A 269,179-nucleotide genomic window follows, 5' to 3' on the forward strand; every position below is an offset into this window, starting at 1 on the left:
CTTCAGCTTTAATTCCTAAGCTGGAACTTTCCCTGCTGCACTCTTAGGTGGAGTGGTCAGCCCTACTTAGTTTAATCATAGGCAGTTTTTTTATACTGATCTCTCCCTACAAGAGTTCAGCCCCTTCTGGATCTTTAGGGTCCTCTGTGTCTCAGGATAACATTCTAGTGATCTTGGAGCATTGGCTCCATGATGATTGAACCCTCTGACCACTGTGAACCTTTCTGATACTATCCAATACTTCCTTCCCCACTTAGAGTAGAAGATGTGTCTATTCTCCTGCATCTAGACAGAGAATTCTGTGCTATAGGTATCTCACTTGGTAGGTTGAGTGACTCACTCCTTTTTGCCTTTCCTGGCTCTGGCTTTGCTGGAAGCCTCCCTTCCCTTGACACTGGAACAACTAACTGGCTGACTTTTTGGGCAGGTCTAGGATGGAAGTCAGATTTCTTTGTCATTCAGTGTGATGCAACTTTCATGTTTTTTGCTATAATGGATCTTCTTGAATGTCATTTTCATTGATCAAGTCATATATGCCTGTTGTTGGTCCATTTTTCAAAGCCACAAAGGTCACTTTGGTGACCAGAAACTCTTCCCCCAGGTTTTCAGTAGCCATAGTATCTGCTATATTCAGAATGTGCTGCTAGATCCTCACTCCTTAGAAGTTTACGTTTTTCTGGACTGCATATAGCATGCACATAAGTGTAAGACAAGGCGGATCAAAGTCAGGGAGAACACATGTGAGTACATTGGAAGAAGGAAGGGATTCTGAGAGGATGGCACGAGAAAGGAGGTAATGTCAGGTGTGCAAGAAGAACCCCACAGGTATGAAGAGGTGCGAGATGGGGCGTTGAGTTAGGCAACATTTTCTCTGCTTTGTTATATCCACATGATTTACAGACAGAAGCTAAAAAGTTGTTAATTATGAAACATTAAAGTGCGTGGCATCGTTTGTGTTGTAATTGCAACACTGGTTTCACTTAATACATTCTCCTACTTTGGTTCAAAGTTTCTCACATAGAACTTGGCCCTCTCTTACTTATTGTGCTCAGGTAAAGATTCATTGCTGACTTTCACTGCCTCGAAGAGCCATGTGAGAATGGGGAGGACTCTGGAGTTGGGATGAGGCCTGCTTCTCATGGGACGGTGCAGTCATGAGAAAATCAGCTCTCCACCCTCAGGCCCTCATCCATTTTTCTTTTCTTTTTCTTTTTCCTGAGGCTGGGGTTAAGTGACATGCCCAGGGTCACACAGCTAGGAAGTGTTAAGTGTCTGAGATCAGATTTGAACTCGGGTCCTCCTGAATTCAAGGCTGGTGCTCTATCCACTGCGCCACCTGCTGTCCCCCATCCATTTTTCTAGTGGGTACCTGACTGACTTTATGGGGGTACCATGATGGGATCATGGGAGATAAAATCTGTGTCAGGTGTTAACTATCTTTATTTTTAAATTTTCAATTTAATTTTGTTTTTTCTCAGTTACATATAAAACAGTTTTTACATTTGTTTTTTAAAACTTTGAGCTGCAAATTCTCTCCCTTCTTTCCTCTCATTGAGAAGTCACATGTGAAGTGATGCAAAACAAGTCGTGTTGTAAAAGAAAACAGATTCTCCCCCCAAAAAAGAAACCTCTGTTATCTTTAAATGAAACAGGGAGAAGGACACTTTTATGCAAACAGTGCAAAGATAGCAAACAGCCCACAACTGTTTAACATGCATTCATGTGTGTGTATACATATGGATTATATGACCTGTGTAAAATACTGTCGTATCTGTACACATGAGTGATGGGTTCCATGTGTTATGTAGCTTTTTAACATTAATATTTGAAAATGACGTGGGAAGACCTGCGAGCGAGGTTTGCATGCTGTAAAGAGTTATGTGCAAAGAAAGCAGGAAGAGTCACCTCATCTTGGTTAAGACCCTTCGTCCTTGAACAGGAGCAGAGTTCACAAGTAAGACAAAACTTCCTGCTCCTTTCCCATAGCTTTACTTTGAAAGTTCTTTTAAGGAAACAAACACGAAGTCGCAGATTCCTTAGGCCCCGTAGGAGAGCAGCCTGATCACCTTCCTTATAGTTGATACTTCTTACTCTGCAGCACTGTTCGTGCCGTTGGCCTCAGGGGCTGCCCACTTAGCCTGCAGGGTCGCCTTCTCTCTTGCCTTCTGGAGTCCTCGAGGCTCCTCCTGGGCCTTTATTAAAAGGGAGACTGACTGGATCTGGCTTTAGCGAGCCCTCCCTCCCGGATTGCCTGGAAACTGGAGCTGGATGACTCGATGTCTGATGGACTTTGCTAAGTAAAGTTTGTTCCTTCCTCGTGGTGGCTCTTGGTGGCCCTGGGCTGGAGAAAGCTCAGCCCTGGGGAGACTGGCTGGGGCAGGTCCTTCCAGGACTAAATGGCTCAGAGCAGAAGTGGCAGAGGGGCCTCCCCAGCCAGATTAAAATGTACTTGGGAAACATTTAACACAATAAATAAAAATGCAGCAGGATATGGATAGTTTTCTAAATCAGCATCCTGCCCTGCAGCTTTGGGGTTCTCTTGTAGGTGAGTTCCCGACCTGGAGGACTGGCCTGTTGTCTGAGGCCCAGCCAGCTTAATAAGGAGGAGACTGCCAGGGGGGCTGACCCTCTCTGACCATCTCCTGGGGCCAGAAGGGGCTGCATGAGCTCTTCTGTCAATGAAGCCACAGAGTCCTGGGGCGGGGGCGGAGGAAGACTGGGGACCCCATTTCTTCTGGCCAGGATTACCTTACATAAAATGGGGAAGTCAGGAAGGGTGTGTTACCAGAAGGTTCCTTCTCATTCCAAACCTCTGTGAATTGATGCATTTCCCAAGGGAGGGCAAGAATGTTTCTTTTATTATTGATCACCATATTTAATTTGGTCACATTGAAGTTTAATCTCTTCATTTTTAATCATGATGCCATCCTGCTGTTTTTCCTTGGGTTTCATTTTTGTTTTAAATCTTGTCTATGGCACAAACCCTGGGTTCTCAAGGGCTGTGCCGGTGTTCTGGTCAGGCCTCCCCTTGCTTCAGTTTTAGGGCTGTTGATGGCCTAGTCAAGCTGAAGAGAGGCCATTCACTAGAAGGGACTGGCTGTCTGCTCAGGTGCAGAGGGAGTTGATCTCCTTTATCCCTTTTTCTGTAGAGCCGCCGAGTCATGGGATACACTTCCGATCCCGTCACTCCCCTGCTTTAGAAACTTCTCTTGCTCCTTATTTTCTCTAAGATAAACTACAAGCTCTTTCATTTGACATCTTATAAAGCTTCCGGGTTGGCTTCGGCTTACCTTGCTGGGCTGATGACCTGTTCTCCTCCCCCCAGCCAAGTTAGCCCGCTTGCTGTTCCCCCATGTGGACTTCCACCCGTTGCCTCCATGCCTTTGCACGGACTTGTCCTCGGAAGCTTTCCCTCACCTTTGCCCCTTGAAGCTCCTAGCAGCCTTAAGGCTTAGCTGAGCTGCTATCCCTTTGTGGAAGACCTTCCAAGTTCCTCTAGGGCTTCCCTTCCTCCAACTCTCTGCCTTTGGTTTGTATTATGTCCTGCGTTTCCTTCTTTGTGGGCATGTCGTCTTCCCTCGGTAGAATGTAAGCTCCTTGTGGGAAGAATTGTGGGAAGAAGCTCTTTTATCCGAATCCAGGACTAGCACTGTGTCCCAGGACATGCCTTGGACACACGTTCTGGAGACATCCTTTGTGGACTTCCCGGACTTGAGATCAATTCACATTTTACCTTGAGGATTTCATTGTCTTCTTCTGAGTTTTTGTTTTGATCTTCCTAGTCATCATGATAGTAATTTTCCTCAGATAATTTCTTCTTTTTGTTGTTGTTTGCTCTTTTTATTTTAGCCTTTTTCTTGACTTTTTAAGCTTTTTTGTTAAAGTCGGGCCATGTACCTGGTGTGGCGAGGGCACTGTCCCAGACATCAGGATTTTCATGCTGCTGTTTTCAGAGCTAGTTCTGAAGGTCTGTGAAGGTTTCCTTCCCTCAGAATGGATGATCTAAGGAGCAGAGTGGTCACTGCCCTTCTGCTTTGTATTCTGATCTATGAATGACCACAAATACTCTTCTCCTTCCCTTCCTCCCCGATGCTCTCTTCTGCCCTGATACTGTGACCATGGTCCCCGCTCCTGCTAATGCCCCTGCTTTGCCCCAGAACCACGCATTTGCACACGACAGAATCCTGCACCCAGTGCCAGCAGAGGATCCCCTGCTGTTCCTCTGACCCCCTTCCTGTCTGCGAGAGAGAGCTCTGGCACCTGTAGCAATGGCCTGTGGTGGATTATGCTCCACTCTCACCCCAACGAGACAGATCCTTCCTGCTGACTTTCTAAGTTGTCTGGGGCTGGGCAATTATTTCCCAGCATCCTCTTGTTGGTTCTACCACTCTAGAATTCATTCTGAAGCATTTTTTTTTTTAAACGTTGTTGTGAGGGGGATTTGACAGAACTCAGGTGAGTCCATTTTTACTCTGCCATCTCAGTAATGGCAGAGAAAGAAGTTTTCTACAGATGGAGCAAATGTAGTCAGGATGTGTAATAGTTTTGGGAGATACGGTACCAGACAGTGCGGTCCAAGGCCTGGGGATAAGACACTTTCTAGTTCTGGGCAAGTCACTTTTCTCCTGCCTCAACTTCTTCATTTCTAAAATGGGGATAATAGCATCTTCTGTGCAAGATTATTGTGGAGATACAATGAGATGATCTTCATAAATCTTAAACCAATAGGGGGACAGCTATTGGCGTGTCCCATTTAGTTAGAACATATGCAGAGGAGAATAGAATGAGTTAAATAAAAGAAAAAAATGGATTGGAACTAGATTATGAAAGACTTTAGATGATAAGAGAAGTCTGTAGAATTCCAATGGGCAGAAGAGAAACCTAAACATTTTTGATCAGGGAAACAAAATGTGGTCACACATATGGATCAGCAGGATTATTTTGGCAGCTGTGTGAAAGTGAATTGGAGAGCGAAGACTGACTTACTGTGAGACCTGACATAGTGAGCAGTGATGAAGCTTTGGATGGTGGAGGAAGAGGAGGAGCCATTGGCAGAATTGGGATGATGACAGGGAAAAGGGAGTTGGAGATGATGAAAGTTTGGAATTGAAGTAGAAAAGTTGTATAGCTTGAAGTTGCTATAGAAATGTGAATTATTTAAAAAAAAGAAATTTTATTGATACTTTTTTATAAAAAGTATTTCAGAAGTTTTAGTTTATTTTTAAGTTTCTAATGCTATTAGTGCTTATGCTGCAGGATGACTTTTGGGACAGTGTAATAATTATTTCTGGAATTTCTTTTTCCAGTGACCTTGTATGTGATGGTGTGCCCTGGTGGTTTCCTACCTCCCTAGAAAGGGGATAGAAATCTGTTCTGTTACTCTTACCCAGGGGACTCTAATTGTTTTCAGTCACATAGGATTCAATTTCCTTTAGTGGTTTTTCCTTTCACATCTTTATAGTCATCAACATTGGGGGGGGGGTACTAGTTATTTCTCCATCACTTCATACAGATCTTCACATTTTTTTTCTAACTTTGTGAATTTTTATTATTCACACAAAGCCCAAACCGGTGCATCCTTCCAGGTCCAGCCATCCCCCTCTACTGAAGCTCCTGTCATCTGATGAGCAGCTGCTTAATAACTGCTTGCAGATTTGTTGGTTGTACCCTTTCTCTTTTAGCAACAGTGTGTATCCTTGCACATAGAGCTTGCTTTGTCGGTCGGTTTGCATGTTGTTGTCCACGTAAGATTCTGAACTCCATGAGGTCAGGAACAAGCTTTTGCCTTTATTTATACCCCCACCCTTTGCTCAATGATTGCTGTCACACTTGAGTTTATGGTGTTTTTGAATTGTTCTCTTGTTTTGGCATTTTAAAATTACGTTATTGTAATTATTGCAATTGTCCACAGTGCTGGCATCACGTTATGTTTTGTGTGTGTGTTCTCCCTCCACTAGAGTCCTGAGCACACAATAATTAAACTCAAGAAATACTTGTTGGATTAAATTTTTACATGCTTTAGTGGTTTTTTTGTGGGTTTTTTGTTTTGTTTTTTTTTTCCAGTAAATGAATGAAAGTTGATATATTGAGTCATTGACACTCAGGTACTAGACAGGAAGGAAATTTAGAGATCTTACTTTACTGATGAGGAAACTGAGGCATTGACATGATTTGTCCATGGCCACACATAGTTACTAAGTGGCCCAGGTAGGGATTTGAAACCAGGCCTTCTGGTTCCAGGTTCAACACCTCCCTCCCTTATACAAGCCTATAGGTGAAAGAAGCAAAAGCATGTTTTTCAAAGACATTTTCTGTTTTTGTGCTTTTATTTACAGCTTCTTTCTCTCCTCTTTGAAGACTTGTTTAAAAAATTTAATTCTGAAATGAAGAAGATTGCCGATCAGGTGATCCCCAAGCAGAGGGCTGCCCAGTTTGATGTGGTGAAGCACATGCGCCAAGACCAGATCACCAACGGCATGGTCAACGCCATCTCCACAGTAAGTGGCCACTTTCTTGCCTTCTGTATTTTGGGTGAACTTAGCAGCAGATTTATTTCTGTGATTGCTTGTTTTAGAGAAGAATGAAATGGGCAGTCAATGTTTTCACTGGAATTCTTTTGATTGTCTCACTTTTTTTTTATTTTTAGAGTAAATCAGCAGTCTGGAAGTTATTAAGAATTTGCCTCCTCTTCAAAAGGAAACAATGTTCTTATTTTGTCTCTCGCTTTTGCCATAAATAATGCCCTTCTTTCCTTCTCTTAATGAAACTTTTCTTTTTTGTTAACATAAATTTGAGATAGCATCAACTCATTTAGGTCTATGATTGTTCAGCTGTTGTCAAACAATATAACTTCCATTTTACTGCAGGTGTGAGATCTTCAGCTGTTGCACCCATTTGTGAGTTCAGCCTGAGGCAGCTGTTGTGTTTAGGGCCCCAGACCCATTCAGGAGGCCTTATCACATATGTTTTCTGTCTTTAAAAAAAATGTAGAAGTTTATCAGATAAAAGCTAGTTAACTTTTAGTACACCAAACATAAAATTAGCTTTTTAAATAGGATTTTGCTACTACTGTCAGCCAAGGCACACTGTAGCATTGATTCCTTTAATAATGAAAGAACGGGGGCAGACTTGTTGGTCCAACACAGGAAATCCCCTATGGATGAGTGCAGTCTTTTGTAGTTAGTACCCTGTCAGTCTTTCTGTGACCTGGGCCAAGGTGAGCCTTGGTCTGTGACTCACCAGCCTAGTCCATTTCTCAGGTCTGAGGGGCAAAAGAAGAGTGAGAATGATGTTTTTTACCTTTTTTTTTTCCCCCCACACCACTTTTGCAGTCACCATAGCTCCTTTCAGCAAACCTTAGATTAACCAAGGAAAGAAAGAAAAATGAAATTTTTTGGAGCAGATTCTTTTTGGAATCTCATCTGGTGGTGAATTAAGCTGGTAGTGGATTTTTGGTTTTGTTATTTAAACAAATAGTTTAATTTAATTTAATACCTATTCCCTAAATGAGCCAAATTTCCTGCCTTGCTTTTCCCTCCAGAGCCATCTGGGTCCAGTGGCCAGGTATAGATCGAGATGATTGGAGATGACCCTGGATGCAGTGGGTCCTAAGAATTCAGAGACAAAAAGGGAAACAGTTCTTGTCCTTTGGGAGCCCTATCTAGGCAATCAGAACAGAGACCAGGTTGTAAATCTTTATGGGCTTGCCGTTTTCCTGCTCAAATATACTCAGAGAAGAGACTCCCTTTCATTTTCTCCTCCCTCACTTTTGTGTTGTCTCTTGCAGACTCCTAGAACAGTCGTCCACAGGTCCTTCTGTAGCCTTCCTAGTTCTCACAGTCCAACTCCTGACTGCTCCATATCAGCTATTTCTCCTATTTTTAATTCCCATTTGTGAGATGATCTGCCGGCGGCCAGGAATGTGGAAAGCACCGAGACGAGCACGGTGTACCAGGCATATATGGCAGGTGGTCATGAGGATATTTCACATTCTTTCAGTGTTGTTTTTCTGTTTCCCCTGCCTGGTGTCCAATGGGACTTTCTTGAACTTAAAGTTGGAAAAAAACAAAAACTTGGAGAAAGTGCTGGGCCTGAAGTGAGGAAACAGTGGGCTCAAATCCTCCCTAGGTACTCCCTTGGCTGTGTGATCCAGGCAAGTCACTTTACTTGTCTGGTTCTCAGTTTCCTCAAAAACAAAACAAAACAAATAAACAGCAACAACCCTCCCCCCCCCAAAAAAAAATCTGAGGAAATAATCACACCTCCCTTATAGGATTGTTGTGTGGTTCAATTGAGATAATCACTTAGAAAGTACTTTCCAAACTTTATGGTACTTTGAAGATAGAAGATTTTTGGAAAGACCTGCCAGGGCTTGTGTTCCACTGGCCCAGTCTGTAAGTATCCAGGGCCCCTTCCATGGACAGGGAAACTTTGGAGAAGGACCTTTGTGGAAGCCTCTCATTTTAAATACATCTAATTATCGGATGGGAATCAGTTAAGCACCAATAATACTTAGGCAGTACAGAAGTTGTATAAAAGGAAGTGATATAATGAGACAAGATTCATTTGGGAGAAGTCAAAGGAGTCTCTTTTAATAGTTCTTTTGTGCTTCCCCTTTTTCTCATGGCTACCAGTGACTTTTTGTTATTCAAATTCTCCTAATCCCCTTTCTCTTTTTACTTTTATCCTCCCCAAACTCTTCATTTACTGACTTGGGTCCTAGTTAAAGTTACTCTTCTCTGTTTTCAAAAATATTCTGATCCACATTTTTATCAGTGACTTGGATGGAGGCATAAAGAGCATGTGTTGATTCAGTTAGCATGTGACAGGAAGCTGGAAGTAATAGCTGCTGTAATAGTGACACAACATAACTGATGGGAAAAGATCTTGACAGGCTTCTAGAGTAGATTTGGTAGGTATGACCTTGCCTTCAGAAAGTCACAGACGGCGCAGGCTGGGACATTTGCTGGTTACCATTTGTGAAGAGTCTAGAATCGGCCTGGGAATACAGCAGCCCGTGAGCCCAATCTAAACTTCAGCTTTGTTGATATGGAGGGCCTAATGCTAGGAAGGTTTGAGAGCTGCTGATTGTTTCTGTTTCTGGGGACCACATCAAAGTGGGCTTAACGAACAGATGCACCTCAAGAAGGGCTGCTCAGGGAAGGAGCTCCAAGGTATTTTACTCTGCAAGAGGAAAAGACAGGGGGAAACCTGCTAGTGGGCATCATCTAAGATTTGGACTTGCCTTGACAAAGTAGAGTAAAATTTGTTCCACTTGGCCCCAGCCTGGAGAACTGGCACCAGAGGGTGGTAATTGGGCTGTGGGGCCACACACAAGCTGTCCAGAAAAATGGACTGCCCTGACAGGGCCTGAGGTGGGAGGGCTATCAGACTATTGTCTTCAACAAACATAAACTACCTGCTTTGTACTCGGCTCTGGGATCATAGAGATCTGTGGCTTTGGGGAAGGGTTAGATCGGAGCACCCACAAACCTTTCCATATTCTGTAATTCCTTGTGGTCCCATAGCAGGCTGAGAATAATGTTATAAATCCTCCTCAGGAACCTCATTCAACTGGATATTTTATTAGTGCATTTGATTGGAGTGGAATTTGAGTTGTTTTTAGGAGTTTGATTCTAGCTAAAGAGAGCCCTTGGAAGCAAAAATCAATGATGAAGATTTCCAGTGGAGAAAGCAAGGAGTTACTGGCCGTGGTTGGTTCTAATACCTTGGCTGCTTTTCCTCTTTTAGGGAAATTGGTCCCTGAAGAGATTTAAGATGGACCGCCAGGGAGTGACCCAGGTGCTGTCTCGCCTTTCTTACATATCTGCTCTGGGCATGATGACGAGAATCTCATCCCAGTTTGAGAAGACCCGGAAAGTGAGTGGTCCTCGCTCCCTGCAGCCTTCTCAGTGGGGAATGCTCTGTCCGTCTGATACTCCTGAAGGAGAGGTAAGGAGCCGATGGAACCTCCAAACTTTTCACTCTATTCTGCTGTTCTTGTTCTTTTAAAAAAGCAGCATTTTTGGAATGGTCAGCACTCCACTGGGGCTAGAGCTGATGGAGCTCATGCTCGGGGAGGGGGGCACAAGATAGTCCTGCATTTCTATATGTTTTAAGAATACTTTGACTTCTTTTTTTTTTTTTTTGCTAAGGCAATTGGGGTTAAGTGACCTGCCCAGGGTCACACAGATAGGAAGCGTTGAGTGTCTGAGGTCAGATTTGAACTTGGGTCCTCCTGAATTCAGGGCTGGTGCTCTCTCCACTGCCCCACCTGGCTGCCCCACCTTGACTTCTTGAAAAGAATTTGAGGCAGCATGTGATTGGAACAGCAGAATGGGTAGGAACTACCAAAAGGAAAAAAGTGGTGAAGTAGAAAGTTTGGAGGGAGGATTCATTTTGAGGAGACTTCCATGTATTTAAATCTCCCATATTTTTGTTAGCTTTCTCTTTTCTCTGTGTTGTAATTTTGCTTTAAATTTAGCATTATCTTTTGTAATTGTGGTATATAACTTAGGCTGAAATGAACTTTGTAACATTCATGTATATTCTCAAGAATGATTTATGTCTCTCATTGTTTTTTAGGCTTGTGGTTTGGTTAAAAACCTGGCTCTGATGACACACATTACTACTGACATGGAAGATGGCCCCATTGTTAAACTAGCCAGTAACCTGGGTGTAGAGGACGTTAACCTCCTCTGTGGAGAAGAGCTCTCTTACCCAAATGTGTTCCTTGTCTTCCTCAATGGTTAGTCACTCCAACATAGACTTTTACTGTTGAATCATAAGTTATAAGGGACAGATTATTATTTGACAAGCAGATAGATCATAATTTTTAAAGTATAAATTGACTTTGTAATTAAATTAAAAATAAAAAGTCATTCTATATACTTGGTCCTCCTTTCTCTGGTTCTTAGTGGCTATCAGTGCTAGGACCAGTGAGGTGCTTTGGAGATCTGACCTCTGTTCATTAGCAGCTTTTGGGGGTGGGGAATGGAGGAGGGAGGCCAAAGTGATCGGTCAGTCTGTATGGGTCAAAAATCCCGTGTTAAAATCAGTCTGTATAGTTAGCTGACATAGCTATGCCAGTTGGGGTAATAAATGAAATATGTATTTTAATGTTATTCTTTTAGTAGTAATAAATATTTTAATTCGCATTTGGAAGCTAGAGTATTGATTTCTAAATTGTAAGTTTTATTGACTTGATTTGTTTCTCATTTTGTTTGTTCTTTATATTTTTATTTCATTATTCGTATTCATTTTCAACTATATGGTTTCCCCCCTACTTGGCAAGCTTTCCCTTTTAAAGGGGGAGAAAAACGGATCGGTAAAACTAATCAGTGCATGTATCTGATATTATTATATGTAATATTTAAGGGCTTATTAGTTATTAATCTTTAAATTAGGTAGTTACTTTTTCTTTAGTTAAACCAAAGTAGATTATGGAGGTGCTAAGGGCAGGATTTTGCTAAAGTTTTGTGATTTTGTTTAAAATTTGTATTAGGCAAGAAGCTTTCCAGATTAAGGAGACATTTCTATTTTTAAGTACTATAATCCATTGTGTTTAGGCAACATCCTGGGTGTCATTCGAGATCATAAGAAACTTGTGAATACGTTTCGGCTCATGCGAAGGGCTGGTTATATCAACGAATTTGTCTCGATTTCCACAAACCTCACTGATAGATGCGTCTATATTTCCTCAGATGGAGGAAGGCTGTGCAGGTACGTGTGGTCATAAGCAATTTTCTTGGGGGCAGGCAAGCAAGGGCAGTGATTTTCACTTGAGCCCTGGGCTCAATATGCTTTCCTTGGGTGTTTCCTCCCCCATCTTGGGATGTTGCTGTGTCTCCTCATCTTTCCCTTGCTGTCCTTGTGGCCCTGTGAGAGGGCTGTACCCAGGTGACACAGAGGGTGCAGGGCTGGGGCTGACAGCAGAGGTCAGGGAGACTGGAGGTCAGGGAGAGTGGAGGTCAGGGAGAGTGGGGTTCTGGGAGAGCTTACCTAGCTCCTTTCCAGCCCCTCATCTGTCCCTTTGTGAGTGTGCCAATCCCATCTTGACCATTATGAGCACCCAGCTGTCTCCTGGGCCCCAGGGCAGAATGCCCGGAGATCCCATCCCCTTGGCCACACCCTCTGGGAGAGCCATTTGGCCACATAGTAGCAGCCCTAGAGAAGTTGCCCTCACAAGCCTGCCTTTGTGTGGCAGTGCCCACAGTTGTAGGGCAATCATGTGGGACCGCAGCCCCAGTATCTGGGGCCTGAACATAACTGGAAAAGTGAAGCCAGAGGCTCCCCTGCCCCCACCCCGGCCCCCAAACACACTGAGCCGAATGCGCCTGGCATCTTCCTCATTCAGTTGGGTTTGCTGCGCCCATGTGCCACAGGGATCCTCCGGGTCTTCTCCACTGGCCAGACGGCTCCATGGACTGCATGGGCTTTCACCCTAGCTAGCTGTCACCTGTGGAGTAGGAGAAGGGGCCAGTCAGTGTGGGGAAAATTAGATAGGGAAGAAAAATCCGGATTTGTTCTTAACTAGCGGTGTTGGGAGAGGCCACAAATAAGCTGAGCTTCATGACTCACTTAGGGATGGATATTTCCCTAAAGATTACACGTGCACATTAACATGTCTCTGTGTTTGTGGGAGGAAGGGGGGATGTGTGTGGAGGGGGCAGCAGTCCATGACCCTGCTTGTCAGCTCTTACGGCCTGCCCTCTGGGTCTCTCTTTTCCCACATTAGGCCGTACATAATTGTGAAGAAGCAGAAGCCCACCGTTACGAACAAGCACATGGAAGAGCTGGCCCAGGGATACAGGTAATGACGATGCTTAAAGACATGCAAATTCACTTCTTCCTTCTTTAAAGAACACCGTTTTAGGCCCTTCCCTCTGGAGCATCTCTGCAGCTGGAGGCCCGCCAGCTGCTTTCCCTTGGGCCTTCACCGTTCAATCTGATTCCTTTTTATAGGAATTTGACCGTGGGCTGTTTTCAGTAAGTCATCTTTCAGTTTCGTTTTATTAATTGAAAAATGGAAATGTGCTTAATACTTTAAAAGCCTCTGATTCCCAATACTTGAAGCTCTGTTAGATGAGGTAGGTATTAAGACAGCATAAAAGGTGGGTGGGAGGCAGGACAATGGAGGGGAGAGAGCACTGGGGTCACAGCCTGTCTTGTGCCTTGTTTTATGTAGGAGCCCCAGAAGGGGGAATGTCACCTGCCCAGGCTTTGAAATTGTTTCATTCAGTAAGCAGTTATTAAGTCCCTACTGTATGCAAGGCCCTGTGATGTCAGTCCGGAATTTGGAGAACTGGATATGGGACAAGTTCTGGCCTCCAGGAGTGCATAGGAGCAGACTTCTAACCCTCCCCCGTGTAGCTTAGGCTGTTTTTTCCTTGGAATGTATTGAGTCTTGTTGGCTAAACAGACCCAAGGTTTTACCATTGACATCACTTTTTTGTTGCCTGCATGTGAAATCACCCCAAAGGTCCAAGAACCCGTCTTGTGCCCGGCTCTGGGTCTCAGGGGCAGCTTCTCTCAGCTCAGCCACCTTATCGCACCTTCATGGGCTCTTCTTCCTGGGACAGCAAATGAACCCTCCTTTGGTTGGCTCCAGAGTGGCCCATGAGCTAGGACAAGGGGCATCTATTTAAGTGCCCGTTGTGTGCCAGGCCCCATTCCTGTGATGCAGAAATGAAGGGAGGAAGAGCCCCCGCTCCCAAAGACCTCGGAGTGCCTGGTTATGAATGTGGCCTCAAACTGTAGGGGCTGAGGGACTCTGTGCAAGTCACTTAGTTAATAGTAAATTGGGGCGAGGGTTGGACTCAGGGGTCTCCAAGTTCCATGTCTAGAACCCTGCGATTTCCCCAGCTGGGCCCCGACTCTGGGGATGGGAGACTCAGAGTGGGCTAGTTATTTATTGTGACTGAGATGGCCAGGTCTTGTCTGAGTCTGACCACAGACTGCTAGAGGCATCCCAGTGGACAGCACTGGGTCTGGAGTCAGGAAGACCTGAATTCAAGTCCAGATTAGCTGTGCAACCTTGTGGGCAAGTCACTTCACCTCAGTCTGCCTCAGTTTCCTTGGCTGTAAAGTGGGGATCATAATACCTCCCTCCTAGGGTGGTGATGAGGACCCAGTGAGATGATACTTGCAAAGCACTTAATGCAGCTCTGACAAATAGTAGGTGCTACATAAATGCTTATTTCCTTCCTTCCTTATTTGCCCAGTTTGGGGGTGTTTCTGTATAGCTTTGGGGCAAGCTGCCCTGTGTACCTCAGTGGTCACACCAGGGAAGAGCTGGGCTCGTAAGGTGGGTGCACAGCTCACTGTACTCGCCTCCCCCCACTGCAGGTCGGCCACCTTGACCCCAGAAATGTCAGCCTCCTTTCTCTCATCTGCCTTCCAGAGAGCTGCCACCCGCTTCTGCCGTCTGTGGCAACCCCTGGGCAGAGGCAGTATCCGAGGGGGATTCCCCCTTACAGGGAGCAAGGCACTTAACCCCCAGTGGGGCCAGACCTGGGGAGCCAGGCTTCCAGGGCCCCTCATCTCTCTGAATGCCTGATCAGACGAGGGGGAGTCCTGGGGCCAGAGCGTGAAGGAGGCCACAGCCTCACAGGGAGGAATCTGCTGGAGCCTGGTGGCCACGGAGGCAAAGCACTGAGATTGACTCATGAGCAGAACAGCTAGGGCTTGGGGCACCGTGGAAATAGGAACTAGGGAGAAGAGTGCGAGCTGACCCACGTGACTCACTGGGATCCTTTTTTTTGGGGGGGGTCCTGATGCCCTGAATAGAAAGAAAGGGGAGAGCAGGGAGATTGGGGAGAAGTTGAACATCCCGCTGCGGATTCCTGATGTGGTGTTGGGAATATTTTGTTTGATTTCTTCCTGTGATGATTAAAGTGGATAAAACAGAAACTACATTGTTATTCTTATAAAATACAACTTGACCACTTTTCCTCTTTAAATTTTTAATTACAGTGAGAATGGTAGAAGCTTTACAAATCAAGTTTCTTGATAAAATTTTCTATTTACACAGTTTTCAACGTTTCCCTTTTAAGAACAGTATCTTATTTTATTTTCAGTTCTCTGATACTTAAAAATTAATTCTTTTGATGCAAAAGCATTTTTAACACATCCCTGATATATTTTCAGAAATTTTGAAGATTTTCTACACGAGAGTCTGGTTGAATATTTGGATGTGAATGAAGAAAACGACTGTAACATTGCACTGTATGAACACACAATTAACAAGTAAGTCACATCCCTGACACCACTTGGAGAAGCTGTATTCGGAATCTCCTCTCCTCTGGTTCATACCATCTTTCATTTTTTTATTCCTTTGGAAACAAAACTGCGTAAGCTGCTATTTTGTGTGAAATCCTTAAGCGAGTCTGTACTTTGGCTCCGTGACCCTGGGTGGTGCCCCTCAGGGGCTTCCATCTTGGGGCACTCCTTATCCTTCCATCAGTTCCCCTGCACCCCCAAAGGCTCCTTTTTTACCTTTGGAGGTTCCTTGGTAGGCTTTGGTTTGTGCGCTCATGGAAATTTCCCCACTGTTTTCATCTTCGGTTGAGACAACACCATATTGTAGCATTTTTCTAATTAGAAAACAACCCAGTGCAATCCTGTATTCTGTACAACTCCCAGTCTTTAACGTGACACTGAAAATATGATCCACTGTGGACAGTGGTTGGCCAAAGCCTCGTTCTTGCTCTCTTCATGGATGTCTTCATCATGCACTTACGTGAATCAATTGTAGACACACAGGAAAATAAACATAAGGAATTATTAGTTACTTTGTCATTTCAGTCACTTTTTCTTTCTCTTTTGAAATGTCACCTATGACTATTTCCATTCTCTTGGAATTGTTCCTTTCTGTCACTCCAACCAAAGATATTTTGTAAGAGAATTCTTCATTGCTTTCAAAATTAAGTTACAGCCGACCTAGATTTCTTCTGATATTGAGAACTGGGATATTAGAAAATAGTTTTAGAAACACTCGCCTATCAGCTCTGGGAGTATCTAGTATCTTTCTACTTTTCTTCCTAAACGCTGTGATCCTTGGCTGCCATCTCTTTCTGCTTGGCAAGAAGACCAGGAGTTTTCTGTGGGTGGCATGTTCTGGGTTCTTGTGCTTTCCTTCTGCTGGCTTCACTGATTAAGCTTCGTTTATAAATAAATAAATATTATTTTTATATATAGATTATAATAAATATAAATAAATTACCTTCTTTATATTGCATTTTTTTAGGCATCAATAAGTTTGTTTGACTGGGGCGTCTTGAAGCTATTAATAGTGTGTGGTCCTTTCTTTTCATCTGTAACCTTCTAATTTGATATTGATTTGAATCTTTGTTATGAGAATAATCTTTGTGTGCAGATACAAACAAGCAAGGTAATCTCTGCCTCCCTTTCCATATTGTGCCACCTCTCTATCTGGTCCTTTGTGACTCCCCCTGATGTGCAGTCTTCCCTCTAAGAGAATGTAAGCTCTTAGGCGCAGATGATGCTGTCGATGAAATATTGGCCCTAAAAGCAGGAGGAGTGGCGTTCAGACATTTGGCACGTACTGGCTGTGTGACCCTAGGCAAGTCACCTAACCCTATTTGTCATGTGTGTGTACATATCCACGCACACACACACATACCTACGTAAATCAAATTAGAATGTAAGCTCTTGGCACAGTGCCTGAAGCAATTAATAAATGCATTCATTCCACATTCATGATCCTCTCTGTTTTTGTGATACTTAGATTTATTTTGAAACAAGAATAGCTTTTCTTCTCATCTCTGATCACTGCCAGAATTTCATCTGATGTCCAGCCCTAGAAAGAAGAATCTGAGAAAGAGGTTCCTACAGTGGCTCCTTTCAATCCCCCAGCTTGTAAACTCAGAGAGGGCGTCACTGATTTCTTGTTCCTATTTAAAACTCAGGAAAATGGAGCTTGCCTGCAGGGCTTCTTTGGGGGCTGAGTGGAACGTGATGCAGGGATTGCAGTGTCCTAGGTTGTCACGGGACCGAGGCAGGTGGCAACAGCTGACCTGAATTCTGGCCGCCGAGGCCACAGGACCAGGGGCAGCAGGTTCTGGGGCTCTCCTGAGGTGCTTCGTCCAGGGTGGTTGCTATTGCCGTGGTCTGCAGACAGAGCAGGAGCTAATTATAATAATTATTTGGCCCATTTTACAAATGAGGAAATGAAGATCTGGAGAAACTAAGCAACTATGTCATAATCATACAGTTGAAAGTCTCAGAATTTGGGTTTGAAAGCAGCTCTTCCTGACTTTGATAGAGTGATCTCATTTCACTGATGAGCTGAGATTTTTTTTTACCGTAGTGTTTTATTTTTCCCCTTATTTATCGTTACTTCTCATTGACTTTCCTTACCCCTAACAGAACCTTCTCGTCACAAGAAATCCAGAGAAGCAGATTAACTCATTGGTCAGTGCCTCGTTCCACACCTGTGGTCAGGCCTCGAGAGGTTGCTCTGCTCATCAAAGTTTTCATGTCTTCCCTGTTGTTTTCCTCTATTATTTTTGTGGCTTTCTTGATCTTGGTCAGCATCCATTTGAGCAAGTTACCCTGAAATCTTCATATTTGGTGTGGTTTCTTATGGCAGGGTAACATTTCAGGATATCCATCTGTCCCCCAGGCAGGGGGCATTCAGTGATCTGGGGCCCTGGGACCTTTCCCTCTTTCTTTGGCCTCCTCCAAGGAGTGGGATTGCTGGGTGTGGGTAGTTTGTTGTCTTTCCTAATCATACAATCCCATTTTCTAGAATGGTTGGACCATTTCACAGTTTCATCAGTCATATGTTAGTAACTCCTGTTCAGGAAAGCTTCTCATGTTGAAAGGCTAAAGAAGAGGTTGGTTGTTTTTCTTCCTTCAGGAGGAGTTTTTCCTTTGGGTTATTAATTAGTTCTGTAACAAATGGAATTGTTTCTCCTTTGTCAGTGAGTAAGTATCTCAGCAGTCTGTGTCCTGCTAGGGTTTTCCCTTAGATGGCTGCAGGCAGAAAGGGGGACAGGAGCAGAAAGGCCAGACCTTTTCTCAGGTGGCAGGTTGTATAGCCCAGGACCACACTGAGAAGCACAAGGAGCTTTTGTAGCTCCGCTAGGCCGGAGCAGGGAGGGGCTGGTGATGGAAAAGCAGCTGAGGTGGGTTCTCTGATCCCAAGCCCACCTTGCCTCCCCTACATCACTCTCTTAAAGGAGACATGAGTGGACCGAAGAGGGAAGTGCCCTAAATGAGACTAAGGAGACAGCCGGTTAGAGCTCTGGGAGAAAATGTCTTTCATTTTAATTTTGCCCAGTATTATCAGAGCACCTTGGAAAAGTGGTAGGTGTACCACCTTTGGTAAGCTTCTGTTCCCACTCCTGCTCAAGTAGAAAATTAGTCCACAACTTTTTTGTTTGTTTAAGGAGAATTCTGCCTTCTTTCTTTTTGAAAGCAAAATCTAGTATATTAGTCCTGAGAAAAATGGGCTCGTCCTGTAGGTCTCCCATTCTCATTTTTTTTCAACCTGTCCTGTTTTCTACAGCTGAAAAGGGTCCTTTGCCCTTTTCTTCCCATGAGGAATGTTAACTGCTGAATTTCATTTGTTGGTATTGAAAAAGAGCTGGGGGTGGGAGTGCATTTCAAACAAATACCATTTTAACTCAGGCTATAAATGTGACTTTAAGAGGGCTTCATTTAAAAACAGGCCACCCAACATCAATAAAACCATCATTCCCCATGGAAAAAGAAGGCTGCAGTGTGACTGCCTGCTAGACCTTCAGATATGGGTCTTGCCAAAAATTGTGCCAGATTGGATTAAGATGAGAGCTAGAGCTACATGCAAAACATCCTCTTTCACTGAGAACCTACTTAAGGAATTGCTACAAGGATGTAGGATTCTGATTTCTGGCTGTGTACCACATATTAAGTATCCACACCTTCAGGAGCCCTAAGACAAAAATGGGAAGCTCGACAGTGGAGGATGTGGCCCCAGTGTGCAGGCAGCTCATTTTTCTGTTCCAACTGAAGCTTGTTATTGGGCTTAGTCCCAGGCTAACTTCTCTTTGGCAGAATACCATACAGGAGAGTGCCATACAACAGACATTTATGAAGTATCTCTGGTGTGCCAGGAGGCACAGGTACTGGGGACACAGAGGAAAAAGGAAAGACAGCCCCTTTCTTGAAGGAATTTACAGTCTAGGAGGAGGAAGATCACATGCAACAGAAAATCCAAACAGGGAAGAAGGAAGGAGGGAGAGACCCAGCACAGGCCATGATGTTGGTGGGGTAGAACCCAAAGAGTGCAGCTGATGGAGAATGAAGAATATCCAGACCTTCTGAATGATAAAAGCATTCCAAAGTCAAGCCGTGTTTTTTATTTCCACGTATTTCTGAAAGGAGGACACTTATTTTTCTAATATAATGGCAGAAAAAGTATAGGGAAAGCTGTGTTCTCACACTACAGTGAATGTATGAAAAGGGGGGTAAACATTCCCATGCTTCTTTGCTTGCTTGCTTTTTTTTTTTTTTTTTTTTTTTTTTTTTTGCATGGCAGTTGGAGTTAACTGACTTGCCCAGGGTCATACAGTTAAGTTTCTGATAGCAGATTTGAACTCAGATCCTCCTGACTCCAGGGCCAGGACTCCATCCACGTCACCATCCAGCTACCCCAATTCTTTGGCTTTCTTTTTCTTTTTGCTCTGACTCTTTACTTTAATAAGACCATTTTGGAATTATTGTCATCCTCATCATAGTCCCTGGCGTGGCACAAGGCATCCAGAATGCTTTTGGATTCAAAGACTGTCCAGCCGGTACCATAAAGGAACTTCTGGGTAGGAGGTAGAAGTTGGACCACATGGCCATTGAGATTCCCCTCCAACTGTCACGTTCTGACAACTGTGGAAGAGCAGCTTGACATGTTTAATTTATCATTTTAGATCAAAATCAAACCTCATAAAATTCCAATTAGGTTTCCTCACTAGATTTTACCTTGTATCGTTCATGTTATATTTATTTGCAAAAATAACTATACGTGTGTTATTTTCTACAACATTTGCCAGTCATTTAACCAAATCAAAGAAAACTATACTATTTTGTTTTCTAAGTAATGTTATTTATTTATTTGTCTATGTGTTCATTTTTTTTCTTAGGGATACCACCCACTTGGAGATTGAACCCTTCACACTTCTTGGTGTTTGTGCTGGACTTATTCCATACCCTCACCATAACCAGTCCCCCAGGAATACATACCAGTGTGCTATGGGGAAACAAGCCATGGGTAAGCGGTTGCTTCTTGAACTTGGGAATGTGACTAAAATAATTTCAAACATTTTTAAAAATCCTCATCATTTCTTTTCATTTCACTAGTGTTATCAGTCTCCTTTCAACTTGGAGAGCTACTAATAGAGCTGAGTATTGAGAGTTTCGCTGATATATTAAAGCATAAGCAAGAATAAGGAAAGAGAAAAAAAAAGAGGGCAGAAAGGGAATAAATGAGCATCTACAAAGCACCTCCTGGGTGCCTGCTCTTTACAAAAATTATCTCAATAACCCTGGAACGGGGGTGCTCTTAGCATTCTGAGGCAAACAGGCTAAAGTGGCTGGCCCAGGGTCACACAGCTAGTAAGTATTTGAGACGACATTTGAATTCAGGCTCCGTGCTCTATCTGCCATGTCGCCTCGCTGTCCAAAGGGGGAGGATGAGAAAGAAAGAAGGAAAGGGCAAGGCGGAGGGGAGCCTGGTCCACATGGGCACCGCGTCAGTGCTTGTGGGTGCAGGGAGGGCTGTGGGCTCCCTCCCACTGGCTGTCGTTAGTGACGGATAGCGAGGTGATCATAAACGCTTTGCCTGAGGAAGAGGCGATGGCTTCTGAGCTTGGTCGGTTCTCCAAAGCAATTGGTGGAGGGGACTGTGTCCGACTTAGTGTCAGGAGATGTGGGGCAGATCCTGCTTCTGCCATTGGGCATCCTCCCAATCCTCTGTTCCCTCATCTGAGGCCCCAGGCTCTGGTCTAGGGAGGACCCCACCCTGGGCCTTGGACCCCAATGAGGCCGTCCCCATGGTGCCTCCATTGTGTGGGGCCGTGCTCCTAGTCCTCGGCAGAGGGAACCCCTCCCCTTCTGCCCTGGGGTCTCCTCAAGGGGCAGGGACGAATCCCGGCTTTTCCCTTCTGACTCCAGGGGTTGAGGGCTCTGCCAGCAGAGCATATACATTTTCATTCTGTTTGGCAGCAAAAGCTTTGAGTTTGGGCCCACCATGAGCCTTGTGTCCCTCATCCAAGAACCAGCTGAGGTCAGTTTAAAAGAAAGTTCCTTTCCAGAAAGCTGGCCATTGTCAGGTGGTAGAATTTTTGCCCACGGTCCCTAAAGAAGCTCGGGTGCGGGGAGGCGGCCTGTGAGGGTCTGAGATCCCAGATCGGAAGCCAGTCCACAGAGTGAGCTGGGGTCTGTCCTTGTACTCTAAAATGTAATTGGGGGTGATCCTTTGGAAAAAAAAGTGAAAATGGTTATGGGAGAGGCGTGACGCCACCATTGGGGAACAAGTCAGAGAATAATTTCTCCCATTTTTTGCCACTGTAACTGACTGGCTTGCAGCAGAGCCATCCCAGATTCCATCCGGGATTTTTTCCTCTTCAAGGTCCCCAGCCTGTTGCCTTGCTGTCACTTACCTGAATGATGTGATACCCTGTCGATTCACAGTAATTCCCAAAGGGAAAAAGCTCAATAGCAGCTCATCCATTTGCCTTTCCCATTCATCCTTCAGCAGCCATGAGGCTGGTTTCCCATTTTGTGTTTCTGACTTGCTAACAAGTTGAAATATACAGTAGTGAGCCCTCCGTGTCAAGAAAGAACTGTCCCTTTTATTGGGTTTACCAAACCATTTTGTTCTGGGATGTGAATCCTGCCCCAAACAACACACCTTTTGTGAGGGACCTCCTGCAGAATTAAGTAGGGAAGGCATCACCCCATCACTGATTCTGCTCTTTGGGGGAATGTCTGAGAAAATGTCACCCAAGGGGCGGGGTGGGGAGGGAGAGACATCTACCTAGAGCTTCCTTAAAAAAATTTTTTTAAGAAGAGACTTGAAATGAAGAAACAGCGTTTGTCTCCTCACAGCCCGAGCCTTTGTTTTGTGGCTCTGAGGAGTATGTGGACTCTGGGCTAGTTACCGCACACAGCTAAGCAGGATCACTGTGTACAGAAAGCCAATTCAGTGTCTGTGGAGTTCTTTTGTAGTTTGCTGTGTGAAGGGGTTTTTCTGGTTTTGTTTTGAGTGTCATTTGCAATTCATTGTCTGTGTTTTCTGAGGTTGGTGTATTCAGCTGCATTGACCCTGGGTCCGGCACATTTAGCTCCTTGGATACACTCTTCTGACGTTACTGCTGACGCTGGGAAGACAAAAGCCGCTGAATATCTTTAGCAATAAAAAAAAAAAAGCTTTTGTTTCTATTTGTTGTTACCAAACACCTGACTCTAAAGAAAATCCCTGAGATAAAACTACATTTTCTAAGTTGGCACATGACATGGCCATATTTCACTTTGGATTCTGAAATAGCTATAAAAAGATAGAATCCTGTCTGTATTAAAAATTCAAAAGATAAGGGAGAGCTGGGGAACTGAAGGAAGCCATCCAGGAGGCAGCCAAAGGGCTGGGCTTGAGAGTCCCTTCTTCCCTTTGAAGCTTGAACGAAGGTGGCTGTTCTGTGAAAACTCACATTCTGCCCCATTTAACCATTCAGTGAATAGGAAAGAATAATAAGTGAAAACCAGATTCAATATCATAGCTGTATCTTTTAGTTTTGTTTTTTTTGAATGGAAGATCTCATTTACTAACATTCTAATTATGTTTTCTGCAATGTGGCAAATGCATCTCTTTGACCCAGTTCACTGAATGTTGAATGCAATATTTCTGAGGAGAAATTACCTTCCACTGCTTAGTACCAGCTCTTTCTGACAGCTTATAGAAATTGCACTCCAGATCTTGGAGTCCAACCGGCAATCACTGGTGAGAAGCAGAGTAAATAAATGAGACCTTGATGATGGAGAGGTGAAGAAAGAGGAAACTTTCTCTCTCTCTCTCTCTCTCTCTCTCTCTCTCTCTCTCTTTCTCTCTCTTCTCTTCTCTCTCTCTCTCTCTCTCTCTCTCTCTCTCTCTCTCTCTCTCTCTCTCTCTCTCTCTCTCTCTCTCTCTCTCTCTCTCTCTCTCTCTCTTTCTCTCTCTCTCTCTCTCTCCTCTCTCTCTCTCTCTCTCTCTCTCTCTTCTCTCTCTCTCTCTCTCTCTCTTCTCTCTCTCTCTTTCTTTCTCTCTCTTCTCTCTCTCTCTCTCTTTCTCTCTCTTCTCTCTCTCTCTCTCTCTTTCTCTCTTTCTCTCTCTCTTTCTCTCTCTCTCTTCTCTCTCTCTCTCTCTCTCTCTCTCTCTCTCTCTCTCTCTCTCTCTCTCTCTCTCTCTCTCTCAAACATCACATTCATATGCTTTTCACCTTCTTTCCTTCTCTCCCAGCCAATCATCTCGTTTATCATCAAAGTTTTAAAAATGGAGTGGGGGAAGAGAAGAAGCAGTTCAGCAAATTACTGAATACATCTTACTGGATGTTAATAGGACAAGGGATCCCATAAGTCTTAATGCAGTCTGTTAAAAATTAAGTTTTAAGTCTTAAATTATGATAGTTTAAGATTGCACTAAGACCTTTGAGACGTCCTGTATATGTTATATTCCTCACCTTATAGAACTCTTTCTGCAATGAAGAGAAAAGATAACCATCTTTTCTTAACATTTTCTTTCAAGGAGCAAGATTATTCACTAGGATTCAATGTTCAGTGATGTGATTCTTTTTTTCCTGTGTCCATTGTTTCCTTTGTCATCTCTTTGCTTTAGTTGGAATCAGTTCATATAAAATTTCCCATACTTCTCTGAATTCTTCATGTCCATTGTTTCTTATGACATGAAAACATTTCATTATATTAATGGACTCCACTTGGTTTTGCTATTGGTGAACATCTACTTTTGTTTCTAATTTGTTACTAACAAACGTGGGAGGAAAGCTGCTTTGAATTTTTTTTGGTGCCAAAGCACCTTGTTTTTCACAGTGAAAGGAATGAATGAAAGCTGGATTTTTTTTTTTTTTTAACAACAGTAATAAGGTAGTATTTTTTTTTAATTTTTTATTTTCCTTAGTTACATGTAAAAACATCTTTTTGTTATACATGTACATTTTTTTATATAAATTTCCTTATGAATCATGTTAGAAGAAAAAAATCAGAACAAAAGGAAAAAAAAAACAGACAAAAAAGGGGAAAAAAGTGAACATAATATATGTTGATTTCCATTCATTCTACATAGTTCTCTCTCTGGATGCAGATGGCATTTTCCATCCAAAGTTTATGGAGATTGCCTTGAATCACTGAGAAGAACTGAGTCTTTCATAGTACATCATTGCACAGTCTTGCTGTTATTATATACAATGTATTCCTGGTTCTTCTTGTTTCAGCATCAGTTCATCTAAATTTTTCTAGGCCTTTCTAGAATCAGCTTGTTCATCATTTTTTATAAAACAATAATATTCCATTACTTTCATATACTACAACTTATTCAGTCAGTCTCTAGCTGATGAGCATCCTCTCAGTTGCCAGTTTCTGGCCACTAGAAAGAGGGCTGCCACAAACATTTTTGTACATGTGGGTCCTTTTCCCTCTTTTATGATTTCTTTGGAATTCAGACCCAGTAATGGCATGAGAGCTAGCAGGTACTTGGCTAAATGCTTTACAAATGTTAACTGTCCCATTGGATCTCATTAATCCCATGAAATGGGCAGCATTATTACCCCCTCCCCCTTTTTTGGAGGCAAACACACTTTGCCCTTTTCCCATCTAATTTCCTGCCCTGGCAGTGAATTGTCATTTTGGCGATAACTACCTTGCTTAGCTTTCCTGTATTCTGTTATTGTGTGCTAAGGATAGCTTCTTCCCTGGAGAAGGAGAAGACAAGTAGATATTGGTGAAACAGTATGATCTGCAGGTGTGGTCACAGATAGAGGGCCGTATCGAGAGGCCGGCTCCTATCTTCTCCCCTGCCCACTTTGTGGGTTACTTAAAGGGCTCCCCCAGCTCCCTCAGCCTCAGTGATGAATGTTCATCACTGTTCCCCTGCTAGAGCTGAAATGTATAGCCAAAGCAAGTTCTAAAGGAAGGGGAGAGAGAGGGAAAATGCAAAAGAGAGAATGGGGGGAAGAATCTTGAAGAACTCCTGTTTTATTGTCACTTCAGTCCCCTCTGCTTCCTCCTGCTTCTGAAAGGAGTTGCTCTTAACCTTCTCATGGATCCCATGTGCAGGGAGAGTGACAAGCTTCCCCTCGGACTCACATAACATGTTAAAGCCCTTGTCTGGTCTTCAGTCTGTCTGTGCTGTCTGGGCCATGATTGGATGCCCCTGCTCCCCCAGAATAGAGCTCCCTAAGCATGGGCCTGGTCTGGGGCTTGGTGGCCTTCTGCCCAGGAGGTCTTGCCAGACCTTACATCAGCCGAATCCCACATGGTGGATTGACTTAGTGCTAGACTGATACTGATTATTTGTGTGATCTTGTTCTTTTGATTTATTTATTTAGTCCTAAACTGGTTGTGATCCACATTAAAATGGCCTTGTCACGGAGGCACCATTTTTATTCCTATTCTATAGATGAAGAAACTGAGGCTAAATGGTAAATGAGAAGTGCGATTTGTTCTTCCTGATTCCTTGGTCCACTTGACCAAGTTCCCTACACTGGTGTCCTTGGTATCCCAGACCTAAAATGAATACACTGAAACTTTAGTAAATTATCCGGGAGGATAGAGGAGAAAGTGGGCTTGCCTATCAGCATGCCAAGAGCTCCAGGGATAATGTGCTCAGTTATAGATATTCTCCATATCATTGATATTGCATCATCCTTGTATGAACTCTGCCTTCTGATGCTGAATCCTTAGATGAGAGCTGTTGTAGAATAACTCCCCCATTGACGTGGCAGCTTGCTTTTCGTAATTGTTAACATTTGCAAAATTGTAGAAAAGCATTTGTTACACGTTTAAATAATGAGTAAGAAGGTCATGGGAGGGACAGATGTAGAAGTACATTTCTTTACAGCCCAGTTCTATTGAAATGGAATTGAAGGGAGGCAGAAATTACATTGATAAACTACTTTTTAACTTTCAATAAATGCTTAATCTTTTTTTTTTTTAAAGCTTCCCAAGTTAAAAGACTTGAATAGTACGATGAGATCATAAACACAAAATCTCTTTTTAGTATTTGATTTGGTCAATGATCCCTTGTAATGACTGAAAAACCATGATCACACCAGACGAGGTAGCACAATTTATAGCGGAATCCAGTCGCTGTGGCCTCGAGTTAGCTGCTCAGCCATTTATGTTTCCCGTCACTTAGTGATGCCCTTCTGGGGATTCAGAAGACATTTTTGGCAGCCTGGTGGGACATTGCCTGCATCCTCGTCTCAAGCTGGGGAAGGGCTCACAATTGGAGGTGAAATCTGCACATAAATTTTCCGTGATCCTACGTAAAAGGACACACTTATTGTGAGTGAACTTTTACCACAGGCCTCACAGCAGTAATTCTGTTCCTGCACAATGAAGGTTTCATTGCCACATTGGATCACACCCTTTGTGAGGCCATATCAACATGCATTAATGGGTGATTGATAGAGCAAACTCCATAAGCCTCAGGTGGCTCTGGGTTTTCAGACCAGCCTTGGCGATTTAGCCAGAGGTAGTGGAATAAATCCATGCGGTTAGGCAGACTACCATGGAATTCCTAACGGCTTTCAAAGATCTCATAGTTTCTTAACAAAGATATTGTTATTCTCCTCAGTATGATTTTCTTCTTCCAGATTCAGAACTAGCATTAACAACTATGCTAATTCCTCTGTGTTTAGAACTTAGAGATTCTGCATGTTGAGTCGGGAGGACCTGTGGTATATAACTTCATTATCTATCACCAATCAACAAATTTTAGTTTGTGGAAATAAAATTATTAATGTAGGCTCCCTGCGTCTCTGCTGGAAGAACATGAATGAGATTCCAGTGCACACAGGCACGAGTCATTATTTCTTTTCTGATCTTTAGTATACTTGCCTTTTCTTGTTGGCCATTTGGAACAAAAAATTTCATGGGGGGAGGTCAGATGAGTGACATGGGAAGACTAAACCGCACCTCAGATCCTAATCTACAGCCATTTGATGAGTCTTGAGATTTTGAATTCTTCTGCATTACCTGGAATATTTATTGTGTCTCTAGGCTAGAATTCAGGCTCCTTTCTTTAAACTCCTTGAGTTTAGAATAGAGTGTTTTTATTTAGGCAACACTCTGTCAGAGGGGAGAAGAAAAGAGGTGACCGCAGAGATGGGGTTTCTTGGCCAGTAACCTTTGCTCTCACTCTGCCCGGGACAACCACCAACTAGCACCAGCAGGAAGGCCTGAGAGTTGAGATGGGAAAGAACCTTAAGCTTTTCATGCTTAGGGAGAATTCCAAAAAGTCCTATGACTTGGAGAAGCTATGGAGGGGACCCAGAGGACTGTGCTCCATGCCGGTTTGCTTCTTGTTATTCAGCACCAGACTAGAAGACGTTTAGACTTCTTTCCTTCTGGATTTCCTTCTATTTCTTCATTATGGTCCTTATACCATTTCCATGTTTGTTTATTCTTTTTAAAAAATCATTGTATATTTATTTTTGCCAATCCTCAAGATACTAGTAGACAGTACCAATGAATTGAAGATTTATTTTGGCTTCTTGACTTTTAATTATCATTGAACAGAATGTATTGTTAGCTTTATAGACTAGATTTTAACATTTATATTTAGGAATGTTTTCTGATCTTTGCAATGACCTTTTTCAGCTGCCTCTCAGGCTTAAAGTGATCCTTTCCTTCCTTAAATTTACCCTTACACCACGTTTTTTGTTTTTTTTGTTTTTTTGTTTTTTTGTTTTTAACCTGTTTTGAGGACAAGGATGAAATCTCTTTAGAGACCATAGCATCTAGCACAGATATGTCATGCATTTTTAATCTCTACTTATTACTGTCCACTTATTTCAAATGCTAAAATAAGTGATTTTTCTTTTTTTCTTTTTTTTTTTTTTTCTTCCTCTATTACCAATAAAGGTACTATTGGATATAATCAGCGGAATAGAATTGATACTCTCATGTACCTATTGGCCTATCCACAGAAGCCTATGGTAAAAACAAAAACCATAGAGCTGATAGAATTTGAGAAACTCCCAGCTGGGCAGAACGCCATAGTTGCCGTGATGAGCTATAGCGGCTACGATATTGAAGATGCCTTGGTCCTCAACAAGGCCTCCTTGGACAGAGGTAAGGAGTGGGCTTGGCAGGGGAGGGCCGGAGAACATGGCTGCAGGCACACACACACAGCCTGGGGATGTCTTGATTTTTGAGTGATCCGAGACAGCCCGGCAGACTGGAAAGGATGCTGGACTGGGTGAGAAGCCAAAAGGCCAGGTCTAGCTCAGGGCCTTCCATTCCAGGCCTCAGCATACCCGTCTCTGAATCTGAAATGGCCCCACCTGCTTGCTTTAGAGCATCCTTGGATAGACAGCCTAGGAAAAAGGGCTTCAGTCAGTGCAGGGAATATTTAGTGCAGTAGTTGTTTGAGATTCAAGCACGTTTCAGCCCTTGTGGGTGACTTTCTGTTACCCAAACATAAGTCCTGTTTAGGATTACGGTTTTCTATTTACTTTAGATATAATGGATTTCTAGAGCAGTGAGCAGAAACGTGTACTCCAGAGTTAACTCTCAGAGTTACCATCTCACCCGAAGAGACGTCTCAGGTCAGTCTCTCTCTCTGGGAGATGAAAGGCCATCACTGGCCTTAAAATCAGTCTTGTTTGTTGTGACTATAAACCTGCTGACTGAGGGCCTGGTGATGTGTGGGCTTGAAAGGTCATAGATTGGAAAGAGGAACTCGTGTATTGTTCGGCACATCATCCCGATAATACGCAGTCACTTTCTTTAACAAGATGATAAACAACGCAAACAACTGTAACAATGAGGGAATTCTTTTCTCTAAATTGGTGGAATGCTGAATTTTTATAAGTAGAACAACGAGCGGCAGTGAGCCACCTGAAATGAGAACGGATTTCTTTATTCCTGGTCCCTCGTTGCCGCCCCCCTTCCTTGGCATTGCCCACTAGGCTTTCCCCACCCTCCTGCTAGTTGCTAGGCAGCAATCACAGTACTCCTAGACATGTGTCTTTGGCATTAATGTCGGCTGCACTTAATTTATGCTGCTTTTTCTCCCCAAACGACAACAGCCATGCTTTAAAACTAGATGTTTTTCTTTCTGATTAACTGGTAACGTTTATATGGAAACCTGAAGACTTTGCGATGTCTGTCAGAAACTCTGCAATGCCTTTTAATGATCTGAGTTTGCTGCCTCTGACTTTACAGCAACCACCTGTGATTAAAAGGGCAAGTTACACTTGAGAGAAGAGAATCCTACATTGACACAAATTATATTACGCTGGTATCTCCTTCTCTTAATTACAATTGCGAGCCATTGGAAGCTCCTGTGACCCTCTCCCAAGGAGCCAGAGGTCCTATCTGAGCCAGGACAATAGTGTCCTGGGGCTACCGTGGAGGAAAGCGAAGAGTAAGGTGATCTGAAGACCTTAAATGTTCTATAGCCCAACCTCGATCATTTGTTTCTTTCTATTGCTAGTTACTTCAGACTTGTTTAATCTACTGATTTGAGGATTACTTAGATTCTTGCTTTCATTTTAGCCTTTCTTAAACCAAATCCCCAGGTTTTCCAGAGAAGTTGAACTTTAGAGAAGTATATTGAAGACTGACATTTATTACACCAGTTATAAAGCTCATTTCTAATGAGCTTTTCCTATTTAATTTTTTCTGAGATGTCAGTATATCTTGGAAAAGTTTTTCTTCAGTAGATAGATTATAGAGATCAAAGCACTGTCCATCTCCATTTTAGTCTTCAGCATACAGTATACTTCATACAAAGTGGGCACTTAATAAATGTTTGTTGAAACAAGTTGAGTTACAGAATATATCAGGTTAAAAGTAGATTTGGCAAATGAATAAACAGCCTGGGCTTGCAGCTCTGGACCCTTGTGTCTTGAGCGGCTGCTTTTTGGATGAAGATGTTCTTGATGAATCCAGGTGGAGCCAATAGTCATGTCTTTTCCTCCCCGGATATTCCAAGTTCACCTTGTCGTTTATCCAGGTTAGTCTTCAGACAGTCAGTTGATCTCATTTTCTGGTCTTCTATTAACTAAAACTTAGAATCTTTTAAGCAGAAGAATTTCACTTTAAATAACGTGATTCCTGGCATCCTCTGTTCCTTTCTCCTCACTGAAAGGGAAAAGTGGGTCTGCATAAGGCCTCTTGCAGATGGCTATATCGCCCCATTGGCACCTGGCAGCCAGCCTGCAGGGAGGAGCTTTTCCCACGGGCCCGCCTGGCCTGGCCAACCCTTGCTGAGCTGGGGCCTCCTCAGGCCTTCTCAGGGTGCAGCCTCCCAGGACTTGTGCCCATGGGCAGAGATGGGGAAGGAGTCCCTTTTGAGAAATCATTGGGGTGGTGGATGCCTAGAAAAGGAGGAATGCTGCTGCCGTGGCATCCTGGGAATTCCAGGAGATGCAAAGCAAGATGCCTGGTGTGGGGCTTGATTGATGGTGGGGAGACATGGCGGCTCGGCCAACCAGTGACATACTGGCATCTCTGGCCCAGCCTCCCTGGGGTGAGGGCCTTGTTGTGGCAGGCCAGGTTCTAGAATGCAGGGCCGCATGATTGAGTACTTGCTAGGCGTAAAGTATTGTGCAAAGCACTGCATACACACAGGGTACAGTCCTGCCCTCAGAGAGCCCACGTTTGGGGTGGCAAGCAATTTCATCTCCCAAAGGACTGACTTTGATTTTGTAGGAGTGGGAGGGTAGAGTTTTCTCCACCTCCCTGGGATGGAAAAAGCCCTGGACTCCAGGCACAGGACCCGAGCCCCATCCTCCAGCTTGGGAGCCCCATGTTTACAGAACAAAGCATGTGGACCGGGTGCCAGGTGGGAAATGCTGTGACTGGATCTGATAAAACCAGAGAGCCAGTTGGTATCCTCTCTCGTCCATGGCTTCCTGCGGCCAGAGTACTTATCGTCTAAGGCTGCGTTACAAGCCAAGGTTTCCTGTGAGGGCGGCGTAAAAGGTGGTTCTCGCGTCTAACCGTGTTTCATTTCAGGCTTTGGACGCTGCCTCGTGTATAAAAATGCCAAATGCACATTGAAGCGATACACCAATCAAACTTTTGATAAAGTGATGGGGCCGATGCTGGACGCAGCAACAAGGAAACCCATCTGGCGGCATGAAATTTTAGATGCCGACGGCATTTGTTCTCCAGGTAAGAGTCATTTTGCAGTGCTTTTTCTCATGAATATTGGCAGGGGAATTAGGCGATGCTCATAGTATACGTAGGCTCCCACAGTCTGTGTCGGAGGCAAAACCATGCTAGCCGCCCTTCTGCTTCCTCTTTGATTGAAGGCAAATCACTTCACCTTTCAGTGCCCCAATGGAGAAAATGTTTCCATCCCAGAAGGCCTCGGGTCCAGGCCTCACCCCCACTCACACTCCCCCAGTGAAAAAGAACAAATTCCTGTCCCGCCTGCTTGCTCAGTTTTAATTAAGGATTCACTCCTTGGCGTGGGGGGCAGGACACGGAGGATAGATGCTTGGAAATGAACTTCTCTGTGAGGAGGTACATTTGAGTAGATGGAGAGTATATTTTGAGACCTCTTTAAAACATTAACTATTAGGATTTATAATGTGACATATGTTAACCACATCAGATTCCAAGGGCCTGTGACTGTTTCATGATTTGAAGGTTGGACTGGAAGGTTCCTTACAGCTCTTCAGTCTGTGGCTGTGGCAAACCCATCATGATGTAATGACCGGCCTTGTAATAGCGAAAAGCAGCCCAGACCTGGGACTGAGACACTGCAGGGAGGAATAGGAAACACCTCCTGGGTTCTTTGCAGGCTCTGCACCTGCTGAGGGGGGATTGCAGAGGGAGTTCGTCTTCCCGGAGGACCCATTTCAACATAAAGCACACACGTGTGATTCATAAATGCGCCCTCCACAAAGAAAGTACAAGTGATCTTCTTGGTTCAAAAGTAAAAGTGGGATTTGCTGGTAAAAGAAAATAATTGTATTTTACTAATATGCTCTAAATTGATTATTCTTATTCACCCTCAGGTTTTAAATGTTGTGCCGTTTTCCTTCACAGAAGTCTGATTGATATTCCATTGTTTCACTCATATCTGACTCTTCATGACCCCATTTGATTGTTGTTGGGAGTTTTGTTTTTTTGTTTCTTGGCAAAGACACAGGAGTTTGCCATTTCCTTTTTCAGCTCATTTTACAAATGGGGAAACTGAGGCAAACAGGGTGAAGTGACTTGCCCAGACAGCTAGGAAGTGTCTGAGGCAGGCTTTGAACTCAGGAAGAGAAGTCCTCCCAACTCCAGCACTGGCACTCTTTCCACCTGAGTGGCAGTGCTGTTAAATGTGACCTTAAATCCCTGGGCCGAAAACTGCTACCCTGGGTGTGAGATCCTGTGCTCTTCACGCATTGCTTTCAGAAGCCGGCAGGTGATAACAAGTACGGCCCCTTGGAGGAGGATCCACTCGGGCAGAGTCCGACCACAATGTCCTGTTTTAGGGACCTCAGCACTTTCAGGAAGGTGATGTGGAAATCTAATGTTGTTCGGGGTTTTTTTTAGGGGAGAAAGTGGAAAACAAGCAGGTGCTTGTGAACAAATCGATGCCAACCGTCACCCAGATTCCCCTGGAGGGGAGCAGTGTGCCTCAGCAGCCGCAGTACAAAGATGTCCCCATAACGTAGGTATCTGCGCGCCACTGGCTTGGCCCCAGGGGCTCACTGTGCCGGGCGGGAAGGGGAAGGGCTGGTGCATGTGTGGTCGCTGCCCACAAGCACTGGTCAGGGAGGCCCCACACACCTCCATGCTGAGTCCGTAGCAGAGCCTCGAGCCCAGGGCCACCTAGGACCCAAGGGGGGAGGAGGAGGGGGCCATCCAAGCTGGGCTGTAGAGGATGAGCAGTCTTTCAGTGGTCTGGGCGGGGTGAAATGTCAAGGAGGAAAATGCAACTACTCCCGGGGTTCTGGAAAAATGAAAGTAGAATTACATGCTGGCTCTGTCATACTAGTTTGCTGTATTCTTTGGGAAATCATTTTTTATGCAGGAGTTAGTTGGTAGTTGAGGCTATCATTCTTAGGCTGTCAAGATAAAATTTACCAATGAGATTTCTTAGAAAACAAAATGAATTTGCAGCATTTAAGTATATGTTACGTATTTGTGGGGGAGGGGACGCACACACACACACACACACTGGTACACACATATGCACAATACTTAGCACCTAGTACGCATTTAGTAAATATTTATCGATGGAGGATTGATTGCTGTCCTTGAGACATAGTGTCTATAACTAGAAATAATCACATGCTAATAATGTTCAGCCCCTACATTCTCTTTTTTATGGCATAGATTTTGAGTTGTTTGTATGTCAGGGGAGACATTTTGAGATGACATCTTTTTACTGAAGTTGAAACAAGGACAGGACTTGGGACTGACACAGAGTAGAACCTGTTGGGCTATCTAAAAGTCACAAGGCCATGTTACCTTTGACTCTAGAAATAGGTAACTGGAAAGCTGCTGCTCTTAGGGTGATGGGAGCTCCCCCACAAAGGGATCAAGGAAGGTCCCCAAACAGTCATTGAGGGAGAATGAAGTCTGGCCATGGAGCCTCAGAGACAAAGGGCCAGGGCCGCTGCACTTGTACGCGACGGTGTGATGGCTGCTTGATGATAGGGAAGGAAGCAGCCATTTGGGCTCTACCTGGTGCTCAGGAAGGGCAGCCCAAGAAAACATTTCATTTCTCTTTTCCTTAGCTACAAAGGTGCTACAGATTCCTACATCGAAAAAGTAATGATATCCTCCAATGCAGAGGATGCTTTTCTCATCAAAATGCTGTTAAGACAGACGAGACGGCCAGAAATTGGAGACAAATTCAGTAGTCGCCATGGTCAAAAAGGTAAATTGCATTTTTTTTTTTTAAAGCTTTCAAATTGAACTGAATTGAAAATAGGGGTATGTCTACCTTCGTAAGTACTGTTACATGTCTTCTTTAAACATTTTTAGTCTTTTATTTTATTATTGAAAAAATGTGTTATTAGTTCTCACATTCATCTTTTTCTAAGACTGAACAGTGTGACTGCTGCATACTCTGGAATTGCTTTTACACCCAGGATCGCTATAACCGCTGGGCAGTACATGATGTGCTGTGGGTCTTCCAGGCCTTGTGGTTCGTTGCCTATTAATGGACTGTTTCTGTTTATTCTTGTAACCCAGAATGCTGCTCATCTTTTTAGAGAATGGCCTCTTTCCCCTCCTCAGGCCTTCTTTTAACAAATGACTACATTTCTCATACCGGACTTCAGTTTTCTGACTCGGGTTTCTCCTCCCTGTCCCCAGCGCAGCTTGTACTGTCATAGAGCGTCGCCATGACTCCTACATCGGTGTCTCCTCAGTGTCCCCTTCGTCCTTGACCTTTGTCGCTTGGAGGGTGACACGCTGAGCCGAAGGGCCATAACCTAAGCCCCCCAACCTCCCTTTTAGGCACTGACTATTCACTCTCAGAGGAGCAAGCAGTAAGAGTGGCTTCCTAGACAGGAAGCCAACTGGTCCCCGTGTGTGAAGCCACTTCCGTGTGGCTCTTTGTAGGCGATGCGATGGGCGCGTGTCTTGGGCATGTGTGCCAGGCAGCCTGTGCCGGGGATGGGATGCCACAGCATCCCCACCCAGGGCTCCTTCAGGGCAGTGCTGTCGGGAGCACTGGACGCTTCTTGCAGGGAAGGATTTGCCAGCGCTGGTCAATCCATCAGTACCTGTGTGTTCTGTTCTGGTCCTGGTGTGGAGGGGGCAAAGAAAGCCCCAGCACTACCCCAGAGAGCTCCTGTTCTCATGGGGAAAGTGGGAGCTGGTCAGTCAGGGACAGTCAGGAGATGGAAGGCTGCGCCCCTGGCTCCTCCCCACCACACCCTGGTCTGTCACAGCAGATGCCCGGAAGGACGGCCTCGCCATGGTTCCACTGAGCCAAGGGGGAGCATTGTCAGAGGCTTTCCCCGCTTTCCTCTCTTGCAGAGAATCTCTTTTGGAACAGAGACTCGCAGACAGATTTTGTTTTAGGGGGAGGGCGACTGGCACATCTCTGTGGAACTGAATGAAAGGCGTTCTCTTGAGTTTTGGTGACCTTTCACTTGTGCTAAGGAGTTTGTCTTTGGAGTTTTCCTTTTCCAGATGGCTTTTAATCCAAGGGTAAAAATCCTCTGATTAATCTGGATTCCCTTGTTTGGCCTCCATGACAACTTCATCAAATTTATTGGAAGGGGGTAACAAGGCAGGTAACAGAGCTTTTATGAAATAGGAAAGGAAGCACACCCGGCCTCCACTTTAGATGTGTTCCTCTTTTAGTTACATAGAAAGCTTGACTGCTTTATAAAAACCCAGGCCTCTCCAGCCTTCTCTCTCCATCTAGTTTTGACTATAGGAATCCTACAGTAGTAGCATTCTGAGAATGTTTTTCATGTTCTATTTTCCACTACAGCTTTTAGAGCTGTAACTAAAATTATTTAAAAGTAAACCTAAGGAGCGGTAATAATATTTTGTCTGTCTAAAAAAAAAATTATGATCTTGTTATGGAGTTAAAACTCATTTGAATCTTTGTTTTTCTTTAAAAAAAATTTTTTTCTTTGTTATTATGAACTCAGTAAACATCAACATATTAATATTTGTCTGATTGAAATATGCATTTCAATATGCAAAGAAAAAGGGAAATAAATATACATATAAATATATACAAGCCTATAAGTATGTGTGTGCATATACATACACATGCTCATATATGAGATTATGAACTTTCTATTCCATACTACAACTTGTTTTCTTTCTTTTGCCCTGTTCTGTGTATGTTTTTTAAATGATTCTTTGTTGTTCTTTTCTTGCCATTTTAAAGTAATCCTTTTCATTATTCTACTTGTCCTTCACTCAACTCTCTCCTGCTCCTTCAACCCCAGTTCCTTCCTGGCAATGAATCATTCTGGTTATGGAAAATAATGGAAAATAAATTCACACATTAGGTATGTCTGACAATTCTGTACCTCTTGTCTATCGTCTCTCTGCCAGGAGATGATAGCTGTTTTGTGTATCTGAAGCATCCTCACATGGGAGAGGGATTTGATTTCTTTATTAATAGCAGTGGGATCTTGAGGTAGGTCAATTTGGCTCAATCAGAGGGAAAGCTTTTTAGTGGTTAGAGCTATCCTAAAAATGGAAGGAGGCTCTTTTGAAGATAAATGAGTGATTGACCTCTCAGGGTCTTCAGGTAAAGAGTGATAATTCTGGAATGTGGTAGAGGGATTTTTGTTCATGTCCCTATTGAATTAGATGGTATCCAAGACTCTGAGTTTCTTCAGTTCTTGATTGCCCTTTATAGGTTATCCACTTCTTAAATCATCTCTTCTGTCAAACATTTTCTTTCCCCATGTTGCCTAGCAAGCTCTCTTAGTTGTTTCCCCTAAGAAATATTTTATATATAAATTAAAAAAGTTAAAAATTTAAAAATACATTTGAAAAAATAATTTTGCATATTGGTTGTTGCAGTAAAATATTCAGAAAGCCTAAGCTTATTGTTTTACTTAATTATACTTAAGTTATAATCCTGTTTAGGGTGGGAGCCCTGTTAATATTTCTTTATATCTACTCCACAGTGACTTTTCAGTCAACAAGCATTTATTAAGTACATACTATGTGCCAGGCTTGTGTAGAATTGTACATAGTGCTATACAAATAGTCATTCAGTGAAAGTGAAATTAAAGTGCTCATTTTGACTTTCCAGTTAAATGAATATAATACTACATTAATATATATTAATGGTTTTTTCTCCATGATATTAAGAAAACTAGATAAGTGTATTTCTTTTTTTTTTTAATCCACATCTTCTAATATTTAGAATTCACCAGATCAAGTCCACAAGCATTTCTTGAGTGCTTACTGTTTTCCAGGTACTGTGTTAAAGCCTGGGGGGATACAGAGGAGGGAAGACTCCAGTATCTGCTCTAAGAAAGCTTGATATTGCAGATAAAACAGTATAAGGTTTTTTTGGGGAAAGGCTCTAGTTTTTCTGGTACAATAGACTAGAGTAATGCAGTAGTCCTACTGATGAATGTGAGACTGTTAGGAAAAGGAAAAAAATGATAAGTTCAGTTAGTGGATATGTTGTTTAAGATAATTGTGGAACATTTATAATCATTTGAGAAGAATTCTTTTATAACAAGAATGTATATTTTATAATGAGCAGCAAGAATATAATTTTGGTAGAAAACATTGATTAAAATCAAGTGTTCCTGGTGTGATATTTGAATTAAATTCTCCAACTAGTGATTTAAGTAGTAATTTAAACTAGTGGTCTCCAACTTTTTAGATTACAATTCCCATCTGTAAAAATTTTTGAGTTTGATGTATTGCCAATTTGCATATACTTACTCATTCTTAAATTATTCATGGTACTAATAATTATATGTATTATAAAGCCTATACAAAATAGGAATTCTAAGGATGAAATAAAAAAAGAAGTAAATTTGATCTTAAAGTCATGAAAAATACTAGAGTTGAATAAGTAGGAGAATAACATGGTCAAAAAATTACCACATCAGTTGTGGCAAGGATGGATAGGAGAGGGGAGTCAGAGAAACCAAATGGGTGTCTCTTTCATTTCCCAGGCATGAGATGACGAGGGCCTGAACAGTGGTGGCTATTTGAGTAGAAAGAAAGGGACAGAGGTAAAAGACTTCCTTTCCATCTATGTAAGAACTAGTAAGCAATGCAATCTGTAGAGTGGAAGGTAAGGTAAGAGTTAAGATAGTCTCAGGGTGTAAGCCTCGAGGCCTGGAGGGAAGGTGATGTTCTCGCAGAAGCGGAGAGACATAAGAGAAGCGGGTTTGGGAGGGAGGCTCATGGTGACTGTAGTGGATACCCTGAATTGGAGATTCCTATGGGGATTAGTTCATGGTGATCCAGGAGAAAGGTTAGGGTGGGTAGATAGCTACGTAGTTCCAGGAGTTGCTATGTCAAGATGGTGATTACGCTCATGGAAATGGATGAGGTTACCTAGTGAAGACAGGCAGAGGGAAGAGAATAGGGCCTGCAACCGAGCTTTGGGCGACAACCCACACCTAGGAGAGCTGATGTAGATAATGATTCAGCCAAGAGGGCTGAGAAGGAGGGGTCATATGGGATGGAGATATCACAGGAATAACAAGATGAGGGTCTCCCCAGGACCTTTCAGACCTCTCCACAACAGAAACCATTTATCAAACGTTTATAAAGCAACTTTGGCTGTTTCCATAGTCTAGGACACCAAGATCTAAAAGAAGATAAAGAACAAGCCCCCAAACCCAGAAATTGGTGTTTATTGACCTTGAGCTAATGCAGCAAATTCTTTACCCCGAGGCTGCACTAGCAAGGATCCAAGGCAGTCTTACATCCAGACTCACCCCAACACCCTGATTCTTCCCCCTCACCCCTTCTTGGAGCTCCAGACTGTGGACGGGACAATACCTGGTTGGGGGATCAAGATGAGGAATTTTGTGGGTGTCTGGGTTAAGCCCAGGACTGAGGAGGCTGCAGTAAGAGGGGACTCCCTGAGGGAGAGAATGTTGTCAGGTGGAATTGGAGAGAAGCCCAAAATTAGCCTCTTAGGAGTGAGGGCAGAAAAGGTCCCCTCTCTGATTCACGGTCTCCACACTGATTAAAATTCACCTTGTGAAGAAAACCTGTCTGTGTTGGTCAAGGAGGGCAGTGCTAAGCAATGATTTTTTTTTTGGACTTGGGATTTTATCAACAAGGGGAATTCCTATTTTAAAAATTCTCCACCCAAGAAACTTCTAGTCTTAGGGAGCTTCCCAGGGCACTGACAGCATAAGTGGAATTAATTGCCCATGGTCACTACATCAGGGACAGCACTTGAACTCTTGTTCTGACTCATCTTCCCCGTTGTCTCCTAAGCTATTATTGTTTGTCATATTGCACTTGGAGTACTGGTGTCCAAGGGGCCAAGAGGCAACTGGCAGTAGAGGGCTGGGGAGGTCCTGGGCTGAAGAGAGGGATTTTGAGGTCATTTTCACAGGACAGACAAGTCCCAAAGCAGAAAGCTTTTTGTGTCTTGACTGGTGGTTACTTTGCAGCATTCAGCCTGGAGTTTATTTCACATAACCACGCCAGTATGGACCCGAACCCTGCCAAGAGACTGAGGCATTGTGTACTGGTGGACCGCTCTGTCCTTTTAGCCATTTGTTCATATATATGTACCGGGCACAAGACAAAACGGGGGGCGGGGGAATCAAATTAATGTTGCCTCCTTAATTATAGATAGTTTAATGAGGGGTGTTCACTCTGCTGTGAGAATACTTTCAGATTGCCACCTTCCCCTCACTGGTTTAAAAGGATCTACATTTTGATCTCACATTCACATTTTTCTTAAAGCTTATTTCATGTTGTTATTATTAGTCCTTGTCCCTCTGCTCTGCCTGGTCCCCTGGACTTCCTGATTAAGTCTTCTACTTAAAAGTATAATATAAAACTGTTATGAGAGATGCCTTCCGAATGCCAAGGCAGTGACAGTTGTACTGTTTTCCAGACCCCTCACTCTTCCCTCCAAGTGTTACAAAAATGAAAAAAGACTTGTGATTACAAAAACCGTATTTTATTATTAACTCCCAGCCATTGGCAGGGTGGCAAGCAGTCTCTAGATACATGAAGCGATAGGAAGGGGCAGATAATTCCATATATATATAGGAAAGCATATTGATGCCTGTAAAAGTCATTAAAAAAAACTTTAGGAAAAAGACTGAAGATGGCAGATTGAGTTGGGTTAACTAAAGCAAGAGAATAAATAGCAATTAGTTGGGAATCAACACGAGTGCAGTTTAATCATTGGGCTGGGAAAGAGAGCGAAAGTGTTTTATCTGGAGCTGTTTGAAAGTGAGGGAAGAGACAATAGAGCACTACCACCTTCTGTGACCCCAGCAATGGAGGAGGATTGATCCAGGAGCTGAGGGATGAGGGAAAGCATTTCTATAAAGAACCCAGCAGAAGACATCGGACGGTTGGACAGAGCAGCAGGTCAGGGTCCAACCCCAGGCTGAACACAGCCCACTTTTCAGATGCGGGAACTTCAGGAAGCCACTTGCCATTCTTGCAGTCTTCTAAGGAGAGACTCAGGGTTCTTGGAACCTCGATTCTTCTTGCCTTCTTGTGAGTTCACTTCTGTAACTCGGGAGTAAATGTGTGATCAGCTGTTAATAGGGGAACTTTGATCCAGATTCTCAAGCAAATCATCTTTTAGAAGCTGCGAAACACAGGTGAAGGCCAGTTACTTGGTCCTCAGGCCAGGGATACACACAGAATGCAGCTCTTGCTGCTTTAGGTTGGACAAGGTGTTTCTCTCTCCCTCTCTCTTTTTGTTTGGTTCAGTTTGGAAAGAGTACCGTGTATCCGACATGTGGATCCCTCCGGTTTTCCACCCAGCTTTCGATGGAGTTAGAATGGAGATGTGACTTAGCCGACTGCTGTCTGAGGCTAGGCTGGGGGAGAGCCTGAGGCTGCTGGGTCCTTGGGGCTCTCGCTGCATTCCCTTTCCCTTCTGCATTTTGAGTTCCAAAGTTCTAAAGTCTATACCAAGTGAATAGGGGTGATCCTTGTCATATCATAGGAGATAAAGTTACATAGAACTGGATTGTTCTGTTAAGGTGGAAGTCATTTGATCCTCTCCCACTTTGACGTATATTCTAGAGGTAGAGAAGGTATCAAAGAGAAAAGGATATTTTGTTTCACAAGTAGCCGGTGTTACTTATTTAGAAAGTAAACAGACTTTTTATGTTACTCTTTTTCTTAAATTCTTTGGCTGAAATTGTCTGATGATCCAAAGAATGAAGAGGAAGAACCCAAAGAAAGTTTCATCTGCCTGCCAGGCAAGCCAAATTATTATATTTCCACATTTTCTCTGCTGATGGGGCAATGAGAAAGGGAAAAAACTGGATTCCTTTGATGTGAGGAGGGAGAAAAAGCAATATATCACTTCTGAAAGAGCATTTCTCAGTCTCTCATGTGAAAAAGGATTAACACCTCCAACAAAGGTCCTGCAGGTCACGGAACTAAGAAGCGGGCTGAGCAGTGTCCCTAAGGAGAAGAAAAACTGTATTTAAGTTTGATTGTTGGGACCCAGAAGCTTTTTAATTGCTGCAGATCTGAAATAATGGTTGAAACCTTCTTGCCGTATCCACACTTAGACTCTTTAAGAAAAGGAAACTTGTTCAAATTGAACAAAGTCAGCGTTTGTTTTTGTAGATGAATTCTTAATTCTCATCATAATAACGGTTTCTTCCTGGGATGATTCAGTCCATAAAACTTCGACTAACATATTGTTTTGCTCTTTTGGGAATCTTCTTGATCAAGAAATATTCTATTTCCTAGTTTATTCTTCTGGTTCACACTGGGGGAAAGTACTTAAGAAACTTCTTCACTACTTCCCCCCCCCCCAATTATTTCTGGATGAATTGATCAGGTAGAAGAAAAAACCCTGCTTTCCTTACCTGGGGGGGGGGGGGAACTTCATAAAATTATTAAGTTGTTGTCATTGAGAAAGCATATTGTGAATCTTAGAGAAGTTCTTATTATGGAAAGGAAGAAATAAGACCTAATGTGTGGGGAGTGCTAATATCTCCAAGCCTCCATTTTTATGTTTTCCTTTTTTATATCTGGAAGTCTCTAAAAATTGATTCCATTAAAAAAAAGTTAATGAGCAGATAATTAATAATAGCAAAATGAAGAGATTCTATAGTGCTTTATGCTTTTCAAAGTACTTCCTGCCGATCCGATGCTGGAAACAGCCCCTTTTTCTGTCGGTCTGACTTGGGGTGTCTCTTCTGTTTGATCCTGCTCTAATGAAAGCTCCCAGGGTGAGGGGAAGAAAAGCAGCTAGTGCAAAGCAATCAGTCGATGATCTTCCCAGGCTTTTATCAGAAAAGAAATTTGGGCACAGATCTGGCACAAATATTAAAATTCAGCTTTTTTTGATGCAAACAGACAGTTCCTCAGCTGGACTGAAGCATTATTTAATTTGCTGTTTGCAGGACAAAATTTGGTGTAAACAGTTAACAAGCAACCTCTTGACCTATCAGTAAATACCCAAATAAACCTTTGAAATCAGATGGTTAGTTGTTTTATGGCATAGAATAAAAATCTCCAATTGGGTTACCTAATAGTAGACCTTGAACACATTTGATTAAGCTCTTGACACTTTGGGTAGGGTGTATTTGGTAAAGTTCCTCTGGCTATTGTTTTTACAATTGTGGCTTCCAGGACTATTGTAGGAGTTTCAATTAATTAGCCCTTTGTGTGCTTCAGACTATGCAAATTTATCACATCAAACCATTCCACAGCTCATGGGAAAGCCATGTAAAAAACGGCATTGTCTTCTAGCGCCTCCTCTCATTTAGAGTGATGTTTTAATAAGAAAGCTAATCAAGTTTTCCTATGCATTATTTATCTGTTAACATGTAAGGAAGAGCTGAATTAAAATTATGTCAACCAGGATGTGCCCAGTGATGTGATAGATCTGGAAAAGATTCAGCCGTAGGACAAAGCTAATACGATTCAACAATTTTTGTCCTCCTTTTTGGGATTGTTTGGGGGTAGTGGTGTGTAGGGGGAAATGGTTAACTTGACAAGAAGCATTGGTGGAGGGACAGGGGCGAGAGGGAGGGTAACTTCATTGAGGAATCACATTTTCATGTAGAGATCCTGATTTCTGATTATTTAAAAGTTCATAAGAGAGAAGTTATTCTGGACAGAATGTTTGTTTTGATTTGGAAGCTTTCCTGCAATTTTTCTGATCTGGTCTTTTCTTAATGTGTTTGTTCCTCATCAGTGAAGCTGCTATCCAGTTTTACAGAATTTTCAGCCCTGGGATTAATTGGGATTAAAGATTATTATTATAACTCTCTTAATAATGGCAAATGATCTAAAAAAATCCATCTAGAACTGGTCTTCTTTTTTCCCTTCAGCAAAAATCAGAAACACTGCTACTACCTCTGTTCATTAACTTATTCCCTTTCCTTTACCAGTATTCCTCCTGCTGAGAGTGATTAGGTTAGTTAATGATGATGATGATGATGATGATGATGATGATGATGATGATGATGATGATGATGATGATGGTGGTGGTGGTGATGATCATCGTATTTAGATCTTACTTTCTATCATGGACCTCAGAATACTACATAGGTCTTTTCTCACAATATTTAAAATAGATAGATAGTTACTCCCACTTCAGAACCAAGAAACTAACCCTATTAAAGTGAAATTGATTTTTACCCATTATCATACAGAAAATCATTTAAAGAGGAGCTTCAGTCTCACTTGTCTGTTAAGAAATAACGTCCATTCCACAAAATCATTAATACTCCATTTTACTCTTCTTGGAGTTAGATGACCATGAAAATAAAATGTAATTATTTTTTGTTTTTGATTTTTATTAATCGGTTCCTAAAGAAAAGGATTTTTCCTAATTAGAAGAAACTTTTATCCCTAAAAGATGTGCTAAATATAGTTGATCTATTTTATTATAGAAAAACAACACAAGAACCTAAATTTAGAATTTATTACAGCACACAGTTGGGAGGAAAGAATATCTTGAACTAAGATATAGGGATAAATTCTTTAAAAAGCTATCTTTTCTCAAATTTATCAATCAAATTTCTTAGTAGAAACTGGTAGGAGGATAATGTTCTGGAATTCCTTTCATTTGCTAACTATCCAACTTCTTCCTCTGTAGTAAGTGATGTGAAAAAGCCCACAAAATTACTTTAGCCCAGCACTCAATACCCAAGGGGTGCGGCTCTGCAAGACAAGACCCTTGCCACAAGAGGTAGCAGAGAATGTGGCCAGATTAATGGTGTGTTTTACCATGCAGTGCCTCATCATGAGCCTTAGAGTGTGTCTGAACTTCTTTCTGATTGTTGTTTTCCACTTTGGAAATACTCTGATGGAATAGTAGGCCCAGTAGACAAAGTAGCAATAGGGAACCCTATAGCCTGATGGAGGGGGACAGTCCTCAGCCTGTGGTGACAGGGGTAGTTTCAGTTTTGTTGGTGATTTCTCTCTTACTTGGGACCAACCACTTATTTCTGGTTCCTCACCTGGAAAGGGGTTGGGAGGAGCCAATAACATGAAAACAGCCTTCTTAGCATAAGTACTGTGCAGATGTAAATACTTTTATTAAAGTATTTGTCGTACTTTTTTGCAAAGTTCAAAAAAACTTTGCAAAGTTTGCTAAGTGCTCAACTAATCTTTTATTCTCACAATAACTCTGGAAGGTTCTAATATATCTCCCCCATTTTACAGATGAAGGAACTAGGACAGAGGATAAGTGACTTGCCCAGTGTCCCCAAATTAACAAGTATCTGAAGCTGAATTTTAATTCAGGCCTTCCTGACTCCAGATCCTTAACACTTTAAATAATAATAGTAAATAATAAAATAATGGGGCTAGTATTTAAATAAGGGTTGGTTGTCAGCAAAATATTAAATATTAAATTATTTTATTTTTCTCTTAATCTTGATTATTATAATTAGATTAAAATAGGACCCAAAACTAATCCTTTATACAAAAGTTGGAGAGTTTAAAATATCAAAAGTGACAGAAGAAGTTGTAGCTGAATATGCTTCCTGGGGAAAATCTGAAAAATAATCAAACTTCCTGGGTCTGGATTGGGGCAGACTCAGTGAACTCAAAAACTTATGATTTGCCATCAAAATAAGACTCTAAATTAGCACAAGCATCTGATTGAAGAGTAGCAACCCTAAGAAGAGCCCCGTAAAAGGATGCAAACTAGTGCTTGGACAGAGGTACTTTTTTAGTTTCTAATTTGCTTTCACCTTTATCTCAGTATTAAGAGTGGTGACATCAGAATGCTGCTGTTTTAATGATGGAAAAGTTTTCTTTGTTGCCAATTTTCTAGTTTCTTTGGAAGTTCCTTTAGCTGGAGTTTGTGCTGCCCAGTGAGCTGGTGCACTGAATTTTTTTAGGCATATTACCCCAGTGTATTTGCATTTCACTGCCAGGAGGTTGTGCTCTAAACAGTGGTGTGGAGAAAGCAGCGTGAGCCAGGGACTGAGATTTTATTTTCAAATATGAAATGCTGTGTAAGCATCTGAGGTATGAATTGGTAATTGTCTCACAACATTTTCCATTCGATATGCTTTATTTGTCTCCCATCCTCTTTTCGTGCTTTCAGGGAAGTATTAACACATTGAAACGAACTGCATATCATTTACATTTTTAAACCAATGTTAGAGGAAAATGACCATAACATTTAAGAGTTTAAATATCAAGAGGAATTTTACGCCCCAGTCCCTTGAGAAAATACAGATTTACTGTTTTGTATGAAGGATGAAGAGAAACTTTGCTATTATGATGAGAGCCGTGCACAATTTCTGAAACTGAAAAACAAGTTTTTTGGTTTTTTTGGTTTGTTTATTTGGGTTTTTTGGGTTTTGGTTTAGGGTTTTTTTTTAGAAGATATCTGGAGCTATGATGGAGAAGTTTTTGTTGAAAGCTGAACTTTTCCAATGGCCACGCTCATTTGAGATCATCAGATTCTGTCTAAATATTTTGTTTTAACTTCTAAGCTCATTATGCCCTCTTTGTGTTAACTTGTATTAAAATCTGTCAGCTATGACTGGTCTCATAAGCACAGTCAGCGGACCAGAATAAGTTAATTATTTACTTGTGCCACTAGTGCTCTTCATTTAATGAAATGCACAGCTGTGTTAGATCTGCGGTGGGATGTGTAGCCGCCATTGTTCTACAAGTCAGCAGAGGGTAGAAGCCGCTATGATGGAGAGCCCTCGGCTCTTTCTGCTGTTCTGCCTTTCTGTGTCGATTTCATGGATCTTTTATCATTCACTTTCACACAAAACAAACAACACAGGGCTGTCTGCTATGGGAACCATCTTGGCATAGAAAAGGGTCTTCAGAGCCTAAAGTAATTTTAAGTTAGGGAAGATTTAATTTTTGGCTTACAGGTGCCCCGGGTACAGAGACAGCCCAGAGATTTCCTAGAAGTGAGTGGAAGGAAAGGAAAAAAAAAAACTCAAAAGTTCATTTTTATTTTTAACAAAAAATCCTCTGGGAAAAAGAGTCTTCAGAAGGGGAGTCTAGATTTCAATTAGATTTCAGTCAAAAGTCTTAAGACATTGAGATTTAAGAGTTTATCTCATCTTGATGATCAGATTGCATTTGCAAATAAAACATCAGCTAAAACTTAAAATGATAGAGTATGTTCTCTTTCTACCCTTCCCTCCTAGGAATATTTCATGCTCACTCTTTTCTTAGTTCATGCACCTATTTGCCCACACCCCCACTTTCTCTTCTTGGAGGGTGGACAAGCGGCCCCCCTCCTGAGTAGACGCCAGCACCCCCCTGTGAACTGACTGGTAAGGGAGGGGGTCCCTGGTTTTTGTTTTGGGGTTTGGGATTTTTTTTTTGTTGGTTCAGATTTTTTTTTTTTTTTTTTTTTTTTTAAGGAATACAACTACATTAACTATCTCTCAGCACTCTCATTATTCTAAAATTTTATTCCTTCTAGAGAAAAGTCATGGGGCCAACCTTCTCACTGATTTTTTTTTTTAAACATTTTTGTGTCAGACAATGTTTGTGTCTGTGAACCTAGATTTACAATTTGATCCCTTTCAGACTCGCCTTCCTGGTAGTCCCAGGGTTTTGTCAGCAAAATTCAATGTGGACATGATGGATTTTTAGAGAGAATGAGCAAGGATTAAACCTCATTCCAGCACAGATAAAAATGTACTTAACTAGCTAACCTCCTCCTAATGCCTGCTAACTTTACCATCCATTGATTCAGTGGGGATGCTTGCTTGTTAGAATGTCAGAATCCCTAACCCTAACATGGAGCTTCTCAAACTTGATGACTTGTGTATTCAGCCTACCAGAAATCTGAGTACTTTTATGCAGTTAAGTTTTTCTCTTCCCACCCTGTATATCAGCACTTTGGAAAACATATGTAATTTTAGATTCTAAGCCATGGTTTAAAAAATGGTTTTCGGCTCTAATTTGATGATCATAAGCCCAAAAGAATGAGGGATTGTGAGGCACCAAACATTTCTTATAGAATCACATTGTATTTTTCAGTGTTTTGATGATTTGATCCATATCTAAATCTAATACAACAAACATCTGACGGTTTTATGAGGCTTTCAGGTTGACAAAGCCATTTAGCTTGCATTGTCCCCTTCAAGCCTCACAGTGACCCTGGGAGGTAGAACAGATGAAAGGTTGGCATCCCTCTACTGACATAAGAGCATTTTCATCATTTTACTTGTCCTCGTCCAGTTTTATTGTGAACTAATTTTCCGATACTAAATGATATTCCTTATTTATGTCCTAATAACTAAGAAATCAAAGTAATAAACCAGAGGCAGCCTCTTATTTAATATCATTTTCATTTCTCAAAAATATGGCTACTAGGATAATATTGAAGTTTATTTCACTGATCTTAGAAAACCTGTGCCTTTTTGTGAGTTTTTTGTCCTGGGAATCTTGGCACCTTAATTTATGGTTACTGTCATTCATACTGGAAATGATTCAAGAATTGATTTTTCTTCTTGAATTTTATATTTTGAGCCAATAACAAACCATCTACTATATGTTACCCTGTGGATAGACATTGTAATTCCATGAGGCAGTTTAGCCTCAGCCAGAGGAACCTTGGACAAACAAAGGAGCTGAGTATTTGCAACTGTGTACACAGACCTGTGAGCATATCAGAGACAAATTAGCCCTTGTTATTTGAAAATTGAATCCCAAACTTCTCCCTGGTTTAATTGCACATCAACTATATACAATAAAGGTAATGATTGTGGGGAAACGGGATGGACTGGTGGGTATCTAATTAGGAAACTGTCCCTGTGACTTTGGCGGGGGAGGGATCGTAGACTGACATCCCTCTTAAAAAGGATGAGATTTCTACCAGGAGGGGGTCAGAGATGAAACCTCCAGTATTCATTCACTCATAGTTGATGCTTCAGGTTGGATGAGCAAACTTGTCAATGCGTTGCTTTTAGCTGCCACCTGGAGGAAATTGTTGATTCACCGGGCTACCTATGAGGTCTGTTGGAAATTGCTTTGGTGAATGAAATTAGGAAAGGTGGGGAGGGACAATAGGGCGCAGGGCGGGAAGATTCACTGCAAGCGCTCTGTTCTCCCATTGAGCTCATTTTCTTTCTTTTCACTCCAAATCTTTCTTCTTCCCAGGTGTTTGTGGGTTGATCGTTCCTCAGGAAGACATGCCATTTTGTGATTCCGGAATCTGCCCTGACATTATAATGAACCCTCATGGCTTCCCATCACGTATGACGGTCAGTTGCCTTGATTTCATAGGAATTGCTCCTTTTTAGAGTAAGGTTATTCAAATGATTATATCTCACTCACTAGAGGAATTAAAGACTTGGAACTTTGAAGTAAAATTTTTAGACACTGCTATCTTGTCCTAGTTACCTGGGAAATAATTAGATCTCTCTAATTCTACCATGGCTTCCTTCTCATCCCTATGTACAGAAGCTCCTTGGATATGGTATTGAAGCCTAAGTAGAGAGAAGGGAGATTTTTTTTTTTAACTTCCCTTTGTAAATCACAGTCACTTATGTAACTTACTTTTAACAAACTAAGCAATTGATCTTTAGTAGATGAGCTCTTTCTACAAATTTAGAAAGTTTAGAAGAAGTCCTTATGTATTATATTATATGTGTAGAATGTTTTATGCAGTTTTAATTCCGGGCTAGTACCCTACTGGTGTCTCTTGGTGGTTTAACAGCAGGATCAGTATCCTAATGCCCCAAATGGCCTCTGAGTTCCCAAGGTAGGACTGGGGAATTTTAGAAAGTAAGTCTAATATTAATCAAAATATCAGCTATCCTGTCCTCCCTGATATGACTTGTAGTACAGCTTATGATTGATGTTATTCTTCAGACTATTTGTGTGTGTGTGTGTGTGTGTGTGTGCGCACGCACGTGAGTGTCTGTATTTTTTTTTCAAAATGGTCTCATTTGAAGAATACCATCTCTATTTGGGGACAGACCATATTTAGATCAATATGGCTACTTCTGATCAGAATAATGATAATCTTTTGAGGCATAATTTGGTAACCAGCCAAATCTTGCTGTTGAGTCTTTTTTTCCTGTTAGCTCACCAGGATGTACAGTATAAGTAGACTCAGATAAATTTATGACACTTAATGGCACTTCTATTGAGAAGACATCCAGGTGTGTTTATCTCTCTACCTGCTTGCCTACCTACATAAATATATACAAAGTATACATGGTGCCATCCCCACAATCTTACTTAGAGTTCATTGTGCCCCATTGCCAAACAAAACAAAATTTAAAAGCACCTGGTCTAATGTAAACAAAAAAATTTAGGACAGGGAGACTTTCATCATAGAATCATGAGGCTAGAGGAGACTTCCTTTAGCAATAATCTGGTCCTCCCCTTTCTGGACCTTCAGGAAGGTGGAAAGCCCAAGCCGTCCTGGAGAACTGGCTGTCTCTTCTATTCTTGAAGCTCTGCATGAACAGTCTGACCTTTTTGAGACAATTTGAGTGTTTGAAAGCCAAGAATATCTTTTTTTCCCTCTTTAATAAATAGTATTTTACTTTTCAATTACATGTAAAGATAGTTTTCAACATACATTTTTGCAAGATTTTGAGTCCTGGTTTTTTTTTTTCTCCTTCTCTCTCCTTTTCCTAGGACAGCAAGCACTCTGGTATAGTCTATATGTGTACAATCATTTTAAACATATTTCCATATTAGTCATGATGTGAAAGAAAAATTAGAACAAAAGGGAAAAATGAGAAATAAAAAGCAAACAGACAAACAAAAAAGGTGAAAATGCTGTGCTTTGATCTGCATTCAGTCTTCATAGTTCTCTCTCTGGATGTGGATGGCATTTTCCATCCCAAGTCTTTTGGAATTGTCTTGGATCTCTGTGTTATTGATAAGAGCCAAGTCCACCACAGTTGATCATCACATAATCTTGCTGTCACTGGGTACAATGTTCTCTTGGTTTTACACGCTTCACTTAGCATCAGTTCATATAAGTCTTCCAGGCTTTTCTGAAATCAGCCTGTTCATTGTTTCTTTTTCTTTTTTTAATAGTACTTTATTTTTCCAAATAGGTGCAAAGATAATTTTCAATATTCACTTTTGCAAAACCTCATGTTCCAAATTTTTCTCCCTCCCTCTTTCTCACAAAACAGCAATCAATCTAATATAGATTAAACATGTGCATTTTTCTAAACATATTTCTATATTCGACATGCTGAGCCAAAAAAATCAAATCAAAAGGGGAAAAAAATCCAAACAAAAGAAACACAAGATGAGAAATGGCTGACCAGATCAAAACACAGCTTTCTTTTCCTCCCTCCCCACCCCTGCTTAGAAAAGCAAAGTTGATCACAAAGTAAAATATGAGGGAGTAGTATACTGCTATTGTTACTATTAAAAAACTGAAATTATAAAATGTTGTATTAAAATGAATTTGATATACATGGTCCAGGAAATAATCTTTCATTATGCTCTACTTTAGATAAACCTTTGGCATTAAGTATTAGGACTAATTTTGGTTTCCAAAAGGATGTGAGGAAATAGGAGATAATGTAGAGGATACCAAAAATGATTCCTCTGAAAGAATGTCCTACATAAGGAAAAGTTAAAGGGACTGAGGCAATTTCACCAGAGAAGAGCTAGCTGAAAGATGAATTAGAATCATAGAACCTTTAAAAAAAAATTTTTTTTTTCCAGTTTGTCAAGCATTTTTTTTTTTCCTCTCTCCCTTCACATACACTAAAAATAAAGAAGAAAAGAGCAAAAAGAAGGTAGGGAGAGACAAAAAAAAAAAAAAAAAAAGGAAGGGAAGAAGGGCAGGAAGAGCCATAAAGGACAAATTCCCATATATCCAAAAATATTTTTCTCACTCTTCTTATTAGTCCATCATCTCTGCCATGTATATACTGTTTTTCTTCATCATTTTTTTCTGGAACAATGGTTGATTATTTCATTGATCACAGTTCTCAAATTTTCCAAAATTGTTTGCTTTTTTAATATTAATCTTATATGAATAGTTCTCATGGATCTGCTCACTTTACTCTCCATCAGTTTGTACAAATCTTCCCAGATGTCTCTGGAACCATCTTTTGCTTCATTTCTTGCAGCACAGTAATATTCCATTACACTCACATGCCATAATGTATTCCTCATGCCTTAGTTGATAGGTATACCCCTATTAGTTTCTTGGGGTTTTTTTGTGGGCACAGAAAGAATTGCTAACATTTTTTCTTACAGACTTTTCTTTTTTCCTCTTTTCTTTTATTTCTTTAGATTATAGGTCTAGTAGTGATATTGCTGGGTCATCGGACATACATATTTCAGTAGCTTTGGGGATATAATTCCAGCATGTCCTTTCTGAACAGTTGTACCAATTCCCAGCTTTATAAAAAGTACATCAGTATGCCTGTTTTCTTGTAGTTCCCCAATTTTTGTCATCTTCTCTTTTTTTGTCAGCTTTGCTAATCTAATAAGTGTGAGGTTTTTTGATTTGCATTTCTCTAAATACAAGTGATGTAGAACATTTTTTAATATGGCTATTGAAAGTTTAACTTTTTTTCTTTTGGGAAACTTTCTCTTCTTTTTATCTTTTGATCATTTATCAGTGGGGAATGGCTCTTATCCTTATAAAGTTGAGCTCTTGGAAATGAGACCATTATAAGAGAAATTTGCTGCAAAGATATTTTTCCCAATAATGTTGATTTGCAATCTTAGCTACTTTCAACTTCTATCCTCTTTTTCTCAATCTCTTCCTTTCTTTTGCTAGTTGCATTAATTTTGTTCACATCAAAACTTTTGATTTATATGTAATCAAGCAACGCAAGGTTTTCTACTTACTTTATTTTCCAAGCTTGGATAGCCAGGCTTATCTTTTTTAAACTTCAAAGAATTAATGTATTATGAATTGAACTGATTCTTGTAGGCTAATTTGGAAGCCAAACTACATTTTCTTTTATGAGAAAATGTGTTCTGAGTTCCAAACTAGTGACTTATGAACATACTTTTAAGATTTAATCTTTTTGTCAGTTGGAGGCTATTGACATATCCCTTTAATCCCAGCTAAACAGAGAAAATCTGTCAGTTCACTGAGTGTTTGAACTCAGTATTCTGTCTTCTCCAACCCAGTGCTGGCATTTTCCCCCCATAAAAGTAATTAATTTGTTCCTATTGTCAAACGAAACTGCAAGGACACTTTTCCCACATAGTCCTTAATTTTCAACATAAAAATTAGCCAAGATTGTTGTATTTCAATTAAGCCAAGAAATGACTTTTTTTCTAGTATTTTAATAGTATTTTATTTTTCCAAATATAGTTTTCCGCATTTACTTTTATAAGACTTATAAGACTTTGTGTTCTAAATTTTTCTCCCTCCCTTCCTCATTTCCTTTCTCCCCAAGATAGCAAGCAATTTGATAAAGGTTAACTATGTACAATCTTTTTAAACATATTTCTGTATTTGTCATGTTGAGCAAGAAAAATCAGACCAAAAGGGGAAAAACAACATTTGAAAGAAAAAACAAATAACAACAACCAAAAAAAGTGAAAGTAATGTGCTTTGATCTACATTCAATCTCCATAGTTTTCTTTCTGGATGCAGAAGGTATTTTCCATCTCAAGAGTATAGAATTCGCCTTGAGTCACCCCATTGTTGAGAAGAGCCAAGTTCATCACAGTTGTTCGTTACATAATCTTGCTGTGGTATGTACAAAGTTCTCTGGGTTCTGCTCCCTTCACTCACCATCAGTTCATGTAAGTCTTTTCAGGCTTTTAGAAATCAGCCTGCTCATCTTCTTATGGAACAATAATATTCCCTAACATTCATATACCATAATTTATTCAGTACTCTGCAACTGATGGGCATGCACTCAAGAGAAATGAGTATTTTTTAAAAAGTAAAAACACAGTTGGAGCTTTCCATACCATCTAATAGGACCATACTTTGTCAAATGTGTTTATTCACTCTCTCTTCTTCCCATCACTTTTACAAAGTTTAATTCTGAAAATGAATCTCATGTATTTTCCCATAACTTTGAAAATGATAGAGAAAGCTTTTTTTTTTTAGTTAATATCAATGTCCATTTTAAAAGACAGTGCCCTTTTTGTGGTCAAAGGACTAGAAACAAAAACTGTTTCCAAAAGTTGGAAATTTGGCTTTTGTTTGGGGAATGACAAAACCAGGGGTGTTGTGTGAATGGGATGGAAAGTCCCTGAGCTTTAAAAAATGAAAACTTGCTAGACACAAAGTAGCATGGAAGGCTATAAACTGATGCAAAAATACAGCAGACATAGAAAGACAAAATACATATTGACAATAAGGGGGAAGAAAGCTGAGTGCCCCAAAATGATCATGGCATGCTTTGCCCTCAAAAAAAGAGAGAAGACTTTTAGAAAAATCAGGGTCTGAGATGCCAAAGATGCCAGCCATTTTTGATGCTTTGGTTAGTTTGGTTCAATTGCTTTTTCTTTCTTTTTTTTTTTTACTCTTTATGAAAAATAGTTCTCTCAAAGAGAATAGGAGGGACTACATTGAGAAATGTAGGTTCCATAGGAATAAAAAAAAAATCAATAAAAATATATTTTTAAAAATGAAAAATAGTGCTCTCAACAATATGATCAGTCACTTATAATAAATCAAGAAACCAGGGCAGCTAGGTGGCGGAGTAGATAGAGCACCAGCCTTGAATTCAGGAGGACCCAAGTTCAAATCTGGTCTCAGACACTTAACACTTCCTAACTGTGTGACCCTGGGCAAGTCACTTAACCCCCGCCCCAATAAATAAATAAACAAATAAACAAACAAACAAATAAATAAATAAATAAAATCAAGACCAAGGCTACTCTCTAGCCTGTAGAGATCTCTGGCTTGAATATAGATCATGCATTAATGAATAATATTCTTACATCTTTATTGGCCAAAGCAAAAATCAAAGCCTAGAAGAGGCAGGAGCCAAGTGCCTTGAAGTTGATTTCTAGCTTTGTGAAAAGTAACAAATAAAACCCATAGATTTTTATGCAGAAGTAAGAATATAGACACTGTTGATACCTGAAAATCAAGTCATAGACTCTTGGCTTTGCTAGGGAGCTCAGTGACTCCTGGTTTCTCCCAAAAGAAATCTTCTGGAAAGTGACCCACATGTGCAAAAATGTTTGTGGCAGCCCTTTTTGCAGTGGCCAGAAACTGGAAACTGAGTAGATGCTCATCAGTTGGAGAATGGCTGAATAAATTGTGGTATATGAATGTTATGCAGTGTTATTGTTCTCTAAGAAACGACCAGCAGGAGGATTTCAGAGAGGTCTGGAGAGACTTACATGAACTGATATTAAGTGAAGTGAGGAGAACCAGGAGATCATTGTACACAGCAACAGCAGGAATATACAATGATCAATTCTGAGGGACATGGCTGGCTCCTTTCAACAGTGAGATGATTCAGACCAGTTTCAATGATCATGTGATGAAGAGAGCCATCCACACCCAGAGAAAGGAGTGTAGGGACTTAGTGTGAATCACAGCATAACATTCTCACTCTTTTTGATGTTGTTTGCTTACATTTTGTTTTCTTACTCATTTTCTTTCTTTTTTGACCTGATTTTTCTTGTGCAGCAAGAGAATTGTATAAATGTTTACACATATTAGATTTAACATATATTTTAACATATGTAACATATATTGGATTACTTGCCATCTAGGGGAAGAGGTGGGGGGAAGGAGGAGAAAATCTGAATCACAAGGCTATGCAAGGACAACGTTGAAAAATTATCTGTGCTTTTTGTTTGTTTGGTTTGGGTTTTTTTGCAAAGGCAATTGGGGTTAGCTGACTTGCTCAGGAGAAGTCATAAAGCCAGGAAGTGTTAAGTATCTGAGGCCAGATTTGAACTTGGGTCCTCTTGATTTCAGGGCTGGTGCTCTATTCATTGTGTGCATATGTTTTGAAAAGAAAAAGCTTTTAAAAATTTTTTTTAATTAAAAAAAAAATAAAAATGGGGACAGAAAAAAAAAACCCTCCTATCAGATGCTCTACAAGTTGCTGTTTGTCCTTTGTTTGAAGAAACTCTAGAAAGGGGCAAGGCAGTGACTACCTATGCCAGCTTATTCTACTCTCAGATAACTGTATTTAAGAGAACGTTTTCTCCTAGAGGCAGCTAGGGAGTGCAGTAGACAGATCACTGGCCCTGGAGTCAGGAAATCTGAGTTCAAATTTGGCCTCAGACTCTTAAGTAGTTTTGTGATCCTGGGCAAGTCACTTAACTGTCATTACCTCCACAAAAGGGCCAAGTTTTACCTAGTATTCAGCCTAAATATACCTCTGCAACTTTCATCCACTGTGGCCTTATAGAGTGCATAGATCGACCCAAAGAAATCTCATGATTCTGCAGAAGTCTCCAGGTACTTAGTCCCCTGAGCTTGTTCTGACAGTCACAGTCAGTTTTCTGTGCTTCCTTCCACTGTCTTTGGTCGTTTAAAAGTCCAAGGTTGGTCATTGAGTTCTCTTATATCCTACATCGGTTTTTAGGTGACTCCCCTTTCTCCTCATTGGAATTATTTTCCTTCATGCCTTCAGAATATCATCTTGAAAGTCTCTTGGATTGACTTAGCACTTGGAATTTATTCCACAGGATCCTACCTTTTTTTTTTTTCTCTGAACTCTTTGAAATCAGCTCTCAGATATCTAATGTCCACATCAGACTTTGCCTGGTTTCCCTCCCTCTATCATAGATTCCAAGTTGGATTGATGACTTCCTGATCCATTAAATTTCCTTTCATTTTCTCTTCAGCAACCAGTTCATTTTGTAAAAATTAAGAGAGTGTAAATATCAGTTCCTCCCCTATGCACATAGTGATTCTTTGACCTTTTTAAAAAATTAAGTATCATTAAGACAAGCTGGAGAATTAGTAACTATTTAACTTTTAGCAGAGAAAGAACCTAGTACAGATATGAATATTTGAGTTTATGTTATACTGTGTCTTTGGGATATTTCTGATAATTTTCCTGAACTCATCTATTTCTTTCTGTCAGGTTTCTTGTGATATAACCCATTGACAGTTTTGCTTTTATTTCAATTTTGGTTGATCTTTACCATACTGGTAGAGAATTTGATCCTAGATTTTCTCCTATGAATATATCTATTTAATATACAGTGTTCCTCCATCTGATGTTTCATATATTCTATTTATTTTAAATGCATGGCCTCTTCAGATGCCATATTCTAGTCATGAGCCCATTTTTACCAAGTCCCAGTTATCCTTAGGAAGTCAAATTTAGTCTTCTTGGTTTGAGATTTCTAAATTATTTTGATAGGATAAATCCATATTTTGTATATTTGTGTGTAGACATCTGTCACCATGACCCTTAATATTTAGAAGCCCCCGCTCTAAGCTGGACAAGCCCTTGAAAGGTCATTTAATCTAACCCTTTTATTTCACAAATTGAGGAGACTGGAACTCTGTGATTTGTCTGAGGGTGCCTAGATAGTTATTTAGATTTGAATCCAGGTACATTGTCTCCCAATTTAAGGCTTCTTATTCTCCCCTGCTTTCTTAAATTTTGTCTTGTGAATTTCTGGACATTTTTTACTAATATTTGAAGCACTTGAATTGTATAGTGCCCAACACAAAGAGCTCTTTAAGGGACCATATCATATGTATTCAATACATATTAGTTGGTTTTAATTTAAAATAAAGTTGTTCAAGAAGTAAATATAAATTATGTGTCTAAATTACTATTATATGAAGTACCTCGTGAAGTCCAAATTCATTGACATTCTCGTTACTTGTGTTTGTGTTCAATAATATATGACCATATATCCTTGAAGCTCTCATATATTGAAACTTCAGAAGTAAGTCCACTTAACTGATTTGCAGATTCAAAATATGTATATACATATGTAAATAATTGCATGTATAAATAATATACATATTATTTTTATAATATATATTAGGTCAAGTTGGGTTTGACATTTGTTTTTTTTAAATGTCCTGTGAACCTTTATATATGTAAATATGACAAGGGATTTGGATAATCACACAGTAATTCATGACTTTTTTATGCAATGCAGGTGGGAAAACTGATTGAATTGTTGGCTGGGAAGGCTGGAGTGCTTGATGGCAAATTTCACTATGGGACAGCTTTTGGAGGCAGTAAAGTTAAGGATGTGTGTGAAGATCTTGTTCGTCACGGTTATAACTACTTGGGAAAGGACTATGTAACATCTGGCATCACTGGGTAAGCATTTTTTGCTTCAAACACTTTGAAGGAAGGGAAGAGATCTTGTTAAGGTGGGTAAGGGAGCTTCTGTAGATTTCATTTCCTTAATTTAATTTATATGTATCACCCTTTCAGTAAACAGAAATCTAAATTTTGAAAACATGTGCTCGGAGGATGCTTGTTCCCATTCCAAAATATTCTTCATTTCACTAAAGGTTCCTTTAATTATTGGACTTTCCTTATATATCTGAATGCATTTTCAGATTATAACAAGAGACTAAGGAACAAAAAATTGTAAAGTAAAAGAGTATAATGTCAGTAAATTAGAAAACATTATAATTTATGACAAGTTTATATACACATCAGTTGCATTAAATCAGTTGCCAAAAAACAATATGAGAGTTTTAATTTGCAGTGTTTTTAAATCCCTTGAATGTTAATGAAAATCTCTGGAGAGTAGAAACATAAAAACACTGCTTTGTTTTTACTGTTTTTGACAAACTTGAAAATGCTAAATGAATAAGGAATCCAGCTAAATGTTGTTCAACATTGTAAGTATTTATAAGACCATAAATGAAATGCCATTAAAGTGGCCCTCTTAATTTGTTTTTTCCCCATAATACCTGAAATGTTAGAGCAAATATTTTATAATAGAGAAATGTGTGTCTACTTCAAAAGCACCTTTGTCCATGTGAGAGTAGTTTGATCCTCTTAACTTATCAGTTGGAAAATCTTTCTCTCTTCCTTCACTCAGACAACCTGAAACATTCTGATCCTAGCTTGTTGATAACTTATTGCATCTTAGAGCAGCAGTTCTTTAATTTTTTCAGATCAGGAGCCAGTTCCCCTTCTCCCCAATAGGTTTTATGTGGGTTAATCTATTGAGATTTCCTGCATTAGAAATTAAAACATCTTAGTATTATAATGAAAATAGTTATGACCTCATAGATGTCCTAAAAGAGCCTCATGGTTTCTTAGGTATCCCCACACCATACTACAGAGGAACTGAAGAGAGTCCTGAACTGGGTTGTTAGGTAACCAGATTCAAATCTCAGGTGTTCTACTGATTGGTAGTGTGACCATGGACAAGGAAGGCATTTAAGTCACCTCTGCCTCAGTTCCCCCATCTGTAAAAGTGGGGATAGTAATGCTGACACAGCCTCCTACCTCTTAATGATCGAAGCAGGGGATCTTTCTGTGAATCTCAGAAGACTGTGTGTGAACTGCTTATAGTCGTGTTGCTCACTTCCCAACATCCTCCAGCTCATGTACGGAAAATGAGGCTTCCTGGAGGCATCCTGCTTTCTAAGCATTGGAGGCAGAAATACCCTACTCACAGATAGTCTGAAAAGAAGAGAAAACCTAACTTGGTTACTCTGGTTGCAGATGGAGGATATAAAAATCTCAGAATCGAAAGGGGCCTCCCCTGTTATCTGATCCAATCCCTACCAAAACCTCGAATTCTGTCAGATCACTGACAAGGCTCATCTCCTCCCTGGCAGAAACCATTAAGGCCTCTCTCAGCCCTTTCCATGTAGGGCCTGCTTTATTAGACAGCGTTTCCTTGTATCGAGCTGAATTGGGCTTCCCTGAAACTCGTGAGTCCGACTTCTGCTCTCTGGGGCCAAGCAATTTCTGCTTCTGTCCAACAATCTGAAGCCCCTGTAGCTTGTGCTAGCTTTCAAAGGGACATGTGTATCATTTTTAGCTTCTTGGTTAGCCTGACACTAGTTTAACTTTCATTAATTGCTCAAGGCGGGAAATCATATCATTCATTCAATTTGTCATAGACTTCTGTATGACCAAGTTAAGGCTAGCTTTTGCCCCTGTTCTCACATAGAATAGGACATCTTTTATTTGGACCAAATTCTCTGTTTCCTTCCAGGGAATCTTTGGAAGCCTATATCTATTTTGGCCCTGTGTACTATCAGAAGCTGAAGCATATGGTGCTGGACAAGATGCACGCCAGAGCACGAGGACCACGCGCTGTCCTAACCAGGTAATCCAGACCAAGGATGCTGGGCGGATGCTCCCACACCAGGGCATAAGGATTCAGGTATGGCAGGGAAACGCTCCTGCTTTTGAAAAAGGAGCCTGTAAGTGACTGACCCAGGAGAGGCTGGCGTAAGTGCCTGAGAGAGATCCAAGGGAAGGCTTTGTGAGGGCTCCGAATTGACTTTTCTGTTCAGTCAAGTTGAAATTCACAGGCTTGTCTTATTGGACTGCTCTAGATGTTGGGTTTGCTTTATTTTGGGCTGCATGGGCTGATACCATCACAGAAGGGAGAATAAGTGAGAGAGGTGAGAGAGGAAGATCTCAAAGCATGGGAAGGTCGTTCCGTAGCCACATAATGAGAGTCACTCTAGTTACTGTCGGGGATCTGTAGTTCCCATGCCCTGTAGTCTGGGAGTGCCTCGCCAGACTGCTTTCTATCCCATGGCCAGAATAGCTAATAAAGAGGCACATGTCCCCTAGGCTGGCCATGAGATGATGATGGATCTGAGAAAGCATGAAAGAAATCTGAGGGGTTTGGTGAGCACGGTATGAAGGGACTCTTATCCTAAGCTGCCTCATGGAGTGCTTTCTGTCCACTTCTGAACAACTATTTCAGAAAAGATGTGGGCCGACTGCAGCCTCCCCAGAAGAAGGCAGGTGGGAAGGCTAGGAGATATCTGGAGGAGTGTCACTGGCAAGAAATAGGCTGCTAGGCCAAGAGGGGCCATGATGTCTGTCTCCAAGTATTTGAAAAATTATTCTGTAGAAAAGCGAATAGCCTGGGGGACAGAAGGAGGGAGAAAAGGTGGAGGCTGCTCAGTGGCCTCCTTAGAGGAGGCTTTCTGTCCCAGGAGGCAGAGACCCCCCCCCCCCCACCCAAGGGGCAGAAGGGACCTTGGCCCGAGGGGACATTGTTTGCAAAGAGCCCCAGGTTAGAGACTAGATGTCCTCACATCTCCATCCCAGCCCTTGCATTCTGGGGCGAATTCTCTGGCCATGGTGACTATTCAGTGATGTAATTACTCAGGGAATATGTATTACACATTAATCAGAAGTTCAGTTGCACAGCATATTTTTTAAATGCTAATAGCCTAGTTCAATTAAATTCAGTTCCTTATTGAGAACTGTTTGCATGATATGCTCAGGCTTTTTACAGCAATAGAAGGGAGGAAAATGAAGCAGCTGTTTTTTACAATAGAAGAGGTGTGGATGACTCAATCCTTTGACCCTTTAATATAAAGCAAATGCATACGTCTATTGAAATGATAGACACATGTGCTCTGGAGATGCAAGAGCGGGGCGGAAAGCAGAGATTCTGAGGCTCATAACCCTCCCCGTGAGGAGACCATGGTGTGGGTAGCTCTGTCTCTTCTGTGATATTCTTCCTTTCCCTTAAGTTACAACAGTCAAAAACTACATAAGAGCAACATAAAGGCCAAGGCAGTCACAGCCCGTGTATAGTTTTGTTGTGTGAAAAGGGCAATTATTTATTACCTTTAGTATTCCTGCTTTTTAAAAGTTTCCTCACAAATAAACTCAGTGGGCAATCATCTCTAGCCTTTTAAGTTTACAAAAACACTTCTTTAACCTCCAGTTTGGGGGGTCCCTACATGATGAGGATTATGTGTTCTTGTTATTTATTATTCAGTAAAACAATACATAAGCGACAGAAGCTACAGTGAGTTCAGAAGCACTTCTAAATGTATTCTTCACAGTGGTACTTATATCTGAAACAGATGTGCATATTTGTTGTTGTTGTTTGTTTTTTCCTGAGGCATTTGGGTTTTAAGTGACTTGCCCAGGGTCACACAGCTAGGAAGTGTTAAGTGTCTGAAGGCAGATTTGAACTTAGGTACTCCTGACTTCAGGGCTGGTGCTCTATCCACTGCACTACCTAGCTGCCCTCAGATGTACATATTTGAATGAAACATTATCTTCAAATAGGACAGTTGCTTATTATGAGATGGATCCCATATAGTAACTGTGACTTTCCAGGAGCCACAGACTCAGAGATTAGGAAGTACTGAGATAGACCATGTCTGTGTATGGGCACACCTAGTCAGTGCTGTTAGGCAGCTAGTCATCACTCAAAGCACATGACTGGGCATAAGGGGGACTGATGAGCAAGAGTCTCCACTAATTGGCTGGGGGAGGGGGAAAAGGTGGGGAGACATACCTTGTGCCTTATCAACAGCAAGTCCCTAACGTCTCCTTAAAATGTGAAGCACGGCCTGCTGTATGCCTTCAAATGCAACATGCAGAAATGTTCAACCCCTGTTAGTTGTTTTTCAGAGATTATCAGGAGTTGTGAAAGCATCTTACAGATTTTTTATTTGCAACTAAGACTTATTTCTGAGAAGAATTAATCCATGATAGATGTCCTCTGAGTCAATTTATAGTAACATTTTGAAATTATTTAGTGAGTTGAATGAGAAAAGCAATATGCCAGCCCCAGGTGTCTGTGTATATGATAGAATGACAGATTGGGTTGCTCATAGAGGACCCAATGTGGAATAATGGGACAGCATTGGATCTGGAGGTGGAAACTTAGGTTTGAAATACAGCTCTGCCCATTTCTGTGGGACATTGGGCAAGTTCCTTGGGCTCTCTGGACTTCTTTTTTCATTTTCAATACGGATAATAATAATTATGTATGGATCTGTATTGTCTTATGAAGATTGATTTGTTCCTCACATTTTTCTGGTTTTTGACTTTTTTAAATGACAGATTCTTTCATCTGGGCCTATAATTCTGTAAGCACTGACAACAACATTGGGGAAGCTGGGGTTATCTTTCTTGTTCCTTTTCTCTTAGCTTTAAAATAGGGGGAAAGTATGTGTACTCCACAAGATGCTTCTGCTCTTAATGTTTTTCACTATTTTGAGATCTTTTCAATCCAAATACCACATTTGTCTGATGATTTGTTTCAAAGGCAACCCACAGAAGGTCGATCCCGAGATGGTGGTTTGCGTCTTGGAGAAATGGAACGTGACTGCCTGATCGGTTACGGAGCCAGCATGCTTTTGCTAGAGAGATTAATGATTTCAAGTGATGCCTTTGAGGTGGATGTCTGTGGGGAGTGTGGACTTCTGGGATATTCTGGCTGGTAAGTTGATACCATATGTATTTTGTGCCTCCTCCTCCTTTAAATCAGTTCCCTGCTTCTCCTTTTTAACATCTCTCACCCAATACACCTTTACCCATTTTTTTCCCCCTGTGATTCTTCTCATATATATATGTGTGTGTGTGTGTGTGTGTGTGTGTGTGTATACACACATATATATATGCTAACCCCAAGTCATTTGACAACCTCTCATGATAACGTTGTGGGATAGGTCTTAAAAAGAATGAATGAATAAGGCACCAGCTGGAGGTAGAGACAAAAAGCAAGAGCAGTTGCTGCCATCAAGGAGCTTATAGTCTCACAAAGGACATGCACAAAAGATAAAAAAGCAATTATTTGATGCTCATTAAGTAACTCCCCTGATTAGTTTTTGTTTGAAAGGCATTCTCTAGAGGTTTGCACCTACCTTGATCTGGGGACCATCCTGGTGTTTTGGTTTATTTGCGCCTTTGGTTTTTATACTACAGTCATTCCTACAAAGCATATGTAGCCCATCCCATTGACTTTTTTCCTGGTAACAAGTAGGTCAGACCCATAATAACAGCTAGCCAAAGTGAGAGGTATAGAGTGATACCTCAGAATTGTCTTAATTTGCATTTCTCTATCAATAGTGATTTAGACCATAAAATAAAATTTTCAATTCAATTTTTTAAATGGTATGAATATAGTTTAATTCAACTCATGGTATGATAAATCATAAACATAACATAAATAAAACATAAATTACATAGTAAAGAACTCCCTGTTTGGCCAGAATTTCTGGAAAACTCAAAAGCCATTTAGAAGAAACTGGATTTAGATCACCACTTTATGCCACACGCCATAATAAACTCAAAAATAATCTATAACTTAAAAACTAAAGATTATGCTATTAAAGAAAAAGAAGAAAACCAGATTAGATACTTTTTTACTATTATAACTTAAGAGTTCTTAACCAAGCAAGGGATAGAGATAGTTATAAAGATATGTGATTTCGAGTTACCTAAAATTAATTCAGTTAGGATAAGAGATTGACTAGGGGAAAAAAAAAGTCTTTGCATCAAATATTTATGACAGTTAAGGTAGCACAGTGGATAGAGTGCTGAGTCTAGAGGCAGGAAGATCTAAATTCAAATGTGGCCTTACTAGTCAAGTATCTTTATTCTGTTTGCCTCAGGTTCCTTCCTAATCTGTAAAATGAGCTGGGGAATAAATAGCAAATCACTCCTTTATCTCTGCCAAGGAAACCCTAGCGGGGTCATGAAGAATCAGACATGACTGAAAAACAACTAACCAATATAAAATATTTCTAATAAGGGTTTGATTTCCAACATAGGCAGTCATAGAAATATATAAGACCAAAATCCATTTCCCAGTAGATAAATGATAAAAGGATATCAATAAATAATTTTCAATAAATATATTGTAAACTATTATCAATAATATAAATATTTTAATTCATTGCTAGTAAAATAAATTTAAATCAAAACCGCTTTCAGATTTCACACTTACCCACCAAATTGAGAAACATGATCAAGGAATAGAATGGTCAGTGTCAGAAGGATTATGTTAAAATGGGCACACTGATACATTGTAGTGTACAAACTGAGTTAATTCAACTATTTTGGTTTTTTGGCATATAATTTTATATTTTAGTTTTGATAATAATGTGGAAAATAAATTTTTCTGAAGTTATTGATCCTGTGGGTTGTTGGAATGCTAAAATTAACATAAACTGGAATGTTGAACAGCTGAGACAAATATTTTGTGGACTAATTTACAATTTTTAATTCCAACCACTATTCAATAGAGTACCAAAGATTAACCTAAAATATGTCCAAAGGAGAGGTCGAATTCTAGTGTATAATAAAAGTTTAAAAAACTTAAGTTCATTATGTTGTTTTATTTACTTATACTTGACTCTTTACTTGAATTTTAGCTTTAATGAAAGAACATTTTAAAAAATGAAAAATAAATAAAAGAACATTTAGCAAGTAAGTGTAAATAAATTATGTTGAAAAACCATCATATAAACCAGCAAGTAAAAGTAAAAATATTTTTAACTTCTCATTTGTTAGTTTATTTGGTGCTGTTCCTTTTATATTATTTCATATTAGCAAATAATTTCTTTTGCTGTTTATTCTATTTTCTCAACATTTTCAAATTGGAGATTTTAGTCTACAGTCTTACAAAGATGGTTGCCCTAGCTTAGGAAGGATTTCCCAGAAGATTGACTTCAACTCTGCCATATCTTAATTGCTTCATACTGCACCTTTATTTTCTTTTGGGTCCCAACTCTACTCAGGTCTGCATGTCCTGAAGGGCAACAGTTGGGGCCAGCTTTAGACTCTGTTTGGTTCCAACTGGAAAGGCTCTTAGGTGATTAAGGATCAGGAGGGGACTCCCAATAGCCCAGCCATTCTGGAAAGCAGTGGAATTTTGTGAAGAAAGTGACTTGTGTGCCCACTCTGATGCAGAGTCTGCTGATAGGCCTACATTTCCCCCATGAGATCAGTAATACAAAAAAAAAGGTCCATGTATATCCAAATATCTAGAGAAGCACTTTTGTAATAACAAAGAAGAACTAGAAACAAATTAGGTGGCCATTGATTAGGGAAATGCTAAGTTAAGTGTTGATGCTTGAAAATAAAGGAATGTTACTGATGAATCCAAAGAAACATGGGAAGGTTATATGAACAGATGCAGAAGGAAGGAAGCAGCACCTGGAGAATGCCGTATTTATTACACAATAGTGACCATGGTGCACATGGAGAGTGACCGTCACCAACTAGTGAAAATAGAATGCTCAAGAGAAAAGAGAAGGTGCCTCCCTCACTGCAAATTAGGGCAGGCTTTTTCAGGGGCTGGCTAGTTTTGTTGAACTAGGTTTGGTTTGGTTTGGTTTTTTTCTTCTTTGGTTTTCTGGCTAGAAAAGAAAGAAGGAATATGTTGGGAAATGCAGGTGATCCAAAAAGTAAAAATCAGTAGAATGTATTTTTAAAATTTTAAAAATTAATAACACTGTTATTTGCTTGCTTGTTTGTTTTTTTTAATCCTGTTTTTTCCCATTTTGTTCTGACTTTTTTTATTTTGGCACAGCATGACAAATGTGGAAAAATGTTTAGGATAATTGCATGTTTAACTTATATCAGATTGCTTGCTGGGGATAGGGGTGGTAAAAAAGAGGGAGAACAATTTGGAACCAAGATTCTGTGAAGGTGAATGTTGAAAACTATCTTTGCATGTCTTTGGAAAAATAATCCACCACTAAAAATAAATAAATAAATAACATTTAAATATATTTTATGAAGTCCTTCTCTTTCTGTTCCTATATTCTAAACTGGGCAGTAAAGAGTTTCTGGAATAAGGAGGGTACTAGTAGAATTGGGCAGAAAAAATTCTTCTCATTTAAGCTATGACATGTCCTTGCTTCACTGTTGATGCAAACCCTGATCTCCTTTGTTCTGATTTGTGCTCCAGGTGCCATTACTGCAAATCTTCATGTCACGTGTCTTCCTTGAGAATCCCTTATGCCTGCAAACTGCTATTCCAAGAGCTGCAGTCAATGAACATTATCCCCAGACTAAAACTATCCAAGTACAATGAGTGAAGATGCAAGTAACACGTGTGGAGTTTCAAAAATAAGAGGCCCCATCATTGGACCAGAAGGCTCTTGGGTAAAAGCAGTGATAACAAGGAAGAATCGGGACTCCCAGAGACTTCCCAGACTGTTCAACCTTTGAGTTTTTAAAAAATGATGGAGTTTTTTTGGTACTGTAAAGATAGAGAAATATTCTCAAATTTGCTCAAATAATTTACTATTTGATTAAAAAACAAAAAAACAAAACAAAGACACAAACTGAAGCAATATAATAGATCAATAAAGATTGCTTTATATTCCCAGGATTTGAAGTTTGCTTCTTGAAGGCACCACTACTGGGGAGAATAGTGGGAGAATGGGCTGGGCTAAAATTGGTGCATCAGAAGCCTGGGATGTTTCCTCTAAAGTGGAAGCTGTGAATCTCCCTGTTGTGAGGAGTTCAGATTGTCTTTCATGTATTAAAGGAATAGAAAAAGAGTGTGTGACTCCTTCACAGTCACTTTCATAGACTACTTGACGTAGTTAATACTTAATCCAGCATCATCAGGCCAGCATGTTTTTGCACATAACTGGATTTTCTCTCTGTGAAAATGAATATTTAGAGTACCAAACTCTTTTTTGTAAAAGATGTTTTTTACCTTTCAAAATGTATTCCTCCTAGGAGTATCTAGGAACGATAAGAACTATTATCCACACTGTCAGACACAGCTGATATGTTGGTTGTTTGTTTTTACATCTTGGCTGTGAAGGCTAACTGACTGGTTGGATGTGGGAAGGAGGAGCAATGTTTCAGGAAATGGTGATGTAACAGCAAAAAAGATCTCAATAAAAAGATTTTTTTTTGTTTTTAAAATTGTGTGTTAAGACTCAGTGAGATATTGACTGGGAACGTCAATAAAATGAATCATTTTAAGTGCCCAAGAACCATTTATGATTATTGTGAGCCTTCAGAGGCCTTCTGTTAGTTGAGCCTCTCTTCCAGAGAATTAAGAAAAGTTAGGGTTTTCAGAAGGCTGGCCTTTAAATAAGTGGGACACTGCTGAACTTGGGATCTTTGAGGTGGGGAAGACCTTAACCCAAGCTCTTCTGCCTATAGTCTATAAAAGCCACTCTGTACATTCCTGAGGTCAACCAGCCTCTCCATTTATGAAAAGTTCACTCCTTATGAAGATGGAAAAATCAGCTCCTGCTTCTTCATGACTATCATTTAATATTTGGAAGCAGCAATCATCTCTCCTGTTAGTTTTCTTTTTTTTTTTTTTTCTTGAGGCTGGGCTTAAGTGACTTGCCCAGGGTCACACAGCTAGGAAGTGTTAATGTCTGAGATCACATTTTAACTCGGATCCTCCTGACTCTAGGGCTGGTGCTCTATCCACTGCACCAATTAGCTGCCCCACTCTGTTAGTTTTCTAACCTAAATTCTTATGGGCTAGATTGTATGCATGACTGGCCCAGTATCCGTTTGGAACTCACCAAAGATGTGTACCTTCTCTCTTTTACCATAGGTGACAGATTTTCATTTTCCTTCACCTTAATGGGCATTTCTGCTATGTGCTAATCACTGGCCTTGGGATATAAAGGAGTATAGGAATCAGGAAGACATGAATTCAAATCCTGCCTCACACACTGTGACCCTAGGCAAATCAGCTCACCACTTTAAGCCTCAGTTTTCTGATCTACAAAATAGGAATAATAACAGTACCTTTCAGGTTTATATCAAAACCCTTCGCAAATTTTAATTTGCTGTACAGATGCTAACTACCAAAAGACAAAAAACAAATAGCCCCATGACCTGAAGAAGCTTACATTGTGTTGGAGCCTATATTTGATTCTTTTTGGGATCATAGTATATGCTTAATTTGTGTAAGTGGAACTTTTTTTAAAAAGAATTTTGTCTTTTTCCAGTTAAATTTAAAACAAATTTTTTTAACATTTGTTTTTAAAACTTTGAGTTCCAGATTCTCTTCCTCCCCACCTCTACCCTTCATTAAGGCACATGTGAAGTGATAGAAAACATTTCTATAAAAATCATGTTGTGAAAGAAATAGATCTCAACCCCCCCCCCCAAAAAAAAAAAAAAACCTTAAGAAAGATAGTTAGGGGGAAAAAAAAAACCATAAAGGGTATGCGTCAATCTGTATTCAGACACAATCAGTTCTTTCTCTGGGTATGGATAGCATTTTTTAAATCCTTAATCCTAAATTCTTCAGAGTAGTTGTAGATCTGAGAATAGCAAAGTCATTCATAGCTGATCATCCTACATTACTATATTACTTTGTACACAGTACATTTCACTTCGATTAAGTTTGTGGAGGAACTTACAGGTTTTTCTGAGAGCATCCTGCTCATCATTTCCCATGGAACAATAATATTCCATCATAATCACATATCATGGTTTATTCAGTCATTCCCCAATTGATGGGCATCCCCCAATTTCCAATTTTTGCCAAGAAGAGAGCTGTTTATAAATATAAATCCTTTTCCTTTTAAAAAAAATCTCTTTTGGGATTCATGCCTAATAGTAGTATTGTTAGGTCAAAGGAGATGCATGATTTTATAGCCCTTTGGTCATATTTCATATTTTATTCTTGTGCGTTTTGTGACATTTTTTTATCATTTGGCCCAGTTATATATCACCTTAGTAGATAATACTTTTAAAAATCACCTTCAGCAGATCTCATCATTGGAAAAAAGCCTTCTTTTATATTCTTTTCCAAGAAAAGCTGTTAAACTTCCAAAACATAAATTAGTTGAAGACCAAAAAGGATTTATCAGAAGTAGAATGGAAATTTTAAAAAACAAGCAGATTTTTCATATAGCAGTTTATTCAAGCAGAAGAGGGAAGCAGCAGCAGAGGCACCAAGATTTACTCTATTATAAACAAACCCAATTAAAAGTTTTATTTTTTTTTAAATATTTTATTTTATTTTTATTAAAAGAGCACCAATCCTCCCGGTGAGTAGGAAGAGGTACTGATAACTATCCTCTGTGAACTTTTATCCAAGAGGACGTGGTACTGCTTTCAGATATCTAAAGGACTATTGCATAGAAGACAGAAGAGACTCATCTCAAGTTTAAATCTAGAGCTGGAGTCCTTTTTGTAAATGAGGAAAGTGAGAAATAATTCACCCAGCTTCACGGAAGTGGATAGAAAATCCATCTCCAAATCCAGCACGCTTAACCTGTTACTGGTGCTGTTCTGCCTCGTTGGGCCTTTGTTTCAGGACAAAAGCAGAAATGCCAAGGTTTGGAGAAAGCTGCTTTGCAAAAATGATGAGGAAAGTGGTAGAGGGTGGAGGAAAATGTTTGCCTGAAGCAGCCGGTCATTGCCTTCTGACATCAAAGTGAAACCTGTTCTCAGCCACTGGAGCCGATGGAACAGTTTCTCGGAGCCAACAGAACCAGCCTTCAAAATGCTTCCATGTGGCTGAAGTCAAGGAAAGAATAAAAAGGGCCTGATTGGGTGCTACATCATGGAATCGTTTTCAGCTGTTCCAGAATTTTTGGGGGCCCAACACCTTTATCTTCAGTAATGAGTCACACTAGGTGATAAGTATTATAGGCTCTGGATGGGCCCTTCCATTTCTTGGCAGTCTGAGTAACAGAGAAGCCCGTTTTTGAGAGCCCTATAAATAATTCAGTTGTGAAACTAACTGATGGTCAGAAAAGTGACTGTAAAAGTAGCACCTCTTTTACCGTCCATATTTACTCCATATGTGGCTTGTGAACAGTTGGTTTCGTTTGCTGACCAAAAGTAGGTTTTTATTGCCTTGGGCCCCACTGGTGGTGGGGAAAATGAGCCGAATCCTAAAGAGGCAGTTGGAAGAAAGCAAGCGGTGATTGGAGGCCGTATGTTGTTTGTGACGGAAGCCAACCTTCTAATTTGGGTTTCAGGTACAGACCTCATATGGCAATTAGAAGAATAGCACTTTTGCAAGTTAACCCTAATATGATCAGGATGTCACAGAAGAATTGAATCCAGACCAATCTGAAATTCTCATTTTTTACCCCTAGTTTTAAAGACCCCACTGGAAAGGGCAGAAGCTACGAAATGTTTTTAAAAACAGTGCAAAAGCCCTTTTCTCTGCATGCTTTGATACCTTAATGGAAACATGGTCTTATTTATAAATACACTAACCATTGGGACAAATCACAGCCCATCGACATCTTATACTAGACAGTTCATTCGCGTTGATGTCCTTCCATAAATCTTCCTTATTCTTGAATGTATTGGAGGCCATCCTCTGAGTCATTTAACTTTTTGTAAATTGGAGAGGTATTCAATCTCCTACAGGAAATCTTCCCCATCCTAATCCCTTTGTTTACCTCTGTTGATTATTTCCAATTTATCCTATCCTTTTGTACATAGTTGTTTGAATGCTAGCTGTCCCATTAGAGTGTGAGCTTCTAAAGGACAAGAAATGCCTTTTGCCTCTCAGCTTTTACTGCTCAGTTCTTAGCACGATGCCCGGCACATTACTGCTTAATAAATACTTATTGTATTGTATAGGTGTATTTGCCCAGAAACTGCAAAACCACGTCAAAGGGTAAGAACATTTAAGTCACTTATCTCATATAATTTCCAAATTGTTTTCTCAAATGGTTGAACCAATTCACAGCTCCATGAAAAGTGTATTACTAGTATATCTGTCTTTCCACAGTTCTTTCAATGTTGATTGTTACAATTTTTTCTTACATATGACAATTTTCAGGGAAGAGGGGGTAAAGCAGGAAAATTGTTTTAATTTGCAATTCTTTTAGTTATATAGAATGTGTTTTAATGTTTTTTTGAGAATTTGTGAGTATTCCTTGGAAAATAATTTGTTTATATCATTTGGCCCCTTATTGTAATTTTATATATCTTATATTCTCATTTGTCAACTGTTTCATATCTTAGATGTCAAAGCTTAACAGTGATACCTTAAATTTTGCTTTATTTCATCATATCTATCATTTGTACTAATGCTTTTATTATTTTATCATCAAAAACAGTTGTCATTTGTTTTTTTATGACTATCTGTTAATTAATGATTATTGTCCCTAGTTTTGTTTTTCTGGCCTTTTTGGTGGGCTTGGGAAGAGAAGAAAGTGGGGGCGGGGAAATTCAGAACTGAAAATTAAGAAAAGAGTTGGTTGTTGTTGTTCACTCATTTCCAACTCTGTGACCCCATTTAGTGGTTTCTGGGCAGAGGTAATGGAATGGTTTGTCATTTCCTTCTCTATCTCATTTGACAAATGAGGAAACTGAGACGAACAGGGTGAAGTGACTTGCCCAGGGACACACAACTAGTAAGTGTCTGAGGCCAGATTTGAACTTAGGGAATGAATCTGATTACAGGCCTGGCACTCTATCCTCATCACCCAAGAAAAGAGGATTAAGCCATTTATGATGATTGTACTGTCTTTTCTTCCTGCTGTCCTTTGATTTATTTTTTTAAGTGATCTGGCCTTTTATATTCCCATATCCATTGGGTGCTTGTGGTACTACATAAGGGGCTAGCCTAAAATTTCTTCTAAACTGCTTTCCAATTTTCTCAATAATTCACCTATTGAGCCAAAATCTAGCTCAGTGTGAATTTCCTAAATTGGTCCTAGCTTTTCCATTCAATACCAAGAAAAATGAGTCCAATCTCCATCCCATGTAATAATCCTTAAAGTAATTGGAGAGTTATCATGTCCAATGTCTTCTGTTTTCTTGGCTAAACATTCACAGTTCTTTCACAAAGTCTAAAAGATCTAATCAACAAACAATTATTTCAGCTCTACAATGTGCAAAGACAATCTCAAAGAGCTCACAATCCAATAAAGGAAGACAACATATAAAAAGAAGCTTGAAAAGGTGTTTGGAGGAGGGCGTGTTTGATTCAGAAGCCGTATGAATCCTGAAGCTAATGTTGGGGGTTAAGGGATGGTCTGACAAGATGTGCATTAAGAGTTGACTGTATCTTTCAGGAGGGTATCTGGAGATAATAAAGTCAAAGAGAGTAGACAAATAGGAAAAGATGATATAAATTCCCTTAGTTCCCTCCTTAATTGGTGGAGGATCTGGAAGAAGCCCTCCAATGTTCATCCCTTACCTTTTCTAATCAGAGTAAAAAAAAGAAACCCTAAGGGTGGAAGTGCTGAGGAGATGTGTTTCAAAAGTGATTTCATTTTGGAAAATGGTAAGTATTTGGAGATCATAAATTCAGAAGAGAAATGATGATGTGAATTCCCTAGATATTTACCAGTCAGAGCTTTAATTATCCCTGTGGTTCTTCTCTGAAAGAAAATGGACTCAAAGTATCATTAAATCAATGAGAATTTGGTTAGCACCTATTATGTACAAGGGATTGTATTATGGCATAATGAAAAACTTCCATTTTACTGAGATGATCAATGTCCTTTCTAAAATGGGGCACTAGGAACTGAACCCAATAGTCTAGATAACATTTAACATTTGTAAAGAGTTTTACATATATTATCTCATTTGATCCTAATAACAACCCTCTAAGGTAGATGCCATTATTATCTACATTTCACAGGTGGAGAAACTGAGGCAGAGAGGTTAAATGACTTGCCCACATCGTATAGCTAGATCTGGAGACAGGATTTGAATTCATCTTCCTGACTCCAAGATCCACACTTCAGTCACTGCACCACCTGCCAGCCTCCCAGATGTAAGCTGACATGACCAAAGTGTATTGGAATTAATATTTCTTGTTCGGGATACTAATTCATTAATGCATCTTAAGATAGTATTAGCTTCTTGTTCAGTCACATCATACTTCTGAGTTGGATAGAAAGATTAGGAGATTAGAGAAGGACTTGAATCAATAATGAAGTAACTTAGATAGATCTATACTAGTAAAGTAAGTCAGAAGTTGAATTTAAAGAAAAAATACTGAGATTTTGTTTTTTTATTTTTTTTAATAGGGTTTTTACTTTTCCAAATACATGCAAAAATAGTTTCTGCATTCATTCATCTTTGTAAAAGCTTGCGTTCACATTTTTCTCCCTTTCCCCTCCACAAAATATGAGTTAAACATGTGCAATTATTCTAAACAAACTTCCATAGAAAAGTCAGCTCAAAAGGGGGAAAAATGAGAAAGAAAAAGCAAACGACAACAAAAGGTGAAAATACTCTTTTTTGATCCACATTCAGTTTCCATAGTTCTCTCTCTGGATGCAGATGGCCCTTTTCATCATGTCTATTGGAATTGCCCTGAATCATCTCATTGTTAACAATTAAAAGAGTCAAGTCCATCCCAGTTGATCATCACATAATCTTCTTGTTGCCGTGTACAATGTTCTCTTGGTTCTGTTCATTTCACTCAGCTTCAGTTCGTATAAGTCTTTCAGGCTTTTCTGAAATCAGCCTGCTCATCATTTCTTATGGAATAATAATATTGTTACATTCGTATACCATAACTTAATCCACCCTTCCCCAACTGATGGGCACCCACTCGATACTGAGATTTTGAAGGAGAACAATCTTCCTAACAAGATAATGGAAATTCTGTTTCAGGGCTGAAAGAGAAAGAATCAGAGATAAGGTGATATCAACAGAGTAAAAAAGATGAAATAAGAAGTAAGCTCTGAAGAGATAGATTCAAGAGAAGATACTTAGAAAGGTAAGGAGGTAAAGATTAGTGGAATCATAGAAGGGGTAAGTAAATTGATGGAGACATTAGTAGGTGGGCATCTTGGGGAAAGTAATTGGATTATGGTGAAATGCTGAAGAAGAGGTCATTAGGGCTGTGATTGTTGAGCCAAAGGAAAGGAGTTTGAAAAGTTGGTGAATTATCAAGAGGTGATAACTTTTGACAATTAAGTCAAATAATTTAATTAATTTAGATTAAATTTAATTAAATTAAGATAATTTTGACTATTAAGGTTAAGGTGTAAACACCTACAAGTATTTTTTTAAACTTAGACCTAAAATCTCAACCATTTTGGAGAATAGAGAAAACTGTTTTGAACTGCATTAAATGTGTTCCAAGCATTCTCTGAAATCCCTCTTGGAAAAAGAGAAGAGAGTTGAAGAATTTTTTTTCCACTTTTAAAGATGTAAGAGAGAATGAAGTATTCCTAAAGAAGACAGAAGACTTCAGTAGGCAAGTGGTGGGAAGATAACATTTGAAGGGAAAGAGGGAAATGACCCTTATTAGAATGATGGAGAATAGAAGAATGGAATGGGGGAGGGAGGGAAAAGGACAACTGTAAAATTAGAGCTTAAAAGAATTAAGCTTCTTCCTAAAGAGGAGAGAACTCCATGCTTAAAGCAAGGTGAAAAAAGCCAGTAACCAAGAATAGTAGGTTAGAACCCTAGAAGATGTCCGATGAGAGGTCATCTAGGAAATCGGTCAGAGGAAGGAGAGAACAGGCTGAGTAGTTAGAGATTCCTTGTTTGAGGTACTAAAGTAGCTATTTGTTGTCCTGATCATAAAAATTGAGAGGTCTGAGATCTTCTCAGGAAATGTCTCCAAGATATGAGAACGTTCTAAAATTTATCAAAATAGAGAATAGCTGCTGACTTGTGGAAGTTCAGATGGAAACAAAGGATACTTCCAGGAGGAACCTAACAATACTGCCAACAACAATGACATCTTGGGTAAGAAACTAAAAACCAATATAGTACAGATTGTTTTGTTCACTGTCGCCCATTTAAAAAAAAATTTAAAAAAGGATGCACAAGAGAAAATTTAATTTGGGAAGTGAAGAGCTGACTGGTGATTTCTAAGAATGGGATTTGGATTTCCAGATTTCAACTTACAATGGGAAGATAATAGATTCCTTACCAGAGATGTAGTAGACCTAACAAAGACTGGTGATGATGTGTTTGCCAGGTGTCTTGCATCTAAAGGACTTTAAACTAAAAGGAATGGGAGAGCATTGTCTATTTATAGCATGACACCTTCCCCTCCCCAACTTAGATACCGTAGAGAGCAACCGACAAGAAGAAAGACAAATAAAGTTATGGAGACAACCTGAAATTATGAGACAGAATCTAACTAAAGAGCCCAAATTTTAGATGACAAACAAGGGGACCACAGAAGACAAATTGGATGACACAGTTGCCCCTGCAACTTACTGGGATAAATCTCAAGGCTGGATCATCCCTGTGAATGTTTCTATTCTATTCCAAGGCAATGAGGTTGATAAAAATCGAGGAAAGAGGTGTGGGGGAGAACTATTGCAGGTCAAGATCGGATCCTCATGAAGAAATCTAGGAACCAGAATTTGGGTGAAGGTCAAAGGAAGGAGAAAAAAGTTATTTTTGTTTTGGGCATGAATGACAGGCTACCTGAACCAAAAAAATAAAAAATAGATGAGTTTAGATTAAAGATTACAAGTTTGACACAAAGGCAAGATATAGGATCGGAGGGTCTTAAACTCCTGTCAACAGCAGAACAATTACTGATATCTTGGCTTGCCTCAGTGATAATTTTATTCTTCCCCCAACAAGGAGGAATTCTGTTCTGGATTTTAGTCTCAATAACATGGAAGAACTGGTTGCTAAGGTGGGGGTGATAGGAGTTTTGAGGGATAGTGATACTCCAGCCTGGGATTTCTGATAGGGGAAAGGAAATTCAAGCATCCACTGATGTGTCCTAGGTTTTAAGAAAGAAGATTTCAAACTTCAAAGCTTCCCCGTGAAAATATAGGTAAAGGAAAGCAATCTGGAAGGAATGGGAGGTGCTCCCATTTTGGAGGAAATTTTGGATACAAAGGGAAACCATTTGAATGAAGTAGAAAAACAGTTTTTGGCTGAAGAAATTGGCTGATGACATTCAATTTAGATTTAAATGAAGAATGTAGAGAATATGGAACATGGCCAGGTAAGAAAAAATGAATATGATTGTGGTATGCTCCTATAAAAATATTATCAGGAATGCTGAAATTAAGGACAAAAGGATTTTAAAATTAAATCGGTAGAGAACAGAAAATCAATGAAGAGGACATTACTTGGGGTGGGTAGGAGGATAATAACTGACAACCTAGAGAAAGCAGAATTGTTCAGTCCTTATTTTATTTGTTTTCTTGGCAAAGGTGAACTCTCCTTACCCTGAGAATGATAGAACAAAAGTGACTACCAGGGAGTTGAAGCCCAGGATAAGTAGAAACAGTTAATAGACTGCTTAGCTGCTCTTGATGAATTCAAGACATTTGGCCCAGGTGAATTTCATCCTGAGATCCCAAGGCCTGATAAATGAGATTTGCTGATCCATGGTCCATGATGTTTGAAAGATCATGGAAAAGGGGTGAGTGACCACAAGATTACAGGAGGGCAAAGGAAACACTGATATTAAAAATCATACTAATAAATAAATAAACAAACAAATACATAAATAGAAGATAATAATAATAATAATAGGAATGAAGCAATCTTGATTTTAGTTTTCATGAAAATTGTAGAATAGATCACAAAATGAGGCAGCCAGATGGCACAGTGGATAGAGCACCAGGTCTAGAGTCAAGAGGACCTGAATTCAGATCTGACCTTAGAAGTTTAACACTTATCTAGCTGTGTGACTCTGGGCAATTCACTTATGCCCAATTGCCTTGCCCCAAAAAAGTATTAATAAAATAAAATAAAACTACCAAAGAGATGATTAATGAGCTTCCAAAAATGAAAGTAATGATTACAAAGAGCTAACATAATTTCATCAAAGATCAAGATAGAAAGCCCTCTTGACAAGATTACTAAAGTCATCAAGTTATCTTGGAAATTTGATCAAGTTACCCCATAGTACACAGAGAAGTATGGATTAGATAATAATAAAACTAGAGGGATTTAAAAATAAAAAAAAGAGAGAGACAGATACAGAGACATGGATTCCAGGAATAGGGAAACAACAGTCTTCCTGAATTCTGTACTCATCCGTACCTGGAGATTTGTGTTCAGTTCTGGGTTCCATGCTTTAGGACTGGGAGAATGACCTTAATGACAACAGGATAACGAAGGGAGTTAAATGAATGGTACCAACACTAGAATGATCAGATGACGTGTAAGAGGAATTTGTGTAAGGAGGAATCTTCTGGCTTATGTGCAAAGAAAAAAGTCTTCTCTGGAAAATTCCAGGACTTACACGTTTAGCAGACACTCACATCCATAGAAACAGTCATTGGTAATTAGGGAGCCGCCCAGAGATCTGAGGCAGACGCCAGCACATGAAACAGAAAGGGCCTGTGAAGATTATCTCTTTCTATCTCTGAGTTATGGGAAGTAGAGGCTGCACTCTTCCTGTGTCCAATCTGGTCTGAACTTTTCAGGCTGAGAGCTAGCTCCCAGGGCCTTTTACACATTAGAGTTTGGAAGCTTACTTATCCCCTTCTCATAAAAAAAAAAAGTCACCCTTGATTCTAGATAGATGTCTGTTTTCTGCAATACTCATGTAGAGCAGCCTAAGAGCTGTGCCCCTTACCACAAAAGAACTCCAGCTCTGGACTCCCATGAACCAAGTTCAGTCTGAGGGAAGCCTCAGTGCAAAGAGAGTTGACTTTACCTGTTTCATCTCTTACTCTCTTGTCTCATGTTGGAGTCCAGGGAAAATTTTGTTTAAAAAAAAAACCACCTTAAATATAATTCATATCTAAAGTCTTCTCAAAACTTCTAGAAAAATACTCATTATACAAAAAGACTGGTATCAGTCTTAAGACAGCTCTACTGTGGAATAATTGTTTAAAACACGAGTCAAATTATACATTCACACATACTTAAAACACGGAACTCATATCCATTACTTCTATTATACTTTCCCAGTAGATTGTAGTTTTCATGCTACAAGATGATTTCATCAATGTTCATCTCTTGTGAGAAATATAGCTGCAGGAAGCAACCCTCTCCTCCCCACAATCAAATCAAAGGAACTTAGAGCCTCTCGTGTTCATGAGGTAGCCACCCAACATACATTTCATTGTTTGGTCGACCAAGTGTGTGGTCGTTGCTTGGGGGGGGGTGGAAGAGAGAAAGAAGAAAAATCTCTTCTTGCTAGAAGTCTAAGAGAGAACTTGTGTTGGCCATGTTCCACCAGAAAAGTCATCTCAGGAGTGGAAGCCATTTCTGTCCACAGAGTGGGTTCTCTTGGGGTCTATCAGAGGGTTTAAGGGACCAATCAGCTCTCCCTGGTCTTCTTTGCCCCATAGAAAAGAGCCAGTAAGAAATAGATCAGTAAGATCAGTAAGATAGTTGATCAGTAGAATAGGTTAGGTTTATGGAACAAAAGATAGTTTGACAAACCCAAAGACCCCACCTTTAGGGACAAGAATTCACTATTTGCCAAAAACAGCTTGGAAAATTGGAAACTAGAATGACAGAAACTAGGCCTTGACCCACACTTAACACCATATACCAAGATAATATCAAAATGGGTCCATGATCTAGGCATAAAGAATGAGATTATAATTAAATTAGAAGAACATAAGATAGTTTATCCCTCAGACCTCAGAGAAGGAAGGAATTTGTGACCAAACAAGACCTAGAGATCATTATTGATCACAAAATAGAAAATTTTGCTTATATCAAATTGGAAAGCTTTTGTACAAACAAAATTAATGCAGACAAGATTAGAAAGGAAGCAATAAACTGGGAAAACATTTTTACAGTCAAAGTTTCTCATAAAGGCCTCATTTCCAAAATAGAGAATTGACTCAAATTTATAAGAAATCAAACCATTCTCCAATTGATAAATGGTCAAAGGATATGAACAGACAACTTTCAGATGAAGAAATTGAAGCCATTTCTTGGTTATATGAAAAGGTGCTCCAAATCATTGTTGATCAAAGAAATGAAAATTAAGACAACTCTGAGATACCACTACCCACCTGTCAGATTGACTAAGATGACAGGAAAAGATAATGATGAATGTTGGAGGGGCTGTGGGAAAACTGGGACACTTATACATTGTTGGTGGAGTTGTGAAAGAATCCAACCATTCTGGAAAGCAATCTGAAACTATGCTCAAACAGTTTTCAAACTGTGCATATCCTTTGATCCAGCAGTGTCTCTACTGGTTCTGTATCCCAAAGAGATCTTAAAGAAGGGAAAGGGACCCACCCACATGTGCAAAAATGTTTGTGGCAGCCCTTTGTGCCTATCAGTTGGGGAATGCCTTAACAAGTTGTGGTATATGAATGTTACGGAATATTATTGTTCTGTAAGAAACAACCAGCAGGATGATTTCAGAGACACCTGGAGAGACATGAACTGATGCTGAGTGAAATGAGCAGGACCAGGAGATCATTATACACGGCAACAACAAGATTATATAATGATCAACTCTGATGGCTGTGTCTCTCTTCAACAATGAGATGAACCAAATCAGTTCCAATTGTTCAGAAATGAATTGTTCAGCTACACCCAGAGAACTATGGGAAATGAGTGTAGACCACAACAGAGCATTTCCACTTTTTCTATTATTGTTTGCTTGCATTTTTGTTTTCCATTTTTTTTTTACCATCTTTCTAGATCTGATCTTTCTTGAACAGCAAGGTAACTATATAAATATGTATACATATATTGTATTTAACATATACTTTAACATGTTTAACATGTATGGGACTACCTGCCATCTAGGGGAGGAAGTGGGGGAAAGAGGGGAAAAGTTGAAGTTTTGCAAGGGTCAATGTTGAAAAACTACCCATGCATATGTTTTGTAAATAAAAAGCTACAATTTTTAAAAAAGAAGAAAGAAAGAAAGAAAAAGAAAAGAGCCAGAGCATTTGTAGCCTTCCCTAGGAATCAAAGTGCACACACCTAGCTCCATGTCAAGAGCTCCAATCTCCTTCCTTTAAATGTAATAAAGTCTAGAATGGTTCTATGTGTCTTTAAAGGGGCAGTCTCCCTCTGAATTATGGAATTGGGTCTTTCCATGAAAAATAACTTCAATCTTTTCAAGGAGAGCTTTCTGTCCCCATACCCCATACCTCATTCTTGAGTCAGATATGAAAACATTGTGGAAAAGAGCCCAGAATCATTCAATAACGATCCTATTACAAAAGGATACTAGTTCACAGATTGTTCCTCCAGTGTCTCATGGTATGAAGCTAACCCCTGTGCCCAGGACATCTTAGGGAGGACCTGTGATTTCACAGATATGAAACTTCTAGGGTGTAAATAGCCCTTCATGATAACATAATTGCACTTCATTTACAACGTATTATCTTAGAGAGTTGCTTGGGGGTTCTGAGAGATTCAGTGACCTACTATTGCTACTACTACTACTACTACTACTACCACCACCACTACTACTACTACTACTACCACAATACCACCACTACTATTACTAGCTTTTACATAGCTCCTTAAGATTTTCAAAGTAGTTTATCCATATTTTATTTGAACTTCCTTATAATTTTTTTCATTATTATATCCATTTTACTGGTCAGAAAATTGAGGGTGAGACGTTAAAGGTACCTAATGTCACCCAGCTAATAAGTGAGGGAGACAGACCTCTGATCTCCTTGACTCTACACTTTTATACCAGTCTCTATCAGATGAAAAATGTAATAGTGTCTACAGGAAACAATAGGTAGATCAGTTTAGCTAGAATGCAAAATCACCTTTAAAAAGCACCTTTAACGTTAATATTTCTGAATGACCCAGAACCTTCTCCTGAAAAGTTAGAAGCATCACATTTTCAATAACTACGATGTGGTTTTATGAATAGTATGAGATTTTGGTTATTCCTGCTTTTGCCTTCCAGTGTGGAAAAAGTGATTATTTTTATTTTATGTCTTCTAATAAGTAAGTGTCATGATCATTCTTGCTTTTGCCTTTTTAATTATTTTATGCCTAAGATTAAAAAAAAATTAACTATGATGGTGAAATAGAATTTCTCCATTACTTTTCTTGTCTTTTAAGGACATTTTGATTCAGAACATAAAGAGTTTAAATGAGGGCATCATGCTATCATCATGGGCTTAAACTATACCCCAACTGCTTCCTAAAGTCGGAGTTTCCAGTGTCCCCAAAGTCGGAGTTTCCCATCACATGAGTTCAGTTAAATCAAGAACAAAGTACCCAACCTTGGAATGTCTCCATTTCTTGCCTTTGTTCTATTTTTCCTTTCTCCTTGCCTAGACGCCCAATCCAACAAACATTTATTAAGAATCCACAAGCACTGTGCTAGGTGCTAGGAATACAATTAGTAAAAAGAAAAGCAGTTCTTGCCTTCAACAAGCTTGTGGTTTAAAAACAGAGACAAAGGTAAAAAGAGGCAGGAAAGCAAGGGAGAGGAAGAGGGACACATGAGGAATTGAAACAGGGCAGCACAGGCAAAATGTAAGGAGCTGAGTATTCAAGTTCTGCCCTCTATAAAGGAAGGCATTGGGAGGAGTTTGGTACTTCACCCTCCATCCCTCCAATCAGGAAAGGAAAGTGTTGTCAATGGTGCTTGAGTGAGGAGCATGATGGTGAGTTTAAAAGTCATTAATTTATCTAGGGAGGAGCATCCTATCTATAGGACTGAAACCAGAAAATCCAAGGTAATCCCAATAAACTTTGAATAGAAAAAGTCATCTGCATCTAGGAAAAAAAAATATGGAGATTGAATGTAAATCAACACATGCTATGTTCACTTCTTTTTTCTGGGTTTGTTTTTCCCTCTCCCATGCTTTTTCTCCTTTTGTTCTGATTTTTCTCTCCCAACATGTCTCATAAAGAAATTTGTACCTTAAAAAATTCATATACATGCATAGGCAGAAAAAAATAAAATAATAAAGAAATAAAGAAATCATGCAGGGCAGCAGATACAAAGTGAAGGTCCACCTGCCTCACTTTACCTGCATTTCCCCCCTACTAAAGTAGCTCTGATCTAGTGTCACAGAATTATAGATTTAGAAGTATACATCACCTCATAGATCTTTGTTCCAATCTCCTTCATTTTACAGAAGAGGAAACGGGTTGAGAAAAGGCACTCAATTTTTCCAAGGCATTAATAGCAGGCCCTGATTTCCAAATCCAGTGACCTTTTTGCTATCCCATATTTGCTTAAGGTCCCAGGCTCTTCCTTTTCTCAGCTTTAATAAATGGACTCAGATTTTCAGATCTGAACTAGGTGGCAGGAAAGCTGCTTTTGAGGAGCTCAAAAAGGGGAGATACTTGCTACAGAACTGATCAAGATCTCAAATTTTTTTCCTTATTAATGGGAAGATTGAAAGTGTGTGTTAATACTGAGATCCATTTTCAGAAACGTGTGATCTTACACTATTGTAGAAAATATAATACGAAGTCACACAATAAGCCAGGAAGACAAGGCTGTGGATTTGATCCAGTATGAGTCACCAGAGAAACCTTGGTTACCTCAGGCATTCTGGATGCTATCCCTTTCTGCTTAGATCACTTTTATTGAAGTAAAATAACAATGACAACAAGGATTTATTAAGTGCCTATGGTGGGCAAGGCACTCTCCTAGGCTGTGGGACTACAAAAACTAAAACCAAGGGAAAAAAATCTCAGACTTTCTCTTCCAGAACATTTTACTTCATAGGAGACATGTACACAACGAAATAAATGCAGAACAATTTGAAGAAAGGCCTTAGATTGTCTATATGTAATCACACGACTGACTTGAGTACAAATCAAAATTACTACAGAGCTAGAAGGAAAAAGAAAAAGAAGGAAAGTATATATCTCTGAAATAGCATAATTCTGACTTTCAAAATGGTGAATGATTAAGGGTAGGATTTTGAATAGAAAAAAGGACATAGGTGTTTTATAATAATTTCATGGATTGTTTTAGGTGATTTAAATCAATTGCCCTGAAGATTAGGCCAAAAGGGCCGAAAAAGCTCTTTCAAAACCATCGGTTTAAAAAAAATAAAAAACAAAACCAAAAAACAAAAAAATAAATAAACCATTGGTTTAAATGTAAAATGAAGACTAGTAGCTGCTCCAGACAATGCTGTTTGACAACTCCCTTGTAAAATCTTATTAAAAATCTTATGGAAGATTTATGAATTGCTTCATAAAGCAGAGAGAAATGGGGAATAAAGCTACTTTAAAGAAAGTTTGGCTGGAGATCCAATTAAGCCAAAATCTTTCTGAGGGCATTTTAACATGTACATAGAAGAAATAGGACCAAGGCCTAACATTGTAGTTTGTTAATATACAAATGGAATGAAAGAGAATGAATATAGAAGATGAATTAGACAAACAGACACATAGAGATGATCCATGCTGGGAGTAAGGTATTTGTGAAGATGATGGGAAGGGACCAAGTCACAAAGTATCTAAAGTAGAGAATAACATTAAACAAAAGGCATGAAAAAAATCAGTCTTAATATGAAAAAATGACTGACCTTCCGTCTTTAGGAAATGTTTCTGAGAATCACAAATACACACACAGAATGCATTTTTGATGAGACAATAGGGAACAGACAGGTTTTTCACAATAGATATTACATCGTAGACCCCATATATACCATCACACAAATGAGTGAAAGACATGAAAAATACATATTCCCACTGTGCTTATTATTAGTTGTTTATAAAGGACAAATGGATTCAGGAAAGCAAAATACCACCTGAGGATCTCCTTCAAAAAATTATCTTCCATTCTTTTTTGTTATTGTTCAATCATTTTTCAGCTGAGTCCAACTCTTTGTGATTCTTTTGTGTGTGTGTGTGTGGGGGGGAGAATAGCTTTTATTCTCCAGTTCAGTTTGCAGATGAGGAAACTGAGGCAAACAGAGTTAGGTGACTTGTTTAGAGTCACAGCTAGTGAGACAAGCTTTGAACTCATGAAGCGGAGTGTTTCTGCTTCCAGTCCCAGTGCTGCCCCTTCCACCTTTCATTTCTACATCAATAGTATTCAAGATCCTTTGAAAGTTATAACAAAAGAGATATGACCTTGTTCAACCCTTTGATCATAAAAATCAGAAGTCATAAAACAGAACCACATGCTGACCAGAGGTGTTTACCATTGTCATGAAGGAGATCCAGTACAGGGAGTCCAACATGAAAGGGCATTCCCTATCAATGGCAAGGTCCTTCAGGTTGCATCATGCTACAACAATGTGGAGAGAAAGAGAGACAGAGAAAGAGATCCATGAGTACTCAGAAGAGCTTGGTCTGACTATCTACAGAAGAAAAAAAGTAGATTAAAATGTTAGTTATCCAAATTATGGCATGCAGTGAGATATGCAATGTAGAACAACTTATTCATTGATGGATATTTCTTGACTAGGGATGATGAACTGGGTGCAAAATTAAACAATATTCACTCTGAGGCTGGAAACCTCTTCTCTATGGGGACTTCAGGGGCTATTAAGCCCAACCTCACTTTACAGAAGAGGAACCAGAGGCTCAAAGACGTAAAAACAAGCCCAAAGTCACACAGGTGAGCATGAGAGGAAGAGTTCAAGCCCAGGTCCCATGATTACAAAGTCAATGTGATTTTTCCTATATCACTCTAGATCCTTCTGTGCTCTTTGCAGGGTTCTCAGGCACATCCTTCAGATTCCTCTATCCCTCATCCTTCCTACAAACAAAAGGCCAAACTCTATAGTCTCATCAAATCAGCCGAGGAACTCTTTTGTAATGGTTTTGGGGGAGACAGTTTAAGGATCAAGCACTGGCAGCCCCACCCCTTAAAGTCTCTGTCTCCCTCCTCCTCCCTGCCCTTTTATCCCATTCTTCCCTCCTTTTTTTGCTTCTCTCTCTTTGCTTCTCTGTGTCTCTCTCTGTCTCTGTCTCTGTTTCTCTGTGTCTCTGTCTTTTTGTCTCTGTCTGTCTCTTTCTGTCTCTCTGTCTCTCTCTCCTCCTCCTCCTCCTCCTTTTCTTCCTCCTCTCTCTGTCTCCTCCATGTACCTGTCTGTATCTGTCTCTGTCTCTCTCTGTTTTTCTCTGTGTCTGTGTATTTCCCTTCCCTCTTCTCTGTTTCTCTTTCTCTTTCTTTCTGTGTGAATGTCTGTCTTTCTATGTGTGTAACTCTCTTTCTCTGTGCCTGTCTCCTCTTTTCTTCCTCTCTCTGTTTCTTTTTTATTCTCTCTCCCTCCTTCCTCTCTCTCTCTCTCTCTCTCTCTCTCTCTCTCTCTCTCTCTCTCTCTCTCTCTCTCTCTCTCTCTCTCTCTCTTCCATGACTCTGTCATGTCATGTCAGGTCATTGTCTCTCTCTGTGCATCTGTATTTCTCTTTTCTCTCTTCTTTCTGTTTCTCTCTCTCCTTTTTTTCTGTCTGTCTCTGTCTCTTATGTATGTCTATCTGTCTCTGTCTCTCTCTGGGTATTTGTGTCTATCTCTCTGTTTCTGTCTCTCTGCCTGTCTCCTCGCTTCCTCCCCTCTCTGTTTCTCCTTTCTTCCCTCTTTCTCTTTCTTTCTTCTCCGCCTCTGTCTCTTGTATCTTTCTCTCTCTGTATACATTTCTCTCCTCTATTCTGTTTCCTTTCTTCCTTCTTTCTTTCTTTCTGTTTCTCTGTATGTGTATCTCTGCTTGTCTCTGTGTCTCTCTCCTCTCTTCTTTCTCTCTCTGTTTCTCCTTTCTTTTTTCTGTTTGTCTCTCTGTATTTCTCTCTCTCTCTCTCTCTCTCTCTCTCTCTCTCTCTCTCTCTCTCTCTCTCTCTCTCTCTCTCTCTCTCTCTCTCTCTCTCTCCCCCTCTCTCTCCTCTCTCTGTCTCTGTCTCTCTCTGTCTCTGTCTCTCTCTCTCTCTCTCTCTCTCTCTCTCTCTCTCTCTCTCTCTCACACACACACACACACACACACACACACACGCACACACACACACACACACACACACATATTATAAGTTGACTGTGAGAATCATAATATTAGCCTCCTTTCACATACAGACCCCCTAACTGCCACCCTGCCCCGCTCCCACAGTCTCCTTCCCTTCTTTCATAATTGACTTTGGAAAATGCCACAGGAATTGGCCGTTTCAGCTGTGGCCGATAGATAGTGACCGAAGTCTTGAAGAGGGGGTGGTGACTCTAAAGAAAAGAAGTTCTTATTTCCCAGCAATGGCTACTTGGCAATTTCCCTCAGATTTTCCACACTCTCATTTCTTGACTGAATGGGGTCAATCTTACCCCCGTCTTTTAAAAAAACACTCCCCTACTGCCCAAAGACACACCCAGCAAAAACCAATTACTGAGGGGAAAGCATTGAGTGACAATGGTTTTGTCTCTCTGCACATGGGGCATTTTCCCCTTCTTTTCTTCTTAAACAGTCTTTACCAGTTTGGCACCAAGACCAAACTTTAGCCCCCAGTCCCGTCCTCCCCTGCTGCCTCTGACACAAAGCCCTGATCACCTTTTCCACAGTTATCTTTTGGACTGACTCAGTTCATTAATGAGTGAATACATGAACCCGGATCCCTTCACCCTCACTAAGCCACGATCCGTCCAGAGCTCAAGTCCTATGTTGTGTCTGTTCTACTCATGGTCTGGGCAGGAGCCACAAATTAAATAGCAAAAATCATATTTAGCATTTATATTGCAATGTGAAGTTTGCAAAACATTTATACACAACTAAATACTATTCCTCCTATACTCAAGCACCAATGAGGAAGGGATCTGATCCCCAGAAATAAACCTGAGCTGAATAAGAAGCTTCAGTTCCATACCTGGGAAAACCTCTCCCACCTGAGTCTCCTGGAAGCTGACGAGATCTTGTATCTGCTAGAATGTGCCCATCTTTTAGACCTAGCTAAATTACAAAAAAATATTTCCTTCCCTCTTTTCCCACCCCAGGCTAGAAGCAGAAAATACCCACGTGGCACACCTGCCACCAATTATTTTTGAGGATGGGGATAGATACAGCCCTTTAGATTTGCCCCATTCCCCCACCAGTCCCATCACCCAACATGCAAATTGCCCTAAATTTCTGTACTACCAGATGACACTAGAAATGCTGGAAGGTTAGGGCACAAGCTGGAAGAGTTAGCCTTGTGACCCTTAAAAGAAATAACATATATTAATATAGTGCTTTAAACTATACAACTACACATCTATAAGCTATACAGCTACACATCAGGTAAGCAATATCATATTATTTGGGATAAAGAATTTGTTCAAAGTCATGTGACTCACTAAGTTTGAGGTTCTCCCTCCCCACACACACTTTATGGCCCTAATTCGAGGGCTTTCTCCTGGCACATCTATCATACCCATGACATCAAAGAGTTTAAAACTAAGATTCTTGAGCCAAACAAAAATTAAGCAAACACCTGCCAAAGTATCAATGATGGCTCACAAACTACCAAGGAAGTAGCTTAATGGGAGAAGATTGACTGTGGAGATCACATGTGGCTATTTCTACAGAAACTTGCTCCGGTTGTATGTTAGGGAGTAATGGGAGGCATTTTCTTGTAGATTTTCTGTCATGGTTGTTTCTTTTTCTTTTTTTCTTTCCTTTTTTTTCCTGAGGCAATTGGGGTTAAGTGACTTGCCCAGGGTCACACAGTTAGGAAGTATTAAGTGTCTGAAACCAAATTTGAACTCAGGTCCTCTTGACTTCAGGTCTGGTGCTCATGTCGTGGATGTTTCTACAGAAACTTGCTCTGGTTGTATGTTAGGGGGTAATGGGGGGCATTTTCTTGTAGATTTTCTATCACGGGACTAAAGTGGATCTCAGGCTATGTCAGTAATCCTGGGCTTTGGGGTTAGGGGATTGGGCCACTGGGGCTAGAGTTGTAGACAACAGGGCTGATGGAGGAAGAGAAAGGCCGTGCTGTGAAGTACAATGCATGCCATCATTGTCAGCACCTTGGTCAGGGCCAGCGTGAAAGCCAGAGGAGTGAGCTATCAGCACCAAAGCCAGGGACAGCTTTAAATCTCTCCCAGCTCAGTAATGGTTCACCATCACTAATTAGGTGTAGTGAGATGGGGGGAAAGAGCAATGAATGATGGACCATATTTTTTTTAAAAAGAAGAATGGACTTTACTACTGGTATTCATGGATCCATAACCAGCATAGAACCTCATAAGCAGCTTCAGACTCAAACTTAGACGAGCCTCTTGCGTAATGTAGCCACATCTTCATCATTCCCAAGAACCTCTTGTGACTGATCTTGTCTGTGTCTCTCCTGGATGCCAAACCTCGGGGAGGCAGCCAGGAGAACTGCATGCAGAACTCTGCCCCTGCTCCCCCTTCATCCTGAGGAAAACTGTTCCTGTGCAATGTGGCTACCATCTGCTATCAGCTATTCCTAGGATTTAAGCTAGACTCCATGCGCCATATTCCTCCAGGGATGATCTTCTTTCAAACACAGTAGTAGAGAATATCTTGTGGGGTGTGGGGTAGCTTACCCACAGAGGTGAGTCTATGGTGATCATGATGTCTGAGCCATCCCTGGCTACACCTCTGAGGGGCTCAACCTTGGCTAATGGCTTGAGGACCCCAGATATACCTGTCCATCTCTACCTTTCCTTTATCATCATCAAGACAATTTAGGATGCTCCTGCAGACTTTCAATCCAAATGCATAATCTCCCAAAGGCTTCTGCCTCTACCAGTGCTTTAGAGGCAAACTGGCAGCCACACGCTGTCATTTGGGAACAGCTGGAACCTTTCCAACCTCCATCACTTATGAGAGAGTAAGTGGAACCTTAAGTAATCATGGAGGGGGTCATGAAATCTTCAGGGTGGCCCTGATATTTTCAGAGCAGCTAGCTCTTTTCATTCTCAGGTCATTCACTGAGATCTTCTGTGGAGAGATCAGTATAGATCAAAATGAGGAGGAAGGCTCTACAACGTAATGAATTCATTCTATGTCTCCTGCCATTGGCTCGTTGAACTGCCAATACGCATCAGGCCAGACAGTGATTGAATAACAGCCAATTAAAACTTTCATTGACTGGCCTCAGACTGATAGACAGCTCGGCCAGCCAGTGATAATGTGGTTAGGGTTCCCTTTCCTCTCTGGAAGGTCTTGCTAGGAACAAGGAGTAGGGACCCAGAGCCACACTCTCAGGCTTGACTAGATTAGTTTGGGGGCAGTGTTCCATCCTTGTAAACTAAACAGGTTGAGCTACCACATTTTATTCATACCACCACCCACACATGCACATTAAGAGCATCCCTCCAGAGAATCTCATTTTTTTCCAGTCACAGAGAATGAGACATGTCTTCTCTGAAATAAAGTCAAAGGGGCTGACCCCATGGGGAAAACGCCTACTTTTAAACAAGGGAAGGGCATAGATTCAAAGGGGGAGCTCTTTGGGGGTATCCAATCCTGCTGCTTTTTTTCTCATCCCATTCACAGGGACACTGCTGTGATCATTTTTCAGCCTCCTTGAACCTCACATTATACACACACACACACACACACACACTCACATACACACACACATACACACTCACATACACATTCATACACACACACACACACTCACATACACACACATACACACACACTCACATACACTCATACACACACACACACACTCACATACACACACACACACACTCACATACACACACACACACACACACACACACTCACCATGTACTTTTCAATCTAGGAAGCCTAACCTCCTTGCTGTTCCCTACACTAGACACTTCCCACCTATAGGCATTTTCATTGGTTACTCTCCATGCCTAAAACCTCATAGCTCCTAGTTTCTCCAGCTTCCTTTAAATCTCAGCTAAAGTCCTATCTTCTACAGGAAGCCTTTCCCAATCTCTTTTCATACTAGTGCCTTCCCACAGTTCTTTTTCTCTAATTTATTCTGTTCATTGCTTAAAGGTATCAAACATGCAGATGAAGAATATCAAAAGCTTTGAGATCTTGAGCATTCCACAGAGATCAGTTAGTGGAGACACTGGATAGATGGAAGAAATCCATCTATCTAGGTGGTTGTGAAATTTTATCTTATCAGCTTCGTACACTCTTCTAGCTTCCTGAGATCTATTTGTATCCCAGTAGGGTCATCCTATATATCAGCTCCCATTTGCGTGCCATCTCACAGATTTGACAAACATACACCTACCTCTTTATCCAATATATATATATATATATATATATGTTTTGCTGACGCATTTAGGGTTAAGTGACTTGCCCAGGGTCACACAGCTAGGAAGAGTTAAGTGTATGAGGCTGGATTTGAACTCAGGTTCTCTTGAGTCCAGGGCCAGCTCACTATCCACTGTGCCATTTAACTGCCTTTTCAAAACATTTTCAAAACAAAACCTGTTTATTTTTTTAATAACACCAAAATTTTCTTCTTTATACTTCCCCTCCCCCTTCCCAAGGAACTATCCCATATAGCAAACAATATTTTAAAAAGAAAGAAAGAAAAAATCAGCAAAATCTATCAATCCCTTAGAAAAAGTCTAAAAATATATACAATTTACAATACTCATGGACTTCCCACCTTTACAAAAAAGTGGAGTAGATGTGTATATGTGTGGAGATGTTTCTTCTCGTAATTCTTCTTTTTGGATCTATGTTTATTCTTTGTAATTTTATAAGTAAATGGCCCCCATCTTCAGATCTAGTTTTCTTGCCCCTACTCTAATTGACCTATCAAATACATCGAAATACCCAGCACTTAAAACTTTTCGGTCCTCTTTATGTTCACAATCTCACTTGAGCCTCCCAACAAGCTGAATTCTGGATACTTTGGGCACTAATATCCCCATTTTACAGATGAAGAAACTGAGTCTAAGAAAGATTTGATGACTGGCCCATCATCACGTGGCTAGCACAGGGGTCAAATCTCCACGACCATGCCTTGAAATGTCTAGATGAGAACCAAGACTGTGTCTTTCTGGGATGTCATGCCTGCCCAAGGGCTTTAGGAAACAGCACTGCCAGCAGATCTCCTGCAGCTTCTCTCTCCTTAGTGCCAGGTGTTGCCCACCTGAGAGCACCCACCTGGAAACCCATAGCACCAGAGCTAGAAGGGATGTTGTCAAGGTCGCCCCTCTCATTTCATGGAGGAGGAAGTAGGCCTAGTGATGTGTCAGCTTGGGTGTATTCTTCCCAAGCTGCAGAGCTTTCTCCGGGTTCTGATGACGGACTCCTTATGTCTGTTTCCCAAGGACTGGACTCTTCAGAGAGACTCATCACCAGCCTGATCGGTAGGGGTAGAGTTATTCAACTGAAACATCTTTCCAAAACCTTCTCATATGCCCTGGGAGAGCTGCTCCAGGAGAGGGACATAACCCAAGCACAGCACTGAAGGAGCCAATCTTGCATTTGCTTTCCTCTGGACTTCTGCTGTGGAGCTCCCCTAAAGTAAAAGCTCCTTGAAGGCAGCACCTGTCTTATGGAAAGTCTCCTCTCCCTGATCAGCCAGGGCAGTAATCAGTGGGGACCCAGAAAATTGTGTTTAATTGTGTCTTAATTAATTTAATTAACGTGTTTAATTGGTAACCACCTGTGGTTGTCTTTTGCCTTTCCTTGTATTCCAACTGCTTGGATGGATTATGGGGCTATAGGGGGTGAGATCTGAGCACACTTCCCATAGCTCCTGCTCTGATGGGAGATCATGAGGATGCTGGAGGTAGGGGAGAAGACAAATAGGACCGGGTCAGTGTGTGTGTGTGTGTATGTATTTGTGACTCAGAATTATCTAAATCTTTAGTAATATAAATGTATGTTATATAATTTACATAAATATATATTCTATAATTTATGTAATACATATCATATAAATGTTTGTTATATAATTTATATAATATATATACTATATAAATGTATGTTATATAATTTATATAATATACAAATGTGTATTATATAATATATAAATGTATATTATATAAGTTGTATTATAATACATAAATGTATATTATATAATCTCTGGCGGGTGTGACATTGCAAAATGAATATGAAGATTTCATGCAGACTCCTACTAATGAATACATTGGTCCCAGAGGGTGGGAATGTGGAAAGTGGAAGGAAAAAAAAATTGGCAGCTGCTTCCCTAGCCAACTCCTATGTTGAGACCTGCCAGTACCCACTGCCCTTTCTGAGGGATCCTGGGAGATGAATCATACCCCCTGGCGCACCTCTCTGTGCCATCAGCAGAGGCAATCAGGCTGAGCAGACCATTGATGTGTGGGCAGTTAACCCCCAACTCAAGAAAGCTCCCAATTCAAAGTTTGCTCAGAAAACACTTGTCTTATGGGATCATACCTTAAAGCAGGATTTCTTAAATTCTTTCTACTCGTGACCCTTTTGTTTTTTTGTTTTGTTTGCTGAGGCAATTGGGGTTAAGGGACTTGCCCAGGGTCACACAACTAGGAAAACCAAATTTGAACTCAGGTCTTCCTGACTTCAGGGCTGGTGCTCTATCCACTGCTCCACCTAGTTGCCCCTCATGGCTCCTTTTTGCCTGAGAAGTTTTCACTCAACCCCGGGTATTTAGATGTATAAATTAGGCATGCAAATCAAATGTTTACTGATAATCATAAATAAATTTATTTTAAACAATTCTATAGTATACATATAATTTTGCCATTTATTAAAGATGAAGGCAAATCTTCATACTAATGAATGGCAATGCTTATTTGTTTTTATGTAAAGAGTTAATCTTGGCAGAATGTTTGGTACTGCAGGATACAGAGCATTCAGAAATCTTTTACGGTTGCCAAATTTTTCATAACCCTCACATTCAGTTAGGGATATGTCCCTATATGGGGCTGAAACTCACAGTTTAAGAAGCTTTTCATTATCAGATCATAACTTTCCAACTGGAAAATCAGAATTCTAGGAGTCTAATAAGCTCATGTTACAGATGAGGAAACTGAGGCAGAGAGAGATGAATGGGTCTTTGCAGAAAATCCCTGCTCAGACATAATTTCCTCAGTGAGACATTCCCTAATCCTTTCTTTGTTAGCCCTTTTCCCTTTTGAAGCTACTTTGTATAAACTTTTTATTGACTTAGTGAGCACATAAAATTCCCTCTAGAATGGAAGCTTCTTGAGGGTAGGGGCTACTTTCACTTTGCCTTAGTATCTTTAACACTTAATGTACCCCCTGGCACATATTAAGCACTATATTAATACTTATTGATCAATTTTATTGACTTAATTGTGTGTAGACTGACCCTTCTCCCAAAGTATAAGCTTTTTGAGGATAAGATTTTCTTCTTCTCCTCCTTTTCCTCCTCCTCCTCCTCCTCCTCCTCCTTTTCCTCCTTCTCCTCCTTCTCCTTTTCCTCTTTCTCCTCCTCCTCCTTTTCCTCCTTCTCTTCTTCATTCTTCTTCTTCCTCTTCTGCCTCTTCTTGTCTTCTTCTTCTTCTTCTCTGAATGGAGCAGAGTGACTAACTGTTGTACGTACTATGTCTTTGTGGAACTGAAAGGAATAATTCAGACATAAAATTAAGTTCTATCTGCAGATTATTTCATGATTATATGAGAGGGCTAGTGGGAGTGTTGTGTCCATTCATAGATGAGGAAACTGAGACTCAGCATAACTGACATTTAACATAAAACTGTAAAAAGAACAATGGACACAAACCAGTAGAAAATGAAAGTCCCAAAATGATAATAATCAACTTTGGCCTTAGGGGTAGATATGAGAAGATTCTTTCCCTCTGTCATTTGTGGGGAAGGCTGGGAGAGAAAGGACATTGCATATAATGTCAGATTATTTTCAAAGTATTGATCAATTTTGTCAAGGTTTTTTTTTTATTATTATTATATAAAATGACTCCCTGTGAGAAATTGGTGGTAGTGGGAGGGGGGAATAAAAGGGAAGATCTAGATAGTGTAAAAACAAGAGACAGCACTAAAAATATATTTAAAATAAAATAAATTTCCTGAGTTCCCACCCATAGGGCTTTCCCTATACCTTGTGTGGTACATTATGCATATATGTATTATATATACATATATAAAGCACATATATGAATATATTAACTCATATACAAAATACTATTAATTATATACATGTATGCACATATATAGTGTATATATGTATACATTATATACATGTATGTAGTATATATTATATAGTACTTATTACTAAATATACTTAGTAACTGATATATTTTATTATATAATAGAAATCATGTCATATTTGTGTATATTATATATATTTGTGTATGTATTATACACATGTTTTTTAGATATTAGTGTATATATCATATATTAATTTATTTTAAAGAGGAAGATCAGCTCAGAGATATGAAGTAATTTATTTGAAGTCACACAGCTTTAAAATATCAAAGCCAAGGTTCAAATGAGGTTTCCTGAGTTTGAGCCCAGCAGCATTCATTCTCACAGTGCCCCTCTTCAGATCACAGAGCCCTGCAGAATACTGCATCCAGATCTTCTGATTCCTAATCAACATACAAGGTTTCTCCATTTACCACACAACTTCTGCCAAATTTCCAATGGCTTCCTTATACCTGTAGGTTAGAGTTCAAATTCCTTATCTTAGCATTTAAAATGTTCCAGGTTGAGTCTAATCTAAGGACCTGCTAGCAGATATTTAACAAGCTACTCTGGTGGGAGGGAAGGGGGGAAGGAAGGATATACTCAACACATTTTAAAATTTAATCTGCATTAAATATTCTCTCCATCACCTTCTTGAGACAATTAGAAAACACTAAATCAAGCCCTATCAAATTCTGATGTGTAATATTTGCCTATTTCTGAAATGTAAATACTTATATTGAAAATTTAACAATCAGCTTGCCAGAGTCAGTTTGCTGGTTACTGCATGGTCCTGGACCCTTCCATAACTCCCCTACACCCACTCCTCTTTCCCTCCAACCAAAATGACTTCTTTTTTTCTCTGTGAATGTTTTGTTCTTCTCTGATTCTAATACCACTTCCTTGTAGTCACAGCCTTCTTTTTTTCTTTCCTTCCTTTCTTTCTTTCTTTCTTTCTTTCTTTCTTTCTTTCTTTCTTTCTTCCTTCCTTCCTTCCTTCCTTCTCTTCTTCTTCTTCTTCTTCTTCTTCTTCTTCTTCTTCTTCTTCTTCTTCTTCTTCTTCTTCTTCTTCTTCTTCTTCTTCTTCTCCTTCTCCTTCTTCTTCTTCTTCTTTTCTTTTCTTCTGCTGTTTCTTCTTCTTTTGCTACTGCTGTTGCTGCTTCTTTGCATTATTATCATTTATCATTCACATTTCATTCATCTAATGTCATTACACAGACTGTAAATTCTTGGAGGGAGAGACAGTGTCTCTATGGTGGTGTAGCCTGTGGAAACAATGCTGGCTTAGGAGGCCCTCAGGACCTGGGGAGTCTCAGGAGGCACTGCAGGACCTCAGCCAGTTCTGCTTCTTTTCTGTGGATCTCAATTTCCACATCTGGACAAATAAAAGGAATTTTTTTTTGAAAGAAAGAAAAAAAACGAGGATATTGACTTGGAAACTCTAAGATCCCTCTCTGCTCCCAATATTTGAGCCTATATATGTACATGTGTATATACGAATATATGTGTATGTATAGGTGTGTGTGTGATTATCTAGATATTCTCCACAGGATTGTGCATATCATAGATGCAGAGAAATAATTACTGCTGCTTTCTTCATCCTAACAACTTTCTCTCGACACTTGGATATTTACAATGCACTTAAACTCGATCCTGTAGTCTGTGGATTTGTGTAGATGTCTTGTCTCTTCTGCTGCACTGGAAACTTCATATTTGTGTCTCTGTCCACAGCCCCTGGGAGAGAGAATTCCTGGTGTGGAAACCCTCATCCACTAATGCAAGTAGCCCCTTCTTCTGTAGTAGGAGAATGTCCAGGGGCTCAAGGTCACATAAAGGCAGGACTTGAACCCAGATCCTCCCAATTCCAGGGGTAACTCTATGTTTGCAAGTTGCCTCTCATAGGTGTGTTCAATTCAACAGTCAACAATCCAGGTTTTAAACGCTTAAGATTATATGATAAGCCATACACGGCACTACACTGCATGCCAAGGAAAACCCTCTTCCCCTCCCCAAAAAAGCAAAAGCAGTAGGAAGATCATGGGTCATCTGTGTCACAGATGTAGAGCTAAAAGGAGGTCATTTTCCCCTAACCATTTCATTTTATAGAGGAGAAGATTGAGGCCCAGAGAGGTAAAAATATTTCCCAGAGTCACACAGCTAGCAAGTGACAGAGCTAGCATTCAAGTGCAAATTTTCTGTCATTTCCTCCTCGATAGAATAGAAGGGTGGGATTAGACGGCCACTGAGGTCTTTGGCTGCTCTGATCTTCTCATCCTAAACATACTGGGTCATTCTAGATGACCACCACAGTACCTGGTATTCTCTGAGGCTCTATCTAGCTCGCAGTATTCGATCTCATGATCTGGGTTCAAATCTCAGCTCAATTCTAACTAACCTTAAATCCATTTGACATGAGACAAGCTGAGAGAGATAGGAGGGAGGGGAAAGAGAGGGGGAGGGAGGGATAGACAGACAGACAAACAAAAACAGAGACAGAGAGTGAAAGACAGACAGAGGAACTGAGAGAAAGAATGAGAGAGATACAGAGAGAAGAAGGAAGAACGAAGGAGTATGGGAGACAGTGACAACAGATATAAAGAGAGAGACAGAATCAGAGAGATGGAGGAGGAAGAGAAGAAAAAAGAGGGGGAGTTGTGGAGGGGCAGGAAGCATTTATTGTTTATAATGTGCCTAATACTATGCTAAAAGGTGGAGATATTATTGAATGAATTAATACATAAGTGGGTGAATGAATATGGATTTGAAATCAATATTAGGAGGACAGTTTTTATTGTTTTAGGTCTCTGGACAAATCTTCACTGCTTGAAGGGCTGAGATGGATAGGGCACCTGTGTGACCCTATGGTGGCAGTTCTTAAGTGTTGAGACTTTAGACTTAAAGCAGGCTTAAAGCTGAAAGGAAGTGCTTTTACTCTAAACCCCACCTCCTTTTTCTTTTTTTTAAATAAATTGTTAAACTGAGACCAGGGAAGGGACTTGCCTCAGATTATAGAACTCCCATCTACTGAAAAGGTGACAACAAAGTACAGTGGATGACAACAGCAACAACAATGATTGGAAGTAGAGGAATGCTTCACAGCTCCCATCTTTGAGCCTCAGACCACCCCAGGGAAGAAGGGGCTGCAATGATTGCAAATCCCCATTTTACAGCTGAGCAAAGCAGTAACTTGCTGGAGGCAACATAGAGGGGAGATTCAAATTGTCCTCTTGTCTTCAAGTACTGATCTTTTAATCATCTAGGGATAATGGCTAGAGTAGGAAAAAAAAAATCTGAGCCTTCAGATACCTTTGACTTTTACGAGCTCCATGACCACAGGCAAATTACTTACCCCTTCAGCCTCAGTTTTTTCATCTGCAAAGTGGTCATCATCTGTAGCTCCTGAGATCTCTAGTAAAATACTGAATTCCAATGAAGTAATAGAAACCTGAGTTTGAATCTAGTTTCGGCAGGGTGACCCAGGGCAATACCTATCCCTGTTTGCCCCAGTTTTCCTCATCTGTAAAATGAGCTGAAGAAGGAAATGGCAAAGTAGTCCAGTATCTTTGCCAAGAAATGCTCAAATGGTGTCACAAAAAGTTAAACACGATTGAAAAATTGGTTAAACATTTTATATCTCTCTATATAAGCCATTTTATATATACATATATGAAATATATATAGGATCATTATATATATAATGGTTAAACATTTTATATATACATACACACATACATAAAACACACATATATAACCATTATGTATATAATGGTTAAATATTTTATATCTACATATATGAACCATTTTATATATACATATATGAAACATATATATGTGACCATTATGTATATAATGATTAAACATTTTATATCTACATATAAGCCATTTTATATATACATAGATGAAACATATATATGATTATTTTATATATATAATGGTTAAACATTTTATATATACATACACACATACATAAAACACACATACATAACCATTATGTATATAATGGTTAAACATTTTATATCTACATATATATATAAGCCATTTTATATACATAGATGAAACATATATATGACCATTTATATAATGGTTAAACATTTTATATATACATACATACATGCATAAAACACACATATATAACCATTATGTGTATAATGGTTAAACATTTTATATCTACATATATAAACCATTTTATATACATACATGAAACATATATGAGCATTATATATAATGGTTAAACATTTTATGTATACATTTATAAACCATTTTATATACATATATAAAACATGAATAGCCATTATATATAATAGTTAAACATTTTATATGTACATATATATGATGTTTAACCATTTTCAATCGTGTATATGTATGTATCTATGCATATGTATGTATACATGTCTGTATGTGTGTGTATTTATGCATGTATCTATGTGTGTGTGTATCTGTCTGGAGGGAAGGGGACTGACATCTGGGGCCATTAGTGGAGACTTCCTGTAGGAGTAGTACTTGAGCTGAGTTTTTGAGGGAAACAAGAGATTCTTTGAAGCAGAAATGGTCGAGGGAACGCATGCTAGGCATGAGAACAGCAAGAACAAAGGCTTGGAGATGGGAAATGAGGTGTTCCCTTCAGGAAACAACAAAAAGGTAGTTTGACCGAAACAATACAGATACAGACCTTGTGCTGGAAAGGACCCGGGACGCCACGCACTCCAGCAGCTTCGTTTTACAGATGAGGAACCCGAAACCCAGAGGGAGGGAGGGCTTGTGCAAGGCAGTGAGCGTCAAAGGTGGGATTTGGACTGAGGTCCTCTGACTTCGTAGCCATCCATTTTGCTCCCGTTGTGCCAAGGTGCCTCCGAAACCCTTGAAACGAACCGGGAACAGTGGGGAGATGTCATGTGGGTAGGTAGAGAGAGGGGGAGCTTGATGCGGCCCCTGGATTCAAGTTCCGCCACGGACACCCGCTGCCGCCGTCGCTCTGGACGGGTCACAACGTCCATCGAGCTAGGCAACTCCTAGAGAACGTGCTGACCTGCGCTGGTAGAGAGACTTCCCTCACCTGGGAGTTCCATATCCCGCTAAAGAAATCAGAGGCGCAGCCCAGATTGCTCTCTAGGTTGTAGGGAGCACAGATAGGACGCGAACCCTCGCCCCCCAGTTCTTAAATCTACGAGCTCCCCCACCCCTCCGTTGGCCACGTTTTGCCTTCGACAGATGACTTTTACGCGCTGCTTTCGGCTTGGACAGCCCGCAGCCCCCCACCCACGCCCCTTCCTCGCGTCAGTACCTTCACGTGCTCAGGAAAATCGAAGACTCCGGGCCCCCGTGCAGTCACTGGGTATCACCAGGCTGCCCCCCCGCCCCCGGCCCACGCAGTTTCTCAGTGACACACACACACGCACACGCACGCAAGCCATCCTCCCCACTTTCCCTCTCTGTGTTGGGGCTGGGGGTCAGAGACCGGGGACCAGTGACTGGGGGAGGTTGCGGCTGATGTTGCTGGGGAGTCAAGCGGGGCAGAGAAATTAAAGCCTGGCCCCGGGGCTCTCGGAGAGCCGGAAGGGGGTTTAGGGCTAAAGCCCCTGGTTTTGTCATTAGGGAACTGAGGCCCAGACCGGAAACGCGCCGTGATTGGAACACAGGGCCCCAGTCTTCATACAGGTTCAGCGCACGGGACTTGAAACTAGGCTGCATTTCGGAGAGAAAGCACCGAAAACAACTGGTGACTTGCTAAAACCCCAACTCCCTTTTCTCTTCCTCCAGTTCCCCCCCCCCCCAAAAAAAATCCCTCCACCACGTAAACTCTCTCCCTCTCCATTTCCTCCCCTTCCTCTCTCCCCTCTCCCTTTCTCTCTCTTCCTCTCTCCACCCCTCTCCTCTCCCTCCCTTTGTCTCTGAGCTCTGTCTCTCCTTCCTTCCTTTCTCTCTCCTCTCTCTTGTCTCTTCTATCCTCTCCGTCTCTGTTTCACTTTCTCTGTCTCTTTCCTACTTCTCTACCTATCTCTGTCTCCTTTCTTCTTCCTCTCTCCTTTATCTCTCTCTCTTCTCCCTCTCTATTCTCTCTTTTCTCTCTCTTCTCTCTCCTCTTTCTTTTCTCCCTCTCTCTTCTCTCTCCTCTTTCTCTCTCTTCTCTCTCCTCTTTCTCTCTCTTCTCTCTCCTCTTTCTCTTCTCCCTCTCTCTCTACTCTTTCTTTTCCTCCCTATCTCTTCTTTCTTTTCTCCCTCTCTACTCCTTCTTTTCTCCCTCTCTCTTCTCTCCTCTCTCCTCTTTCTCTCTCTTCTCTCTTCTTTCTTTTTTCCCTCTCTTTACTCTTTCTTTTCTCCCTCTCTCTCTCCTCTTTCTCTCCTCTCCTTTCTTTTCTCCCTCTCTCTCTACTCTTTTTCTCCCTCTCTCTTCTCTCTACTCATTCTTTTCTGTCTGTCTCTGTCTCTGTCTCTCTCTCTCTACTCTACTCTTTCTTTTTTCCCTCTCTCTTCTCTCTCCTCTTTCTCTCTCTTCTCTCTCTTCTTTCTCTTCTCCCTCTCTCTCTACTCTTTTTCTCCCTCTCTCTTCTTTCTTTTCTCCCTCTCTCTCTCCTTTCTTTTCTCCCTCTCTCTTCTTTCCTCTCTCCTCTTTCCTCTCTCTTCTTTCTTTTCTCCCTCTCCCTACTCTTTTTCTCCCTCTCTCTCTTCTCTCTACTCTTTCTTCTCTCTCTCTCTCTCTCTCTCTCTCTCTCTCTCTCTCTCTCTCTCTCTCTCTCTCTCTCTCTCTCTCTCTCTCTCTCTCTCTCTCTCTCTCTCTCTCTCTACTCCTCTTAGTCTTCTGTCTCTTTCCTTTCTATCTCTCGTCTGTCCCTGTGTCTTCCTGTTTAGCGGCAGCAGTGGGCTCTGTTTTGCTGGGTTGGGGTTTGGGTGCTTCCCTCTTCCCCCCAACCCTCCCTCCTTCTCTTCCTTTTTATTCGAGGGCGGAGGCGGGCGGGGTGGGGGGAGAGTCTGGGGCCCTAGTAAACGTTGCCTCTGTCCATGGTCAAAGTAATTCAGCTGTAATCCCCTTTCTCTTCCTCTCCTGGGGCTCTATTCATATTCTAATCACAGCTTTCCCTTCCCTAAAACAGCCACTTTATCCTAGGCTGCAGAGATCCCGGCTTTGCACTTTGCTTCCACTTCCAGCATCTACTCCCCCCCCACTCCACCCCCTCCCATTCCCCTACCCGGCCCGGCCCAAGCCCTCCCCCAGCCCCTTTTCTGCACATTCAACTCCTGGAACCCGGCTCGCTGAGCTGGGCAGGGGAGGGGGAAGGGGAGGAGGGGAGGAGAGAAGGGGGGGGGGAGGGAAGCAGCCAGTGCCAGTGCCTGGGAAACCCTCCTCCCCACTTAAGGTAACGGTCCGGGCTCCTTACAAACTTCTAGACGGCGCGGGGGCGGGAGGGGGGCGCAGAGCAAAAAAGGAAAATAGATTGGGAGATCCCCGGCTCCCGCAGAAGGCGGAGGAAAGTCTCTTTTTCCTCTGCAAGGTGGGAAGGAATGTCCCTCCACTGCTGGGGCCGCTCTCCCTCCTCCCGGGCTCTGGGTTCGGGCCTGCCCTCGGCCCTCCCGCCTCCGCACCTCGCCTCCACGCGGGGGCTGGCAGCCTCGGCCCAGAGGTGGGCGCCACTGCTTCGAGTCCGTGGGGAGCCGCTCCCGCTCGCCCCCCTTTGTCCCCCCCCAAACTCGTCCAAACGAAGGGAGGGGGTAGCGTGGGGCCATCTAGCTGCGGGCCGGGCCCGGGGTTCTCCAGACACCCAACTTCTAAAGTTGGGGAGGCGGGGGCGGGGGGGGGCTGCAGGGAGGAGGGCCCCTGCTCGCTCAGCTTCCCAGTGGCAGGAGGGGGGCGGCCCCTGGGATCCGTTCCCCTCCATTTGATTAAAGGCCTGCGTGCAGGAGACTTGGGGGGACCCGGGAGCGAGGGGGCCCGATGGAAGCCAATTTTGATTGGGACTATAATGAGTCTCGGGCCTAAGGCTGGGGGGCAGGCCTCTGGAACTTTAAATAAGAAAACGTTTTTAATGCTGTAATAGAAGGGGGAAGTCGAAGGGTTGGGATTGCGTAGATCTAAGCCCCCCTTTTCGGAGGCAGCTTTTCTTATTCAAAACAGCGCCACAATGGGCTTCACATCGAGCCGGGCCACATCCCCATCTGACTAGCAGCCATTCATCAGGCTGGCCGGCCTATCAATGACATTTCTCCCATCAGGACTCCTATAAAATGATGCTTTTTCCCATGAACATCCGCAAACATTTTGACGGGTTTGGCTTTGCCCTGCTGGATTACTAAGTGTCCCCTCTCTCTCTCTCTCTCTCTCTTGCTTTCTCTCTCCCCACTCTTTCCCTCCCTCCCTTCCTCTCTTTCTCTCCACTTTCTTTCTCTCCTTCCCTCTTTTCTTTTCTATTTCTTTCCGACCTTTTTTTTTCCTTTTTTTTCTCCTTTCTCCTTTTTCTGTCCCTCCCCCTCCCCCTTTTACAACTCTCAGACAGGGGATCTCCAAACCTCAGGACTTTTTTGGGGGGCTTCGGTACTGTCCATGGGAAGAGCATGCATTGTGGGTTACTGGAGGAACCTGACATGGATTCTACAGGTTAGTTCAACTTGGGGGGATCTGGAGGGGGGTAATGGGAGGGAGGGAGGGAGAGAGAGAGAGAGAGAGAGAGAGAGAGAGAGAGAGAGAGAGAGAGAGAGAGAGAGAGAGAGAGAGATTTTCGAGTTGTGAACTGTTCAAAGGTTCAACTTGACAGTGAGACCCAGAGAGAGACCAATCCAAAAGTTGTTCTTATGACGCTCAGTGCACCCCGTTATCTGGTATGAGGAGAGGGAACGCGCTCGGAGCTGGGCAGCGGACACTAAAAGTTTCTTAGGGCTGTGCTGACTTCCTTAGGTGTGCCTTGCAGACCCTAGGAGAGAACTCTCGCCGCCCCTTCCCCTCGGGCGGAACGTTCCCCACCCCGCCCCGGAGCTGCCTCAGGGCTCCAAGTGAATAGCGGACGGCCCGAGCCCCTCGCTCTCAGGGGCTTGTCCTCGGCCGGGACGCGGAGGACGGAGGGGTGCTGGAGCGGGCTGGGCGGGGGAGGCCGCGGGGAATGCTCGCCGGGTCCGAGAAGTCGGGACGGAAGCGGCGGCGGCAGCTGGAGATGCTTCGGGGAGTTTGTGTTGACTGGGGTTGCTCGGCGAGGCAGGGGGGTTTCGGGGCTGCAGGAAGCCGGGGGAAATCTCGCTTACTTTTCTTAAGCGTCCCCCCGAGCTCCCCAGGGTCAGGGAAGTGGGGCGCGGAACCCGAGAAGGGCGCTTAAGGCAACATGGCCGGGGGTGGGGGGCGGCCGGCCGTGGTGGTCGCCAGATCATGGACCCGCCAGCTCTCGGGGACGGGGACAATCGGGGCTGGCGGTCTCTATCTCAAATCCGACGGCTGCTGGGCGGCACCTTTAAGGTGGGGCGGGCAGTTCTCCGAGGTACACGGTGGGGGGTGCCTTTCCCTATTCGTGAGGGCAGATGAGGTCCCTTCCACTCGCCTTTTCCCCAGGGGCACCCCCGGCTCAACGCCTTTCCCAGCTTCTTTTCGTCGTGTTTCTCCACTTTTCTTCCCTAAGGGAAAAGGCTTGTCTAGCCGCCCCCTCGATGTCCCTCCTAGGGACTCCCGTGCGGAGTCCCCAGGACGCAGATCGCCCCGAGTGGGGTCGCTGGGCGCGGTAGCGGGAGCCGAGGGGAAGAACGGGGACAAGGAAGCCACAAGTACGCCGCCCAGGCCCCTCAAGCAACTGGGGGCCCTTATAACACACGGCCCTGCCGAAGAAGTGTGCGCCCTCCCCAAACTTCCCCGGCTCCCCAAAGTATTCAGAAGTGGGGGGAAACAGAAAATATACAAATGGAGAACCAGATCAAGGGGCCTCTGGACAGCCCACCTCCCTCTATACGGGATGGGGGAGAGAGAGAGAGAGAGAGAGAGAGAGAGAGAGAGAGAGAGAGAGAGAGAGAATTTCTCTTGGTTGGAGATGGGGTTGGGTACCAGGGGATCCTGGTCCGTTTATACCCCGTGGGAACATCGGGCAGCAGGTGGATTTTGTGTGTGTGTGTGTGTGTGTGTGTGTGTGTGTGTGTGTGTGTGTGTGTGTGTGACTTTTCATCAGTATTAGTCTCCAACACCGCCTGGTCCAGCTCACGTCCTACCCCCGCTGAGAGGGTCCCATCCTTGAGCCTTTAGGTGCTAGTTTAATGGGAACTCAGCATAAGAGCCCCTTCCCGGGAGCCCAGGAGTCTGGGGCTGGAAGACACTTCAGCAAACGTGTGTGTGTGAGTGTGTGTGTGTGTGAGTGTGTGTGTGTGAGTGTGTGTGTGAGTGTGTGTATGAGAGAGAGTGTGTGTGTGTGTGTGTGAGTGTGTGTGTGTGTGTGTGAGTGTGTGTGTGTGTGAGTGTGTGTGTGTGTGTGTGTGTGTGTGTGTGTGTGAGTGTGTGTGAGTGTGTGTATGAGAGAGTGTGTGTGTGTGTGTGTGAGTGTGTGAGTGTGTGTGTGTGTGTGAGTGTGTGTGTGTGTGTGTGTGTGTGTGTGTGTGTGTGTGTGTGTGTGTGTGTGTGAGTGTGTGTAGCAGGGGTACGCGCGTGCTGGCGCACCGGGGCCGCGGAGAGTCGAAGTGAGCCCGCTACCTAAGAGTATCGGCTCCTTACGAAACTTGCGAACTCATTAAGGGGAGGAACAGTTACTGCCAGCCCAGGCCTGTGGGCAAGAAGCAAGCGCAGCGAGCGGGGCTTGTTAGCGATACGGGCCCAGCCCAGGGAAATGGTGGGCGACCAGTGGTCCCAAAGGGTACAGTTTGCGGCGGGACTCGCCTTGTCCTTGTAGCAAATCGGACCCTGAAACGTTCCTTGTATCAGTTGCCTCTGAGCTCGTTCTCTACACAGAGATGGCAGAAAGGGAGTGAGCGTTCGTTTTCTACTTCAGTCTCCCGCATGTCTTTTCCTTCCTTCCTTATCTCCTCCCTTTTTTCCTTCCTTTCTTCCTTCCCCTTTTTTTCTTGTTTCTGTCTCTGTCCCTCTGTCTATGTCTCTGTGTCTGTCTCTCTCCCTTTCCACCTTCTCCTTGTCTTCCTCCTCCTCCTCTTTCAGTCTCTCTATGTGTCTGCATGTGTATCTCTCTCCCTTTCCCTCCCCACCAACCTATAATTTCCTTTTAATAATATTGGAGGGGGGGGGGTAATTTTAGCTAAAGAGAACTTGGGAATTCTTTGTAAAGACCATGACACTTAAATGTGAGCGTGGCTGTGGGGTGTGTGTGTGTGTGTGTGTGTGTGTGTGTGTGTGTGTGATGTATCCTCAAATTCACTAACTTTCAGGCAATGCGGAGGCAGATGGTAAAAGCCCCGAGGCCAGAGAGTTTCCTGTGCTCCGCAGGGGTTGCTTAGCTTAAACAGTCCGTGTGAGCTCACCAAGGCCCAGTTTGGAACTGCCGCCCTTGCTCCCTTGCAGATCCCTCTCCAGCCCCCTTGCAGATCCTCATCCAGCCCCCTTGAAGATCCCTCTCCAGCCCCCTTGCAGATCCTCTTCTAGCCCCCTTGCAGATCCTCTTCTAGCCCCCTTGCAGATTCTCTTCTAGCCCCCTTGCAGATCCTCTTCCAGCCCCCTTGCAGATTCTCTTCTAGCCCCCTTGCAGATCCTCTTCCAGCCCCCTTGCAGATCCTCTTCTAGCCCCCTTGCAGATCCTCTTCTAGCCCCCTTGCAGATCCTCTTCCAGCCCCCTCAGATCCTCTTCCAGCCCCCTCAGATCCTCTTCCAGCCCCCTCAGATCCTCTTCCAGCCCCCTCAGATCCTCTTCCAGCCCCCTTGCAGATCCTCTTCCAGCCCCCTTGCAGATCCTCTTCCAGCCCTCTAATGTTATCTGGCCCCTTTGAGGCTCACCGCGCCTGAGGTTTCCTTCTGGACAAGAAGTTTCAGAAAACTGCTCCGTGGTCCCTGTCCTGCACCCCCGCCCCCAGCAGCTCCCTCTCGCCCAGCCCCGCATCTGCCTAGCTCCCCTCCGGGAGTCCGGTCCCCGACTCCCTCGCCGCCGGCCCCTGACTCCTCGGGTCCCACTTGTGAATGGGGGGGGAAGGGTGAGGATGAAAACTGGCGGCTGGCCGCACCCGGAGCCTCCAGCCAGGTAGCCGTTGAGCGTCGCAAAGCAGATGGCAGGAAAGTGGAGATTTGCTGTGGCTGGTTCAAGAACCTTCACCTCCCTTTCAGGGGCCTTAATCCAATTAGTTGTCCTTCTGAGTTTCAGTTGTTATGTAAAGCTTCTTTTTGCTATTTGGGGAAGAAATATCGCTTCCCAGAACGCCAGCGGCCTCCTTTTAAAGCCTCGGGCCGAGCAGCTTGCGCGCCCGCCGGCCGCCTGCCCGCCGGTCCCCAGCCTCCCTTTTTTTTATTTCAGAGGAAACTTAAAAGTGCTATCCAGAATCAGAAAAACGGCAGTGCTGGAAAGGACATCGGGGGGCCATGGAGGCCACCCTATTCAGCGCCAGGGGCTCTGGCTGGGAACCGTTTAGCGCCTCTGAAAAAGGTGGAAGGGCACGTATTTCAGTCGGGACTGGCTAATCGGGCCCGGCTCGTCTCCTCCCCCACCCCCACCCCCACCCTCGGGCTTTGTTCCCTAATCTTTAAAACAAAACCGGAGCGGCCCGCGTTCAAACTTCAGAAAGTTCATCTCTTTGTGGCAAACTGGAGCCAAGCCGCATCTCTCTTCTTTCTGTTTGCTTTTACTCCCTTCGCGGGGACCCGACAGGGCGGCAAGTTTGCGTCCCAGCGAGGACGCCGCTTAATAGATTCGAAACTTTTTTTTTTTTTTTTATTGGGGGGAAAAATCCCCAACAAGTGTTTAGCTAAGACAAAGAATGGGCCTGGGAGAGAAACGGAGCTCGGAGACGCAGACAAGCTGTGTTTCCTTCTGAAACCTGGCCCGCCCTCCTCCCCACCCCCCCCCCTCGCCCCCCAACTCTAGTCCAAGGTTTACAAAGAAACACCCTTTAGAAGATCACTTCTTATTGCCAGCGGGGATCCGGGAGCTTCGGTCTGGAATCTAATTGAAACAGACAGACGGGCAAACAGCTAGACGGGTGGGTTTGGCCAAGCCGCCCTGAATTGTGCTCGCTCGCCCCTCTCCAACTGGCAGCGCCAAGCTGCCCCCTCCAGGTAACTGAGTCCCGGAGAAGCAAAGTGGCCACGGCAGCATCAGCTGTCCAGTTTGAAAAAAAAAAAAAAATCCCCAAGCGTAGATAAGGTGGGCGGATCCGTCCCGCGAGCCCCGAGCCAGGGATGGATGAGGACCGAGTTTCCTCCCAGTCCCCCTCGCTATTCACTTGGAAAGTGGAAAATATAGACCAGAGGCTGGTCAGCCTTCTCCGACGGGACGATCCTTTTTCCCGGACCGGTTGTAGTGGGGTTAGCTTAGGGCGAAGGGGTAGAGTCGGTGTGGGGCGGGTGGCTTTAAGAGGCAACAGTCAATTAATAAACAGATCCAAGGATTTCTTGGGAAACGGGCGCTTCCGAGTTAAGAAGGCCAGCCAAACTTTTCCGACGCACACGTCCAATGAGCCGCGTTCTCAGCCTCCAGAACCCGGGCCCGGAGCCCCGGAAGCCCCTTCCCTTCTCTATCGGCTTGCTGCCGATGCAAAGCAGGCAGGACTGACTCGAGGGAAGGCCCGAAGGGCCTTTTGTTTTCCCCCCGAGAAGTAGGAGCCCCAGGCCGAAGAGGGAGGGTTTTCGTCTGTCCCAAACTGGGCTAGGGTTAGGGGCTTTTGTACGGGCGCAGCGGCCGACATTTAGGGAGCGTCCACTGTGTGAGGAGCCTGGGGGCCGCCGGCCTCCCCATCCCGTTCCCCGAGGCGCTTGACCTCTTCCCCGAGCCTGGGCTCCCATCCCCCGCCTCCCTCTAACCTCCTGGCCCCGGGGCGTGTCCCCTGGGAAGACGCTTTCTCTTCATTCCGATCCCCTTTCTCCTGCTGGGGGGAAGGGATCTATTCGCCGCGGGGCGGGATGGAGGAGGGAGGGGGAGGGAAGAGAGGCGGAGAAGAGAGGGGCTGGGATTTGGGGGCCCGCGTCCTAGAGACGAGGAGAAGGGGTGCCTCTCGCTCTCCTCCCGAGCTCGTATGTGGCAGTGGGACGAGGATTGGGGGTGGGGCGGAGGGCTTTCTCTTCCCAAGCCACCTGCCAAGCCGAGGCAACAGGTTGCTGGGAAAAGCTGCCTCCGGCCTCCGAACGGCTCTGCTCGAGTTCGTTCGATTGGACCAGCCGTTATTAAGCGCCTACTGGACTCGTTTGAGACCAGGCCCCTCTGTTCCTCAGCGTCCCGATCTGCGGGCGGCTTCAGACCTTGCGGCCCGGGCCAGCTCCGCTCCTGCTCTCCCGGATCCGGCCTGGGCCCCGGGGTTTCATAAAGTTCGGATCCCCGGGCCGGCCTTGAATTCCAGGTCCCTCTCTTGGCCAAGCCCACCCCCAGACCCTCGAATCCCGAGTGGGGCCCTCCGGAGCTCAGGCGCGCCCTCTCCCCGAGAGCTGAGAGGCGGATTGATTAGTGGATCGAGGTGGATGGGCGGGGGAGGGGGGGTCGGAGAGAAGTCGGGGGGGGTGGAAAGTTTGTTCTGGATGGAGGTAACGAACCACAGCTTGGGGTTTCCATTGCACCCTTCCTCCTAGGCGACATCGCCATGGTTACTTCGGGGAGAAGGGGAGGGAGAAGGAAGCGAAAAGCCAAATATTATGTGTTTGCAGTTTGGGGAACTTAGAGGGGGGAGGGGAAAACAGAGGGTATCGGGCGGGAGCCTGAAATGAAAAGCCGGGACAACAAAGAGATTTAGGAGGAGAGAGGAAGCAATCTCGAAGTTTGCATTAGGGCCTCCCGGCCACTGAGTGAAAGGGGGCCGGTTCCCCGGGCTAGCGGCCTTTCTCCAGGAGAGGGGTCCCAAGTCGCTCCTGTTTCCCGCAGCTAAATCTCTCTCCCGCCGGCTCGGGACTCCTGGGCTACCCGGGCTTTCTCTTTCAGCCGCAGGCTGATTCGCTGTAGTGGATGTGTGCCGCCCCATCCCTCAAAGGCCCGAGCTGAAAGGCGCATTCCCCTCGCCCCGGCTCAGGGTCTCTCCCAGAAGCGCCCGCTTTCATCGAATGTTAGAGTCGCAGGGAGCCTTCGGGCTGGTCCCGCGCCAGAGGAAACTGAGCCCCAGAGAGGGAAGCCTAAGGCAGAGCCGCACAGGGGCCAGACTCCCGGCCGGTTTCTTTTCCCTCCAGCCCGCCAGTCCCTTTTCTCATTCTCTTCTTCAGAAGAAGTTAGAAGTGAGATGAGGCGATGTGGAAAGTAAGGGTGTGTGTGTGTGTGTGTGTGTGTGTGTGTGTGTTTAGGATTCTTTGGGGAGAAAAAATCCAAAAACATTCTTGTCATAGCCAAACAACAATTATTGAGAACCTTCCATTATGTACTAGGAAGATAAGAGTTATTGTTTGTGTAACACCGAGTAGGACACTCGTTAGAAAGAAGAGAGAGAGAGAGAGAGAGAGAGAGAGAGAGAGAGAGAGAGAGAGAGAGAGAGAGAGAGAGAGAGAGAGAAGGAGGGAAGAAAAGAAGAAGGGAAGGGAAGGAAGGAAGGAAGGAAGGAAGGAAGGAAGGAAGGAAGGAAGGAAGGAAGGAAGGAAGGAAGGAAGGAAGGAAGGAAGGAAGGAAGGAAGGAAGGAAGGAAGGAAGGAAGGAAGGAAGGAAGGAAAGGAAAGGAAAGGAAAGGAAAGGGAAGGAAGGAAGGAAGGAAGGAAGGAAGGAAGGAAGAAAGGAAGGAAGGAAGGAAGGAAGGAAGGAAGGAAGGAAGGAAGGAAGGAAGGAAGGAAGGAAGGAAGGTAAGAGGGAGGGAGGAAAGGAGGAAGGAAGGGAAGGAGGAAGGAAGGGAAGGAGGGAGGGAGGAAAGAAAGAAAGAAGGAAGGAAGGAAGGATGTGGAGAGAAAGAGAAAGAAAGAAAGAGAAAAGAAGGAAGGGAAAGAAAAAGAAAAAAAGAGGAGAGGGGGAGAGAGGAAGGAAAAAGAACAAAAGAAAGAAGAAAAGAGAGAACAAGGAGAGAGAGAGAGAGGAGAGAGAATGAAAAGAAAAGAAAGAAAAAGAGGGAGTTGAACTTGATTGCCCCAGATTCCTTTCAGCTCTGACATTGTTTTGTGACCTTGTGAAGGTCATTCACTCTCTCTGAGCCTCAGTTTCCTTTGCTGTAAAATGTGGGGATTGGACTAGTTGGCCTTTCAGGTTCCTTTCAGCCCTAGATCTTTGATCCTCTGATCATTTTCAATCACTCCTGTTTTGGGATGAGAGATCTGAAAAAGCTTCCTGGAGGAAGTAGTCCTAGAGCATGATCCTTGATTCATTTTAACCTTAAAGACTTTCAGCAGTTTGGGATTTACTGCTTAGTTGTTTCCTCAGATTGGTGGCTCTGTGGAGAGAACTCTAGTTCTGGAGTAAGAAAGATCTGAGTTCAGAGAGGAACTCACGTTCAAGCTGTGTGATTCTGGTCCTTTTGTTTCCTCAGTTTCCTCAACTGTAAAATGGAGGTAATGATAATAGAACTTACCTTGAAGGGTTTTTATGAAATTCAAAAGGGATAATAATTATAAAGCACTTAGCATGGTGCTGGCCTATTGGAGGCACTTAATAAATGTTCATTCCCATCTCTTTTCCTTTCCTCTTTCTCAAAGTAAAGTGAACAAGTATTTATTGAGTGCCTCCTGGGGGCCAGGCACCATGCTAAATTCTGAAAATACAAAGAAAGGCAAAAAGTCCCTGCCCTCAAGGAGCTCACAATCTCTATTATCTTTAATGGGAGGAAACAACATAAAACTATGAACAAATGAGCTCTCTACCAAAGTAGATGATTGCAGAGGGAAGGCACTAATAGTGAGAGATCTACAGGAAAGAATTCCTTCAGAAGGTAGACTTTTAGTTCAGCCTTCAGGGCATCCAGGAAGCACAGGTGAGAAAGGGGAGCATTTCCAGGGATGGGGAACAACCAGCAAAAATATCCAGTCAGAAGAAGGCCTTGGTTGTCTGAAGATGTCAGTAGTAAGGGATGCTGGAGTAATTTGAAGGAAGTAAAGTTTAAGGAGTTTAGAAAGATGGGAAGGAACTAAATTATGAATGGCTTTAAAAGACAAATGGAAGATTTGTTAATGCTGAAGGTGATTTTGGAGTACTGAAGTCTATTGACTGAGAATGAAGTGATACAGTCAGACCCGGACTTTAGGGAAGATCACTTTGATGTTAGGTGGAGGATGCTCCAGAGTGGGAAGAGACTTTAGGCAGAGAGAATGACCTGAAGGCTCCGAAGTGAGATAACAGATGACATCCTCAGAAGTCAGTAGGACAAGAGAATGAAATAGAAAGCCAAAAAATCCAGGTTCAAATCTCAGCTCTGTCTCTTGATAGTTGTATGATCTTGAGAGTGTGTTTTCTCTGGGCTTATTTTCTCATTCATAAAATAAGATACTTAATAATGCCCTTAGTACCTACCTTTTTTAGTGACTATAAGGAATCAAACAAGAAGACACATTTTGTAAACTACAAAACTGCCAGTAGAAGCTATTATTATTAGGAAGCTAAAATGTTTTCTAAAAAAATTCCCAAACCCATGTTTTAAAAAGTTTTTTGAGTTTTTAAAAAAAGAATTTGTAGAATATTATCCAGAATCCACCAAGTAGTAAGTGTAGGTGCTCAGTATTTTGATTCTTGGAAACTTGGATTCTCCTGATTCCAAGTGCAGTGCCCAGAATCCAGCTCAAACACTTAATGATTCCCTAATTTGATGGTACTGAGCAGTCTTCATATGTTTTACTCCCCTCTCCCTCTTGTGTTGACTTTAGTCCCTTTGTGGAGAAAGTTACCCATAGGTGTAAGAGAGGCTCGCAAAGCATTCTGCCTGTTTCCAGTTCTGGAAGTCCTCCTCCAACATCTTCAAGCCCAGGGCTTTGATGGGGACCCAAGGCCATCCTTCCACTCTCACCCTAACCCTGTAAGGATTTGTGATATTCCAACCAACATGATCTCATCCAGTACTTTTTATTGTTTTGCAGCCATGACTTCAGAAACTTCATGGTTCCAGGGGTCAGAAGGTAGAGCAGATTCGGTCATGGGTCTCCTTTTCTTTTTCATGTATCTCATAGGCTTATAAATCACTAAATCTGGGAGCTTTGAAGAGGGAATATCAGACCTATGAGGGCCCTTAGAATATGAAATGTCAGAGCTGAGGAGAATCTTGGAATAGAGACCATCAGGGTAGAAGGGGCTTTAGAACAGAGAATGAGAGAACTGGGAGGGACCTTAGAACACAGAATGTTAGAACTGGGAAGAATCTTAGGGACAGAGAATATAATAACTGGAAAGAATTTTAGAACAGAGAATGTGAGAAGTGGAAAGGGCCTTAGAATACAGAACATGAGAACTAGGAGGGACCTTGGAACACAGAATGTCAGATTTGGGAAGAATCTTAGAACAGAGAATGTCAGAGTTGGCAGGTGCCTTAGAAAAGGGGAAAGGAGAGGCCTTAAAACAGGGAATGTCAGAGATGGGAAGAATTTTTAGGACAGAGAAGGGGAGAACTAGGAGAAGCCTTAGAACACAGAATGTCAGAGCTGGGAGGGGCTTTAGAATACAGAATGTCAGAACTGAGAAGAATCTTAGAACAGAGACTGTCAGAGTTGGCAGGTGCCTTAGAAAAGGGAATGACAGAGCTAGAAAATCTTTGAGGGAATGTCAAAGGTAGGGGGGGACTTAGAACATAGAATATCAGAGCTGGGAAGAACCTTAAAAAAGAGATTTTTAAAATTAAAAATTAAAAAAGACTTGTTTGAACATGTTATATTAGAGATTCTTGTAGTTTATATGGATTGAACTAGAAGATCAATGAGATCCTTTGTACTCAGTCCATTCTTCTCTTCCTAGAAATGAGCTGATAACCCGAGAAGGGCAGGAACTTGCCTTCAGTCACTTTTCAAGTTCATGGCAAGCTGGGGACTAGGAGCTAGGTTCCAGCTTTGTGAGCTGATCTCTATGCTCTATGCCCTCCAGTCCCCACTGCTCTATATTTTGATAGAGATTGGGCAACAGTTTAAAGCAATCATTAAGATATCAAAGGATCAAAAAGAAATCTTCAAGTTCTTTGGTACCTGAGAGTGCTTTCAGCAGGAACAGGTGGCTTTCTGGGATGACTTGTCAGGTGGTTGGCTTCTAAGTCACGTCCCCTGAGCTGTTCCACTTCATGGCTTCTGGATATTGTGATTCTGAGACACTTTGGAAACTGAAATTACCAAAGTCTTCTTGCGACCTCTGAGAGCCCCAATTTTGAAATCAGATTTGGTCTGAGTCCCTGCTCCTCCCCTTAGTAGCAGTTCGATCTTACACCAATGACTTCCCCTTCCTGAAGTTTAGTTTCCTCACCTGTTAATTTCTCCTTTATCTCTATCCTAGGGTTGATGTAAAGCTCAGATTGGATAATGGACATAATGTATGAGAGGCTGAAATAACAACCAGCCTCAAAGCCATAAAGATCTAGGTTCAAGGGCTGTCTTTGCCACACACAGTGTTGAGTGACTCTGGACAAGTCACCTAATTTCTTTAGTGCCCCAGTAAACTCTTTAAGATCCCAGGAGCAATCGGGTTATTAATATAATCTCAATTCAATTGTTAGCTAGTAATGCCTTTGTCTCATTTTATTTGTTTAAAATATATTTTATTCCAATCTTTTTATGTTTCCTACATTTCCCATATCTTTTCCTTCTAATGAACCATTCCTTACAAGAAATAAGAGAAAAAAATTTCATAAAATTCAAGACATTTTTAAAAAGTCATATTTCATACCTGTAGAATACATCTTCCTGCCACTCTGCTTTATTTCTGATTCTTTGCACACACACACACACACACACACACACACACACACACACACACACACATGAAAAGTGTATGAATATTGGGCTTTTCCTTTTGGCCAATACCCTCCTTGGGGTATATACCTGGCAGTGTAATCTCTGGGGCAAAAGGTCTGGTCATTGAATTATGTAATCAGCATAATTACAAATCTTCAAATCCCTGAATAAATGCTAATTTATAATTAATCAGACATTCTGTTAGCATTGATTAAACATTACCTATATGTCAGGCACTGTCCTAAGTAGTAGGATGCAAAAAGAGACAAAAGGCATTTCTTGCCCACAAAAAACTCCCGGTCCAACGGGAAAAACAATGTCAAGAACTGCATAGGAACAAGATACATACAAGAGATAAAAAATGAAGTTAATGACCCAGGGAAAGCACAAAGGGTTTTTATAGAAGGGAGGACTTGAAGGAAGCCAGGATATAGAGGTGAGGATTCCAGATAAGGGGGACAGCCAGTGGAAAATGATGGGAGTTGGCAAATGGGGTGTCTTGTCCCAAAGAACAACAACCAGATGGGTATTTCAGTATTCAGTTTTTCGATTACTTTGTTGTTTTTTCTAGTTGCATAGTTTCTAGTTACAGCCTGGCTTCCGGTTTGCAACCTCTTTGCTTCATGGGTAATGAAATGTAGCAGACAGAAGATATTGGGGAACTCTTGAGAAAAGTATACTTGAAGCAAAGATACTTACAGCAGGGTGTTAACTCAGTGTGATTGATGAAATGATGGTTCTCTAGCTCATATATACTTAGTACTTAGTATGGAATGGTTCTACAGTTGGCACATGCTCAGTATACTGTAGTGATGTAATTATACTAAGGGCTGAGAGGACTTGAAAGAAGTAGACTCGAGTGAGCATGTGCTGGATCTTGATTTCAGACTCCAGACTCCAGAGAGATCCACGAGAAAGCGAGAAAGCGCAATGAGATTATGTGGATGGTGAATTAGAATTAGATAGAACTGGATACTTATCCTGCCCTTGGCATTTACTTGCTACCTGTGTGACCCTGGGTTTCTTTCATCTTAATTATAAAAAAGAAATAATAGTCACCTCACCTTATCCAAGTAGTCAATGAAGAGCAAAGGAGATGATAAAAAGCCATTGTACGGGGTCATCCAAATGACTGCCCCCAAAACTTTGGGGGATACCCAGTGCATATGAGCTATTCTTGATCCACAAGAAGGGCTTCCTTTGCACCTCCCATCATTTTCAGAGAGCTCAAGCTACCTGCCTTAGGTCATAAAGCTAGTTGATGGCAAGACTCTGATCTGACCCCTAGTTCAGGCCTCTTGATTTTTCAGGTCTTCCTCTCAGTTCTAATCCCAGGAACTTTACTCAGGTTGCCTGGGTCTGTTGTTTCCCAAGGATGTTGAAATTAAGCATTTATAAGGAACTTGTTTGAGGAAGATGTCTAATAATAAAAACATAGAAATAGTCCATTGTTTAAAGGGAAAATACTCATCTAATCTCATATACTTAAGCAGGACCAAGGCAGGGAAGAGAAGAGCTAAATAGAGTATGATTGTAGCTAGGAGCCTTTGTATTACTTTTTCCTCCATAACGAGAGCTTTGGAATGGTCTGACCAAGTGAAACAGCAACTCTGAATCATTTAAAATTAGATTTATCCTCCATAATGAGCACATAAGACTAGGAAACAATTCTTAGATAAAAGAGCATATTCCTGGAGAATTAGGAGTGTCCCGATTTTATTTTCATCTACATTCTTTTTTTTTTTTTTTTTTTGCTGAGGCAATTAGGGTCAAGTGACTTGCCCAGGGTCACACAGCTAGGAAGTATTAAGCGTCTGAGATCAGTTTTAGGAGATGGAATTTGGATTTAGCATTTAATTTAGTTTTTTTTTAAATTAAGAATATGCAACATAGTTGATATATTTCTTTGGTTGCTGTAAGACATATCTGTCTGTTTAGATTTTTATCGAATAATTGAATTTTAAGAGTAGGGAGAATACAGATTTGTGATTTCATCAATATGGGGAGCTCTAGTGAGAACTCCCTCCTTGCTGGACTTTCTCCCTTCACTGCTGTGGCCTGGCAAAATCATCTGTGACTTACTAGAGTTACCTTGGGCCTCTGAGACCTTAAGTGTCAAGGTCCATGATCACATAGCTAGGAACTCACTAGGAAAAGGATTTGATTCCAGGTCTTCCTGACTCTGAAGTGAGCTTCTATACATTAGTGTGTCCCTCCTCCCTACCCCTCCAGTTATTTTCCTTCTCCTTCCCTTACAATCCCCAATTTCCTTCAAGGATGAGTTCCCCTCTCCCCTATTGCCTTGGTTCTTCGTGCAAATATTTTGCATATATTTATTTTGTATTTCCATGTCTATGTATGTGGCATCTCCTCCTGTGCATACAGAGTAAGCTCTTTGTAAATGTTTGTTGATTGATTGGTGGCTATAATCACATAAAACTTTTAGATCTCAATACTTCACAACACAATTGACTGAAATTCAAAGCTGTGCAGATGGGCACAGATGTGCACAGCTAGGACTTAAAGGAAGTCAGGAAATAAAGATGAGGAAAGAGAATTCCAGGCATGGGGACAGCCAGTGGAGATGTGGGGAGTCGGCAGATGGGGTGTCTTGTTTGAGGAACAGTAACCAGATCAGTCTCTATTAATCAGCATATGTCTACCCAACCCCAGCTGTTGGGAAACAATGGGACCATTCCATCATCTTCAATTTGGGGAGAAATCTCTCAATCTTGGCAGGTTTCTGCATTATAACGATATAGCCTTCGTTTTTTGGGATCGGGAAATATAAACAACACATCCCCAAATGACTTAGATCGGGGGACTGACTTCATTCCCATTCCCAAATCTTTCTGTTATCAAAAATCCATGGGATTTAGAACTTAAAGGGAATTTAGAAGATTATCTAGTCCAGGGATTCTTAACCACATTTGTATCATAGGCGGATCCTTTGAAATGTGATGAAGCCTCTGGAATCCATCTCATAATACTGTCTTTAAATGTCTAAAATGAAATACTTAGGATTACAGAAGAAACCAATTATATGAAAATATTAACAAAATATTTCTAAAAAACCAAAGTTCATGAAACTTGGATTTAAGAACTCTTGATTTCTAGTCCAATTTTTCATTTTACAGATGAAACTTAGGCCCCCAGCTTGATAGTACTTTGTTAAGGATGAGTGTCGAGCTTTTTGGGGACCCACCAACGACTCCTGCTTTACCGTGTGTTGCCTTCAAAATGGCATCCTTCTGGTCTTGTCATTTCCCATCCCTGAGTTTCCTTGTCTTGATAAGAGCATCAACATTTTCTTGCAGAAGAAACTCCACTTGGCTTGAGCCAAGGATGGTGGCTCCCCAGAGGGCCTTGCCCCGGGAAGGAGGGCCCAGTTCACCCATTCCACCTTAGAGATGTAAATTTGAAGTGACATTTCTAAACACCCAAGAGGTCATTCTCCGACTCCCCCTTTCTCCTCTTCCCCTCCTTACTGTGCTGTAGAGAGGACAGCCTCATTCTAAAGCACAAACTCCTTCATGTTTGTTTTTTCAGGAAAACAGCCATCTGCATTTGAAACAAGCTGTTCCCTGCAAAGAGCTTTGCGGGCCTTAAATTACTCTATAAATATCAGCTGTTATTATGGGCTCCTAGCTGTGTGGCCTTGCGCTTGCTTCTAATTGGAGTCTCAGCTTCCTCATGTGAAAAATGGGGATGATAGTGGCTCCCAGAGAGTGGTTGTGGGGCGAGTGCCTCCTAAATGGTGGGGAGGAGGGGGCTGCATCAGGCAAAACTGTGTAAGGAAACGTGTTTTTAGCCAAATGTTTATTCTCTGGGATTTTCAAGTTTATGATTTTGCAGAATTTTTGAAAATTGAGGGTGGGGTAGAGATCAAATGAGATCATATTTGGAAAGTGCTTTGCAAACCTTAAAATGCCATAAAATGCTTATTTTTTAAAAAATATATATTTTCTCTTCTATAAAATATTAGTATTGGACTTAATGATCTAAGGCCTCTTCTTACCCTAAATGTACGATCCTGTGAAATATCTAAATGGGATTTGAAATCAGGGCTGCCAAAGTCAAGAGTTCTTTCTCTCTTCCCTCCTTCTCTTCTTTTTCCTTCCTTTCCTCCTTCTTTCCTCCCTTCCTTCTCCCTTCTTTCTTTTTTCCTTTCTTCCTTTCTTCCTTCTTTCTCTTCCTTTCTCCTTTCCTCTCCTTCTCCCTTCTCTTCCCTCTCTCCCCTGCTTCCTTCTTTCCCTCTACCTTTTCTCCTTCATCATTTCTTCCACCTTCCTTCTTTCCCTCCTTCCCTCCTCTTTCTTTTCTTCATTCATTTGTTCCTTCTTTCCTCCTTCACTCTCTCCCCCTCTCCTTCCTTTCTTCTTTCTTCCTTTTTTCTTTCTTTCTTTCCCCCTCCCTCTTTAGTTTTTTCCTTCCTCCCTCCCTTCCTCCATTGCTCGCTTCCTCCTTCCCTTCCTTCTTTCCTTTTATCCTTCCTTCCTTCTTTCTCCCTTCCTTTTTTCTTCCTTTCATCTTCCCTTCCTGCCTGCCTCCCTCCCTCCCTCTCTTTTTCCCTTCCTGCCTTTCTTCCTTCCTTCCTATTTTTGTCTTTATCTTTTTCTCATTTTACTTGTAGATGAGTTTAAGCTGATATTATATGAGCTAACAAACTTTTGGAGCCTGCTTAAGGTGACTTGGCCCAAACACTTTGCTCAATTTCTCCTTTCCAATTTTCATAGTGGGGATGATTTAAAAAATACATAAAAATCCAACACAAGCCACCTATCAATTCAGTTTTCCATGGAGACACATGCTGCTGCTCTGTGCCCGGTATGAATAATGATAGACATTATTAATAGATGGACAAAACCTGTTAGATTGGAGATTGAGTACATGAAAGTGCACCAGTGTTACAAGCGACACAGATGCCTTATCAGAGGTTCCGGGGAGTGGCCAGTTCCTTGGATCCTGTAGGATGAGTTGCCCCCAGAGCTGCTCAGAGCACTTGTGCTTCACAGTCTGACTCATTCCCATCCTCACCAGCATTTCTGTGTCAGAGCAGAAAGCTTCAGTAGGGGGGCCCATTTGCTTCCATTGAAAACAGAGTGAGCTCAAGTTAGCTCGACTCCTGAGCCGGCCTTTCAGCTGATGTCACTGAAATAACCTGAAAAGTTATAAATGATTATCAATTTAAAGCAGCTTTATGCATCGCTGGTGTGGGAATGTGTATCCATATTTATGAAAGGAGTCCTGGGACTGTCTGGGTATTGTTACCCCTGGTCCTTAATTAGTTTGGATCTCCAATGTACTTCTTTGCATTTAAAAAAATTTTTTAAAGTCGATACTCCTGGGTTTTGTCTTTCTTTTTATTTTATAAAATTAATTATTTCATTATGGTTTCATTGGTACAAGGAATTTCTAGGAAGGAAACTCTTAACAGCAATGTAGCCTCACTCCTTCCCTGCAATGAATCATCTCATTGCCTGGAGTGTGAGAGGAAAACAATTTTTCCAGGATCACCTGGGATTCCAGGATGTTCCTGAAGTGAGACTGGAAACTAAGTCTCTTGTCTCTGAGGTCACTGTACCATCCACTAAGGGCTGGCTATGTTTCTCTCTGCTCTCTCTGGCCTTGTTTTTTTGTTTGTTTGTTTTGTTTTTTTTGTTTTGCTGAGGCAATTGGGATTAAGTGATTTGCCTAGGATCACACAGCTAGGAAGTGTTAAGTGTCTGAGACCAGATTTGAACTCAGGTCCTCCTGAATTCAGGGCTGGTTCTGTATCCACTGCGCCACCTAGCTGCCCCCAATACTCTGGGCTTTTAATTAAAATAACTTCAGCCCCTCCCTTTTTCCCCCCTCTTCACTGAGCTTTCCTTTTTCCTTAGCTGGTGTGATGATGGTGGTTGATAGATGGCCCCAGGAGGTACGCTACTGTATTTGAGAATTACAGACCTGGGTTCAAATCTCATTTCAGACACTTAGTATATAACCATAGACTATTCTGGGTCTCAGTTACCGCAACCATTAAATGACAGGGTTGGACTACAGGACCTCTAGGGCCTTTCCAATTACAGGTAGATGGATCTTGGGACTCTTCCATCTATAAGGGGTTGGATGTTGGGACTCTTCCATTTATAAGGGAATGGACCTTGGGACTCTTCCATCTATCAGGGGATGGATCTTGGGACCCTTCCATCTATCAGGGGATGGATCTTGGGACCCTTCCATCTATCAGGGGATGGATCTTGGGACTCTTCCATCTATCAGGGGATGGATCTTGGGACTCTTCCATCTATCAGGGGATGGATCTTGGGACTCTTCCATCTATCAGGGGATGGATCTTGGGACTCTTCCATCTATACGGTGATGGATCTTAGGACTCTTCTATCTATCAGGGGATGGATCTTGGGACTCTTCCATCTATCAGGGAATGGGTCTTGGGACCCTTCCATTTATAAGGGGATGGATCTTGGGACTCTTCCATCTATCAGGGGATGGATCTTGGGACTCTTCCATCTATCAGGGGATGGATCTTGGGACTCTTCCATCTATCAGGGGATGGATCTTGGGACTCTTCCATCTATACGGTGATGGATCTTAGGACTCTTCTATCTATCAGGGGATGGATCTTGGGACTCTTCCATCTATCAGGGAATGGGTCTTGGGACCCTTCCATTTATAAGGGGATGGATCTTGGGACTCTTCCATCTATCAGGGGATGGATCTTGGGACCCTTCCATCTATCAGGGGATGGATCTTGGGACTCTTCCATCTATCAGGGGATGGATCTTGGGACTCTTCCATCTATCAGGGGATGGATCTTAGGACTCTTCTATCTATAAGGGGATGGGGTCTTGGGACTCTTCCATTTATAAGGAGATGAATTTGGGACTCTTCTAATTACTTGTATAAAAATTTACTTCACACCCTGACAGGACAAGCAAAAAGCAAGTCTCTACTTGTTTAAAAATGAGACTTAGAGAATTTATAGATTTACTCAAAACACATAGGGCCTTGTATATATTAAGCACTCACTAAATGCTTGCCCAACTCCTTCCTTTGAAGGGGAAATCTGTAGCCCTCAGGGTGACACAGACAATAAATTTGGACCCGGCCAAGATTTAAATACAGGAATTTTAAACTTTTTTTTGCAACCTTTCTAGTGCATCAGACTTTGAACAATTTTGTGATCAGGTTTCCTTTGAGCACTTTCATTCAGTGTGTTGTGATAGTAAAAATAGGATAAAAAGGCCTATGGGAGCTTTGGGAATTGTGTGGCTCCCAGGGCTTTCTCCATGCCAAAGAGACCAAACAGAGTTTTCTCAGAACTGTCTCATCTCCTCTGCTGGTGTGGTGTGTGGTATTTGGGAGGAAGGGAGTAGGTTAAGCAGAAATCCTTTCTCTATGAAACTTTCTTTGGCCCTCCAGAGGCAATGAGAGCTGGCCGTGGCGATGGCCTAGAAATGGACAAGGAGCCCAGATTCCAGCAGCCTCCGAAACAGGCCCCCTTTCTCTGAGAAGGCGCCCAGTGCAGACTTTCAAAGTTTTTAGGCATGGGCCACACGAATTCTAAAGCGTGGAGGGAGACACTGGGCCGGAGAGTGCATTTGGTTTCCATGAACTTTTCTCTTCGACTCAGTGGGCAGACTATTTGAAGCCACTGGGCCTGGAGTCTCGGCCCCTTTCAGAAATGCCAGTGTTTCAGAGAAAACAGGGCTTTCTTCTACCCGAGCACTCGTTGGAAAGTTTGGAAACTGGGCTGTTGATGAGAAGAAAGCATTATTTATCGGCTGTCGTTGGGGGTTCTTCCCGGTGCCTGGGCTATGAGTTGCCATCTCTATTGGGGCCCCCGCCAGAGGGCCGTGGATGGATGGGGGTGGCTGGCATCCTGCAGGCTGCTGTACACTGACCTTCCTCCAGGCCTGGGCTGGGTTCCCACCAGGACACATACGGGCCACTTTGGGGTGGGAAAGCAAAAACGGGGCTAGGAGTTTGTGTGGCACAATGGGGGGGAGCAGCGTTGCATTTGGGATCACACACGCTATATTATCCTGGACAAGTCACATAACCTCTCTGTGCCTCAGTTTCCCCCTCTCTAAAGCAAGAGTGTGGAACTGATGAAGTTCCCACCTCTCTCTAAATCTGCCGTCCTTGTGATCTGATCCAGCCTTTCCCAGTCCCTTAGTTATTAGTGCCCTTTTCCTCCCAATTCTCACACAGGTCATTCTCCCTAATCATAACTCTATTGGGGGGTCCTCCTTTTCTCTCTCTATACTACTTCATGAAGTATCCCATCAGCTCCTGTGTGTTTAATTATCATCTCTGTGCTGATGATTCTCAAATTTACTCATCCTGCCCCAATTTCTCTGCTGATCTCAAATCTCCAATCTCCATCTGCGTTTCAATCATCTCGATTTGGATGTCTAGTGGAGAGCTTAAGCTCAATATATCCCAAATTGGGCTCATTACCTTTTCTTTCCACTCTCCTCCTAATTTCCCCATTACTTCTGAGGGCACCACTATCTCCCCAGTTACCAGGCTGAATTTCTTCCTTCGAATTCTCATTCATTTTTCAGCATCTCTAGCATCCAGCCTCTTCTCTCCTGCATTACTGACATCCTTAGGGGTCGGCCTTCATTGCTCCTCATTTTGTCAAAGGCAGAATCCTCCTCCACTCACTCCCTTCCAGACACTGACCTTCTCAAATGAGACATTCCATCCCCTATCTTCCGCCATTTTTTACCGCCTCTGCCCTATGCCTGGAATGCTCTTGCTTCTCCCCTTTGCCTCCCGGTTTCCTGGCATCCCTTCAAGTCTCAGTTACAATCTCACCTTCCACAGGCAGCCTTTCCTGATCTCCTTCTCTTCAGTTTATCCCAACCAGATCTTATTTGTTCAAAGTAATTTGCATTTTCTTTCCCCCATTAGAATGTAAGCTCCTTGAAGGTGGGGAAAAATTTTGCCATTCTTTGTATCTCCCAAGCTAACACAGTGATCAGTACATTATTATTAATAGTGTTTTATTAATATTTATTTATTATTACATTTATATTTATGTATCTGTTTTCTCCTATGAGTAGAAGATAACTGTGATATTCCTGATAAAATGTAAACTTCTCAAAGGCAAGGATTGCTTGATTTTTGTCTTTTTAGTATCCCCAGAGCCTGGAACACATGCCTGATATACAGCAGGTGCTTAATAAATGTTCAGTTGCTGCCCAGCCTTAATCACTGAATAGGTGCAGCCTCAGTTAAACTGAAAGCTGTGGAAGACCTTATCTTAAAAAGTTCAAGGTCTCCCACTGCATCCAGGACCATCTCCAGTCATCCTGATCTATATCTGGCCATTGGACCCAGATGGCTCTGGAGGGGAAAGTGAGGCAGGTGACCTTGAACAAGCTCTCTGTCACTTAAATCCTATTCATTTGTGTGTCATGACATCACATCTGTGATGTCATAATCCTTTTCGACCTTGGATTGTTGAGCTAGTAATGTAAGGATGTGACTCTTTACACTTGCTATTGGGGATCTTCAATTAGAGACTGAAAGATTCCTTGTTGAGGACATTCTGGGGGGCTTGCGGAATCAGTTGGTTAAAATTGCATAGCCCTCCCAACTGTACATTATACTTTCCCTTGTATCCCAGAAGGAACATGTTTTACATTTTTGGTGATACCATTTCTGTAAGGAATTCCCAGGATGGAAGCTCTATCCACTAGTACAAATTGACAATGGTTCTGCAACCTTAGAAAAATTCCTGGAGGAACAGTGGAGGGTCGTCTCTAATCATTCTTATCTGGATCTTGCCATTGGTCCCAGATGGCTCTGGAGGGGAAAGTGAGGCAGTCCTCCCTCACTTCAGTCCAATTCTCTTGCATGTCACGGCAACATCCCCCTGATGTCATGGTTCTCATCAAGAACAAAGGACAAACAGCAACAATCTATGCTTGCTATAGGAAAAACTTCCTAATAAGTCAAAGTGTCCCACCCCATGCAGCAGGCTGCCTCGAGGGATGGTGAGTTTCCCTCTTACAAGTCTTCAAGTCAAGACTGATGATCCTTGTTGGGATTCCTTTTGTGTCTGGGTTGGACTTGATTGTATTTCTGTGTCACAGCTTGGTTTTCTTGCTGAAGTCATTGAAATCACCTATACAGTCTTGAGTAATTAAAGATTCCGTCAGATCAACAGACATTCCTTGCATGGGTTTCTTCCATATCCTGAATTTTGTGACACTATTCATCGGTTGATTGGCCAATCAATACTACAGAACATGGGCTCTTAGTGCTTTATAGAATATAGACTCTGACAGAGATGATCATTCCATTCTTGTTTTCCCCATGCTTTGCACAGTGCCTGGAACAATTGATGTATTGATTAATTGGTTGTTTAAGAGAAATGAGCAATGGAAGACACCCCCCCATCCCTCAGCATAAAGGTTGTTTGTATGAGTAATGACACCTCTTAAAATAAGGGAACAAATTTGGTGTCAGGAGAGACCTGAATCCAAGTGCCAGCAGAGATGATTAGGACCATAGGCAGGTCATTCCCAGCTTTAAAGTTCAGATTCCTTATTTGTCAAATACCTAATTTCATCTAGTCAAGTGCTTACTAAGTATACACAAATGGTAAAGTGACAGAATCGAAATTTTGAACCCCAGTCTTCTCACTTCCTGTCCAATGGTCTTTCCACCATCTTTGGCTGTATTTACTTTGAAAGGTTCTGAGGATCGTTTCGTGTGTGTGTGTAAAGAGCTTTCTAAACCTTCAGGTGTGTGCTGTGTAGCTATTATTACTACCTAGGGAACCAGAAAGAAGTGACTCCAGTCTTTTAAGACTCAGTTTCCTGGGGCAGCTAGGGGGCGCAGTGGATAGAGCACCAGCCCTGAATTCAGGAGGGACCCGAGTTCAAATGTGATCTCAGGACACTTAACACTTCCTAGCTGTGTGACCCTGGGCAAGTCACTTAACCCCAGCCTCAAAAAAAAAAAAAAAAAGACTCAGTTTCCTCAACTAGAAAAAGAAGGGTTTTTTCCTCAACTAGAAAAAGAAGGGTTTGGGCTTAAAAGACCTCTAAGTTATCTTCTATTTAAATACTGTGAAGCTTGGGCCAGATGCTTCCCCACTTGGGTTTCAGTTCTCTCTTCTGTAAAATGGAGATGGTATTTCTACTGTGTATATGTACATATTATATATGAATATATGTACACACATGTATGTATATATGTATATGTATGTATTAGATAAACATATTTTTCCTAGTTTTTCTCATTTTTTCTAGTTTTATTTTTATTCCTTTGAACTTAAATACAAAAGACAGACCATTTCTAGCAAAACAAAAGATTCACTATAAAAGCACGAATTTATATTTCATATTGTTCACTTAAAAAAACCCTACCTGAGGGTTACATATCATTTTTAAAGCTCCTCTGCTCTCTATGGTCCCTTCCACATTTTCTTTTATTATCTGCTGTATACTTTTTATATTTTCCCTCCCTCCCTGCTCTTCCCTAGAGATGGCTACCATAGACACAAATGTGTATGCATGTGTTATTTATTGTCTGAGTGTTTATTGATATCATTTGTTTTTCACTCTACTTTCATTTTTGAGTATATCCTTTTTCCTCCCCTTCCCTGAGAGCCATCTCAAGTAACAAAAAATAAAAGAGAGAGAAAAAAGAAATTCAATAAAACTAGCCAACAGGTCAACAGTGTTCTGTGTTCTGTACTCATAGACCCCCCTTTCCCCCTCTGAAAAAGAGGGAGGGAGGTAATTGCTTATCTTTATAAATCATGATACTTCTCATTTCAGCCTCACAACTAAGATATTGTTATCCCCATTTCACAGAAGAGGAAACCGAGGTTCAGAAACACTGTGACTTAGGTTGACACAGTCAGTGTGGGAGGTGACATTTGAGGTCTTCCTAATTCCATGTCTAGTCTTGATCTGATGTTGGCTTGTGAGAGAATGTTGGAATAGTGCTTCCCAGTCCTTAAAGCTCGCAGCAATGTCACCTGGCCCTCCGATGGCCATAATATGGTCTTCTCTGCCCACTGGGCTTCCCACTGCCCCTGCTTTGCTGTAACAGTGCCTCTATGTATCTTAAAGTCATAGCCTGGGAAGAGGTAGGAATGATCTTTCCCTGGAGAACGATGACTGCACTTGGGAGGAGAGCACCCTTTATCCTTGCCATTCCTGGAGAGTGGTCTTCTGGGCCTTAGCCAAGTCACCCTTCAGAAGGGACTCAGCTAATCGCCCAGCACTGACACACCTCCCACGTGCTCAGCTCTGAGGGAGGCCTGGGGAGCAGCACAAGGAGGCAACAGGTGGGGAGAACTGAGTCACACCCAAATATCGCCAGTCCTCCTCAGCTTTGTTAGGCTGTTTTCTAGCAGGTGATGGTGGGAGGAAAAGCCTTTGACCCTAGAGGGTAGACATATTCATATGCATAAATGAATGTATCTCTCTCTCTGTATACATATATATATACATATATATTTGTATTTATGTGTGTATGTATACATGTAAATGTGTATATGTTTGTGTGTATAAATATATATATGTATTTATACACAGAAAAAATATATCTTTTATATATAATATTTCTATAATATATACATTAAATATAATAATATATAATATTATACATAGTAATATATCATATGTAATTAATATATAATGTATATTATATATAATTATATCTAATATATTATTAGATATAAAAATATTATGTACTATATATAATAATATATTACATATAATATACAATTATATTATATGTAATATATAATAAACATTATATATAATAAATAGATATGTAATATATAAATATTCTATAAATATATTTATATAATACTTATATATAAATATTATATAAACATATTTATATAATATTTCTATATAAATATTATGTGTATAAGTGTCTATATGGATAGCATGTATGTATATGTGCATTAAAAGTATATTGCATCTATGTGTGTATATGCACATGTGCATATATGTATATGTATGTATATTAAAATATGTGTATATATGTAAATGCATGTACTCATCTCTGTGTATGTATATTATAAATATATGTTTATTTTATATTGTATATATATGTATATTTTGCTGCCATTTCTCACTTGCAGCTGCTTCCTCCCAGTAGAATTGTGGCTTGTAACTAACTGGCAGTGTACTTATGTAAATAAAGCATTGTGGTGGCCATACTTAAAATCAATCATCTCTCTGACAACAATAGTTACTGTTAACATAGCGCTTTGAAGTTTTGTAAAGTGCTTTATACATAGTGTCTCATTTGGTTTTCATGCTATCCTCCAGGGTAGGTACTTTATTATTGTTTTTACAGATAAAAAAAACTGAGGTTGAAAGGAGTTAAGTGATTCAGCTAGAGTCATACAGCTAGGATCTGAGGCAGAATTTGAACTCAGGTTTGTCACTGTATGTGGAGGAGCAGCTCATAGGATCGTAGGATCATCTACAACTACCCTATTTTACAGATGAGAATACTGAGACTTGGGGGGATTAAATGGCTTGCTCAGGGTTAGGGAGCATCAGAGGCAGAATGTGAACCCAGGTCTTCTGGCTCTAGAACTTACATATCTATTTTCCTGCCAATCTTCCAAATTAATCACCAAATGAAGCAGAGGTCTGCTGTCTTCAATGTGATCTTTTTTATCATCATGTTATTCAGTTGTGTTTGACTCTTCATGATCCTATTTGGGGTTTTCTTAGCTGAGATCCTGGACTGGTTTGCCCTTTTTTTCCCCCCTCGACTTCATTTTACAAAGGAGAAAACTGAGGCAAACAGGGTGAAGACTTGCCTAGGGTCACAAAGCTAGTAAGTGTCTGGGGCTGGAGTTGAAATTAGGAAGAGGAGTCTTTGTGACTTCAGTCCTGGCACTCTATCCAGTGCACTACCCAACTGACCATCATCATAGTCATTATATAAATATATTATATTGCATTTTATTTGAAAAGGAAGAAGAAGGCACCATTGATCTTGGGCAGTGGGGTGATCTAGCCAGACCTGGGCTCTATCAGTTATACATCTCTCCCTATCTATCCATCCAAGCATGCATCCATCCATGCATCCATTCATGTATCTCTCTATCTATAATCTATCTATCTATCTATCTATCTATCTATCTATCTATCTATCTATCTATCTGTCTATCTATCTATCTGTCTATCTATCTGTCTCCTTTATCTAGCCATCCATCTAACCATCTATCTATTCATTCATCTATCTATCTATCTATCTATCTATCTATCTATCTATCTATCTATCTATCTATCCATCCGTGTATCCATCCATCTTTCTATCTTTCCATCTATCTTTCTATCCAACTATCTATTTATCCATCTATCTATACATCTATCTATATGTCAATTGCACAGCTGTGACAAAAGTGACCAAGACGGGGAGAGACTTTAGTCAGAGGACCCCTTGAAGGCTAATGCAGTGGGTAAGAGGCGATGGGACTTCAGCTAGGTTTATAACCCTATCAGCACAGAGAAGGGGAAGAATGAGGAAGATGTACTAGGGATACAACTGACAAGACTTGGCAACTGATTGGATATGAGGGGTGAGAGAGGGAGAAGAGTTGGGGATGAATAGAAATAATGCCTTCCTCCTCCCCCTGCCCTAAACTGAACCCTGTCTTAGAACAAAGACGATGCATTTCTATAGGACCTCCCAAGAAGGCCAGCTCTTCAGAATTCTGTCCCTCTCCCGGGTTGTTGTAACCCAAAAGGGTCAAAGGCCAGCAAGGTTGGGATGGAGGGGGATGGTATGATCTCAGGATCATAGATTTTAAGCTGGAAGGGGACCGAAGAGGCCAGTGAGTGTGACTCCCTTTCCCCGTCTCTCCACCACATGCACATTTTTCATTCCATTTTTCAAATGAGAAAAAGGAAGTCTAGAGACAGGAGATGATTTCTCCTAGGTCATGCAGCCAGCATCAGAGGTGGGAGGTGAACCAGGTCCCTTTGGGCCAAAGTCCAGAGCCCTCCCCATGAGTGGAGGCTGGAATTCTAGGGCTTCCCTAGAAGTGGCGGGACAAGCCAAGATTGCTTTGACTAATCAGAGTGAGAGAAGGGAATCCACGCCTCCTTTTCCCCCAGGCCCATCCCATGGTCTCCCCTCTGACTCTCCTTCCTCTAAGTCACAAACAGCGAGAGAAAGAAGGCACCCAGAGGAGAGGCTTCTGAGTGGCCTCCCGCCTTTGATTCCCAACTGGCAGACTGGCACTTATGTGTTATTTTGCTGTGACTTTGGGGTCCGATAGGGAGGCTTTGTCTAGGACTGAATAGCTGTGACAGCTCACCATTCCACTTTGTGATGTTCATTCTGTAAACAGATACATCAGAATCTTCTCAGGCATTTTACCTTGATTTTCCTTTGTCTTCCTAAAAGAATGGGCCATTTCTGCACTAGACATTATTTCCCTGAGAGGCTGAGTGTAGATGAGCAGATAAAAAATGTAATTATGATGCCCCTCAAAAGGTCTGAAGAACTTCACTTTGAGAACCCTGCTTTCAAGATGGAAGTTGTAGGGACTCTGGGGGATTGAAGAAATCTCCCCCCCCCAGGAAATCCTAGGTCCAATCTTAGTCTTTGCTCCTCATTAAATCCCAAAGATCCTCTGACCTAGTTTTCAACTCAATGCATCGACCTTCTATTAGCTCATTCCTAAGATTTAAACCTTTCCTCTATCCCCCCTCCTTCATCCTCGGTCAAGATATTAATGAATTGTAAAAAAAACTTTTAAGCTCAAAGGGAAATTTATATTTGAAAGGCTCCTCCAACAGATCATTCTATAAGATGGAGACAAATTTAGGCCCACTTGCTGAAAAGTTTTGTTTTTTTTAAGACAGAAGGAATCAGCAGTAAAAGACAAGGTAAATAGCTACTTGCCTTGCTTTTAAATGGGCTTTTAAAAAGTTGAGTGTCAATGATTATTTGTGTGTATATGTCTTTTAAAATTTTTATTTTTAATTCCAAATTCTCTCCCTCTCACTAGCTCCTTTATCACCCATTAAGTAGGCAAGAAATTTGAAATTATGTGTAACAACATACAAAGTCATTATCTGTTACATAATTTTTCGCCTGTGGCAATTGGGGTTAAGTGACTTGCCCAGGGTCACACAGCTAGGAAGTGTTAAGTGTCTGAGACCAGGTTTGAACTCAGGCTGACACGTCTGGGCTGGGTGACTCCTTTGGGTGTTCTGAGCACCTCACAGAGATTATCCCTTTCTTAGTAGGTCCATCCTCCGTCCACTCGGACTTAGACACAAGAAATCTGAAGTCTTGCCCCTGTCCCCTTCTGGTTAACAGGGGCAGCCAATTCTGATTTTTCTCCAGTCTATACATTTCCTCTCAAGCCAGTAAACAATCTATAAACAAATCATTTTCTTGATATACTCTGAAAGCATAGTCTAATTTTGCCATAATGAGCCACGGTGTGTGTTTACCATTTTGTGGTAGGGCCCAACGCGGGGGGATCCAGGAGGATAGATAGTCCTTAGGATTGCCTTGATAAAGTGGAAGTTATAGGCCAATATTTGAGGACAGGAGTTGTTTTTTGTGCTTCAGTCTGGAAGAGGAACCATGATAGATGAGACGCAATGCCAAGATATGTAAGTCAATTGGATTTAAGAGAAAGAGGTTACCTGCCTCAAGTAGGGTGGGGATGACAGGAAAGAGAATATAAAAGAATAGAGTATTAGTGCTAGGAAGAGACCTAGAACTCCTAGAATCTAGCTTTCTTTCTTTCTTTCTTTTTTCTTAAACCATATTTGTGCTTTCATTGGTCAAGGGAAGTCCAGGCATGGAAACTCCCTTTATCAAAACAGGTCAACTATTAGTAGTAGTTGAGTCCAGGTCTTCATCATAAGGCTGATCATCACACCAGACCTTACCTCTTCCTTGATTTATAAGTGAAAAAAAACTTAAGACCAGAGGAAGGAAAGGGACTTTGGAGGATGACTAGATCATGGTAGTTGTTTAGTAGAAAGATCATTGGGACTAGGAGATCTGTGATCCAGTCTACCTCTGGAATCAAGGACATTGAGCAAGATGATGAGACCCATCATCAGAGAAACCACAGGCCCCTCCTAGACCAAGGAGGACCTCCACAATATACCTGAGAATTGATCATTCAGCCTTTGCTCTAAAGATCTCCAAATAGGGATACATCACTCTGAACTTCAGACTCCTCATCTGTAATCTGGGAGGACTGGATACTGCACTCTCTAAAAACTGATCCATTCTATTTTGGAATGTTTTAAGAACTTGTATCCAATAAATAATTATTAAGTGCCTACTGTATACTGGGATATGAAGACAAAAAAAGAGAGAAATTGTGATACAGTGAAAATAGCACTAGCTCTAAAGTCAGAAGAGATGAGTTCAAATCTTGCTTCTAATATTTACTCTTTCATCTCCCAGGCCCTCAATTTTCTTATCTGGAAAATGAAGGGATTGATCTGGATAGAACTGAAGTCCTTTTGGGGTTGTGTCATTTGTGTCTAATATACGAGCTGCCTGGTATGCAGGAGGTGCTTAATGAATGCTCGCTGATTGATTGATTGATCGTCTTGGAGATCCCTTGTAACCCCAGATCTGTGATCCCATGAAAGGTGTGACTGACCACAATTTTCCTAAGTTCTCTGAGCCCAAATGTTCTCATCTATTAAAAGAGATTTGGTGCAGATGGCCCCTCTGGCGTCTTCCAGGTTTAAGCGGGGATCTCAAGATCCATTTCCTGCCTGCGTGTTTCTGACCAAAACTCTTGTCTCCTACTTCAGAGAAGGGTTGGGGGGGGGTCCCTGCTTTGCAATCAGAATGGATGTTGTGATTCACTGAGGGCTTGTCCTGTAATAAATAATTTCTCATTTTTTTTTTAGTTTGTTTAATGCTTGACAGAAGCCCTTGTGAGCAGGCAATATCTTTCTCTGACATATGTGGAAACTGAGGAGTGTCCAATGAAGGGGAGATAATTGTATACATATATATATATATATATATATATATATATATATATATATCACGGTTGGTAGGGATCGGGGGCAGCTAGGTGGTGCAGTGGATAGAGCACCAGTGCTGAAGTCAGGAGGACCCGAGTTCAAATCTGGTCTCAGACACTTATCACTTCCTAGCTGTGTGACCCTGGGCAAGTCACTTAACCCCAATAGCCTCAGCAAAAAAATAAAATAAAATAATAAAGAGAGGGACCAGATCTGTAACTCTGTCGTTTAGTATCTTAGAGTCATTCTGAGCTCTCAGAAATGAAATGACCATCCAAGGTCACACAGTCAGAGGCAAGACTTCCCCACCAGAAGGCCATCCTTTATCTGCCTTGCCATCTCCTTTGTGTGTATTTGTGTTGATTAGAAGGAAAATATTTTAGGACGCTCTAGAGGAACCATTGAGTATTTGAAGGAAGAGAAGAGTCATGAGCTATAGACCTTGAAGGCAGCCTGGACCAACCCTTTGATTTTACACATGAGGAAAGTGTGAGCCAGACAGGGAACGAGGTTCCCTAAGGTCACACAGGTAGAGGTAGGTGTCAGAGTCATCCCTAAATCTAAGCCATTCTTATCCCAAACCCGGAATCCTCTCCACTACACTATTTTTTTTAGTCATTTTTCCAACTCTTCACGATCCCATTTTCTTGGCAGAGATACTGGAGTGGTTTGCCATTTCCTTCTCCAGCTCATTTTACAGTTGAGGAAACTGAGGCAGACAGGGGGAAGGGACTTGCCCAGGGTCAGAATGGGTAAGTTTTTAGAGATTGTAGTGTCCACTCCTCCCAGATTACAGATGAGGAGACTGAAGCTCATAGTGGTGTATCACTAGCTGTGAGCTAGTGTCTGAGGCTAGATTTGAATTCAGGTCTTTCTTACTCTTGCCTGGCACTCACTACTTAGGCCCCCTCACCACTACACTATACTGATTTTCAAAACAGATTGGGTCTAATTGAGAAACCAAAAAAAGATAAAGAGAAAAGCAGAGATTCAGGTATATGGATTATGAGGTAGAAGTGGGTCAGTTCCTTTTATCTAAAGCTCCCTATGGTGGTCATTTCCTAGAGGGACACTTAGCCAAGGGTCTGGTATATGGGAGGCACTGATGGATCAAGGGCCACTTGTTAGCATACTCTGTGTAGTGAGCGAAATTGGCGCCGGTTGGTGGTAGGGTTTTGTTTTGTTTTGTTTTGTTTTGTTTGTTTTTGTTTTTTTTGTTTTTTTTGCCAAAGATGAATTAATGTAGGCTAAAATAGCTTCATGGCATGGAGGGCAGAATTTTCTAGTATTAAAAATATGCCCATTTATAAAAAGCAAAATTAAAGCGTTTCCTTGCAGTATTCTCGGGATCTGGCACATTTGGTAGCTGCCCCCCCCCCCAATTAGCTGCCCCTCAATATATATAAAACTTAGTAAATTATCTTCAAGGATAGCTGTGGCTGAAAATCCGTCTCCCTGTGACTGACCCACCTGGTGATGAGGCTGAAATGAGCCAGGCCAGTTCTCAGGGGCCAGACAGGGAAGAGAACATGGCCAAAGATCTGCTTGAAAAGAGGCCGCTTCTCTCTTCTTCCTGGGACGATCCCTGTCTTCCATCAGAGCCCTGGCCCAAAGGCTGCCTTCCCATGAGCCTTTGGAGACCTGTCCCTTTCCCCCACCCAGGTATGTGCACTCTCTGCCCGTTGAGACTTCACAAGATAACTTTGTGTGACACTCAGAGCCGCTTACTGTGAGCACATTGTACGGGGAACAGGGAGGGACCACGGTTGGAGAGCAGGAATATTGCACAGGGTCTGTCAAAAGGGAGGCTTCTGGGATAGAACTGAGGATGGGGAGAGAGGGAGACTCAGAGAAAATGTTCTTATTCCCATTTTACAGATAACAAAACTGAAGGTCACATGAGTAGTGTCATAAAATTATGAATGTGAGGCTGGCAGGGACCTTCAGGATATAGAGAGATGGAGATACACAGAACGAGACAGAGTGAAATGGAGACACATAGAGAGACACAGACCACACAGAGACATAGAGAGAGATGAAGATACACAGACAGAGATAGAGAGACAGAGACAGAGACAGAGATGGACAGTCAGATACAGAGATAGAAATGAAGAGAGACGGACAGAGACAGAATGTCTATACACTAATTCACATTTGTTGAGCACTCTCCAATTTTCAGAGGAGTCTTTTTAGAACAACTCTGTGAGGAAAATGTTCTTACTCCCATTTTACAGATAAGGAAACTGAAGAGAAGTGCCTGGGTCACACATAGAATCATGGATGTGAAGCTGGCAGGGACCTTCGAGGCTGGCTGGCTGGGACAGGCCACTCCTCTCATTCTACAAATAAGGAATGCAAGGACTTGACCAAGTTGACTTAAGACCAAGGGTCATCAGAACATTGAGGAGGGTCTGCAGGGGCTTTAGAGGTGGTCTGGTCCAACTCCCTCATTTTGCACTCCAGCCCAGATAGGTTAATTAAGTTTTCCAAAGTTACACAGCAGTAAATGGCTGAACTTAGACTAGTTGATGGCAGGATCATTCAGCTCAGGGCCAGGCTGGTCTCAAACGCAGCCTCCTAGTTCTTGATTCAGGCCACATAGAGCTTTGTAACCTGAGATACCATTGGCAGAGAGACCTAGGTTTGGGGCAGGGCCCCTTTAACAGCTACAAAGTAGACCTGCTGGACCTGAGAGCGTGAGTGAGAACAGAAGGAGGGGCACATAGTAGGGTCATCATAAATAAATGTGTTGGAGGGGGCAGCTGTAAGAAACCCAAAGAAACGGCCAGTGGATGAGCCCCTGGGAGGGGCCCTCCTCCTGCCAACAGGGGCAGGCAGATACAAAGGCCCGGGGGCCTGGGACTGTGTTGCTCTGGGATCTGGGTCATAGGGTTACCGTTCAAGAGAAGCTGTTTCTTTAGCCCGCTCTGTTAGTCCCCAAAGGGGAACAATCGGGCCGTTCACAGCCTCCTTGGCCAGGGAGGAGCTTGGCTGGAGATCCCTGGATGAGGGGAGCCCCTGATCCTCATTCTGACACTGGCTACCTGTGGGATCTTGGACACGTCCCTTGCTGCTCCCGGCCTGGGCTGCCTCATCTGTCTAATAACAGTGGATCGGGACTTCCAAGGTCCCACCCAACTCTATGATATGGTCCGCCAGGTGTCAAATGAGGCAGACGAGTTAGGTCACAGACATTGTGACAGTGCTTACCTAGGTCATTTCCCCCTTACTATCAGTTCTTATAAAAAAGTTGCATAAGAAGACCTGAGTTAAAATCCTACCTTAGACACTTAGTAGCCGTGCCATGGTGAGCAAACCAGTTAACCATTGTTTGCCTCAGTTTCCACATCTCCCCTACTCCCAGGATTATTGTAAAATAGCAAAAGTGTTTAGCATAGCTCTTGGTATATAAAGGCTCTTTATTTTTTTTAAACTAACAAATATTTATTTAAAATGAAATCCAAAATGAGAGGATGAAAAAAAAAAAGACAGAAAAGGGAAAAAAAGCTAAACTGTTGTTGGGAAAGCTAGATGGTGTTGTAAGCTAGAGTAACAGCATTAGAGTTGAGAGGACATGAGTTCAAATCTAACCTCAGACACCCTGAACAAGTCACTTAACCCCAATTGTGTCATAAAAAATACAAAACAAAATAACAACAAAAAACTATTGAATGTGCCCAAAAAAGATCCAAAATAAAACCATCACAACAAAAAATTGTCATGTGCCCAATAGAAAGAACATCATGGAGGATTTGAAATGTTTAATAAATTTCCATTTGAAGAAAGCATATATGATAAAGAAATGATTATATTCGTGACATTATATCCATCTTTGCTTCCTTGTAAGTTATTCTTTTGTTCTCTGCTGGGCATTTTTTACTTTATTTTTTTCCCCTTTCATTTCCCCTACTTTTCCTAAACAGGCTACAGTTAAGCATGAATATATTTATGTGTATATATTATATACACACACATATATATATATATATATATATATATTACAGTGTATATACACTGTATATGTATACATGTATATGTGTAGGTGTAATCTTTCCATTACATGTGCATACATAATACATATTTCTATATGTACATATACATGTATATACACACACATATATACATATGCACTTACACATACATAGACATACATTTAAAATAATATTAATATGGCTGACGCACTTTATAAATATTAGCTATGATGATAAAGTTTTCCAATACTTCTCTGTCATTACTTATTTCTTATTGAAATATTATTGCATTAAACACACTTGATGCTTTACAAAGCACCATCTCCACAACTGTATCATGAGGTAGGTAATAGTGACCAGCTGGAGTCCCATTTTACAGATGTGAAAACAGATGCTGGGCTGGTCCAAATGATTTGAACAAAGGTCATCGAGCCAGCTGGTAACAGAGCTGGGATTTGAACATAGGTTCTGATCCAAGACTTCTTCCCCTTATCCACACACCTAAAATCTAGGAAATGGCAGGACTTACTGAATGGGAATTTAGAGGAGTTTCCTGGCTCTGCTCCCCTCCCCCTGAGACAATCACTTCACTTGGTTTCTGTTTTCTCACATGTAACAGAAGAAACTGCAGATCGGTGTCCTGGTAATGCCGTGTCTGTTAAAATCTTTCTAAAGTATTTCAGAAACTCTGTGCAGTTCTGTTCTCATCCTCAAGTCTTTTCAGGTCACCAGGCAGTGCCATGAGAGGATGCTTTTCAACTCAGGAGGCTCCAGAAACTAGACTTGTTAATATATCAACCTCCCAGGGGCAGCTAGGTGGGGCAGTGGATAGAGCACCAGCCTTGAATTCAAGAGGACTCAAATTCAAATGTGGTCTCAGACACTTAACACTTCCCAGCTGTGTGACCCTGGGCAAGTCACTTAACCCCAGCCTGGGGGGGTGGAATATATATATATATATATATATATATATATCAACCTCCCTCTTCCCCCCCCCTCCCCAATACACTGCCAGATACCAGCTATAAACTCTGGAGGAATAAGGAGTGAACAATTTCTTGTTTCATTAATTTGAAAAGTAATCTTTCTGTGTTCCTTTTTCTATCCTGTTTTTCTTAGAATTCATTCGTTAATTCTGTTTTCTAGGCAATTCAGTTAAACTTCTCTAAGCATTTACCAAGGGTTAAGTAGAGGCACTCTGCTTGGGCTTGAGGACATGCATTTTAAAATGTAACAGTCCTGCCCTCAAAGAGCTTACATATCCTTAGAGGGTTCATAGAAGAAGGGACCTGAAAACTCATCTAATCCAACATTCCTATTTTGTTGATGAGGAAGCTAAAGCCCAGGGAAGTGACTTGTCTAAAGTCACAAGGGCAGGTAGTGGAAAAGCTTGGATTGAAACTTCTAAATTTAAGTCCATGCTCTTTCTACTGTATCAAGCTTTCTGAAACAGTACACAAAGGAAGCAACACAAAAATACAGAGTAATTTTAGTGGGTAGCACTAAGATGCCCACTCAAGGGAGCCAGGAAGGTGATGAGGGGAGGGATTCTAGGTCTGGGTGAGGATCGAGCCATGATAAAACAAAGTTCCTCCTGACTGAATGAATGAGTTGGTATAAGAGGATGGATACAATTAATAGTTGTACTAAGGTACAAAGGTAGTTGGGAGGCAAACTAGGAAGAACTTTAAATCAGACACAGGAATTTGGGTTTATTGGTGCCAGAAGTGGGGCGTGAGACCATGGGCTGGATGCTGATGGGAGTTCTGAGGTGATAAAAGGTCATTGTTGCTTGCAAGGAGCTCTCTGTCTAATAGAGGAGATAGGAGTTGATGAGAAGGGTTCTGGTGATGGATAGTCTTGTCTGAAGTAGGGTGATGGCAGCATCAGGGCAAAGGAGGCATTGATGAGATGTTGCTGATGCAGAGAGGCTGATGAAGGGGCTTCTGCAGTGCGAGGCTCTGGGATCAGAGGCCTGGGACTCAAATCCCATCTCTGATACTTGGTACTTGGGACAAGTCACTGAATCTCCAATTGCAAATTTAGAGGCTTGAGCTAGATGACCTAAAATCTCTTTTATGATGTGATGTTATGAGTATGAATGAGTGGGGGAACAGCACTATGACATAAAAGGCTGGGAATGAAAATAATTACAACATGTTAATAGTCGGACAGAGACATTTATATATTGAAACATGACAGAGTACCACAAGTTATCAGTAACATTTCATAGCATCACAGGAAAATTTGTTATGGTTAATTTATGGTTAATTTAATGGTTAATTTAGACTCATCTCCCCAAATAGAAAACTGACTATCTGGTCCCATGTTCTCATGTCCTGCACGAGAAAGTTCAGATGGAGGCTTGTCCAAAGGCACCCAAGTAGTTCCTGGCTAAGCCTCCTGAGACTCAGGTCCAAGCTTTACTGCTGTATCGTGTGTCTGGTGGTACATGTAGTTGCTGACTGCTTAGTTTTAAAAAATTGTAAAATTGAGAGATACCATCTTGGTGGACCAGCTTTTGATCCCCAAATGACTAAAGTTCATGACTAAGGAAAAGCAGATAGCAGAAACCCACATGTGCAAAGCTGTTTGTAGCAGCTCTTTTTGTGGCGGCAAAGAATTGGAAAATGGGTAGCCATCTATTAAGTAATGGCTGGACAAGTTGTGGTATATGAAGGTAATGGAATATTATTGTTCTGTAAAAAATGATGAAGAAGCTGATTTTAGAAAAGCCTAGAAAGATTTACATGAACTGATGCTGAGGGAAGCAAGTAGAACAAGGAATACATTGTACACAATAATAGCAAAAAATATATGATGATCAGCTATGAAAGACTTGGTTCTTCTCAGTGGTTCAGTGATCCAAAACAATCCCAATAGACTTTGGAAAGAAAACACCCTCTGCATCCAGAAAAAGAACTATGGGGATTGAAGGTAAATCAACATATGATATGCTCATTTCTTTTTTATGTTTTTTTGGTTCCCTTCCGTTCTGATTTTTCTTGCTCAACATGATTCATAAAGAAATGTGGACTCGAAATACATTTTTTAAAAAAGTAGATAGCAGAAAAGATGGAGGAGGTGACCCATTCACCAGCCTGGTTCTCTACGAGATGACTGGAATTAGGACAGATGGGTCAACAACAGCTCATGCAGAGGGCAACTGGGGCTGAGAATTCCTGATGGTTTTCAGATACTGTAGAGGATAAAATCTTGTGGTAGAAATGGTACTGCTACAATCGTAAGCTATTTGGTGCTATCATTTCTATCATTGTCTTTGGCCTGATGCTGCAATTCATTGAATGAGGAACTTACTTCCAGTGTGGAAACTCCCTCCTTAGCTAGTCCTCTAGACCTGGGCTTCTCAAACGTTTCCCATTCTAGATTTTTATTTCACTTGAGAAATTTTTATGCAACTCTGGGCATACAAATGTATAAAATAGGTATACAAACCAAACATTTACTGATAATAAATCATAAAGAGATTTATTTTAAAACAATTCTTTTGTATATGCATAATTTTACCATTTATTAAAGATGAAAGAAAATTTGTATACTCATGATATGGATCTGCTTGTTTACTTTATTTATTTATTTTGTAGAGGCAATTGGGGTGAAGTGACTTGCCCAGGGTCACACAGCTAGGAAGTGTTAAGTGTATGAGACCAGATTTGAACTCAGGTCCTCCTGACTTTGGGGCTGGTGCTCAATCCACTGCACCAACTAGCTGCCCACACTTTTATGTAAAGAACTTTATTTAAAGAATTAATCGGCAGAATATTTGATACTGCAGGATGTAGAGCATTCAGAAATCTTTTACTCTTGCCAAATTTTTCTGCAATCCCCACATTCAATTACTTATAGTTTAAGAAGCTTTACTCTATAATTTCTATTCTGAAAGAACAGCCTGGGGCTTGGAGAGATTAAAAAGCCCAGCATCAGCTGGTGTGGCTGCAACCAGACTTGAACATAGTTTTGGTTCTGAAGTCAGCTACCGTTGCTTTGTCAACATCATCATTATCTTCATCATAATTTTTACCATTATAATTATAATATAATTAATTATTATAGTCAGTCTAGTCGGATTTAAGCTCTTGATTGGTTGGTTTTCTGGTCTTTGTTTTCCTCGAATGTCACAGTGCCTGGCACATAGTAGGGGCTTACTAAGTGATGAATTGAACTGAGTTAACACTTCCAGACCAGAGCCTGGCCTTAAGAACATGAGTTTTGTTTTCCATGTTGTTTATGGAGTGCATTTGGATTATGGTTTTGATAATTTAATAATTTAAGAGAAAATGTGGTATTATGGAAAAGACAGTTGGATTCGGAATCAGACAAGCAGGCTTAGACTTCTGTTCTGTCTTTAATTATGGTGGAACCAATGCTGGCTCCATAGTCAGAGGTCTTGAGTTTGAATCTTCCTGGTATGATGGCAGGTACTTTACAAAGTGAGAGAATTAAACTAGAGGGTTTCTGAGAGGCCTCCCAGCTTTGCAAAATAAGGTGGTTGGATGAACTCACCTTTAGCAGGTCCCACTAGCTAGTCCTAAGGCCTCCTAAATTCAAGATTCTGTGAACCTGAGGTTGTGACTTCCTCTCTATGGTCTAAAGTTTTCTCCTCTTTTGAAACCTCAGAAAACCTCTCTTTGACTTCTGGCTACAACCATTGCTACCTAATTGTATGACCTTAGACATTGGGTCTCAGTTTCCTTATCTGTAATTCACACTTGTAACACATATTTTGTAGAGTTATTACGAGGCTCAAATGAGATTCTGGAAAACATTTTGGAGACCTGGAGACCACCAATTGTTAAAAGACCTTGGAGTATCTGGAGCCACTTTGAAGATAACTTAAAGAAATTGGTACATGAGAAACATCTACAACTGATCACACTAATAGGACCTGGGTGCCTTGTTCCAAGATAATTGGGCACTTTGGTAGATAGGATTTACATTTTTAAAAAAAGTTTTAAAAAAGTAATAGGATCAGAAAGAAAGTCAACTATATAAGAATACAATTGAGATTTTATTGTTAAAAGTTCATCTACCCTAGATTAAGAACCCCTGCTTTAAAAGTAATAGGTCCCTCTCAACTCTTAACATCTAATCCTTCTTTTTCTCTTAGGTATCATCTATCCTTCCATTAAGTGAAAAGGAAAGACCTAAAAAAAATGAACTACTTAGTAGGACCAAAAATAGGCAGAAATATACACTTGGCATCTGTCCATGGTGCAATTTGCCTTTGTCTTCCCTCATCTACAGAGTAACATCATCCCTATTTTCCTTTCACTTTCTTTAATGTAAGATGCTCTGTTAGGATTCTCCATCCCTAAATTTTTTTTCACATTTATCAGTAGGGGGCAGACTAGAGAAAAGTCTCCAACAGGTAGAATTAATACTCCAGCTTTCTTGGTCAGATGCCATTCCCTTGTGTGATTTTCAGGTAATAACTAAGCCCAAGCTCACGTGTGTGTATTTTTGTCCATTTTGGTGTTGTTACCAAGAAGAGGAAGGTGTCTCTGCTCATCCCTTCTTTTGGACTTGTTAAAGATGCGTCCAACAGTATGAAAGTAGATAAAATTGATTATGCTGCATCTGGTCATGTGACACTATTTACTTTGAAGAGTTAATGGGTCCATGATTTCTTAGGGGTGTGTTTGCTTAGGCACTAGGTTAATTGTCCATGGAGGCAGCACCACTGTACTTTGAATCAGGAAGTTCAGTGTTCAAATTGTGCTTTAATCATTTATCCTCTCTGTGCCTCTATTTCCTTATCTGTAGAATCAGTAGGTTTGACTCTAAGGTATCTTCTAGTTCTGAACCTATGATCCTATATTTATATTTTTTTAAACAATATTTTATTTTTTGTGTATGAGAGGCAGTTGGAGTGAAGTGGCTTCCCTGGGGTCACATAGCTAGTAAGTGTTAAGTGTCTCAGGCTGGATTTGAATTCAGGTCCTCCTGATTCCAGGGTGGTTGCTCCATCTGTGCCATCTAACTGCCCCTTAAAGTATATCCATTGTAGAGCAGGAGAGGATTTGTACATGAAACTGAATCTCTATAATGCACACTCTGTGTTTTTTTTTTTTTAAAGAACATCATAAATTCAACCTAGATTTCAAAGTCATTCTGTTTGCGATTCTTTCTGACCTTCCTTCTATTTTCTTCTCTCTTTTTTTGGAGGGGAGAACCTATCTTAATTCGCTTTCCCAATTTGATAAACATTTATTAAGCACTTACTGTGTCCAAGATACTATGCTAAGTGTTAGTGATATATATATATATATATATATATATATATATATAGTTACTACTCTCAAGAGCTTAACAATTTAATGAATTCGTGAAGTATTGGCCATGATTGAACAGCAACATGTTATGCTATAATTTATTCATTTGTTCCCCAAAAGATGGGTTCCTCTTCAGTTTCTAGTTCTTTACCACAATAATAAGCGCTGCTCTAAATATTTTAGCATGTTAATAGTTTGATTTTTTCACCAGATACATGTCAAGAAAATTTTTAGCATTTATATTTACAAGATTTTGTGTTCTAAATATTTTTTCTCCCTCTCTTTTTCTGAAGATGGTAGGAAGTTTGATATAGTTTATGCATGTGTTCTCATGTAAAATATATTTCCAGATTCCATAGTAGTGAAAGAAATAGATGAAAAGGGGAAAAAAACACAAGAATGAATAAAGTAAGTGAAAAAAAAAGCCCATGCTTCCATCTGTGTAGTGTCCTTTGAACAGCAACTGCCTCTCAGTCTCTTTGTATCCTCATCATCCTCTCACATGAAGAGATCCGTTTCTACAGGTCTGAGTTAGACCTCCAGCAGCCACTGGCAAGTGGCTCCCATATCATAATATATCTGCATTCACAGTCCCTCAGTTCTTTCTCTGGCTATGGATAAGATTTTCACTCGTGAGTACTTTGTACTTTCTCTTGGATCATTGTGTTGCTAAGAAGAGCCAAGTCATTCATAGCTGGTCATCCCTCAGTGGTGCTGATACTGTGTATGATGTTTTCCTGGTTCTGCTTATTTCACTTTGCATCAGTTTGTACAAGTCTTTCCGAAATCTGTCTATTCATCATTTCTTATTGCACAATAATATTCCCTCACATTCACTGCTTGTTTAACTCCCAATTGAAGGGCATCTCCTTATTTTGCCACCACCAAAAGGGCTGCTATAAGTGTTTTTGCCCATATGAACCTTCTTCCTGTCTTTGATTTCTCTGGGACATAAGCTTCATAGAGTCCATATTTGTATACATATTTCATAGATGATCTGAGCCCCGTACCAAAGGCCTTCCTCTAGGTCTCTTAACATTTTGTGTCTATATAACGCTGGAACCATTCATACGCGGCTGTTGTCATTATCTCATTCTGAATCTAAGATATTGAAAAGAAGTCAATTACATAAAGTCTTTGATCTGGAAGAGGCATTGGATAGCAATCAATCTACCATTAACTATTTATCAAACAGCTTCTATGGGTCTGAAGAAGATAGGGACTGGGCATGTGATAGCAGCAGTTCTCAAACTTTTTTGATCTCTGAACCCTTTTGTGCTCTTCAAAATTATTGAAGACCCCAAAGGCTTTTGTTTATGTGGATTATAACAATCAAATTTACCAGCCACTCTGCAACCTATCATTTCAGAGAATTACTGGGGGCTTTGAGAGATGAAGAGATATCTAACCTCTAAAGCCAGGATTTAGAGATACTTGATCCTTTGCAACAACAACAACAAAATTCGGTTCTGCACATATATATTGTATATAAGATATACTATAAGATATTTAATATGTATGGGAATGCCTGCCATCTGGGGGGGGGTGGAGGGAAGGAGGGGAAAAAACTCGGAACAGAAGGGAGTACAAGGGCTAATGTTGTAAAAAAAAAAAAAAAAAAAAAAAGAAAAGAAAAACTACCTATACATATGTACTGTCAAAGAAAATGTTATAATTATAAAAATTAATAAAAAAAAGAAAAAAAAAGAGATACTTGAGATTTGAACCCACATTTTTCTGGCTCTAAGGCTGGCCCTGTCTCCTATGTCACTTTGCTTTTCATAGCCACCAGCAAATCAAAGACAGAAGCCGAACAATAGCCATTTTCCTCATGGAGCTTACACTCTATCCAGACAAACAATGCATACATACATGAGTTAATAGAAAGTACATGCATAGTAAATACGGAGTAATTTGGGAGCTCAGGCTGGGTACATACATACCTACTTCTACTCCCTTATACTTTTTCTAACTTTTCTCTTGTATTACTCCCCTCCCCAATAGGGCAACACAGCATTTTTTGGTGGAGAAAATGGAACTATCAGATCTGGTTTCCACCAGATGGAAAGATGGTTCTCCAGCTCCAGTTCCTTAAAAGTGTTGGCTAAGAAAGGGACCCAAAGTTCTAGAGAACTGACATTGAATTTTCCCGCTTCCTCTCTAAAATTCATTCTACAACGAATCATCCTCACAGACGTACTAATACTTAGTACAGGGCCTTGTATCTATTGGTTGTTTAGTTTAATTGACCATTTTGGAATTAATATAAGAACTGAGTTTGATGTTTGAAAGACCATCAACAAGTCTCTTAAGTTCTCTGAACTATATTTCTTAATTTCTTAATAACTTAATTTCTCTGAAGCTATAAGCTCCTGGAGAGTAGGGATTGGATTTTTGGTGTGGTGCTTTATGGTTTTTGTTTATGGTCTCTCTTTGTATCCTCAACATTTAACACAATACTTGGTGTATAGTAGGTGCTTAATAAATACTTGTTGACCTGACTCAACATTTTCATCTATAAGATAAGGGAAGTTGAGCAAAATGGTGTGTAAGGTCCCTAATAGTTCTAAATCCATTTAAACACCATAATCCCCTTGCATTTTATAGTATGTCATCATCATCATGTCACTTTCTGCTTTTCTTCCACCACCTCTACTCCAGAACCTTCATAATCTGGATGAATACTTGTTGGGAGAGGTTGCTGAAGGGACTCTTGGTTTGGTCTATTCCTCTAGAATACAAAATTCTGGCATTGCCCTTTGTCCTTGAGAAAATTCTATCACTTTCCCAACCTCAGTTTCCTCCTCTGAGGAAATAAATTAGAGATAATAATTCCTTTTTTTAAAGAAAATTAAGTTACATGAAGGTGTTTATATATATACTTGTTTTTTAATTCTTGTAAACAAATGAATATAGGTATAGTTTTTATGGTAAATGAACTGGGGAAAAAAATTAGAGCCCAGATCCAAAATATAAAAACAAATATAAAATCAGTTCTTGAATTGATTGCCCTAGACCTACAATGTCAATTATTAATCAATAAGCATCTATTAAATACCTATTTGGGCAGCTAGATGGTGCAGTGGAAAGAGAATTTATCTGGGATAGGAAAACCTAAATTCAAATCCAGACACAGACACCCACTGACTGTGTGACCCCGAGCAAGTGACTTCATCCTGTTTATCTCAATTTCCTCATCTGTAAAAATGAGCTGGAAAAAGAAATGGCAAACCACTCCAGCGATTTCCCACCCCCCCAAAAAAATCCACACATAGGATCCCAGAGAGTCATACATGACTAAAAATAACAAATATCTATGATGTGTTAATCACTGTATTGGAGATACAAATATGAAGAATGAAATAATCCCTATTTTCAAAATCCTTGAAAGCATGGATTATTTCATTTTAACTATCTGACTTAAAATTAACTGATAAATAATGGTAAAGCTGCCTATAATTGAGAAATATTTCTTATGGAGCTGAAGTACTTGGGGTATCAGAATGATGTTTTTTAAATTTATATAGGAACATGGTCCTGCATCAGGAGGGGGATATTAGAGACCATTGAGATCATTTTACAGCTGAGGAAACTGAGGCACAGAGAGGCTGAGTAAATTGTTTAGGCAGATGCAGCTAGTAAGTAGCTGACATGAGATTTGAACCCAGAACTCCCTGGCTCCAAAGCTAATGCTCAATCCATAATATAATATAATTCCCAATTAATGATAGCCAGGTGGTTAGAGTTAACCAGGCTTGGAGTCAGGAAGACCTGAGTTCAAATCTTATCTCTAATACTAACTAGCTATGTTGTGATCCTGGGCCAGTCACTTAGCCTCAGTTTCCTCATCCATAAAATGGGGATAATAATAGCCCCTATTTCATGTGGTGGTTGGGAGAATCAAATGAGATAATAATGGTAAAGATGCCTGGCACATAGTAAGTGCTATATAAATGTTAGCTATTGCTATCATTATTAATGAGATCCAAGCACTTCTTCAAAAACAACAACAAAAGAAAAACAAGAATTTCCCTAGCTGAGTATTAAATTTGGAACAAATGGATTTTTTTTTTGGGGGGGGTTAAGGGATTAAGTGACTTGCCCAGGGTCATACAGCTAAGAAGTGTTAAGTGTCTGAGATTAGATTTGAATTCATGTCCTGATTTCGAGCCTGGTGTTCTATCCACTTCACCACCTAGCTGCTCCTATGAATGGATTGTCTTGTTGGATTTGTAGTGGAAAGCTCTGGAGGTCAAAAATCTGATTCTGTCTCTGGCCACTTTTGTAATGTTGGTCCAGTCATTGATTTCTCTGGGTCTCATTTGTCTCTGAAACTGAGGGGTTTGACAGAGTGACCTCTTCCCCCCAGAATCTGTAATGGGAGAAGCCCAATTTCAACATGGTTAAGTTTCAGAAGGAGGCAATAGTAAAGTTTATGGGTTGTTGTTTTTTTAAGCACAATGAAACAATTAATCGATGTTACAAGATTCCCACTTCCCCATAAATGCTAACAAAACATTTTTCTATTTTTCAGAGAGCTGGATTGAAAGATGTCTCAATGAAAGTGAAAACAAACGCTATTCCAGCCACACCTCTCTGGGGAATGTTTCTAATGATGAAAGTAAGTAACCAGAATTCCTGGGCCCAATTTGGTTTCACATGGCTGAGCCTAACAGTCTGATCAAAGGATGACGTCCCTTCCAAAGGATGCTGGGATGGCCTTCCGACCCCAGGAGAAACTTCATCCCAACCCTCCTCTGATGCCCTGAGGTCTAAATTCTTGGGAATTTAGAAAATATATAAGGCAAGCTCCCCTGAATGGAAGGACCTGCAAGCTAGGAAAGCTCCAGTGATAAGACTGTAGATCTCTTTCCTGAAGTCCAGTCTAACTCCTCACTAGGTTGATCAAAGAGAGACTCAATTTTTCTACAACCGTAATTCATGAAGATACTTTACTAAATCACAGGGTGGGCTGTGATCTATATGTGATCATTTGCTCAGATGGACAAAACCACAAATCTTTGAAGTGGTATAGAAGGGCCATGGCCCCCGGCAAAAGAAAATAGAATCTCTGCTATCTTTTTATTCCATAGTATCAGATGTAGCTGCTTTGGACCAAAGGTGACTTAGGTGCTTGAGTATTTAAAGGTTTTAGCCAAAGGTACTCTTACTTCCAGGATGGTCCCAGTGTCATGGTTTACAAGGCTGACATTTCAGAGCTTTATTCAAGATAAAGAAGAAATAATTAGTAAAAGGAAGTCACTAGACTTCCATCATGCATTAGAATGGAAAATTGGGAAAGGTGGAATTATACCCGGGACTTGAAAGAAGCCAGGAAAGCCAGGAAGCAGAGATAAGGAGGAGGGCATCCCCAGGCATGGGGCACAAACAGGGAAAATGCCCAAGGTGGGAGAATCAAGTGTCTTGTTTGAGAAATAGTCAGGGGCCTGATATCATTGGAAGGAAGAATTCACTGGGGGACGGGGGGAGTGTATAAGGTGGAAGAAAGCTGGAAAGGGGGGAAGGGGCCAGTTTGGTAAGGGTTTTGAAAGCCAGGGGATTAGCACCAGCCCTGAAGTCAGGAGGACCTGACAGGAAAGAAGAAAAGAAGGAAGGAAGGAAGGAAGGAAGGAAGGAAGGAAGGAAGGAAGGAAGGAAGGAAGGAAGGAAGGAAGGAAGGAAGGAAAGAAAATGATATGATCAAATCTGCATTTTAGAAAGAATAATTTGATAGCTAAGTTGAAAATGACATGGAGAAGGGAACAGAGGCTTGAAGCAGAAGGACCAGTCAGCAGGCTACTGCATAGTCCCGTTGTGAGGTTATGGGGGCCTGCATCAGGTTGGACATGTCTAGAAAAAAAATGGAGGCAAATGAGAAGGATGTAGAAGATGTTGAGAAAGGAACCAACAGGACCTATTGGATGTGGGAGGGCCCAGAAGGATGGTAGCTCTTGTAATGGAAATTGGAAAGTTAGGAAGGGGGGAGGGTTTGGGGGAAGAGATGATGAGCTCAATTTCAGACATGATGGCTTCAAGATGTCTCCAAGACACCTAGTTTGAAATGCCCAACATGCAATTGGAGATGGGAAGCCTGGAAATCACCAGAGAACATGCGGCTGGTTAAGTACCTCTGAGCTATCATCATCACATCAGCAGCAGCAGAACAGCACAGAGATGGTACCTGAATTCCTAGTCTGTTTAGCTCCAAGACTGGCTTTCTCTTTACTAGGCTACCTTGCCTCTCTGATATGTCTAATGATGGCTGATTACAAACCAGCAACAAATGATTTCAAATGGATACTTTTGTTTGTTTTTAAAATGATGGAGAAATCATTTAGTCTGGAACCCTGGGGAAAGGAAACACAAATAGCAAATAACAAAAGGTATTTATAATGGTACACAGTAAGCATTTAATAAATGCTTGTTGTCTTGACATAAAGACAGAGAGATGAAGAGCAATAGCAGTCTGGTGAGATTTGTCGAATTTTTCTTTTATCCTTTGATTTCCTTTATAAGGTAGGCAGCTGATTGCAGCTGCACTAAACTTGGACTCACAGGATCCGAATTTGAATGCTTTCTTTATTGCCTGTGACTGTGTGGCTTTGGGTCAATCATTTTTCCTTCTCTGACACTCAAGTTTCTTCATCCATGAAATGAAGGGACTGTATTAAATATTATCTGAGCTCTCTATCAGGTCTAGATCTATGATGCTATGAACCCCCTGTCTGCTAGGTGGTGCTGCAGTGGATAGAGCATGGCACCTATAGTCAGGACCTGAGTTCAAATCCACTCTCAGATATGGACTAGTTGTGAGACTGTTAGCAAGTCACTTAACCCCTGTTTGCTTTAGTTTCTTCACAGGAATAATAACAGAACTTATCTCCCAGGGTTATTGTGAGGATCAAAGGAGATAATTATTAATCATTTAGCACAGTGCCTACTATGGAAATGTTGGCTCTTAAAATTATTATTTTAAAATGAAAGGGTTGTACTAGGCCCCTCTCTGAGATCCTTTCCAGCTCCAACTCCATGATCCTATAAATACCATGAAAAGTAATGGAGTAGTCCTATGGAATGGCCAAAAAGTGATATTTGGTAAAATGGAAAGAATAGTGAATTGGGACTTAGGAGCCTAAGTTCTGTGCTAGCTGTGTAACCCATGTAATTTCTCTATTTGTAAAATAGGGCTACCTTATAGTGTTGTTGTAAGGACCAAATGAGATAATGATTGAAAAAGCACTTTGGGGCCAGCTAGATAGTGCAGTGGATAGAGCACCAGCCCTGAAGTCAGGAGGACCTGAGTTCAAATCTGGTCTCAGACACTTAACACTTCCTGGCTGTGGGACCCTGGGCAAGTCACTCAACCCCAAGTGCCACAGCAAAAAAAGAAAAAAAAAAGCACTTAGGACAGTACCTGGCACATAGTGTTATATAATTACTAATTCAAATTTATACAATCAATGTGCAAACACTCATCAAATGTTTCCTGGATGCCAGTCACTGAGCTAAATGTTGAGAATACAATGATTGCAATATTCTCAGATAGCTTGAATTCTATTTCTAATAAATTATCTTTTTTAAAAATTCTGAATTTATCCAAGGCAATTCCAATAAACTTTGGATAGAAAATGCTATCTGCATCAGAAAAAGAATTGTAGAGATTGAATATAGATCAATACATGCTATGTTCACTCCTTTTTTCTATTTTTCCTCCTCCTGTCATTTTCCCCTTTCATTCTGATTTTTCTCTCCCAACATGATTCATAAAAATGTGTATTAAAAAGTTAATATAACTGTAACACATTTAATGTATAGGATTGCCTATCATCTAGGGGAGGGAGTGGAGGGAGGGAAGGGAAAATTTGGGAAAATGAATACAAGGGATAATGTTGTTAAACAATTATTCATGCATATGTATTGTCAAAAAATTATAATTATAAAATTAATTCTAAATAAATAAAGAAAAGAAAAAAGTTAACATATGTATAATCAGAAAAATAAAACAATTAATGAAGGATAAAAAATTCTGATTTTAATAAATACCAAAACAAAGTGAGAATTTCCATATGTAAAGTAGAATAGAAACAGAATCATGGGTGAAATTAGGAATCTCTATGTGTTTGGCTTACTTTTCCTTTTAAGTTTATAATGACTTCAAGGTGTAACTTTTAATGGTGTTCTCAGGAGTTCACATCCTAACAGGAGAGTCTTGGCACAAACAGAAAGAGACAAAGAGAGAGAGACAGACAAGAGAGTATCTGTTTTGTTCCTATTTTACAGAAGTGGAAACTCAGGTCCAAAGAGATTGAGACCATACAGCTAGTAAGAAACATTACCAGAGTTAGAAGCCACATCTCTCCTGGCTCTACATTTAACATTCTTTTCACTTCCCCATGATTGACCCTTTAAATCCAGTTCTGCCACTAACCCAGTTTTATAATCTTGGGAAATACTTTATTGGTGTCAGTTTGCCTACCTGTTAAATGGGAATCACTTCTTAGACCTGAAAAAGACCTTAGAAATCATCTTGTTCAATTTCTTCATATGGAAAACAAAGAGGCTGAGGCTCAGGAGAAAGGAAAATGAGTTTCTTAAGGCCACAGAGCTAATAGTGGAAGAGTCAATGTTTCTAAAACACCAGCCTATCTCTTGAGCTAGAGATTTGGACAAGGTTGTTTTTTTTCCCATCTCTAGATGTAGGTCATAATGGTAAACTATGCTTACATTCTCTTTTCCATAAACATTACTTGTGTGACATGGGAGACACCAGCTAGAACCACCCAGCATGGCATGTTCTCATCAGAGAAGGTGCTGAGCAAAGCAAAATTGAATTGGTTCAAAAAACCCAAATTTAGGTGCAAATTTAAAGGATTCCTCCCCATTGTTAATCTGGACTATTTGTGTCCAACCTGAGCTCATATTAGTCTGATCAACTCACTACCTCCCAAAATAGCTTACTCCATCGATGCTGATGGCAATGCCTTCACACTTAGGAATTGTTTGAATCAAAAAAATTATTTCCATTTTCTGGTAATGAGTCACTTATTAATAAATGTAGGAAACAAGAATGAATCACTGTCAAGAGACTGTAAAATAACTATTTTGATCCTGGAACAGGGGCAGGATCAGGGAAGATCTAGTAGCCTACTTTGGTTAGAATATGAAATATATGAAGGGAAGTCATGTGATACATGGTTAGACAGGAAACCAGTCATTTGTGACTGGCCTTAAATTCCAAGTGCATTTTATTCTGAGGACAATAGGGAACCATTGAGGGTTTAGAACAGGATAAAGATATGGACAGATCAATAGCTCGTAAAGGTGTTTTGTTGTTATTGTTGCTGCTGTTATTGTTATTTGACAGCTGTGTAGAAGATGGATAGCAGAGTGGAGAAGCTAAAATCTGTGGGATCAGTCAGTAGTAGAGATGAAAAATGGCTGTAAGACATGATGAGCTAGAGTAGTGGCAATGAGTTTGAGTAAAGAAAATGGTGAGGGTGTGATGGAGGTGGAATCAATGAGTTTTGTCACCTAATTGGATTTCTCCAGTCTGCTCGAGAAAAATCATGAATTTGGATAAGAGGGACTCTGGTTTCGCTGTCATCCATGTCCCAGCATGGATGAGATTTCCCACTGGACTAGAATGTAGGGAATCATTACAAAGAACAAGCTAAAAGGAGGTTGAAATCATAATAGATAAAGGAGGCATGGAATGTGGCGAGAGGCTGCTAAAGGAAGAAAAGTGAGCTTCTCAAATAAAAGATGGGTAAGGATAAGTTTTTTACAAGAGTACTTTTTTGTTGTTTTTTTCCCTCCATTTTAATAGCTTTATGTTTTTAATAGCTTCTATGTTTTTATAGAAAATGCAATTTAAAATTGCATTTAATAGAAAATGCAAAAATAGTTTTCAACATTCACCTTTGCAAAACCTTGTGTTCCAACTTTTTCTCCTTTTATTTCTCCACCCCCTGCTATAGACAGCAAGAATCAATATAGATCTAGTCTAATTCCCCTCTCATTAGGTAACAGAAGAGACAGGCACAGAGATAATAAATAACTTGTCCAATGTGATCAGTGATCCAGGTGATCAGTGAATTTGGACCCAGGTTGTCTGATTACAAAGCTCAAGTTCTTCCCATGACACAACCGATCTTTCCCTTTTCCTCACCCATTCGAAGACCCTTTTATTGTCTAGCACCTAGTGTGAGCCTCACCTAATTCTGGTTTTTTAGCTTTTCTGAAACTATTCTTATAGGACCTTGCCATCTCATTCATCTGTCTTCAGTTATCTTCTAGTATCTCAATTTCATCTGTGTCTTTTTAGTTGGAGGGTAGATGGTGGATGGTAGTTGATAGAAGGTAAAAGGTAGAAGATGTGGATGGTGGAAGGTGCAATATAGAAGGTAGAAGGTGGAAAATGTTGGTTGGTGGAAGATCCAAGGTGGAAGATGGTGGAAGAAAGGTGGAAGATGGAAGATAGCAGATGCTGAAAGATAGAAGATAGAAGGTGGATGGTGGAAGATGGAAGATGGAAGGTGGAAGATGGTGGATGGTGGAAGATGGATGGTGAGAGTAACCCAAAGTCACTTTGGAACAGTATAAACAGAGATGTGAAAAAATGTGATCACAGAAAAAGAGAATGTAAAGTTGAATTGGTTCATAGTCTCCAAAATGGTGGCTCAGGCTCCTAGCCTCCAAACCCAGTCTTTGCCCAAACTTTTCTAATACTCTTGAGGATACTACTGTCCTTTCAGGTATTCAAGATCATAACTTCAGTATTATCCTCATCTCCCACCGATCAGTTGACAAAGTTTTTTTGTTTCTCCAAAATGTTTCTTGTATCTGTCCCCTTCTCTCTACTCACACTTAGCTTCTAGTTCAGTACCTCATCACCCGTGGTCTAGACTATTCCTTATTAATTGCTCTCCCTGCGCACCAGTCTCTCCCTTTTTCAATTCTTCACACAGTTGCCAAAGTGATTTTTCTAATTCATGGGTCTGACCATGTCATTCCCCTGCTCTTACTGAGTAGTTTACTACTCCTGTGGCTCCCTACTGACTCTAGGATGAAGTATTATTTCATCTTTAGCTCATCTTTCTTTAATTTTTTTTGCATACAAGCTTTATAATATACAAAGTTATATGTAGATAATTTAAAAATAAATCTTCACATACAAATATTTTGTATTAAGAAGGTTGTACATTCAAAAAAGTTTGGCACTCTGCATAGTAGAAGGTCAAGATAGAGAAAAATGAGGCAGGCCTGGGAAAACAGAAGGGGGAAGAGGGACTTAGAAAATAAGTTTAGTAGAAGAGAGGCAGAGGGCCAGATGGAAGGACAGGTGAGAAATTGCAAGACTCTTGGGTTATGGAAAAGTAAAAGAGTTATATATGGTGAAATCAGGAGCATGGCTATCTCAGTGGGTGGTGGACATGGTGTTCAGTTGTAAGCCATTAAATATATTGAGGTGCCCCAAAGGCCAAGTTTTCTGAGGTGCTATCAGTGTGTACATTGAAGTTCCCAGCAGTAATGCAAATGACTGTGAACTGAGTACTGAATTCCTGAGAGAGGGGAGGGGATGAGCTAGGGATGGGTGCATTATGACAGCCAAGATTTGGTTTGGGTCATAGATTTGATAAGAGACCCTCAAAGATGAGCTTGTTCATACAAATAGCAGGGAAGACCAAGGAGCAGATCAGCTCCAACAGCATCCAGGAGCATGATTGGGACTGGGGAGAGCAGAGAGAGATGCAGGCTCTTAGAGGAAAGGCGTGAGAGCCAGACATCCATAAGTATGAGAAGGCAGAGGGAGGATGAAGAAGAGAGGTCTGATAGGAAGGGCTATTAGTTAATGATAGAATGGGGCTTCCAGAGGGCATGATGGAATAGGAGGGGATGCCTGATGGGGTTAGGATAGCGATGGGAATGGGCAGATGGGAGATGAGAAGGTAGGGGATGGTTTTGCCCAGGGAGCCAAGATCCCATTGTTACCAGGACTATGAAAAGGGGAGATAGGAGTCTGCTAGCCATAGACACGTTGTCACTGATTTGTCTTACCTTCCTGAGGACCCTGAAAAAGATGGCGAAATGAGTCTTGTCATAAAATCAAGAGTTTGGAGAGATAGAAGTGAGGGGGTAAAGGTGTTCCAGGCATTGGGAACAGCCAGGGCAAAAGTTTGGGGGTGGGAGATGGAGTGGCAGTTGGAAAAATCAGCAAGAAGGCCAGTGTGGAGTAAGAATAGAGAGTTAAAAAGTGGCCAGCTTGTAGGTGGAAGGATTGCTATTGTTCAGTCATTTCACTTGTGTCCCATTTGGGGTTTTTTTTTTTTTTTTTTGGTCAAAGATACTGGAATATCATTTACTTCTCCAGCTCATTTTACAAATGAGGAAACTGAAGCAAATGGGGTTAAGTGACTTGTCCAGGGTCACAGAACTAGGAAGGGAGTCTGGTTTGAACTCAGATCTTGATGACTCTAGGCCCAGGACTCTATCCACTGTGCCCCCAAACTATCATATTCCACTCATTAGCAATAAAATCCCCAGCAAATCATTTAATCTTTCCAAACTTGAGCTACCTCATCATAAAACAAAAGTGTTGAATTAGAGGATCTGTGAGATCCACTCTAACTCTAAATCTTTGATACTTTTACTTCTTTGTGCCTCAGTTTCTTCATCTCTAAAATGGACAGGACAGTCCGTAGAAAACAGCTAAGAAAAGATTTAGACAGTTTTCCCCCGTAGTGATCTTTTATCAATAAAAAATTTTTGTTGTTGTTTCAAGGCAATCAGGATCAAATGACTGAGGTTGGATTTGAACTCAGATCTTGCTGATGCTAGGCCCTGTGTTCTATCCGCTGCACCACCTAATTGCCCATGGAATTGGGAAGTCTTGAGTTCAAATTCCACTCACTAGCTAACTAAACCTCAGCAAATCACATAGTAGGTGTCTAATGTCCGAGACCAGACTCGAACTAAAGTCTTCCTGATTCCAATAAATACTTATTAAGCACCTACTGTGTCCCAGGCACTGTGCTAAGTACAAGGGATACAAAAAGAGGGAAGAAACAAAATTAAAAAATAAAAAGGAGGCAAGAGATAATCCCTGCCTTCAAGAAGCTTACAATTTACTGTGCCACTTGGGTAAAAGAATTCTCTTGAAGCCCATGGTTATGTTTGTGAGTTACAATCTGTCATTGTTTCATTTCCTTAAGCTTGATTAGCTTTCCTGATGATCACAGGGTCATGGATCTAAAGGTAAAGAGACCATTGGAGCTTTTTAGTACAACCCTCTCCCTTGGCCGAGAGGCTGGGATTTCCTAATTTTCAGCTACAAAGAGGCAGAGCCAGGATTCAAACTCAGATCTCTTAATTTACTCTTCATTTCTGCCCACTGAATCAGTGCTGGGAAGCATCCATGACAGGATTCTAATTTTAAAATTTTCCTACGGCGTCTTAATTTTTCTCTCTTTCCTTTCACAGATGAGGAAAAAGAAAATAATCGAGCTTCCAAACCCCATTCAACACCTGCCACCCTTCAGTGGTAAGTTTCCTCTTTGAAAGCCATAATAAAGCCCTAATGTGTTTCTGTCTTGGCCATGCAGTCAACTGCACCAACTTTGCTGCTGCCGAAATGAAAAAATAATGGGTTTTTTAATCAAAAATTTTAAATTTTAAAAAATCACGTAACAATACTTTGTAATTAATCTTCAGGTACTGTATAAATGTGTTATGATTGTTATTAATAATAATCAGGTAATTTTTCATGAGCTTGTCTGTAGAAAATGCAAAACTCTTAGGGGAGTTGGAGTATTGCGATGGTTTGTGAAGTCCAACACTGGTACATTTCTCAATACCAAAATATGAGAGTAGGCTTAGTTTAGCGGTTTCTCCCTGACCAATCCCCCATCTCTAGCTTTTGAAATCTCTCTCTTCTTTCACAGACTGGGTATAAGTAACTTACTCTCTGAGCCTCCCTCATCTATAAAAAGAGGCTGAACTCTATGACTTCTACAGTCAGTTTCTGCCTGTTAAACCTATGATGTGATAGATAGATAATAAATAAATAGATGGATGGATGATAGATTAACTCGATGGATGGATGGATGAATGTATAGATAGGTGGATGGATGGATGAATGGATGGTTAGATAAATATATAGATAGATGGATGATAGATGAGTGATAAATAGATGGATGAATGATAGATTAATAGATGGATGACTAGATGGATAGATGGATAGTCATATGGGTGATGGAGAGATAGATGAATGGATGATAAATAAATGGATGGACAAATGAATGTATAGACCAATGAATGGATGAATGGATGGATCTATAGATGGATGGATGGATGATAAATGGATGAATGATAGATAGGTGATAGATGGATGGGTAATAAATAAGTGGACGGATGGAAGGATGGATGGATGGATGGATAGATAGATGAATGATAGATAGATGGATAGATATACCCCAACTTTGCAGCTCACTATATTAGGATTAGGTAGTACTGGATTAGGTTTACAAGTGGTTGCTCCAAGATTAGCCTGTCCTCATTGTTTCAAGTTATTTTTTCTTTAGTAGACTTAGTTCTGCCCTATCCTCTACATTTAGCTAAAACACTTCCTATAGGGGCAAACCACTAGAAGATGCTTCTCTAGAGAAGATCTGGCAGGAGCTAGGATTCCTAATGATGCAAAGAATGGTCATGTTCATTTTTTGTTAGCACATACCTGTGCCAGAACAGAGGCTTTAGAGCTTACAGCCTCTTAGAGATCTTAGAGGCTATCTACTCCAGCCTCTTCATTGACCAGAGGAAGAAACAGAGCCTCCAAAGAGGAGTAAATTACCTGCACAGTGTTTTGTAGAGATGGGATTCAAACTTAGGTCTCCTGACTTTCAATTTAGCACTCTCTCCCTTTTACCAATGCTAAAGAAAGGGCTCTAGGGAAATCATCTGTTTCAGCTCTGTAATTTGATGGAAACACTAATGATAGAGAAGAATGAGGAGGCTCCTAGGTGACCCTGGTCAAATTCCCCCTTTGTGCCCAAGGGAAGCTCTTTACCACCATGAATTTCTTTTTTTGTTTTTATTGAAAACAAGTCACTTTATTAGAAAATTTTTTGACAATATATATGTATGAGTAATTTTTAATAACATTATCCCTTGTATTCATTTTTCCAAATTTTCCCCTCCCTCCCTCTACTCCCTCCCCTAGATGACAGGTAATCCCATACATTTTACATGTGTTACAGTATCACCTAGATACAATATATGTGTAAATCCAATTTTCTTGTTGCACGTTAAGTATTAGATTCTGAAGGTGTAAGTAACCTGGGTAGATAGACAGTAGTGCTACCAATTTACGTTCACTTCCCAGTGTTCCTTCTCTGGGTGTAGTTGTTTCTGTCCATCATTGATCAGCTGGAAGTGAGTTGGATCTTCTTTATGTTGAAGATATCCACTTCCATCAGAATACATCTCACCATGAATTTCTTAATAAATACTGATCTGTTTCTGTGGAGGGATTTTCCTCACTAAGAATTCCCTATCTAATCCCTCTCCCTTCACCACCCCCCACATGATATCTGTGTGCCAACTGTTCAGGCCATTCTTTGCTTATGGCTTATTCATTGGTTTTGGGGGGCAGGGTCTGAATCTATAGCTCTCTGGGTTACATAGTGTGTTCTGGAAGGTCATTAATCATTTACCAAGAGTTCCTTGTGAGAGAACTAAAGAAACGCAAAATATAAGACAAGGAATATGACATAATAATGAGAACGCACCTTTCTCTAGCCCTAAGGAGTCTGCAAAGCACTTTGCTCTTGTCCTGGAAGATAATGGAGTATTCATGGGAGAACTGACCCAACATGCTCAGGGATGTCCAGCTACTAAGTATTAGGGCTGAAATTTGAACTCGGATCCCCCTAGTTCCAAGCCTAGTACCTCAAGGGAGGGGTGGCTGAATATTATCAAATACTGTTGTGTGACATGTTTATTTGACTGTCTAGATGATTCCTATGTCTTATTTTCCCTGTTGGAATGGGAGCTCCTTGAGGGCAGAGACTGTTTTGTTTGTATCTTTATATACCCGATACCTGATATACAGTAGGACCTTAAGAAATGTTTGCTGATTGAACGATTGGTCACCTTTTGGAACAATATAGGACAAGTACCACCGACTCCATGTTGGTCCATCCCTTATCTGTCTCTTGGGGTGCCAACTCTGTTTCTTCTGTCTACCTGTCCTTTCTTTTCCCCCCATTTCCATCATTCTTTCCCCAAGACTCCTCCTACTTAAAGAACAAATAATATGTCAGCCAGAAAGCCTGTAATAATTGGATCGTGTGATTTTCCCTGAAGAAAACAGGCAAATAATGTAAAAATGCCTTCTGCCCAATATTTTCCAGCTTCCTCCGGCACAAGGGTTAGTAAATCCCAACACTCTTGGGGACTCTCAGTGCTGCTGGAATCCTACTCACACAATGGCCTCTATTCAAGGAGAAAATTTAGAAATGGAAACGTCAGATCATTCAGGCCTCTTCTGTGCCAGCCCATGAAGGAAGGCCTTCCTCCCCCCGCTCTCGCCATCCCCCGCACACATCTCCTGGCATTTCCGTGTTGTGTTAGATTCATTGTGCCCTGTCAAATCGAAGGCATTTTCCTTTTCAGCTGTTTACAAAGTGTAGGATGGCCTTCTCAAAAAGGAGGGAAGGGAAGATTAAATGGTCTAAATAGCCATACATTGTTCTCTGTTAGAGTTTATTTTTTTTAAATTAATCCTTAGGGTAATTTGTCCGAGTTTTTTAAGTTCCAAAATCAGTAATTCATGAGCCCAATTTAGGTTCCTTTTTGTACTATTGATGGAGCCATAACTAGGCAGGAAGAAAACTCAACTTGGCATCTTTTCTATGAAACACAGATTTTATCAAAAAACAATGTTCCCGCACCCTCTCTACTTAATAAAATCAGCAAGTGTCAATTTATTCCCATTTATAATTCAACACTTTATTCAAAAGTGACAAAATATAACCTTCCAAAGACTCTTGGAACTGAAAGGACCTCATAGAGTAGAAATCCCTTCTATTTTTGTTGGGTGATCATTCAACCTTTGCTTAAAGACTTTTAATGATGGAGAACCTTCTAAAACATCCCCTTCCACGTTGCTACATCTCTGTTAGGGAAATTTTTATGTTTAGCCAAAATCTTTCTCTGCCATTTTCACTCTTTTTCTCCTAATTCTGACTTCCAGGACCAAACACAACATGCCTCCTTCCTCTTTCTCATGGCAGCTTTTCATATGTCTAAGTAAAGTTATCGTGTTCTTTCTATGTATACTCTTCTCTAACTTTCCTTCAATTTAGCCTCATTTGGCTGTGGTACCCCACCTTTTTACCAGCGTGGCTGCCCTCCTAAGGACTCCCTCTAGTTTTTCCAGTATCCTTCCTCAAATATGGTGGGACAACTGAAACCAATAGTTCAGATCATGTATAAATAATACATTCGACACATGACATCTTTGTCTTAGCCCAATCGTTGATTAAAAAAAAAAAGTTGAATAAAACAAAACTAGACAGGTTTTGGGGGCACTTCATTGGAGACCTTTCTCCAATTTTTATAGATATGTTATTGATTTCTCTTTGATTTTGGCATTTAACCAGTTAAATAATCTGCTTAATCTTGCTATCATTTTGCACAACCCATAATGTGAAGGTATAAAGCCATGGCGGTCCAAACTTACAGACTTTTGTGTCAGCAGGTGGCCAAACCAATGCCCAGAAATCATTAGTGGTATAAAATAAAAGAACAAGAGAAAATAGAAGAGGAGAATCAGATGATAATAATAAATTAGATAAAAAATAGAAAAAGAAGAGAAGAGGGGAAAAAGAAAAAAGAAAAGAGAGAAAGATGGGAAAGAGGGACAAAACTAGAAAGAAGAGGGACAGAAAGAGGAGAGAAACAAAAAGAATAGTCTATTGGACTACATATATCATATAGTTAGTCAATGAACATGTATTAAGTACCTAGTATGGGCCTGGCTATGTGCTAAGAAATGGGATACAAAGAAAAGCAAAGATAGCCCCTGCCCTCAAGGAACTTAGAATCTACTTTGAAGACAATAAACAAAACTGGGCTCAAGAGCACAGAAGATACCAGGATTGGAAGGGAAAGGCAGGATGGGAAAATACAAGGAGTACAGCTGGATGGGAAAATGAAGAGATGGCACACTCCTCCAGTGGAGATCCTATGAGGAGAGATCTCTGCCCTCCAATCAGAAGGAAAGGGGGACCATAGAGGCAAAAAGCATTGAGGAGGTGAGAGTTCCTGGGCCAAAGTGATCGTGCAGGATGGGAAGATCCCTGGGCATAATGGAGAGGCCCAGAGGATGGCACCAGAACTGTGCCTTGGCTTACCCCCTTTTCTTAGTTCCTGTACTAAAGCATTGCCCACAGCCCAGACCTCATTAACCTTCAGATGCGACAAGTCTAGTGTAGTTCCCATTAACGAAAGGGAAAGGTCAGATCTGCACAAAACGCCAATTAAACTGATGACGGACTGAGTGTTAAGAAGGGAGCATATTAAGCTACTTATTGTTTAAGTCATACTCAAGTCATTAAGGATGATGAAAACAACTGATGTATTCTTCCAAAATTCATCCTGGGGACCACTGACGGATTAATCTTCCTAGAACGCAGTCCTAACCTTGTCATTCCCCTGCCCCCCAAATATCTACCCAAACTAAGGCTTTTGCCTGGCCTTGAAGACTTCTATTATTTGGTCTCAACTATCCTTGCATTTATATTACATTCTACAACCCCTCAGCCATTAGATATACTGGACTACCTTAATATTTCCATTTGAGAGCTCCCATTTTTCTCTTCATTTTTGGAAAGTCCTCTTTGCTTCTCTCCATTCCTCCTGGAAGGATCCCTCAATGCCTTTAAGATCCGGCACTAAAGGCAGCTCCTCTGCAGAGCCTTCTCTAATGTCCGTAGCTGAAAATAATTCCTATTTCCCTTTTTTTTTTCCCTAGCACTCTGTCCTTTTCTGTGACCCTTACTAAGTTCTGAGATTATAACACATAAACACAACTATACTTTGAATTCTTTGAAGGAACTGATCATAGCTTATTTACATTCCCATCTCATTCCAGGGATTAGCACCTTGTTTTTGCAGACAGTAGGTACTTCATATAGGTTTGTGAAATTAGGGAATATTGACTGAATAAATTATGGTTACAAACCAGTGCTCCTCTTGGATTATTCACAGATATAGCACTGAAAGGATACTAGAGCTCTGGGTCCCATTCCTTCATTTTTTTCAGATAAAGGATATTAAGATGATGTGATGGGGGCAGCTAGGTGGTGCAGTGGATAGAGCACCAGCCCTGAATTCAGGAGGACCCGAGTTCAAATCTGGTCTCAGACACTTAACACTTCCTAGCTGTGTGACCCTGGGCAAGTCACTTAACCCCAGCCTCAGGGAAAAAAAAAAAAGATGGTGTGATGAAGGTTCATAGATTGGTATCAAACAAGAATAGAAGCAGTGCCCACTAGCCCGCGTAAAAATGTCCCTTCCAGTTGCATAATGACTTCATTTGAAAATGTAATATTTGTCATGTTTGATTGTATTTTATTTATATTATTAAATATTTCCCAATTTCATTTTATATTAGTTCAGATTTTCCCAATTTCATTTTATATTAGTTCAGATTTTCCCAATTTCATTTTATATTAGTTCAGATTTTCCCAATTTCATTTTATATTAGTTCAGATTTCAGTGTTAATTCATATAATGTCTGTCATAGTTGGCAGGGAACTTTAAAGCATCAAATCCAACCCACTCATCAATCATTGATTATAAATATTTATTAATCAACTATGGTATGCCAGTCACAGAGAGGTTGAATCACTTGCCCTGGATCACACATCTAGTAAGTTTCCAAAGGGAGACTTGATCACCCTTCTTCCTGACTCAAAGTCCAGCCTAATGTCCATTATACCAAATTTTATACCATTTTAATAATTGAGTCAGTATATTATGTATGCATATATATTATACTATATTACATTGCATTATATTATATTACATTTCATTGTATTGTTATAACACATTATATTACACTGTATTATGTTATGGTACATGATATCATATTAAATTACATTGCATTGCATCATGGCTCCCCAGTACTGATATCATTGTAGATTCAGAACATAGACCAACTTGTCTCTTAATCAGTACTTTTGTACTTAATCAGTAGAAATTCTAGGGCCCTCATTGGGATTGTGAACTTCAAATCTACCATACACTGATCCTCATACACTTAGGGGATTCTAAATTCCTAATAACCTACAGAGACAGAGACAGAGAGGGAGGGAAGAAAGGAAGGAAGGAAGGAAGGAAGGAAGGAAGGAAGGAAGGAAGGAAGGAAGGAAGGAAGGAAGGAAGGAAGGAAGGAAGGAAGGAAGGAAGGAAGGAAGGAAGGAAGGAAGGAAGGAAGGAAGGAAGGAAGGAAGGAAGGAAGGAAGGAAGGAAAGGAGAGAGAGAGAGGGAGGGAGGGAGGAGAGAAAGAGAGAGAGAGAAAGAGAGAGAAAGGGAGGAAGGGAGGGAGGAAAGAAGGAAGGAAGGAAGGAAGGAAGGAAGGAAGGAAGGAAAGAAGGAAGGAAGGGAGGGAGGAAGGAAAGAGAGAAAGAGAGAGATTCTCACAGAGATAATAGCTAACATTTCTGAAATACTTAAGATTTGCAGAGTGCTTTATACATATTATTTGGTCAGAAAGCTGATGAGTGATTTGCCATAGGTCTGGCAAAGGGATTTGAACTCAGGATCTTCCTGCTATCTACCATGACATGATTTTGCCTCTTCAATCCAAGTCTCTTGAATCCACTCTGATTTTCTGCACTGAATCCCAGGGCTAATAGCTTATATTCTAAGCTTCCTGTCATACACTCCAAGCCTAAGTTATTCCACAGAGTCAACACTGATATTGGACATCCATAGTACAAGGGAAGATGCATAACAGGTTCTTAATTAGTTCTTGTAGATTAACTGACTGAGGGATAACTGGACACTGTGGGGGTGCCCCTATCTCCAGTACATAATTATCCTATCTTCAGTATCAAATGAGATAGTATTTTTAAGTGTTTAGCTCAGTATCTGGCACATAGTAGATACTTAATAAATGCTTGCTTCTTTTCTTCAGTAGCATCCTCTACACCTGGTAATGTACCAAATAGATTCAGTCACTTCTCCCTTACAGCAAGTGTTCAATTATCTTAGAGAACCAGAAAGCAGAATTAGAAAAAACAGCCCAAAAGAAAGGCTCGTTTTTGGCCCTGGGGAGATGACAAGTTCAAAATTTGGAAACATTTTCTTTAGTGCAGGATCATGATTTTGTGATCATGATAATTTTTTTATTATTATGAAAGACCAAAGCTTCATTGGGATTTTGATTGGTGTGTATTTCAGAAACAATCCTCAGATTATCTAGTCCTTCTTCATTTTACAGAGGAGAAAACTGAGGCTGACAGGGAAGATGATTTCTCCAAAGTCCCACCTATAAAAAGTGGAAAATTCAGAATTTGAACCCATATCTTCTGGCTCCAACTCTGGCACTCTTTTCTCTAAGCCACAGAAGTAGTGGGGGGGAGTACCAGAGCTCAGATTTCAGTTCAGTGTAAAGGGGAAAACAACTTTCTAACAATGAGAGAATCAACTGCCTTGGGAGGTTAATGGGCTCTCCATCAGTTGAAGTGAGTCTGTAAGTGGTAACTCAAGGACCCCTTGTCAGGGATGCTATGGAGGGTACTTTTGCATAGGGCCTTTCTGAAATTCTGTATTCTGGCTTTCACTCTTCTCTAATTATTTATACGTGTGTTCTTGCCTGTCCTGGTCTTCACATTCAATTGTAAGATACTTGAGGGCCAGGACCATGTCTTATATTTCTGTATTCTTTAGCTTACCTTGCATAATCCTGTATTATTTCACTAGAGAGTACAGAAAATACACTTTTCTGCATATAATTGTCTATAACAAAATATTAATTTTGATAATATACACTTTTCCTAGCCATAACCATAAAATTATTAACCACAAAATAATCCATAAAATACAGCAAGCAAAATAAAATTGGTTAACATGCAAAACACTTTTCTTGTTAATAATTTTTTTAGCATTCTGTGATCTTTTGTCAGTGAAAAAAATTTTTTCAGACAATATTCACTTTTCAGATCACACAAAATCTATCATACCATAAATACTATTCAGCAAATAAAATTCTTCAGCTAAAACATTTTTTAACCTTAATCTTACTTTCCTCTGTGTCAAATGGCAGTGTAAGGACATTATTTGCGATGAATGCACTGGGAAGTTCTATACTCTTCAATGATAGGTTGAACAAAACTAGTAAAGCAATTGGTAGGATACCAGTTTCTCCACAAACTTGCCCATATCCTCCTCTCATTTTTCTTCCATTATGTATAATGTCAATATGCATGACTGTCGACATGAAAGCAAAAATAAGCTTACTAATAAAATCCCATGGGTGCTTGAAGTCATAAAAGTTAATGCATGACAAGATGACTGTAACATATATACATATATTGTATTTAACATATACTTTAACATGTTTATCATGTATTGGACTACTTGCCATCTAGGGGAGATGGTGGAGGGAAGGAGGGGAAAAATTAGAACAGAAGTTTTTGCAAGGGTCAATGTTGAAAAACTATCCATGCATATGTTTTTTAAATAAAAAGCTATAATAAAAAATTAAATGCATGAATGTTGAAGATTGTACTCAATGTAGTGAATTCTTTTTTTAAAAAAAATAATAGCTTTTTATTTTTCAAAAGACGTGCAATGCAGATATTTTTTCCAATATTCATTCTTGCAAAACCTTGTGTTCCAAATTTTTCTCTTTTCCTTCCCCTCTCTCCTAAACAGTGAGTGATCCATTATAGGTTAAACATGTGCAATTCTTCAAACCTATTTCTACATTTACCCTGCTATGCAAGAAAAATCAGATCAAAAGGGGAAAAAAAATGAAAGGGGAAAAAAGCAAGCAAAAAAGCAAGCAAACCACCAACAACAAAAGGTGAAAATACTATGTTGTGATTCACATTCAGTTCCCATAGTTCTCTCACTGAATTTGGATGACTCCATCAAAAGTCTATTGGAATTGCCTTGAATCATCTCATCGTTGAAGAGAGCCAAGAAGGCACTGAATTCTTAACTGTGCAGTACTATCCAGCACTAAGGAGATGTATTTGATATAATACTTGCCCTCATAGAAGTTATTTTCTAATTGTAGAGATATGTGAAGAGCTCTGTTAAGATTCAAGGAAATATATTCATTCATTTCTTACCCTAGCACAGAGCCTGGAATATACCAGGTACTTAATAAGTGCTTGTTGGTTGATTGATTGATCTAGCTGAACTGATTCAGCTATCTCCAAAACCAGTTTTTCGGAAATTTTCCATTAGTTTTAGATTTTTCTAAATAGTTATTCAGATTCAGACATATTTTGTGAAATCCTGTTCACTTTTCTTTTGATAAAAATGTCTGACCCAGACAAATCTGTAAAGATATGAAAAAGAGAAATTTTAAAAAACTGGTATAAGATCTCACAGTGTAGCCATTTTTTGGGAGGGAGGTGGTTTCACTGGCATGAGGGAAATTCTGGGGAAAAAGCTCTTTCCAAGTATAGGAATCCTCTCCTTGTCTTAGAATTTTTTTTAAATTTATTTTTTTGGCTGAGGAAATTGGGGTTAATGATTTGCCCAAGGTCACACAGCTAGGAGGAAAATGTTAAGTGTCTGAGACCAGATTTGAACTCAAGTTCTCCCGACTTCAGGGTTGGTGCTACATCCACTGCACCACCTTGCTGCCCCCTTGTCTTAGAATTTTGAAGAGTTGCCTCAAACACTGAAAGGTATGTGACTTGCTCAGGATCACACAGACAGAAATGTGTTAGAAATGAGACTTGAATTCAGGTCTTTGGGGCTTTGAGAACAGTTTTCTATCTATAATACCAGGTTTACTTCATACTACAAGATTATTATTTCTATTTTGCAGATCAGGAAACTGAGGATTTAAGGGCTTAAGTTCCTTGCCCAGAACAAACAGGCAACATATGTCAAAATCAAAACTTCAACTCCAATCTTCTTAACTTTAAGGCTAGGGTTCCATCATATTCTTCCATCCTCTCTTAAGTTTAAAAGAAGCTCATCTTGCAGCCGATCCTTGAAGTAACTAGTGTACATATATCTCTTCTACTGGTGGGGCAGCTAGGTGGTGCAGCCCTGAAGTCAGGAGGACCTGAGTTCAAATCCAAGATGTTGGTTTGAACCAGAATTTGGACCCAGATCTTCTCCCAGAATGAACATTTTCTTGTCATTGTCTTTTTGGTTTGGCTTTGCGATTGCAATTGGAGTAAAGTGACTTGCCCAGGGTCACACAGCTAGGAAATATTAAGCGTCTGAGGCTGGATTTGAACTCAGATCTCCCAGGGCCGGTACTCTATCCACTGCCCATCTAACTGCACCCCCAAATATTTTATCCATACTTAAGTATATTCAAGAAAGCACAGGTTTAAGATAAAAATGGGGAAAACATAGTCTCAATATTGTGACTTTTTATTGCAAATATCGGTACAGAAAACTTGAGGCTGTTATTGTCGGTACCTTCACTGAGGTTTTCAAAATGCATCCTATGGAGAATGGGCTCCGTCAGCCAGCAAACCAGCAGCCTCATTATCTCTCCATAATAGGATGAGGCTAAATTCAAATATGATAAAGTTGTTAAATAGAAGATAAGAAAATGGACCGAGTGGGGGGATTTTTCTTTTTTGATCATTAAGAAGTTGAGGTCCTAATGTGGCTTTGTTCGCTATGTCAGGCTAATGATGCCCTCTGAAAGAGAGTAGAAAAGGGGGAAATTTCGTCAGATATGAAGAGAAATAATTAACAGCTTTTCATTCTGCCAAGGGAACTGACGTCCCAATTAGTGACAAGGGGACACAAGCGGACTCTGGTCTTTGAAAAGAGGTTTTGTTGAAGGTCTATGAATTTGGGGGAAAGATGCGTGATAATATTCCTGTGGAAACTCACAAAAGAGAGATGTTTCCCTTACAAAGCGACTGCATTCATCTGTCCATAGAGCTTATTAAAATGGCCATACACCACCCAAATGACTCCAATGGAAGCCGAGTCTGTCGGAGGGACAAAACACACATAGAAATATACTTATTGGGGAGGAATCGGGCTTTTACAGGTAACTGATTAATTAGCTCGGAGTCTGTAAACCAATTGCCCACATCTGATAACAATGGTTTGCCACTCTTGGCCGGGATATTGAAAATCATTTCATTTAACCTTTCCTTGTGAGTCCTGGTGGCTTATTTCACAACCAGATGTCAGGATCAGGGTCAACAAATAGATGGAGTCATTTCAATTTCTTTGAGAAGGGCTTCACAGAATAATATTTCATGGGATCAGCGGTTTCTTTCTGTGTTTTAAATAGATCACAGGGAGATGTTAGACTTTATTTTTTGCTTCATGTTCTTAACATTAATATAGCACGGTACCTTTGGGACACATGGTATGTGCTTAAACTTTATATAGTAATTGATCTCTTCTTTTCTAGTTTCTAGTTTCTAGTGTTTTTCTCGCTCATCCTGACCTTGGCAGGGAAAATGTTCATGTATTTTACTTGTATTGGAAAAATCTACTTCATTTTCTTTTATCTATTTAGTATCTATGCCTAGATACTAAATATAAGATTGTAAACTTCTTAGGGCCAGGACTATTTCATTTGCACATCCCCAGCAGACAGACCACTTATTCTTTTCTGAGTAACTCATTGAATGGATTGAATTTGAGGGATTCAGCTTTCTCTTCTATAAGTGAGGAAGTTCTAAATGACCTCTGACATCTCTAAAATCTATGTACCCCTTGCTAGGTACTTAACTACTTGTTGAATTGAATTTTAGCTCATTTTTAAGATTAGAGAAACTATATCATGGAAAGAACAGGTTCACAGAGCCTGGCTCCAAAAACCTACTAGTTATATGATTCTGGATAAGTCCTTTTACCTCTCATAGCTTTATTACCTCTTATTGGAAGTAAATATAAAAATAATGGTATTGCATTCTTTGTAGGTTCATTTTGGGGAAAGGGCTTAGTAATCCCCAAAGAGCTATAGTTATAGGATTGTAAACTCCTTGTGAAAATACAAAGACTGTGTTTCTTCCATAGTGCCCAGCACCATGCTTTGACATAGCAGATGCTCAATAAATGTTAGCTAACTTTCACTAGTTATATATATATATATATATATATATATATATATATATATATATATATATATATATATATATACACACATATACATATACGTATATATATGTATATATATATATATGTATTTATATGAATATTTTAAATAATGTATGCATATGGATTTTCTGTCCCAAATACACTGTAGGAAATGATCGGAATGAATAAGTAAAGGAAGGATAAAATCATACTAGTACATCTGATCCCTAAGAAAGTTCAATCCCCAAATTGTAATAATATAATAGACAAGTATAATAGACAGGCGAGCATGAAACCAAGTATTACAGTTGGATTGAAAAGTCAATTGAAATTTAATTCCAATTCAGGCATCAATTAAGTTCCTATCCTGATACCAAGATAAAATTATTAGAATGCTATTGTAAAGGTTCTGCAAGTGCTCGCTCAATCAAATAATCCTCAGTTCATTTTTTAATTCACCAAACATTTATAGACACTTACTATGTCTTGAGTATTGTACTGTGTGCTGAGGATACAAAGACAAGACTCAAATAGTCCTTGCCTCCAAGGAGCTTACACTTTAATCAGATTGTAAATTCATTCATTTATACATTCAATAAGCATCAATTATTTGCCAGGCATTGTTCTAAATACTGAGAATATAAAGACAAAACTAAAACAAGGCAGTTCTTCACCCATTTTATATTCTGTTAAGGAAAATATAAGATGTAAAGAGACAAGCACACACATGTTTGTTTGAGGAAAGGAAGTGAGAACCAACAACCCTGGGGAAGAAAAAGTCTCCTCAAGTGACAAAACACAAGGATTGAGTCTTGAATGAAAATGGAATATTTTGTGAGATGAAGAGGAAATGCATTCTAGGTTAAGTAGGCAGTTTGTGCAAAGAGATGAGGCATGTGTAGCCTGTTAGGTGAAAAGGTTCAGCAAGTAGGCTAGTGTTATCTAGTCTATATCCAACAAGTTTAGAAAGGCAGGCTGGAGCCCGATGGTGCAAAAAGTTTGAGAAGTTGAACTTTTATCTCCTAAGTCACATAAGGTCCTTGAATAATCAAGAGAGGTGGCAGAGTGACTTTGTCAGAATGATACTTTTAAAAAACCTTTACCCAATTGTCCAAAATGAATATTTGAAACATCAGAACCAGCTTTAATTTTACTTCATCTTTACCTCTTTTTTATTTATCCCTTATCATTGCCTCATAATACCTTTCAGATTCCCAGCTCTTCTTTTTCCATTCCTACCATGCTAATGCAGGGGCTCATCATTGCCTGCTAGAGCACAGTAGCTAATTTACTCACCACACCAATGTACACTACATACCTCTTCCAGGGTTATCACACTTTCCCATCTGTTACTACCAGCTCAACAGCCTGCAGGATTCAAGAGGAAAAAGAGTAGGTAGGAAAAGGAGACCTTTGAGATCCCTGTTGTTCATTTCTGTGATATTTCAATGGATTATTTCCCTCCATGCTTCCTTATCCTGTCCAATCCTTGTTTCTTTTTCCATAGATCATTTAGAGCTGGAAGGGATCTTTGAAGAGATCTAGTTTAACCCTCTCACTTTGCCAAGTAGGGAAAATGACCTGCCCAAAGCCACAAAGGTAGCAAGGATCCAAGGTCGAATTTAAACCTAGTTTGCTTGACTTCAGAGCCAGAGCTTCCCTCTGTTTTAGACTGATGGATTGACAATAAATAGTAATCAATCTGTTGATACTTACTGGGCTGATTTGACATTGTCTCTCCAGGTTGGAAGAGAATTATGAGATTGCAGAAGGCGTCTGCATTCCAAGGAGTGCACTCTACATGCATTATTTGGATTTCTGTGAGAAAAATGACACACAACCTGTTAATGCTGCCAGCTTCGGAAAGGTGAGTCCCAAAACCCAACATCTGGGGTGTGTGTGTGTGTGTGTCGTGTGTGTGTGTGTGTGTGTGTGAGTGTGATTTTAAGGTAAGCTCTCACTTTATGGGAAACTAACAGTGGCTATTAAAGGTTGATGTTGGGTCAAATATATATCTGTGGAAATATATATATTTATATACATAAATGTATATGTATTTTACATAGATATTTTATGTATATATATATATATATATATATATATATATATATATATATATATATATATTTAATATATATGAACTGGTTGATTTCATAATTCAGAGTCTTTAGAGATCAGAACCCCAACTTCCCAATGTATCTCATTACTTTGGGAATTGCTTCCTTAACAACACAAATCACCACTTCATACCCTTTCATCCTAAGCAGCTTGCCCAGGAGCATATCCTCCAAAAAATTCACCACCATTGGGGTCTATCCTGTGCCCTGGGTACCTTTCTTGTATTCTTTTAACAGTGCCATCTCCTCCTCATCCCACCCTAAGATTTAGGTGTCAGAACTGATGCTTCTGGGTATATTTATAATACAGTTAGAAGCCTGATTGCTAGCCAGCCAATCCTTTAGATCAATATTAATGTAAGAATTGTCATTTCTGAGAGAGAGAGAGGATGTTATTGAGCATTCCAATAAATAGTATAAAGAAAATTATCAGGATGTTCCTTTAAAGTAGGAATTCTTCACTTTTCATTGTGTCCTAGATCCCTTTGCCAGGAAGCCTATGAATCTCTGCTTTGAATTATGTTTTTAAGTGTATAAAACAGGATATATGGGATTTTCAAAGGAAACCAATTTTATTGCTGTAAAGCTTCATTTGCTAATTGGATGGATGAATATCTCAGTATTTTGACACTTCAGAAATATCTAATTCCTTCCACGTGGGTAGGAATCTATCTAGCAATATAGGTCACTGCCACTCTATGGCTTGGGAGATAATTCTGGTGTGGAAAAATCCAACACCTCAGCCCTTCTAGCAATGGGTCTCTTTGAACTTAGCTAGGCTGGTCCTAGGACACAGGGTCCAGCATTGGGTCCTTACCTGAAGCCCTTCCAGGAAGAAAGCTTTTGGAGTTTAGGATCTTCAACCTAACTTTTGATAATTTAGGGTTCCCAAGAGAACATTGTACATAGTAGCAACAAAATTATATGATGATCAACTGTGATGGATTTGGCTCTTTTCTTTTTTCTCTCTCCTTCTTGTTTATTTATTTATTTTTATTAAAGCTTTTTATTTACAAAACATATGCATGAGTAATTTTTCAACATTGACCCTTGCAAAAACTTTCCCCTCCTTCCCCCCACCCTCTCCCCTAGGTGACAGGTCGTCCAATACATGTTAAATATGTTAAAGTATATGTTAGGGATTGGACTCTTTTCAACAATGAGACGATTCAAGGTAATTTCAATAGACTTGTGATGGAAAGAGCCATCTACATCCAGAGAGAACGATGGAGACTGAATGTGGACCAAAGCAGAGTCGTTTCACTTTTTTTGTTGTTATTTGCTTGGGTTTTTTTTTCCTTATGTTTTTCCCCTTTTGATATGATTTTTCTTTCACAACATGAGGAATATGGAAATATGTTTAGAAGAATTGCCTATGTCTAATCTATATGGGATTACTTGCTTTCTTGGGGAGGAAGGAAGGGAAGGAGAAAAATTTGGAACAAAGGGTTCTGCAAAGGTGAATGTTGAAAACTATCTTTGTATGTATTTGGACGAATAAAATACTATTAAAGTTGAGGAAAAAAATATAATTTAGAGTTTTCCAACCTACTCCATTCATGGTGAGGCACCAGAGAACTTGAGTGGAAAAAATATCTAGATAATTTAATGAAAGTCAGATTTAGCTGGAAAGAGTTGTCTAGTCATTCCAGTCATGTCTGACTTCATGCTGCCATTTAGGGTTTTCTTGGCAAAGATACTGGAAGGGTTTGCCATTTCCTTCTCTACCCTTGTAAATTAGCTCTAGTTAATTGACAGTTCTTAATATTTTCAAATAATTGAAAGAAGTCTCCATTCATTAGTAATTAGAGAGAAAGCTACAAATGACAGGCTCTTCGGATTTTGAGTTGGAAAGGCCTTTAAAAATTATCTAATCCTACTCTGGGAGATGACTGTGAACCACGACATAGAATTCCCAATCTTTCTATTTTTGTCTGCCTGCATTTTTTATTTCCTTCACAGGTTAATGGCACACTATTTTTTTTTCCTGAGGCTGGGGTTAAGTGACTTGCCCAGGGTCACACAGCTAGGAAGTGTTAAATGTCTAATTTCAAATTTGAACTCGGGTCCTCCTGATTTCAAGGCTGATGCTCTATCCACTGCGCCACCTAGCTGCCCTAGCTGGTGCACTATTTCAAAGTCTGATTCTTCTTGTTCAGCAAAGTTTGGACATGTATACATATATTGTATTTAACTTATATTTTAACATATTTAACATATATTGGTCTACCTGCCATCTGGGGGAAAGAGTAGGGGTAAGGAGGGGAAAAGTTGGAACAGAAGGTTTTGCAATTGTCAATGCTGAAAAATTACCCATGCATATGTCTTGTAAATAAAAAGCTATAATAAAAAAAGAAAATTATTTAATCCTACTCATTTATTGTATGGATGAGGAAAAACTGAGGTTCAGTGATCAAAGTCAGAGAGACCAAGAAATGGGGTTGGGATTAAAAGCCAGGTCTCCTACCTTCTCAGAAGTCCGAGTGTTTTCTTCTCATTCTCCAAACATTTTAACCTTGATGCAGATGTGTGGCAAATGTATTGAACACAGAGAGAAAAGGCAGGGGAGACCATTGAGGAGTCTATTGCAGTGGTCTGGACTAGAAGTGGCAGATTTGGGGTCTCTCAGTGTCCCCAAACATTAAAATATAACTGGGAAATATTTAACAAAATAAACAAAATACAAAAAGACATAGATAATGTTAATAGGGAGTTTTCTAAGTTAATTTGCAGCCCACAGGGATCCTCATGGATGGTTTGGTGTCCCTATCTCTATATAAGTTTGACTCCATTGGTGTAGGGTATCTTTGTGGGGGTGGGGAAGGTCCAGATACATGATTTCATGAGTGTTGGGAATTATCCTGATGAGGAAATTCCTCTATACCTATGCAGATAGTATTATTTGGGACCCTGAATGCGTGGGTGAATTAATTAAGGAAAAAGCATGTATTCAGCATTTAATATGTGTCCAGTATTGTGCTAATTATAGGGATAAAAATATAAGCATTCAATCAATCAGCAAACATTTATTAAACACCTACTGTATGCTAGGCAATGTGGTAGTTACCGGTTAAAGAAATAGTCCGACCTTCATGGAGCTGACATTTTCCTCCTCCAAGCATTTAGTAAGTGTTTAATAATTTTTTTTTTCATGGACTAATAGTCTAATGGAGGCATGGTAGCCAAAGAAATATGTTTTTGGTTGAAAAGTGAGAAGAATGAAAGTGGAGATTTGGGGAAGTAGATCGATATGCCCCATCCAGGAACAATGGCAGAAGAGATTTCTGGATAAAATAAAAGATTTGATCCTTGAGGGGTTAAGGACTTATCAGGGACTCAAAATCTGTCAGAGACAAGATTTGAACCCATAGGCTCCCAACTTCAAGGTCAATTCTCCATCCATTATCCCCTTCTTCCTTATTTGCAAAAGTTCATTCAATACTAAACCAGAGCTTAGATGTAGTGTGTTTTTCCCCCAAAATCCCCCAGCTGCCTTCAAGAAATGCAGAGTTCTAGGCAGAAGTTTTGCCAATACTCAAAGATGCCCCGGAAATCCGGATGGCTTTCCAAGAGCAGGAACAGAAGGTGCTGACAGAAAGTTTCCAAACTGAGCTTGTTGAATCAAACTCCCAGCCCATTTGCCTTCTTGGGGGTGTCTCTGTCTATGCAGCTGTCATCTCTTTCAGAGAAAGGGTTTAGTTGTTCTGGGAAATCTTCTGGAATAATGATGGATAGATCCCCTTTGAGCAGACCTCTGGCTTTATGATTCATCTGTGAACTTTTAACTCTGGTGTGCCATTTTTTTCTTAAGTTTTAGAGAAAAAAAATAGACTGGTGGGTTTTTTTAATGGCAGACTTGAGAAGTCATTGATAGGAAGAAATGAGTAGACATGAAACTCTGGCTTTCTGGGACTTTCTGGAGTTCATAACAATTGCTGACATTATTAGAGCACAAAAAAATAGTATATCCACTATGCAACTTCACTATTTCTTTTGAAGGTATCTCCAACCTAGGAGTCAACGTTGAGTTTAAATAATAATTAGCCTTTATACAGTTAATCTTTTATATCTATATAATCTCATTTGATCCTCATAACAATTCTAAATGGTAGGAACTACTATTATCCCCATTTTGTATATGAGGTAAACAGAAATTAAGTGACTTGCCCAGAGTCATATAGCTAACAAATGTTTATGGCTGGATTTTTTTTTTTGGCCGGGGCGAGAAAGGGAGGCAATCAGGAGAAAGTGACTTGCCCAGGATCACACAGTTAGTGTGGCTGAATTTGAACTCAAGTCTCTCTGGATCCAGATCTAACATTGTGTTCTCAGCACCATCTAGCTGCCATTTTCTCCTTATAAAGAACCAGTGTTAGTAAGAATCTGCAGCTGAACTCCGGGCTTGGCTACAGCCATTGCAGGCAACTGCAGAGAAACTGAAACTTAGGACCCAGATTTGGAGTTTGCTAAAAGACATCTTCGTGGCTTACTTTAACTGTTCACAAAGGAGCTTCAGTAACTCAGTGACTATTTATAGGGTCAGGAATATAGGTGCCAGAATTTGCAGTAGAGAATGCTGGGTTTGGGGGCAGCGGTCTGGTTTCGAATCCTGCTCTGTTCCCTGTCATTTATTATTCTCTGGGTCTGTAAGATGATGAGTTGCCTCAGAGGTCTCTTACAGCTCTCAGGGGATGCTGAAAGCTCAAGTCATGGACCACAGAGAAATGTTCTGGTCTCCTGGGTCTGACCAGCTGTCCTTCCTCAGATGCACTTGTTTTGTTTTGTTTTGTATTTACTTAATCACTCTCAACCTCAGTTTCTTTGCCTCTGAAATGGGAATGAACTTAGTGCCTCCATCACAAGGTTATTGTATCAAAGGAAATAATATGAATGCTAGCCACTGTTGCTTTCTTTTATTTTTTTCCTTGTGGCTATTTGCATCTGGCTTGATAGGCAAGAGAGTAGAGAGATCTTACTCTAAACTCCTTACTTTGGCTGGAAAGGTCATTCTAAAGCCCATACTGGGTCTCCAGCAGCGGACTGGTGACATCCAGGGATCCTTGGAAAAGATTCCAGGAAAGATCTGGATTGAGTCCAGAGAAGTTTAATAATTTTCACATAGCCAGCACAGGATTTGAACTCTTATCTTCCCAATCCCAAGTCCATCTAAGAGATGTTTGTATTGGATTCTTGAGGCTAGAGGGAGCCTTTGGCCTTTCTTGAGTTGGCAGGTAAGATCGATGCCTTAGCAATTTGGATTTGCACAGGTAAAAATCTGCAGGTCTTGGGTTTTTTGGGGTTTTTTTTGCATCTTCTGAAATTTCTTTCTTCCTACTTGAAAGAAAAGTGTTTAATTTTTAGATCTTGAAAGGGAATTCATCCTAAAAGACATTTTCCCCCTTCTGAATAAGCAGACAACTCAGATGAATCCTGACACTCTAGTAAAGGGAAGAAAAAACCAATTCTAATAATCTTGCATTTCCAGCTCAAGACTCACTCTTATTTGGGGGACACACCAGAAATTGCATTCATGGCAAATTCAAGTAGAAGCGCTTTGTTATTGAGACGATGCCCGATGAAATTTCTAGAATACACGGAAGAGCTCCTTGGAGAATTGTGGCCATCTCAAAGGAAGGGCAGCATGGCAGCATGGGAGGGGGAGTATACATGGAGAGAGAAGAGACATGGCTTTAAATCCCATTTCTGATATTATGAATGAGAAAAAAACCATGGAAAAATCAGCCATTAAGCACTTACTCTAAGCTAAATGCTGGGATATAAGTATAAAATCAGAGACAAGCCCCCCGAGAGCTTTTAAAGATATGGAGGCAGGGTGGCCAGGGCAGATAGTAAAAGTATTAGGTGATTGTAGCCAGTTTCTTCATTTTTAAATAGGAATAACATCCCTATTTCTTCCTCAAGGTTTGAGGAATCATCTAGTCTAGTTCCTCCATTTTACAAATGGAGAAACTGAGGCCCAGGGAAAGAAGGAGGAATATTCACACAGCTGCTGAGTGGCAGGGTCAGTACAACAAGGCAGCTTCTTTCCTAAAAGATGGTTTTAAGATTGAGACGAGGCTGTCCTCCATATCTAGGGATCCCAGAAGGGCTGCCAAAGGGAAAGGAAAGTTCTGATCATGGCTCCTCCCATCCCTTTGCCTGCCATTTAGCCTCCACTGGATCTCTCCCTAAATTTTTTTTTTTTTTTTTGCAAGTCAATTGGGGATAAATGGCTTGCCCCGTGTCACACAGCTAGTAAGTCTTACGTTTCTGAGACTGAATTTGAACTCAGGTTCTTCTGACTTCAGGACTGGTGCTCCATCTTGTTGTCCCTCCTACTGGATCTCTATTGCCTCCAGGATCAGCTGTAACATTTGTTGAAGCCTTTTATAACCTAGTCTTTTTCCATCACTTGTCTCCTTTCACAATATTGCCCTCCACACTGCCTATCATCCAGCCATTCTTGGCAGCTTGTCTTTTCTCTAATATAATCCTTCTAGCTTCCTTTCTAACTCTGAGGCCCTCCCATTCTGGGAGTTCTCATGCGGTAGGTTTTATTTCCCCAGCCTCTGCTGAGTAAATATTTGTTGGCTTGGTTTGCCGGGAGTCTGTCCCAGTATTCTTAATCCGTCTCAAAGGATCCTGTGAAGAATTCACAAAAAAAGACATTTTGAATAAAGGAATAAAAAAAACCATTTCTCACTGTTTGCTGGGCACTGTGCTAAGGAAGGGTCCCTGCCCTTGAGCAGCTTAGGTTCTTTTAGGGGGAAACAGCATGGATGCAGAGCAGAAAAAACAAACTCTATGCTGTTGCCTCCAGACACCCCCCCCCAGCCCTGGGTGCCTCCAGTGCCTGGACATCCATGGATGGGGGAGATTCTGAAGCATCTGTCCAGGACTTCCACTTTGGGACAGTTCTCCCGTGACTGTTACTAATTCTTTACACAATTTCTACTCTCTGTTCTTGGTTCTGCCCTCGGGGGCCATCCTGGCAAATTCAGTCCCCCTCTTCTACACTGTGTCATTGTCACTCAATCGTGTGCGGCTTTCAATTTCCCCATTTGGCAAATTCACCAGAGTGATTTGCCATTTCCTTCTCAGCTCATTTTGCAGTTGGGGAAACTGAGGCAAACAGGATAAAGTGACTTGACACACTTGTAAGTGTTGCCATTTCCTTCTCCAGCTCATTTTACAGATGGGAAACACGCATCCTCTTCAAAAATTGATGACAGCTCTTGGGTTCTCTGAAGTCTTCAGCTCCAGTACTTTCTGGTCCTGGCCAGTCTCAAGGCCCTTTGCCATTCAAGCTGCCCCCTTCCAGAGGCTGTTGAGTCCTTCTCCAGATGCTCCTGGTGGAGCTTGACCAGGGTAGGCCACAGGGGGACTAGGACTTCCCTTTTCTTGGACATTCTGCCTCTCCTCGCCCTATCATGGAGGCAGCTCTCTTGGCTTCCATGCCCTGCTACGGACTTGCCTTGAATTTGTCGTCCATTCTAGGTGAATGGCTTGTCTGGATCTCTTGCTCAAGCCCTTCAGCTTGTCCCCGTTCATTTCCCGTTGCTTGTTTGGGTCCAGTGCTCCAGCCTGCCAAGACCTTTTCTGGAGTCCTGACTCCGTCATCCAAGGGGGCTCGCTATCTCTCCCTGCTTCCTGTCATCTGCAGATTTGATAAGCTCTCCATGTAGGGCCCAAGATAGACTTGGTTCAGGGCCAGCTGGCACTAGATTTAATTGCTTTTTTTTTTTCTGAAAGACAAGGCTGGGGATGTTGCCAGAAGGAACATGATAAGTCTAGTATATGAGATTTGTTAAATGTTTGGACTCCAAAGTGTAAATGTTTCGTCACCATCATTTGTCTCGCTATTGTTCTTTCATCATTTGTTTAAAAAAAGGGGGGGGGCAGGGCAGGGCTATGTTTTGTGATTTGTATTTTTTTTTTAATTCTCCAACCCCGCCCCCATAGCACATGGTTTGTAAAGAGCCTAGTTCTGGGCTATTAGTATTCTTCTTGTCTCATTTCTACTTAGAGTCACAAAACAGAGTCCCTAGGAAGGGACTTTGGAGGTCCTTTAGCCCACCCCCAAATGGGGTACCTGAGCCCCAGAGAGATCACAAGATCATAGGTTCAGAGCTGGAAGACATCTCAGAGTGAATGATTGCAATCCAATAAAACTGACTTTACTCCGAATAATTGGAGAGCTCAGCCCGGCATAATGGGGAGAACACTGGGTTTGGAACTTGGAGACCTTGAGTGGCTGCACTGGGGCTTTGAGGAGATCCCTTCTCTCTCTGAGCCTCAGTTTCCTAGTCTATAAAATGGACAGATTAGGCTAGAAATCTTCTGAAATCTCTTCCAGCCACGGGTCCAAGATCCTTTTTAGGAACTATCTTCAAAGTCAGAGATACTTTCCTTTGAATCTCCTCAATGGTAGCAAAAATTTGCCCTAAGTCAATTTTTTTTTTAAATGGCCAAGAAGCAAGTAGAGTGACTATTTTTGGTGATTAAGCTAGGGATCCCATTTGGGGCGGGGGGAGGTGACCTTACAAACATCAGAGAAGGAATGAAAAATGAGATTTGATTCCTGCTTGGCTCAGTTCTTGGAAGGACCATATCTTCATTTCCTACCCCACCCTCTTTCATACTTCAACCTTACCTTTGGGCAATCTCATCATCCTCCAAGAGCTTTGGGACTTAACCCCCCCCCCCCAAAAAAAAAAATCTCTTCCTTACATCCAGTCTATAGGGAAACCTATAGCTACGATAAATATGGGCAAAGGAGGTTGGACTCTCGATGAACATTTATTAAATCCCCACTATGTTCCAGATATGAGTTTGGATCCTGCAGATACAAAATGGCTCCCGCCCTCACAGAGCTTCAGTCCAAGCAGACTTTGTGGAAATTCTCAGTGAGCTCCGGAGGCCATTCTGGAGCCGTTTTGAGGAAGGAGCAATGGTAGCCTGACAGAATCAGGGTCCAGCCTCTTGAGGTGACTACTCTGAGGCTGAATGCATAAACTTTAATGGGTTTGTTGGATCATAGGATCACTCTGTGAGCGGTCTCCTCCTGGACTGACCCAGGGAAGTTTCCCAAGGCCGGTTTCTGTGGACTGAGAGAAGACGGAGTCTAGGATGGCAGAGCAGGAATAACAGGCCCTCTCTCCCTCCCTCCACCCCCCTCCACCAGCTCAGAAAAGCTCCCTTCCAATACCCTTAGCTCCCAGATCTCCATCGGGGCCCTATTTTTCCCACAGCCCTGTGGAGCCCCTAGCCCTGTCACTAGAGGCTGAAAGGGAGAGGGGTGGGATTAACGCGTAATTAAAGGGAATTTGGAAGGCTGAGATGTTGGGGAATGTTAGATCAGTTGCTGGGACAGCATGTGGTGTTCTTTAGGCAGGCTTCATTGAGCCCACACAAAACAAGAAAGGGGAGCTGCCTAGCTGTCTGCTCATTTATCACAGCCCCACAAAGGCGCTGAACTGTTTTCTGAATTTGGCCCTCGCTTCTGGAATGATACCACTGTGTTTGGGGGCCTGAAACCCAACTGCAGCAGACTTTCGGAACCAGAGGAGAGTTTGGGAGCCCGGAGAGGAGGATGGGAAATCGTCTGTGGCTTGCAGGCCCAGGAGAAGCGCTTATTTATAGTTAAATAGAAAATAAAGCCCCTTTTCCATCCCCCATCCCCCCTGTTTTTGTTCATCACTCGGAGGAGGAGGAGGTGCTAACTGGGACACAACTCTCTCTTTTGCTCTGGGTGGAAAGTCTTGACCTCCACTGGGGCAGAATTTCATGCAGATGGCCTTTTTCCTCTCTTCCTCCAACTGTAAAGGACAAACTTCCTGACTTTGGAATTATTATTTAAAATCAAATGCCTTCTATAGTTTCTTTTTCTTTTCTTGATGGGCACAAAACCCACAAGATCATAAGTCAAGAGCTGAAAAGGACCTCAGATTTATTCCAGCCCCTCATTTTACAGATTAAGGAACTTGTGGCCCCATTTGGAGAAGTGACTTAGGACAGATCACAAAGCTAGTAAATTTTAGGGGCAGAATTTGAACCCCAAACTTCTGACTACAATTCCAGGATTCTGGATTTCTCATAAAGCCAAAATACGAGTGTTCTGGAAAGGGGGGTGCCATAAACTGACTCAAAGAGCACTATTCCGCGGATTTATTCGATCGATAGTGTCTGAGGTCTCTTCCAGCTCCTTGTGCAAAATCTAGCAGCTTATGAGGTATCCCCAATCTTCAAGAAAGATATTCACATCTTTTTGTTGTTGTTGTTGTTTTGGTTTCTGTTTTTGTTGTTGTTGGGTTTTTTTGTTGTTTTTTTTTTTGGCTGAGGCAATTGGGGTTAAGTGACTTGCCCAGGGTCACACAGCCATGGGTACTCCCTCCCTTCCAAATTGCACATCACAACCCATCCCCAACATCATCCTGTGTTACTCTTGTCTGAGGCTCCCCATAAATCCTCTGCAGAGGAAAGGCCCAATGCCCTGGAGACCTTCCTTCAAGAAGTTTGTTGTTGTTCCCCAATCATTCCTGCCTCTTCATGACTCCATTTTGGGTTTTCTTGGCAAAGATACCGGAAGGATTAGCCATTTCCTTCTTCAGTTTATTTGTCATATGAGGAAACTGAGGCACACAAGGTGAAGTGACTTGCCCATCTAGTCATACATCTAGTAAGTGTCTGAGGCTGGATTTCAACTCAGGGCACAGCACTCTATCCACTTCACCACCTCAGTGCCTTCAATAGGCAAACATCTCTCATCCCTTATTTTTGGCTGAGCTACTTTTCCAGTCCCATATTTCCTGGTCAATCACTCACTGACACTTCCTGCCAATAAGTAATTTTTGGTGATATGCTGCAGTCCACTCTTGCCCACTCTGGCACTTTTCATTGGCCTTTGGGAGGGAGTATCCCACTCATGAGCTCATAGATTCAAGAAAGTATGGAAACTCATGGGTGTGACCTTGGGAAAACCGCTTCATTTCCATGAAGGCACATATTCCATCCATGTGCACCTTGACACTCCTAGTATCTGGCACATAGTAGCCACTATATCAATGCTTCTTCCTTTCTCTTTCCCCTCCCTTTGAATGAATAGGTATATTCTTGAAACATAAGTAGAAAGAGCGCTTATTAAACACTGACTAGGTAAAAGCATGGAGTTAAACTCTTATGATACAAAGACAGACAAGAAAGATGGGAAGTGACATTCTTATGGAAGAAAGGGACACATTAAGGAAAGCCAGAAAGGGGTGAGATGAGTTCGGTGAAACTTCATCCATCTGAGCCCGAGGTAGTTCCAGGGACAGAGTCCATCTGATCAGGAGATGGAGATTCTTTGCCACACCAGAGAGAGAAGAAGTAATCGTAACCTATTAAATAAAACTGGTAATACATAACTTAAGAGAATAGGAATTCCTCCCCTGATAGACTTCTCTTCCCTCTCATCAAAGATTTGGCTCTTCGATGTTCTTGATTTTATTGGAGGGAGGGGATATTGAAGCTCTCCAACCTCTAGATATTTCTTTTTAAAATTATTATTATTATCTTTGATTGTTATCTTTTCCATTGATCCAAATCAGAAAACCAACACTTATAATAGAATAAAAAGAAAGAGAAAAAAAATTCGGTAAAATTGACCAACATATCAACTGAGTATGACTTTGTAGTGTATGCAGTATTCCACGTCCATGATTCCCCACCTCTACAGTGAAGCTTTATTGATAAATAAGGTGCTTCCTCATTCTAAATAATTTTCCAAGGAAGATGCTACTCTAGTTCAATTGGTCCAATACTGGAGGAAGGGGATGATGAAACTCTCCCAACTCTAGCAATTGGTCCTAGCTAAAGGCTGTGGATAATTCACCTTAAGAGTATCATCAACTTGACTTTGCTTCCCAAAATGCTATTGCCCTAAATGATTTTCTTTTTCAAAATTATTATTATCACCTTTGATTTTTACCTCATCTTCATTTCCAAATATGTCTGTCTCTTCCACTGACCCAAGCCAGAAAACCACCCCTTATCCTAAAATAAAAAGAAAGGGAAAACAAACAATTCTGCAAATTGACCAACATATCATCTGAGTATGAGAGTGTAATGTATGTAGTATTCCATACCCATGATTCCCCACCTCTATAATGAAGGTTTATAAATAAATAAGGTGCTTTCTCATTCTAATTAATTTTCCAAGGAAGATGCTACTCTAGTTTAATTGGTCCAATTTGGGGGAACATTTGGGTATTCAAACCTGAGTTGATTTCCCCCAGGTTGCTGTTAATGTGATGATCTTATGGCTCATACTGATATTTAAATATATTGGAAGCTGTAAAGGACTCTACCAATGCAGGGGTATAAAAATAAATTGCTAGGACCAGGTTGTACTGGCTCCTGAGAGCCGGTTGTTAAATTTTCAGTTCAAGTTTCAGAAATTGGCAAATGCCACAAATCTAGGTTTGATTTATGTTTTTTTGATTGTCCAAACTTAAAAAAGTGATAAGGAAAATGTTAATCATAAAGATTAAGCTTAAGAGGGTGTTGTGTACACTTTTGGCTACAAGTGATCAGGTTTTAAAATGTTTATCTCATCCCTGAAAGTTGAATATTGTTATTATTGATTTTTTTTTCTTGTCCTGATGAAGGCTGGGTACTGCAAATACTGCAAAGTCCAAAGAGACAATTTCTGATTGAGTCATCCCAATTTTTGAAAAGTCCTCTTATGAGTCAAAGGCACCCTAGGGTTCTCAGTTTAATTCTCTGTTAAATATGGGTTCCCTGCCCTTCTAAGCCCCTCTTTGCCACTCCCTGGGCCATCTCTGCACCTTAACAGGGCCTGGCACCTGACACAGGAGAATTAAATGCTCTTGGGTCATCTGATTGATTGCCAGCTTTAAAGGAAGTGAGTTCCAATATGATGTTCTGTCTGAGAGAAAGGATAATAGTAACAGCTCATACTTTCTTTAGTGTCTTTCCTTCTGGCTACTCTGTCAAAGTGATCATGCAACTATTAATATCTACATTTTTTGGATGAGAAAATTGAGATTTAGGAAGGCCAGATACAGCACAAGAAAGTGAAAAGAAAGTTGGCAGGGGCAGCTCAGTGGCGCAGTGGATAGAGCACCAGTCCTGAATTCAGGAACCAGAGTTCAAATCTGATCTCAGACACTTAATACTTCCTAGCTGTGTGACCCTGGGCAAGTCACTTAACCCCAGCCTCAGGGGAAAAAAAAAAGAAAATAAAAGAATATTGGCAGTGAAAGCCAAAGATCTGAGATCAAATATCTGCTCTTAATATTACTCAGTGTTACTAATAAATATTACTAATGACCAATTAATATCACTAATCACTAGCCTGTACTACCACTAATTACTGATAAATGGTAGTTCACATTAATTAATAGTGCCTAATATTGCTAATTACTGCTTTTGTGGATTTTAAGCAAGTCATTTAAAAGCACCACTCCTTAGTTGACCTCATCCATTAAACATGAGCTCTCCAAGGTCCCAGAGTCCTCTCAAACCCATGACCCTCTGCCCTGCCCAAGGTCCCACAGCCAGTGAGCATCCGAGCCAGGATGGGCACTTGAGGAGCAGCCCAAGGATAGGATTATACCAGAAATTCAGCTGGAGAAAGAGGAGAGAAGCAGGAGTTGTCCCAGAGAACAGAAAGGGGAGACATGGGCAGGAGACTGACCTCCAGGGAAGTTGGCTGGAAATCCATGGATTCCTGAGAGCTTTTTGGCTTCTAATTTTAGCTCCCGAGATGCAAGACCACAAGTAGGCATACAGAAAAAGAAGTGATGATAATTTCTTCTCTGTTCTTGGTTGTTTTCTCCTCCTTCTTTCCTTAAATAATGACCTTTTATACTTTTATTGCAACAAGTGACCGGATCAGCTCAGTGGCACCAGTCATGACTTTGATTGGCTAACTCCCTTTGGCAGGGGTGCCCACAAAGAAAAACCCCTTGCAAATGCGCTACTTGGGTACCAATACTCCTTCACTTCACTATCTACATCCCTCCATCTTTCCTGTTCTCTTTCTGCAGCCGCCCTTTGCCAAAATAGATACCGGAGCCTCGGGGAGGCCGCAAGTCCCCAGGCATAGTCCGCCAGGGTGCCGTGTTCCATCCCATGTTCTCCTCTTCTCTTCTCTTAGAGCCTCCTTAGAGTGAAAGCCTTCATTACGACCTGCCTTGTGACATAAAGTGACATAAAAGCACATTGTGCATGTATACACACAATATACACAAAGCAATATAGGTATCAGGGCATGCATATATACAAATTCATATACTCACCCACGTGTGTGTATTTGTATAGACCTATATACAAAGCAATAGAGATATCTATATACACATGCATGGGTACATCCATAAGCACACAATCTGTGTGTATATTGCACACACATACACATATCCATGCATGAGCACACTTTCTCCATTCTGCATGGCTGACCAATCCATGTCTTGTTTTCCAGATTATAAGACAGCAGTTCCCACAGCTAACCACCAGGAGACTTGGAACTCGGGGCCAATCAAAGTGAGTAACCCAGGGCCAGCCTAGATCAATATAACTGTAATATATATTATTACAATCTAATATAATGTAACAGTCTTCTCCCACTCACTTGCTGTGGGTATGACGTTGTCCCGGGTCCTGGAGGGAAGGACTAGACCTGGGTTTTGTTGGGATGGAGAATACCCTGATAACCAGCCAATCAGCAGGCATTTAGCAAGCAGCTGTGATGGATCAGGCACTGACCCAAAAGATGCCATTAAAAGGAGATCTCTTCTCTGGCCAGCAGATGGGAGGAGGCTCTCAAATTATAGATGGAAATTCTCAGCTGATTTCCATGGGCCTGGGGAATATGGCTCTCCCTCTAAAAAGGAGAGGCCTGTGGAGTTCCTTTACATTATAGAAGCAGTTCGAGTCTTAATTCTGACTCACAGCATACAGATTATGAGTTGTACCGGCTCTGTTCTTACTCTAATCAATACAGGAGCCATTGACAAGGTATCAGCTATCGTCGGAAATCTCTTGCTCGCTGGGGTTGCCCATCCCCAGCCTCTGAAAGCAAAGCTAGCACAGCCTTCTGAGCTGCTCTTTCTAAACTGGCCTTCATGCGTTGGAGCTGTCTCCTCTGTCAGGAGGAAAACCTTTGTGTAGCAGAGCTTGGGGGAGCATGGCAAGAGAGGAGGTGTCTATTTCTGTGGGCCTACCTAGTCATTTCAATTCTATTCTATTCAGCGAGCATTTTAAGTGCCTTCTCTGTATCAGGGCCTGTTCCAGGTGCCGGGGACCCTGACAAGATGAAACCCTCTTGTCTGCACTGTTGGGAAGAGTTTCACGTAGTGGTATGGTCTGCAGGCTGATGGAGGCCCTTGCTATAGAGCCGGACGGGGGTGATTTTTATGGCCTTGAAAACACTCTCTGTGCCTTTTTCTGTTCTGCCCCAGCCTGAAAGATGCTTTGCAATCTGAAGTCATGAGACTCGGACATCTGGCTTGAAAAGCACTCCCTCCAATCCATCAGTCAATCAGTCACTAGGATTATATTGAGGTTCCATTGCTTGGAAGGCATTGTGTCAGGTTTATAGACAACCAAGTAAGAGTCAGATTCATGTGCCAGAGATAGAGAATAATGGAACAGTTCCTGCCTTCAAGTCCCCTCCAATCTAACCTGAAATTTATTAGTGTCTTTTCCTGAAAGCAGAATAATCCCATAGGCATTATTTTGTACCGTTTCCTCCCACATAGATGAGAACAACTAATATTATTCCTATTATCCTTTAGAGGGAAGAGAATTAAATACAAAAAGGCAAAGTGACATAAATGCCAGTCTCAAAACCACTCATTGGCAGGGAAGCCAATGTCCAGCTTACCAGGCCCCAGAGAAACATTAGGAGATTTGCCTTAATCACCTTGGCCTTGGCCCAGCTGCAATTTAGAAGGGAAAGCTCTTTAGTCTTTAATCTGCTTCCCCACTGGCTCTCTCCTAACCTTGTACTGGGAGGAGAGTTAGTCTGAAGCCCTTAACGTGTTCCACACTATGCTCCCTCATGAATGTCCAGCTCCCAGTGAACTTTCGGTGAGATCGGTACTACTTGGTCCTTCTAAAAAAGAGAAAAATAGAATGTTAGATCTCAAAAGGCTTTTGGAGACCAACTAGCCCTATACCCTGCAGCCTGGAGAGTCTGCCTGTCCAGCAGCCCCGCCAGGTACCAAGAGGAAATGTCCATTCCTCCATGCTCCACCCCAAATATTCAATTCTCACTTTTTTTTCATATATGCAGATGTTTTAGGGTTTTTTTTCTGACTATGATTTGGAGATGGGAACTGAGCTGAGGGCCTTCAGCAAGGTTACCATGGCAGACCTCAAAAGTCCCGAACCCTACACCAGCTTCCCAGAACTCCATAGGACTCTAGATCTAGAGCTGGGAAGGGGTTTGGAGATCATTTAGCCCAGTTCCCTTATATTACACATAAGGAAACTGAGGCTCAGAGAAGTAAGTGACTTGTTGAAGAGCACATAGACAGACCTGAATTTGAACTTAATTTCTTTAATTCTGCTCCATTTTCAATTCATTTAAGTTGAGCTAGCATTTATTAAGTGCCTACTGTGTGCTCACTTAAACCCCTCAAGTAGTCCCAGCTCAAAAGGAGATTAAGTTCTGGGAAGTTGGTTTGATGATGGAATACTCAGGTCATTGCCTCTCCATCCCAGATACCATTACTATGGCATCGCTGTGAAAGAAAGCTCTCAGTATTACGACGTGATGTATTCAAAAAAAGGCGCTGCTTGGGTCAGTGAGTCTGGGAAGAAAGAAGTGAGCAAGCAGACAGTGGCGTATTCCCCCCGGTCCAAGCTGGGCACCTTGCTGCCCGAGTTCCCCAATGTTAAAGACCTGAACCTGCCGGCCAGTCTGCCAGAGGAGAAGGTGGGTAGCCACTCTTGAAATAAGTATTTCTCTTTCTTTCTATCTCTGTTTCTCCTCCCTTTCTTCTTCCTTTCTGTATCTGTGTTTTTTCTTTCTCTGTCTGTCTCCTTCCTTTTCTCCTCTTTCTCTCTGACTCTATTTCTGTGTTCATCCGTATCTTTGTTTCTCTGTCTCTCCTTCCTTTCCTCCTCCCTCTCTCTATCTCTCTGTTTCTCTGTCTCACTTTCCTTTCCTCTCTTTCTCTGTCTCTCTCTGTGTCTCTGGATTTCTCCTTCCCTCTCCTTCCTCTCTTTTCTCTCTTTGCATAAAGATCCATAACTGCCATATAATGACTACAAATGACAAACAATACCCAGTGCATTTGAGATACTTTTCAGCAGGTTTACATGTGCTGAACATCTGTCCTGTAGAAGATCCTGTAATGGGAATCGATGACATGGTGGTTAACTAAGCCATGGCCTCTGCATTTGAGGAGCGTCTGATTTTAGAAGGAGCCTTATTCATGTAACCTACCAGTGACCGGGGACTCCCTCTGCCCTCTCCCTAAATCACTCTTCTCAGACTCCAGCTTCCCATGAGGCTTTTGAGCCTTGGAGCTTTGTCCTGAACGTTTCTGCTCCAGCGAAAGAATCCCCGGATGCTCATTTCCCAAAGCTTATGGGAGATGAGAAGCAAACAAGAGTTTGGAGATAGGGAGGTGACATACTGAACTGTATGGGATAGTAATAGGTAAAAGCGTAAAAAACAAAAATTTTATTTTTAAATTTAATTAAAATTAAATTTAAAATTGTTCATTAAAATAAATAAGTAAAGGTGACTTCCCATACTTTTGTATGATGTAGGGTCCAAGACAAAGTCATTGTTGGGCAGTGTGATCGCTAGTGTAGATTATGAAATAGAGATCCTCATGAATGAGTTATCTTTTTTTGTGCTCAAGCCCATTTTCCCAGGGGAATAATAATACATTCTGTTTTTTTTTAATTATTGCAATTCGGCTTCTAGAGTGCTTTAAGGTTCATAATGAAGTTACTTCACAAAAATAATATAAGGTCAGGAACACAAGTCCTCTCATTGGCTCTAAACAGGCCCTGCCCCTGATGCTTCCTTCTTATACAGTCTTAGAGAAATCACTTAACTTCTCTGGACCTCAGTTTCCTCATGTGTAAAATGAGAGGATTGACCTGCATGATCACTAGGTCCCTTCTACCTCTCAATTTCGATCCCTATTTTACAAATGAGGAAACTGAATGTGCCAGAAGGTTCATTTACCTGATTAATAAGCATCAGAGCTGAAATTCAAACACAGCCTCCAAATCCATGGATCCTTCTGCAATATCCTTATAAGCTGGAAGGAAAATGCTAAGCCTTTTGGCACCTTTTAGAGGAAACCAGAGGCTATGCAACTCTGGCTTTCTAAGTTTCCATCCCTAGTCCCAAAATGTGGAAGAAGCTAGGAGCGTGATGGAAATGGTGGAAATGTTGTCTGATGGTTAGAGAGCCAGCCTTGGAGGCAGGCAGATGTGGTCCAAGCTCAGGCTCTGGCTGTGGGACTCTTAATCAATCACTGAATTATTTAATGACCCAGGTAAGTCTCCAAGACTGTCAATTGTAGAGCAAGTACCAGTCTGGTAACTGGTAAAAGGAATTCAGAGGCCCTCTAGCAATGAAATCACAATTTGGTTAAAAAAATTCCCACAAGTCACAGATTGTGATTGACTTGATTTCTTCTGGTTACATTCATTTTTTGTAAAATCAACTCTGTGTGATTATTGTATTAATTACTCATTTTGCAGAATTTTAATCTTTTTAAGCCACCAGGGAGGTAGTCTTCTATTGTAGAAGACAGAATTCCACCCCTGGCAATTCATCAAACTGAGAAAGTTGAGCAAGGATGGTCCCTTTCGAGCTTTTAACATTCTGTAACTCCGAGTTGGAATGATCTGGGAAGGAAATTGGGGGGGGGCACCCAATTAGTTCAGGATGTTTATTTTCCCAGGGTAGGGAAGAAACCTGTCCAAGATCACATAGAGAATCAGTGGCAATGGTGGTACCCAGAACCCAAGTCTGGATTAGCCGCCATTTTGTATGGTCTGGGTCATATCTTCACCCAGATAATGACCTGGACTCTGACAGGACACTTTAATAAATAAACTTTTTTTTTTTTTTAGCTCAGATCTATGATTTTTCATCAGGGTAGAGAATTTGCCATGGGGAAACTCCTCCAATCGTACAGACCAGAATCTCACCTGTGATTTATAATTCTAAAGAGTTCTTGGAGGCCCTGAAAAATGACTTGCAAGTAGCCACCTGGCTGGTACCTATCAGAGGGACCGGAACCCTTCCTGAATGCAAGCCATTCCTTTATCCATTATGTCACACTCCTTTTCATGACCTAAATTTAAAATTTTTTTCCCCAGAAAATAACCCCATTCCTTCCAAATACCATTGTGGATTTTTTTTTTTTAAATCCATTGCTTGAAAATTTCGATAAATTAGACATTTTGGCTCTAGAGTCTTGGAGTTCCAGATGTCCCGATCTATGAAGAGACTTTAATTGCTGATCTCTGTGCTCTGGGGAAAAGTAGTTCCCTTCAATTTAGAGAAGAGGAAAATAAATCTGGCCAAAGGTCCCACGGATGGCATCTGTCTCCAACCCCCACATTTTGTCTTAACTTGTCGGTGGCTGTCCATCAACCCAGGAGGAAGGAGGCTGTGCTTCCCAAAAGGGAAAGGTCTGGGAGCTTAAATGCCCCAAAGCATTTTAAACAGTCTAACTGATGGCCTTGTCTTTATGCCCCAGGTTTCGACCTTTATTATGATGTACAGAACCCACTGTCAGAGGATATTGGACACAGTAATAAGAGCCAACTTTGATGAGGTAGGTCCAGAAATGATCAAATCTTCTATTCCCAGGCAATTTTATGAACAAAAAAAAAATGCACAGCACAGGGCATTTAAGGGTATTTTCATTGGTAAACTGAGTTTTGATCATTTATCAGGCAATAAAGAAAAAGAGGGGAACGGTTATAATTAATCAATGTAATTAAAATGCTTATTCATAAAGACAAGGAAAATAGAGGATATATTTGTCATACCTCCATTTGATTCTTCCCCCTTTGGTTATGTAGAGTCATTCCTTTCAATTTCAGAACTTTTAACCAAATTAGAGTCTGTCTTCAAAGTCAATGAGGTCAACTGAGGCTCTGGGAAAAGAAAATGGCCAGGGTTAAACAAGATGTAGAACTAGGAAGGACTTTAGAAGTCAGCTGGTCTGCTCCTTTTCTTTTACAGAGGGGTAAACTGAGGACCAAGGGAGCAATCTCTTACGTGGTGTAGAATTTCATGAAGTCAGTATTTCCTAAGCAGGTTCTCGGTGTTCCCTGACACTCCCACCCATAATAGTAGGGAGGATGGATCGCTATGGATGGATGTGCAAAGGGCGTATGACCCTAAGATTGAGGGCTCAAATTGACCTGAGAGATTATCTAGTCCCACTGCCTCATTTTGTAGTTAGGGAAACAGAGGCCAGAAAGAACTTGTTCAGGGCAGTAAAATGAGAGTCAGAATTTGAATCCCAGATCTTCTGAGTCCAGCATCCTTAATGGGGGATGCCCATCTGGCATTCAGGAGTGCCTGATTCCTCCTCCTAGAACACTAGTGGAGTGGAGCTGGCGTTCTTTGGGGTAGACCTGGAGAAGGAAGTCCATCCTGGCAGTGGAGAAAGTGGGGCTCTTTCATCCACAGCAGCCTGGAAAGATCCTCAGAGGCTGTGGGGTCCAGTCCCTCAGAGGGCCTGGTTCTAAGATCCAGGGTCCCACAGGTGAAAAGTCAGAGGTCTAAGATTTAGACCTTTTTCCTGTATTCCCAAATACTCTTCCCTTTTTATATTAAGTCTTTAATTTCTCCATGGCCCCTTGGGGATCCAGAGTCCTGACACAAATAATAATCCCCGAGTCCCCCATTTAAGAGCAAAGGGAGCATTTGGGGGGCAGGTAAAGCGTAGATTCTCTCAGACCACTTTCTCCGTGGTCTTGGATGGGGAGGGATGCTGAGCAATAAGGGGAAGCAGCTCTCTTTGGGCTTCTGGGGAAGCTCTGTGGTGGGAAAGGGGACACTCCTCTGGAAAGAAACCTGCATTCTTCCGAGGTCGGCGGGACATTGTGTGGAAGTCCTTGGCATCCCGTCCATCAAGGCCCACTGTTTTCCCACCACCGTCTCTTTATTACCCACATTATCTTCCCTGAAATGGAATTCCCCTCTTCAGGGGGCTTCTAGCCTGGGGCCCGCTTTCTTTAGACAGGAATGCCTTCACTTTTATGAGGGCCGGTGTGTGGGGTTTCTTTGAGTTCCTCTGGAAGGACGCTCGCATGGTTTTCAGACAAGCATATTAAAATTTCTTTTGGGATCTAAAAGGGTCTTTTCAACTCGGAGTTAGTTTTCCTGCCCTTTATTCTCTCCCCCAATATTAAAATATTGTCACAATAGAACATAATGAGTTACTTTGTCTATTCAAAGATGGCGCTCCTGGGTCCATGCCCACCATGGGGGTACCCCCTTCTCTGGGGAGTGAGCTCATCTGGCACAGCTCAGACAGGCAACCCTAACGTGGATCTGATCATGGATAATGACCCATGGAGGGGATGGGGGAGCCTGAAGTGTGGACCCCAGCCCAAGACGGACACCCTGAACATCCCTCCTTCCCCCTCACCCCACACCGCAAAGATGGTCCAAATCCCCACACTCCCAGCTTTAACCGGGCCTTTTGTCCACCCTTGGTCACCACGGGCTCTGCTGGATGCCGCGGAAAAGCTGGTCAGGTCCAGGATTATAGCCCCTTCCCATGACCTGGCTCCTGCCATTCCCTCCCAGAGGGCTCATGTTACAAGGCTGCACTGAATCAGCCCCTGCTCAAGGGGAGCTGTCCCCCTCAGCAAGTCACCAAATACTTATCAATACGAGCCATGCTGATGAGGATTATCATCATGATCCCTGTAAGCCAGAGTATCGCCACAGCAATATTTCAGTTTCCATTTTTCCTTCTCCCCTGCTCAGAAGCCGGGAGCAAGCTGACCGTTTCCCACCATTCCCAAGCCCGCTTGTAGGGGCTACGGGAATTCTGCCTTCCTGGTCCCTTGGCTGTTCTGTCCGGCCGAGGAATGGACTCGCAGCCCCCCCGGCCCAGACGGGTCAACCAGGGGCATCGGGAGCCGTCCTGGCAGCCACGTTTTGGGAAGAGCACTGCCCCATTGGATTTGGTCTCAGGGAAATGAGGGAAAAACCCGGCCTCTCCATGTGGAGCGACTAGGAAAAAATACAGAGTCTTGAGTTCAAATCTCCCATCTGCCTCCTGCTCCTTGGGGAACCTCACACAAATGGCTGGACCCTTCTGGGTCTCAGGCCCTACAAAACAAGGGGGTTGCACACTCCCTCCAGACCTTGATGACATTTTGTTGTGAAAAGGACTATTTGAAAAATTCCTTTCACATGTATTGTCCCACTTGGTTCTCATGGCAATCTTTTGAGATCTACAGAACGCCTACTATTTTTATTATTGCTATTTGGTAGGAAAAAAAAACCGAGGTCCAGAGGGACTAAGTGACCTGTCCAAAATCCCAGAAGTAGTAACTGCCCTAGCAGGACCTGAGTTCAAATTCTTCCAGTTTCTTTCTTAGGAGCAGCCAGGTGGCGCTATAGTGTGCTAGACCCGGAGTAGAGAAGGTCAAATTTCTCCTTCGAAGCTCATTGGCTGTGTCACTTTGGGCAAATCACCCTGTTTGCCTCAGTTTGCTCATCTGTAAAATGGGGATGAGAATAGCCCTTATTCCCTCACAACCAGGGATCTGTGAGGATAAACGGAGGTAATTCTTTGTAAAGCACTTAGCACAATGCCTGACACATAATAAAGGCTTAAAAAATGTTAACTCTTATTATTGCTATTACCTATGTGACTAAGCAGGTCACTCCCTGGATCTCAGTTTCCCCATCTGTAAAATGAGGAGATGGGACTAGATGGTGTCTTCCGTCTCTTTCAGCACAGAAGACCAGCTTAAGATCCTATCCCACCCAATAACCCCCCTCCCCCCAGCTTCTGACCTCTCTCCCCTCCCCCTCCCTTAACCCCTAATCAATGATCTTTTTTAATGTCCTAATTAGTTCATCTGTTAAACCAATCCATGACAATGGATGCTAATGAGGTTGATGTGTTATCCCTGGCAGGTAACATTTACATTTTAAGAGAGTCCCCCTGCGGAGACAAAGTCTTCTTCCTCCCAGAGGAACCCCAAGATGGGGGTTGTGTGGGCCCCGGGAAGGGGGGCACTGTTTGGGGACAGGTGTCACTTTCAGGCCTCTCCAGTCTCATTGGATGGGAGCCAAGGAACATCTGGATCTTGAATGATGTAGAAGTTTCCGTTGCAATGAGCTCTTTTTTTGTTTGTTTGTTTGCTCGTTTCTGGCTTGGACAAATACAGGTTCAAAGTTTTCTTCTGCACTTTTGGCAAGGAATGCCGCCCCACATGCTGCCCGTGCTCGGCTCCTCCACGGTGGTCAACATCGTGGGAGTTTGCGACTCCATACTGTATAAAGCGATTTCTGGAGTGCTGATGCCCACCGTTTTGCAGGCGCTACCGGACAGGTCAGTGCCCGTTTCTCTGGCCATGGGTGGAGGGGCGGCGAGGGTGGTAAACAGAAACCCATAACAAGGGTGAAAGGAAGCGCCTTTCGCTCCTGCCCCAGGAACTTTAGCTTGAACCATCTGCTTCTTCCCCAATCTCTGTTACCAGTAAAGAAAGCACCCTAGAGCCGCAATGTCTGTCAGTGTCTGCCAATGATACTAGCAGATGAGGAAGAGGAGAGGAGTTAATTCTTTTTTTTTTTTTTTCCTTTTTTTTTTTTTCCCTGAGGCTGGGGTTAAGTGACTTGCCCAGGGTCACACAGCTAGGAAGTGTTAAGTGTCTGAGGTCAGATTTGAACTCAGGTCCTCCTGAGGTGCTCTATATCAACTAGTTGCCCTGAGGGGTTCACTCTTCTTGCCCCAGCTGCAGGTGTAAGCTGGGCTAGCCATGAGATCACCTGAGGGGCAACTGAGCCACATCAGCTCTTTGTTCAGGGAGTTAGATCATATAAAATTGCTTTCCTTGTCCTCGGGGTATGTGTTAAGAGGATGAGATGGACGAGGCAGGAATGTACATTTCAGGGGCAGTTAGGTGGCGCAATGGCTAGAGCACCAGCCCTAAATTCAGGAGGACCCGAGTTCAAATCTGGCCTCAGACACTTAACACTTCCTGGCTGTGTGACCCTGGGCAAGTCACTCAACCCCAGCCTCAGGGAAAAAAAAAAAAAGGAAAAAAAAAAAGGAATGTACATTTCTTAATGGTTGAATTTCCTCCATGAAACTCTCTCCTTTTCATTTCTTTGGCAAAAACATTGGAGTGGTTCGCCATGTTCCTTTCCAGCTTGTTTTACAGATGAGGAAACTGAGACAAGCAGGGTTAAGTGACCTTCAGGGTCCCACAGCTAGGAAGTGTCTGAGGCTGGATATGAACTCAGAAGAGAAGTCTTTCTGCCTCTGGGCTGGCCCTCTCTCTCCCACATTACCACATTTTAGGTATCACAATTACTTGAAGGGTCGGTCGATGGAGAGAGTTATTCATCTTGCATCCTTCAGAGAGCAGAATTAGGAGCAATTGGGGAGTTACAGAGAGAAAAATCTAGAGTTGGTATAAGGAAAAACTTGAGAACAATTAGAGTTCTCCAGAACGGAAGGAGCCTCCATGATTGTGCTCCTTCTCCCATCAGGGTCAGAGCTTTGCTTGTTCTCTGCCACATATAAGTCTTTGGAGTTCTGCCAAACTCTGAGCTTCCCCAGCTCAGCTACAGCTACATCCCTGATGCTGCCTACCAGCTGCTGTCTCTTCCTTGAAATGGGTGTGTATGGATGAGAGACAGAGACAGAGAGATACAGAGAGAAGTCCAGAGAAGAAATATTTATGTTTTATATATATATATATACATGTATATAACTAAAGAAGATCACACAGAGCAAGCTTTGGACAATACCTGTGTATAGGGGGCTGAGGGAGAGCCAGTAAAAGAGAAAGGGACCGTATGGTCAGAGAAATAGAAGACATGTTGACATGGGTATCAAAGTTGAAGAGAAATTCAAGGAGGGAGTAGTCTATGAATCAGTCAATGAATAAACGTTTATTAGGTGCCTGCTGTATACCAGGCTCTGTGTTCAGGGCTGGATATTATTGTAGGTCAGAGAGAGGAAGGAGGATGAGGTCGCTAGGTTTTACAACTAGGTCACTGATGATCTCTGAAACGCTTGGCTTGGCTTGCAAGCTTCTTGAGGGCAGAGCATCTTCCAAAACCTGGGTTGGTGCTTAATAATTGCGCATGGAGCTGTTGTGCTAAATCGACCCAGCTCTTGCTTGGCGGTCAGCTCAGTGACTCTGGTCGGGATTTGAAGTGGAAGTCGCCCCGGCCTGGCTACGGTCCCTTAATTGGGGCACACTCAGGCTCCTCCTGAAAGCCTGGCACCGTGAGTAGGAATACACAGAACAAAAGCCCTCCCAGGCTAGCTCTGGTGGTAAGCGAACTACTCCTTTTCACAAAAAGTCAGCTGGGCTATGGGAAACCCAATGCAAACCCCACCCACAGTCCTCTCTGCTGGCGATCCCGTGCTCCTGGCCAAAGCCTGGCCTTCCAAACTGGGGCCAGGATTGATGCCTCAGAGGCAGAAAATGTTCTTCAAAGGGACTGAAAAGGAAACCTTCCCATGGCTTCTCTAGCAGCCACGGGGGGTCTTGCTTGCTGTAATTTCCATGGCTTTTGACCCACAGAGGTGAACAGCGGCCAATGGCTTAGAACAGTCCCCTCTCCCAGGAGCTGAGCTAGGGCAGCTGCTCCAGCCCCTGACAGGACGCTGCTTTGGGGTCTGAGACTGCTGTCTGTGAGCCAGGGATATCACAATGGGTACAAAAATCATCCAGGTTGTCCTAGTTCATGGTATGACCCACTAGGAAGTGACTCCCCTTTTATTATCCAGGAGCAGCAGAAAGATGTGGAGGGGGGTGTGGACATTGTCTGAGGATCATCCTGCCATGATCACAGATGATCCCAGAGGAGAGCCACAAGACAAGCACATTGTCTAGTCTACACTGACCCAGTGCAGGTCACTCAATAGTTAACATAGGGTCAGAGAGCTCTAGAATGAAAAAATGCGTGAAATCTTTATCTGAGGGAGGTGCCATATTGGCAAAGGGAAGAAGGTTGGCTCTCTATGCTTTGGGAGGGGTGGCTCTGGGGGTGACTGCTAGCGGGACAGCCTCAGTTTCCTCATCTGCAATGTGGCTATGATAATGCTTGCATTACTTATCTCAGAGGGTTGTTAGGGAGTAATGGCCTTATAGAAATAGGATCTTGACGGCCCCAGGCTTCTCCCATGGGAAGTTAGGTAGGAAGTTCAGTTCAAGAAAAACTTTTTTTTTTTTTTTTGCTTATTCCAGGCACTGTGGGTACAAAAAGAGGCAATTGGCAGTCCTTGCCCTCAAGGAGCTGACAATCTAATAGAGTTGGAGGGATGGACAACAGACAAACAAATGTGTATGAGCCAGGTTATTCATAAAATAAAGAGGAAAACTAACAGGAAGAGGAGTTAGTGGGCGGCAGGATTTTTGTTGGGACTTCAAAGCCAAGGATGCCCTTGTTGGACATGAATGGCGGCATCTGAGCTAGGTCCCCTTCAAGACAAGTCAACTGGGTTGTCAATCTGGTTAATCCTTCACTCCTACCTGTAAAAGGCCAACCTGCCTCAGCTTTCCCTGGGAGTGACCCAACATTCTCTCTAAATGGGCCCTTTCTCTTTCAGCTTGACTCAGGTCATCCGAAAGTTTGCCAAACAACTGGATGAGTGGCTTAAGGTTGCCCTTCATGACCTTCCGGAGAATCTGCGAAATATCAAGTTTGAATGTAAGTTATCGAAGGGCATTTGGTTAGTGGGGAAGGCAGAGCACTGAGGCTCCCAAGGCCGGGGCCATCCCTCATTATGTGGGCACACTGTTTGCCAGCCTAGTTCTTGAATTCAGAAAGGGCCCGGGCTCTGGAAGTAGGGACCCATTTCCAGACCTCTGAAAGCCACACATACGATCTTGAAATGTGATTTAATCTCCTTGGGCCTCAGTTTTCTTATCTGTCTAATGAGACAATTGGATTAACTAACCCTTAAGTTCTCTTCTGGCCTACATCTAAGAGCCCTGTAGCTTCACCATTCTATGCTGTTTCTTGGTCTGACTAATGAGAAACTCCAATCATGGCATTCATTCACAAGTCCAGGCCATAAATCTTGCTTTTTTCCTGCAATCTCCATTCACCCACCAGAACTCTGCAATACATTGGATCACGTTTTCCCCCGTCCACATGAGTTTTTTCTTGCACTTTTTGAGAAGACTCATGCACCGTTAATTTGTTGATATTAAACAAATATTCACATGATTTTAAGCAAAACAAAGTTTTCCCTTAAAAAATAAAAAAGTCCTGCACAATTTGAATACAGCTCACCATTCTTGCTCCAAAGAAATGCCAGAATGGAAAATGAAGGCGATCAAATTACCCTCTCTCCACAGGCAAAGGGGAGCCTTTCAAACACGCTTTAGAGAGGGCTGCCTGTGGAGCACACCTATTGATGAAGCCGGCTTCTTTTCAGGGTCTCAGCTCCTTTCTTTTCAGGAGCACTAGATTCCACATCACAAAGTTAAAGGAAAAAAAAGTAATTAAGGAGAAGGATTAACAATTGATCAGCCTGGAAAATTAGAAGTGGGTGGGGGTGGGGAGAGGGCAGTATTGTTTTCTGTCTCTCTCTCTCTGTCTCTTTTTGTTTGGGGAGCTGGCTTTGGACACCAATTAGAATAATCCCAGGAACATTTTTGATTATTTATTTACTGATTCAAAGATTAATCAGAATAGTGGTCCCCTTCACATTCTAATTATGTGGACAATACCAAAATGTGGAAAGTCTACGATATGGTTGGTGGCTCCAATTTTGGTACCTGTTGGATCGTGAAGAAAGCAATTATCCCCGGAGAGTCTGAAAATGCACTTTAGAAAATGTGTGTCATAAATGGAAAGAACCAGGTTACCACCCCTTCCAGAGGCCCAGGGAGAATGAGGAACTTGTTGTGGGGGGTGGGAGGCAAAGATAGGTTGATCAAAGAGCCCTTGATATTCCTCTTACAAATACCATCCTCTTTTGACTGTGGCTGGCTTTCTTTCTTTCTTTCTTTCTTTCTTTCTTTTTTTCTTTTTTTTTTTTTTTTTTGGATTGTAGTGAAGCTTTAAAAAAAAAAACTTTAGTTCAGTTCATATAATAGATTATATTGTGGTTTTATGTGTCTATTTTATCAACTGAGAACATGTATATGGCTAAAAATGTAAGTATTAATGAGGTTGTCCATCAGAAATATAGCACTAATGGCTATTTCCTTCACTTCTTGCTCCCCCCACATATTTCCTTTATTGGGGTACCTTCTTGGTCATGATCCAGTCAAAACCATAGCTAACGATGGAGTCCTTTCCTCACCAAACAGAGAACACATTTGTTCAAAGCAAAGACATTTAATTAAACATGGGAACACTTTCCTTCAGATGAACCTATATGTACAAACTTCGGTGCCAAAACCATTTCCACTTTATATCAATGCCAAATCCAAGTCCGAGAGGCTTTCAATTCAACAAATATTTATTAAGTGCCTACTGTATGCAGGACTTCTCACCACCGGACATAATAGTATTGCTCAATGAGTTTTGATGTTTTACAAAAATTAATTTTTAAGAGAATTTCTGTGAGACCTCCATCGGCTATCTTTAATTATTTAAAGGTAGAAACAATGGAACTTATGTTTCAGGAAAGGAAAATCAATACGGATGAATCATTACATTGTTTTTCCAGTATTTCCCAGGCCAAACAAGATTGTCAGAGTGAAGTCTAACCTTTAACAACAATGGCAAAAAAAGAACCCTAAGATTTCTTTTTATTGAAGTGTTAGTTTTGACATTGATGAGGGGTGGATCAAAGAAATAGACATGATAACCATCGGTTTTAGAAAATGTCAATATATCATAGTGTGATTGGTGTTTGATTATTTGGGGCTAATTGTGAATTTACCCTTGAGAAAACCCAAATTCGACCTGAGAATGTGACCTTTTCAAACTGTAATTTTTTTTTTTTATCTGCAGTGTCAAGAAGGTTTTCCCAAATTCTGAGGCGACAAACATCGCTAAACCATCTTTGCCAGGTAATTAGAATGATGTCTTTTGTATTTTGCTTGCCATCCAATCAATGGGGTTTGTTTTGAACCCAATTGGCCAATTGAGAAAAAGGACCTCTTCTTATAGAATTCCTGCCTGTGTCTCCTGGACAGTTCATTGCTGGGTGATTATGATTTCTTGGAGATAAGGAATAAAATACCTGATCAGCTAAATACTTTCTGGAAAAAATGTGTGTTGGGTATCTGAAGTTACCTGCCTCCAAATGTGTGTGATTAGCTCCTCTGGAGAGGCAGCAAGGTGTGATTAAAAAAAAAAAAATGCTAGTTTTGGAGTGAGGAGGAGAAGGGCATTCAAATCCAAGCTCTGACACCTCGCTGGGTGATTTGGGCAATCACTTAAGTTCTCTCAACCTCAGATTCCTTAATGGAAGAGAAATGGACATCATCAGACTTACATAAAGTTCGTGCATGGAAGTACGAATACTTCACATACAGGATAGAGTGTGTTTATTAGCAACTAATCTACAGGGCAGAGGGTATTTATTGGTATTTGACTTACAACTCGAACAGGTCCTGTTGTCTGATTCCCAAAGCCACAATAGATTAAGAAAGGGACTGGGTAAGAGCATTCACTGCAGCAGGTAAGAGGAATTAATAATGATTATAAGGAAGGAGAGAAAAGAGCTAAAAAACAATATCCAAAAAGAGTCCAGCAGCCTGAACCCATGTGAGGTGGTGGTGGTCAAGAAAGATGCATCATGGTGCACTTGAGAGAACCCTGACCTTGCAGTCTTGGAACTTGACCTTGAATCTTGCTTTCCACCTCCCTGGGGTTCATTCTCCTCATCTTTAAAATGAGGCAGTTTGACTATATGATTTTAAAGGTCCTTCCCAGTTCCAGATATAAAATCTCTAAAGACCTCACCACAGTAATTATTCCTGATCCTAGAAGGCTAAATAATTGGATAGAAAAAGTCACTAGATTGGAAAGACGGGCAACCAAGACTCAGCCAGAATCCCTCCTCTGAGAACAAATCACTTCTCTGAGTCTCATTTTTCTCAACTATAAAATAGGAATAATAATACTTTGTAGTAACTGCCACACAGGGTCATTCTGAAGTGAAACAGGAGAGTGCTTGTAAAGGACTTTATAAACTGAAAAGTGCCATCAGCTATTGTTCTAATCCCAAATCAGCTAGGTGGTGCCATAATAGAGTGTTGGATCTGGAGTCAGAAAGAGTCATCTTCATGAGTTCAAATCCAGCATCAGACACTTACTAGATCCTGGGCAAGTTACTTCACCCTATTTTTGCCTCAGTTTCCTCATCTGTAAAAATGATTTGGAAAAGGAAATGGCAAACCAATCTAGTATCTTTATCAAGAAAATCCTAAATGGGATTATGGAGAATTGAACATTACTGAAATGATTGAACAACAATAACAACAACAAAAAACCCAAATCATTGAGAAAAGGCTAAATTCAGAAAATTTCATATAAAAAGACAGAGGTCTAAACATCAAAAATGTTTAAACACATGTTTGTATGCATATGCTTAAATGGGGTAAGCTCTACTTATCTAGAAAACACCCTTCTATGGGATGCTTAGAATTCAGTTCTCCATGATGCCCAATGAATGCGGACTCATTGAATATAGTTTCATGTTGCCTTTGTCTTTGGGAGTTTTAAAAAGTAATTGGTCCCTTGTAGGTAGGTAGGTAAGATGGCCAAAATTTTCTGGGCTTCAAGAAACTCTATTTAATGTGAACATAGAGCTTGTCCCTTCACCTTCTCCTTGTCCCTTCACCTATATTTACGTAATACTTTAAGGTTTGTGAAACATTATAAAATACACACACACACACACACACACACACACACACACGCACACATATATCTATCAATGTGTATATGTGTATACATATATAAAATATGATACTCAAAACAACCAGATTCCATTATTATTCCCATTTTATAGAAAAGAAAAATTGAGTCTCAGAGAGATTAAAGGGATTTGCTCAGGGTCCTGAAGCTAGTGAATGTCAAAGGGAGTACTAAACTTGGGTTTTATTGATCCCCATAATTCTGTAGGCTTCCTACCTTGTTATCTGTCTCTGAATCAATCTTCTATGGAAAGCTTTATTAAGCACTTACTATATACATGCCAAGCAAGTGTGTTAGGAGTTGGAGACACAGAAACAAAAGAAAAGCAGATTGCGCCCTCCAGAAGCTCCCAGTTTTACTTCTCTTTGAGCACAGAGTCAGCTCTGGTCAAGAGGTATTCAGGCATGAAAGGACAAGAGGCTGGTGTTGGGGCTGAGGGATGGAGGGTGAGACATGGAAAATGGAAATAATAATAGCATCCAGCTCACTAGGCTGTTGTGAAGATCAAGTGAAATGGCATATACAAAGTTTTTAAAAGCTGAAGGAAGGAAGGAAGGAAGGAAGGAAGGAAGGAAGGAAGGAAGGAAGGAAGGAAGGAAGGAAGGAAGGAAGGAAGGAAGGAAGGAAGGAAGGAAGGAAGGAAGGAAGGAAAGAAAGAAAGAAAAGAAAGAGGGAGGGAAGGAAAAGATGGAGGGAGTGAGGAAGGAAAGAAAGAAAGAAAGAAAAGAAAGAGGGAGGGAAGGAAAAGATGGAGGGAGTGAGGAAGGAAAGGAAGGGAAGTAGAGAAAGAAGGAAGGAAGAAAAGGAGGAAGAGAAGAAGGAAAGGAAGGAAGAAAAAGAAAGAAAGCTTGCAAAACTAACCAACTCTTTAAGTGAATGTGAGAGTACATGCAGTCCCCTCCATCTGTAGTTCCTCCTCACTCTGATGAATAGATCAGTCAGTCCAAAAACATTTCTTCAGCACTTGCTGTGAGCCAGGTACTCTTTGAAGTACTGGGTTTCTTGATACTTTTTTTAAATATAGCTTTTTATTTTCAAAAATCATGAAAATGTAGTTTTCAACATTCCCCTTTGCAAAACCTTTGTTCCAAATTTGTCTCCCTCCCTTCTCCTGACTCCCCTCCCCTAGACAGTAATTAATCCAATATAGGTTAAACAGGTGCATTTCTTCTAAACATATTTCCACATGCTGACCAAGAAATTGGATGCTTTTTAAAATGTCATTTCCTCATGAGAGAGAGTTGAGGCCTGAATCCAACTCCTGTCTCCCCTTCCCTGAGCCCTCCATCTCTTCTCATACAAGGAACCATCCCATGTAACAAAGAAGCTCCATAGTCTACCTGAGATGTCCTTCATTCTTCCAGAGGCTGGAAGTCCAACTTGGCAGTGCCCTGGGTGTCTGGTGATGCTATATGAAACCTCTGGTTATTCTGTGGCATTGGGAGATGAGCCTTCAAGGTCTTTTTTCATTGCCTGGAGCATCTTGGGCACTGCCATCTGATACACACTTGTTCGATTCCTTCCCTGTGCCAGGCCGTGGATTAGATGTACAGGAGAAAGAAAGGACATCTTTGAAAATCAGTATATGGACATAGGAACAGTGGGCTCATGTCAACATTTGAATATGATTTGCCACCCAGGTGGAGACACACATAGATGACTGGAGGCAGTGCAGTACAGTGGGAAGCCTGCCCAATTTGGCAGAGGGCCAGGGTTCAAGTATCAATTCTGTGCCATATTTGCTATGTGACCTTGGACAAGTGATTGCCCTTTTTGCAGGTACTAATGGCTTCCTCTTTCAGACTGCCACCTGTATATTTCACATATATCTTGTTCATTCATTTGTGTCTTCCTCATTAGACTGAAATTCCATGAGACCAATGACTATAGTTGTTTTTTTCTTAGAAGATTTTTTTGGAGGAGGAAGGGTGACTTTCTCTGTCTCCCCAGTGCTTAACACAATTTCTGACACAAAGTGAGTGCTTAATGTATGCTTTTTGACTATCTGACTTGTCTGAGTATAGATGTCCTCCCAAATAAAATGGGAGCAAACTATACTACTATAAACAAATATTGCCATGAGGTACAAGAGCAGTCTTCATTGGATAAGTCATTTAACCTGAATGGGTCTCAATTTGTTCATCTGTAAGATAAGGGGTTGGGCTAGATGGCTCTGAGGTTCCTTCCAACTGTAGATCTATGGTTCTGGCTGTGTGATCTTGGACATGTCACTGTCAGAGCCTCAGTTTCTCCATCTGTAAAATGATGGGGTCAGCTCTTTTTAAGGTCCATTTGAGTGCTAAATCTCGGATCGGATGATCCATTGGCTATTTCTCTGCTCCAGAGTTAGCAGGTCTAGATTCCATGCCCACCAGCATAAAGGACTGGTCCTTGGATTTGTGGCGTCTCAGCTGCTACTTGCTTTGAGAATGGGGGATCATGGGAACAAACAAACCACAGCAAAAAATCAAATTCAGATTTTCTTAGGTGTGGGACGACCCCCCCCCCCGAATGGCTAACCCAAATCATACTGGGGGAAGTGGGGTGGAGAGATTGAAATTTTCTCTGCACTTCCACTGCCCTTGATTTAGAATTTCCAAGTGGTTTAAGAAATTCCCTAAACAGATATACCTAGGAAGCAGAAAGGGAGATCAAATGTACGGGCTTTTATCCTAATAAGCCATGAACTAATGAGTTGATTGGATTGACTTATAGGCATCAAGAACTGTGATCCACAGTGCAGACATTACTTTCCAAATGCTAGAGGATTGGAGAAATGTGGACCTGAGCAGCATCACCAAGCAGACCCTGTATACGATGGAGGATTCTCGGGAGGCACATAGGAAACTCATCATACAGTGTAAGATGGATAGCCCCACAACTCAGGGCCATTCTTCTCACCTTTGGTGAGAGGAAAATGAATTTTGGACTTTTGAAGCAAAAGCAAATCCTTCCTCTGTCAGGATAACAGTATAAAGCACTTCATCTTCACTAGAACCATGAGTCTTTGCAAAGATCCCACTTGCCACTTAGGGTGAAACAGATGGGAACACTTTGGCACTCCAAGCCTGGTTTTTTAAATGTTTTATTGCTATATCCTCTATTGACATCACCTTAATTTCTAAATATCACCTCTGCACAGTTAGCCTTCTCTTGTAACAAAAACTTTAAAAAAAAAAAAGTGGGAAAAGGCAGTTCAGAAAAATCCAATGGACCCATCAATCAAGTCTGATGGTATATCAGACCATATTCATGAAAGGGAGGAAAGTATTTTATATTTTTTTTTCTTCATCAGGGCCAAGGTAAGTCATTATGGTTACATAGAATTCAGTTTGAAAGATTTTGTTTTGGGGGGATAGTTTTTTGTTATTGTTGCAATCATTGTGTGTATTTTTTTCCTGGTTCTGTTTACTTCACTCTGTATCAGTTCATAAAACTTTTCTCATGTATCTCTAAATTCTTCAAATGATAACTTCCATTCCAAGAGGGGAGAAGTAGTATTCCAGGCTAAAGGAGAAGGGGCTAAAGGAGAAAGGGAGAAAGTTTCCAGTCTCCAGGGACAAATTTGGGTTCCATCACCAGTAAGGGAGGATACTCTGTTGTTCTCTGAGCTATTCCCCAGTTTATTAATGTAAGTCCTATTTGGGAATTCTCTCCTTGTTTGTCTTTTAAATGGAAGAGAGTGGTATTTACCAAGGTGAATACTAAAGAATAATTTTTAATATAACAGTAATTGAACAAGCTGTTCAATAATTTAGTAGCAGGCCAATGAGCTACTTTTCTCTGAGCCACAATTTCCTCATTTGTTAAAAGGGTTAGATTAGATGACCTATAAAATTTTAAATTCCATGAGTGCATTGGGCCCTCACAATTACTGACTTATTGTTGGTGCTTTGTCATTTCCAGTCCTTTTCAACTCTTAATGACCATTTTTGGGAATTTTCTTGGCAATGGTTCTGGAGTAGTTTGTATATTCCCCTCTAGCTTATTTTACAAATGAGGAAACTGAGGCAAACTTGCCCAGGTCCCATGGCTAGTAACCTCTGAGGTCAAATAAGCATTCAAGGCTTCCTGACTCCATGCCCAGGACGCTATCCTTTGTGTCATCTAATTTCTCCAGACACTGTAATTATTTAAGAAATCCTCTTGGAGGACTTAGATTCAAATTCTGCTTCCATCCCTGACAATCTATGCACTTTGAGCAAATCACTTAACCTATAAGATGGGGATAGTAATGGTCCCTATTTCCCAGTTATTGTGAACATCAAATAAGAAAATATTTGTAAAGTGCTTAGTGTAGAACCTGGCACATAGTAGCAGCTGTATAAATGCTAGCCATTCCAAACCAAGAAAAGCTCCATGTGAATATATATGCATATACATATATTCATTCACACATATATGTGTACATATATCTATATTCTAATATATTATAGATGTAAAATATATTTAAATTATATATGTTTATGCATATATATGTGTGTGTGCATGTATGTATAAAGCACCTACTACATACAAATAATGGCAAAAGACAGTTTCAATCCCAAATAATTGGGGCAATTTCAGAGAATCCTGGGGAAATTTGCATGAATTGATTTAGAGTGAATAGAACCATTTTTACTATAACGATAACATTATAAAAACAAATCATTTTGAATAACTTAAGAATTGCCATCAATGTGATGACTAATCATGACTCTAAAGGTGCAATGAAGAAGCTCCACTTCTCCCAAAAGAGAGGTGCCAAATCTGGGGAGGTTTTTCGGGGGTTGCTAATGAGAATTTGTTTTGCTTTCCTATGCATATTTATGACAAGGAATTTTTTTCCTTTTTGTAGTTGTGTGAGGAAGCTGGGAGGAAGGAGAAAAAAATAATTGATAATTGGGAAGATTTTTTTTTTATATATGGAAGACTTAGATGCCCTTTCTAGATCTTCTAGCTTTAATTCTATGGTCCTTTAATGAATTCCTTAATAACCATTCAAAATATAATAAATTGTATGTTCTTTAAAATGAAATAATTTTTAAAAAACAACTCAAACAAATTATTATAAAAATATTTTTATTGTCTCTATTATCAAGTTTCTTCTTGAGTTGCGATCCATTGTGTTTTGAAAAGACTTAATATTAGACAAGACCAACCTAGAGGCAGTACAATGGCCTCATGGGAGAGGACCATATTTGAAGTCAGCTTTGAATCTGGGCTTGGCCATTGGTTTTGTAGCATTGTACAAAGCGCTAGCTTTGGAGACTGAATCTATGTCATTGAGATTACTTTGAGTATCTAGTCTGGTCATTATCAGGCCCCCTCCAGAGCTTATGTTTTACTTGGATCTAGAGTTTACTTTCTGGTCTTTTGTTTGTCCTTAATTTCTGCCTTTGTAAAATGAGGTACTCAGAGCAAATAATCTCTAGAATACCTTCCATTTTTAAAATTCCATGATCCTCCATGGGGGAAAGGGATTCAGAAGCATTTCTATCACCTGATTCTTGTTTGAGTTTGGGATTAGAAGAAGGGATAAGGATAGCAAGAAATTCATTTCTGACTTTGGAACTGTGATGGGTTTTAAATATTAAACTCAAGGCTCCCACATGGCCCATCAGTCATGACTCTGGGTTCTTATATGACAGTGTATCAAGAATTTGACCATCTTCTAGAGGAGCAGTCGCCCATTGAATCGTACATTGAGTGGTTGGACACCATGGTGGACCGGTGCGTTGTAAAGGTTGGTAATCCAAAAGCTAGACTTGGGCTATCAGGAAATTGACCCCAAACTTACACCACACATGAACAAAATAATTTTGCTCTGCAATCGGAGAACACAGCCTGTGGATTTGTGTTTATGTATTTATTTTATATTTCTATTTTGATATGTTATATATCTATACATATTTAAAAAACCTGTAGGGAAATTAAAGCATGTCTTTGTTCATTGCCGTAACTAGAGCAGGGCAGCTGGGACTTTATCCAAGAGTGTCAAAATTGAGAAAGTACTTTCAGCAGCACCTAGTTAGTAGGAATAATTAAAGTATGAAGCTATCAGATGGGTAGGCCCCCCCCCCAATGCAGTCAGACCCAAAAAGTGCTTTCCCATGTGGGAATGACCTTGATGTGTCCCAGGTTCCCTGCTTCCTCCCTTCCTCTGCTATAGCCAAGATGAATTCAATTTAAATAGTTGATTTGAAGGTTTTTTATTTCAAAGCTTGCCCCAGACATGAAAAAATGCCATCTGTAGTTCTGCTTATATTAAAAATCACTTGTTTTCCTGTAGGTAGCTGCCAAGAGACCAGGTTCCTTGAAAAAAGTCGCCCAGCAGTTCCTTCTGATGTGGTCCTGCTTCGGCACCCGAGTGATCCGAGACATGACTTTGCATAGTGCCCCCAGCTTCGGTGTGTATCTTATCTATCCATGCATTTTGCATTGCAGATACATGCTACAGAAAGCCCACCTGGTCCAGACTTGGACAGCCTCTTCCCTTTTGTTCTCTGGGCACAAAGAGCATTAAATGGACAACAGATTGATTCTAGGAGAACTCCACATGCATAAGCCTTTTGTGGGACTAAGACAATTCAGGTTGGGAGGAAATAATGACATGGGGCCATGGAATGGGATTAAATCAAATAAGGAATGGAGCATCTCACCAAACAAGTGACCCCTCCCCCCCAACTAAGTTCCTTGACATATCAGTTCCACAACCAGTCTGTCGATAAGTATTTACTAAACACCTACAACATGCTAGAAGTTGTTCGGGGCTCAGAGGGTAGAGTCCTGAGACTAAAACCAGTGTCTACTCTGAAGGGAGTATATACATGACAGAGTTATACATGGCCGAATCATCTCCAGCTTGATCACAAGATGGAGAATTTTCCAGTCTCTTAAGCTGATCTTCCAAATTAAGGAAGAGTTGTTATTGCTCCAGCAAGGACGTATTACTGATGATATCAAAGGCCAAAGGTGAGAATGAGCATCAGGATCAGAGAATTTGTATGTGAGCTAAAGCTACATGAATCTTGAGTCCAACAAAACTGGTGAACCATTATCATTGAAGTCAGTTTGAAGACCTATATGTTTATGACTATCAATCTCATCCAAGCCTCCAAAAGGTTGTCATATATGTTGTCCTGGAGATGCATTGGGGTACATCCCAATTCTGCTACTCAGTTCTTGGGTGACCTTGGACAGACTACCCCTTCAAGTCTCAGTTTCTTCATCTGGAAAATGACAAATTGACTTAATGACCCCCGATGTTCTTCTGCTTCTAAATCTTTGGATCTTATGAACTTTCCCCAAAAAATGCATTTAGGAATTCAATTCAATTCAACAAATACTTATGGGCATCTATTCCTTATATGGCATTGTTCTGGGTATTAGGGGAGACAGAAGGATGAATAAGACTTAAGCCTTGCTCCTTTGGAGCCTATAGTCTAGAAGAGTGGATATAAACATAATTAGATTACAGAAGTGTAAGGATCATGACGGGAAGCTCTGGGCTCTGGAGTTTGGAAAGGAATTCTCTATTGCTAAATGGTCTGAATCTACAGCAGTATGGAAGGAGCTGCTATATGCATTTCAGTAATTCTTTTATTAAGTATAAATATTATTATTAAGTATAAAGTATAATTAGTTTTAGGTCTTTTTCATTTTTGTCCAACTCTCCATGACCCTATTTGGAGTTTTCTTGGCAAAAATACTGAAGTGGTTTGCCATTTACTTCTCTAGTTAATTTTATAGATGAGGAAACTGAGACAAACAGGGTGAAGTGACTTGCCCAGGGTCACACAATCAATAAATGTCTGAGGCTGGATTTAAATTTAGGAATAAGTTTTTCTGATTCCAGTCCTGACATTCTCTCCACTATACTACCTGGGTCGTATTCTTTTGGGAGTCATGGTGTCCTTATCACCTAGGGAAGTATCTGGAACAGAATAGACGCTTAATAAATACTTGTTGAATGATTGATTTGTGAAACGTTTTACAGATTGTTGTACATCTTGCCTCTGTTGTACATGTTGTACATGATTGCCTCTTGTAAACGAATCATTGCCATAACTAGAGCAGGGCAGCTGGGACTTTATCCAAGAGTGTCAAAATTGAGAAAGTACTTTTGGCAACATCTATTTAATAAGAATAATTAAAGTTTGAGGCTATCAGATGGGTAGACCTTCAATGCAATTATAAGTGAATCAACATATTTAGAATATATCTCTAGACTCACCAATTTTTTCTTATTATTCTTATTTATCATCATCACCATTATTGTTATTATTAGGAAGTAAATTCATCTTCTCTAAATGTAATAGTTTCTTCCTCTTCATCATCATCATCATGATTCATTTAAGGTCACTTAGACAGGAAGTTCTAGAGTTTTACTCCAAATTCAATGCTTTTTTATTTTGAGAACTTTAAGGTTATGTGTTGTTTCAGAATGAATTCAAAGCCAAAGTGGAAGTCAAAGTGATGTGTGACATCACTTAAAAAAAGGAAGAGTGAGATAGTTGTCCAGCTTCCGTGTGAGCGTACATTCCAGCCTTGGGTGGCCTGAAATAATACCTGTCTCTCTGGGCCTATTTTGCAAAAAAACTTAGCCACTCTCCTCATGGGCCACACTGCTGAGTTGTTAAGCATGGGGAGATAGACAAGTTGAAAGAATTCCCAGCAGACAAAAGCCCAGCTCCCCGTCTCTGCCTGGATCTGTCAAAGGCACAGTTGGTGGCTGTGTTTTGGTAACACGTCCCCTGTATGAAAACAGCTAATTAGGAAAAAAGAGAGGCCTCTGTTCAGTTCCCCTTCCCCCCAACCAGCCAGCTCTCACCATCTTATGCCTTCCATGCCATCCTTGCCCCGGGGCACCAGTGCCAGGTTTGGTCAGTTGGCTTAGCTGAGATCGTGGGGATATCACAAGCATCCTATCTCACCTCTTCCCCGAAAACATTTCCTTTCAAGAAGTCTTCTCCCAAAAGTCTCTTTCCGCTACGATTCATGACAATCAACTCTGTTCTCTTTCATAATTCTTTCTCGATAAAGGAGCCTGTGCGGCAGACAAAAGTCTCTGGGCATTCGTGTCTGCCACAGTCGGGGGAAAGCAGAGCAATAGTGATATGAGTTGCCCAAAGCAGGCTGGCACATGTGAGCTTTGGTTCTTAAGAGAGTTAGCTAAACTCAAGTTCCTTTACAATGCAAAAAAAAAAAAAAAAAATCAGTAAAGCATTCATTCCCAACTAGAATAACGCTACCATTTTTTCTAGCAAAGTTCAAGTTGATGCTTGGAATCAATACTTATGTGCTATGTTTTTATTTACGATCCAATGTCCATCCACTTCTCTGTTATTAAAGAGAATGTTATTCTGTTATTAAATAGAATAACTGTTATTAAAAATCCTGCATCCAAATATGCTTTTCCAGGCTGCAATAAAAGAGCTCTGGTTTCTAGAATGAAGAGGGAATAATCTTGTTATGTTCTATCATGGCCAACTGGGAATCTTAAGGAAATTGGCTAAAGACTTGGGATTACACTGGTGTGGGGAATAGACTCATCTGATGAAAATTGGCAATTCTTTGTCTTACAGAGTTGTCTGGATTTAATTGAGAAGTAAGAAGACTTGCCCACAGTCACGCAGAATAAGTGACATAGTAGTTAGAGTTTGGGAGTCAGAAAGAAAAGATCCAGTTTCTCTCCTGTAAAATGAGTGTGTGGGTGATATAGCCTCTAAGGAACCTTCCAAACATCAATTTAGGATCCCTTGTGTCAGGGGCAAGGCTTAAAGATCAGTAACTTATAGCTTCATAGGAATTAGTCCAAAACCTCTTCATTTTACCTCATTACAGATGAGGATATTAGAATTTCCCAGTAGAATTTGGCCTGGGCAGGTAGAATGAGACAGAAGCTCAGAAGTAGAGGTGATGGAAAAGGCAAAGACATGAAGATGAAGTATATTGGGCCTTGTGAGGAGATGATCTTGACATGGTGGGTGTTGTGGGGATGGGGCATCATAGGATTAAAGAGTTAAAAGGGGGGCAGCTAGGTGGCACAGTGGATAGAGTACCAGCCTTGAATTCAGGAGGACCTGAGTTCAAATTTGATCTCAGACACTTAATACTTCCTAGCTGTGTGACCCTGGGCAAGTCACTTAACCCCAGCCTCAGGGAAAAAAAAAAGTGTTAAAAGGCCACCTAATCTACCTCCTCACTTTACAGATCAGAAACCAAGGCTGCTTGAGTTGCCCAATATCACCCACATAGTAAATAATTGGGGGAGTTGGGGCTAGAAGAGAAAAAAAAGATAGAAAATGAAGATTTTGTTCTTAAGCTTGGCTGTTAAAAAACAAGGAGTTATTAACATGAGACTGGGATACAAAACTGCATGTGACTCAGCTCCGAAATTTGGGGCATAGGTGGTGACTATTCTCTGATGTAGAAGAGGGAAAAGCCCATTAGGAGAAATGAGATCTCGGGAGCCATTTGGCCATGTGTACCATTGTGGGTTCTAGACCTGGGCAGTGGGTCACTTCTTTTCTTTCTGTTACCAGGGTCTTTTCACCTCATTCACCTGATGTTTGATGATTATGTGCTGTACTTGCTGGAGTCACTCCATTGTCAGGAGAGAGCCAATGAGCTCATGAGAGCCATGAAGGGGGAAGGAAGCACTGGTAAGACTGAATAAATGGGAAGATAAGTGGGATTGGCAAGGGATAGCTCTTCTGATTGGAATATTCCTCATTTTGGACTCTAGATATTTCTCTGCTCAGGGGCCTGAGTATCCCATAGGAGTCTGATGAATGTGCCTCAAATTGTGAAATTAATGCTTTTCTTCATTTTTAGGGTGTATGTATGTATCTATGCATGTATATGTTGGTTCTGCCTTGTCTTTAAGAAACAATTTTAAAAGAGAAGTCATTTGTGGGCAAGGATTTGCTGTATAAAGAATGATCCCAGAGAGTAAGTGGATTATAGTGGAAGTAGATTTGGAGACAGGAGACTCATGGGTCTCCCATTAATTAGCTGCACGATTATGGCCATCTATTTTCTCAATGCCTCCATATCTATCAGCTCTAAAATGGATGTTCTACTATTACTACCACTAAAGCTAATCATAATAGCATGGTGTCTGAGTGGTTAGAGAGAGCTGGTATTGGAGCTAGAAATCTGGTTTTCAGGCCATCTCTGGAATAGCTGGGTGACCCTGAACAAATCATGAGACAGCTCTCTAAGACAGACCATAAGTAGCAGCATCAGAGATGAGCCTCATTGTAGAAGAACTTAGGAGTTCCCTGCAGAATCCCCTGTCACTTGTTCTCTAACTCAGGGCTCAGCAGGATGTCTCGGGCTCTTGGCCTATGATTTGCTGACTCCTAAACCCTGCTCTAATTCATGGAGTTGTGAAAATCACAGAAGATCATAGATATTGAAGAATAGCCCTCTTAGGACTAGGGAGCCACCAAGATCTCCAGTCTCCTCATCAGAAAGATGAAGGGAATGGGTGATGAACCTCAGACTGGAACACAAGGATGGACTCCACTAGACCACACCCGTTCCTAAGGTTTTAGGATGCAATATAAGAAAATGTTCAAGTGTGGCCACTCTTTAATCCTCAGAGCTGTAAAGTCTGGATAAAATTGTAGCTACGTGGTGAGATATGAAAAAAAATCACAGATTGGGGGTAGGGAAGGAGAGAGGAGGAAAGCAGCATTTATTAAGTATCTTTTACATTGCCAGGCACTGTAATAGGGCTTTACAAATATCACCTCATTTGATTCTGAAGAGTTTTCCTCAGAATCAGGGTAAGCTGGGTTTACTTGCTCGGATCCAATTTGTGTGGGCAGGTGTGACCCTGGGAAAGCTTTTTAACCAAGCTCAGGGGCCTCTGTGGAAGAGTGGTCTGCAACGTCCTCACCTGAGAAGTCCCGATACTGAAATCCCCCCCAAAATAACCCCAGTGTGCCCCTTGACATCCAGCCCTCAGGCGGCCTCCTAGCAAACCTGTCTCTTTGCCCACAGCAGAGGTCAGAGAAGAGATCCTGTTGGCAGAGCCCACCCCGCCGACTCCATCACCCGTGCCCTCCTTCTCACCAGCCAAGTCCACCACGTCAGTAGAGGTGCCTCCTCCCTCCTCGCCTGTCAGCAACCCATCCCCGGAGTACACTGGACTCACCACAACAGGTACCCACCCTTTCCTCGGCCTCCCAAGGCCCCTGGGCTAGCTGGTGCTCAAAGGAACAGATACCCAGGCTGGCCTAAATCCTCCCACCCACTTTCCTTAAGAAGAAACAGGCTCACTATTAAAATTACAAGGTCACATGTATCTGCCAGGTAGCACAATGGGCAGGGCCCTGGGGTTAGCCCAGGAAGTACTGAGTCCAAACCCTACCTCGGATGCTAGTTACTAGCTTTGGGACTCCGGTAAGTCACTACGTCTCAGTTTTCCTATCTATAAAAGGGGTAAAAATGCTATTGAGCCCACTTTGCAGGATTGTTGTGGGCGCAGAAAAGCTCATCTAATTCTAATATCTAACATTTGTGTAGCACCTACTATGTGCCAGGCACTTTACAACTATTATTTCATTGGATCCTGCAGATGTAAAATCCTCTGCCATCCTAAAAGCCCTTTAGAAATGCCAGCCACTATGCCCCTCATCTTCCTGGGCTTTTTTGCAGGAGCATTCTCCAGCCCCCTTGCAAGAGTCCATTCCTCTTCCATTCAATTCAACCAACAGGGACATTGTCCCAAAAGTCTTAGTTCCATTTTAAACTGGAATGACTTAAGAAGGCACTAAGACTTTTGGGACATCCTGTACTAAGTATCCTCAGACTGTGGCACTTTGTGGGCCATTATTGAGGGTAAGAGAAGCAAGAAGGATCATGACTAAAAGTCCAGGTTTCAAATCAGAAATATCTAAGTTCAGCCTTGACATGTACTGGCTATGTGACCCTCCAGGCTAGGTGTTTAATCTCCCAGTTTCTCCTTCAAGTCTGTAAGACTCAATTTGAAACAAGTTTCTGGAAGCAGCTAGGTGGTGCAGTGGATAGAGCACCAGCCTTGAAATCAGGAGGGCCTGCATTCAAATCTGGTCTCAGGCACTTAACACTTCCTATCTGTGTGACCCTGGGCAAGTCACTGAACCCCAATTGTCTCAGAAAAAAGAAAGAAAAAAAGAAAGGAAGGAAGGAAGGAAGGAAGGAAGGAAGGAAGGAAGGAAGGAAGGAAGGAAGGAAGGAAGGAAGGAAGGAAGGAAGGAAGGAAGGAAGGAAGGAAGGAAGGAAGGAAGAAAGGAAGAAAGAAAGAAGGAAAAGAAAGGGACCTGCCCACATGGATGAAATCACACTTTCAGACTTTTTTCTGCTCTTCCAGATCTACGAGACCTGGACAAACTGTAAGAATTGAGCTGAGAGGAAGCAGGAAAGTAGGCAGAGGGCAAGAGATAAACTCTGCAGCCTGAGTGTGTTTACCCTCAACACAGCCAGAGTCCATAAATGGACTCCCCAGAACTCATGTCCACACAAGCAGACCTGGGAGGTAGTCTCCTCCTATGAAGCTGCAGTTCTTATTCAGAAAGGGAATTTCCAGTGTGGGAACTTCCTACCTCCTTCCTTTCAAGGCAGAATCCAGACTGCCAGAGACTTAGGAATTATGGCCTAGGGAGGCACACAGAAATCAAGTGACTTGCCCAAGTGGCAAACCCAGTTTTCCCTGACTCCAAGCCCAATGCTCTATCTGCTCAGCCACATCACCTCAAGCTCAAATATCATTCATTCAGTTTTATTTTATTTTCAGTTCCAAATTCTTTCCTTCCCTCTTCTCCCAGGTCCATTGAGAAGCAAGAAAAATAAAACTCATTTAGTACAAGAACAATTGACCCCATTTTACAGATGAGGGAGTCGAGACCCAGAGGGTTCAAATGATTTGGTTATGGAGTTAGTATCAGAGCCCCAAAGTGAACCCCAGCTATTCTGATCACAAGACTGTCTAGTATCTTGAAAAAAAAGTGAGATTTGGAGTCAGAGGGCCTAATTAGCCTTTCTGGGTCTGGTTTTTCCCTTTATAAAACAAGAGGTAATCTCACCTCCTAGTTCTCAATTTGTGGTCTCATGTGAGGCCTGCTGACACTACAATAAAGGATGGGGGGCCTGCCCACAAAGAAATATGCCAGACACGAGAGAGAAGGAGAGCAAGGGTTCCATAGCATAGGGGTAGAGAACTCCTCACTCCTAGGTGCTTTCCACTAGAATCCATAGCAACAGCCCAATGTACTACCAAGTACATCAGAGGACATGAAAACAGCCCTTGAGATTAAGGATTTTCTGATGGATAATGATTAATAATATTGCTCTTGTTTGCTATATTTCCTTTCTACAAAAGTTGTCAGGATTGCACAAATTTCACCGATATCAGATTGCTCGCTATCTTGGGAAGTGAGGAAAAAAGGGAGGAAAGGAGAAAAGTTTGGGACACAAAATTTTACAAAAATGTATATTGAAAACTACCTTTACAGGTATTTGGAAAAATAAAATATTATTTAAAAAATTTTTTTAAGTTTTCAGAAAGGTGCTCTAAATCATTATTGATCAGAGAAATGCAAATTAAGACAATTCTGAGATACCACTATACACCTGTCAGATGGGCTAAGATGACAGAAAAAGATAATGACAAATGATGGGGGGATATGGGAAAACTGGGACACTGACACATTGTTGATGGAATTGTGAACAGATGCAAGCATCCTGCAGAGCAATTTGGAACTATATTCAAAAAGTTATCAAATTGTGCATCCCCTTTGATCCAGCAATGTCTCTACTAGGCTTATATCTCAAAGAGATTATAAAAAAGGGAAAAGGACCCACATGCAAAAATATTTGTGGCAGCCATTTTTGTAGTGGCAAGAAACTAAAAATTGAATGGATGCCCATCAGTTGGAGAATGGCTGAATAAATTATGGCATATGAACGCTATGGAATAATATGGTTCTATAAGAAATGACCGACGGGATGATTTCAAAGAGGTCTGGAGAGACTTACATCAACTGATGCTGAGTGAAGTGAGCAGAATCAGAAGATCACTATACATGGCAACAGCAAGATTATACAATGATCAGTTCCGATGGATGTGGCTCTTTCCAACAGTGAGGTGATTCAGACCAGTTCCAATGATCTTGTGATGAAGAGAGCCATGTGCACCCAAAAAGAGGAAAGTGGGAACTGAGTGTGGACCACATCATATTTTCACTCTTTTGTTGTTGTTGTTTGCTTGCATTTTGTTTTCTTTCTCATTTGTTTTTTCCTTTTTGATCTGATTTGTCTGATGCAGCATGATATTTGTGGAAATATGTATAGAGGAATTGCACATATTCAACATATATTGGATCATCTGCCGACTGGGGGAGGAGTGGAGGAAGGAAGGGAAAAATTAGAGGGGTGAATGTTGAAAATTATCCATGTATATATTTTGAAAATAAAAAGCTTTAATTAAAAAAAAAGTTTTCAGAAGGAAACTTGGCTATGTCCTCTACACTTGGTGTTTCCTTCCTCCCTTGTCTTCCTCCATCTTCTCTTCTGGGCATATCTCCCCTCCTTCTTCCCATACTTCCCTCTTGTACCTATCTCTCTCACTCCATTTCCAGCCCAATTCTTGTCTTGTCTAGAATCTGGGGCCATTAGTATTCTAAAGTAGAAGGGAAATCCTTTGAGGGAATGTCTTCATCTTTGCATCTCCAGTATCCAGTAAAGGGCCATGTGTCATGTGAAAGACCAGGGATGAATCCACTTGTTCCCAGGAATGCAGCTGAGCTCAGTGGAACCTAGTAAAAGGCAAATTTCTATGGAGAAAACAAAACAAGATCCTGTTGGGTGCCATCCCAAAGTGTGATGATCTGCTTCAAGAAGTAATGAGTTCCCCATCACTTGAAGTCTTCAAAAAAAAAGCTAAATAACCACAGATGTTGTAGAAAGAGACCTTTGGGATCCCAAAGATTTATGAGATTTTTTGTGAAAATCAAGTCTTAAGGGTCTGAAATCATGATCTCTTGACCTAGGATAATTTTAGATCATTTGGAGTGAGCAGCTAGAACGTTCTTTTGCTTATGAGTTTGTATCCTCTTGCTGTATATTTATTGGTCTCTTAGTTTGGAGAAGGAAACATCTCCTATCTTCTTCAAAACTGTTAGATTGTATCTGTCTTTGAAACAGTTGATGATGAGCGCCTTTGACCAGGATTCCCTGACTGAGCATGTGTGGTTCCCATGTGAAGCAAAGAGATAAAGGGAAATCGCATTGGAAGAGCGGGAAAGGAAGGTTTTTCTACCTGCTTGTAGATCTCATCTGATTTATGAATTTGCTGTATTTCCCTCTGGCCTATGTCATAAATCGAATGCCTGGGGAAGGCAGGTGCGCTTAGGGGGATGGAAGCCGCCTGGAATGCACCAGGAAACTTGAATGCAACACGTTAAAAAGTCATAAAAGCATCTCTTCTGAAATATAAATATGGAACAGATTCTCTTCAGATGTTGGTAACCTTTGAAGATTTGGGGCACCCTAACTTTGTTCTTGGATGTCTCCGGGACACATTAAAAAATTTCATCGTGCGTGAACTGATGCCAAATGTTTTCCTCGAGCACCATTTATAAAAGACTTAAAGCAGTTAATATTCAAAATGAGAACATGTTCTTGGAAGAAAACAAGGAATTCATTCCTTGGGATTATCGATGCTCTACAAGCCTGTTAAAAAATGATTATTAAACATGGGTCATCTAGAGCCCCATTTTGGGCACTAATAAGGAAATAAATTAGGAAGCTAATAGAAATAGAAATGACATATATCATAAGTTCTTTGATTAAATGCCCTCTTTCAATATCAAAGAACTTATAATATATTTTATTTATAAGGTAATAATATAATTGTTTTGTTAAGAAGAAAGCCACTAATTCTTTGGAGTAATCTTTGGAAAGCTATTATATCAGATTTCTCTTGTCTTGGATGTTTTCTTAATGTGGAAGTTGGATAAAGTCCGGTCGACCTAAGTTTGGAAAACATGGATTTGAATTTGATTTCTTGGGCAAATCTTTTTTAGCAGCATCTCCAACTTAGATCTCACTTCCTTGATAATCTGGCCTCCTCAGTTATGTGTCTTTTTAACTGTCAAAGCTGTTTTTGTGTTTTCCAGACTCAATCAACTAGATTTTACCCAGAGCAAAAATGGTAGATGAGTCAGAGACAGAGGACTGATGTTAGTTAGAGTTTTGGCTCCGCCATTTTCCTATCTGTATGGCCTTGCCTTTGTCAATTAATCTCTTTAGGGGATGAGTTTCCTCTTCTTTAGATTGGGCTAGTGGGTCGCCAAAGCTCCTTTCCAGCTCTGGACCTCTGATCCCAGAGTTGATGAGTTGTAATGTTGGCTGGGAGCCAGCTACAAAATAGCTTTCAAATGCTCTGAGCCTTTATGAGGATGGGTATGTCCATCAGTAACTATGGGTCTTCTCTTAATTAGCTCACCATTTGCCATTTCTATTCTGCATGGGTGAAATTCTCAGACTTATCTGAGTATGTTCTGAATGTTCACAAATCGTAGTATCTTTTCTAAAATCCTCTGACACAAGGTATTGTTTCAAGGAAGCTCCAGTTTTACCAACAAATGACTGCTGGGTTTATCCACACAAATATTTCTTTTTAAGGTTGTATGTTTTAATTATTTGAAAATGGGCTGGGGGGTGAGGTGGTGGAAACATAGGTGAGTGAAACAGAAATTACATCATCAGTAGTGAGTATGTGAAATAAATTTCATTATTATATATGATGAAAATACTTGGGAGGGTCATAGATTTAGCATTGAAAAAGATGTTAAAAGCCATCTAGTTGAAACCCCTCATTTTACAGATGAGAAAACTGAGTCCAAGAAAAGAGAAGGGAATTGTCACATACCCAGTAAATGACAGAGATGGGATTCAAACACAGGTCCTGTGTTTGAATTCAAACAAGGATAATAACAGCACCTACTTTGCAGGGTAGTTGCCGGGATCAAACGAGATAATATTGGTTAAGTATCTAGCATACAGTAGGTACATAACAAATGCCTTTTCCCTTCATTTCTCCTCCTCTCTCCAATCACCAGGACTTTTTCAATAGAACTGCACAACATTTAGTTCAATTGTTTCCCATCTTTTTTTTTTTACCCTAAATTTCCAAGCCTAAGAAAATGGAAGGAAAATAATACCATACTTCTCAACTTTCCCCTTTAGCCTTCAAACCTACACCACATTTTAAATTCCTACCTCTCTTTGAAGAAAATGGAACGTGACATTTGGTATCAAATGAGCCAGCCTGTTTAACATGACACAGGGATGTAATTCCTTATCCTCTGTTAAAGTCCCAGGACTGACCTGTTTGGTCTGGGTCATCACTGAGTTGGAGGACCTTCCATTTGTATCTTTTATAAGCTCCTTAAGTCCTTCCTTATTTCTAGCATTGGTCATAAAAGTTAACCATTCATCTGGCGTTTCAAACTGCCCTCATTCACTGGGCCCAACACAAAGACAACAAATTAAATTGGGGGCGATTATATGATCCCTGCTTAAGGAAAAGTAGATCCATATAAATGGTCCCTGGCAGAAGCTCAAGCTGATGGGGACAACTTTATCTGGGGGTCCCCTCCCCCAATTGAAGAAGATTCCAAAGGGATGATAGACCCTCATTCTTTCGAAATGACAAAAGCCCCATTAATGATTATTCTAATGGCTGCACTACTAATAAGTATATGGTTTGCTCCCTGGGTCAGCCAATTACTCATTTGCTAATGGAATTTCAAACCTTAGACATGAAATCATTCCCAAGACCAGGTGCCCCAGTTTACTACTCTATAACCGATGACTTATCCCTCATCTTAGCTAATTTTTTTCCCTGAAAAAAAAAAAAAGAACATTTATCCCAGGATTAAAAAATAGTTGTTACCTTCTTAGAAATTTAAACATCAATTTTATGATCTCTTGACCGGGCATAGGACTGAGTCTGAATGCTTCCCTAAAACATTTCCCTGGGATGGGGAGTGGATTTGTTATTTCAATGGTGTAGGGCAGAGCTGACATACTATAGCCCAGGAGATTAAATTCTGTCTACCTCCTGTTTCTGTACAGAGGGGGATCTAAAAGTTGTCTTATACATTTAAAAAATATAATACATTTAAAAATATAGATACATTTAAAAAATAAAATAAAAAAATAATAATACATTTTAAAAATATATAAAAATATAACAAAACTTTTCTTTTAAATGTAACAAAAACTGTTCTTAACTCTCAGACTGAATCCTAGCACAAGGAACTTCCAGATGAGGCAACCTGTTCTCCCATTGCCCCTAGCCATCTTCTGTGAATGGCTTGAGATTCTGATGGGTTTTTAAAATTATTTTTAAATGTAAATAGTATTTTTCCACCTACATGTAAAGACAATTTTCAACATTCACTTTAATAAGATTTTGAATTCCCCATTTTCTTCCTTCTTGACTTCCCTGCTGTCTCCCCAAGAAGGCAAGCAATCTGATCTGACTCTGTGGGTTTTTAAAAGAGAAACCGGTCTATTGTTCTCCATACCTGACACCCAAAGGATGCATTCTAATCCTTTTACATGTTTCCCTGTCCAGCCACATTTCCCACCCCATCCTAGCAAATCCAAATCTGTAAGGTAATTTACATTTATACTTTATACTTAGGGTGAATTTTACTTGGAAATGTTCTGCCTTTAGGGGAAAAAAAACATGTTCATTGTTAGGAAGTCAACATTGGAGTTTGACTCAAAATAGAAATGTTATCAAATCATCTTAGAAGTGGGAGAAACCTCAGATCTTAACCAGACTTGCCCCATACCTGACATAGGAACACTCCATAAGGCATCCATGATGGATGCTTATCTAGTTTTTGTCTATATACTTCCATGGACGGGAACCTACCCTATATCCAAATCCATCGTGCTATTGGACAGCTCTGATTATGAGGAAGGCTCTACTAAAACTCTCAAACTTTCCTCTAAGAGGTTTTCTCCTACTGTTCCTCTCGCTCAAAATATCTGCTCCTATTAGATCAAGGCAAGGTATTTTTTTTTCACATCCATTATTGTGCTACATGAAAGGGCTCAATCTAAATGAGTTTGTTAAGTTCTTGGCTTAAGTTCCCTTCAAAGTTCTCGTCATGCTTCTTTTCATGGTATTGCATTTTGGTTGACTTCTCGACTCTCTTGAGACTCCTAGAAAAATAATGGAGTGATGACGGTGATATCCTATGATTGGGTTCCATGACAGACAGAGTGCCATTTTGTCTTAGCAGGAGCAATGCAGTCCTACACCTGGTCCCTTACCTACACAGTGACAACAGCTGCTGGATCACCTGCTGAAAGCTCCCAACAGCTGCCCTGTATGAGAAACACTCACGTGCCTTCTTCCTCCGTCACCCATCGGATACCAGTGTATCCCCACAGAGAGGAACATGGGTAGGTCACCTTCCCAGGCCCTTGCCCTGCCTTATCATTTCATTCCTGGTGCTGGTCTGTCCACATGCATCACTACCTTAAGGCAATAGTTCTCTAGCTTTTTGACCTCAGAACCCCTTTGTATTTTTTAAAATGATAGAATAACCCCAGAAGCTTTGGTTTAACTGGTTATGGATATTGATATTTACTGTATTAGAAATGAAAACATCTTGGTATTGTTACAAAAATAGTTTTGACCGCACAGATCCCCTGATCTCAGGGACTATCTGAGAGGCCCACAATCTAAGGAATTGAACAATTCAAAGCCCTGAATTGAGTTCCTATTAGTCTTTAGAATTAATATTTATGCCCCTTGAAATTTGGGATCTCTATGGAAGACAGACCTGTAAAGAATAACTTGCAATTGGGACCTTTATGAATCTATTTTAAAGACAAGTGAGCTAAGGTTACCCACCACAGCTGGTCTTCTGACCCATGGACACTATGATGTGGTCCTGCCAAGGAGCAGTCATTTCACTGAGCAACAGGTAGAGAAACAAAATTTGAGATGGGCCAAGTGATGGTGATGAGAAGTCAGATCAGACAGCCCACAAACAGAGAACCTAGAGTCGATGGTCTTAGATGAAATATCAAACCGACTGGCTATTATAACATTATTCATGAAACAATATTCATTGCTTTTTAGCTACACAGGGAGTTACAACTATGGAACCTATAGCAACCAGCATCCCCACCCAATGCAGAGTCAGTACCCATCCCTACCACATGACACGGCCATCTCCGGGCCTCTCCATTATTCTCCATACCACAGGGGCTCCTCACAGGTAAGCTTACTTTTCCTACTTTACAAACCTCTGGTGTCAAGTCCAATTATGATAACGTGTATTCATTAAGCCCCTGCTAGCATGTGCCCAGCTCTGTGTTGAGTGTCATTGGATGTACAGAAGTGGATGATATATTTAGCATCTGCTCTTCTCTTCAGATCCTCCACTCTCTGGACAAGTCTTGGAGTTGTCCTTGACGCCAATGTGTCCTCCATATTTATTTAACCAGTGCATTTCATCAGAGTGGACAATCAGGGAATTCAGTTCTCTTTAAGGAATAACCTGCTAAGTATTTACAGATCAAAGCTTAAGAACTGGGCCATTACAGGAGGCCATTTAATCTAACTCCTTTATTTCACTAATGAAACACTAAGGTTGACAGTGGCTAGTGACCTAAAGTCCCTAGTAAATGATATAGCTGGGACTTAAATCCAGGTCTTCTGGCTCCAAATCCAGAATTTGTTCCCCTGTTTAACTGAAGGATGCTATTTCTTTCCCCAAATTAAATCTAAAACCAAATCTAAAGATTAAAAACTAAAACTTCATTCAACTTAATTTTGGAAATTAAAATGTACTTTAAAAACAAGACACAGAGCACTAAGATAAAGTATTCCTGATTGCTCCATGTATTCCTGTGCCTTCAATGCTTCATGCTTAAACCTAATTTTCTTGGTTTTGGTCTTAGTCCTTTCCAAACCAACCTAGAACCTAGAACACTGGGCCTGGAGCCAAAAAGAACTGAGTTCAAATCCAGCCTCAGATATTTACTAGCTTTGTGACCCTGATGGAGGCACTTAACCTTTTTTGCTTTTCTTTCCTCAACTGTAAAGTGGGGAAAATAAAAAGCACTTACCTCTTAGGGTTGTTGGGAGGATCAAAGTACCTAAATACTACAATAAATACTAATGTAAATACTAAATAAAGTGCCTAAATACTAAATAAAATACCTAAATACTAATATAAATATTAAATAAAGAAATACTGCTTTTCCTTCTCCTTCCCCCAACTTGCCCACTCCCTGCCACTTTTTGAAATACCACATTTTAATTGAACCATTACATTCAGTATACCTAACCGCCTGGTATATATCAAGTCCAGTTATATAAAAGTTGAGTGAAGTTTTAGTTTTTAATCTTTAGATTTAGTTTTAGATTTAATTTAGATTTAGATTACAAAGTAAATTATAGGAAATTTAGTTACCATATTGGTGCTTTAAACCTGGATGGATTTCTAGTAGGGAAAACAACATCTATCTCCATCAGTTGACAAAGCAGTTGACAAGGCTCCTTTCATGCTCAGATTTCTTGTAAGACTGTGCTAGAGCTCCCTTGGCTCTTAATATGTTCTATCTTGTGTCATAAAATGTTATTACCATCAGCCCCAAACTCCCTGAGGGCAGAGACCATAAAATGTTTCCTCTCTGTGTCTGTAGCACTTAGAAATAGTTCCTTATGCCCAGAAGGCAATGAGAATATTTTCGAAAGATTTTCAGGGCCAAAATCCAATGGAATGGAAGCTCCTTGAGGCCAAGATGGGCTTAATTCTCATTTTTGTATTCCCACAATTTAGCACACAGTAGGTACTTAATACATCTTTATTAATTGATAGGATAGGTTGCAACTAAAGAATTTTCTGCTTTTTAATGAGATTAGTCCCCAGGCATTTCAGTTACACAAAGGGAGACATGGCTTCCTTCTTTCCCAATATTATTTCTTATTTCCATTCTCATCATTGGTTTTCTATCTCTTCATATCCAATGTTTGCTTCTTCTTCCCTTGGTGAGAGAAAAGGCAGCACAGACTACCATCTTAGCAAAGGAATCCTCTCCTCTACCTGAAACCTTCTCTTCAGCATTCATAAAGAGTGTTTGGACAAGTCCTCTCATTATCTCTGTTATTAGGGCATCCTCATTAACTCCATGTTACTCATTAATAGGCAGCATGGTGTGATGGAAAGATCATTGGACAAGAACTCAGGACCCTTGGGTCCTAGGCCCATCTGTGTTATTAACAACCTGGACAAGCTGAGCCATAACTAAGGGAAGGCAACTGGGACTTTGCCTCAGAGCACTGAAATTTAGAACTTGCTGATGGTCCTTATAGAAATAACTGACTTAGCACCTAGTTATCAAAAGTAATTAGTAATTAGTTAAAATAGGAAAGTACTGGATGGCATGCGTCATTTTATCCCCAGGAGGCCCCAACCCCAGTGAGACCCTCTCTGATCTAGCCCTGTCTTTCTTTTTCTCTTGATGGCAGCCTCATAGTGTTTCCAGGGTCTCTTCTCACTGGAATTAGTGTCACAGGATCTCTGTGTTTCCACTATTAGAAAATGTCTTGGGGTCTTTCCCTCCCATAGGACCTCCCGAGTTGTCTCCCCATCAATTAAATTTGTCTGTTGCTTCTCTGCTTTCTAGCTGCCTCTCATCCCTGAAATGTTCTTCCTCCTCCCCTCTGCCTATTGGAATCCCTGGTTTCCTAAGAGAAACAGCTCCAGCACCCCCTCCTACATGAGAAATCCAGCTTCATATTTAAGACCCACATTGTAAAACTTCAATTTCATTATCTACTTTCCCTTCATCACTTTCTTAATTTTAAATAATCAACAAAATCATTAGTGGAGCCCTGATTTGTAGCATTTGCTGGTTTCTGAGGTATGACATTAAAAATTTAATAGATGATCTCCAAAACTAATATGAACCAGCTCTGGTGATGACCTTTTGTATAATTATTTACAACAAAAATAAGCAATTCTACCAACCTATGTTAAAATGGGCTTCCTAAGTATACCTAAAATTTACCTTTAAATATAGACTGGAAAATTGACTTGCTTATACAATCCAATTGTATCTGTTTGTCCGTTTCTCTCAGGATGTCTCATGGGCTGAGAGTTGCTAAATTAACTCCCTTGGCCTTTGGCAAGTGAGAATCACTTCTGGCCGGGAACCTTCACCAGGAGCCAGATGACAAAGTTCCTTTGTCATTTCATTTCGATTTTTCCAATTCAATTTAGTAAGCTTTCATAATATGTACAAGGTACTTTGTGAGGTGGTGAGGTTATAAAAACAAAGTAGAAGGCAGTTCCTGATCCCAAGGGGCTTCTAGTCAAAGGACGCCACGTGACCCATCCTCTCTTTCTTTATCATCCCTTCAATTTTCTATTTTCTTTTCTCTGTGTGAGATAAGTGAGAAAGAGTATTGTACTGGGACCTGACAATCTTTTCCAGACATCTGCCATCACATAGTAAGCACTTGATAAGTACTTTTTCATTCATTCACTCATCACTCAGTGCCCAGTTTTCCCCTCTGGCAAATATCAGGGCATATGGATAAAAAAAATGGATGAACCAGGCTTCACATCTGTGTGTCCTGGAAGAGATCACTAAAAGCTTCTTTGATTACATCATGTTTTGGATTGTGGCAGGAGAATATGGTCATAATACCCAGAGCACTTGGCGTAAATGGGTGTGTTTTGATTTCCATCTGTAGCATCAAGGGAGAGACTTTGGGTAATCCCCAGATAAGCTTGGGCATTGGTTCCACTAGGTCATCACCTGGGGCATTCATTATGGGCTCCTAGCTGCGTCAGGAAGAGATGCAAGCATCCAATGCGGAGGCTCCTGGGATCAGAAGCAGTGCTACTTTCAGAGGTCTTAATGATGGCTGAGAATTGCCTTGCAAAAGATCCCAGTATCTCAGAGGTAGAAGGAAGATCCTAGTATCTCCTTGAATCCAATTTGGACCTGTAAAACTTGTGATAGGTGGTCATCCAGCTTGTGAGGAATAGCAACGATAGGAAACACTTCCTCCACTTGTCAGTGAGACCCAAGAAGTGCCATCTAGATCGACTCAGAACGAAGGGGAAAATTAAATCTCACCTTTCTTATTTGCTTTCCTGCCTGGCCACTTTCTTTTATGAAATCTCAGAAGCTCATCTCCTGAATTTATGCTTAATCACTGACATGGGGAGAAATGGATGGCTTCCTAAGTCTCACACAATCCTATTTTGCCAAAGTTGATTTTTTTTTTATGGTAGCTGAATGGGGGATCCTTTTCAAATCTGGGGAAAAATATATTCATACTTATTTAGTAACCAGTAGTAGGTAGAGAATGTTCTAGATTACCATTAGAGACCAATTGATCAAATCTTCTAAAGCAAGGAAAAGGCTGAGAAGTGGACCCAGAGTCTTTCCTTGAATCCACTGTTGATTTCCTCTGTGACCGTAAGACAAGACCCCTCATAAACCCTCTGGGCCATGGTTTCTCCTTTTATAGAATGACGGGCAGTACATATAAGAGGGGACCTTCATGAATGGCCATGATTGGAAGACCAGTGTCCAGCTTCTCAGGGACTTTCTAAAGATGAAACACAAAGGGCTAGGGGCTGATTTTGCTGTTGGTTACTGAAAAGCTCACCCTGCTGGGGTCTTTTTTTATCCCTTCCCCAGTAGCTTTGTTTGGAATTGAGCAAATGGGGGGAAAGTATACTGAGGAGTTAAGTAATCCGAGCTTTTTAGAGCTCTCTCTCTCTTTCTATAAACACACACACACACACACACACACACACACACACACACACACACACGTCTTTCAGTGTGTAAATTCTCTTTCTTCCTTTCTGCCTCCATTTTCTCCTTCTCTCTCTCTCTCTCTCTCTCTCTCTCTCTCTCTCTCTCTCTCTCTCTCTCCTCTCTCTCTCTCTCTCCACATACACACACACATATGTCTTTCTGTGTGTATATCCTTTCTTTTCTCTTTTATTTCTTCTTTCTGTCTTCTTCATTTTCTCTCTCTTCTCTCTCTCTCTCTCTCTCTCTCTCTCTCTCTCTCTCTCTCTCTCTCTCTCTCTCTCAATTGATGTCCAAAGGAATGAGTATCGCAAACTTCTCAATCATTTAACCAACAAGCATTCCTGTTGCCTACTATATGCAAACACTGTGCCAAGAGCTGGACTTACTAATTGTTTTTCAAATTGGTCTCTACTCTCAAATACCTTGTATTTTATCATTTTACAACCTAGAATATCAGAGCTAGAAGAGACCTTGAACACAGAATCTTAGACTTGGAAGAGGCCTTAGGATATAAGAAAGTCAGAATTAAATAAGACTTTGGAGGAGTTTTAAAATGTAGAATATTAAATCTGGCAAGCTGGATTAACTGGAACCAGGATCTAGGGTGTCCAGATTCAGTGGAGACTTTGCAGCTCCTCATTTTGGCAGGATCACACTGTGAGATCCTGGGCTGGAGGAAGTTTAGCCCTAAGTTCTGCTTGGATGGCACATTAGCCCCAAGTCCTTAAGTGACATGTCAGGGGATGTTAGCACAGCTTTCATTAGGAAAACAATTTGCAATGCTCACAGGACCACCTTTCACCCTCTTGCACAAGCAGCAGCCAGCTTGGCAGAGGACAGGAATAAAGGATTCATTCTTTCTTCCTCCATGGGGAGAAAAATAAGCCTTTGGTACTAGAAATAGTCTCTTAAAATAGCATGTTCTATGATGTCCCTCCATTCCTTCCCCCCCAAAAAGGCAAAATTCATCCTAAAATTTGGAAGGACCTAAATTCTAACTCTTTGACTGATCTCCCATCACACACACACACACACACACACACACACACACACACACACACACTCTCACATTGCACTCACAAAGCGTAGGAAGCCCTATTTCTCATCTCACTCTAACCATGGTCTCTGCAACAAGTGGGATTTGACCCAGAAAAATGGCAATTTCCTGTCAAGGGCCCTCCAACAAGCATGGCCTTTATGCCAGACCCCAATCTCCCAGCTTCAGTGTTTTGAGTCTGCAAGCTACAGGACCCTTCATTAAAGCCGGATGCAGAGTGTGAGAGGTGATGTGGGCTGCCTGGGTCGGCATCCGTGCAGATGGCTGTGCTGCGGACACTCTAACAAGGCTGAATAGAAGCTTCCTTGGTTGAGTTAATCGCCAGGCAGGGGCCAATGGGCACTTCACAAATATTGTCTTTCAATGGTCTCTTCACTATGGGGAAAATAAGTCACTGACTCATTTGCAATTAGCTGACCTACCAGGACAAAACTTTCCATGTCAGAAGCAACCATAACAGAATTTGATTGTCACATAGGAGATATTTAAAGCTTCTGTTAAAGCCTAGTTGTTTCTTTCTTGTTTGAGCTCTTGATCCAAACCGTGGGCACAGCTGCTTATGGGAAACTTGGTCAAGGACAAATCCCGCAAATTTTTGTGCCATGTTCCCTTGAAAGAAAATGCTCCATCTGGTGGCAAGCAGTAAATCTACTCTGATAACATGTCATCAGTTAGTTAATCCATGAGCATTTCTCATTATGCACCAGAATAGTCCTATAAGTACAAATACAGAGCAAAAGCTAGTCCCTGCCCTCAAGGAGCTTACATTCTAATGGGGAAGGCTTATAGAAATACTTGTAGAGTAGATATAAGGTCATTTGGAGGAGAAGGCTTTAGCGGTGATGGGGACAGGAAAAGAAAGGCTTCCTGAACAAGGTTTGAGCTGAGCTGAGACTTGAAGATGCAAGGGATTCTGGGCAGAGGCAAAGGTCAAATCAACAAGTCGCCAAGCTGAGTCAGTGGTCCTCAGACCTCCAAGGCAATGTCAGTAGAAGGGGCGCTCTGGCAAAGCTTCTAGTGCATCAGATGCCATTTAATATTACAACCAGGTACATTCTCAGTGAAAAATAGCGGCCCAGTGGGAAGCTTGATGTGAATGCTGGCTCTCGTCCTTATGTTACTATAGGCAAGGAATCAACCACAAGCATTGGTCAAGAACTTCCACTGGTCATCACCTAACTCTCTGGGCTTCTTAGGGGGTTGGACTCTGCTATTTCTAAAGTTAGATCTTCTCCTTCCCTTCCTCTCCTGGCACTGAGTGACTAAGTCACTGCTTGAGGACGATTTTAACCCACTGAGCCAGAATATTGTGAGTACAGGTGACGTCCGCCATCTGAACCAGCCTAGATAAATTCAGTTTCATTATCAAGTTTACCGGTAGAATGTAAGCTCCTTGAGGGCAGGGGAAGATAATTTTTTTTTGGTCTTTGTTGTTCACCCTATGTAAGACAGTATCTGAATCATGCTTATTGAATTGAACTAATTAAAATTGCCTTCGGGGATGGACATTTTGGCCACTGCATCTATACATTTGTAAAGATATTTGCAATCTCCCTCAAGGATAGGGTGAAATTCCAAGTTCACTGAGTTACTGAAGGGGGAGGATAAATAGCACCCATTGTCCTGGTAGAATTTCACAGGCTCTCCAGTTCATAAGAGATGGAGCAACTGGATAAGGGGAATCCCCCTGTCCAGGCTCTGAGGCTACGTAGGGTAGCAGTGAGGGCTGATGACTTCATGAAGGAGGTACACCTCCTGCGCTCCCCCTCCATTAAAAATGCAGAATGGGGGCACCTTGCTCTATCCATGTTTTTGCTCATGGCAGGGTTTGGGGGATGGATAGCGACTAACATCATTGTCTCCTAGCCAAGTGGAGCATTAGCTTCCATTTGCCTTGTTCTAGTTGTGCAGGGGATGCTCTCCTAAAGACTAGGAGGTAGACGTAGACTTTTGGAAGGGTCAGTGGGAAATCCTCTTTGCAAAGTGAAGCACACATGTATAACATGAGCAATCACCCCCAGTCCAATTTCTCACTTTTTTGTTTGGAGTTTAGTTTTCCGAACGCAAGGTCTACCCGGCAAAGGCTGCCCTGGTTAGGCTCCCTGGCTAGGGGAGATTTACCCAGCCTGCCTTCTTAGGGTCTCCTGCAGCTCCCTAAAAGCCACAACACATTAATAATGCTGTCACAGCACAGAGCAGAAGGGAAAAGGGATCAATCGTCTCCCAGGGTTAAAGATCTGCTATAGAGACCCAAAAGATGGGTTTGCTCTTCTCCAGTCTCCTTGGCAACAGCCCTGATTCTCTCTCCCTGGTGCTCCCAGTCACCACCTACGCCCTCCCTCCTACCCAGCTGTTCACTTGACAGCATGGTGGCTGGGTCAGGTGGGCTTAGCCCCATTTGGGGATCCATTCCCTCGACTGAGTTCCTCCTTTCAAGGTGGAGCCACAAGTGGCCAGTTTTCCATCCGCCATCTTTGGCCCCAACACTCTCCCCTCTGCTTTCCAGGTTTTCTCCAACCTTGGGCCTCTCTCACAGGGGAAAGACTTGGAAGGATAAGCCATTGTTGTCATTCTTCCTTTCCTCCCTGCTGTCCAGGCTTCAGCCTGTCTGTCTCCCCTCCAGGGGGTAGACCCCTACCTAATCTCTCTGGCCCCTATTTTCCAACTGTCAGGAAAGACAGATGGAGAGCAGAAGACTCCATGCACAAGCACTTTCCTTTACTCCCTGCCTTCTCTCTACCACTGTATGATTGGCTCGCCTCCATCTTGGGGTGGCCCTTAGCACAGCAAGGCTTATCATTGTACCAACTGGCACAAGAGTCTTCAAGGGGATCCTACACTTCCTCCCTCTCCTCTCCTCTGCTAAAGCTAAAAAAGGGCTTATTTGCATAGCTGTTGTGGCAGCAGAGGAGAATGAATGGGAACATAGCTCCCCAGTGTCTATTATTGCTCCACCAACTCCCTCCCAGGAACCTTCTCTCTTTGGAGCCATTTTACCTATACCTTCAACTTTCACAAAGCCCCCATGATTGTCTTATCCCAGCCCCATAATCTCCCTCTTTTTCTCTGGAATACTCTTCTTCCCTCATCCTAACAGCAGACCCTAACATTTATTGGACGCCAAGGATCGCCATCGCTTTAATGCAAAGCATGAACCATCTCTACCAAAACTATCAGTGATAGCTTCTGGGCCATTGATTGTCAGACCCTTAAATCTTTTCTTCCCACCCCAGTTCATATAATAGCTGAGTTCAACTAGAAAACACGGTTTTAAAGAGACTCACTGTATTTTATTTGGAAGTCTTGTTCTTGGGTATGAGTGGAACATGATCACTTCCATAATTTATGAAAGTCACCTTATCCATGAGCTCCAAAGCAGTTTTCCTTCTTCTTTTAAGGCTGGACTCCAAATATACCAGGCTAGGAGAAGGGAACGGGGCTTTGTTCCTTACAAGGGCCAAATCACCAGGATTTCTCAGACTGTGAATGTGTTTCTCTGCCTATGGCTAATGGTTTTCTCCAGTGTCTTTTAAAGAGCATTGATTTCCTCACTGCAGCATCCTAAAATAATCAAATTTGAAACAGACTGTGAATATGACTAACATGGGTATTAATGCACTAATTAATTTTTAACCTTCTTAAATTTCTTTCTTCTACCCTATCAAGTATCCTTTCAACAGCCCCACCTCCCGGATGGAGCCTTGTTTGATGAGCAGTGCTCCTAGACTACACCCCACGCCAGTCACTCCTCGATGGCCAGAAGTACCCTCCGCCAACACATGCTACCCAAGCCCGCCCGTGCACTCCACAAGATACGGAAGCTCTAGTGACATGTACACCCCCCTGACCACCCGCAGGAATTCCGAGTATGAGCACATGCAACACTTTCCCGGTTTTGCCTATATCAACGGAGAAGCTTCAACAGGCTGGGCAAAATGAAAATGACTGGTATAGTATGAACCCATATTTAATAATAATAATAATAATTAATAATAATAATTAAAACTCCAACAACCAACACCAGAAGACTTGATCTCTTCACCTTTTAGAACTCATGGGACTATACCTAGATGTCTGCTTTCCTAATAAACCTGAAGCTGGTTTAGAACTGTTGATGAGTAAATCTTAGTTCAGAAACAGGACTCACTAAACTCCAGCATGGCAGGAGTAGGCTCCTGTAGGGCAGCCAGCTTGGACTATTTCTATAGACACTGTCTTCAGGAAGCTAATCCCTGCCTTCTCCCTCTGTCCCAACACTGTGTCTTGTGTGGTACCTAGCCCAATAAAGCCACTCCCTTCCATGTGGACAACAAACACTCTTTAGGCTTGAGAGATGGATGCTGGAGACGGAATGGAGTCTTCTTTTATTTGGTGAATGCTCAGTTCACTGAGAAGAGAAGCCTCTATATTTATCCTTTATTTTACTTATCCAGTGAGCACTTGAGACACAGGTGTTCTGCAGAGTCCCATGATGTCCTCCCTTCTGCTGCACCTGGATGGAACTGCATGATTTGGAACCTTCATATTCTCCTAAACACCATTATTTGTAATAGCACCTGCATTATCTTTCATTGTAAGCATTGTCTTATTTGTGGGGGATGGGATGGGGAGGGGAGGGTTTGCACACGGCAGAAAGAGAAGAAGAAGAGAGGGAAAGAAAGAGGGAGAGAGAGCAAGAGCGAGGGAAAGAAAGAGGGAGAGAGAGAGCAAGAGCGAGAGCGAGCGAGCAAGAGCGAGAGCGAGCGAGAGAGAGAGAACAGAAAGGGGGAGATATAGAGAAAAAAGAGGAAAAGAAAGAGAGAGAGAGCAAGAGCGAGAAAAAGAGAGTGAGAGCAAGAGCGAGAGAAAGAGCGAGAGAGAGAGAGAGAGAGAGAGAGAGAGAGAGCGAGAGAGAGAGAGAGAGAGAGGAGAGAGAGAGGCCTTCTCTGTCCTGCCTTAAGTTGAAGGAGATTCTTCTACCTGTGTTGGTCCCAAGTTTGCACAACTGCTATTGTCAGTCAGGGAAAAAGGGAAGAAGAGGGATCTTGGATGTTTTTGGAGATGGTGAATGTTTGGCTTTGAATGTCACACTCAGGCTGTGCCAGGTTCATGTTGCAAAAGAAATAAAGCCAACTCAGCCTGGCCATCCAGGGGTGACAAAGGTTCTCCTCGTTCCTTCATGAGACTATAATACTTTCCGACACTTTGTAGGAAAATTTTTTTCAAAGATGTGCCTTTGAGCCCCTACTGTATTGTGTATGTGTGGAAACAAAGCATATCATACTCCTGGGAGAACTTTTCATAGACATTTATTTTTTGTCCAGTTGGTAGTAATCTGTGAACTTTGTTAGTGGTTATTAACATAGGTTTTCCTTCTGTATTATAAAACGCACCGAACAATTGTGGTGGACCTATTACCCTATGGGTAAGAAACACATAAATGGAAATATGACTGGCTGTTGTAGCAACTGTTGTGTAAATAAAATCTTTGATAGCACCACTCAGTGTGACACTCGTGAGTGTGTGTGTGTGTGTTTGTGTGTGTGACTAAAATCCAAGGCAATGGTTTTATTTGTGGAAGACATCTAGGGTTTCACACTCAAATAAAAAGAATTCCTGAGGGTCAGTAACTTCTTCATTGTTCCACTTGCATGAAGCATAAACTGGTTTTTGGCCATAATCTGGATGGCCCTTCAGCTGGAGATAAATGAGATAAAGTCATCCAGAAATACTTCTGTTTTGTCAAGATCTCAGAGCATTGCTAGGTCACAGGGTGTTTCTACACTAATTACTACAAAGATTGAGCGCTGGCACCTATCCCGGGATGTCCCCTGAAACATTATCCACTAGACAGACAAAAAGCTTAACATGATATTGTTGACCTATTAGACACTTGTTAAGCTCATTATGCAACATCAGGGCTTCATAATGAAGTTCCTCTGTATTTAGTAGATTTTGTCTTATAACCAAGGAACAGATATATTATCGTGCAATTTCTAAAAAGCACTAATTTTAAAAATTAAAATAATCAAGAAGTATAAAAAATTTCAGTTTTAAAATACTTCTAAAGTTCAGAAGAACAAAACCCTGTTTCACATTTTAATAAGCAATGGTAAAGAGCTGGCCTCAAAGTCAGGAAAATCTGTGTTCAAGGCCTGACTCTGACATATAACCTGACAAGTAAGTCCTTAACTTTGCTGGCCTCAGTTTCCCTATCTGTAAAATGAGAGAGTTGTATTAAATGGTCTCTGTGAACTCTATAATGCCAAGTTCATCAATTATTGAGTGTGGAGTGGGTTTGGGAAGGGAATATGGGAAATCACAGAAGCCAAATGATTAAGTGGTTTGCCAAAAATTGCGGGATTCAGAACTTTTGATCTGAAGCAACAACTCAAAACTTTCAAAAAAAAAATCACTTCTTAACACAAAGTCTTACAAAAATGAATGTTGAAAACTATGTGTATTTGGAAAAATTAAATACTATTGAAAATTTTAAAAATCATTACCCAGAAGGAAAGAGAACAAGCCTTTATTGTTTCATTTCATTCACAAATATTATCTCATTTTAGTTTTACCATAACCCTAAAACCTATGTAGAAGGAACATGAATTCTGAAATACCTCACAAGAAATATTAACATAAAACTTTTTTAAGGCTTTTAATTTTAATTAGAATTTTAAATTATTTTTAAAATCAGTTCTAAAGTACATTAAAATGTCTGCTCATTGAGCCCACTTAAAAATATTTAACTATATAAATTTAAATATTTTAAAGCTTTTAATCTTATTAAATCTTTAAATTCTTTTAAATCTTTTAAATTCTTATTTTAATGAATTACCCTGGAATTCATTCCTCACTAGCAGTCAGGCTTAGAAACTTTTGCAATATATGGTTTCAAAAGAAATTTCATTTCTAAAACTTTGTTTTAAATCAAGAAATTCTAGAATCTATATGGTCTAGTCCTGATGGAAGACAGCAGGGCATATTGACATTTCTGAGATTTTTTTTAAATTTCATTTTTGGGGGGTCATCTTCCCACCAGCATAGCAGATAATCCCTGCCATGCTGCAGTGAACAGTTTTCATGAGTTGCTGTGGTGAAAAGAAAACTCATCACTTGGGGACCAAATTTCTGGTACCCACATTAGCTAAGTTGGACAATTATGTTGCTTAGTCTGGGGCCACATTTGAACTCCAAGAACTCTCAATTTGGTTGGCAGTCCCATCATGACTTTCAAGAATCCCCAGGGTAACCCTTTATCCCAGTCAGGGAAAAAGTCATCCTCTTGCTAATCCAGAATCAATGCCGTAAACATGAGAATCTTGTGAATGCGGATATTCACTTATCCACAGAGATTTAGCTGACTACTATTGGTCCTGCAATCAGTTTGATTTCATGTGTTTAAAAGGAAGGATCTCCATGTCAATTGATTTTACCAAGATTGTGGACACAAGGGATGGGACAAAACCATTCCAGCACTGCCTGAAGGGGAAAACCAGTGTTTTGCTAGCTAAGAAATGAAGACTTCCTCTCCAACTTAGCTCAATGTTGGAAATCAATGGCCATCAGGATAGTGGAAGCAGCCAAGATTTGCCACCAATAATGGAAAGTTTTTTACTTTGAAATAAGGATAATCTGTGTAGGGAGAGTTGGTGACTGATAGCAGTGTAATCTCATGCATCTACCCTCTCTCCCTCTGATAGTTAGATAAAATTATGTTAAATAAGCTATTAGATACAATTATATGATGGTCAATATGAATGGTAAACATTGGGTTCAGGATCAATCACTCATTAAAAGAGCTGGTAAGTTCTGCCAATAAGATATACTCTATGCTACAAACAAATCAGGACCTACTCCTAAAAAGATCCCTACCAGGCTGTCAATAAGCATTTATTAAACACCTACTGTTTGTCATATTCTCCTAAGCATGGTGGTACAAGGAAAGGCAAAAAGATGATCCTTTTCCTTAAAGAACTCACAACCTAATGGAAACATGAAGAATTCCAGCTAGGATGGCTCACCCACATGGCACATCTGGGGAATAAGTCCTGGATTGGAGTCCTTGGTTAGAATCTTGGCTCTTTTTCTTATAACTTAAATAACCCAATAAAGTAATCATTTCCCTGAGCTTTAGTTTCCTCCTCTATAAAATGAGGGGATTGAATTAGGCAAAGAGCCTCCCGGATCTAAATGCAATGACTTTTATCAAATAGAGAAAACACTGGATTGAGAATCAATAGGGTTGGCAATTCAATCTGTCTCAGCTGACAATCTAATGGGAATGAGGTAAAAGCCCAGAGTTCCTTTAACTTTCAGTGAAGTTCCTGGAACTTAGTGATGCTTCGTTTGTCTTATTACCAGTGTTTTGCAGTGATCTTTCATATAGTACTTTGCATTCCTTCCTTTAAACATTTCCTGTTTTTATTCTTTGTCCATTTGTGGGGATAAAGGGAATGGTAAAACTCTTATTATGTACTGATTGGAAACTCAAAAAATTGGGACAGAGATAGAAAATCCATCCACCTCTGATACTGTGGTTCCATCCTTTTCTGACACTTTGCATGAACATTTTTTTTTCTCCTTGAGATGTCCTCATAAAGGGTCCAGAACTCACTGAATTTGTCTTGTGTTAATCAAGTGGTTAATGAGTAGAAGGTGGGGAACAACTTGTCCTATCCAGTCACACCAATCATTGGCAATCTTGCATCAAGTGCTTACTATCATTAAGTACCCTGTCAAGCATTAAAGAATACAAAGACAAAATAAGATAGCTCCTGCCTTCAAAGAGTTTACATTCTATCAGGAGAATCAGACATACACACACAGAAGTAAATCCTTAAAAAAGTATGTAAGCAACAATTTTTTTAAAACAACTCAAAGCAAAAATAGGAATTCTAAAGATCAAAGACAAGATAAGCAAAACTGAAGACAAAAACATTTTGAATTGATTAATAAAACTGGGAGCTAGTCTTTTAGGGAAAAAATGGACAAACTGAGGTAATCTGAGGGAGACAGAGACAGAGAGAAAGAAATCAAGTTATGATTGTTAAAAATAAAAAAGGAAAACTAACAAATGACTACGCAGCTAGGTGGTGCAGTGGAGGGAGTGCCAGGCCTGGAATTAGGAGGAAATAAATTTAAATCGGGTCTCAAACACTTATTAACTGTGTAAACTTGGACTTAACTTAACTTTGCTTGCCTCAGTTTCTTCATCTGTAAAATGAACTGGAGAAGAAAATGACAAACTACTCTAGTATCTCTACTAAGAAAACCCAAGAGAAGAGTGACAGTCAGGCACAACTGAAACTGAACAACAAAAATAACAAATGAAGGTGAAATTGTTAGGAACTGTGTCCAATTATATAATGGACAAAATATTATCACTAATGGATTTAATATTTATAAAAAAGGTAACATGTTCAGATTATAAGAATAATTAATAAAGAATTTAAGTAATTTAATTTCAGAATTCTAGCAAATTCTAGAAAATATTCAAAAATAATTTTATATTTTATAAATATGTTTTATTTATATTTTAAAATATTTTTTTATTTTTATATTTTTTAAATTGAGAAAGATGACATCCTACTATGTCTATGAAACAAATATGGTCTTACCACCTAAAACAGAAAAAAAAAGAGAAAGAAGTCTTTATATAAATATCTTGAGTGCCTACACAAAAATAATGAATACAATATTAGCAAAGATGATACAGCAACATATGAAAGATTATGCTTTATGACCAGTTGGATTTATATCAGAAATGTGGGATTGATTCGTTATTAGAAAAATTAAAAGCCTAAAAAAGAATATTAATAAAATCCTGAAAATCATCCCATAAAATAGATGCAAAAAAGACAAAATGCAATACCTTTTAAAGTTTAAAACAGCAAAAAGCATAGAAATAAATGGACTTTTCTTTAATATATTAAATAGCATCCATATATAATATGTAATCAAGACACACAGGGTCTTTTTTTCCCTACTTGATGTCTGCTTTCTTTATTTTATTTTACAATGAATTTTTATATTAGAGGTCTTTCTAGTTAAATCAGTGGTAAAGTAAGAGTGTCCACCATCATCTGATATAGTTCTATTAAATACTTGCTAGATCAATAAGAAAAAGAAATTGAGGTAATAAGCATGGGAGGGGAATAAATGAATGAAAAAATCTTTAAATAGTTAGTCTCTGTCTACTGACTCCTTCCCTTCTGCCTACAAATACACCCATGGCTCCCTGATCTTAATCATGGAAGGTACTGATGGTCACGACTGGTTTCCTGATAGGAATTGGTGACATTGTGTCTCAGCAGCTGATAGAGAAATGGGGTTTGGAGAAGCACCAGATCCAAAGGACTCAGAACATGGCTTTCATAGGCTGCAGCTTTATGGGCTTTGTAGTAGGCAGCTAGTACAGGGTTTGGGGCTGACTCATCTCTGACAACAACAAAATAATGCCCTGGAAAAGATGGTAATTGATCAAGGGGCTTTGCCCCATTTTGGTGGGGGGGGGGGTGTTTGTTCCCTATGATTGATACACTTGGTCAGTAAAGGACAACTGGGTCAAAAAAAACTAAAAAATATTTTTTTTAAAAAAAGGACAACTCAAATGAAAAAATTCTCCAAGTCATTATTAATCAGAGAAATGCAAATTAAGACATCTCTGAGATACACACCTGTCAGATTGGCTAGAATGACAGGGAAAGATAATGCAGATTGTTGGCAGGGATGTGGGAAAACAGGGACACTGATACATTGTTGGTGGAATTGTGAATACATCCAGCCATTCTGGAGAGCGATTTGGAACTATGCTCAAAAAGTTATCAAATTGTACATATCCTTTGATCCAGCAATGTTACTACTGGGCTTATATCCCAAAGAGATCTTAAAGGAGATAAAGGGACCTGTATGTGCAAGAATGTTTGTGGCAGCCCTCTTTGTAGTGGCTAGAAACTGGAAACTGAGTGGATGCCCATCAGTTGGAGAATGGCTGAATAAATTGTGGTATATGAATGTTATGGAATATTATTGCTCTGTAAGAAACGACCAACAGGATGATTTCAGAGAAGTCTGGAGAGACTTACATGAACTGATGCTGAATGAAATGAGCAGAACCAGATCATTATACACTTCAACAATAATACTGTATGATGATCTATTCTGATGGACGGGGCCCTCTTCAACAATGAGATGAACCAAATCAGTTCCAATAGAGCAGTAATGAACTGAACCAGCTACACCCAAGGAAAGAACTCTGGAAGGTGACTAGGAACCATGACATAGAATTCCCAATCCCTCTATTTTTGTCCGCCTGCATTTTGGATTTCCTTCACAGGTTAATTATACACTGTTTCAAAGTCCGATTCTTTTTGTACAGCAAAACAACTATTTGGACATGTATACATATATTTAATTTATACTCTAACATTTTTTTTTAATTTTTTTTATTCATTTTTCCAAATTATCCCCTCCCTCCCTCCACTCCCTCCCCCCGATGACAGGCAATCTCATACATTTTACATGTGTTACAGTATAACCTAGATACAATATATGTGTGTAAATACCATTTTCTTGTTGCACATTAATTATTAGCTTCCGAAGGTATAAGTAACCTGGGTACATAGACAGTAGTGCTAACAATTTACATTCGCTTCCCAGTGTTCCTTCTCTGAGTATAGTTATTTCTGTCCATCATTGATCAACTGGAAGTGATACTCTAACATATTTAACAGGTATTGGTCCATCTGCCATCTGGAGGGGGTAGGGGAAGGAGGGGAAAAATTAGAACAAAAGGTTTGGCAATTGTCAATGTTGTAAAATTACCTATGCATATATCTGGTAAATAAAAACTATTAAAAAAAAAAAAAAAGGGGGACAACTGAGTAAGACTGTAATGGGATTATCCTGATGCCCTCATCATCAACTTCTATAGCTGACCTACCTAAATTGGTCAACAGTGATTTAATCAAAGACCAGTTCAGTATTCCATTTCACACCTTAGTTCTCCCTGACCTAAGGAAAATTCAGGCAGACTGAAGCCAAAACTCAGCATTCATCCTTCTTTATCTACCTTTCTTCCTTAGCTTAAGAATTTAAAAAATCAGCTAGAAATTAAAAAAAAAAAAAAAGCACAATAAAAAACCAAGCTTCACTTGTCTCATTTATTGATAATAGCCACCATCTCCGATCTCTCTTTCCTTTCTCTTTTAAACTCCTTGAGAACATTATACTGGATATTTGTACTTCATCCTTTCTCATTTCCTTTTTTTTTTTTCTTTTTTTGTAATCTGTGTCAAGTGACTTGCCCAGGGTCACACAGCCAGGACGTGTTAAGTGTCTGAGGCCAGATTTGAACTCAGGTCCTCCTGACTTCAGGGCTGCTGCTCTATCCACTACACTGTCTAGCTGCCCCTATGATTTCCTTCTAAATGATCTGTAATCTGGTTTCCAATCATTTCTACTAATACTACCTTTTCTAACGTTACTGGTGAATATATGTGTATATGTATATGTGGTATATACACACATATGTGTCTTTATGTACTGCATATGTATATATACATATTATATATAGTTATGTTTATAATGTTTTTATCCCGTTATCTCTTAAATGCCAAATATAATGGCTTTTTATCAGTCCTCATTCTTCTTGATCTCTCTGAAACCTTTGCCATAGCTGAGAATTATCCCTTCCAGATTACCCTTCCTATGATTCTGTGACATTTTCTCTCCTGGTTCTCCCATTTGCCTGACTACAACTTCGCAGTCTCTTTTGCTAGATCTTTATCCGTGTTGTGCCCACTAAATATGCACCACAATCCCCCCCAATTCTTCCAAAGCTCTGACCTAGATCATTTCCTCTTCTCTATACTTCTGTGCATGACTGTTTCATCGTGTCTCCTGATAATTTCTATGCATTTGATTACCAAGTCTATTTATCCAGCCTAAAGATCCCTCCTGAGTTCTACATTCATATCACCATCTGCCTTTTAGACATCTTGAACTGAATGTTCCTTAGGCATCTCAAACACATGTCCAAAACAGAACTCATTATCTTTCCCCCAAACCTTTCTTCTTCATAATATTCCTAATACCATCATTTCCCCAGTCTCACTCTGGCTTGCAACTCTGCTCCCTCATTTGTACTCACTACCTATACCTATCCAATCTGTTACGAAGCCTTGTTACTTCTATCTTCATACTATCTTAAACACTCCCTTCTTTCCACTCACATGGCCATCGCCTAGTCCAGTCTGAACAGATTCTTGTTGCATTATTGATAACTGGTTTCTCTACTCCAAGTTTCTTTTCACTACAAGCCATACTAGAATTGTTTGCCAATGTTTTTTTTTCCTAGAGTGCAGTTCTGATCATACTCTATAAGCTTCAGTGGCTCCCTATTACTAATAGAATCAAATACAAAGTCCTTGTCTGGGCGTTTGAAGCTCTTCACTACCTGCCCTCTTCCCACCTTTCCAACATTTTTGTATTTTACTCCTCTCCACACACTCAGTGATTCAATCAGCTCCCAATTCTGTGCCTTTGTCCAGGGCATTCCTCATAGCTGGAGTGTTCTCTCCTCTCCCCTTCCTCTTAACTTCCTTACTTATTTCAAGACTGAACTCAAATCTTACTTTCTATAGGAGGATTTCTCCCCCCACTTTAACTACAAATGCCTTCCCTCTGATATTAATATCCATCCATTCTGAATATAATTTGCACTTTTTTGCACCCAATACTCAGCATAGGGCCTGACACATAATAAGTGTGCAATAAATGCTTGTTTTGACTGCCTGACCTATTATGTACAAAGCAAAGATAGATGGATGCATAGAAGGAAGTAAAAGAAAAACAAACAAACAAACAAACAAGATAAGACAGCCTCTGCAATCAAGAAAATCATATTCAAATAAGAGGAAATGGTTCACTTAGAGAAGCATAGAGATTGAATTAAACATCAATTGAAACAGCTAAAAACTTCAGGAAAGTGGGGAGCCATTAAACTCACAAAGTCATCGATCTTTCTGTACATGACCAATAACACCCAACAGATACAGAAAAATTCCATTCAAAATGTCTACAGAATGTCTAAGATAGCTGGGAGTTCACTTATCAAAAAACACACTCAGAGAAAATAGCTATGACTATTAATCATTCTTTCAGCCACAGACCCAGTAATGGTACTGCTGGATCAAAGGGTATGCACAGTTTGATAGCCCTTTAATTATAGAATTGTTCTCCAAAATCAGTTCACAATTCCACCAACAATTCATTAGTGTCCCAATTTTACCACATCCCCTCCAGTGTTTATCACTGACTTTTCTTGTCATCTAAGCCAATATGATAGGTGTGAGGGGGAATCTCAGAGTTGTTTTAACTTTCATTTTTCTATTTAATAGTGATTGAGAGCATTTTATATGATCATAAATTGCTTTAATTTCTTCACCTGAAAATTGTCTGTTCACATCCTTTGACCAATTATCAGTTGTGGAATGATTTGTATTCTTATAAATTTCACTCAATTTTCTATACATTCTAGAAATGAAACCTTTATCAGAAACATTGGTTGTAAAAATTCCCTTCTGTTTCCCTTCTAATCATGGCTGCATTGGCTTTGTGCAAAACCTTTTTAGTTTAACATAATCAAAATTATCCATTTTGTTTTTCATGATGTCCTCTATTTCTTCTTTGGTCATGAATTCCTCCCTTCTCCAAAGACCTGCCAGGTAGACAATTCCTTTCTCTCCTAATTTGCTTATAATAAAATCCCTCTTATGTCTGAATCAGGAACCCATATAGATCTTATCTTCATATAGAGTGTGAGATATTAGTCAATACCTAGTTTCTGCCATATAATTTTCCAGTTTTCCCAGAAATTTTTTGTCAAATAGTAAGTTCTTATCCTAAAAGCTGGAGTCAAATTATAGTCATTGACTACTGTGTCTTGTGTGTCTAATATTCCATTGATCTACCAATTCTATTTCTTAGCCAGTATCAAATGGTTTTAATGATTACATCTTTGTAATACAGTTTTAGGTCTGATATGTTTAAGCCACCTTTCTTTGCATTTTTTTTTCATTAATTCCCTTGAATTCTTGATCTTTTGTTCTTCAGATTTTGTTATTATTTTCCCCACTCTACAAAATAATTTTTTTGGCAGCTTGATTGGTCTACTAATAATGCTAATAATGCTTTACAAAAGAAAAAGAAGATGGGCCAACTAGGTGGCTCAGTGAATGGAGCACCAGCCCTGAATTCAGGAGGATCTGAGTTCAAATTTGACCTCAAGACACTTAACACTTCCTCAGCAAAAAAAAAAAAAAAATAAAAAACAAAGGAAGATAAATATTGAAAGAGAATTCAGTGTTCATGATTGGGGTAAAATATTTTTTTAAAAAACTATCTAAATCAGTTTGTAGATCAAATGCAATAATTTGGGCTATGATAATTCTCTAGTTCAATAGAACTTATTGGTTAAATCCTCCAGGATATTTTGATGCCTATATTTATAGTGTTGTAGCTTTTAGCCACCAGATTGTGATTATCTAGGTATTAGGTAAGAAAAAATTGTTTGTTTCTATCTTGCCTGAAGTATCAAATATAGATCACATCTTACTTTTTCCTTCATTAATTAAGATCAGTCTCTAAGTCCAAACTCCTTAAATATAACTTATTACTTCTGGTGGCTTGATCCTGAATTGCCATCATGGACCTTTCTGCATTCACAAAAAAATCCTTATAACTCAGTTATTCATTTAACTTCTTTGACATCTGTATATCCATACATAAATATGTGTATTGATATGAACATATAGAGATATATACATGCACAGAAACATTGATTTGTACATATGTAGGTATTTATAGGCATATAGGTATGTATATAGATAGATAGATGGATAAAAGGATAAAAAGATGAATAGATAGATGGTTAGAAGGCAAATAGATATACATATATAGTGTATAGGTATGATTATATAGATATATATGTACATGTATATATATACTCTTGTATATAAATTCATATGTGGGTATATATGTACACACATGTGTGTTTTTTTAACACACATTAAAAAAATTTTTTAAGAGGGTTCCTCCCTTAAGACTGTCCTTTTCTAAAACCAATAAAACTGTTTCATTAGCTTTTCAACTTCCTTCATCTTCCCATTTGCATTTTACTCTATCCTTCCTTCCATCATGGATTTTCTTGAGTTGTTCTGCCCCTCTAATCTGTCTCCTCTACTCCAGTTCTTTGCCTTAACTTTAAAACAGGCAGCTTGGCTGAGGTCCCCAGGGCTTATATTTTTTTCCTAAGCATCTCTTGTGCTTTGCTCACTGAGCATCTCTTTTCTCAAAGCTCCTCTTTAATTGCATTTCACTTAATAGTTTGTCAGATTTTGTTGTAGGTGATATGAATGGAAACGAAGACTTGGACAGAGAGGAGTAAGAACTTGGTAGCTGTTAAGGAAAGAATATGAGTCTTGATGACAGAATTAAGGCTCCCCGGTTTTTTCTTCTCTTCATTATTTTAAACACTTAAAGACCTAATAAGACTGTGGTTGCTTAATAAATAATAGGGAAATACAATTATTTTCTCCCTTATCTATGTGACCAAGCTGGGGAACTTCTTAGCTTCTCACAATCCCATCCCTTTCCCTGAATGGTAAGGGAGACACCCTAGATTGATGGAATCAACTGCTCAGTTGGTTCCAGTAAATCTTGATGCCCAGAAGGGTCAACCAGGGAGGATTTTGAATTAGAAGATTTGCTAATATCTTGATCTGGAAAAGATAGTGAAGTAGGCCGAAAGCTGACTACACTAAGGGTGTATCTCTGTTACCAGAGATGGAAATCTACTTGGAAGGTCTGAAGGGTATCTGAAAGACATATTCCTCTGGGATCAGAGATCAGCAGAATTAAGCAGAAGGAAAAATTAGGAACTAGGTCCCTTACAGCCCTATGTTCAAAGCTAAGCATGTCCATCAGGAAAAGGGAACTCTGATTTTTTTTTTTTTTTTTTTAATGACTTCTGTCTGGGGTGCTTCTGACCACAAGGGGTAGAGGAAGACTAATGCCATCTACTGGAGAATTATGGCCCAATCAAATGCCACTTAGGACAATGGACAAACTGTGTCAGAACATAGGAGATAATGGTGATACTTGCAAGTACTCAGAGCTGAGAACTATAGGATATAAGAACATGTAGGTCCAGTCCCAAGCAAAGATTTAGAGCAACTGAACCTGAGGACATCAACAAGGAGTGACCTTGAGGGCCTCAATCAGAGACATGTACTAAGAAGCTACACAAGACGAGGGCCTGATAGGAACCTTCCAAGAGAATGACTACAATTGATCTAGGCTCTGGGGAGGACATGCACAAGGGAATTATTGTTATTTTCCATAAGCAATGTTGTGAATCCTGTTTAATCTGATCTATAAACAAACCTGTTCATATGCTAATCTTTGTGTCTCTCTTGCTTGCAAGGGGATTTGCTGACAATTCAAGGGTGATGTCTAATGATTATGCTCCTGGATTGTTTGGGGGAGGGGGGGGAAGTAAGCCAGAGGAATCTAAAAGTTCTTCAAAATGAATGTAGGGCCCTAGTTATATGAGTATCACACAAATGATAAGTGGGTTCTGACTTTGAATATATAGATAGTAGTGGAAGCCACAAAGAGGTTTGGAGTCCACATTGGAACTGTGATCCATGAACAATGGGTCCTTTCTTTGGGTCTTGATTTCCTCAGCTTTAAGAAAAGGAGCTTAAACTAGATGATCCCTGTATGATTCTTTGATTTTAGGACATTCCTCCAATGAAAAAGAAAGGCTGCCCTGTGGGGGGTTGGTAAAACAAATCCTGAGGGAGCTGCCAAGCTGTGTCCATGAGAATGAGAACGAGATCCAAAAAATGCTAGGACAAAGTGAACCTCTGTAGAAGCAAGTGCCAAAATGCAAGATTTCTTTGTACAGAATTGAAACTTATTAAAGGCAAATGGAAAAATCTTTGACTCAGATGCCTCCTGCCCCAAAGGCTCTGGCTCTGACTTGAACCAGACACCCTGGAGACATAGACTTGACTCATATAGTATTATTCACCCCATCCCCAGTCTTAGGATCACAGATTTAGAACAGAAAGGGATTTCAAGAGGTGCACAAAAATCCAGTGTCTTGTTTTACAGATGAGGAAACTGAGGCTCATAGAGATAGATAACCCACTCAGGATCACATAGGTATAAAGCATCTGAAGCAGGATTCACATCCAGGTCTTTCTTGCCTCCAAGTCTGGCACTCTTCCCTTTATGCTATGAAGTCTTCCTCTTCACCTCTCCCCTCAGTCCTACTCTTCATCCTTTTAGGCTATTTTTCCACTTCAAAATCACCCTTGACTGGGGCAGCTAGGTGGCGCTATAGTGGATAGAGCACCAGCCCTTAAATCAGGAGGACTTGAATTTGAATCCAGCCTCTTATTTACTAACTAACTGTGTGATCCTGGATAAGTCATTTAACCCCAATTGTCTCACTCCTCCCAAGAATCACCCTTGACAGAAACAAATGAGGAACTTGAATTGTAGAAATTCAGGGAAATGTCTTGTTTGCTGGAGAGTCCATTTCCATGCTGAACACTCCTCCAGGCCTGGAATTGGACAACATTCTGAAATAGCTGCCTTGCAATTACCTTTCTTGGGCTCATTTATCCCTGTCCAGAGAATGCTACAAACAAATCTCGTGTTTAAGAATGAAATTCAACCATCATTCATACAGAAAAGGAACAAAAGAATAGCAATAGAATAAAATATGATATAATAATATAAGGTAATATAATATGAGATAACAATAGCATGATGCTCTCTGCCTCTTTGTCTCTTATCTCTTATCAATCACTTTCTATAGATATACATATATTGTGTGTGTGAGACAGAGACAGAAACAAAGAAAGAGACAAAGAGAGACAGAGATAAAGACAGAGACAGAGAGACAAATAGGCAGACACACACAGAGACAGAGACAGGGAGAGACACACACACACACACAAACAGAGACAGAGACAGAAACAGAGAGAATAATTAGATCACTTGAAGTTTTTTTTTTTTTTTTTTTTTTAATAGCAGGTAGAAAAAAATGCTCATAGGAGGGAGCAGTGGGCAGCACCTTTATTCTAATGAAGTCCCTTTTCTAACAAGCTCTCTCTGGCTGGAAAAATCACTGCTCTTTGCTGCAGCCTTTGACCTCCCCACAATCCCTTCTGGTCGCTATGCCTGACCCTATGGAGTTCCCATGTAGTCCCTGCCCAAGGAGCTGTGATTAAGCTACTGAGCAGGTTAGAAGTTCTTGAACACAGAAAGACTTGGCCCTGCTGTATCCCTGGCTACAATTTATTCCTTTCACTAGAACTTTATCCTTCCATACTTCCCAAAGGGAAGATAAAAACATGATGATGATGAATGACAATGATCTTTTGTCACCACCATCTTTATTTAGGTTGGAACCTCATGACTTTAACCAAATGTTGGTCAGTGAAAGAGTACTGGGCTGCTGGGAAGAGGGAAAATCTGGGCTGGACATGGCTGGTTTTTATGTGAAGCTCATTTAGGAAGTGTTGGGGGAAGAGGTGAGGGAGTAGTCCCAAACATTCAGAACCCATTCACCCCCTAATACCACTCACAATGGAGCTTCAAAGGGGCAGGGATAGGTGAGTGCCAGTAATTTACCCATTACCATTTAGTCATTTTCCTATTGTTGGAAATGTAGGTTGCTTCTAGGTTTTTGTAATTATGCATAATGGTTTAAGGGCTAGTCCTTCTCCATCGGATCAATTGGGAGAAACTAAGGCCCTTTTGTCATGTGTTAAAGATCCTCTCTCCTCTCCCTGCCTCACTTCTTGTCTTCCCTGGCTGGGCCCCAAGTTCTGTACACAAACACACACATGTTCACACACTCTCACATACTCTGCCCATTTTTCCCAGAGTACTTTCCCATAATCCTCAGGAACATCAGGCTGCTTCTATTTGTCCTGGAGCCTCTGGACTTGGGAGAGGGAGGGCCTATACAACCAGGTCAAGAGACTGAGGAGAAAGATGAGCATCAAGCAGTCTCAATAGCTTCTGGCTTACTCCAGTTTTTCCTCCTGAGAACTCTCTCCTCCTCCAATAGAAAGAAGCTAGCAGAGTCAGGAAAGGCCCCTGTGGAAATATTGCCAAAAGGTGAAAATTCTATGCTTCAACCCATATTCAGTCTCCGTAGCTCTCTCTCTGGATGCAGATGGCCTTTTCCATCCCAAGTCTATTGGAATTGCTTGGTATGAGTTTATAAGAGCATGATTCCTGTGGTTCTGTTAGTGCAAATAACACTAAAGTGACTATGTCTGTACTTACATCAACCTGTTGTCAGGCTGAAGATATTGTCAGGGCTGATGAAAGTAACTTCAAGAGAAAATAGACCTTAACCACCATTACTGCCATTGCCCACAATACCTTCCACCAGCAGGAGATCCCAGGGGGTACACCTTGGGAGGTGACCTGGGACTTGGAAGCCAAGAGCACTAATACTATTCCTGACTCTGGTGTCTCTAGTCACCACCATAGTCTGGAGCTGCCAGACTATTATTGTTCTGTAAGAAAAGACCAGCAGGATGATTTCAGAGAGGACTGGAGAGACTTACATGAACTGATGCTGAGTGAAATGAGCAGAACCAGGAGATCATCATACATGGGAATAACAAGATTAAAGGATGATCGATTCTGATGGACTTGGTTCTTTTCAACAGTGAGGTGATTCCAGCCAGTTCCAATGGTCTTGTGATAAAAAGAGCCATCTACACTTAAGAGAGAGAACTATGGGAACCGATTGTGGATCACAACATAGTATTTTCACCTTTTTTGTTATTTGCTTGCATTTTGTTTGCTTTCTCATTTTTTTTTCTTTTTTGATCTGATTTTGTGCAGCAGGATAACTGTGGAAACATATATAGAAGAATTGCACATTTATATTGGATTATTTGCCATCTAGAGGAAGGGATGGGGGACAAGAGGGAAAAAAAATTTGGAACACAAAGTTTTGCAAGGGTGAATGTTGAAAATTTTCCATGGATATATTTTGAAAATAAAAAGCTTGAATTAAAAAAAAAAAAAAAAAAAAGAGGCCATCTCTTCAGCAAAGTCTTTGGCATGGTTAATTGTTTTTCTCTTTCAATAGCATTTTAATTTTCCAAAAACATGTAAAGAAAATTTTCAATCTTCTTTTTGTGTTCCAAATTTTTCTCTCTCCTTCCCTTATCTTCCCCTTCCTCAGGACAGCAAGCAATCTGATATAGGTTAAATATGTACAATTCTTGTAGTATTCCACACTTGTCATATTGTACAAGAAAAATCTGATCAAAGGGGGGGAAATGAAGGAAAGAAAAACAAAACAAATAACAAAAGTTGAAAATTCTATGCTTCAATCCATATTCAATCTCCATAGTTCTTTCTCCAGATGCAGTTGGCTTTTTCCATCCCAAGTCTATTGGGATTGCTTGGTATGGGTTTATAAGAGCATGATTACTATGATTCTATTAGTACAAATAACACTAAAGTGACTGTGTCTGTACTAACATCAGCCTCAAGTCCTCATCCTGTTTTTCAGCCAAACTGCATTACTTGCCACTGAGACTCCCAGATCTTCCCATCACCCTCCTGGGAACGTTTTGTGCTCAGAGCTCCTTGAGGCAGGGGCCATCCTGTTTTTCTATTCACATCCCCAATGGTTACCATATAGCTAGCATTTAACACGTTCTTTTATTCATTCATGATATTTTATGTTGGAATTCGTTAGTTAAAATGTGAAAGATTATTTAGTAAATGTAGTTGTTTTCATTAATGTTTAATATTATTTCTTTTAAAAATTAGATTAAAGGGGCAGCTAAGTGGTACAGTGGTTAGAACACCAGCCTTGAAGTCAGGAGGACCTGAGTTCAAATGTGCTCTCAGACACTTAACACTTCCAGGCTGTGAGACCTTGGGCAAGTCACTTAACCCCAATTGCCTCAGCCAAAAAAAAAAAAATTAGATTAAAAAGAGGCATTTGCATGTAATAGAAGAATTGCAGATAAACACATAAAATTGTATGCATACATGTTTTGCACATGTATGGTGTTATTTGTATTTTGTTCAGGAAGAGAACCAAAGACTTCAGGAAGGTGATGTCTTGATTTGCAAGTGAATTGGATGTGAATGAGGGCTATGCAAAGGAACCAACCTTACTTTCTCCTCCAAAACCACCAGGGTCCAATGGCCGGATATAGATCAGGATAATTGGACGTGGCCCGATGCAGTGGGAGGGAGACTTTGGCCTTTTTTGGCTAAGGTGTTTAACAGACCTCAATTTGACTGAGGCAATTACCCTTGTGAGAATGCATGAATATGTGTATAGAGACAAAAGAGAGGGGGAGAAAGAGGTAGAGACAGATGGACACTGGGGGAGGGAAGGGGAATTGTGTAAAAATGAGGTAGATGGAGTTACTGCCTCAGTAGAAATCTTCAGTATATGTCTCCTACCAAAGGTGGTATAGTTAGTTGGTCCCTCCTTATTGGTGTTTCCCATCCTACCCCACTGGTGCTGTGACTGGCACTTGGAGAGTGTTCACACAATAGTTGCTGATTAGGTTTGATTACAAAGAATTTGAATCCCAGGTGGCGATTAGTGCTTGCCACCAGCTTGAGCTGAACCACCCTGACACAAACACAAATCCTCTGCCTCCCTGTCTCTCTTTCTCCGGTCTCGATCTCTCCCCTCTGACTTTGTCTCTATTAATCTACCTCAGTCTCCCTCTCCTTCCCTTCCTTCCCCCTATGTATCTCTCCTCTTTCTCCCCTCTTCTCCCTGTCTCTCTCTCCCCTTTCTGTCTCTTTGTCCCTCTGTGTCTCTCTCCTCTCTCTGTCTCTCCTCTCTTCCCCCTCATTCCTTCTTTCCTTCATCCTGCCCCCCTTTCCTTTCCCTTCTTTGTCTCTTATTACATTTATAACAATAGTCATTGAAATGGATCTGAAGAGCCTCTCTGTTACTATTTGGCTTCAAACAATCAATAAGCATTTATTAAGCACCTACTTTGTTCCAGACATTGTGATAGGTGGAGCAGCAGATAGTACTAAGCTCTAGATGATTAAGGCCTGGCCTTCAAGGTACTTCCAGTCCAAAGGAGGAGACACACATTTGTAGACAAATACAAAAACATATCCAATAGACATGAGATAGGTAGGATGGGGGGATGCATTAGAAGCTGGAGTGGGGACAAGCCTCAAGTAGAAAATGACATTTGAATTGAATCTTAAAACCAAAAAGCAGAGGTGAGAAAGGAATGTATTCCAGCCTGAACAGTATTCCACTGCATATGGGAACAATGTGGTCATTTTGGAATAACTATAAAGTCTATGGATGATAATGATGTATAATAAGCTTGGAAAGGTAGGATGAATTCAGGTTATAAAGGGCTTTAAATGTCTGACAGGACTTCTGTATTTGATCCTACTAGCAATAGAGAGCCACTGAAGTTTACAGGAGTGTTAATGATGGTGACGACCTACACTTAGGAAAATCATTTTATTGGCTTTATGGAGAACAAAATGGAATGGGGAAAATTTGAGGCAAGACAACCAAATAGTTGATTATTTCAGCAGTCCAGGTGAGAGGTGGTGAGGATGATGAATCATCATAATAGCAATGTGATGGCTGGGGAAAAAAAAGGGAGAGTGGAATACATGAGAGATGTGGTAGAGACATTCACTTAATGTCTCTAGGCCCCAGTTTCCTCATTTGTAAAAAGAGGATGTTGGAGAACTTGACCTTTTAGATCTTTTCCAGTTCTAGGTCCATAATATTATAAATCTTTTTTTAAGTGAACACACAATGATGAAGAATAAAATAAACAAAACTAAGAGAACACTGTATACAGGAACAGCAATATTGTTTCACTTTGAGTGAATACCCAAATTAACTATAAAGGACACATGAAGAAAGAAGCTATCTCCATCCAGAGAAAGAACTGATTCTTATGTATTGAATAATTATACATATATATATTATATAATACACACACACACACACACAAACACCTTTTTGTGTGTCTAATGATAGCCATCTCTAGGATAGGGACAAGGGAAAAGACATTTTTTAAAAAGGAAATTTACATGAGAATTTTGTTGCATATTTGAAATTAATAGCAAGTTGTGCTATTAACTTCAGGTACAATCATCTTTTGGGGTTTTTTTGCACTATGTTATGGAAATGCTTGTTTTGTTCCATAAATTAAAATTAAAATAATTTTAAATGAATAGTCATTTTATAAAAGGTAACAATTTATCATTTGTTTTGCATTTTCAAAAGCTCTTTTAAAAGTGTAATTATTGGACTCCAAGAATTGCAGTGAGTCTACTTCTGGAAAACATCCTGGGAACACTGTCTCTAGGTGGCTCTTTCCAAAGAGTAATTTAGATGGAGTAAAGAAGTCAGATCTTAGTCATTCCCTGGGTATAATCAAGAAGTGTCTCTTGTACATAAACAAAATTGTTATTACACATTGCTTACATTTCTGGGCGCAAAGTGGATAAAGTCTTAATCAATTACATCATGTAATTTATCAACATGGAAGAGTATGATAGGAAATAAATGAAATCATCAAGAAAACCAATTGCTTTTCAATATGCTATTGTCATGTGGCTGGTTCTCTCTCTACTATCTCCCCTTCCCCCCCTTCTCCAAGGGAGACTGATTCCTATCAGAAGCTGGTCAGTTTCTCTCTCTACTATCTCCTCCCTCCCTTCTCCAAGGGAGACTGATTCCTATCAGAAGCTGGTCAGTTTCTCTCTCTACTATCTCCTCCCCCCCTTCTCCAAGGGAGACTGAGTCCTATCAGAAGCTGGTCAATTTCTCTCTCTACTATCTCCTCCCCCCCCCCCCTTCTCCAAGGGAAACTGAGTCCTATCAGAAGCTGGTCAATTTTTCTCTCCTATCTCCCCCTCCCCCCTTCTCCAAAGGAGACAGAGTCCTATCAGAATCTGGTCAGTTTCTGATGGGGTACTCTAGTCCAATTCCCTTATTTTACAGATGAAGAAACTGAAGCCCAAAGTAGCGAAGTAACTCGTGAAAAGCTTAAATCCAGGCCCTCTGACCCAGCTATTTTTCCCTGTAAGAGGGAGAGAGAAAATACGGAAATAAATAGATACAAAATAGACACAGATATACAAAGTAACTCCCTGCGGAGACCAGGATTTTCCCAAGGGAAGTGCAGGAGGCAAGTCGGAAGGAGATTGTTATTTAGAAGCAGAGCCTTAAGGGTAGCTGGGGCTTCCAGGGGTGGGTAAGAGATACAGGCAGAATGGAGAAACAGGGATGGACCAATCGCAGGAGAAGCGCAGAGGGGAGTCACGTGAACGCGGTCTGGAAAGAAAGGGCAGGAATCCAGTTGGGGAGTTTGTAGTTTAATCTAAAATAATAGGGAGCCACTGAAGCTTCTAGACTAGGGGAATGGCTGGGGCTGGGTTTGAAAGTGACCAGAGAGATGACCTATTCCAACGACAGCCACTTAAAAAAAAAAACAAAAAACTTTAAACTTAAAATAAAATTAAAAAAAAAAAAAAAAAAAAAAGAGGAAGAAACCGGTTCAGACCAACCCTTACTGCCTAGCTCTCAGTTCCTGGTATCAGTCCTGATAACACTCGGGGCCTAACAAGTTCAGCCCAAAGCTTGTCCCCTGGCTCAAAGCCCCATCCCGGTGCGGACTGGAGTCGTTTAGGAAGGAGGTCCCCAAAGCCTTCTGGGGCTATTTCCCTGGGCCCTCTAACCCCGAAGGTGCCACGGACTCCTCCCTCTGCTCAGGTGGTCCCCAAGCTCCCAGCAAGACTACAACTCCCAGCATGCCCGGCGTAGAGAAAATTAAGCTTCTTCGAGAAGTGAGGAGACTACGGCTCCCAGCATGTATTTCGGACCCATCAGCTGATAGGTGGGCGGGGCAGAGGAGGAAGAACGCGACAGGTCTGCCCCGCGGCATGCTGGGAGAAGTAGTCCAGAGAAGCCGCGGCAACGGGTAAAAACTGTTCGGGGCCTGCCGGCCCACGTAGGAAGAACGGGACAGCGGGGAAGAGGCACTGAAGAGGAGGAGACTCCGCCTTCTACGTTCTGTCCGCGTCCCGTTTTGCTCCTGCCCCGCCAAGGGAGATGCCTCGCTCGGGGCTCCACCCCCGGCGCGCAGCCAATCCGCGCAGCGAACGCAGCCCTTCTTCCCCCTCGGCGGGCGGGCGCGGCGCAGCGCGGCGGTTGCCATGGGGACGTTGACGTCACTGGGGTGAAAGGTGAGGGGTGGTGACGTCAGACCGAGCCAGGCGGAGGCTGGCTGGTGGGAGGGAGGGGGAGAGAGCGGGCGAGAGAGCGGCCGAGAGGGAGGGGGCGCGAGGCGTTGACCCGGAGCCCGAGCAGCACGCGGCCGCCCCGCACCTGCGGCGATGGATGCTGAGGGGGCGCTGAACACTTTGCGGGGGGGCGACGCGGGGGCCATCGAGAGGGTCCTGCGGGAGTACAGCGAAGAGGTAAAACCGACGTGGGCCCCCTCCCCGGGCGAGGCGGGCCGTGGCGCATCGCCCCTTGCGAACGACCCCCACCCCCGGCCCAGCCTGGCTTCGAGCTGGAGGGCGAATGTACGCCGAGGCGTACCCACCCGTGCAATTGACCTCCCCTCCTGCATGCACGGGACTGCGCCTTCCCCCACCCCCGACCCCCCTGTGGTGTCCTCCAGCAATGCCCTCCAGCTCCCCCCCCATGCACGCCCCCCATCCACCTTCCATGCCCATCACAAAAGCTCTCCTTCCTATTCCCTTGATGCATATTGCATCCATCTATGCATCCATCTATCCATCCATCCATCCATCCATCCCTCCCTCCCTCCCTCCCTCCATCCCTCCATTCCTCCCTCCCTCCCTCCACCCCCCGCCACCACCCTAGTGCAGGCCGTCTCACCTCTCCCAACCGGAACGGCACACTTTCCCCAACCCCCCCAGCTTGCCCCGCACGCCCTCCCCTGCTTCGATCCATCTTCCCCAGTCCCAGAGTCAGGGAGCCGCTGCTCTACTCAGACACCTTCAGCGGCTCCCCGCGGCTCCTTGAAATAAACCCCAACTCGGGTCTGGGAGGCGGCCCAGCAATCAACAAGCATTTACTGGATTGGGGGGAGCTAGAACCATCCTCCCGTCCGGCCCCTCCCCCACCCCGCGATTTTACAGGCTGAATAACTGAGGCCGTGAATGTCGGGACTTGGGCAAGGTCACTGTGGGGGGGGGGGATAAAGAGCCCAGCTGGGAGTGTCAGACCGCAAATCCCGGGGACGTTTCCTGCCCTGGCCCTAATCCACAAGCCTACCTCCGGGGGAGAGGTTGGGGGGGGGTCAGGCCCCAAGTTGTGTTACATAGCTCTCATTGTCCAAGGGGGTTCTGGACTGCGGGCCTCCTCCGGAATCGTGGTTTTAGATGCATAAAATCACAGATAGTCAGTGGTAATTGTCATGTAGTTATCAGAATATTTGTAAGTTTCAGGATCAAGTAAGACCTAGGAAAGTAAGTTACAAATGTTTAAGTAGCAGGGTGGGATTTGAACTCGGGTCTTGTAGACTACAAATTCTGAGTCCTTAAGAGAGAGGCAGATACACAATTAGCAGCTAACAAACATCTATTAGGCACTTGCTGTATATCAAGCACTGGTAAGATCTGGGGGCACCCAAAGAGCAAAAAACATGCCTATTCACAAGGAGCACATTCTCCAGCAGAAAATAATCAAGAAATCTGAAAGATAAGATGAAAAGTAATGGGGGGGAGGCACACAGGGACCCTTGCTTCCCTTCTAGTTTAAGACCCAGTCTTTCGTATTTTCTGACTTTTTTTTTCCCCTGGGGATGTCCTTCAGTACCCCTCAGTAAGAGGACCCCACCCTTCTGGGCCCAGGGCCTTTGGCAAAATTTTTCTCTCACCCCCTTCTCAGATTCAGTGTCTTCCTGGAACCTCCCAGGATTTTATTTGAATCTTGCCCTTTGCCCCATTATCTTGAGCTTCCTGAAGGGATTAAGTCCTGGATTTCCCCCTCCTGTAGTTCCTTCTGGGAGGGGATTTTTCGATTTTATCTCTGCGTCTCTGTATTCTATCTCTGTATCTCTGTATCTACTTTGTCCTGCACCTTCTCCAATACCCAGGAAATATTTATTCAATAGAATTGAAATTGGACCTTTGACACCCATAAAACACATTAGCAGGAATTATCCCCATCTTAAATTTATGGTTTTCTTCCTTCTTTCTTTCCTTTAAATTCGCGGAACCATTGGAAGTTTCTAGGTGGGACGGGGATCCATTAAAACAAAGCAAAGTCATTTTCCAGTTGAAATTAATAATCAGCCAGGTGGAATAACATGGGGAAAGGTTGGCTAATATGTGCAATTCTCTTAAAAATTATTTCCATATTTGTCATATTGTGAAAGAAAAATCAGACCTAAAGGGGAACTCAAATTTAGAGTTGAGCAGGACCTTAAAGATCGTCTTTGCAAAAAAGGAAGGTGAATTCCAGGGAAGGCACTTGGCCAAGGTCACGAGGGCTGTAAGAGGTGGAGAGGCCGGATTTGAACCCGGTTTCTCCGACTCCAACCCAGCATTCTCCAGGAACGGGATTGCCTGCTGTCATTCCAGGAGCTTATTGTTTTTCTTTCTTAGACTTATATCTGATTTTGTGTGAAAACATATCCACCCACACCTTGAATGTCAGTGTTCTCATATTGGTTAAATGGTGATCCCCTTTATATTCCCCTATTGAACTTTGCTTTTTGAGTATCTATTTCCACTCCTTTTGGGGCATGGGACACACCTCCATATGCACTTCTCTGCCCTCTGTGTAGATGGCAGTTTTCATGAGAATAAGCTCTACAGGTGTTGAAGGATCTTTAATGAAGGCTTTAGAACAGACAGACCATGTACTGCAGTCCCATATTTACCGTCCTGTACTCGACTGGAGAATGTAGCAATTCAAGGTCCCAATGTGCTTGTAGCTGATTAAAAAAAAACAAGAGTTGGTAGAGCAAAGCACCATATCCTCCAAGGAGGACTGTCCCCTACATAAGTCAGCAGTAGTCTTTGAAAGCTCTCACCCAGAGTTAATAACTTTGTTTCACAACCTTCTTGTCCTTAGTACCCACTGAGCCATAAACCGGGGAGACGGATGCTTGCCTGAAGTGTGTTTGCTGGTGTAGTGGAGAGGTCCAGCACCAGGGCCTCCTTGAGGGTGAAAGTGGGTGAATTTGGGCCACTTGTTTGGTGCACTGAGATCCAGAATCATTCAAAAGTTTGACTTTCTTTCCAACACTGGAGAAATCTAGTGGTTGAAGGATGATTGTTTAGTATAGGGGTTGTGAACTTTTTTTGTGTCTTGAATCCCAGAGGCTGCTGGGTGACGCCTAAGGGCCCCTTCTCAGCATAATGTATGTAAGACTACCCAAGAAAACAATATAAAGAGATAAAAATGTAAAACTTTTTTTTTTCATCCAAGATTAAAGGACCTCTGAAATCTGTCCTTAGAATCCTTGAACGTCTGTGGATTCCAGGCTAAGAAAGCTTTATGTCAAGGCCCTTGGTGTCAAACTCTAATAGAAATGATCCCTGGGAACGACATATTCACTTAGAAAAACACAAATTAATATCATCTGTGTTATATTATATTTTTACTCATTTTGTTAAGTATTTCCTAATTCCATTTTACCCTGGTACAAGCCACAAATTTGATTTTTCTAGTCTGAACTATAATGTGTAGTGGCTAGACATCCTTTAGAACTCATCCATGGGTCATCCATCTTGGACAGACCCTGCAAATGGACAGTGATTGGGGCCTCTGATGAACACAAATAGGAGCTAGAGCTGCCCTCACTCCCTTTCTACAATTGTCCTTTTAATAACCCCAGAATTTCTCCCTGAAACAAAGGCCCATCTTTAACACTGAGATTCTTCTGGTACCATTTTGTAGCTACAAGTCATGGCAACTGACAGTCTGGAAAGAATCATATTTGATGGTCTTCCAAAAGCCATTGGAGATAGCCGTGGCAGGGTTGAGCAGGCTATGGTGCTTCATAAGCATAGAAGTCCAGAGAAGCAGGGTCAAGGAGCAGAAGGGGAACCAACCCTGAGAAAGGCAGGAGGAACATGAATAAGGGTCATCCAAAGGATGCAGGCCTACTTGAACTGGGATTGGTGCAATGAATACTGTACCAGTGAGATCATAGAGAGGTTCATGGGAAGATGGAGCCTTCCTTCAATAAAGAGTCTACCTCATAGGTCTATTTACAGTGGAAATGCTCTTTGTTAAAAGGCTGGCTTGGAGTCCAAAAGGTAGATTTAGATTCCTGCCCTTCCACTACCTAGCTTAGAACCATTTCACCTCTGAGCTTTAGTCTCCTTATGGTCAAATGAGGAATTTGGACCAGGGGACCTCCAAGGGCCCTTCCAGCTCTTAGCATCAATCATTTTAGAGCAATTGAAAAGGGATGTTTTCTAGCATAGCTTTTTAAGACTATGGATAGGAAAGAGAGAAATTCTCCATTGTGGTCCTGCCTTTGGTTCTCAATAGTGTTTCATTTTCCCAAATACATGTAAAAATAATTTTCATAAGTTTGTGTTGCAGATTTTTTTATTCCTCCCTTTACCTTCCCCCTCTCCAAGACAGCAAGCAATTGGGTGTAGGTTAAATATGTGCAATTCTCTTAAAAATTATTTCCATATTTGTCATACCGTACAAGAAAAATCAGACCAAAGTGGGGGAAAAAACACAAAAACAAGCAAATAGAGAACTATTAACATTTTCTCCCCTTTCCATTTAAGTTCCCATTAATGAGGGAAAGGAAAGGGAGAACCCCATTTCTCGGCGCATAGATAGTAAGATAATCCCATGAGGCGCAGTGTCCCCTGTAAATGAATTTACAGTCCTGAAAACCTAGATTGATAAATAAAAGGATTATTGTAGAAATTTGGAAGTAAAGTTCCATTAGAAATATGCCAGGGCTAGAGGTGGCCGCTGGGCAGGCAGGAACCCTTACATGGCTGGAAGGATACCATGTGTTGTCTTGGAGGGCTCGGGCTTGGTCCTTTTTATACCTAGAAGATGATGGGCGGTACCCCTTTTCAGTTAGATCAGGTGAGGGCTGGGGGAAGCTGAGCTGATGGTGGGGCTGAACCCTGATATTCAAAGGGTGCCTTTGACCAGGATTTGTGAATCAAGGGTCAGCCATGGGTTGGGCAATTAGAAAGGAATCTTAAAGGGGACCTCAACCCCCATCACCATGATCCTTCATGGTTACACTCTCATTTCCTATTTTCAGTCTCCCTTCAGTTTAATTTTATTCCTTCTCAAAAAAACTGAGCTCTTCTTAAAGCTTTCACTCTAAGCAGATGATGGTTTTCCAGGTCATTTCTATTGCCCTTTCCCACCTTTGGAATCATTCTGGAAGTTAACACGAAGGTGGTTGGAATGATGGGTACAAGGACTAGAATATCTGCCTCTTTTCTGCCCCTCAGGTACCTCTAAAGCTCAGCTTGCCTCCCTCAGTGGCCTTCCTGGAATTGCTTGGAGTCAGTTTGCGTTCAGGTGGTACCCCTATGAGTAGCTATGAGATGCTAGTGTTGGTTGGAGCGGGAGCTAACTACTGGTCCACCGGTCCATCATGAAGCATTTATTAAGTGTTTGCTGTGTGCCAGGTGTGTGTGTGTGAACACCTCCTCTTGCTAATATTCTGTTGGAGGAGAAAACTTGTACATTTGTGCTGTCCAGAGATGTGGAGGCTCCAGGAAGAGACCAGGGAATGATCAGGATAATGATTTAGGGAAAGGCCAATTGGATTCATCTCCGAGTGAGTTAGTGTTAGATCTAATGAGCTCTGACTTGTTGACCTTTGACTTCTTGGAGGTTGAAGTTCTAGTGTCTGAGTTGGCCTGTGTGCATTGAATAGCCTTACCTCCCCAAACCATTGTAATTAAATTAATGAATATTCCTGTTTGTCCCCAGCCTCTTGGATTAGCTTTGAGCGGGAGGCAGAACTGCCTGCTAGTGGGGGGAGGGAGGAGGAGGGAGTTGGGGAATGGAAGCTGTGGGCTTCCGAGACTGCATCATTGATTAGCTTCCAAGTCACCTGACTTTATTCTTTGGCCATGGCTATGTTCCGGTCTCTGGATGAAGCAGGGATGTTCTAGGAGGGGAACCTTCTTGGTGATATTTTCAGGTCTAGTCCCATTGGAAGGGTTCCTAGAAGTCACCCGGCTTAGCCCCCAGATTCCTCTGTGAAAATCGTTTTATGATGTCTTCCATAAGCAATCATTTCCCTCCCCTGTGAGGGGAAAATGAATGGACTGGACTAGAGCATCTCTGTGGTATCCTCCAGGCAGCCTTTAACACTGATTCTCTGAGCCCCAGTTCTGGGAAGCCATTTGAGCCTGAGATGGCCCCTTTCTCTTTTGGAAAAAGCTCCAATTTTGGGTTGAAATCTGTCCCCCTGGAACTTAGCTCCACAGGTCTGAGGCCTGCCCTTGGAGTTATCATTTCTTTACTTTTTTTTTCCCCTGAGGCAATTGGGGTTAAGTGACTTGCCCAGGGTCACACAGCTAGGAAGTGTTAAGTGTCTGAGATCACATTTGAACTCAGGTCCTCCTGACTCCAGGGCTGGTGCTCTATCCACTGTGCTATCTAGCTGCCCCGGAATTATCATTTCTAATTTCACTAGACAGCTCTTTGCATACTAACAGATAGCTGTTGAGTCTCCTATAGTTTTCCCTTCTCCAGACCAAATTTTCCCATTCCCTTTAGCCAATTCTTGCATTCTGTGCACATTGGGAGCAGCAAAGTATGGCAGAGATGCTGGTTAAAGTGCAAGGGAGGACTGGGTTTGGAATGGAAGGCCCTGGTTCCCTGATTGGAGAGTTTACTGCAGAAATGACTGCAGCAGTAATCGGAGTGATATTGGAGCAGTCACTAAACCTTTTTGAATTTCCTCTTCTGTAAAATGATCTCTAAGCTCATTTCTGGTTCTCAATCTGTAATCCAGTCAATCCACAAGCTTTTATTAAAGGCTGATTGTTCACCATTCCCTGAGGATTTTCTTTAAGGAAAAAAAAGTGCCACATAATAGAAAGGGCTAAACTCTTTATAAGACTAATTTATTAGACATGACAAACCCCTGGGGGCATCCGCCCCATTCCAGTAAAGTGGAAACACGAAATTCCTATGAACTTTGTCCTCCTTTGTCTTTTTTTAGTGATGGGGGGGAGGGGAGAAGAGATAAAAGAGGTTTTCCAGAAGATTCAAATATTTTCTTCTGCTTCGGATGGCCCAGATCCCTCACATCGATGATACAAAGCATGGTGTCAAGAGCCTTTTGCTCCAAATCATCAGGAATCCGCCTTTTCCTTTGAGCCTCTTGAGAAAACAGGCCCAGTAAAGGATGCTTAGTGATAAAGCCTTATAGTTATCAACAAGCACTATTAATTAGGGACCTCTGAGCTTGTCAGTGTCTGGTTACAGCTAACTTCTCCCCTTAGAAAGCTTACATTGAGCTCTCCCTCAGTCTTTTCCATCCCGTAGCACCTTTCGGGGTTTCTTCTAGGCCAGAGAACGTTCTTAATGTTCCCTTCTCAGGTAGAATCCTGCAGGGGTGGGTGGTACTGAGGCAAAACACAGGATTTCCATAGACCTTTGAAAAAAATGCTTGAGTTCAGGCCAAGATCCTAGATTTGTAGCTCAGTGGGATCCAAGAGACCTTTCTTCTCTCCACCCCTCCCTTCATTTCATTGATGAGATGGGAATTCGATGGCTCTACAACTAGGGAAGTCCACGGGCTGCCATAATTGTTCCTTGGACATCTTGTGTTGAGTTGGTCCTGAGACCCAGGGTCAACTGGGGCTGAACTCAAAATCTCTATATACTTTTGTGAAGGGAACAATTCTAATCCTTTTTTATCTTATTTTATCTTCTTCCCTCTCAACTCCCCCCACCATTATCTAGTAAAATGAGTAGTTGGTTTTTTTTAAACCCTGAGAGTATTTGTTGAAATAAAGGAATCCAGACCATGAGGAAGGAGGGAAATTTTGTTAGCCCAGAAACTGGATGGGTTCTAGGGCAGCAGGAAAGAAGAACAAAAACCTTCAGAAAGGAGTTTATGCCATTGTGGACCCCCGGCTCTCTTAGGCCTTGCCATCTGCCTGGAATTACACACTCGGGACCTCTGGGCCTTTCCATCGGCTCTGCGGGAGAGCCTGCTACTATTGCTGTCTCCCTCAATTGGAACTTGAGTTCCTAGAAGGAAGAGACCATCTTTTTTCTTTTTTTTTTTCCCCCTCTATGTGTCCTTAATGCTCAGCACAGTGCTTGGCACCTGGAAAGAGCTTGATGCACATGCTTCTATTCATTTATTCATTAATCCCCTTCTCCTGGGAGCCGAGCATGGAAGCCTTGTTGATTGCCCATGGATTTCCCCAGCAGGTATCCTAGCATCATTGATTTGGTGTCTGAAGGGTCCTGTTTCAGCTCTCTCATTATAGAGTCAGAACCGGATCCACGAACGTGGTGACTCACCCACACCGGGGCATGCTAGTAGTAAGCATCAGGCTCAGGATTTGAAACTTAGTTTTCTGCTCTTTCGGCTTCCCAAGGGTTCCAGGTGAGGAGGAGGAGGAAGGACCGGCTGCTCTGGGGGTGCAAGGGCTTAAAAGACATTGGGTCAGGAGGGAGTCGAGGGGTCAGGCTTGTAAAAGAACCGAGGTCGCGGGAGTTTTCATCTGATCATTTGGAAAATACTAATCTGGGAGTTAGCCCTGGAAACATAGCCACTGACTTAGGCGAGAGCAGCCTGGATACAGGTAACTTTATCCCAGGGCACCTGCTTTCCTGCTCTGTTACCAGAGCCGGGGGGCAAGCTTGGAAGCTCAAAGGTTGCCGTGCAGGGCAGGCTTAGTGGACCGCTGATGCTGCTTGTCCTGGAAAATATGTTCTACATACTCAGGGGCTCAGCACCTATTTGGGCCTAGAACTCCACCTCCGTTTGGGGAGCGGGTGAGCATGACGCCTCCTTCCGCACATGGCCCAGGTGGATTGGGTCTCTGCTGCACGGAGGATAATCCACTGGGGAAGGTGGATGCATGCAATGACAATTGGGGAATGAGCAAAAACAGCCCTCTTCTCCGACTTGAAGAAGCAGCTTCTTAGGTGGGGTCCATCGGGGGCTGCAGGGGCCCAGAAACCACTTCATTTTAGTCTTGGCGGGAGATCCTGTGGCAGTTGGTCTCCCTCTGGGCAATGGGGGGTCCTGAGCCCCTGCTTCTTAATCTACTTCATCTCAAAACCTAACACTGAACGTATGAAGGCCGTGCGATTGTTGGTCACCCGCTGAAGCGCCTCACCTGGGCACAGAGAGCCCTGGGATTTCCTCCTTCACCTCCGCTCCCTGCTCTTCTCTCCTCCTCCTGGTGTGGGCAGGGATGGGGAGCGGAAGCCCCTGAAGAGAGACTGGCCTGGGAGTCTAAATTCTATTCAGGCCCCGAAACCCAGATTATTGCATTGGATCCAGTCTCGGCAGGTAGATGGAGTAATTCCTTCAATAGACAGTTTTATGTTCTACAAAGTTCCAAGTGAGGAGGAGGACGGGAGGGCCGTCTCGTGGGGGGCGGGGGCTTAAAAGATAGTTGGACAGGAGTGAACCCAGGGTCAGGCCCGGGAGAGCCGAGGCTGCCGGGGAGCCTCCTTTGGCTTTCATTAATCCCAGTGTAGAAAATCCTCACCGGGGGTTAGCCCTGGAATATATTTTAGGAGTCGGAGGCATTATGTCACCTCCTGCCTTTTCAGTGGTTCCTACTGAAGATGTGAAAGGAGCGTTCTCCTTTAAAACAGCAATTTAAGGAAACGAGTCTTCTTTGTCTTAATCGAATTGATCATGGCAAGAGATGGGTGGTGTCTCCTTTCCCAGAAGGCGTGCATTTCAGTTCCTGGCTAGTGGCTCCTTAGATTGAGAGTCGGTCTGGTCGTGGTGATAAAAGGAGCACTGTGATAAGCGGCACAGGGGACGGGCCTGGCCATGCTTGCCCCTTCCTGGGCAGTGATGTTGGGGTGGTTCCGACCTCCCCCTCCGACCTCCCGCTCCGACCTCCCGCTCCGACCTCCCCCTCCGGCCTCCCTCTCCGGCTCCCCCCCCCTCCCCCTCCGGCCTCCCTCTCCGACTCCCCCCCCTCCCCCTCCGGCCTCCCTCTCCGACCTCCCCCTCCGACCTCCCGCTCCGACCTCCCCCTCCGGCCTCCCTCTCCGACTCCCCCCCCTCCCCCTCCGACCTCCCGCTCCGACCTCCCCCTCCGACCTCCCGCTCCGACCTCCCCCTCCGACCTCCCGCTCCGGCCTCCCGCTCCGACCTCTCCCTCCGGCCTCCCCCTCCGACCTCCCGCTCCGACCTCCCGCTCCGACCTCCCCCTCCGACCTCCCCCTCCGACCTCCCCCTCCGACCTCCCGCTCCGACCTCCCCCTCCGACCTCCCGCTCCGACCTCCCCCTCCGACCTCCCGCTCCGACTCCCCCCTCCGACCTCCCCCTCCGACCTCCCCCTCCGACCTCCCGCTCCGACTCCCCCTCCGACCTCCCCCTCCGACCTCCCTCTCCGACTCCCCCCCCTCCCCCTCCGGCCTCCCTCTCCGACCTCCCCCTCCGACCTCCCGCTCCGACCTCCCGCTCCGACCTCCCCCTCCGGCCTCCCGCTCCGGCCTCCCGCTCCGACCTCCCCCTCCGGCCTCCCCCTCCGACCTCCCGCTCCGACCTCCCGCTCCGACCCCCCCCCTCCGGCCTCCCCCTCCGACCTCCCGCTCCGACTCCCCCTCCGACCTCCCCCCCTCCGACCTCCCCCTCCGACCTCCCGCTCCGACCTCCCCCTCCGACCTCCCCGCTCCGACCTCCCCCTCCGACCTCCCGCTCCGACTCCCCCTCCGACCTCCCCCTCCGACCTCCCCTCCGACCTCCCGCTCCGACCTCCCCCTCCGACCTCCCGCTCCGACCTCCCCCTCCGACCTCCCCCTCCGACCTCCCGCTCCGACTCCCCCTCCGACCTCCCGCTCCGACCTCCCCCTCCGACCTCCCGCTCCGACTCCCCCTCCGACCTCCCGCTCCGACCTCCCGCTCCGACCTCCCGCTCCGACCTCCCCCTCCGACCTCCCGCTCCGACCTCCCCCTCCGACCTCCCGCTCCGACCTCCCCCTCCGACCTCCCGCTCCGACCTCCCGCTCCGACCTCCCCCTCCGACCTCCCGCTCCGACCTCCCGCTCCGACCTCCCCCTCCGACCTCCCGCTCCGACCTCCCGCTCCGACCTCCCCCTCCGACCTCCCACTCCGACCTCCCCCCCCCCATTGGTTCTGGCTCCTACCCGCTCGCCTTTTCTTTGCGCTCAGGGGAGCCTCTTGGGGACCCTCCCTCTCCCCCGGCCGCCCGTTGGCTGCGGGCCCAAGCTTCCCTCTGGCCGGGCAGTGACGCCGCATCCCATCTTTGCCTTTTCTCTGTGAGCCTTTCTTGGTCGCCGGCCTGCCCCTTCTTCCACCAGTTGACCGGGTCCATCTCCGCCATGTTCTTCTGCTTCTACGGAAGTCCCTCTCTGCTGCCTCCTTGTGGCTCCCAAAGGTATAGCCACGAGAGAACAAGCGGGGGCAGCTCCTAGACCTGGGCCCGGCTCAGAGAGGGCAGCGGGTGACTGTTGCCGGGGCTAGCCCGTCCAGGCTCGGACAGAGCAGAAAGTCAGACCGTGGCTGCTTCTTGCTTTTCCAACCCTTCAGATCTCCTCCTTCCTCTTCCTTCTCCTCCCCTTTGACCACTCACAAATTAAGATGGGGGTGTGGCTGATTTTGCCAAAACAAGGGGCTCCCCCCCCAGATCCTTTAAGCCCGCTCTTTCCAGGGCCCATCTGGGGACCCCATGGGTCTCCCACCTCCTGGTCCCTTCTCGCCCCAGAACCGCCTTCGTCCCGGGGCCCCTCGCCGAGCTGGGGGCGGTGACGACATCTCTGTGCCGGAAGGCGGGAAGGCGGGAAGGGAGGGTCCCACCCCCGAAGTCTGGGGCTTGAATTTGGAGCGTCGGTTCCGAAGGTGGATTCCCAGGAGACGTCGCGGCTCTCCGGACGCTGGCCGGCCACCTTGCCGTCGGGGCCCTCCCTCCGTTGGTGTCCCCAGCCTTTCTCTCGTACGTGTGTCGTCTGCAGATTGCTTGGGTCCCGTCCGCCCCGGCCCGGGAGCTCCCTGGGGCAGGAACTGTGTGTCTTGCAGCCTCCGTCTCCTTGGCGACAGTGCTGGGGCACGGCGACCAGAGTCTTCTGTCCCCAGCTTGCTTTGCGCCTAGAACTGGGCGCTCTCCCTGAGCCTCCCCTCAGTTTCCCCCGTCTTATTTAGGGTGGGCGAAGTGCAGTCGGGCTGGCCTTGGGGTGAGAGGCTGGCTGCGTCCTGGCACAGACCTCGCCCCCTCCGCACCAGTTCACCCTTTTGTGCGATGGGGGGGATTGGGCAAGACCCAGCTTGAAGTCCCGGGGCGTTCCAGTGCTGGGCCCTCCCTGCTTTAGAGGACTCCTGTAAACCCCAGAGAAAAAGAATTGTTTTCCTCTCCTTTTCCTAAGTAGGACAAAGAAATCACTTAGCCAGGCGCTTGCCTTACGGAGCTTTCAGGTCGCTCCAGAAGTGAATGTTGTGTTCTTTGGGTGACCCTCTCTCCCCTTCTCCCCACAGCACAGAGCTACTTTCAAATTCGATCCTGCAGATGAAGAGAAGAGAAAGGTAAGTGTGAGCCCGGCGGGGGGGACGGAGAGCGCATCCCCCTTGCTAGCGGTGTTCCCCAAAGGGGGCTTATTCACAGAATTTGGGGCAGAGGGAGCCGCGTGTACTCCAGCCTCTGAATAAAGGACCCTCTCCCGGGGCGCCCCTTCCACCCAGAGGCCTTGGGCTCGGCCGCTCGTTTTGGTGCTTCCTGATGGGATTGCGTGGCCCCTTCATCTGCCTGTTGTTCAGGTACCTGCCTAGGGCTTCCCTAAGTCAGGTTGGTGGCCTGGGACAGTGTTCCCAGCTGCCTCCACACGTCTGGAGCAGCCCCGGCCCAACTTCAGCCCTTGGTGGTCCTGAGGAAGGCGCTTTGGGACCCTCAGAGGCTGGGACCCTTTAGTGCTGAGCTGCTTGGGCCTTTTGGAGGGGGGGGCTGCAGGGCCAGGCCCGGAGCTGGCAGTGCCCCATGTGGCCCCCCCACTCTTATTTCTGGTGTGGGCGCCCTTCTGCAGGGGTAACCCTGGGCGGAGGGCTCAAAGGCTTCGGACGGAAGGGAGAGGGACCTACCCGCAGGCACCTTGTGAGTTGGGGCTCTTGGGGAATCAGAGAACTTAGGCATTCTGTGACCACCTGGAACATCAGCAAACAGTGGGCGCCAACTGCATACTGCGGGTGCTGTGCTCAGCCCTGAGGGAGAGAAGCAGCTTCCCTGGCTGTTGTTTGCTCTTCTCTTGGGGTTGGTCATCCAGAAGGGGCTAGAACCGAGATACAGCTGCCTTTTGTGCCGTGATACGAGTCAGTAATTGGATGGTGTTCCGGGCCCCTCTCTGTCTCTGTCCCTCTGGGTGCTCGTGGGTCCGAAGGGCTGGAGGGTCCCTCCGGGGGCCAGAGGGCCTTTAGTTGTCTGCACTTGTGCTCCCGTCGGAGCCCCCGGGGGGATTGATGTGAGGGAAGGACTGGGGGGGGGGAGGGGACGCACAGAAGGGGGAGAGCTTTAAAAAGCCCAACGGCCACCGAGCTGTCCAGAGTCCCAGCTGGAGCCAGGGCGACGTCCTGAAGAGGCTGAAATGGGGGGGGTCATTTCAGAAGAGGAGGGAGGGCGGGCCCCCCCACAGGCTCGGAGCACTGCAGGGAGCACTTTCCTGGCTGGGCTGGCCCACATTTGTTTGGGACTTCCAGAGATCCTAGCCTGCTGCTGTTATCTGTGGGTTCTGTGTGAGAGAGACGGTGGGGAGAAGAAGGGGGGAGGGGAGAGGGGCAGAGGAGATACAGAGAGAGACAGAGAAGGGGGGAGAGAGACAGGGAGGGGAGATACAGAGAGATAGAGACAGAGAGAGAGACACAGAGACAGAGAGAGAGAGACAGAGACAGAGAGAGAGAGAGAGAGAGACAGAGAGAGAGACAGAGAGGGACAGAGAGAGACAGAGAGAGAGACAGAGATAGAGAAGGAAGGAGAGAGACAGGGAGGGGAGATACAGAGAGATAGAGACAGAGACAGACAGAGAGAGAGAGAAGGGAGGAACCTTCCTTAATTAACCAGGAGAACTCAGACCCAAATACACCAGGGCAGCAGCTGCTTCAGGAGGCAGGGGCCTGGGCCGGGGTGTTGGATAAATGTGCTGGTTAATTAAGGGAAGGCTCCTCCAGAAGAAACAGGAAATAAAGGGGGGGGATGAGGAGGGAGGGTCTTTTCTTAAGTTCATATAAATTTGCTTCACTGAATTCAAAAAGCATTATGAAGCCCTA

The 269,179-nt window shown here is 41.7% G+C and overlaps 3 protein-coding genes across 8 annotated transcripts in view; all 3 read left to right on the forward strand.

Annotated features, from left to right (window-relative positions):
* POLR3B (RNA polymerase III subunit B) overlaps nucleotides 1-67,058 on the forward strand; it is a 103,253-nt gene extending 36,195 nt beyond the window's left edge. For both annotated transcript variants that reach the window (XM_074271482.1, XM_074271483.1), the window contains 16 exons: nucleotides 6,336-6,497; nucleotides 9,751-9,951; nucleotides 10,585-10,747; nucleotides 11,568-11,721; nucleotides 12,737-12,811; nucleotides 15,148-15,246; nucleotides 20,139-20,266; nucleotides 28,129-28,338; nucleotides 31,231-31,389; nucleotides 32,767-32,884; nucleotides 33,957-34,099; nucleotides 48,457-48,560; nucleotides 57,358-57,524; nucleotides 59,392-59,505; nucleotides 62,434-62,607; nucleotides 66,085-67,058. In XM_074271482.1, the coding sequence (XP_074127583.1) occupies nucleotides 6,336-6,497; nucleotides 9,751-9,951; nucleotides 10,585-10,747; nucleotides 11,568-11,721; nucleotides 12,737-12,811; nucleotides 15,148-15,246; nucleotides 20,139-20,266; nucleotides 28,129-28,338; nucleotides 31,231-31,389; nucleotides 32,767-32,884; nucleotides 33,957-34,099; nucleotides 48,457-48,560; nucleotides 57,358-57,524; nucleotides 59,392-59,505; nucleotides 62,434-62,607; nucleotides 66,085-66,214 (2,301 nt within the window). In that variant the 3' untranslated portion in view covers nucleotides 66,215-67,058. The remainder of the gene's footprint in view (nucleotides 1-6,335; nucleotides 6,498-9,750; nucleotides 9,952-10,584; nucleotides 10,748-11,567; nucleotides 11,722-12,736; nucleotides 12,812-15,147; nucleotides 15,247-20,138; nucleotides 20,267-28,128; nucleotides 28,339-31,230; nucleotides 31,390-32,766; nucleotides 32,885-33,956; nucleotides 34,100-48,456; nucleotides 48,561-57,357; nucleotides 57,525-59,391; nucleotides 59,506-62,433; nucleotides 62,608-66,084) is intronic.
* A 34,282-nt stretch (nucleotides 67,059-101,340) lies between these two features.
* RFX4 (regulatory factor X4) lies at nucleotides 101,341-234,921 on the forward strand. Of its 3 annotated transcripts, XM_074271484.1 has the most exons (19): nucleotides 101,341-101,365; nucleotides 102,496-102,600; nucleotides 146,753-146,839; nucleotides 155,698-155,758; nucleotides 170,278-170,401; nucleotides 185,134-185,195; nucleotides 187,380-187,593; nucleotides 190,394-190,471; nucleotides 194,064-194,227; nucleotides 197,465-197,565; nucleotides 199,828-199,886; nucleotides 204,457-204,601; nucleotides 207,372-207,466; nucleotides 208,013-208,130; nucleotides 212,268-212,387; nucleotides 213,736-213,897; nucleotides 222,036-222,201; nucleotides 222,887-223,025; nucleotides 232,319-234,921. In XM_074271484.1, the coding sequence occupies exons 2-19, from the start codon at nucleotides 102,558-102,560 to the stop codon at nucleotides 232,589-232,591; spliced, it is 2,211 nt and encodes a 736-aa protein (XP_074127585.1). In that variant the 5' UTR covers nucleotides 101,341-101,365; nucleotides 102,496-102,557; the 3' UTR covers nucleotides 232,592-234,921. The 3 variants fall into 3 exon arrangements, with proteins under 3 accessions (XP_074127585.1, XP_074127586.1, XP_074127587.1); XM_074271485.1 differs by lacking the exon at nucleotides 101,341-101,365 and having other exon boundaries at nucleotides 102,035-102,600; nucleotides 222,039-222,201; XM_074271486.1 differs by lacking the exon at nucleotides 101,341-101,365 and having other exon boundaries at nucleotides 102,035-102,600; nucleotides 213,739-213,897.
* Nucleotides 234,922-254,945: 20,024 nt separating this feature from the next.
* The window catches only part of RIC8B (RIC8 guanine nucleotide exchange factor B), an 85,445-nt gene continuing 71,211 nt past the window's right edge, over nucleotides 254,946-269,179 (forward strand). For 2 of the 3 annotated variants that reach the window (XM_074271488.1, XM_074271489.1), the window contains exons 1-2: nucleotides 254,946-255,190; nucleotides 267,404-267,451. In XM_074271488.1, coding sequence (XP_074127589.1) covers nucleotides 255,107-255,190; nucleotides 267,404-267,451 — 132 coding nt within the window. In that variant the 5' untranslated portion in view covers nucleotides 254,946-255,106. Of the gene's footprint in view, nucleotides 255,191-266,747; nucleotides 266,868-267,403; nucleotides 267,452-269,179 lie in introns of those variants that run through there. The other variant, XM_074271487.1, reaches the window with a different exon arrangement.

Source organism: Sminthopsis crassicaudata, chromosome 5 (assembly GCF_048593235.1).
Source record: "Sminthopsis crassicaudata isolate SCR6 chromosome 5, ASM4859323v1, whole genome shotgun sequence".
Taxonomy (NCBI): Eukaryota; Metazoa; Chordata; class Mammalia; order Dasyuromorphia; family Dasyuridae; genus Sminthopsis; species Sminthopsis crassicaudata.

What these genes read in the sequence shown, in the direction of transcription:
- RFX4 (XM_074271484.1), top strand. Translation starts at nt 102,558, where the DNA reads ATGCATTGTGGGTTACTGGAGGAACCTGACATGGATTCTACAG. An exon ending in ACACCTGCCACCCTTCAGTG is followed by an intron (nt 155,759 to 170,277) that starts GTAAGTTTCCTC and finishes TTGTCTCTCCAG; the next exon opens with GTTGGAAGAGAATTATGAGA. An exon ending in TAGGAAACTCATCATACAGT is followed by an intron (nt 204,602 to 207,371) that starts GTAAGATGGATA and finishes CTTATATGACAG; the next exon opens with TGTATCAAGAATTTGACCAT.